This window comes from Mastigoproctus giganteus, chromosome 4 (assembly GCF_048544385.1).
Source record: "Mastigoproctus giganteus isolate SK-2022 chromosome 4, ASM4854438v1, whole genome shotgun sequence".
NCBI classification, from domain to species: domain Eukaryota; kingdom Metazoa; phylum Arthropoda; class Arachnida; order Uropygi; family Thelyphonidae; genus Mastigoproctus; species Mastigoproctus giganteus.
This window is the reverse complement of record NC_143578.1, coordinates 169,548,494-169,836,851: the sequence shown is the minus strand read 5'-3', so window position 1 is coordinate 169,836,851 and position 288,358 is coordinate 169,548,494. Positions and strand designations below refer to the sequence as shown.

At 37.6% G+C, this 288,358-nt stretch overlaps 3 protein-coding genes across 3 annotated transcripts; all 3 read left to right on the top strand.

The window, feature by feature from the left end:
* Positions 1–66,695: 66,695 nt before the first annotated feature.
* LOC150087196 (tubulin alpha-1B chain-like) lies at positions 66,696–94,936 on the top strand. The gene is made up of 6 exons (XM_090373006.1): positions 66,696–66,830; positions 81,913–82,135; positions 85,730–86,031; positions 87,948–88,210; positions 91,958–92,222; positions 94,501–94,936. The coding sequence occupies exons 1-6, from the start codon at positions 66,828–66,830 to the stop codon at positions 94,807–94,809; spliced, it is 1,365 nt and encodes a 454-aa protein (XP_090229132.1). The 5' UTR covers positions 66,696–66,827; the 3' UTR covers positions 94,810–94,936.
* Positions 94,937–110,244: 15,308 nt separating this feature from the next.
* On the top strand, positions 110,245–222,775 carry Kpc2 (Kip1 ubiquitination-promoting complex subunit 2). The gene is made up of 10 exons (XM_090373008.1): positions 110,245–110,572; positions 123,232–123,290; positions 154,695–154,808; positions 157,767–157,869; positions 176,747–176,855; positions 178,056–178,195; positions 185,405–185,544; positions 208,291–208,377; positions 217,475–217,610; positions 222,543–222,775. Exons 1-10 carry the CDS (start codon positions 110,317–110,319, stop codon positions 222,677–222,679), a joined length of 1,281 nt encoding a protein of 426 aa, XP_090229134.1. The 5' UTR covers positions 110,245–110,316; the 3' UTR covers positions 222,680–222,775.
* A 32,441-nt stretch (positions 222,776–255,216) lies between these two features.
* Positions 255,217–270,750, top strand: LOC150087194 (tubulin alpha chain-like). Its single transcript, XM_090373007.1, has 6 exons — positions 255,217–255,370; positions 257,443–257,659; positions 259,832–260,133; positions 262,383–262,645; positions 262,904–263,168; positions 270,418–270,750. Exons 1-6 carry the CDS (start codon positions 255,368–255,370, stop codon positions 270,709–270,711), a joined length of 1,344 nt encoding a protein of 447 aa, XP_090229133.1. The 5' UTR covers positions 255,217–255,367; the 3' UTR covers positions 270,712–270,750.
* Positions 270,751–288,358: the final 17,608 nt, after the last annotated feature.

Genomic DNA, 288,358 nt, shown 5'->3' with positions numbered 1-288,358 from the left:
GAAGCTTTGCGCTTATCTCACTAGAGATTGTCTTTTATTGTTAACAAAACCGAATCAATATAACCCTATTTCTTTCTATAAATCTGAGATCACTCAAGAAATATGGAATTAGCAATGCCCTTGATGGCACTGAAGACGATGAACTTTTTATTTTTGAGATTCTACAAAGAGAAAATTCGTACGAGATTAATATTTTGCGTAATAAGCACTCGTGATTACGGTTCTTCATTATTGTTTTCGATATATGCAATAAAATATATGCACTGTCTAGTCAAAACATTATGACCACCTACTTAATAATCCTCCGTAGCCGAGTGGGCAGGAGCGGGAGTGCAGTAGCACACGCTCTTTGAGTAGACCGGGGTTCAAGCCCCTGACTGCTGAATACGGTCGATCTGCCAACCCGCACTGGACCAGCGTGGCAGATTATGGTCCATTTCCGTCAGCATGAATTGTTGAGGAGGCTTCCATCCTGCAGTGGATTGATAATGGCTGCATTTTACTTAATAATCGGCATATACTCCTGTTGTCGCCAGGATTGCGTCCCCTAGATCTGCGACATTCCGTGGTGCAGGACATAAACGCTGGGTCTGTCAATCCACGTAATCCCACAGATGCTCTATGGGATTCATATACGGCGAATTCGGCAGCCATCACCTAGAAGTCACTTTTGTGCAGCGAACCACTCTCGAACAATATGGCAACGTGGCAGACCGCATTGGCTACTGGAATACACTGTGGGGGGGGGTAATTATTAGGTGTATTTATATATTATTTATCTATTTTTTATTTATGCTATATCTTTTGTTTAAACAACTCCCCTTTATAATATCTCCCCACTAGCGCATCTGACTTTACTTCTCAGAAAATTCTAAGTTCATAGGGGAGAAACTCTTATATGTTTAATTCCCATTGGTTAGGCTTGTGTCCAGTACAACAAATAATTACACAAATGTTATACAAAAAAAAAACAAGTTTATTATGCATATTTACAGTTAAATCATAACAAATCTAATTAAGAATAAAATTTCACTTTTTCAACACCAAGGTACTTCCAACATATCCAGTCTCTTCCTATCTAACAGGCTCCTTTACAGACTTGACTTTTTTTTTATCTCACCTTTCTCATTACGCATACACAGGTTAAATAGTTACACTCTTTATATGCTCCCCTTATTTCTGTTCCTATTACAACACAATCAAATCATACCTCATAGGTGTCAATAACATTTTTTATCATTAAAGTTAAACATATCATTGATCATATTACTTTTATGTATCATCATAACTACCAATTTATTCTTTAATTCCCTATTCCTCTTTCTTATATATTTCTTTAACCATTATCAGTTACAGAACTTGATCACCAAAATACAATATTACATTCAAACACACCTTTAAGGGTTGGCAATATACATAAATTTTATCTCCACACATTTAATATTTCTATTTTTACTACAATTCCTTCCGTTCACTTTCTCATCTACATTACTATCCTCCTTATTCCAAATTACTGCCTAAACCAACCATAATTGCCTTAGAGTAGAATTTACTCCTATTTGGTTCACCCATCTAATCTTATCTTTATCATTAATTTCCCCAAATATCGCTCTACAGTCCTTTCTCTAGCTTTTAACTTACAGTATTCTCAAATTAACTTTCACTTACTTAATTTCTGTGATCCGGTGTCTTCATAAGGGCCTTCTATCCTATCCTTATCCAGAGCTGTTATCTTCTGCTATCCAGGGCAACATCTTACAGCTTCCATGGCAACATCATATGGCATCACAACTGCTACTCCGCTTTCAGGATATTATCGCCTTCCTCGGTGGACTGGGTGTTCTACGGGAATCTTCTTCTCTCATTCTCACTGTTTGCAGAACTTCCTTTTACTACCACTTTCCAGTTCATCTCCTAATTTCTCACTCACTACATTACTGATAACCCCACTTCGACTTTTTTCGTCGGCTATTTCTTCATCATCTTTCAAGCAACTCCTCCCGACTCACCCTTCCACTAGCACCGCTCAAAAAAAAAATTCTCCTCTCCCCTTCTCTTCCTTTTTCCACTCTCTCCCCTTGTATCCATATCCATCCACAATTTTCTCCAGGAGTTTTCCACGCCTTCCCACAGTGTTTTCTTCCAATCACTCTTTCTTTTTCATTTTTTCTTTCTTTTCATTTGTTGGAAGGCCTAATTCAGCCTGCCCCGTAGCACTAGCACGTGATTCCCTATATCCCTCTCTTTTATTATTTTCAACTTGTTAACATGTGTTCTTTGATGTCGGCCAAATATTCCAAAACAACTCTTCCTGTCTCATAACAGCTTGTCTCTATTGCACTCAAAAAAACCCACAAATTGTGACACTGGCTACTATAGCGTCTATTTTTAGAAACTAGTGTGTGTTGTACAGAATACGTTTCCGGTGTGTGTCCACTCATAAACCTTAAGTTGTTTTTGTAGCGCTGGACCCCCTGCTGGGTTTGTCATAGTATCCTCCATCTGTTCCCTGGTTTAACGGAAGTAAAGCTAATGGCGCTGTTTTCGTTCCCGCTACTCTTTTAATTTTTATACCTCTTACCAGAATAATTCTTATTTCTGAAACTGCATATATTACACATTTATCCTATTAATGGCAAGAATCAAAGGAAAACTAACTTTCAAAGTCTATATAAAAAAAATATTTTATTTTTGTAAGATTTTCAAATCTTACAACACCTTTGTCATCCTGTAAGACAGTCACCTTCATGGTAACTATCTTACAGGACCTGATTAGCATCTGATCAGCCACAATCGATAGGTATGTTTTACCATACAGAGTACGGTCTAGGGGTATCAGGGGCTCCAAGAGATTCCCAGGAAAACATCCCTCCGTACCAAAACACTGACACCGCCTGCCTGTTTCTGTTCGATCAGGACGTCGGAGTGATTCCTCTTTGCAGTTTTGTTGACGTATCCTCAATCTGCCATTCACATAGCGTAGCAGGAAATGTGATTTCATTGGAAAATGCAAATTTTTTTTTTTCCAGTCTTCAATGGTCCAATGACGCCATTCACATGCATTCAGACTTTAGGCGTCATTGACGATGGATGGGTATCTTGACCGTGCGCCTACTCTTTCAACTCATGTGGAGAGAGTTCGTTGGATCATGGTCTTGGAAACACCGCTGATCGCCTCTGGTTGTATGACCATGTAAACTCCATGGTCAGTGCATAGTATGCGTAGGGTTGGTTGGTTTTTTGTTTTTTATGGCGCAAAAATGACAAGGTTATATTGTGCCATGACAGTAGATGTTAGGGAGTGTTTTGTGTTGCTTATGTTAGTGTTGTGTTGGGTTCTCTTGTTATGTGCTAGCATTTGGCCATGGGACTCTGCGTTACCGAGCACACACCACTGGGAGGTATCCAGAATTGTCCGTTATTCACTGGCTGGTCTTCGCCAGGGTCATCTGAGTATGGGGAAAGTACAGAATGTACGAGAGAAGGGTGTAAAGAGAGAAGTAAGGGGATGCAAATGAAGGCATTCCCCTGGTCTGGCAGTGGAGTATGTGGAGCAAAGCCCATATACCCACATGCTTCACAGGTGAAAGGAGGGGGATAAACCCCCAGGAAGGGGGAAGAAAGCCACTCAGCGTGTTGATTGTCATAAGCGAATGAGTGGTGCGTAACCACAGTATCCTGCCCAGACCTAGATCTGGGTTAGTAGTGTCCTACCCTGTGATATAAAGTCCAGGGTTTGCTGTCCGTATAGGTAATTTGTATATCATGTCTGAGTGTGGAGACAGATAAGTACCGGAGGTGGGGTATAGGTAGGTCAGTTGGTAATGGGTTCAGTCCAGTTAGAAAACAAGTCCAGGATGAATCACGTTCGGTAGTGGTGTGTCAAATCTAGTAGAATGAGTCCATCAATGACTGCAGTAGGTGTGGTTATTCCTGATAGTGGTGTAACTGGAAAGGATAGGTAGATGTCCCAGCTAGTCTGGAAGCGTTGGAAAGTTGAGGTGGCAATTGTCAAAGTAGCGATCTTCTCCGGGTGAATAATTCCTGGGCGAAGGCTTGATAATAGTAGTACTTTGACATATAAAAATGCGTGTCTTTGTGGACACGAGGTCCTGAGTTTGAGTGATGAGTCGGCACCGAAGATCCTCATATGTTGGACAGACTTACACGAGGCGCTATCAGTCTTCAATGAGTTCACAGTGACATTTGGAATCCTCAGCAATGCCCATGGATGCTAGTTCCATTGGCATAACTCCGCTAGTAATTCACTTGACTTGTCGGCACCTACTGGTGCCGACAAGTGAATTAATGTATATTGCACTAATATGCAATAACTAATATGCAATAATGTATATTGCACTACTTCCGGTGGTTGTGGGACTTGTGCAATCGGCACTAACAAATAACATAAACCCGGGCCTAGAGAAGGGCACCGGGCAGCAGCTGCCTTGTATTGGCGGTGGTATAATACCCCACACATGTTTTAGGCTAGCTTTGTAGAGGTTCTACGCCAAAATAGATGAACTAGGTGGAAATGGGCTTTTGCCTAGGAGCCACCCTTGGTTCTGGAATACACGTACGCAATGCACGGGGCGCCTCTGTAGCCAGGTGGGAAGGAGCAGCAGTGCGTAGCACACGCTTCTTGATTAGACCGGGGTTCTAGCCCGTCACCACCAAATACGGAGGATGTGGAAAGGTCAAGGAATGGCCACCGCATTTCCCGGAGCAATATGGCCTTAGTTGCTAATGCTCCTAAAAACCAAATAACAATAACAAACGCAATGCACCAGGAGGTCAAATATAAATGCTTATATAAAAACTCTTATATATATGTAACGAGAATATTAATGTATATAAAATTGTATATATATCTTCTTGTAAGTATTGTATATATACACTGGTGTTTAAGGAAAGTGCATCACCTCTTAAAATTGTAATTGTCGTCCGAATAACGTAAGTATACGGGAATATTTCTTACATCAGATAAGATTGACACACGTAGGTGATGATGTAATATTGCATCAGCATGTTACGTGCAGTTGACGCCACGAAGAAAGAGTACTATTGTTGCTTTACGCGAAGAAGGATGTTCTTCTCGTCATATTGCTTATGGAGTGTCTTGTAATCAGCCGACAGTGAGTAGATTTCTTTCCAAACTCAAGAATACTTGTTCTACTGATAGCAAAAAAGGAACCGGACGCAAACGAGTCTCTACGCCAAAACAGGACCGCGTTCTGAAGCGCTTATGCCTTGAAAACCGTAAAGCTTCTTCGTCTGAGCTGAAAAGAGAACGGGAAGAACATAAAGGAGTGGTAAGTGCAGTAACAGTCAGAAGACGCCTCTTCAAAAATAGACTTGTAGCCCATCGTCCTAAGAAGCAGCCCCTCCTCACACAAAAAATGAAAAAGGCCCGATTAATTTTGTGTAAGGAGCATGATAAATAGACCCACGAGCAGGGGAAGTCAGTTATTTTCTCGGATGAGAAGAAATTCAACCTGCATGGTTCTGATGGGAGACAAACGATTCACCGTCGACGTGGCGAAGAATACCATCCAGATTATGATGTGTACAGTGAGATTGCCTTTTTTTTTTTTTTAAATGAAAATCCCAAACACGAAAGGTATCAAAACCTATAGTACTTAGTACCGTGCATGGGTTGGAGGAAAAGATGGGGGGGGGGGGAGATGCCGGAAAACTTTGCTCTAGAGACTAAACATGGGTTTCACCACTTCAAGCCTCCAATAAGCAAAGTGGTGGTATTTCACCGGTTGATGAAAGTCATCTACCACCTCTTATTAAAAATTGTTGATCTATCTCAAAAACCTTCATCAAAGAATTCTTTATGCCTTTTCCGCCCCTCTTACTTTGAAAAATCGAGAAAAAACCTAATAAATAAAATAAAGTCATCTCTCTTTATTATTAAAAATCTCACGAAGCTCCAATAAACTCTGACAGAACCCATGTTGAAACTGTGCAATAGAGCATCGACAATTTTAAAAATAGAACTGCACAGTAATATAAGTTATCGAATCCGATCGGTACAAAAATTTCAAAACGTTACAATATACACGTATTGAATAAAACTAATAATTCAGTATAGCGTGTAGTAAAGATTATCCATTTCTGGCAGGAGTTAGACTATGCAGTATATCGTATCTTACTGAACCCATTGACTAAAGCCACCTCTTGGGTGCCTTCGTAAAAAATCTCAACAACCAAACTCAACGCACTTAAAATTATTATGCCAGTACTCTTTCGTCCACCGGACTCCTGAGTTAGATCATCTTCCCCTCCCGAAATAATTTAAGTGTTTTGTGACCAAAAGAGAAAGCTACTGCAACCTTCTGAATATCTTTAGAGTTATAATCGTGTAGACGACCTCAAGAAAGAGAGGATTAGGTTCTCTGGTGAAATCAAACTGTTTTATTATTAAAGTAATTCCATGCCAAGAATTTCCTTTTAAATGGGAAGGTGGATTCTTGGTAGAATGCCAACCGAATCACTTTGTATTGCAAGCACTGTGGTGAGCTGTCGTTTACACGGGAGACCGTATTCGTTGTGAAACGTTTCCACAACATGCAGCCTCAGCCCTGCGCTAATTTCCGTAGAAGGATATTGTGTTAGGGTAGTCGACCATTACGTCAGATAGCGGAATTCATTTCAGAAAGTCGCCACGCGACGCGATATAAATATTGCAAGATCCAAGGGTCATTCTTCGCGGATGCCTGCAGTGATTCAAATCGCTCTCCCTACGAAGCTACTGAACTGTGGATGCGCGAGGCATCAGCATCGAGGGCGGACTGCTGAATGATGTACGCATACTGGACTAAGTGAACATTAAAGCCTCATAAATGGGGCAGATGTTATTAATTACTCAGTGTTGAAGTAGGCAGAGTTAAGCTACATAATAGGGTGCACTTTGTAGGAATATGCAACGTATAAATGTGAAAATATATCAGTGACCAAGAACAGTTAGTGGAATATACTGGCTGTTATACATGGTAATCAAATTACACTGTGCTGCCACTTTATTAGGTACACCCCGTCTGTGCACACAAATGGTTTGTTCCATAACGTTGCAAGTCATGACCACAGTTGCTGATATAAATGCAGCAGAACAACCTTTCTAGTATCAGTTAAGCGTACAAACCGTAGCAAGAATCTGGAAAAGGAGCGATCTAACGGACTTCGGACATGGCATGGTAGTAGGTGCAAGACGTGCTGCACAAAGAATCTCTGAACGGCAGTTCCCCTGAACTTTTCACGCACCGCTGTTTCAAGGGTGTATCGAGAATGGTGCAACGAACAGAAAATATCCTCTCAACGGCACTCCTGTGAAAGAAAATCGCTTGTTGATGAGACATGTGGACATGTGTTTTTGTAAGGGGCGGCTCCTAGAACGTTAGTTCAACTCCGCCTCGTATCTCTGTGAAGAACAGTATCACTACAAATGGGCCAGATATGTGTGTGACGTCGGTTTGTGTGTATTATGTGTGTGTTCTGTTCTGGCCACTTGGCTACCCAGAAGCATCAGTCACCTGGACTGATGATTCTGGGTACTCGTCCACACCACGGGAAGGTGGGCCAATCCCAGCTAAACACGTACCGTCTCAATACGAGACTCTGATCCACCTGATGTTGCCAAAAGGTGGGCCAGATTCCTCTAGGGGCCCACTCCAGAGGAGAGAGAGAGAGAAAAAAAAAATAAATAAATAAAAAAATAATAATAATAAAATAAAAATAATAATAAAAAAAAAATAAAATAAATAAAATAAAAAATAAAATAAAATAATTAAATAAAAAATAATATATATATATATATATATATATATATTTAGATTTTCCCGTGGTGCAAAAAAAAAAAAAAAAAAAAAGTGAAAGCAACCCTGAAGATCGCAAAAAAAAAAAAAAAAAAAAAAACCAACCATGTGACTGATTGTAGAACGCGAAGAAAAAAAAATAAATAAAAAATAAATAAATAAATAAAATAAAAAAAAATAAAAAAAAAAAAATAATAAATAAATAAAAAAATAAAATAAAATAAATAAATAAATATAAAAAAAAAAAAAATAATAATAAATAAATAAATATATAAATTATATATAAAAAAAAAATATATATATATAATAATAATAAATGAAATAAAACAAAAAAATAAAATAAATAAAAATAAAAATAAATAATAAAAAATAAATAAAAAAAATAAAAATAAAATAATAATAAAATAATAAAATAAATAATAAATAAATAAAAAATAAAAGGGGGGGAAGAGAGAGAGAGAGAGAGAGAGAGAGAGAGAGAGAGAGAGAGATGGTGTTTTCCTTCCTGAACACAGGCCGCAGAAACAAGCTCCACAGCCCCATGTAGCAGGATGGGGGGGGGGGAATACATGGTTGGTTTCAGTTCACTGCTGGGTCCTCGATGTTTGCCACTGGGGGCCTGTTAATCCTTCGTCTGCGCTTAAAGACTTCAGCTGAGTAGGTTTGCAGTGCAGGGAGGTTGTTCGGGTTCTGTAGGAAGAGCTCTAGATGCTCGCCAGAGATCTGTGTACAGCTGAGAAGGTTGTGTCGCAGATCAGCATACGCAATGCACTCGAATAGTATATGCCGCCAGTTCTCATTGGCTCCACAATGGCAGAGATCTGTTGGGTGGAGACCCAGATGGTGTAATTTTTCATTCATGGATCCGTGTCCGGTAATTAGATATGATGTTTCTAGTGAAGGGGTGAACCAAGACTGTACAGATTTAGTAGCTGTGTAGGTTACATCAGGTAGGAATCTTTTTGTGACAATGCCCTTTGTTGAATTATGCCATCGAGTTTGCCAAATGTTGAAGAGCTCGTTGTAGCAACGCGTCATCTCAGCCTTGGGGTCAGCATCCAGATTAATCTCAATGTCAAGGATCCTAGTTGGGATATTCCTCGTAATTCGGAAGCACAACCCTCGGAAGATGACATGTAGATCGAGTGGAAGTGCTCCCGCAATGACCTGAATGGCAGGAGTGGAGACCGTTCTACACACTCGGCAGATTGCCATTAACATTGACCTCTGGATGGTTCCAAGCTTGTCTCGCATCTTTACAAGAGTTACCCGATGGAACCAGGCTCCGGCTGCATAGGTCACAATTGGTAAAAATACTGCATTGTAATACAACCGTAGGGAACTTTTGGAGAGTCCCCAATCATTCTTAGAGATGCGTATGATGGTTCCTGAGAATCTCTTAACTTTGTTTCGTAGATTAACAAGATGTGGGAGAAAGCTGAGTTTGTGGTCAATAATCACTCCAAGTACCTTGGTTTCAGTAACGATTGGCAGTTGAGCGTTACATATCTTTACCTGCGGTGGGCGCCTGAGATCCAGTCTATTCTTAAATAGCATCATTTTAGTTTTCGTTGGGTTGATATGCAGCTTATTAAGTGCGGCCCAAGTTGAGAGATCTTCGAGGACCTGGTTTGCATTTTCTTCAATGGCCTTCCGTGAATGCCCTGACACCACAACTGTGAGATCATCAGCAAAGGCCACAATTTTTGCATTCCTGAAGGTGCGGGAGAGCCAGTCTTGGAGGACTATATTCCAAATGAGGGGTCCCAGGACTGACCCTTGGGGACAACCTCGATTTACTGATCTGGTGACTTGCTGGAATTTTGACTTGAGAATAACTGCTCGGTCGGAAAAATAATTCTGGAATAGGCTGTATAATTGCCGGGGGCAAACGGCAGTTCGAAGGCGTGCCAAGGCACTGTCCCACCAGACGGTGTCGAAGGCTCCCTCGAAGTCTATGAAGATGGCCAATTCGAATTTTTCTTCAGAACTTTCAATATGTAAAACCAAATCGAAAAGAGCTTCTTCACACGACCTTCCACGGGTGAAGCCATACTGGCATGGTGAGACCAATTCATGCATTTGTAGCATGGAGACAACCCTGAGAGCCATGAGTCGCTCAAGGACCTTACCAAGGTTAGCCAGCAGGGCAATAGGCCGGAAGCTGCGAGGGTCTGTTGGTGGTTTGTGAGGTTTCTTGATGAGGCGAATGAGGGCAAACTTCCATTCTTTTGGAAAGCATCCTTCTTCCAAGCATTTATTGAAGAGAAGGAGTAGATGGTGCGGCCGCAGTGTGTGAAAGCGGATGATGAAGATATATTCTATTAGGTCAAGGCCTGGACACTTTTTGGCATTAATGTTTTTAAGGACTGCTCCCAGTTCTTCTAGTGTGAATGGGTCGGCTTGCTCTTTTGCTATATAATTGCTGTTGGCAGCTCTAATTGCTGAATGTTCTGGGTGATCCTCAGAGATGTCATCAGGTGGAAACAGTTTGTCTAGAATAAGGTTGGCAGAATCCTGCCAACACTTAGTTTCCTGAGCGTCTACTGAAACAGTGTTGAATATTTCTGGGGAGAAGGTTTTCTCTCTCAAGATCTTATATGCCAGGCCCCATGGATTTGTACGGTTGGTTTCTTTTACGAAATTTGCCCAAGTTTCTCTCTTTCTGGTTGAAATTGCCTTGGTATACTCATTCTTTTTGGCGATATAATCCCTATGAAGGCGTTCGACATCAGGAGCTGGCCAATCACGGTGTCGCTGGTAGTTCCTGCGCGCAGAGTGGACTGACTTACGAAGGATGGTAAGTTCCCGGGTCCACCATGGGCAGATTGCCGGGCGGAACACCTTCTTCCTTGAGGACCTGTATGAGGCTCTGAGTATGGAGTGCTGGATAAAGGTGGTCAAATCCTCTGCATTTAGCGAGTCCATCTGTGATGGGTCTGGATTTGGAAAGTCCAGTTCTATGGAGCTGTCATATGCTTCCCAATTGACGTTTCTCGAAGAGAATCTAATGAAGTCAGTTGGCCTTGCTGTGTTGTTGTTGTTTCTCGGTGGAACCAAGTCAAGATGGAACAGTATGGCTCTATGGTCGCTAACAGTCAGATCTGGAGTTACCTCCCAGCAACTAACTGACTGACGTAGGTCCTTTGTAGAGAAGGTTAAGTCAATATTAGATTCACCGGTGGAGCTAGAGTAAGTAGTGAACTGGCTAGGCTGGTTATGGATAATAAGATTTTGGCTGAGGACAAAGTCTTCAAGAAGCTGGCCACGGCCATCGGCAACTGCACTGTGCCAGAAGGGGGATTTTGCATTCAAGTTAGATGCAACCAGGAGTTGTTTGGAGCCAATAAAATTCAGGGCGAATTCCAAAAAGTTTAGTGCTTCATTGATGTTACCTGAGGGAGGGCTGTACAGTGACATCAGGTAGAATGATTGATCTGTAGATGTAATTTGGATACAGGTGGAGAACTGATTGCAGAGGCCCTGGACAACCAGGACATCGAGATCCCTATTTATGACTGCTATACATGTTTTAGGGTCCACTGGGACAGGTTGAATGACTCGAGTGTGTATGGAAAAGCCAGTAATTTTAGAGGTTGGATGGGGTTGTATTCTTGCAGCATACGGCTCTTGAATCAGAACAACATCAATTGAATGCTCCTCAGTGGCCCGGCGTATTTCATCCGCAACTGTGCGGGACCTTTGCCCATTTATTTGCATCATTCTCAAGTATTTAGTCTGAGATATGGGGGCTCCTCTTAGGCTTCCAGAAAGAGTGGGCAGGACTGGAGCGGGGACACAACTGGTATTTCCTGTTGGTTTAGGCATCAGCGGTCCTTAGTCTTACGAGTTCCAGAGCCCTTTGGTATTCTGGGCATAAAATATCCCGGAGAGAATGGTTATGTGCTCGCCTGTTCCTTTTACAATTCACACAAGAGGGCTCTTCATCACGGTAGGGACATTCTGCTTGGACATGCCCACTCCTGGCACAATGCCCGCAGGATGGAGATTTGTGGGAGCAGTGTTGGGAGGTATGCCCATATCCCAGACATAGGAAACACCTTGTGACAATTGTAAACGGACGAAATCGGTGTGCACTGAAACCAAGGAATAATCTATCTGTAGAGAGGACAGTTCTATAAATCCGTGGGGAGAAGCTAATTACTTTGTGTTCTGTAGAGTTAGATTTTGATTTTGTTGCAAACCTAAAAGTGGTCTCAGCCTTCACTTCCTCCCAGGAGAATCCCTGGTCCTGTAGGTTTCTGTGGAACAGATCCTCAAGTAATTCGTCGTTGGAACTGTGCTTTGGAACATCGTACACTATGATTGACGGATTTGACTTTTTAGGAGGAGCTATGACCACTCCTGCATTTGTGAGAGTACCACACGTGGCAATACTTGTTAGGTCTTCTTTTGTTGCGGTCTCCAGTAGGACTCCTTTGTTCCTAATGGGTAGTTGATGAGAGAAGTCAGAGGATGATGGCTAGAATTGTGCAAGCAAACAGATGGACCACAATGTCACACATCACGTTAGGATACAATCTTGGTGCGCAGAACAAAATATCGTAACGGACCACTAGTTGCACTTTGTCGCGAATGGGCTACAACAGCCGACGGCCAGATCGCGTGCCTTTGTTATCAATGAAGAACAAGAGACCACGCTTCCTGTGGGCACAGCAACACCAGCACTGGACCATCGAGGATTGAAAAAAGTGGTTTGGTCTGAAGAGTCGAAGTTCCTGGTGCATCATGTTGATGGAAGGCTCAGAATTTGGCGAAAACAACAGGAATCCATGGACCCGTCATGTTTGACGGGTCCATGGATTCCTGTTGTTTCAGGACTCCCCCACAACCTTGCTCAACTACTGTGCAAGGTTGCGGGGGGCAGTGTTATGGTGTGGGGAATGTTTTCTTGGCACATGTTGGGTCCATTGATACCCATAGATTCACGTTTGAATGCCACATCGTACCTAAAAATCGTTGCTGACAAGTGCATCCGTTCATGTTGATAGTTTATCCCCAGTTAGATAGTTACTTCCAGCAGGATAATGCGCCGGTGCACAAAGCTCGAATCACTATGGAATGGTTCCAGGAACATGACAATGACTTTTTTTTTACCGCTCAGTCCACGGATCTCAATCCTATTGAACATCTTTGGGATGAGCTCGAAAGGGCTGTTCGCTGCAAGCCTACACCTCTGTCGAATCTCAAGGAACTGCGTGACACACTCATGTCTGCATAGTACTCTGTTCCTACACAACGTTTTCAGCATCTTGTTCAATTCATGCCTAGACGATTTCAGGCTGTTTTGAAGGCTAAAGGAGGCTCAACACACTTCTAGGTAGGTGTATCTAATAAAGTGGCAGCACAGTGTATGAGCTTACCAAACTTTTATTTATTGCATTCGAGGCGTAAGCTAGAATATTTGCCAAAAACAAACGCTGCACGCAGTTGGCGTTGCTTTTTAAGTTAAGTGAATGAAGATTGCTTTGAAATGCGCGCTCGAAATAACCTCGCAGTATAATTTAATTCGGTAAAGGATGGTAATATACATTGACGTCTAAAAGTAGTTTGTTTGTTTGGGGATTTATTAGGCGCATCGGCAACTATGGCCACAGTGCGCCACTAAAAGTTGTGATTGTACGATCTGAGATATCAAGAAAATTATATACTCGATGGAGTTATGTCAACTCTTTTCTGAAAGAGTATTATTATAAGACGCAGTTGCATCAAGTTTGGAAAGAAATATGTCTCTATTTTCGCGAATCGTAACACACGATGGTGACACGCTAACACTAAGAGGCCAGGTTTGCATAATTGAGATGTTTAATGGGGAGTGTAATACTGGCAGCCAAGCAACTCTCACAACAAGCTTTCATGCTTTGAATGGATGATGATAAAGTCTTGTCGAAATGAAACCTGTTCATTTACAAGAGCAGATCTTAGGGCATGGAAGTTTTTAGGAGGCGGTCGATGTATCGGAATTCCTCTTTAAAACATCCCAGACAAGCTCAAGCTCGGATTCAGAAATTTTGTACTGAATCCGACTGAGCTTGTTTGAAGGAGGCAAGGGTAGTCCTGTGACTGACACCGAGGTGAATTGTTTGAAGAAACTATAGAGACTGCTAGACTGCAAGTAATAAACGAAATTGGGTAACTGTCCACATATTCGACGGAATAGGAGAGTCGAATATTGATGCGACTTTGGTTATACAGTCATTGATAAGAAAGATTGAGAATTGGAAGGTACGTAGTGGGTGAACAACTGATCATCGCTGTATCACCTTTTGGGTTGTGAACAAAGAATCGACATATGACATATCAGTTAGATCGGGATGCGATTAAAACAATGAAGTGGAATAAATTTGAGAAAGTGATTAGCAAAGAGTTGGCGGATGAAAAAGAAGGAATTTGGAATGTCAGAGGAGAAGGCCAAGATTGTAAATGATATGCTTGCTAATGCATCACATGGGTCTATGAGAAAGAGGAAAAGATATAGTAATGCAGTGCCATGGTAGAATGATGAGCTCACGTTCAAGAGGAGAGGTTTTTGGTCTAAGAAGGCAATTTCAGAATGCTAGACGTATAGGTACAGAATAAAAATAGAGCGGATTAAGAGGGAATATATTCAACAAAGGAGGGAAATATTCAACAAAGGAGAGAAATATTCAACAAAGGAGGGAAATATTCTGTTAATACGTAGAAGCAAACAAAATGCATGGAAAAACTTTGTGGAAGAAGTGGGTAATAAAGGTGTATGGGGATCACTCTATAAAATTGTGGAAGATAAAATGAAACTTCATAGAATATATTTTGCAATAGAGAGCAAGAATAAATACATTCTTGCTCTCTTTGAGCAAGAATGTATTTTAGGTTGGAAAGAGAATGTACAAGGTTTATTAAGTAATCTGTTTCTTCAGGACTATGAGCAAGATGAAAAGGATTATCAAAATTAAGAATGTAGTAGATGTTGAAAGTAATGAGCAGATTTCTTTTAGTGAAATGGACTTAAAGGAAGTCTTAAAACAGATTAAGAAAGGAAATCACCATGAAAGGACATGATTGAAATAGCGGTGTTAATTAGATTTGCAGAGGATACTCCTCTGGGTGAGTGGCCAGGAAGACTCCTGGATCTGTACAACTCATGTGGGCAAGATGGTGTGTTTGCGGAAATATGGAAAGAGATTCTGGTTAAAATATTAATAAAAAGTCGATATAAAGATGTAACAGAGCCTGACTCGTACAGACCCATATCATCAGGTGTTTCCCAGGGCTCAGTTGTGGGACCATATTTATGGAACACAGTGATGGATGAATTATTAAGTCAACATCAGGCGATTCAGAATTAGCATTAGCATTAGTAGAGGCATTTTATACAGGAAAACAAGGTTATACAGCAACAGCCAAAAAAAAAAAAAAATTCCCAATTGTCCCCTTTCATTCGCTCCAAAAGGTTTGTCCAGTTTTTTCTTTAAATTATTTAAGCTACAAACACCACGGCCGATGGAAGTTTATTACAGCAATCAACCATCCGATGGCTAAAGGCAAGTTTCCACACAGCTAGTCACATATTCTACAACTTTCTTTCCTCAATTTCAATTTATGCCCATCAGGTGCGGAATCTGAGCGAGAGGAAGTATCCCGTCAGCATTGAGCTTGCGCAAACCATTCAGCGCTTTATAAAAATGAATCAGATGACCTCGTATGTGTCTAGTCTCCAGACGCTGCAATTTTCAGAACTTAAGCTCTTTCTTGGTAAGAGCTCCTTTTAAGACGAATGTAGAGCTGATGGAACGAGTTCCATCAGCTCTACATTCGTCTTAAAATGAGGCCAACAGACCTGTATGCAGTACTCAAGGTGTGGTCTGACCAATGTCTTATACAAGGGGATAATCACTTCCTTATCACTACTAGCAAAATTCCTCCATATAATTTATAAGACCCCATGAGCTGCTCTGGCAGCCTGTCCGCACTGTTCAGAAAACTTTATATTTGACTGCACAATTGCTCCCAGGTCCTTTTCATTGTCCACTACCGTGAGTATAGTATCACACGGTTGGTAGGTTATTATAGATTGTGCTACCCATATTCTGTAAGGAAGGGGACGACAAAATTTTACTAAACTGTAACAGGGAGCTAAATAATTTTGTAATAACGGAGATCAAAGTGGAGGAGAAATTGTTGAAGTTAAACATAAAAAAGCATCTGGGGCAAATGGAATCGATCCAGTTACATTGAAGGAGGCAGCGAGAGAAGCAAGCAAACCCTTACCCATAATTATGAGAGCATTCTTAGATTCAGGGGAGGTCCCCCATTCAGTCTGCGCCGGTAGCACAATGGTATCGTCACCGTCCTCTCCACACCGGGTGGAAAAGGCCCGAGTTCGAATCACGTCGATGACGCGAGAAACTTTAATGGGCTTTTTTCACTCCGCGGCTGAGTTAGTCGGTCTCAGGCATAGATAGCAAGGTTTTTTCCCCAGAAAACTGGGGTTTTTCGTCCAGCAAAATAGACAAATCGACCATAGAACACACGCAATTAACAGATATAAGACACAGCGCGGCAGATGAATTTAATTATTCAGGTGGCCTAAATATAATAGTTTTTTTTTTGCATCCCCCATTCACAAAGGGGGTTCAAAGGGTGACGCAAATAATTACAGATCTGTTCGGGGAAAATAATGGAGTCGCTGGTTAAAAAAGTGATGCAGGATCACCGAAAGAAAACTACAGTAATAGTTTAGACACAGCATGGGTTTGTTAAGGAAAAGTCTTGTCTGACAAATTTGATTGGTTATTATGATGTGGTCACAAAGGAACTGGACGCAAAAAATAATTTTGATATCATATATTTGGATTTCAGGACAGCTTTTGGTACTGTTGCACATGGGAGACTGCTGCTGTACAAATTGGCATTAAGGGCAAGTTGCTGAAACGGGTAAAGGGATGGTTGAGTGGGAGACGGCAGAGAGTGGTAATAAATGGACACTGCTCTACGTGGACTAATGTTATCAGTGGAGTCCCTCAAAGTTCGGTGCTGGGCTCATTGTTATTTTGTGTATTTATCAATAATATCGATGAAGGTTAGTTATGTCAGGCTTAATGTGCAAATTTGCAGATGATACAAAGGTTGGCAGGGTTGTTAACGACAGTAAAGACAGTATGCTACTGCAACAGGATCTAGAAAGTTAGGTAGATGAGCTGATAAGTGGCAACTGAAGTTTAATATTGACAGTAACCCAAGAGAAACGTATCAACTGTGTGGTACTACACTCAGAGAGGGGGAGAATGAAAAAGACCTGGGGGTAATTGTGCAGTCAGATATGAAGTTTTCTGAGGAGTGAAGACGGGCTGCCAGAGCAGGTCATGGTGTTTTGTCAATGATATACAGGAATTTTGCTAGCAGAGAAAAGGAGGTGATTATACCTTTGTATGAGGCAGTGGTCAGGCTACACCTTGAGTACTGTGTACAGGTCTGGAGGTCCCATTTTAGGAAGGATACAGAATTGATAGAACGAGTACAGAGAAGGGCAAAAGATTGGTGAGAGGAACGAAGGTGTTCTCATACAAGGAGAGGCTTACATTCTGTCAGTTGCGGCATCTAAAGACTAGGCACCTGCGTGGTGATCTGATTGAGGTGTAAAAGTCCTTGAATGGTTTGAGCAGGCTCAATGCTGTTGGGATACTTCCACTTGCTGATATTAAGAACCTGAGGGGGCATAGATTCAAATTGAGGAAAGGCAGTTGTAGAATAGATGTGCGGAACTTTGCCTTTATTCAGCAGGTTGTTGATTGCTGGAACAGACTTCCATCTGTTGTTGTGGAAGTTGTTAGCTTAAATAAATTTAAGCTTGAACTAGACCGGATAGGTGAAATGGGAAGATTTTTTTTTTTTTTTTTGGCTGATGTTCTATAAGCCTGGGTTCTTGCATCTTATGCCTCAACTAATACTAATTCCAATGCTAATGTGCAGCACTTTGTACACTGGTGTGCAAAACTTAAGGGCCGACACTATTTCTAAAGGTTACAACCACAAAATCTTTACTTAAGGTACTTTTTACTGATGAGACTAGATTCGGTCTCATAAGTAATTCTCGACGTCAGCAAATATGGCAAGAGGTCGGCCCACACGGTATCACCCCGCAAACGTCACTGAAAGGGATCGATATGGCGGTCGAGGTGTTCTCGTCTGGGGAGGCGTTATGTTGGACTGAGATAATTCTTCCTCATATGCGTCTGTTCCGAGGTGCCATTGGCCCCGAGTTCGTGTTTATGGATAATAACGCCACGTTCCATCGCACTGCAGCTGTTGATATGCTTTTGGAAAGTGAGTACATTGTTCGTATGGATTGGCTTGCCCGTTCCGCCAATCTAAATCCCATCGAACACATATGGGACGCTCTAGGGAGACGCCTAGCGGCACGTCCACACCCACCAGAAAATGTTCACCAGCTGAAGATGACGCTCACAGAGGAATGGACGATGTTACCGCAAGAACTTATCAACAACATTGTTCTAAGGATGGACAGGCGGTGCAAAGCTTGCATCGACATTAGGGGTGACCATATCTCCTACTGAGAACCACCTCTCATTTTTTCCAACTTTGGCAGTGAGGCATCTGTATCATGGCAGCCAGTGCTATGTTGCCATTTTTGAATAAAGTCTCTCTGTACAGTTTTGTTTCCGTTTTTGTGTCGGTGTTGTTTCCTTCATCATTTCTGTACCTCACGAGGTTCCTTTAATATGCTTTTCCCATATCCTGGCCACTCCTATGAGAAGCTACAGTGAAAACCTGTCTGGTCCTTAAATTTTGCACACCAGTGTATTTGTCAATGCTAACCTTCAATTGCCACCTCTCTGTCTACCTGCCCAACTTTTCTAGATCCTGTTGCAGCAGCGTACTGTCATTAACAACCCTGAAAACCTTTGATCATCTGCAAACTTGGACATTGAGCCTGATATACCTTTATCAATATCATTGATAAATAGACAAAACAACAGAGGACCCAACATCGATCCCTGGGGGACTCCACTAACAACATTATTCCACGAAGAGCAGTGTCCACTGATTACTACTTTCTGCCCTCTCGCACTCAACCATCCTTTTATCCATTGTAGCAACTTGCCCATAATACTATATTGTTCCAGTTTGTACAGTAGTCTTCCATGCGCAACAGTATCAATAGCTTTGCTGAAATCCAAGTTTATGATATCAAAATTACCTTTTTTTCATCCAGTTCCTTTGTGGCCACATCATAGTATCCTCTCAAACTGGTCAGCAAAGACCTCCCTTAAACAAACCCGTGTCTTAACTATTACTGCAGTCCTGGCTAGATGATTCTGCAATGCTTTTTTTAACCAGTGATTCCATTATTTTCCCCGGAACACAAGTTAAACTAAAAGATCTATAGTTACTTGTGTCACCTTTTAAACCCCCTTTGAGAATTGGTGATACATTTGCACACTTCCGGTCCATGCGGAACTCCCCTGAGTCCAAGGAAGCTCTCTGAATTATGGCTAAGGGTTTGTTTACTTCCTTTGCTGCCTCCTTTAACATAACTGATAGATCCCGTCCACCCCAGGTGCCTTCCTTATGTTTAACTTCAACAATTTCTCTTCCACTTTGCTCTCAGTTATTACAAAATCACTTAGCTCCCTGTTAGAATTTGATAAACGTCTGGCATTCCCCTCATTTATAACTATATGTAATGTCAATTATGTGTGTAAAATAAGTTTGTAACGTGGATGAGCCAAGGACTCAGGTAGCATTGTTCTACAAGAGGTAGAGGAATAAATTGAGTTCAGCTTGTCTGGGATGAAGTGGTTGTCACTTCATCTGAAGTAGCGATGTGAGTAAAGAATATTCTCGGAGAATGACATTATTTTCAGCCAGTTATCCAAAATGAGAATTCACTCGAAAGATTATTATTATATAACCTCACCTGTAGGAATTCGTGAACTATCTTAGTCCTATTTGGAAGAACTCTATCGTTTCGATGGATGTAAATGTACGGCTTGTGGCACCTCTGAAAACTGTTACCTGGGACATAAGGATTTCGATTTACATTTGAGAAGTCACGGTACTCGCTCATAGATGTACAGATTAGTGAGGTCGTTCATCATGGTTTCTCATCAGATCCTGCAGCAATGGTCCCTTTACTTTGTGCTAGAGGTATAGCAGCGTGTTCCAGATTCGCTTCAGTTGAACACGTTGAGAATCAATTTCAGGACTGAACTCTAATCATCCTTAAGAGAACTGCAGCCCATTGGTCTCGAATGCGAGTTGTTGTCTGCGCCAATTCAGATGGGCACATCCTTCTCCACAGTCAGTCTGCGAGGAGGGGTGAACATGAAACATCAGGCTGTCTTGCTGTTAGGGTTTATCCTGGGATGTTAAAATTGTTGACCCACCTCGAACGTGTTTACCAAACTATTTTACTTTTTCTCACCCCTGGCATGGTGCCGTGAAGGGTATTGTAGGGTCGTGGTACCTGCGTGTACCGGTAAACTTTACTATAAAGATCTTATCATAACCTTGAAATTATCCTTGACACTTTTGCTCTGTGGTCCCCTCAGCTTGCAACTGTCTTTCCACCATTTTGTCAATATCCATCCACAGCCTACGAATTCTAACACCTGTATTTCATTCTGTAGAAAGAGAAACTAATCGTATGAGTCCTGCATACCAGTAGATTAGAAATAGGTGGAGGTTTCTTATCGGTGATATTAAACGAGTACGCCAGTATTATCCAAGTTGCTGATAAAAACTTCCCCTCAAATGCTTTAAGATAAGACCAATAAGGCAAACTTATTACTTGTTTTTTTTTTTTTTTTTTTACTTAGTGATGAAAAGAAAAAGAAATTAGGGTATTTTATGTAACTTGCATATAATATGCAAGTGGCCAAAGTGCTACTCATCAGTAACTGACAATAAAAGTTGTGATATTTGAGATACATTTATCAAAATCATAGTAATTTACATTCACAATTTGATATACGACATGAAAATGTGAAGAGATTCTTATTCCTTATTTAGTTTAACAAAGTTCAAAGGAGCATATCTTTGAACATAAGAAACCACACAATGAACACAAAGTATTTTCAAACAATCGTCAGCGTTGCGCATATTCAAGTCCTTTCAATCATTAATTAAAATTCTTAATTCGCATCTGAAATCCTCTAAAATATATCCACTGATCTCACTGAACCATTAACATTTTCTCTTTTTAAATATGGTTCACTAATTTTCGATATTAGTTTCATTCATTTTTCCAGTACTCTTTAAATCTAACACAATCGTGTACAAATAATTTCTTATTTTCTTTTTCATTTTTATTTGTTGAGCCTTACTTTTAAATTATTTTCCCGATATTTCTTCTCTCTCATTAAAATTGTCTTCCCCCCACAGTATCAAACGTTCTTAATCATTTTAAAAGTAGAAACCTGAAGGAATACACGTGGAACTAACTTTTAGTTCTTAAGCAGTCTTCCAAAGAACAAGACGGATAATTGTTATTCCATAAAGTAACTGCACAGGGCGTTTTCTTTGCATAAATTGCAGCTGCCAATCACACAGGATTTTTTTTTTGTCTGCTGCTGGCTAGTTTCCTCTGTGGCTGCGAGAAATTATTATTCATTCCCTTTCTTGTAAGTGACCCTCGCAGATAGCTCTGTGGTTAAGGTCCCAATCCCAATTTACCAAAATCCCAATCAATAGATTAGGATTTTGGTGAAAGATTTCGCATACAATATATTGAAGAAAGCCTTGGTTTGAATATCTCCGAAGATGAGAGGAATTCTAATGGGCTTTTTTCACATATCACGATGGACTAACTCGACCACAATGTGGAGGTTACACTGTTACCTCATCCCCAGGAAATTCTGGTTTTTCATCAAGATTAACGAGCAAATTAACCATTAAATACAATTAAAGACAAGCAATTTAAGACACATATATTTAATATATTAATATCGAATCTATTTAAGTCACTGATATCTCTTCTTCTCTTCGTTGTGCTCCTTAATCTTCCCCTCTTTAATCCCTAAGTAAATTTTCATCCTTTCAAAACTGTTTTTATCTAACACTTCCCTCAATCAATTTTAGTACGAGTGAGTTGATCCTTGGAGATATCTCTTGGAGTTGTAATTAAACCCCTGAGTTTCAGGGCTATTTTTAAAGGAATCTAAAATAGCCCTAAAACATAGTATCCACTCCTCCATTCAGATTCCCCCCAACACACTAATTTTCCCTTTTGCACTTCCATACTCTAACCCACTTAAATTTTAGTTTTCTCAGGAATATTTCACATATCTCTTTTGAAATTTCTTGAATTTCCATCACTTTTGCAATGGTTCCAGTGAAGTCCCATCTCACTGAAAGACAACTCCATTTAATTTGTTCCAAAAATCAACATTTTCATATAAATCTGTCTTTGTTTCCAGAATTTTATACCCGATCATAATAGCTCTTATAATATTTTTGTGTGCATGGTTTTAGTTCTCTTGCTCGACTCCATCTGCGCTTTATTGCGCTCCATTACAGCGCCACTCTACTTTGCATCGATGTCCCCTTTTTTTAATACAGTATAAGCACCACAACCTTCTTCCATTTACAAATTCTCTTTAGGCAACTGAGGAAGTATTCGCAGTGTTCTACTTCCTACCAGACATGTTCAGATAAAGCAGTTTATTTTCTGTCGTTTGAAACATACCCAAGTTTTTTCATTTATCTGTTTTTAAAGATTAAGTGTTCAAGGATGCAAGCAAAATTGGTACTCGTCAGAATCCTGAAAACCGAAAAATAAAATAGAAAAAGAGTCGATAGAGGGTATCTGACAGTTTGATTCTGCGTGCTCTCAGTGACGAATTACCCACTTGTCTTCTGAGGTGATGTAGTGTGCACTGGATGGGCCTTTGTATCGAACGTCTCCTTTTCTTTAAGTAGGTCGACCTGCATCGCTTGAACGAATCTTGTTGTCTCAGAGGTCGTAGTTGTGTACTTCGTTTTGCAGTAAATGTCGGGCGAATGAGTAGCAATAGAAAGTCCTTGGTTTTTTTTATACAACATAGGACACAGTCACATTTTTTTACCGGTTATACATTTGTACAATAGGCCTATATGTACAACGATAAAATCTGCGATGTACCGTTAGTGTCTCTTCGGTGGCTCCATGGAATGTCCTTGAGCGTGTTCCTGACAATAGTACGTCCCTTAGAAATCCGCCAGGGATCAATTAAAGTGAAACTCCGCTCATGAGTGAACAGTTTCAAGGCATGTCGGTGTTTGTGAACTATCAATCGCTTATCTGGCGAAGTGCAAAGTTTTCTGCGCAGATTTTTACAGCTTTTAAGCAACGCAGCCAACCGTATCTTCTCCATTCGAACACTATAAATCATCATAAAGGCCATCGTTCAACTCTTTAAAACTACCTCAGTGTTATTTAGACAAGAGCAGCAAACTTGGATTCTGTCACCCTTTCTTCTCGGAGTTCATTATGGCTAACATAAGAGCAATTTTGATTATGATATAAGTTTCTAATTTAATAAAAATTCTTTATCAAAGTGGGTTCGCCACTTCCACACGTATTTGAAACCGTAAGAATTGTTAAACGCTTCTTCAATCGAGTCCATATTTAGCCGATATCAGAGGGGAGAAGTAAGGATTTTCTAAGTGAATTTTTCTGGATCTTTCATCTCGCAAAGCTTGAAATTGGCTTTGAACACTTCTATAAACGTAATATACCATAAACCACAAGACGTAATACTAATAGAGGCATGCGATGCAAGAAAGCAAGCGTATATAACATCAGCCAAAAAAAAAAAAAAATTCATATAACCATTCTCTCTAAACGTTTGTCCAGTTCCTCTTTGAATTTATTAAAGCTCTCAACTTCCCCGACAAATGGAAGTTTGTTCCAGCAATTAACGACCCGCTGGTTAAAGGCAAATTTCCGCACATCTATCCTACAACCGTCTTTCCTCAATTTGAATTTATACCCCCTTAGGTTCGTAATCTGAGCAAGCGGAAGAATTCCATCAGAATTCAGCGTGCTCAACCCATTCAAGGCACCTCAATACACCTCAATCAGATCGCCGCGCAGGTGCCTAGTCTCCAGCCACTGCAATTTGCAGAACTTAAGCCTCTCTTGGTAAGAGGATCCCTTCATTCCCCTCACCAATCTTGTTGCTCTTCTCTGTACTCGCTCAAACAAATCTACATCCTTCCTAAAATTAGGCTTCCAGACCTGTACGCAGTACTCAAGGCGTGGCCTGACCATTGCCTTATACAAAAGGATAATCATCACCTTTTCCCTGCTAGCAAAATTCCTGTATATCATTAACAATACCTCATGACCTGCTCTGGCAGCATGTCTGCATTGCTCAGAAAACTTCATATCTGACTGCACAATTATTCCCAGGTCTTTTTAATTTTTTTTTTTCCACCCTAAGTGTAGTACCACACAGTCGGTATGGTTTCTCTAGGGTTACTTCTACCCATATGCAGTACTTTGCATTTGTTAATGTTAAACTTCATTTGTACTTTAACTGCCTTGACCGAAGTTGTTAATATGACAAAAAAAACTCTAATATGGAGAGCATTCCAAGCAAAGGCGGAAACACTGAGTATTCGGAAAATTGTTTAGACTTACTCGAAAACCGGCCAAAGATCAGTATCCAACTTGGGCCAGCCAAAGTATCTGTTTAGAGTGGGATGAAGAGGAAGAGGAAATAAAAAAGAACTGATCCAATATACAGATGTCTGAGATCAAGGAAGGGGGAGAGAAGGAGGAATTCTCGGAGTCTGATTCCCTTCTGAGTAGCACAGTTGGAAGAATCGCTGTCCTCCCAACACCGGGTGGAAAAGACCTCAGTTCGAGTCCCGTCAATGAACCTTTTTTAGATTGTGGCTAAATTAGTTGGTCTCAGGTGAGGGTACCATGGTTTTTTCTCCCGGAAACTTCAGTTTTTCGTACAGCAAACAGAAAATCAACCGATCTCAGAACACACGCAATATACAGACAGCATATACGGAACAATATTGCCTTAGTCGCCAATGCCCCAAAAACCCAACTATAACAACATAGTCTGATGAGGTACTTCCATCAACGTGTTAAACAATTAGAGATGAATCCTGAAGGATTTAATTGGTAATTTGGTAATATGCATTTCCTTAAATGTAATTCTTGAGGTTTGCCTGCATTCATTGGGGTTCAGTTTGCAACGCTGCAAAAGCGGCATCGATGCGAATTAATGATTCGGTTACCGTTAGAAGCGAAAGTGAAGCAAATGGGGAGGTTATCGTCGGAAAAGTCTGGCTTAAGCAAGGGGTTCCGGTTGTCTGACTGATGATTTATCTACTACGCAATTACCCTTCTGAATAGAGAACAAGCCCCGAAGTACTTTTCTTTGATTTTACAAACAAGGAGGGAGCCGCAATTTGATAATTCCTCGGGTGTTAAAACACTGAAAATTCTTGAACTGTAAATGTAAAAACCAACGGTAATGATTACCAACTTTTTTAATTAAAAAATAACTAAATCATTTCGAACGAATAACTTCCGAAAAGTTGAAACTATTTTTTATTTTTCACGATGACTTTCTTGCCAGATAACTCCGAATATCCGAATCAACAGGAATTTGTTTCAGCTCGATGCTTGTGTGCTGTTTCTGAAGTTAATTAAACCCTTTATTCTCCACCGAAATATCTTCTACAGGTAGAAAAGCCATTTTCTCTAACTGAATTGAAGGCGTTGTCCTCGAGACGACGTAACGACTGCTCCGCTACTTGCATCACGCGAGGCTTGCTTAGCGATCGTTGACGTCTATAATTTATGAAGACCTGGGTGTGGCAGTAGTCAGCATAGCGAAAATTTCTGACTTTGCAAAGTCTTTAATGTTGTTGAACGAGCTTCAGAAATTCGTGTCGTCCACAACGGAAATAAGTGGCCATAAATGGCAGATTGGTGCTTTTATGAACGCGAAAATGTTGGCGGGATTCTGTACAAGGTTTTCGGGCGACTTGGTTAGGCAATGTTTTCAGATAACTGCTAAAAGTTCATTGATGTTGTTGTAATTACCACTTTAAATCGTGCATTAGTACGTGCTTTACGATTTCTAAATAAGCATTATGTACAATAGCAGTCTTTAACACTAAAGTCAATTTATGTCGCGATTATCCGTGTCAATAATCCAATACCCAACATTGCCCTCCTTTGGTGAAATAAAGGTTTTGCTTTGCAGTGCAAAATAAGTCAGAAGGCGTAACGTATTCCCCTCACTAAATTCCGTCTGTTCTTTTAACCCCGTAAAGCAGACACACCAAGCCTTGGAACACGCTCCATTAACACACGAATACTTATCTCCCCTCCCCCTGATGTTGCTAAGTGGTAAATGCGGGTGTACAATGGTAGCCGCGTTTAGTTGACCATGGTTCTCACTCACTTGACCGCTAAATATGGTTAACGATAATATTCTTGTCAAAATGGTCGCTGTAAAAATCCTCTGACATATGTCAACTTAAAAAAACATAAAAAAATCAAGATAAGCACAGAGCACAGCAATGAAGCTTTGGAAGTGACTGCAGAAGCCCAACGCTTAATTATTCCTCTTTCAGGATATGCGTGCCACAACTGGAGTGAAACGGATTCGAGAGGTTCAGATTTGTAAGCAAATCTACGCAAGAATTTGCTCGATCCAATCATACGCTATAGACTAAAAGATAGTCGTATTTAATGGTAAAAATCCTCGTGGTACCACAGCTGGTAGAATCGCCGTGTTCCACACACCGATTAGAAAGGGCCTCCGTTTGAATTCCGTCGATAATGCGAGCAATTTTTATGGGCCTCTTGCACAACGTGACTCAGTTAGTTGTCTCAGGCGAGGGTAGCCTGAATTTTTTCTCCGGAAACTCGGATTCTTCGTCCATCAAACAGGCAAATCAACCAAAGAGCACCCGCAATTTACAGACGATACACACGGCACTATATGGTGTAAGTCGATGATGCGCCTAAAATACAACAAACAAACGTTAATGGTACAAAGATATAGATAAGTAGGAAACAGCAATTTTGTTTTGTGTTTATAGATAGATTATTCGTAGACTAGTATCCAAATGGTCAAACGCCAGTGTGCAATAGTTGAGTTGACTGTGGTTCTAACCGATATGAGAACTAAATTACGATATCATCAGAATCACATTTAATTATTTGAAGTTAACGCGGAGTCTCAAGCTGTTTAGAACTCGAGCAGTGTCACTGATGTAAGCGTTAAACGAGAGGAATCCCAGTGATGCGCAAATAAAAGAAAAGGGGAAGGTGGAGCCATCAACAGCTCAACCTTTACAAAATTTTCCTAAAGAAACGGAGGAGACAAAATGTCGCTGTATTCCAAGCTAAAGGTTGCCCAATGGAAGGTCCGTGAGAGATTAAAAAATAAAAAGTATTGATCTGTTTTCCTTTATCAAATATCGACAAAGATTGGACCATCAAATAAAAGCTGAAAAATGTTAATTCAGTTAAAATATTCCATAAATTAGAAATATACAATTAATAGAAGATTTACTAAGTAATTATACTAGCACGTAAGTATAAAATAAGATAAAATTATAGAAATTTGGAAACAGGTAACAGAGATAATGAACACCTTCCAGCTCGACTTCCGGTGATAATCTTCTCTCTTACAATGTTAATCTTGTAATGACATCTCTTCTATACTTTTTGTTAGGTATAAATTGATGGGGAGATCTGCATCTAGGTTCTGGACAGGACAGTCTGAAGCATGCTGGTGGGAACGAAGCGGTCAGCTACGTGGAGCCTGTCATAGTTGTTGCGGAGAGAGGGAGAGACTCTGAGGGTTTGGAGTGGGATCCACCAGTAGTGAATGTCTTAGAATTCAGGAGAGTTGATGTAGCCTGTAATCGGTTTTATGGTGGTCTTCTATCTTTAATTTTTGATTTTACAGCTGTGTAATTGAAAGCTGCTGTAATGGTGGTAGTGTGGATGTCATTTGTGAAATTATGTTTGCGTGTAAGCCACCTGATCATCCAATAATCGTTGGGCTGAATGCTGTGGAGTGGGCATGTAAACGCTGAAGCCCAGATCTCTGAGCCGTATAGGACAGAGGGATGAATCAGAAGTACAGGGTTGTTAAAATTAAAGTATCCCTATGTAGAGGGCTCTGGAGCGAGTCCTAAGGCTCGTACTGAAGAGAAATTTGGACAACAGGTACAATGAAGAATGCGCTCGCCATTTATTGGAAAAAATATATATATATTTACAAAATTTGTCACTATATGGCGCTGTGACAATACAAATCACTTGAATTGCACTACAATTGTTCAATGTGTCCTCCATTTTGGTCAACAACAGTTTCCATTCGAAGAACACCATTTTCTATACCAGAACGTAACATGTCAACTGGAATAGCTAGTGCATGACGTCTAATGCTGTCCTTCAAATCTGCCACAGTTTGACATCCTTCCCGATACACCTGGTTCTTCAAAAAATCCAACAACCAGAGGTCGCATGGGGTGAGGTCCGTGATCGGGATGGCCAAGATGTCTAAAAACAACAGCTGATGACCCGTTCGTCTGTAACACAATGGTAGATGTGGGGTGGCGCACCATCTTGCATTAATGTGATATCCTGAAAGCACCCACATTGTTGTAGCTCTGGTATTGCAAAATTTGCAACATTTCATAATATCGCTTTCCAGTGACGGAACAGGTGCGGGGTCCAGTCGGTGTTACCTGTTCAAAATAATATGGCCCAATCATGAATGTGGCCGTAAATCCACACCACACCACACTGTCCCTTTTGGAGAATGCAACGGGACAATCTTAGATAACTCGAGGGTTTTCTGTTGCCCAAATGCGACAGTTGTGTGTATTCACTTGTCCATTTAAGCAGAAGTGGGCTTCATCACTCCAAAGGATGTTCCATGGCTAAATGATATCCACTGTCATTCGCGCCAGAAACTGAAGTGCGTATGTGAAACGAATATCTGCATCACCATGCTTTAGCTGCTGTAGCATGTGCATCTTGTAAGGATAGTACCACAACACCTGACGCATTACTAGCCTTACAGTGGAATACGGCATGTCCACTTCACGAGAAACAGCTGGCACACTTGCGCTACCACATGGAGATTGGCTCGATAAATCCACGACAGCCATAGCCACATCCCTCCGAAAAACCAGGACGAGTTGCAGAGAAGGAACCTCAACTTAAAGCGGCATTTACGCAGTTGGATAGCCTCGGAAGATTCTTTCCAGCAAACACCATTCAGCTATTCAACAACCTCAATATCAATCCTGAAAAGCTCTGCAATTGCAAATCCTACAGAAAGGAAGTTCTCAGAAACTCTTACTTGCAAATACAGTTTCAGCACCTTGTTCGGCCAGGCACGAGCCACTGGGCTTTAGGAAACCCGACCTCATCAAGAAATAGGTGTCAGGATTGTCCTACCTACCCCCCACTCTGATCCCTACAGAAGAAGACGACTGCTGGAAAATTGAACTTTCAAATTTTTATTTTGCTGTATCGCGGTCATTCCTGTTGACACGTTGTTTCATATGCTGTTCGACTTGGCGCATTATGGCCTTAGCTGCCAATGCGCCGTAAAAAATCAAATCAAATCAAATCAAATCATATGCTGTACGTTGTTTGGCTGTAAATATTTGTGTTTATGTAAATACGGTGAAACTCCCACTTGTGTGTGTTTAAGCAGAAGGTATGCTTCAATTGTCACGGTATTATGTTCTTACCAGTTTACAGTAGTTAAGTAGAAAAAGCCTTTGCGAGTAGTTAATAACTCAAATATTTTTTATTCCAGATAAAATGTACTTATAAATCAGATATTTCATGTATTTCATGTATTTTATAACTGTATTACATTTTGTAACATAGTTGTATATGTATGATCACCCCCTAGCCAATGGCTGTAACCGGGTGTTCTCCTAAGAGAAATAAACTGATGATAATAATAATAATAATCTTCAACACAAGAGGAGTCCACTCGTTTTCGACCTCCACCTGGTTGAACACCAAAATGTTCTGTCGTTTCAATTTTCGCAATCATTTTGCGGACAGCACAAACAGTCCTTCTGACGCCAGAATTCTCTGACAGACGCAGCTGCATCGTTGCTGTTCTGATAGTAGAGCTTAACTAATAGCGCGTTTCCTTCCTACAACGTTGGCATTGCTGCTGTAGTGCAGGCATACATCCACTGTATGATTTTGAAGAGACTGCTTTGCTTTTATACAGTATAGTACAGCCGAGTAGTGGCGCTGTGGCAATAACTCACGATTATGCAAATAACTTACGTTATTTGCATAATAGTAACTAAGATGGTTACGCACCATACAGTGACAAATTTTGTAACTATTTTTTTTTTTAAATAAATGGCGATCGCATTTTTCATTGTACCTGTTGTCCACTCCGTAGCCGAGTGGTCAGGAGCGGGAGTGCAGTAGCACACGCTCCTTGAGTAGACCGGGGTTCAAGCCCCTGACTGCTAAATACGGTCGATCTGCCAACCCGCCCTGGACCAGCGTGGCAGATTATGGTCCATTTCCCTCAGCATGAATTGTTGAGGAGGCTTCCATCCTGCAGTGGGTTGATAATGGCTGCACTTTTTTGTTCAAATTTCTCTTCAGTACGAGCCTTAGAACTCGCTTCAGAGCCTTCTACATAGGGATACTTTAATTTTAACAACCCTGTATATGATGGATGTTGCAGAGTCTCGAACATGAAGTAGATGCTGCTTTGCCATCCAACTAAAACTACACATTTTGATATGAAGATCTTGCTTCAAGATTTCTGGAAACTGGAGCTTTGGATCAAATATTACTCCTAGATCTGCGAGGTGATAGACCCTCGAAATTAAAGAGCCGTTTAGCATCACTGGAAGCTGTGGTTGGTTTGGCTTCAGTGAGGAGATCATCATTGCAGATTTGGTAGGAGGCCTGACGTAGCCGAGTGATCAAGAGCGCGAGTGCAGTAGCATACGCTCTTTGAGTGAACCGGGATTGGAACTCGTGACTGCTAAATGCGATTAACGTTTGTATTGATTGATTTATTGTAAACTCCACTGACCTGGTAGTCGTGCAAGAGTATAAACAAGAACATTTTTTTTATTTGCATATTCTAAATTTATTTATAAATTCTAAATTTAATTTTTATCGTGTACTTCTTCCTATAGTAGGTAACCATTTGTCCTAATATGAAATAAATCAGCAGTAAAAGTGTTTTTGTCCGTGTTTGAGATCAACGTAAAGCTGATAAGAGCGCCTGATAAGTTAAGTAGTATGGCGACCATTTCATCACCCTCACAGGATTTCGCTACGCCAGCAGCGAAAGTGCATTTAACGTTCTTTCCATTGCTTCCTCCCTCTTCTCTTCTTCTAAATGGATTCACTCAATGGAAAGAAAAGTGCATTGTTTCCGAGACAAGCGGGTTGTCCCCGAGTCTGGTGAAGTCGGAAACGTCACGAGAAAACGGGTGAGTCAACATCCTGTCATTACCAAACGATGGCAGCTGTCAGAAGAAAGGGTGCTGCAGAAATGCGGTGTAGTCTGCGTGAAATGAGATAACGTGCATCAGATGATTTGTAATTCCGAATTAGTTGTTATGGAAACGAAGCGATTGGCTATAAAAGGCATTTGTTCGTCATCGGGGCGCTTACACTTGAAACTTGGGTCCGCTTAAAGGGCACAGACACACTTCTCACTAAACCAGCCTAATACTAAAATGTTCAGGCTATTGAAATTAGGACAAACAGAAGTTATCAATCCAGCTTTCACACTATCATCGCTAATTTTGCCGAATGTTTCCGATTAGATTTAATTCCTTGAGATATATTTGACTCAACTTCTTTCTCTTTTGCCTAGCTTTATATAGGATGTTACAGGAGGAATCATACTGGACGAGTGACTAGGACGAGGATCCAGGATTTTTCTTTGAGGGAAAGCTCTTTGATCTAGAGAAAATTACTCAGATTATCCCCCTTTTATAAAGTCACTTTGGGAGGGGCTGAATCCCGGCAGTCTCCCCTTAATGCGCTCCTGTTGTCTAGGGAGGCAAGGAGTCTCTGTGCAATATTAATAGCCAAGCAAACTAAGGATATGAGGTGTCACTGCATTTTGTCTGTGAATTGCGTATTAGATTTACCTACTTGCTGGAAGAAAAACCTGAGTGACCAGGATCTGTTCCTCCGCCTGTCAAAAACGTGAAGCTGGATCATTAAGAAAACAACCAACAGCTAATGCGCAGTTTATGCTTTGCGTATAGATTTAGTTTTTTTTGTATTGCTACTCGTATGTACAAAGAATTCATCACAGAGTTCATCGAACTGTATAGAGAAAATCCCCTAATAATGAAAAGCCAAATAGACTGGCCATATAAATAAATATTTAAAGGTCAAGGTGGCTTTTCATAATTAGGGGCTTTAGGGACAAGTGGGATAAGTCTGTGAACCCAAGCGGCAAGCGTGGTAGATTATCCGTGCCATTTCTACCTAATACCAAATACTGATCTGATGCGTAGAATCTTAGATGAAAAAAATTAAATATCCAATGGACTGTTTCAGGACCTTTTCTCTGGTGGTTATCAACCAGTGGTTGAACAAAACCTTCCGCTGCTATTCACCCCTAGCGTTCGCGATGATTTAGCACTTTTCTTTTATGGTAAGTGAAATCCTTTCAGAACTTCATAGTTGGGTCTTAACTCATAAAAATAAGTGTAGTGCAGTTCATTTTTAAAGAACATTTCTCTTCTGTTATACCCCTCTTATCGCATTGAATAATTCCTCTGTTCCTGTCGTCAGCTCTACAAAATATTTAGGCATTATTATTGATAGTAAACTTTCTTTTCTTCTACATATTTCTTATTTGGCCAAAAAAAATGTAAAGAAAAATCTCCAATGTCCATTTGAATCTCTCGGCAGGAGTGGGGGACTAAGTGCTGAAACTTTAGGGCTTATTTACGAAGCTGTAGTGCTTCCTGCAGTGCTGGGGTATGGTTTAATCATGTCAGGCTCCTCAGTATACAGGATAAATTAAATTCCATCCAGAAGTCTTTCTTTCTTTCTCGTTATTACTCGTGCTTGCTGCACTGTTTCAGCTCCTGTACTTCAAATTATTTCCCCTTGGATTTATTCCTTATTTTTAGATGACTTTCTTATTACATCAGGAAAGGTCGCGCTGTGGAGTTTGAGGGTACCGTCATTGATCCTGAGGCTCTTCCTAAAGTAGAGAAAGCACGTACGTATTCTGAACATCGTGATTGACAGATGGCAGTTCAGATGGTTGGTTGGTTTCTTCTAAAGGAAGGATAACATTTCGTGTTTTTCTAAGGCCACGTTATTTAACAATGCCGCTACTAAGTGGCCAAGTCCAAGCCTGTTCACCTCTTTCATTCTTACAGGACATGGGTTGCTTAATTAAAAAATTTTTCATTTTAACTTGTCTACTTCTGATTTGTGTCGTTATTGGGCTCGTGAGAATTCGTCAATTCGTCACAATCTTGTTTCAATGTACTCTTTAGAGTACATTGGAACAAATACATTGAAACAGTACATTGAAAGAGTCGTTGTCTGAATCCATCATAAATTATGGATTCAGACAACGGCTCATCAGCGTTACTAGAATTGTTACACTCAAACAAGACAACATCCTTGTTAGCAGCAAATCTAATTTCCAGTCTCTTCAGGACTTTGCTTCAAAGCTGTTCAACCTATGGAAAACCATCTCACTTACTGCTAGTATTTAAATCCTGTAGGTGGACTTACTCTTATAACTTGAACTCTACTTCTTGATATTGTAACAGCATATAAACTTTTATTCTTTGTTACTTTGTGTTAACTAGTGTAACTCTTATAACTTATGACTTGTACTTTAACTTGTTTTATGATCTGTATACAAAGTACAGAATTAACTTTGAACTTTTGAATTAAGATTTATTTACCCCCGACATCATTGTCATCTTGTTGTTCTTGTTTGAGCTCGAACTTGAACTCAAACCTTTTTAATTGGTGAATAATCTTTTGTACATAATTTGGGTAGCCTTTATAATGGCACTCTCTGGTATTGAACTTTGTCCAGTGGTGTGGGTTGCGTTTCTTATTCCTTTTTTTTTTAAATTTGGACCATGAGGGAGTAGAAATTCGCTGCTTTTGTTGGGGAAAGAGGCCAAACAACGTAACATGATATTACACTACATAAACAGTTCACTATTCACACTTGGCCTGTTTTAAAGAGTTTTTTGTTTCACCACACAGATCATTGGCGCAGTTGAACAGTAGTTCCAGGTGTCGCCATACATCCGATGGACTATTACATAGATTTTTATTTGCAATAATTTATGTAATGGTGAATTTGTAGCTTTATTTTCTATAGGGAAGCTTTTCATCGTGTAGTTGGTATCATACGGAGGAAATTTCCTCTTTATTTCATCTGTAATACTTTATATACGTAGAATCTACTACATTCATGTAATCGTTTCGTTTATTGCATTTAATATCAGAGGAAAAATAAGTGTGAGAAATTTCGAAAAATAAAATACGGATTAGTGGAATTTTAAAATCATTTACTCACTCAGTTTCTTCTTATATTTATGATTTCTTTCTTTTTTTATGCTGAATTCCACCAGAAAAATCCACTTTATGCTCAATATACCGATTGAGCATAAAGTGGGTTTGTCTTAATTTCAGTTTATATACAGTCTAATGAATCCTTCTAAGACTGGGGCATTATAAGGATTTATTACAATGCCGCTGTCATGTGCCCACTTTTATAATCGAGAGGGGAGAGATTTAAAGAGCCTTTGGGAGGGCTCTTTAAATCTTACCTATAAAAGACAAGATTTAAAGAGCCCTCCCAAAGGAGGGAATTTATTTTTACACCATTATCGGGCTAGTCTATCTGGAGTGAGAGTTGTATCGTTTTTTCCTCCGTCAAGCAGGGAACCGACCGCAGAATACCCCCTATTTTCAGACATAACAAAGGGACGCCTCATAATCTTGTCGAAAATCCAAATAACCCAATCAAATTAAAATAAGAAAAAATATACGGTTTTCTTAACTTTTGGATTTTAATGTAGATAAAAACTCTATTTGATATTTGGAAATACAGCGACTGAAACCAACTATACCACCTACGCACAGCGGAAGAAGAAGAAGAAAGAAATTCAGTGTGCGGCGAACATTTCGAAAAGAATCGTGAGTGCAGTTTTATCCATATGAAGTATTAAGACCTTGCAATAAAACCTTGAATAAGACCCAGGACATTACAAAGGGATATTTTTGGGAAGACTCCAATTTAGTGAGTTCTTTTCCTTTTATCTTATTTGACGCAGTCCTAGCTGATGACGTAATTGCGTGCCATAGACTTAAAGTGCCGTGATTACACGTAACTGAAGCTAGTTCGGAAAAGCACATCCATTACCAGATGATAGCAGTTTTCAAACTTGCATCGCACTCCCAACAAACCTTTCTGCAAACACTGATGCATCGCAATACGTTTCCGAAACTATTCGGAAACATATTGCGATAATAATCCGAAACTATTCGAGAATTATTTTACAACAGTTTTTGTTACAAAAGTTGTAAAAGTCAGAATCATTTCGCACCTGTACCTCATTTCGTAACAGTAGTGAGGGTGCGAACTTAGGTAAATGCTAGATGGTGAGCAGTTCCTTACTCCACTTGTTTAAGTGGAAATTCGTTGTCACCGAAGCACGAGATTTATTTTCTTGTAGAACACCTGCAGGGTTATTTCATGAGTTGGCTCCACATCTCACTATGTTTCTCTGCTTTGCTGCTCTGTTGGTTTTCAAACACACTGTTAAGGTTTGTACAATCGGAGTTACAGTTTGTAGCGCACGTGACAGGCCGGATTGACTGCTATCTGTACACGCAGGGAAAGGAGAACTCCAAAAGGCTGCAAATAGCGCCCGCATGTATCAGGCTTACAAGGACATGACCACATACTCTTTCCACACTTATCGCGCTGTTATAATGCGGCTTTAGACACACGCGCTACTGATTCCGTGACTTCCCAGCATTGCGTTATAACAAAAGCAGATGGTTACGAAGGTTTCAAGGACCCCACTTGTATTAGCAGCACAGACTCGCATAATCTCTCTAAATTTCCTTATTTTGCGCCAGGTCACCTTCACCGTTCTTAGGACGGATTGCATAACTTCTTTCAAGGCACTCAAATATCGCGGATCCTTTCTAGATATCTTTAGTCATGAATAAATCCAAGTGGCTCGAGCTCATGTCTCGTACTTAGCACCCATGGCAGCAAGCCACTGGAACAAACAACCAGTTTACGAACTTAACGGGACTATTTTTTCTACTCCAAAAATAACGTCTGTTTGGATTCATTTACTCCAGATTTGAAAGTAATGCCAGAATGCCACCTAATGGATGGCATTACAACTTGTTCCCACCTACGTGTTCACAACTTCTCTTCTGTAACTATTGGTAACGATACTGTTAAAAAAACAATAACCACGATCTCTCTTACTAGTACTTCAGGATATGGCTGAATTCTAATATTCTTCACGTGAGATTGTGCATGTGACTGAACTACCAATAGCTCTTATTCAACCGTTGTCTTACGCAGGATATTTTCATTTTAAAACTCGCACGCTCAATTCTTCTTCCTTCTCTTGATGTTCAAATTAATTCGTCTTATTCCGATCGAAATTAATTAAAGCGAAAGATATCTTGTCTACTATCATTAACCTTCTCTGCACCTTCGGAATATGCAAGCGATTCGCACTAATGCTTCTTGATTGGATCCTTGAGGTTGTCACACACATGCTCTCAGATATGCCAGACAAACTGTGCTTGCTATCTGGGAGTCTAAAACGGTGATGGAACTGATATTCGGGTGACACTCAAGTCAAGTGACCCAATTTCGGCGAAGTCCGGGCAGTCTGTGACAACCAAATCCTCTGCTTGCACCTTCACAATAGTGGGACTGTTAGCAATTCTGGGTATAACCCCTATGCGCATGCACACGGTGGGTGACGACCCAGGTGTCAACCAACGTAAGCAGAGGTCGAGGTGTGGCGTCCACGCCACACGGAGAAATGCCACCTCCTCTGTTGTACTAGGCAATACTAGGTGGTAGATGACTTTCATAAACCGGTGCAATACCACCACTTTGCTTATTGGAGGCTTGAAGTGGTGGAACCCATGTTTAGTCCCCAGAGCTAAGTTCCAGTCAACCCTTCCCATCTCTTCCATCTTGCAGTATGATTGATGTCTTTTGAGGTTATGATGATCACCATGGCGAGATCCAAACTTCCTTACATTTCGAGGGTACAGCTCTAAAACGGTGTTCGCAGGCCGGCCGCTAGTTAGTACACCGGACAGAACCTATTGGTAACTCTTTAGGAGGCTTCCGGATCAGCTGGTGAATAATCTTGCTACCTCTACTCTGTCAGATAGTGACTGGAGGGAGTCCGAGTAGTGTGTATGCTGGGAGCATTGTCGAGGCCACCTTATGTCAAGGATCTGGGTATATTCTTACCATGTGAACGCCATATCCAAAAATTTCATTACTTCATACATTACTTCATACCCACTTTTTCGTACTATTGAATACACCATGAATTGTCAAACTGAAAGAGCAAACTTATCTGCGAAAAGATCTAAACCTCCCAAACACTTCCTAATTCATTTCACAAATATACGTGGTCTCAGTTCTAATCTCAATGATTTACACTTACAGTCGGCCAAACCCATGTACTTTTTCTGACAGAATCTCAGTTATCGGTTGATTCAACCTCAAAGGTGATACTTGTGCATATGTCCGTTCTGATATTTCCTGTCAGAGACTTGGTAATTTGGAATCTTCTCTGGCTTAAAATCTCTCTGCCTCATTCTGTCAAATTCATCTGTTGTCTCCACCGTTCTCCCAACTCCACTAATCACTTGGAAATTCCTCTCTTTGCAACATGACTTTCTCCAATCCAACTTTCTTAACAGTGAAGTAATTTTCCTTTGTGATTTTAATGTTCACAACTACAGCTGACTTCTGTTTTCTAGTCACACTGACCCAGCTGGTCGAGATGCTGAGGCTTTTGCAATTACTAATGACCTCGCACAGATTGTTTATTTACTTACAAGAATACCGGAAAATCCTGACCATATAGCCAACACGCTTGATCTTCTTTTTCACAAACAACCCTTCTAAGTATACCGTCGAAGTGAGTGGTCCTTTAGGCACTGCAGATCACAACTTGATGATTGTCTTTTCTCCAATGGAGCCTTTATCACATGGCTATTCCCAACCTCGTATTGTTCGGCATTACAAGAATGCAAAATGGGATAACCTGCGAGATTTCGTTTCTTCTTTTCCTTGGTCGGATTACTGTTTCAAAACTTCTGATGTCAACGTTTGCTCAGATCGTGTCAGTGAAATTATTTTTGTAGGAAAGAAATCGTTTATTCCACACTCCACTTTAAAATATCATCCTTTATCTAAACCTTGGTTTTCCAATAAATGTGCTAAGGCTATTTATGAGAAGAATGTTGTCTATAGTATTTGGATTGTTTCCAATTCTTCAGTTTCATTTTCTGCCTACACCAAAGCTAGCAACAATTGTAAAGCAGTTATCAATCAGTCCAAACTAGATTTTGAGCAAGCTAAGAGCAGAAAACTTGCTTCTTGCCCTAATGGTAGCCGAGAATTCTGCCCTCTTGCCAAAGCTATTGGCCGCAACTTTTGCCCATCTCTGCTCCCACCTCTGTGAAAACCACATGGTTCTATTGTCACTTCAGCCAAGGATAAAGATGACCGGCTAGCATCCCATTTTCTTCCAACTCACGTATTAATGATCTTGGTAAAACATCTCCCACCATTCCCAACACGCTCCATTCAATGTCTCCTGTGGTCTTCCGTCAAAAGGATGTGAGAAGGATTTTGAAGAATCTTGATGCTAAGAGAGCTCCAGGTCCTTATGATATTTCTCCTGAATAGAGCAGAAAAAGATTGCATGGGAAAGTTAGAGAGCGATGAAAAGTATTGAAGTCTATAAAAGCTTGAAGTTGATATGTAATAGTACCATGGAAAAGATTAGGCTGGTAGATTCTGAGAAATCGCTGGCTAAGTCAGCACTGAGCGGAGACAAGAAGTTTTTCACGTATGAGAATATAAAGAAGAAATGAACGAATCCTGTCGAACATTTGCAGGTTTAATCGATGCCAGAAAGTTTTAAGTAATCTAGATGATACTGCGAATACACTGAACAGATACTTCACATCGACATTTACAAACCCTTCATGGTAAGGAGAAACTGTACGAGTGAGGCTGGAAGTATGAACTTAGGGGTTTTAAAATTACAGAACATTGCTTATTAGAAAAGCTTCCGGGTGTGAAGGCGAGTAAGGCTCTTGGAGTTGATGGCATCATATCCACTAAGAAGGGAGGCGGAAATTTAGTGCATTGAACCATTAAGGTTAATTATGAGAACATCACTGGACTCTGGAGATCGACTGGAGAAGTGCCAACGTATCGCCAATACATTAAGGCTGCTCTAAGAGGGAAGCACATAACTAACGGCCCTGTCAGTTTAACTTCATTGGTAGGGAAAATCATGACAGCAATTTTAAAGTGCATTACAGTGACATTTAGACGAAATGGAATTCTGAAGGAAACACAGTACGGTCTTTTAAAGGGAAAAACTTTTGTTTAACCAACCTGATTAACTATTTTAACGCTCATGATCTGGATTTAGGAAATAATTTCGACATTATTTGGATTTTAGCAAAGGATTTGACTCAGTCCGGCATGACAGGTTACTATAGAAGCCGGAAAACGTTGGAATCATGGTAACATTCGAAGATTAATCGCAGGGCAAAGCAGAGAGGTGTGATTAATAGTCGTTCTTCTAATATAAGAAGGAGGTTCCCCAAGGATCGGCATTGGGGCCACTGTTGTTTCTGATTTTCACAAATGACAGTGAAAAGGGACAGAGGAGATGTGATGCTAAAATTTGAGTATGATGTCAGGATCTGGAGAGAGTTAATAATCAGTGCCAGGAGCGTTTCTTGATGACTCAAGTAAACTTCAGTGTGATCAGAGAAGTGGCAGTTGTGTTTTGATGCAGCAACCGAAGGTCTTATATTAGAAGAATAGCAACCCCAAAATAACTTGCACACCTGGTGGGATCTAATTAAAAAGTTTAGGTGATACGGGCGGCCATAAATTTTCCGAACAGCGCAGACAGGCCGCAAAGAGGGACCATGTTTTCCTAATGATAATTACAAGGTCTTACATTTGAGGAACAGCAATCCCAAAATAACTTATACACTTGGTGCGACATCGATCATCTTCAAAAGGTCCAAAGATAAGCAAAACACTTGGTGAGATCGTCAAAATGGCACCCATATGAGGAAACATTTCGAATATGTGGGCTAGAGAGCTTGGTGAATAGTCACCTCAGAGAAGACTTCACTGATATATATAAGACTGTGAGAGAAGAAAGTAAAATGAGGGTGAATTTTCACTGTTAGAAATAATTAGAGGCCATGAATTCACATTTCTGGTCGTTGGAAGTTTTCTTTTAGACAGTGAACTGTTAATTATTGGAGTAAGTCGTCCCCGCAAACGGTTGGGACTGACAGCTTGGGGAAATTCAAAGGTCAGCGATAAGTAACCATGAGGAGGGAATTATATGAGGAGGTAGTTTGTTGCTTATTTATTTATTTTATTTAATACATATATATTTCTTTTGGCTCCATTAAAATCCTAAGGCTACCTTGTGCCATATGACCAATACTAATATACTCATACAGTATGCTAATAAAACTGCGCGTAATGCCCATGGCTTCTTGCCCTGGTGGATAAAATCACCATTCTTATCCCCACACAGAATGGAAAATGCCAAAGTTCAAGTCCCATCAATGACTAGTAATTTTTACAACGTGACTGAGTTAGTTGGTGTTATGCGTACCAGCTCTGCCACAGGAAAGCTGGGATGAATTTCAGGCGAAAGAATTTTTTAAAGAAAACAAATTTGAGCTCATCGTACACCCTCCATGCTCACAGAACTTTCCATTTCCGAAAGATTCCATGGATGGTGCAATATTTCCAAGCTGATCATAAACACATCCCTAAAAAACTTCGCAACTTGGAAAACACGATGCAACAAACGTTTAGAACTTCTTGGGAACTACGTTGTGCATCGTTTAAATTACCTTCTCTTTTATGTGTCTTTCTTTTGAATAAGTTAGGAGAAAATCTAACTTGAACGTATACGAAGTTTAAAGAGAGTAATTAGCAAACTTGCCTCGCTAATCGCCTTTATTTTCCTTTTTATAATAATTTCTGAATACCCGAAACAGATTTTCGGATTCACACCAAAATTTCAGCGTGTTTTGTTGGTTCCCGGGATGGACTTAGTCCTAATAAAAATGATCTTTAGTTCCCTCATTTCTTTCCAGAGAAACACCGCTGTAATCTATAATAGTAGCTTCGATCTTTTTCAATATTTCTGAACTTATTCAGAATATACTTCTGGAAGTTTTAAAAAGATTTCATGTTGATAGGCAAGCAGAAGTAGCACTACAAAAATCCAAGCTTGCTTCTGCCAATCACCTGAGAATCACGTTGTCAATGTTGGTAAACCCTTCTTCGGTCTTTAAAGTAAGTCTGTCTTTAATCGAATACTGCATAGCCATCCATAATCCCTAATGAAATAATGGTATCTTTAATCTGTGGTCAGGCGCAATGGAGCCTGATTTCCGCTGCACCAAAAATTCTACAAACGACTTCTTGAGTATGGTGTATAGGTTTCTAACTTCTGAGGTATACGTTACTCTATAATTGAACATACCTGAAATGCGTACATTGCGTGCCTTGTCTTGTGTGTAAATGAAAAGACAAAAATAACCACTCAGTCTCCAGTAATGGACTCTTTTTGCATTCGTAGGTACATCTTCCATATTGTATTTGCTCATTGCACGGGGGCTTAGTAAATAATTCTTATTGGGTGTTTTTAAAATGTTTAAAAGTAGGTGGACTTTCTGCTAAACTAAATTAGATTCATTCACTTGGTTTTATTAGAATGTAACCGGAAATGTAAATGAATTCCAGGAATCCAGGGCTCTCTGAGTCTAAGCAACGATGACTTGATCATTTGACACAATCTCGCTCGTAAATTACTCGTAAAGGAGGTCATAAAGAGGGACTCCGCAACTTTCCGCGATGATTCGAAACTGCAGACTCATTTCTTGATTAGCGAAGGCACTTCCAGTGTGCCAAATAACCGAGAGGAAATGCTGGTTTGGATGAGCGAAACATCACGAGCGATAAACTCGTAAAGAGAGTTTCCATTCCAACCAAGTTTTTCCTCTCTCGACGTCATCTTACCTTCGCATTGAGTAGGTCACTGCTTGTTACGTTCGTTATAAAGAGATTATTTGGGTGGACGCTCTTTTCTGGTTTTCTCAATAAAAGTGCTGGGGAAATCTGTGTGGCAAGAAAAAATAAATAAACAAACAAAAAAAGCTATTTCGGGTTGAGGTGGCATTGCGTACTTCGCTGAGATTGACTGCTGCACTTGATATAAGTGGAATCGAGCTGACGTCTGGTCAGTGTCCCGTGAGGAACGTTTCCATGGTAATCCTGGAAAGATAAAAATAGGTTAAGGCAGCAGAACACTTTTTCGTTGTTTTTTTCCCTTTTGTTTTTTGAAGTAAGTTTCTTTTGGGAAGTTACTTATCAAAGCGGTTTAAAAACAGGAAGTGACGAAACAAAAACAGGAAGTGTTGATATTAAATGCCTGTATGTTGGACCAAAATAATGTATCGCTGATGTAATTGTTTATACTGTTATGTTTATTGAAATTTTCGCACAGGCGGTGTTAAAATGTTTTGAACAACAAAGAGAATTTAAAGATTAAAACTACATATAGCAACGAGCAGAGAGAAGGAGAATTTGAAGCCCAATATCTTTGAGAATCACAATCACAAGCATGAAGAATGCGAACGGAAAACAGGACGTATCGAAAGTAAAATATGCTTTCAATTTCTTTCTTTTTTTTTCGATAACTGTCCTGCTTCTTGCCGTTGTCTGTGGATGGTGGCGAAATCTGGGACATCAGATGTGGACGGGTGGATAGCTATTTTCTCGTGGGTTTGGAGGGGTGGGGGGAATTCGCACTAGCGATAGTAGAAGATTTATTAAAGAATGTATATGAACCAGCAGCGCACGTGGTGTTGCACGTGTTTGGGCCAGTCTCATACTAAAGTTGAAAAAGTTTTAAAAAAAATATTCGTCCACGATAACTCCAATTTTGTCTCACAAGTTGGTACGATAATATACCTTTTAGGAATTTGATATTCATTTCTGGGCTCCATAATATGTTCCGTAAATAGCAAGCATTACCATTCAATCTGGCTGGCTCGATCGTACCCAGCAATTCAATGGCGTGGGTGCTTTCAAATGGCAGTGCATCCACGATGCAAGATGGCCTCTGAGCATATCCCCAACCGTATCAAACAACTACTACAGACATATTTAATGACGAAGATTATTCTGTAGCGTGTGGAAGAACCTGGAGTTGATTCCAATGGAAATGGAAGAGACCATTGTGATTTTTTTTCGCAAATTCCAGCTAACAGTAGCCAAGTTATTTTGTCTCGGATAAAGAAATGCAGTGCAGACGAACGACAGAAGACTGGAAATGTTAAAGAAGAAGAGGGCTGAGAGCGACTGTATGGAAGCACTGATTATTCATGAATTATTAGTTGTGGCTTCAATACAGTCTGGCTGCTTCGATCGCCTGAACTGACGCCTGTTTACCATGGGTAAACAGGGGTCAGACCAGTGAAAGCAATCCTCACACACACACACCACCATATTATGAACATTGATCTCTTCTGATACTTTACATGGTATTGTTGAAAACGCATCTTTGAATTGAACGTGCCACAAGACAAGGCATAGAACAATAACTTCTTAATGTGCTATAGATGGCTATCTTAATCCTAGCATCATCTCCATACACACTTCCTTGTGCTGACTTTTGGAACTACTGCATAATTCTCATCTGGATCATCTCCACAGTGTGCTTGCTAATTGCGAACCCTTTCGGTCAGTTAGTTTTCTTGTAACTGCATCGGAGTAGGCAAACATTAATTAAAGCCACTCGGTACTTTAGTCTTGAGACATTTGCTGCTCTCCAACGTGCATCAACAGTAAAAAAGCACCCTGTTGAGTCACACGTATAATTATACACGCTTACTTTATATGGGAATCTTTAAAAGTTCCGCACAACTCTAATTTGCAGAGAGTATGGTTGGGCAAACAGATTACATCATCAAATGATTTCCATTTTCTGCACGTTTATAAAGGAAAATCCCATGACTCATGCAGGGCAGATGATGCGAATGAAATAGCAGTTTTCAAACCAGCCTGTCGATGAAACTTTCGCTTATTTTGTACAAACAAACACAACAAAACCATCGATCGTTTTTCTTTCCACAACTCTGAAATTATCGACCGCAGCAGACGTTCTTTGGGCTTCAATCCACGTACCTGTTACTTCCATTACTGCTCTGCACACTTTCATTCTTTTGCCTTTCGTATTTAATGCATTTCGCTTTGTTATAGACTTCGTTAAATCTTGCTTTTTACGGAAGCACGATTTTATATTTTTAGTACAACGGAATGGGGGAGGGCAAAGGCGTTCGCTCTTTATATTTAATGAATTTATTACAAAAGTTTTGCAAATACGTAAACTGAAATGAAGGTGTCATCCTGGCCCTATTCTACATAAGCCAGACAGGTCGATGCACTTTTACTGCCAATGCGGTCGGCGGAAGATTGCAACGCACGGATCATTGGTAAGTCTGACACCATGCTTAAATGGCGCGGGATATTTCCTGACGTCTTCGTTAATGGCATGAATTGAGCTCCGCTTTCATGTCTGTGGTTTCATTAGCTTAAGGGAGGTAAGCGTTCTTGGAAGTCTTAATCGAAAACTTAGTTTGTAAAGCAGGCACCATGCAGTTTTAGTTGATTTAGATCAGCGTTGTGATCACTCATTAAGATCCTTAATGAGTACAGTATCGACTGAATTCGAACAGGACCTTTTCAAGTTGGTGTCAGTTGACCAGTTAATCTGCCAATGAGGCGCAAAATGTTGGTTACCAATAAAATATAAAACCAATGGTTTCCGATTTTTGCAGGCACTTTTAACTTTATTCAGTATCCACAAAGGAGCAATGAGAACTTCATCGGTGGCGTCTGTAAATCGAGATACGTCTTAGAAAGCGTGCCAAGTAAAAACAAACAAACAAAAATTCAGGTTGACCTTAGGATAGGGTTTCCTCTTTATAATCATTTATTACTGAGCTGACCAACTCTTTGAGGTTGGTCAGAGCTGCAATAAAGCGGGAAACTTAAAAGAGCAATATTCAAAGATCGAGAAATGTTTTATTTATTTATTTTGGAATAAAAAATATTATTTTCTTTGTTCATATTAATACAGTAATTAGTAATAATTTACATAAATTTACGTACAGTAGTAATTTTCATAAAATTAAACTTCAAATTAAAGTGGAGGAAAACTGTATATTTAAATGGACGCCAACTACCTTTAGCATCTTTCAGAGTTTTATTTTTCTCTTTTTGAAATTTTTCTCCTGTAACACGTCATGTGACGTCTCAACAAGAAAAAGATTCATGGTTTATAAAATCCAAATCGGATACTACCGTTTAGTTCAGGCAACCAAGAAGAGTTTGTAACAAGAGCTAAGAGATTTTAACATGTCTATGAGTGCCACAAACGTGTATGGAGGGATTGGTAGCGAAAAATTAATCAAAAAATATGATATCTGGCGTATGATATAGTCTCCTCCAACATATCTGTGACATTCGTGGACACGGTACATATTTCAAGATTGAGGCCATAACGTTGCACAAAAAGTTCGTAACCCTTCGTAACTTTTAGTATTAGTAATGTTAAAAAGCAAGCTTATACAGCATCAGCCAAAGAAAAAAATCCCACATCACCTGTCCATCCACTCTAACAGTTTATCCAGTTCTTTGAATTTCTTCAAACTACCGACCTCTACAACACCTGATGAAAATTTGTTCCAACAATCAAGTACTCTCTGGCTGAAAGCAAATTGCGCACATCCGACGTGCATCCAACCTTCCTTAATTAGAATTTATACCCTCATGAGTGTAGCGGAGAAAGAGAGGACGGATTCCATCAGCATTGAGCTTGCTCAATCCATTCAAAGCTTTAAACAGTGAATCAGATCACCTCGCAGGTGCCTAGTCTCCAAAAGCTGCAATTTTAAGAACCGAAGCGCCTTTCTTGGTAAGACCACCCTTTAGTGTGGTCTTACCAGTCACCAGTCTTGTTGCTCTTATCTGTTCCCGTTCTAGCAGATCTACATCATTTGTAAAATGAGGCCTCCAGACCGGTATGCAGTACTCAAGATGCAGCGTAACCATTGCCTTATGCAGTGAGATATCACCTCCTTTATCCCCGCATTTAATGACAAACCCCCACGAGCAATTCTGGAATTTTATCATTGACAAATGCAAGGTATTGCATATAGGTAGCAGTAATCCCAAATTAACGTTCCAACTTTGATTTCCATTTCTCAGCCCATCTGCCTAATTTTTCTAGATCAGTTTGCAGCAGCATGCCCTGATTACTATCATTAACCACCAACCTTCTTATCATCTGCAAACTTAGACATTAAGCCTCATATGTTTTCATCAATGTTATTGATAAATACAGAAAACAACAATGGGGCCCATCACCGAACCCTGGGGAATTTCACTAATAACATTAGTCCATGAAGAGCAGTGCCCATTAATTAATAACTACCCTGTCTTCTTCCCCACAACCATCCCTTCAGCCATACCAGTAACTTGCCCTTAATGCCACACTGATCCAGCTCCAATTTGTACAGCAGTCTTTCATGCGCAACAGTATCAAATGCTGTCATGAAATCCAAATACTGCATATGGTATCAAAATTATTTTTAAGTCCAGCTCCTTTGTTATTTGCAACTTAGCATTCCTATCAAATTGGTCAGACCAGGTCGTCCCTTAACAAATCCATGCTGTGACTGCACTATAACTGTATTATCCCTGTGGGATAACAAATGGTGTTGTGATCGTTCCGAGTATAAATATAAATTTATTATTATTTATCGATTCCTTTGATTGAGCCCGATGTTCGATCCCTTGAATGCAATACTCGATCCCCATGACTGCACTCTTGCAGTAACGATGACAGTACTACCTATAATCTCATTCTTCGTATCCACTCTGACAGCTGTGTTTTCATGGATTCATCCTTCCTCCATCTAGAGAAGGAGAATTAACCAGAAGGTGCGTGTACAATGTATTTGCACGTACCACGCGCTTTTCTTGCAGGGTTTTTGCAGAAAATTCGCCGATAGAGATGAATAATAGAACCGTTGAGAGATGGTACGGTTTGCTTTCTTGTATCTCATGCCATTATTATTTTTTTTTTTGTTTTATTTCTGTTAAAAGTTGTAAATTCGCGGCGTAAACTACCCAATCTATGTGAAAAAGCTACTCTGAACTGCAGTGCTCTGTAAAGGAAGGATATTGCTTTTGAAAACTGCAGGCACAAAGATGACATTTATTGCATCTGGCTTCCTACGTTGATTGCTCTTCGAGAGATTATCTAATTCTCTGCTGTGTGTGGAAACTTGAAAGAATACTTATCCAATAAAAGGCTTTTCCGCATAACGCTTGCCATCCATTTCATGCCAGCTAGTTGTTTTACAAAATACCAAACTGCTTTGTTCTGTACACCGCGAAGGAAGATGCTGTCAGAACTTCAGATATTTAATTACTCTGTGGGCTCTTATAACAAATTCGACTGCTAACGACTGTGTTTATCCCTAGATACGTCGCTATGTTATTGCGAAATTTCATCATATCTGAATGTTGATATTTCGCAAGGAGAGCAAAGTTTTCAATGTGTGCCACTTAGCATTATTTGCGCTTAATATTTGTTATGTTTATATTTTGGGACAACCGCAGAAAGTCAGGAAACACAAGAACATCACTGTATTTAGCAGTCAAATGAGCTTGAACAACGGCCCACTCAAACGTGTAATAAAGTATCTTCGCGTTTGACCACTCTGCTGTGCCGACCTCTTTTATTAGAAAAGCCCATGAGATCCATTAAAGCACTTATGAAGGCCTCATATCCCGACTCTTGATTGATTGATTGATTGATTGTATTACTTTCTTTCAGGAGTGCAATCAATGGAATGTCAGCGACAACAGCATGAATCATAACACTTAAAATTCTCTGCATTTTATTCATAAAGGCAATCGCGCAGAAGAAGTTGAAGATACGTATACTAAAAATTAGGTCAGCCCGCTTCCAATTCGACGGACCTTTAGATCGGACTTTCATGAACGATGAGAGGATGAAAAGCCATTGTTCACGAGTCGATTGCAAAGATCCCTTGAACTTCGCTTGAAACTTCAAGATTAGTGTTTAGAACGATGGAAAATTGTGAGAAGTGTTTTGATTCGATTGATCACTCTAGATTAGACGTAAATCTGGCAATACAGATATTAATGCAAGCCCCGTTGTTAGGATAGTTTACAGTTCGTAGAGGTGGTGCCATGGACAATTCACGAGTTTCAAACTACAATGGTGTATGACTGCAAGTCTATAAGTATGACAAAGTACCATGTGATATGTTACGATATTATACTTGATTTGAAGAAGAAGAGGTTACAGATCTACCCCGAATTAACCTGAATCCAATAAACCATTCAAAGGTATCTTTTAACTCCGTCTGACGACCAAGGTCAATAAATTGAAAACCTTCGTTGAAGTTATATTCAACAATACTCACTTACATTGAACTCTGGGACTATTGATTTTTACTTTAAAAAAGTAAATATTCGTAATGATTTAAATAACATTTTCGGTCACGGATAGCCACACCACCAGAGATATTCCTGCACTCTTAGTCTGAATGAAGATATTCTGACTGAAAATGTCCTATCGGTTTTTACACAAGGGAAAATGCCGAAGGAAAGAGGGCTAGAGCATGCTCAGCTTAAAATTCAACTCTTCAGATTGTCCCTTAGAATGTTCTTTTCCCTTAAGAGGTAGAGAATGTCTTGGGCTTTGTCGAATTCGCTGCATTGCATTTTGTAAGTAACAGTAGAAGATGACATGGAAGTTCTCTCCTGTTCCCATTTTGAAGATACTCACCCACTACTTCAATTGACGTGTATTAACAACAGCCTTACACAACTAGGAAACTATCTCAAATTCTTTGGGCTGAAGATTAATCCAGGCAAGTCCGTTTGCATGGTCTTTTCCTTGAAGCCCGATCCGACAGTCATTCAGCCTATGCATGACGGGAAACTCATCCAATGTGTAGCTCCCCATCCAGCAGGGGAACGAATCTGAACTGGGAAAAAACTCGATCTATGTCACTGTATTCTGTGAACCACGAATCCTGTAATCTAGATGAATAGAGAAGTGTTTAACATGTCATCTATTCATGGGTTTTATTTCATTTATTAATTTTGCTATTTTAATAATCATTATTTATCTTGTTACTTTATTTGATTATATTACTAGCCATGTGAAACCCCAGGCAGCATGCCCCGATGAGTGTATTGTATCGTGTCCTTACCAACAATAAAGATTAATTAATATATAGACAGGAGACTAAGGAAAATCATGACATGGAATGATGTCCATTCTCTCTCGGATTTGATGTCACAAATAATGTTCAACCTAACTCGAAAGTTAGAAACATTTCGTAATCTTAAATACGTGATAATAATATGTAGCATGTGGAACAAGTAATGACCATCCCAATCATCGTGTAAACCACCAGCATAGTGCCAAAGTGCCTCCATACTAACCTAGCAGCTATAGTCTTCTCAGAGAACACTTACATGGAACACCAGGAACACCAGAAATCCGCGATCCTGAACACCTGTAGGAAAGTAAGAGTTCCTCGACCAGCACTAAGAACAGTAATAGTAACTGGGCACAACCAACCACCCCATGCACTTGGTACCAGCATGAAAACAGAAAAGGTTTTAAAATTCTGTGGTATCACAGGCGTCTTTCTTTTTTTTTTAAAGAGCCTCATTAATTAACTATACACGAAATTTTTCTTATAAAGATTGAATTACAATAATAATAGTATTTGAATTTTATTGAGTAATAATAATTGAGTTCCAATAATAATAATAAGTGAACTATAGTAATAATAAGGTAGTAATAATGGGGCGCGATGGCCCAGTGGTTACGACACTGGGCTATCAGCCTGATGGACCCGGATTATAGTTCCGTTTTGGCGGAAACGAACGCTTCTCCATCATGCTGGGTAACCGGCATAATAATAATAGTAATAAATTATAATTACAATAATAATAACCATCGCGAAAGTCGCTTCAACGGACCAACAACCCCAAAATAGAAGTGACGGCTGATGTAGACAGTGTCGCCATCTGGTGTCGCTCCCAAGAACTAACACTACCACTGGTCTATCTGCATAGATGGATGATGTGACGAAGAGAAGTAATAATATTAAAACATGCATCGAGTTTGCAAAAGGATAAAGTCACTCGCGTTCAGGACTTAGGTAGAAGGGTCGGTTCGAAAAGTTGGAGACTGTCTCTCCAGGAACTCAAGTGGAGCTACTGGTGCTGTCCCCAATATTGTGTAGTGCTTCCTGCTGAACTGAGCTAGTAACCACCCAGGAGGTAAGAAAACGCCAACGCATGAAATTAAGCAGCGAAATGAACACGTTCATCATGCGAACATCTACGAAATAACCAAGCTAGAGACCGATATGGCAATATACAGGTGGAGACTACATACCAACTAGTTCGAACGAGATCCGAGGTATTCAGGTCACCGAACAGCGAATAGCGGACCAGAGAAGGACCATCATCACGAAGAACCTGATATCCCCTGCAATTTTGGAAAAAAATCAAGCAAGACGTGAGCCATCAGCTACAAAAAGAACAAAGAATATGGACAACACGGAACGAGAAGAGGAAGAGCAAGAAGAAATACAACTCAAAGCATTTGAAGTGGAAAGAGACGAGGGTCATGATATCCAGAATAGAAGCCGAGCGGAAGAAAGCCCTAACAGAATTCGAGAGAATGGGCTCCACAATGGCCCATGTGATACCGAAGCAGAGACCGAATAGAATCCTATGGAGAGTCAGGAACCACCTCAATCGGTAAATAATATTACATTACCTCAATGACAACGGTGCAACACTAGAGGCCATCCACACAGCCGTATACTGTGCTGCCATAGCAACCACTAGGATTAATGGAAGAGAAACGACAGGCCAGTAGCAGCAGAAGAAACGAAAAAACACGGAACCAGCGTGGGACAGAAGACTACAGCAGAAGACAGAAGAATTAAGAATCAAGTTAGGATAACTGACTCAGTGCCAACGGGGTAACAGGAGTAAGAAATAGAAAAAAGTCTCTGAGAAAACGAGAAGGATAGAAACACGTACCACCAGAGCAAAAGACGATCGAGGAGTTCTGGGCCAACATATGGATGTACCAAGGACGTAGAAGAGATGAGAGAGTGGGAGATTCGGGAGGAAGAAGTAAAACAGTCGATCAGGAACGCCCACAACTGGCGAATCCCAGGAATAGATAACGTCCACCTGGCAGAGCAGAGACAATCCTGAAGTTTCTCACTCAAGGAGTCACATATCTGAAGCCTAAAGGTGAAGATACAAGAACCCCTGGGAAATACAGGCCAATCACCCGCCTCCCAACGATGTACCAGCTCCTGACAAGCTGCATAACCAAGAAGATCTCTGTGCCTGACAGCTGGCTAATAGAGATGGCGAAGATCTACAAAGTGAATCCGATATGATTCAATAGCTTCTCTGCATACGTATTTATTCCTATTTTCTTATAACAAAAATAAAGTTGAGAGTTACTTAAAGAAAAAGCGATACAGTCCGATTGTAACACTGCATTGTACCACTCACTTTTCTTGCGAGTTTTTTCGGCATCGGAGACCAGCAGTCTAATCGTTGAAAATTACCGCAAGTACTACGGTACGAATGGTACTTAGCGTGACTTGCCGTAGCGGCGATGAATAAGCAAAAAGAAAGTGACCCCATTTTAAAAAGTTTGGGTTCAGTTTTGCCGGTCACCTTGTCCCTGTGATTGATAAAATGTCACATTTATTAACTCGCACCGAACACGTACGTCGGTCCTTATCGCGCAACATCATTACAGATATGTCCTTCCAGATTTCTTTTCTTTTAACTTTTTGATGTTTAGTTTTCTCCTTTATCGATTCTCCTTGGCGCCATTGTAATGGAATAAAAATAGGCGCTGGTAAATGCCGATTTAGTGTGACTTGCACGAGGATTGTACACACGAGGAAAAAATTAGTGAAACTAGATCTGGAGAGCTTATTACTGTACAAAATATGTCCACACGTTTTAAAGATCCCGATGGGAATTGAAAGTTGAATTCCAGTGGATTATATCACTGGAATTGTTAAAACTTTAACCATTATATCAGCCACTACTGCAGAGTTTATCAAAACAAAGGCTGAGTTCATTCAGTGACAGAAAGGACCAAAAGCTTCCTAAATCTCGCAGTTAGCATACAGTTACGATAGTTGGGGTTGGGGACCCACCTATACGGGAGAAATTTTTATGGGCTTTTTTTAGAGCTTCTCGAGTCGGTCTTGAACGAAGATTTCGTGATTTTTCGTCCAGAAAATCGAGTTTTTCATCCTAATAAACAGTCAAACCGACCATAGGTTAAAATTAACTGCACTTGCTTAAGCGCCAAAGCACCTGAGGCTATGAGGCGCAGTATAGTATCTGTAAATTGTCTGTATTCAGTAGTGGTCGAAAAACCCCATTCTTGGTCTGTAAATTTTAAAAACTGTTGGTTTACGTTAAAGATCAAGTCTGTATTGCATCTTTTAAAGATGCAATACAGACTTGATCTTTAGCTGTATTGCATCTTTTTCACAAGTATTTTTAAAGATGTCAAGGCGGCGGCAGTAACACCATTAAATTAAAGGCGTGGTGATCAAAGTGCGGAATTGCGAGTTGCATGTTAGCTCCGCCACGGTTTTGCATATGGCACGATATGTCAAAACTGGAGTTTAACCCCTCCTATTGTGTTTTAAATTTAATTTTAGAATCGATATTATTCTGAGGCCCACGAAGCTGAAAAATACTTCCCTCACGATGGAAGGAATTGTATTGGTTGCTTTTCGTGGCCCAGTTAATCGGGAGAAGGTTGCGTGTTTTTCATATATATTTATTTTTAATCAACTCGGAATTTTTCCCACAAAACAGTCATTTTGACTGTAGAATATATACCCAATTTAGAGGCGCCATTTATCAGCACCTCCTGGCCACAGTTGCCAAGACACATTGTTCCAATTCTTCTGGTTAATACTTTACAGTTAAGGGCTGCTACAACTAAACTTATGGCCTGGCCTGGCCAAATGCTTCACTGGAGGCACAGTTTATCTTAATACCGAATATAAGAATATTTAGACTGTAATAATCTTATCCCGGTAATATTACAGTAATTCACGAGTTAAACGGGAGAGGACAAAAACTGAAAATGTAATTCATTCAGGTCTGGTAGTTAACTTTATGAGAAATTCTATTCTTATTAAGTATGGGCTCTTATTTTAACGAAGTTAAAATAAGAGACTTTAAATATGTCTTCAAATACACTAAAGGATAAAAATTAAGGCAGACTTTATTTTGTTCGTGTACTTTCTTTGCAAATCGAAATGAAATTATGCACATAATTCAAATAACTGATGTAAATGAACACGAGCGCGCATGTGCACATCATTCCGATATCCACTCTGGTTTTGAATGGATTGAGCAAGCGTAATGCTGATGGCCTTCTTTCTCTTGCTCAGACTACACTCGTGAGGGGGCATTAATTCAAATTGAGGAAGGACGGTTGCAGGATTGATGCGCAGAAGTTTTCCTTCAGCAGAATTGATTGTTCCATCTGGTGTTGTGGAAGTGGGCAGTTTCAATGAATTCAAAGAAGAACTAGATAAATTATTGGAGTGGATGGACAAGTGATGTGGTACTTTTTTTTTGGCTGATGCTTTATAAGCCTGCTTACTTGTATCATATGCCACTGCTGCTATTACTACTAATAATAACATTCAAATAAAGAGCAGCTGGAACGTGCTTCACTTCATTCGATTGTGCATAGATACCAAGAAATTTGGAGCAAGGTTTCATCGTCCGATGGCACAGAGACACCGACTGAGTGATTCATTGAGATGGAAAGAGATCGGCAGGATGGAACTGGGCTGGCTAATTACAGGCAGTGGATAGTATGAGTCCAGAGTGTTTACCCAAATGTGATATCCCATCTGTGGAAAGAAGAGAAGTATATCTTGCAACGCTGTATAAAAGTCAACGATCACAATATTAGCAGACGGCCGAAGTCCATCTCCGACTTTCATACACCATAATATCATTTCTGAGTCACTCTTTTCTGAGTTTGCAGCGGCCTCAAAACGGAATATTTCCCATCGAACTGTATCCTTTAGGCTGCAGAGAGAGAGAGAGAGAGAGAGAGAGAGATGTTTGTAGCATGTCCCATGATTTGATTCTGCTCACTTCTTGGGTGTCAAATGATGTAATTTTCAGGGACGAGTCCCTGTTTGTGGTGTTGTCAAGGGTATTCACACTCCCTACTATGTGTAGATCTATTTTGGATAATCATTTTCCATTAAACACGAACTAATGTTGCTTCTTAACATATTGAACTTCCACGCCACACATTATCATCATTTATTTTGAGCTCGGTGTCACTATTGTGGCCTAGTCACCTCGCATCTATTTGAAAATGTCTGGGTTCGAATCCCATATAGACGAGAGGAATTTCTAGCCGCATTTTCGCTCTGGTTCGAGTTAGCAGGTCTTAAGAGGAGATCAGTATTCGAGAATTTGCAGTCCTTCAAACAGGCTAACCGACTCTGGATACACACAGACCGGGGGGGGGGGCAATGAGGAAACCGCCTCCTAAACTGGATAAATTCCCAGGAACACTTGTATTTAACTCCATCATTATTCTGAAATTTTATCATTTATAGTTTAACTTTATTAAAATAGTTTAAAAAATAGTTAATTTATTCGTCTTCTGGAAAAATTTGGAAAGAAATTCTGGAAATTAAATTTGATGAGGTCTTTACGATCACTGAAATTGAAGTAAAAGCTTAATAATCTTTTTTTGGGAAGAAAATGAAAAAAAAAAAACTACTCATCTGTTTTTTTCTGTTATTTAATCGTATAATAAGATCCTCCACTTTCTGAAATCGCGAGAAAGGCCTTTAAGGAAGAACAACTATAGAGAGGGTTACATATTTCTTAAGGAGTTAACGGTCTTAAGCAGCTGTCGCTGGAAATAAAAGTGGTAGCGACACAAGCTGTCGTCTCGCTGTTCGATTTAATAAAATAAAAATCGTGTCTGAGGTTGGCGTGGTCATTCCCGTGCGAAGCCCTAAACCGAAGTGGGTAGATGGGAATTTGAAGTACTTGAGCACTTCTAAAGGGATGTTTTGTAGAAGAAGATGATGAAGAATTCGTGTTTCCATTTTTTTTTCAGTAACTCGCGTGGACTGATACAAACAAGAACTTCCATCCGAGTATCCCTGTGCTAACAATAGCGCAAGAGTCCAAGTATACTCACCGTTATAGATAAAAGATTGAGCAGTTCGATAAATAAAGTATTCTTTCTGGCACCATTCCAGCTTACTCAACCAATTCAGACACGAAATTCTCTAATATTCGTGTGTTGTAAGGGTTTGACGTGAGAGTAAAGCTAAAATTTGCACAGTGCATTGCGGTATAAACTGTACGTGTCAAATTTGGGACCTGGAAATGAGATATCGATATCAGTATTGGGGATTTGCTGCTGAGCGTTGGTTTTCTGTTCCCGATTTAAATAACAGATTGCAGAAAAGGTCAGCAGAAATGATTATAGACAACTTATCTGAATTTCTCTTTTAAATAAAAAAGAGCGATTGAGGAGAATAAAAGCGGATATTAACGATTGGTTCTCATAGTAAATTGATAAAAAAGTAAAAATGCAAAATAATGGCGTTTTCTACGTCCTTCCTTCCTCAAAATATTTGCCAGCAGTGGAAAAGATTTGTGCTTCTTTATTTCCTTAGGGGCACTAGTATAATACTTGGGGGAATCCTCCCGAAAAAAAGAGTCTTTCAGTAACAACTTTTTTTTTTACCGGTATTAAACAGAAATTTAAAATAAAGTTTGACATTAACTCTCCATATTCCACGTTCATATAAATATTCTCTCATAAAATCTGTTGCACATTTTAATTTGTTTTTTTTCCCTTGATCGTCGATACACTCCACTGCACAACACACGATTTATACAGGACAAGCTGCCACTCGGATCTAAACTCTTTCTGAGGCTGAGTTGAAGTTTCAACTCAGTCCTAAAACACGATCGTGTAAAAATGTTGTCTGGAAAGGCCAAAAACTGGCTCCACCCTAGGGCCTTTTCTTTCACTTACGTACATCATTTCACATTCGTCACGATGCATCAGCAGTTGTTCGTGTCAATGACGCGGTCGAACGATGATATTACAGAAGTTTATGCGTCTATCGATCACCCGGAATTTGTGACGTAAGACACTGACACACTCTTCTCCAAAATTTTATTTATAACCTTTAAAAAAAAGGAAGGCAGAAATTTTTTAAAAAATGCAAAAGACTATTGTGATCTAGACATGTCTGTTCAACAGAGCATGCGCCAATGACAGAACATTGTCGTTTCCGGTATAAGACTTCATTTCAATCGCTTCGTTTCTTTGTTAACAAAACCGGAATTTCCACGCGAAGTATTATAACTTCAAAATATTAATCGAGATCCCACATCACTATTAAGAAAGAGTTTAGGCGCCCAGAGGTTTATTTATTTATTTTGAAATTTGTAATGGAACGTAGAATCCTTCTCTTGGATTCTGTTACGAGGCACATCTTTAAAACTGCATCCGAGGATAACTCTTATTTTATTTACATTTATTGCCTCTTGCCATTCTCTTATATTCGCCATCAAAAAAGATAAAAACTTTGTTTATTAATGAGTTAGGTACTTGGAATTGCGTATCGATGGATGAGCTTTTATTAAAACAAAAGGTTTTTTTTGGAAAAGAAGCTGTATGAGACGTAAAACAGTTCCTCTGACTTTTTCAAGAAATAAAGCCAAAATGCCAATCCAGAATTTTTTTTTTAATATTTAAACACGATGTCTGTTAAATTGCTCAGGAGGAGAAGGTAAGGGGAAATTTCGTAAAATTCAATAGCATTAATTAATCTCAGCTCCAAAAATATATTGGCTACACCGGGGTACTCTGCTCAATGTACTCAGATAGCAAAAATAAATCTAAAATGTAATATGGGAGACTGGAAAGCTATAAATATCAGATCTTATACTAATAAAAGTGAAGTTTGTGGGCTCTCTGGTAAATCCTAATGTATTTCTGCCTTGGATGGTTGAGTTTGATCTGAAGACCGAATGATTTGAAACTACAAACGCAGGTTTTTTTCGCATCCTAGATTTGAAGCAACTTCCCTTTTGAATCGAAGCGTTTTCAATTTATCTCATTGGTATGTTTTTAATAATCATTAGGCCCAGGTCAATATAAAACAAACCAATAAGGAAAAGTGAAAAAAAAAAAATAATAATAATACAACCAGTAAGAGAAATGGAAGACGTTGACGTTCTGCCACCTGGCGAAACAAATAAGGAGCGTCAACAATTGCTTGTTGAATTAATGTTATTAATTGGGATTATTGTAATTGTTTATAATTAATTGAAAAGAATCACAGTGGCTACGATCGAATTTCTTCAATACCATGTTGAAAACGCTTGGAGTCAAATCTTGTCTTGACTAAAGAAATTTTACGGGCTTCACACTTTAGCAGGGTTTCCTCGGGCAAGGAATTTTTCATCCCACAAGCAGATGACTCAACGATAGAATACGCACACAATTTATGGACAATGCACTGACGCTTCATGGCTTTAGTTGCTTATTTTAAGACCCTTATTGCAACCCAGTTCTTCATATTATTTCATTATATACAGCATTTCTCTTCACCAAGATACTAGCGATATTGCATTCCTATTCTTTCTCTTGACAGACGTTACATCTTGCTCATTGAAACAGCGGGAAGTCAGGTGGCTGTTTTACCATCCATCCAGTTGATCGATGCACTACCTCTGATAAAATACGTGAACTCTCCTCTTTGTAGTTTGCTATTGACTTTTGGCACTGAAGAATAATCCATTTTATCTGACGCTACTATAAATGGATAATAACTCATCTATCATGCCAGAGATTAATAATTAATTTCGCTGCATCAAAGCAGATATAAGAGAGAACTACTTATCCACAAGGGTATAAAATTACCTATTTTTCAATTTTATGCTCCAGCACAACCACATAAATCAGAGGAGTTTATACTTAATCATTTTACTAACAACACGATCATTAACTGCAGTAAGGAATCTTGAACCATGGTCAAGACGCTTTTAAACCAAACTCTTTTGGCCATTAGGTTACGTGCATACTGAATTAAAATAGCTCTTCATAGACTATTTTATGTGATTTCCATGACTACAACTGCTGGAGATTAAGATAGGAAGTATTTAACCACAACCCGTAATAGGATTAAGGACAAAGTACTGCAGAATGCTCAATGATAGCATTTTAAGCTAAATCACGCTGCGAAATTCTGCATGCATCTTTGAAATGTGAAAATCGGCTGCAAAAATATCAGCAGTCTTTTTCGTAAAGTAATAATATGATCTACGTCTAGCGTTAGATTTTATATAGCTTTATTTTAGTAAATTTAATCTATTCTTAAAAGGAAAAAACAGTCTGCAGCGTTTTTGCGCATTTCATTCCAATTTTATTAATGTGCGTGAGTTGGTATTTAGTCAAGTCACGCGTGATAAAGCTTGCAGTATTGCCACAGGTACAGGTATTTAGATTCATTCAGACTTTCATTATGTTTCTGCAGAGATATTCAAAGTACTGCAAAAATGCAATAAAAATCCGAATGTATAAAAATACTCATTAAATTACTGATGTAATTCCTAAGGAAATTTGTATTTAGTTTGGCACTTTTTTAACTACAGAATAAAAGAAACTTTAGTGGCATATTTTTATGGTGTTAATTAATTCAGCGAAATGGGTTCCATACGAAAATTGCAGTTAAAAGAATTAACTTTTGATGGTAGATTTGCGATTTATTAATGTTCAAATCTGCGAAAGGATACTCTGTTCCTTCTGTATAGTGAATTACGCTCGTTAAAGACCAATGATTGATAAATGAAATGGGATAATTTTTACATAATTTCTAATGAAACATTCTAACTATTGTTTATAAATCCCTCATGACAAGCAGTCGCACGCAAATACGTTTTAATCAGAAATGCCGAGTGCCTATTAGGGGCTTTAAATAAATATTAAATTAAAAATTAATTAAATATTAAATAAAAGAATATTAAATAAATGTAGCCACTTATTTTACTGTATTTCATAATGATAGATGAACACAGAATATAATTTGGAAATTAAAAAAAAAATTGCAGCTCTTTTTGAAAACAAAGTCTTTCATCAGACATATTTATCGTTCTGTTTCTTATAATTTACACTGAAAGCAACTTTTAGATGATAATGTAAATTTATACGAGTAGTAATGTTTAATATTTGTTATTTTACTTTATTTTTTATATTTTTAAACTATAAAACTTGGGATGTCCTTCCCTCAGTAACATTAGATACTTCTGTGTCCTGTGCAACCTACACAACTGCACGCCGCGGTTCAGGTATAAATACTCGTGTAGAAGGTATTATTCCCAGAGAACATACTGATGATCCAGTTATTAGTTGCCTTATTGAACGCACCCGTACAAAAATACTGAGCCGTTGTTACAACCGGATTCATCTAGCGTATGAATCTACAACCGCAACCCTACTGTTTATCGATTGCAAGATATCCACAGCATGGTTATATTGAAGTAAGAACCATAAAATTCCTTAAAATATACGTTATTGTAAAGCAAGGCCTCGTTCGTAGCAATGAGAAAACTGGGTTTGCTGCTATCGATCTCATATCGTGGATGCAACCCACAAAGAGTTGCTTTGTGGGTTGCGTCCACAAAGAGGTCTATGCTCTACATAAGCAGCTCGCTTCAAGAAATATATTTCTATTTATTTAAAGCAATACAAGCACTGTAAGCTTTCGTCATTACCATTACCGCAGTTTCAACTATATTTGGAGACTACAAAAATTGGCAACTTAATCCTTCCAATTTGTCTCTCAAATTAAGATAAAAATCAATAAATGCGTCGACCTTAACAAGATAAATGCTGCTGTACATTGTAACGTGTTACAAACACTCCCACCTGAAATGATGTAGCTGTCCCCCCACGACGTCATTACTGACAAAATATTTCCTTATATTAAAAACACAAAATAAAGCCAGTTTAAATTGGCTAAGTATTAAAAGATGAATGAATTCAACGTATTTTAATATTGGTTAACATAACAGACCTCCATTTTAAATACAGAAATAAGTCTAAGAAAATGTAATTTTAATTTATTATTTGGAAAACACGTTATAACCTGCAAGAGACTCAACTAGCAATTATAAGACAAAGTCCTTCTGTTTCATACGGGATGGTGCATGGCTTTAGATAACTCTTTTTTGTTAAAAGCAACTAAGGCACGCGGAAATGCTAATGTGTTACAATTAACCAATTTTAACACTTCAAATAATACACCCAGTGACCGAAAAATGCGAACCTTTATTCAGTATCGAATCGGGCCACATTTGTTTCGAATAACAGCAAGTGTGTAGAGCGACTTGAATTCTATAAGGTGTTTCTGTGCGTCTGGTCTAACCACTCTTCTAGAAAAATATCACGTAGCTGCAACAAAGTTGAAGGAAGAGGACTTCGTTGTCGAATAGATCTCTCCCCAACATATCCCACACATTCTCAATACGGTTAAGATCAGGTGGAAGTGGGGGCCACTGTTGTCTGAAGTTCAGAAATGGCCGATCAAATGTGGTGAATGCGCATCGGCCTGGTAGACCTGTCAGAACCGCAAAACATGATGCATTTCAACAAAGATGGACACATTCGTTTAGATGAACTTGAAATTCTATGATTTCTCTGATTCGATAGAAAACACGTGTTTTCCCTAACGGGAGTTAAAAAAATTGTGAAGTCCACTGTCTGTCCCTAATCTGCCTAAGAAGTATGAAGTGATTTAAAAAACATCAAAGTTCTCTAAACTTAAGGTGGTAAATTTCCATCTCTTCCCGATCCTGACAACACCCATGATAGAAACCTTTGAAAGATGCACTTCGCTTATGGATGTTGAAGGATGATGCTGATGTTCGAAATGGGATACATAGTCCACGCTCTTTACCATTTTCTTCTCTGACAGAATTAAAAATCAGCCGCTGGAATAAGTGTGCAGAGGTAGACTACAATGAAAAATTATGCATTCACATACTATGAAATAAACCGTTTCGAAGCCATACTGAAATTTTCCTCCTTATGGATTGAACTGGATCTTTCAAAACAAACTAAAAAAGAACTTTGATGTAGGCATTTCAGGTGAAAATGAATGACCAACAAGTCTCCGATCCTTGACCCGCTTATTAAGCATCTTTTAAAAATAATTTAAAATTTTCTAACATTCGGGATGAAGAACTCATTGAAAAGCAAGCATTAACCATAATAACAAATTTTTGGCTTTTATGCATTTGCTGACCTCAATGAAAGTAAAATTGTAACATTTGTGGGCATGCGACACGGCAATTTGTGTCTTTTCTTTGCCGTTGAAAGTGTAAAGGTAGATTCTTTCAGCAGGTCTGTTTTTTTTTTTTTCATTATTCGGGTCGCTTGCCTACTGATAAGACTAATAAGTTTGTCCAGCTGAGCTTCGGAGGACACAACGAATTTCTAACAGCATTTAATTTTAATCATGCAGTTGCGTTTCTCTGTTCCTTGGAGCGCGCTTTGAACCTGTTTAATTCCATGAAGCCTCTAACAGTTCTGATATTTTAATTTAGACAAATCTACTTTTCGAGCACGCCAGACCGGTTGGAATACTCGCATTTTATCTTAATCAATTCTCAAATATTGTTTTCACCATCTGTGCATTTTTTGAAATGCTAAGTTAGCCATTCAGTTGTGCACGTCTTCTGAACTTCTCCGATCATGTTTTCCGTCGAACATTTTATTTTCCTTTCGTTGTGCGATCTCCCTTCACACCTTTATGAAACAATTAGCGGTGCCAGAGTGACTGGTGACAAACCACTAGCGCATGTGCAGATGAAGGAATGTAGAAGGAGTCAACGGTTCGATAGATCGGAATGAAATTTTCTGTACCGTACTTGTCAGTTAAATAAAGCTGGAATTATAACAACTTAACTTCGGTAATTAAGCACGTTGTTCATTGATAGGTGTGTATTTTAAGTTGCTGGAAGTGCATCTGAATATGACTGAGGCACTTTCGTCTTTCCGTGACAACATAGGTCTGCCACTTGTCCCTCTTCTAGAGAGGTTTGGGTTCGAGTCTCTTCGAAGGTGGAGAAATTCTTAAAGATCTCTTCGATCCGGGTTGTGATTAGCTGTTGAAAGAATTTTCTCTGAGAATAGGGAGAAACTATGAATAGATAAATAAAACAAAATAAAAATGTATTTCAAAACTTTCAAAAACGGATTTCAAGACTCGTTAGTGATCAAATGTTAGCACGAGGGCTGAGAATACAGTTGTGGCAACGAGGTAATTGCTGATTTTATTGTCACGTAGTTATTCATTATAATTCCTACAATATAATTATACAGGGTGTTTCAAAAGTGATGGTCAAAAAAAGATATTCAAAAAAAGCCTAGTAAATATGGGTCCTTAAGTGAATCGTTTTCGGGATATTGCTCATTTCTAGTTGGGATTCACCAGACTTGTTTGTTTAGGTTATGTTATGCTCATTCTCTCCCTTTCTCAATGCTCTGAGACATAGCAGGCATACTAGTACTTGTCAAAGGATAGTTAACATGGAAAAAGGGTACAGCAACGAAGAATATGCAGACATGCACTTCTTGTATGGTAAAGCCAACGGCAGGGCACTCGAGGCTGCACGTTTGTACCAAGAAGCATTCCCCGCCGAAGGCAGCCCAACAGGCGCACATTCATCAGGGTACATCAACGCCTTAGAGAACATGGGAGCTTCGCACATGTAGTACGAGCAGGCAGGTCCAGAAGCATAACACCTGATGCTGAGGAAAAGGTGTTAGAAAGAATTAAAAAAAAACTATTATATTTAGGCCACCCGAATGTCCCTAAATTCCGTGTGTTCTTTGGTCGATTTGCCTGTTTTGCTGGACGAAAAACCCGAGTTGCCGGGGGGGGGGACCTTGCTATCTATGCCTGAGACCGACTAACTCAGCCACGGAGTGAAAAAAGCCCATTAAAGTTTCTCGCGTCATCGACGGGATTCGAACCCGAGCCTTTTCCACCCGGTGTGGAGAGGACGGCGACGATACCACTGTGCTACCGCGCAAACGCTAGAAAGAAAAAAAAAAAAAAAAAATCCAGGAATTTCGACAAGGAGGGTAGCTCTGCAAGAGCGTGTACTGAGTCATAGCAGTGTGTGGGGAGATTTTACATCGCCAATTACTGTACCCCTACCATATCCAGCGTATACAAGGTCTCAGCAATACAGACTACCCTATCAGAGTGAACTTCTGCCAGTGGATGCAACAACAGTGCGTCCTGAACCCCAATTTTTAAACAATGTTTTGTTCAATGACGAAGCAGGGTTTACTCGTGATGGTATTTTTTTTTAATTTTCATAACTGTCACGTTTGGTCCGACGAAAATCCTAAATGCAATTCACGAGTCACGACATCACCAACATTTCTCGTTGAATGTCTGGGCAGGACTACTAGCAGACCGTATTGGACCACACTTTCTTCCATACAGGCTGACGGGAGAGCTGTACCTTCAGTTCCTGCAGAATGTTCTTCCAGACCTCCTTGATAATAATGTTCACATTTCAACAATGCTAGAACATATGGTTTATGCATGATGGTGCACTGGCACATTTTGCTCGAGTTGTGACTCGGTATCTAACTATAAGGTATGGTTAACAGTGGATAGGTAGAGGTGGGCCTATAATGTGGCCTCCCAGATCACCAGACTTAAATCCTATGGATTTTTGTATCTGCGGTCATGTAAAAAGCTTGGCGTACACTTCTGACATTAACACAGTTGAGGAATTGTAGCGTCGGGTTGAAGGAGCCTTTCAGCAAATCAGAAATGACCCAGGAATGCCTTAGCGGATTCGCAATGCAGATTAGACTACAAAGCTACGCACGGATGCAAGGACAGAATTTTGAACACCTTTTGTAACATGTAAAATCCTGCGGTGTTGAAACCAAAAATTAAAAATGTATTATCTTATGTTTAATAAAACCACCCTTGCAAAGGATTCACAGCTTTTTTGCTAAACTAGTGCTGCCATAGTCAGTGGCGGATCCAGAAAATGTGCATTATCTCGAAAACGGTGGTCATTTGTAGCCTGGAACTTTTTTGCTTATTTTAGTTTGTACTTTTCACCTTTAAAATATTGATCATCATTTTTGAAACACCCTGTATAATCAACGTCTGTTGTCGGTCTCAAGAATCTTTTCTACCTTATGTTTTAAAATGGGAATTCTACCTACGAAGCGGTTTTTTATTGATATCTGCAAGAGGCCAGTCTATGGCAGACGTCCTGTCTAATTTCAAAACGCTCACCCCAGAGAGATTCTTTAACTTTGGGGAACAGGTGGTAGTCGCAAAAACTATCTCGACTGAAAAAAAATGCGCACGATCCAAAGCAACGTGAAAGCGATGCCGATCTGTGACTGTTGGGATGGCACCATTTTTCAAAATGGGATGCTGCTCGTTGTTTGAACACCATCAGTGATATAAACTGCATCGAAATCGGTAGTCACTCTCACGCAAGACAAATTCACCAATTCTTTTATGAAGATGCACGATGCCATAACAGCACCTGTTAAGAAACTTCTGAACCTTTGGAGCCAGACCTCTAGAATATCCAACAGACTCAAATGGCGCCAGACTCTGCGAATTCAACGTGACCCCAAAATGAACGAACCTCTTAGGCAATGGTTTCAATCATTAGTGCGACATGCATTGTGGACTGAATTTTAACAACAGCTCTAATTAATTAATTTCGAATTTAATTTACAGATATCTCCAACATATTAATTTGTTGTCTGGATTTATTAAGAATTCAGAAATGTTACCAAATAAACTAAAATTTATGTAAATTTTTTTGACACTCAGGGAAATTTGCATGCATAATTTTTTTAAAAATTTTATTCAGGTAACATATACATAAAATATGTATAATTTAAAACGCGTTTTTATTTATTTTATTAAAAGTAAAGGCAGCTGGAAACAAGGTCGAATAATCTACAAGACAAAAGTAAAAAAAATAACTCGGCAGTTTTAAAAATTACTGTCCGAAAATGAAGCAAACACATTTATGCACAGCGAGTTGTAATAAAAGTGTTGCTGAATACGTGGAGGAGAATGTAAGGGACCGCATGTACGAGTAGAAAAACCAACGTAATAAAAGTTTATTCAAAATAGAATATGACTACGTACATACTCTTCCAGAGTTTTGGCAAACTTAGCAAGTTCTGTATTTTTCATGCCACTAAGAAAACGGCCACATTTATTTATATTCTGACACGCATCGAATAAGAAATAAAGCAGAATTCCCAACAGAGTTTTTAACCCGCTCACACGACTCCAAGTCTGCTTTGAATAAATTCTGCTTTTTGGAACGCTATCGTATCCACACGGAGATTTACCTTTTGCATCGTACAGATGTGGAACTTTTGTGGTTTTAGTTTGTTTTCGCCGTGGAAAGTCATTCATATCACAGTGGCAAGTAACAATGAGATCACGCTTTGAGGAATGGAATCCCACAAATATCCGCGCGATTCCTCTGAGTGGGCATAAAACTTTTTGTTTCCGCTTGGAAATCAGCTAGCAAAGCTTCCACGAAGTATCAGAGATCGTTTGGACCCAGGTGGTGCTGCATTTGCGAGTAAATAAGATTCGAGAATAGTTCCCAGGATCGTGCACTTCAGCGACTTCTGGTTTTTACAGTGGAACCCGCATTAATCGCGTCTATTGGGTTTTCTCTGGTCACGTGACTCAAAGTCCGCAAAGTTGGGTACTAATTATTCGCCTTTCCACGAACAATCTGGTAATAGCTCAACTGGCTATTAAATAATATTCGTGACTTGAAAATGTGAAAAAAAAAAATAAATAAATAAAATAGTCACTGAAATTCATTGATCAACTGGAAATCTGCGAATTGGTTCCGTTTTTATTTTTAATTTCAGCATTGGCAAGAATTAATCCCCGGAATATGTTTTTTATCATTAGACCCAGTGGACATAAGGAAGATTCTCCCCCCTTCCACCTCTTCACGCGTTAAGTTTCAATGTTCTCTTTTGCACAGTTCCGCTGTGGGAGAAGCGCCTCTGTTGGCCCGGCGCTTTTTTTTATTTTTTTTTTCCAGATGCGGACTGCCACGCCCAATTCGAGGTACGTGTAACGTGCACGGTCATGACGTTATGCGATAGCTGCATTATGACATCACGAGCATCGTATCCAATGGACACGGAGAGCGGTCGATTCCGCACTCAGGAGCTGAGGAGTATAAAGATGAAACCGCCTCCGCCTCCCCCCTAGACCAGTTCGTGCACGGAGTCATCGTCTCTCCTCTTCACGAACTTCTCTCCCGTACTTTGCCCAAGTTTTCCGCATTCTGTTTTTATTGACCTCGCCGCTCCACTTGAATTTGTGTGAAAATGGTAAGTTTAATTTTTAATAATTGCGCGGATTATGCAGAGGGATAAGCGGGAAGTTAAAATAGAGTTAATGGATTTTTTTTAAAAAGTTAAATAAAGAAGGAAATATAAACGGAAGATTAGCTCGATCAAAATTTAAAAAGCTTCAAGATTTTCGCAGAAAGTATCAAATAGTGTGATCAAAGGTAAATTACAAAAAAGCTAATGCGTAAACCTTAAAGTATGTTCTGGAGGCAAACACTGCACCTTAAAATGGCACCTATTCATTTTATAATTCTGTTTCAAATACATGCGTCTGAAGTAAGAATTCATTTAGCTTTGATTTGGATAATTGACCATTTAAATATCGATGTATTCCTACGCAGAGCAACAAAAGAATATTTCCTTAAGTAACCCTTTTCAAAATGAAAGAGTTACTTAAATAAATAAAAAAATTAAAAAAATGACTGCTGCATTTGTGCTGTATGAGTTAGCGATAAATATAACTCTTTATGATGGACGCTTCATTTCTGTTGAATATTTTTAATTCTTGCAACCAAACTACATACCAATATTGGATTTATTGAGTTAGTGAAGATTTAGGTCTTAATCAGGGTTCATCTTACAACTAGCGCAATTTAAGGGGATGAATCCTTTCTTCAAGAGACTTATCCAATCGATTGTGATAGATTACTTATTGAAGATTACGATTTTTGTTTTGCACAGACTGATTACGTCACAACTTAAGAACGGTTTTAATTGGCTTTTAGCTAATTAAACTGTTCTTAAGTTGTGACGTCATCTTCGGGGCCCCGTGATGTCTTTGGGGCCTAGTAAAATCTGCAGTGTACCGGTTCCCTTTGCCTATTGGCAAAGCACGCACGTGCCTGAAGCATTTTCACTTCCATATGGGGATCGCTATTACTGAAAGCAAAAATAGATTTCTTAAAATATTTTTTAAGAAATTGCGTGCAATTTTTATGTCTGATTTAACCAGAAGGTCTTGATATACAGTGCATAATGTGAATGTTTATGTTGCTGGGAAACATGCATGTAGATATAGATACGCATTAGCATTTTATGTATATACACAAGTAAAAGAACAGCAACACTTTCTTCTTCTGAAACAGGCGATTGATTAAAACTTGGTTTGTTTTCCTTTGCTTTTAGTCAGTAACCAGAATATTTGAACTTTTATCTATTGGGTTGAAGGGGGAGCGAATACTAATATGTTGTCTGCTATAAAATGTCATTTAGATTTTGAAATGAATTATTGAAAACAAGGACTTCCTCGCTTAACTCATTATATTCAGCAATTTCTATTTCGCTTCTACTTTTGCCATTCTTTGCAGATGATATTGATTCCATACACAACTCCTTCAATGAGGCGTTTATGCCACTTGTAGCGTAAATTTTAGCTTTGCGTGACTGATCCATGTTAGCACTTTATGGATTTTTTGGTGCTAAAGAAACGTTCTCTTTACTGTATGGTCCACCTTAAACTAATAATAGTCGTGCGCGATGACCAGATGTTCCTTAAGTGTTTTTCTCATAGTCAACCTCGCGGCTAATGCACTGGTTATTACAATAACAGGAGACAGACAGCATGTATGGGCTTTTTCACCGTAACTGAGTTAGTCAGTTTTGGTAATATATATATTTTTTTCCCTTCTGGAAACTTTATCACCCAAAACGATTCTCCTGACCACAGAATACACGCAGTTTTCAAACACGATATACTGATACCTCAATGCCTTCGTTGCCTCGGTACAAATTCAAAAACCGCCTAACCCAAATATGAAGTCGCGAAACGCATTGCAGATAACAATATTCGTATCGCGTCTCTCCAGTCTTTTTTTATTGCTTTAAACACTTCGATCGTAAAATTTCCCACCAGACGCATACAAGCAACAGGGGATTCAGTTCAGGGATGTGCTTCCGAGGGAGGAGTCTATGGTTAGGAACACGCCCTCGGTTGAAACCCCTTACAAACACAAAGGACACTTAACTTTCCTGGCTCGTTACATATTGGGTGACCTACAATCTGTTACTACAAAATGTTATTTTCCGCATCATCCCATGGATCATGGCGTGGGGCGCTGCCCGTTGGTTGCTAAGCAACAGCACATACATGGACATTCTTCATAATTTCACGAGGGTATACATACTTGTACCTTTTGCTAAAAATTAGCTAATGCGTTATCTTATTATAGGATTCTTCGTAAATAAACCCTTCCAGACTGAATTAATGCGCCACATAAAACTTAGTTTCTCCAACTTTTAACTTAAATTTTAGAAAACTAATTTTTTCTTTTATTCTTGTCATCACAATCAAATTAACATTCACAGGCCTGTCGGTAGAATTGTAAATGAATAAAAAACGTAAAAGAATTAACCATTGAAGACGCTGTAAAGTAAACACAATTATGTATTAATTTTCTATTTTTGATATTCTGAATGTACACAGCCCTACATTAATATATCTGGACACTTACATATAATCTTTATTTATGCGCAAGAGTGTTATTAGTTAATAAAGTGTGCTGAAACCTTTAGCCTTTGTGAGAGCCTCCAGTCTTCGTGCAACACTCCCCATCAAATTTATTTTCCACCATTGGGCCTTAAGTTTTTTTTTTTTTGCAGTCTCTTCTCACACGCACCGGATGATCCCATTCATCTAAGAGGTTCTTTGTAGGATTGAGGTTAGGGCTCTGAGTTGACCAGTCCAACTTTTCTATGCTCATGGCCTCAAACTAGTCTGTCACAACACAAGCAATGTAACATGTTGTCCTGCTGATACATGGGACTTCTCTGACTTTTTGCCACAATGCATTATTGTCTAGGACGTATAGACAGACCTCAGCATTCATGATTTTGTTCAAAACAACCGAAGGTTACAGGCCATCACGCTGCCTCCACCAACTTCATTTTTGACGATACAATTCCGCAGTAAGCTTTCTCCGGCATCCACCACACCAAGGCAACGGCCATCAGACTGGTACCCTTATGTACTGTGACTCGTCACTCCAAAGCACAGTTTCATGTTGTATGCGGTTCAAAAACATCGGTCCATCCAAACGACTAGTGAGTGCATGTGGACATGCACTCACTAGTCGTTTGTGCTGACGTGTGTCCTAATAGTCTCACCGAGGGCTTGCGTGTGCTGCGGCAACATGACTTTCATTTCCTTCCATTTCATGACTTTCATTCCGAGCGAACGATGCTTTGAGGCACTCTCCTTTCCCGGATTGTTTCGTGACGATTTCAGGACAAGTCCGTTTCCATTTGCAATCACATCGCCAAATGACGTCGTAGGGATCTTCAATGTCTTTGAAATATCACGTACAGAAAGATTGTTTACGTGGCACCTTATTATTGTTCCACGCTGGAAGTCTAACTGAGTCCATCGCGCTATTTTTCCATCACGATCGTGGTAGAGTACTATCGTCTGGAAGACCTACGAGCATGTTTATAGCTGTTTGACACGTGGGTAGGACGTGACCAGCTGCCAACGGAAGGTTGTCTGGATATTAATGGTAAGGCAGTGTGGGTCTAAATGCAGTGGATACCCGAAGTAGTTTTACAGTGTGGGTGTGACCTGATATCGTCATCCCTTACTCCTCTTAAAAATCAAAAATTAACGATTTAAAGAATGAATTTGACTAGTGTCAGCTTCAAAGATACACTACCACTGGTACTAGCCAACGTTGGTCAGGCCTGCTATGCAAAAGTAGTCTACTGACGCAATTATTCTTCTAGATCGCATGTTCATTGCAGAAATCAATTATTTCAACTTACCTCACAGATAGTCCATATAAAATTCACTAATATCCGTTCAAACAGCCATCATGCATTTGATGGCTCCTTTCCATCGTTCGTTCCCCCGCTAAATATTTTTTTGTGGATCCAAAATGCTGAATTAAGTCAACACTTTTCGTCTTAATTTGGCCGCTGCTTCCTTCAAATGTATAGAACAAATTTTCTTTTCGTTTTACTTTGTTTAACATAATCAGGCGTTAATTCCATATGAAACGGCCATTATGTGAAAGCTCATTAGAATATCAGAGTAAGGGAAGCACTGATTCTGTGTTAGCTGCTGATGTGAAATATCTGACTACCTTTTTTTTTTTTCATTTTCACCTGATGATGGAACTCATTAGGAAATCCTGAAAGGTTAGCCAACTATATTGTTTACAGTTTGTTTGTGGGAATTTGCAACGGCTACGTGGTACTACAATAAACCAATATTTCATATTGACTCAATGTTTCTTAGTTTAATATTGCTGCCCACCTTTATTCTGTTTATGGATAAAAGTGTAAAGTATTTGATGTTTAACGGTCCCATGGATTTCCCCCATCTCCCAGTTGTGTACTCTATGTGACATAGTACTCTGTGAAAGGCCAGAGATCTTTTTAAAAAGTGTAAGTGTATGGTGTGTCGATAGTTTCATTGTGTTGATCCTCTGACCTTTTAGCCGTAGGGCGCCTAGTGGGACGACCTCCCGTTATCCACACTTCGCCCCGAGGAGACAGGTCGGGCATAGAGGGATCGCAATAATAATAATTTATTTATCCCTATTTTATGTTACACTTTTTTGGGAGATAACAGCAAAAAGGGAGGGAGAACACATAAACCAATGGCTTTTTAGGGGGTGTTCCCTTAAAAAATGATAAATATAGAATTGAAAAATGTACAGTTCTGAAATTGTACAGGTAATGTTCAACAGGTAAGACATAAATAAATTGGAGTTTTTTGTACATTTATTTACAGACGACTTCAAAAAGCATCACTACTTGTAACATCATTGTGAACATTTTTACAATTAAATGAGGAGAGAAAAGAAAAATGATAAGATACATGCACAGAAATTTACAAACTCTTTGCCAACTTCCTTTAACATTTGTACATTATTTCCATGTTGGTGTTTTTAAAATCCAGGAGTTGAGTGGAAGGTAATTTGAATCGGACATCCCTGGTGATGTGTTCAATTAGTAGTTTCTTGAATTGATTTAGTGAAGTGACATTTTTGATTTTTGCAGGAAGTTTGTTCCAGGTTTTAGCACCTCTGTATTTTATGCTTTTCTGAAAACCGGAATCTTCAGGTTGGCTTCGTTTCTTAGATTGTATGATATTTCTTTTCGTCTGTGGTTATGAAAAAGGATCTGAAGAGAGGGGGAAAGTCTGCTGTCTTCATAGCATTGTAAACAAGGATCGCCTCGGCTATTCTGCAATAGCTGGTTGATGCTGCGGAGTCTCACTTCCTTGTATCTCGAACTAACCGATGCATTCCAGGGAAGATCCAAAATTGAACGAACTCATCGATTGAGAATGGAGTTAATTCTCGCAAGGTTTTCTTGGCTGGTGGTACCCCATGAGATGATTCCATAGGTGAGGTGCGGCTGAATTAAAGGAATACTTGTCTGAGAAGGGAAGGAGACATCCAGGCAGAGGCCCTGGCGAGTATTCACGCTAGTGACGAAGTTTTCTTTCGTAGAAACAGTGCTATCATTTGTTTTGCTTAACTTAGCTTATCACCCAGCCAGATTTCGAGAAACTTGGTTTCATTCACCCTTTCAAGTTGTTTTTCTTTGTATGTTACGTCTAAATCAATATTTAGTGGTTTGTTTTTCGTTCTAAACACCATATATTTTGATTTTTCTGGATTCAGTATAAGCTGATTCTTTTGAAGCCAATTATGCATCACAGAAAGCAAGGCAGAGATTTTGAGTTGAAGCTCATTAGGGTCTTTATCTGTGATCAGGATGGAAATATCATCGGCATACGCTACTAGGTGAGAAGATTGAAGAAGAGAGAGAAATTCATCGATGTAAAGAACAAATAGGATAGGTCCAAGAAGTGAGCCTTGAGGTACTCCCCTGGAGAAATAACAGATGTCGGAGTATGATTGATTTGTTCTTACGACAAAGGGCCGATCGGTAAGGCAGTCTTCAAGGAGAAGGTTGATTTTTCCCTCTCACGCCATGGTTATTGAGTTAAGTAGAATATTATGGTTTATGCAATCAAAAGCTTTAGATAAGTCAAGAAACAGTGCTATAGCTAGTGACCCTTTTCAAGACTATCAATGATCCTTGAGCAGAAGTCAACAATTGCAAGATCAGTGGATCTTTTAGAGCGATAAGCATACTGTTGTTGATGGATGGGCTGATTTTCTTCAAGAAAACCCATGAGTCTGCTATGAAGAATTTTTTCCGAATAATTTTGCAAAACCTAAGAGTAGAGCTATTGGAGTTGTTGGAGTTACAACGGGTTCCCTTTGGAACAGGGATGATTATTGCTTTTTTGAACTGAGAAGGGAATTTACCAGATTGAAAGGAGAGATTGAATATATACTTCAGTGGCATCACACTTTAATTAAAGTGGTTACAGAAGGCGGCAGCTTTTAGCTCGTCATCTGAAATGAGTACCTCGTTTTCAACTACATCTCCAACGTAGCTTCGTGATTTCAGTTTCCTTCCCGGTAATAGTTTGTTCAAAACTGTCCATTTTTCCTTGCTTGTTATGATACCTGTAAGTCGAGAACTATATTATTTTCTTTTCTCTGATCGAATGCAGTCAGTGACTTTGTTTCTATATGTTGTGTATTTAATTTTATCTGCCTCGATTCCTGTTGCTCTCGCAATTCTTGCAAGGTTGTCTCTTTTCTTTAACATATTACAAATCTTGTTTGAGATGAACGGGCATATTTTCCCTCTTGGCCTGGTGGTGGCCTTTTTATTCCCTGGGCTCCTGATATATGACACGTATTTTTCATAGCATATTTAGGATATGCTTAAAAAAAGCAGTTCGTTGCAATTTCAGAATCACTTGTAGCAAGCACTCCATCCCACGTTGACTGCTGCAGGTCATGACAAAGCTGATTGAGAGAGTCTGGAGTGACAGATTTGAAGGTGTGCATGATCTCTACTTCATTTATTTCATTTTCCATTACCATTAAGTTGGGACGATGATCCGAAATAGTTGCATCAAGTATTGCATACGTGAGAGAGCATTCCCCAATTGCGAAGTCAAGAAGGGAATTGTGGGACTCTCCCATTCTAGTCGGGATATCTCCATCAGTAAGACCCCTCGACGTGGGCACCTGTACGTGGTGAGGGGACCTCCCAGTGACGCTGCTGGACTTCCAGACTAGCATCACTGGGATCCAACGCCCACAGCCCAGGTTCCAGGTTTACATCAATTGAATCCGGCGTGTTTGCCGTGCGCTGCGACCCGTGGAAATTCGGAAAGGGGGATCCTGGTGGTTGAGGGGCCCAGCTTCAATACACCACTTTGGCCCCTGCTTCGACAAGACGGGTGGTCCTGGAAGGCCCGGCTAGGATCAATCGGCTAGTAGGCTCGCCTGCGAGGGTCAACCGTGTCAATGCCACGCCCCTACCCTCGTGGTCCGAGGGACAGGATTCAGGCTGGCGGCGGTGCGGGTAGAGTGTCTGGGTAGCCCTGGCGTCCCACTCCCGAGCGCATTTATTGCATGCCGGGTAGTGGGCGTCCCTTTGGGCTCCGTGGTGGGTGGGGAGCCCGGGCACTGAACCACTTCAAAACTTCATGAATCTTGATAAATATTTTATTATTATTATTATTATTATCTGTTTATTTCTCTTTCGAGACACCCATAGACAGCACGTGGCTAGAGGGTGTGGTTACATTATAGTATTTACAAGCATGTTTACATGAACTTATTTACAAAATTTGGAGATGAAAACACAGAATATGTGGTTAATGAATTAATTGTTAAGTTGGTTTAATTAATTACAAATGGTTGTTAAATGCTAAATATTATTATATAAATTATTAAATTAGTCTTCTTATTATATTTATACTTGCCGATACACATTACCAAAGATTTCTGTCCTATACATTTTGTCTGTACATAGTTTCTCTGGATCTATATTTAAATTATTAAAATAATTCACAGTATTTGCTGGGAAAAATCTCCCCAGAGAGTCCAATTGAGTCAGTTGGCACTTGAGACTTGGTTCTTCTCTGTTTATTCTCGGTCGTGTCATCCGAGGGCGAGTGATCACGTTTCCCACTTTCGGCGCATCTATTCTCTCCGTTAGTAGCTTTGCCAGAGTTAAGATGTTTCTGGTTGTGATGATATACTTCCAGGGTATGATGTCCAGATTGGCAGACAAGACCGCTCTTGAGATGGTAAACGGTTTCCCGGCGATCTTGTTTAGCCATCTCAGGAGCCAGTATTCTACTCCTAAGAAGGCCTTGATGTTGCTCTCAGGGGCTGATGACCAGATAGTCGATGCGTACAACGGAATCGGTGTAACGCATTTAAGGATGTATTGAATTATAAGATAATTATGAAATATATTTCTTCAGGGGCCCCAACCCGGTCCCTATCTGAAAACAGAGACGGAGAGGCAGATAGCATTATTGCTTCAAAGAGGCAGCGAACCGAACTACCATCAGGGCCTGTCCCAAGGTTCTTAATTATGCACTCCACGAATGAAACACAGATTGGTAAAATGTCACCCTTTTTTATACAAAAAGGGTTGGATGGGTTAGCAGGTTCACCCAAGTCAGTTAAGAGGCTCAGTTCTGGGGAACTGTTGATTGAAAAAAAAAATGACAGGCAGTCTGAACATCTACTCCGAGTAACATCAATCGGAGGAATCCCTATAACAGTGACACCACACAGAACACTCAATTCATCGAGAGGAGTCATTTCGGAGTGGGACCTTCTCGACGTCACCGAGGAGGAAATCTGCTCCGAATTAAAACCACAGGGAGTTATTGCCGTCAAGAGAATTACTGCGCGAAGGGATGGAAAAATTGTTAAAATCAGGAGCATTATCCTGACTTAATTCTCCTAAACCTCCTGACGAGATTAAAGCTGGATACATGAATTGTTCAGTGCGTCCATACGTTCCGAACCCTTTACAGTGTTTTAAATGCCAGAAGTATGGACATGCTCAAATGGCCTGCCGTGGAGTCCTTGCATGCGCTCGATGCGGTGCAAAGGACCACGAAACAACAGCATGTTCAGCCGCAAAACCCACCTGTATTAACTGTGAAGGCGAACACCCGGCCTACTCACGAGCATGCCAGAGGTGGAAAGAAGAAAAAGAGATTCAACGGCTGAAGGCAGAGCTAAATATATCATACCAGGAGGCAAGGAAATCGGTCAAACCCCTGAATACAACAAACCTACCTACGCCCAGAAGGTAGCAGGGAGATGTTCCGTCGGAACTCAGACGGACATGACCATTCCTCCAAAGGAGTCTTTCACTCCCATCGCGCGGTATCTCTTAAGTTCTCAAAAACCTGCACAGAAAAACCAATCAGCTGCCACTCCTATATTAGTACCTCCTAATGCTCCACAAGTAACAAAGGTAATTATGAAAGAAAAGAATAAGAAAGGGGAAGTCTCCCCTACTACCCATGAAAACATGGATGTCGACCAGAAGGAGGTACCCGAAGATTCAGTCTTGGAACTCTTTACGGAGGAAGAAATGGACACGGGACAGCGTCCATTCTTTCCCAAAAAAGATAAACCCAGGACTGATAAAAGTAAGCCCTCAGCACCTCGGAAGCCGCCTGATGGACCCACCAAGCCAAAATAATGGCTAAATTCCTACAGTGGAATTGTCGTGGATTCCGGCGAAATATTGATGACATCAAGGCCCTCCTGCAAAAGCACGAGCCAGTTTGCTTTTGCTTGCAGGAGACATATCTAAAGGCAAATGATGATCCCACCATGCACAACATCACAATTTTTCGAAAGGATAGTATTGCGTATGGCTATGTACATGGGGGAGTGGCTATCCTTGTGGGTAACCAGACCCCAGTGCAGCCCTTTCTAATTACAACTAGCATAGAAGCCGTTACAATTCGCCTTACGGTGGGGTTTTTATTAACCGTCTGCTCTATCTATTTGCCACCTGGGACTGACATCTCCCAGGAAGACCTTGATGATCTTCTAACGCAGTTGCCTCCCCCTTTCTTACTTCTCGGGGATTTTAATGGACATAACACCCTGTGGGGTAGTGCTAACATCAATGGAAGGGGACAAGTCATAGAGCATATGCTAAATGACAATGACCTTTCCCTTCTAAATACTGGAACAAATACCTTCTTCCACATGCCTACCCGTACTTTTTCTGCCATTGATCTCTCTATCTGCTCCCCTTCTCTACTCCCTTCACTCACTTGGGAAGTGGAGGAGAATCCACACGGAAGTGATCACTTCCCTGTGATAACCTCGTTACAAAGTGGGAGACCATGTCTTCCCTTCAGGTTACCACGGTGGAAGATTGATCAGGCTGACTGGACTGCCTTCGAACATCAGGCAAATTTTGATCTTAGCACAGTCAGTCAAGAGCCTATCAATGATGCAGTTACGTACATCACAGAAATTATTGTCCAAGCAGCTGCGAATGCTGTTCCAAAAACATCTGTTCGGTTTCCACCATTTCCCAAACCTTGGTGGAATTCACAATGCACAGCAGCAAAAAAGGCTCAAAACAAAGCGTGGGGGATATTCCGCCGATATCCTACCACGACCAACCTTATAGCCTTTAAACGTGCACGAGCCAAAGCACGATATATCCGCCGTCAGAGTCAAAAGGAATCGTGGATCCGTTTTACATCATCTGGGATAAAATCCGGAAAATGAAGGTAAAATATACATCCCACCCTTCTTCAATCCTAGATTATAATGGATGCGCTATTGCAGATCCAACTGCAATAGCCAATTCTCTTGGGGAAACATTCTCCAACATCTCTGCAACATCTTTGTATTCCCCAGAGTTCCTGGTCCTGAAATATAAAATCGAAAAACAGGCACTTAACTTTAAATCTAAGAGCATTTATCCATGCAACGGGGATTTCACTATTCAGGAACTGAAAAGAGCCCTCGCTCTTTCCAAAGCAAGTGCTGTTGGACCAGATGGCATCCATTATGAAATGATTAAGCATTTTTCACCAAAATCTATGGATTATCTGCTCTTTCTATATAACAGAATCTTTATTGAAGGGCAGTTTCCGGATTCCTGGCGCAAGGCAATCGTTCTTGCCTTTGCTAAGCCAGGAAAGGATCCAAAAGTCACTACCAATTATCGTCCTATTGCTCTGACTAGCTGTCTGTGCAAAATCCTGGAGAGAATGGTTAATTCTCGTTTAATATGGTACTTAGAATCAAACTACCTTCTCTCCAACATCCAGTGCGGCTTCCGAAGGAACCGGTCCACTTTGGACCATCTTATTAGACTGGAAAAATCCATCCGGGATGCTTTCCTAAAACGCGAACACTTGGTGTCGGTGTTCTTTGACATGGAGAAAGCGTATGACACAACTTGGAGATTTGGCATCTTAAAAGATCTGCATAGCCTTAGGGGGCAACTCCCCATTTTTATTAAAAACTTTTTAGCCAATCGATCTTTCCAAGTTCGTGTGGGATCCTCACTCTTTCGTTCCTTCAGTCAAGAGGAGGGAGTACCACAAGGATCAGTATTAAGTGTCACGCTTTTTGCCATCAAAGTAAATTCCATCACAGAACAACTTCCTCCAACTATAAACAGTGCCCTCTATGTTGATGACTTTAGCATATTTTGTCAGTCATGCAACATGAGGGTTATTGAAAGACAACTGCAGAAAGCTATTGATCGCCTCAACTCCTGGGCTCTTGCTAATGGCTTCAGGTTCTCGTCGGAGAAGACCGTTTGCGTACACTTTTGTCGTAAGCGTAATCTTCATCCTGAACCTGAATTAAAGCTCGGACAAAATGCAATTCCAGTAGCAGCGGACACAAAATTCTTGGGACTCGTATTCGATAAAAAGCTGACCTTTCTGGATCACATCCGTCAACTCCGCACAAAGTGCACAAGAGGGCTGAATATTCTGCGCTCTCTTTCCTCAACATCTTGGGGTGCGGATCGATGCACCCTACTACGCATCTATTGTGCACTCGTACGATCCAGACTAGATTACGGGTATTATGTCAGTTGAGCGAGGATTTTATCATTATGTTTTACAAGACTGCGTGCGTTCATATAGAATACAGCAATTGCATCTTTTGATACTGCAGAAGGCATAAGTTGTTTGGCTTAATTGTTGGCAAGTGACAGGGTAGAAATATGTTTTCACAAGAGTTACTGTCATTCAAATTCTGATAGGCTGAAGAGACAGATGAATCATTTGTAGACGTTATTTCCTGCAGAGATTCCTGAATATCTGAAAAACGCACGGATTGTCATTCATGCTCACTTGTTTCGATAGCTAAGTCACTAGCTGGTAACCTAGGGCCAGAGACAGGGGGTCGTCCGTAGAAAGGCCAAATGATAGTTCCCACAGGCCAACAGTAGTCCTTCAGTAAGTCACCAAAGTCTGTTTGCTGGCATTGAATGTAGAAAGAGCTGTACGACTCGTGTTTAGAAATCATTTTATTGCCTTTTTTTTTCCTATCTGCAGCTGCATTCTGATGTGCTGCTCTACTTCTCTATCGCAGAGTTGGGGCTCGAGTCTCGAGACAAAAATACCCTTGGTCGAACTTTTGGTTCTGGGGATTTATTTTATTATTTTTTTATTTATTAACACACAACTGTATATACATTCTCAAGTTATCTTAATCAATTTACATACAATATTAATCAATTTATATACAATATTTATATACAGATTTATATACATGCTCTTATATATACTGTAGTCTTTCTGTACATTGATTGTGTGTATCCTGATATGAAGGGTGGCTCGTAGACACAAGCCCATCTCCACCTTTTACTCCTGAGAAAGCTCAGAACGTCTGCAAGACAGGCCTGAAAAAAAGAGCATTATGTCAGGCCATTTCGCCACCAGGGATTAACTAACACCTGGATCCACCATTCTCTATGTGTGCTGTAATGCACAAATCCTGCACCTACCGGAAGTAGTGCTATACTGGTAGGTGCCAGCAATACCGCCCCCAAGGCTGCCCAAACTTGGAGGCCAGCGAAAAAAAAAAAATAATAAAAATAAAATAAAAATAAAAATAAAATAAAAATAAAAATTTTCCAACTAAGAACAATGTACACTTGTTGAAAAAAAAAGCAACATTATACGATTATTTACATGCAAATAGCAAATACATACACTTACATTAACTTAACACTTAGAAACATTAACATTATCTCCACTTTAGAGTCCATCCACAAATGCAAGCCTGAATTGGGTGTCCAGGAGCAGAAGATCATCTCGCTGTAGACAAGAAACATCCTATAAAGATGACATTACACGAAGTGTTCTGTCGTCAAATGTGCAGCACTTCCCTTAATTGGTATCCTGCAATAGATTTCTTAGCTCCTGTCTTCTTTTAAAAACTTTGGCCGAGAATTCCTGAAGCAAAGCAAAGATGTCCCACCTCTGAACCAAGAGAGGTAAATTATTCTCCGTGAGGTTTGGCAACCTATTTAGTAATTCCTGCCTGTCTGAAGTATACAGTCCGCATTCAAGGATGACATGTCTCCAAGATTCCACCTCACCGCACGAACAGTAGGGGTCAGGTTCTAATCCTCTTTCAAATAGTTTGGCCCTTAAGCCATGTCCAGTGATTAAGTAACTCGTTGTAATGGTGGGAGCAAACCAAGACGACACCCTCCTGTCCATTGCAAAGCTTACGGCTGGAATGAAGCCTCTTGTAATGGTTCCATACTCACTCAAATCCCAACGTTGCTGCCAGCAATTCACAAGCTCGCCCCAAATTCTACGTTTTTCCTCCTTTATGTTGTTATTTGGATTAGAGGTGATATTCAATATTTGTAACGCCCTTCCCTTCTTTAAGTTATATACAATACCTCGGAAAATAATATGTAAATCCAAGGGGATGGTACCTGCAATAACCTGTAAGGCATTTGTCGACACTGTCCTTGGAGCGCGTATAACTGTAAGCAACATTGTACGTTGCAGGGACAGAAGCTTGGCTTTAGTTGTAACCTTGGTAGCAGCCGCAAACCAAATACCAGCACCATAATCTACAATGGGAAGAAATATCGTGTTGTAGTACAATACCAGAGTTTTTTTGGATAAACCCCATTCCTTTCGGGAAATTCTAACAACTGCAGCTACGAACTTTTTGATTTTTTCATTGATTTCAGTGACATGTACATGAAACCTGAGACGATCATCTAAAGTTAAACCCAGATATTTGGTGTTCTGTACATATGGAATTTGAGTACCATATAGGGTTACCTTTGGCGGCCTTCCATAATCGAAGTGGTGTTTAAACACCATGAAATTGGTCTTGGTGACAGAAATCTTTAGTTTATTCAAACCCGCCCATGCCACTAAATTATTCAAAACTGACTGAATTTTTTGTTCTAGAAGGTTCTGGGGATTGCTCTGATTGTAGAGTTAGTGGCTGTTCCCACAACAGGAGGAGGATGTCGACGTCTGCCTGCGTGATTAGAGGCAGATAGATTCCGCTGTCTTGCGATGAGATCTGTCCGCCGCCTAGAGGAAATGACATCTTCTAGGAGTGGATTTGTAGTTCGATTGAAGTCCTTAGATGTTCTCTGAGACTGACTGAGGATAGGAGCATATACTAGAGGGTATGGAGGTTGCTTTATAATAGATGCGTAAGTGGCTTCTGCAACAGGAGCAGGGGTTGGCTGGAAAGTGGAATTTTCCATGGGTTTCGTCCAATTGTATATAGGACTTAATGACCTGCTGGAGTTTCGAATAAGATCTGACAAATCCGAAAGTTACTTTAGTAAAATATAATTAAATTCACGCAATTGCGCGTTTTCCAATCTGATTTTTTAGTTTCATCAAGAACAGAGACCATCATGGATTTGTGAGTGTCGAAGATTTGAAAAATGAGTCGTGGTCAGCTCACTTGGATTTTCATCTTGTGAAACTTCTTGGCAATAGAAGTACGTACTCTGGAAGACTCTGCTGGACAATATTATGTAAAAGGGAAATTTCACCCCTAGCAACTATCTGATTTTGAAAATCGTGGTAAGATGGGTAATAAAATTTTCAGACACTGGAAAGTTTGCAAATTTCTGTAGGTTTTAATATGCAGTAATATTTACTACTTTAATTTTGAACTGTAGTAAAACCATTATTTTTTATAATAATTAGCGTTTTATTAAATTTTAGCGTGAATGTATCAGCATACACATTGGGCAGGCTGGAGTTCAGATAGGCAATGCCTGCTGGGAACTCTACTGTCTCGAGCATGGAATCCAACCTGACGGCGAGATGCCCAGTGACAAAACCACAGGAGAAGGAGATGACTCATTCAATACCTTCTTCAGCGAAACTGGAGCAGGAAAGCGTGTGCCTAGGGCAGTGTTTGTGGACTTGGAGCCCACTGTAGTAGGTCAGTATGAGCCTTGCAATTATTGAAAGTGGATTTGAACCTTTTTTTTTTTTTTTTTATAAACTCTCTTATACTAAAAATTATAATCTCATTATTTTCCGTTAGCTCACTACCTTTTTTTTGAATTTTAGTGGTTGTGGCATTGGAGCACTTATCCAGATGAAAGCGCGATTTTTTTTTTGTTGATTTTTGAAGATAATGGTGGAGATCCTCCACTGGATTTGCGGAGGTGAACATTTAAAATATTAAAACGCAATGCTGCACGAACACTTTATTTCTTACATTAATATAAATTGAACAGAGATTCTATTACAAAAAGTATATAATCGTTTAGCTAATCACATTGAGAAATCAGCTTGTTATATGCCGAATCCATAAACAGGACCTGTTTGTTAAGCACGTGGCAGAAAATTTAGATGTACTACCAAACTGAATCTGTTCAGGGTGTTTTCAATTAGAAGGCACCGAATTTTGTCACTCTTATATTTAGGTTATTTTTTATCCGAACTTCTTTTTGTCATACCTTGTGAAGCCACAGAATGTGCATCAATTATTATCATACTTTCACCCATTATTGAGGTGTTTTCTGTATAATAAGTTGCGTAGTACTTGAAATTTTTTGTATTCATTAACTCTATGGTTTTTAAACATAAGAACCGATGTTTATCCTTCAATTAAAGATAATTGAAGCCTTGTGTGAAATGTTTGGAAGGTGAAACCCGTTTAAGAAAGATCAAGTCTTGAAGAGGCACTAGAGACAAATTATGAAAGAGGTCGATGGTTTCGTTCCTACAAAGAAGAGGTCAGCGATGATGTCACTTTTTTTTTTCTTTTTTTTTTTTCGTAGGACACGAACATAATTGTACAGAGGTGATTTAATCTCTTTCTAATACTTCTGTTGTCGATGGCCTGTTTTGTGCTGCAGATATTTTCACCCACTCGCTCGATTCATGTATTTGGAACCACTTCCAGCATGCAGAAGCCACTTTCGGTGTCTTTTAAAACCGAGATTGCGAACTTCAGCGCGAGACAGTATTAAATGGTGGCGACATCTATGGATGAAAGTCGCAACGTTTCTTTTTTTATAATTTTTACTTTTCACTTTGCCACCACGTATGGCAGTTAAGTGGAGGACGTAATGTGATACGTGATCATTTATTTTCCGAGATCTTAAAGCAGCTTAGCTTGTGCCTTTCATAGAAATGTTTCTTGACACGAATATCACTATTTCACACGTTTTCCAGTTTCTTAACTCTTCCAATACTCTATTTTCAACCGCTCACTGTCCAATACCTGTTTCACTTTCCAAGACCACTCGCACGCACCCATTCATCATTGGCTAATCGTAATGCCTAATCCATAATGGCTAATCATCTAACAATGGATGGCCAAGAGGTTAACACCTGCAGCTGGAAATACACGAATAAAATATGCTTTATTAAAACGTTGATTATGATTCAAATCAATTAGACTGCCAAAAATCTATAATGCCAGTTACACGCTTATTCTAAATGACGCATGCTCTACAAGCATTTGCATTCTTAGGAGCTTTCACACTACAGAATTAGAAATAATAACAAGCTATTAGGTCAATAATAGCCAAGATCCAACTTGTCTATTTATAAATGTACAGTTTTTATTTTACATTTAGTAAATTTATATTAAAATAGAGCCTTAAAATAAAGTAATTTTCCTTGTAAGATACATAGTTTAATTAAGGAGTGGATTTCCAGCAATATGTTGTGATATTGACAATCACAGTGATATCCAACGGGATCAGCGGAGCAAGGGTATGCCACGAAAAATGTTCCGACTCCATTATACCTCCTCCATATGCGCGCTCTTTCCATAGGTGCTGAAAAGCGCAAATCATGGTCATTGGACCACATAACTTGACTCCAGTCCTCCTCCATCTGTTGTTTCCTTTCCTGGAACGAACGTAGCCATATTTTCCAAATGGTGTCCGAGATCACTGGCTTCTGTAATGGTCTACTACTTCTATAGCGCATTCTTTGTAGGGTTCTTCACAAGATTACGCTATTCAAAGATGGTTTCACATCATTCTTCAAAGATTTGAATGACACTAGTATTTTAACGCTACACAAGTGCAATGTCCTGTCTACTGTGGCGCCTGCGAAATGCGTACTAACAGTCATGCCTCTTTGGAAGTCCGTGAGATCCTCTCCGTTTCCCATGGACTGAATTAAATACTAGTCGGGTAACATGGTTTTATAGAGCTTTCCTTCGCATGTAGCACACAATGTGACCTCTTCTATTTACATATTTTTGCAGAGTTTGTTACACATAGCCGAAACCTCCATGGCTATAATAAAGTGGGCAGGCAGTGCAGATGTAATCACCAAAGCCTAATTTGATGCTTTTGTACTTTTTTTTTCTTTCCCTTGTACAATAAAAATTAAATCAATGGCAGCCCATAATTCTTCTGGGATGCTTTCAAGTGTTTAACAATAGTGGGCAACTGGTTTTTCTCAACTCCTCCAGAGAAGCCATCCGTCGAAGTGGGATGTTGCTTGAAAAAGTGTAGGTACTGATACGTGCAAAATCAGTTCTGTACAACTGTCGTGGTGAAAGATATTGGAGAATTACGTAATTAACATTTAGGGAAAATGTAGGCACTACCGCCAATAATCTCAGTACAAAGTATGAGAATCCACTACATGTCAACATCACCTCCAAAACTGTATTATTGACAAGATACAGAAAAATATGGCTCTATTGACTACTTAAGTAGAATTGTCCAGACACTCTAAACCCAGTTGATGTCTTTCAGGCCATCAGCATCTTAGGCCATATTGCGCATTATATCTGCACAAGTGTATGTTCATAGCCAATTTGCATGTCCTGCGAGGTGAAAAACATAAAATAACTCATGAAGTGGGGACCCTACTACCTCAGCTATAAATGGCTACTGCAGTCCCCGATTGAAGAAATGCTTCAGTTTGTGGCGGGACTCGATCCCAGACCTCTCCAAACGAGTGAAAGTGGCGAAACCACTATATTGTCACAGGTACATGTAAATCCAGTTCTACCTTCTGACCTGAACAAGTGACGCGATTCGTCACTTCATAGGAACTGTTTCCTTTGTTCCAGAATCCGAAAAATAAGCAGCCCATCACACAGAAAGAATTGACGTCTGGACTTCCAGCCTCATTGTTTGAGGAATTTTAGGATGACATAACCAACTTCGGATATCGCCGATCCTTGCCCTTTTGTGTTTTCTTGATTATATCAATTCCTTTTTCACTGTGTCAGATACGGTTGATTTTGAACGGTTCAAAGGGTTTTTCAGCATACGCAGCGATGAGTACAGTTCAAATTGCAGTCTTTTATGATACTTTTTATAGCTGCTTCTACTTGTCAGACGACAGTTGATTCTACTTCTTTTGGTATCCATATACCGTTGAGTGTAGATTCTAATTTTTGGTATCTATGATGAATATTATAAATGTTGCTTACAGATAGGCTTATGCGTGTGTGTATTCATTTTATTCTGATACGGAAGGACAGACATTTTGTTTTTCCTTGCATGCTATAGTAATCAGATTCTATTTTACATGACAAATATTATTTCAGATGAGGTTCGCACCGGAAGTTACCGTCAGCTTTATCACCCTGAGCAACTAATAACTGGAAAGGAGGATGCTGCCAATAACTATGCACGGGGGCATTACACCATCGGAAAAGAAATTGTTGACATTGTTCTTGACCGAATTCGAAAACTTTCAGATCAATGCACAGGACTTCAAGGATTTCTTATTTTCCACAGCTTCGGGGGTGGAACGGGATCAGGGTTCACATCACTCCTTATGGAGCGCCTCTCTGTCGACTACGGAAAAAAATCGAAACTTGAATTTTCTGTCTATCCTGCTCCTCAGGTACGTTCACTTCTTTAATGAGCTTCAGTCATAATTATTGAAAACCAGTTGCAATATCTAAGATCACGCAAAGTTTTGTTTTTAGGGTGGGGGGTTTCAGGTTATAAATTCAAGAAAGTTATTCAAAACAAGATTTTAATTTTTTATACTGCATTTTTTGTTTTATTTTATATTGTGATATCTGAGTTTTATAGCTGATTGTATAATGATGGCTAACTAATAAGCTACAGTAAATATATTCACATTCATGAGTAGATGGCAACACATCAAACATGGATGTCCTAGGTGGTAAAAACATTTGTCCTGAATTCATTAAATAAAATTCAGTATTGTCTAAAATCAGTAACGAATTGTATTCTAACTGGGATCACGTTGAATTCGGTGCATGAGAGTTCGGTGAATTCATTGAAAATTTTAACATGCTGTGCTATAAATGATGAATTTAATGATCACAATACATCCTTGATATTTTGTGCGGTCATACAAAGCGTAAGTACCATTTAAAGTATAATTGTGTAATGAAGGCATCAAATATTTGATCTGTCTTAACCCATTAACAGTGAAACTTAACTAGAAACAGAATGGGCTTACCGAGTCAGTAAGTCTATTCTGTTTCTAGTTAAGATAATTTCCAAAGCTTAAAAATAATAAAAAAAAAGATTGGTGTGATAGATAATTGGGCAAAAAAAGCATTAATTTGACCACTATTAAAACAATAAGTGATATTATTTAAAGGTTGAAGCTTTTAAATTCATAAGTTGCAGAAGTTTAAATAGACATCTATTAAAACTTCTGCATATCTATTAATTCTGCAAAGAACTTGAGCACAATAAAGATAATAAATAACAAAATTCAGCTAACTGTAAATCATACAAATTAATTTTTAATAAGAATATTGTTGATAAAACAACGTAAATGATCACAATAACTATTATTTGTACAATGTTAATAAAGTAGGAATTTAAAGACAGTAGCACAGAACTGGTCAAAAATATTTTAAGTGAGGGATGCGAAATAATATGAAATTCATTTAAACAATTAGTTATATTAATATGGTGCTGAAATACGCGATATTAGAGAAATATTCGACGCATGGGGAAGAGTACTTTGTTGGAAATGGACGCCAATATTCTTATTTATCATGTTTATGTATACAGTCCTGGAACTTTTCAGATATGGGTTGTATATCGTGATGCCAACAAGCCTATTTATGATGCATAATTCGAAAAGATATTTAAATAATCTCCAGTAACTTCTCTAGAGTTTATTCTTGCAACAAATAGAAGCAGAAAGCTATAATTATAGATCTGCAAAATCGATAATTTTGATATGCTATCCAGGATGTTCAAAAATGCAACACGTGCAGACATTTCAAATTCTTTGCGGTGTTGTAATCGTTTTGGAGTCGAATTTTTTAGAATGTTTAATATAATTTATAAAAAAAACAAAAAACAGTAAATAATTCATTTCCGAGCGAAAAGACCCTTTTTGTAGTTTAATGCAATATTGATAACGCTAGAAAAAAAATTCAATCTGTCAGCTAACTGGAAAGAAAATTCAGATAATAAGGCCATCTAACAAAACTACTGTAGTTTCCAAACATCGGTTACTCCTACCCTTTCCTCTCCCTTTTAGTGCAATATTGCTTTAAAGGGAGAGGTTTCCTTTCCACTTCTCTTTAAAGGTAGGTAGTGAAATGAAACATCTGCCTTTTTTTTTTGTAGTTCAGAGCGCAAATTGAGTAACTAATCAATGTAATTTTTATGTAACTAACAATGTACCAAAGGCCTTTTGTGATTTCGCGACTCCAACATCTTCGATTTCATCTTAGCTGAATTGGTCTAAGCAGTTTGGCTTGAATAATTGATGAAAAATGAACATATTGTAGCTTGTTTTAATACTATTAAACTTTACAGGTGTCAACAGCAGTGGTGGAACCATATAACTCCATTCTAACTACTCATACTACTCTTGAGCACTCCGATTGCGCATTCATGGTAGACAATGAGGCCATCTATGATATCTGTCGCCGTAACCTTGACATCGAACGACCGACATATACAAACCTAAACAGATTAATTAGCCAGATAGTTTCTTCTATCACTGCCTCTCTCAGGTTTGATGGTGCTCTCAACGTGGACCTGACCGAGTTTCAAACTAACCTGGTCCCTTATCCAAGGTAATTAATATATATATATCTTTAAGTTATTACGTCTTCCCCTTTCGCTACCGGGAAGAACAGAATGAGATGTGACTGTACCGTTTCCTCTTTTCTAGGGTTAAATGATATTCCGTCAGTTGGATTTTATTTTAAAAGAATTCGATTTATTTTTAATGCTGTTGATATTTCCTTCCCAGGAAAGCCCCGAGTACAACATACGCGAGGAATTTTTATGAACATTTTATTTCCCAAAGTGCTGAGTTAGTCGGTCTCAGGCGAATGTTGCTTGTGTTTTTTTCGCCGTCTCTCTCTTTCTCTTGGAAGCTCTGGTTTTTTTTGTCCAGAAATCTAACAGAACACGCGCAGTATACTGACGCCTCATAGCCGTAGTTTTACGCTTAACACACATGTAGCCCTAACCCAAAATTCGTGCCATTAAGAAATCAAACTACAATTAAATAAAAAAATAAATAAATAAACTCTATAAACAAAATGCATCAAGGTCCCGGATGTGTCCTTTTAAATGACGTTTTGTAAATCTCTTTGAACAAAATAGTTCAAAGTTCTGACTGAAAAATGCAGAAAAATCTTTTCCAAGTCCATTTATATATAAAATGTATGGGTTTACAAATAGATAAACTATGTGAAAACCACGAAAATTGAAACGAATAAATTAAAATAACGAAAGATTTGGAAGAATTCAGTGTTATAACCTTTATTTTTGACATTCATGAAAAATATTAGATTCCAGTGATATCATTGAATTTAAAGCTACTACGTAGGTTTAAAAAAAAACTGAAATTACTCTGTTTGCTAGAAAAGTTCGGCAAACAGAAAGAGTAATTTCACTACTTTCCTTAATTTCCTAACGTTACTTTGCTTAATTTTAAACTACTAAGCATAAATTAATTTAAAAACGCTACATCATAGACATTGTATTCGAAGATATCTGAAAATCACAATAATAATGTTTCAAAACGATTACGTCATTTCTTTACTTTTTCTTTTATGACTGTAGTTTGTGACAGTTTTATTGCAAAGATTTTTTTTGTACATCTTTAAATTAACATTTAACTTATTCAACAAACTCTGTGTTTAAATTTATTTTTCCCCTTGAAAATGCGGAACTGAAAGTCACGACTAGTCGACCAATGTTGGTCACGGTGAAAAATTTCTTTAATGACCTACGAATTATTATTATTAGCCATATGGTGCAAGGAAGCCTTCTTTAATATTCCTTTTATTTTGTTTGTACATCACACAAGCATAATTTTTAAAGAGGTTTTAATATTTAGGTCATATTGTGCGTTTGGATATTCCTAATTTGTTTTTAATATGACCATTTAGCTTAACTTATGTTATGCTTTTTTTCGCGAAAGGTCAGCCTTAAAATTCCAATATGTAGTTGTTTTTGTTTTCCTGCAACAAGTCAAATATTCAGTGGGGCCTAAATATGCTAGTCAAGAAAGAACATCATTTCAATTTAATAAAAATGCTTGGTTGGACTATCCCAGTAAATACTACGCTCCATTCTATATTAATAAACAAGTCTCTTTAATCTTCAAGGCTTCCGTAGCCGAGTGGGCAGCAGTGGGAGTGCAGTAGCACACGCTCTTTGAGTAGACCGGGGTTCAAGCCCCTGACTGCTGAATACGGTCGATCTTCCAACCCGCACTGGACCAGCGTGGCAGATTATGGTCCATTTCCCTCAGCATGAATTGTTGAGGAGGCTTCCATCCTGCAGTGGGTTGATAATGGCTGCACTTTACTTTTTTTTTTTTTTACTCTTTAATCTTATTACGCTGCGACCTATTTCCTCTCATTTTTATATTAACTGGATTCAATACATTGCTGGATAGTTTTTAACCCTCTATGCCAGAAATATTCAATATTCGCTTCACACTTGTGCTCAGCGGGTGCTTATAAGAGTGTGATTGTCAATCTAGTTATTTTAAAAAGAAGTCTAACGTTCCGTGGATACAACGAACTGGCTGTATTAAGAGATACCAAATTTAGTATTAGTACCAAATGATGCAAGAAAGCAACCAGAACATCAACTAAAAAAAAAAAAAAAAAAAAAAAACCTTCCCGCATCATCTGTTCACATCCTGTCTAATGCCTTTGTCCAGTTGTTCCTTGAATTTATTCAAACTACCCACTTCCACAACAGCAGATAGAAGTTTTTTCCAACAATCAGCCATCCACTAGCTGAAAGAAAATTTTCGCAGATCTCACCTACAACCATTTTTACTCAATTTGAATTTATGTATTTTCCGAGCAAGAGTAGGGATTCCATGAGCATTGAGCTTACTCGAGCCGTTCAAAGTCTTAAACAAGACAATCAGATCACCTCGCAGGTGACTAGTCTCCAGACGCCGAAATTTGCAAAACTGAAGCCTTGCTTGATAGGATATCACCCTTTCGTTCCTTTTAAAAATCTTGTTTCCCTTCTCTGCATCCGTTCCCGCAGTTCTACATCCTTCCTGCAATGAGGGCTCCAGACCTGTATACATTCAAGGTGCAGTCTAATTATTGTCTTGTACAGTGGGATAATCACTTCCTTATCCCTGCTAGCACAGTTCCTATGTATCGTTGACATAACCCCTTGAGCTATCCTGACAGCCTGTCTGCACTGCCCAATTACCCCCAGATCTTTTTCCACTACCCTAAGTGTAGTACCACACAGCTGGTACATTAATCTGGGATTACTACTACCCATATGAAGTACCTTGTTAATCAATGTTAAACTTCAATTGACACTTCTCAGCTATCTTCCTAATTATTTTATTTATTTTTTTTTAGATCTTGTTGCAGTAGCTTAGCCTGATTACTGTCATCCACCCTGCCAACCTTTATATCATCTGCAAACTTAGCCATTAAGCCTGATATGCCTTCATTAATAAATTAGGACGCATAATCTTGAGCTATTGGATATTATAATAAATTCAGTCTCCAACAGCTCATTATAAATAGGAATATGAATAAATTCATTTTAATTTCCATTCGAAAATCGAGAGTTGTAGCCATTTGATCTTAATATTCCAAACTGACTTTCGTCTTCGAGATTTCCTTATCTGTAGAATTCTCCTCTTCCTGTTCAGTCTTGTGATCACAGCTTAGTTAATTATTTCATATTTGTTTGTCACCTACTCAGTCAGGTCTCAGGAATTTTCTGAAGAATTTCATGCTCTGTTTGTACAGAAATAGTTTCCTCCTAAGCTTTCCGATCATCGCAGAAACTTCTCGTCTGTACTAAAATAATAATTTAGAATGATTTAACTTTTAAAGGTTGTCCTATGTTGTTCATCCTTTTTTTGTGCAAACAAAATTTTTTTAGATCTTGTTGCAGTAGCTTAGCCTGATTACTGTCATCCACCCTGCCACCTTGAAAAAGTACGTTATAAATATAACGTACTTTTTCAAGTATTGTATTGATTCTGTCAAAGTCAGAATATTTTCTGAGATTGAGGGATTCTTAAAGACTTCTTCAATCGAGGCTGTAGTTAAGCTGATCGCCGGCGGAGGGGGTAGGGCTTTCCTTCATGGGTTATTCCGGGTTTTTTTTTTTTTTTTTTTTTTTTTAGCTTACATACCACACAAATCGATCCGCCAACGCACAATTTTATAGACATAATACATACAGTGCAATATGTCCTTAGATACTAATGCGCTACATTAATAATAACTAGAAAGCTGTTATTTTTATTTGAATCCTTTGTTTATATAGTGTGCTGTTTGTTAAAATGAACTAAAATTTTTCTTCAGGATCCACTTCCCGCTAGTAACTTACGCTCCAGTCATCTCGGCGGAAAAAGCTTACCACGAACAGCTGAGTGTAGCAGAAATCACGAACTCTTGTTTTGAGCCTGCCAATCAAATGGTAAAATGTGATCCGCGTCATGGAAAATACATGGCATGTTGTATGCTCTACAGGGGCGATGTAGTACCCAAAGATGTCAATGTTGCAATTGCTGCCATCAAGACCAAGAGGAGCATCCAGTTTGTTGATTGGTGTCCCACTGGCTTCAAGGTAAGATTAAATATAACAGTATTTGTAAATATTTATGGCCTTATGAGCTTAGAAAGAACTGTTCCTTTAGAACACTCTAAAAGCTGAAAAAAAAACCTGGTTAAATTCGATGTAAAGGTTTTTCGAGGGAACCGGCCCCCGAAAGAACCAGGTTCACCGTTGATTTTATCAAGTGTATCAGCATGTCTTATAGCAGAGCATGTTGATCAACCCAAGTTGGAAATTATGTCAGGAGTGAAAGATGATACTACCATTGAACCTCAATGGTAGTATCATCTTGACGTCAACTGTTAGTGATTATAAGAGCCTGTCAACAGCTGGAAATTCTCTAAATTATAAAAATAGATAAAGTGTGGTTAAAAATTCTCATTATATAATAAATTAAAAGGATGACAAATTTTCATTAGCTTGCGTTCCTTTCATCAGCAATGCTTTATTTCGTATTTTGATGAGTTTTCAAGCACATCTAGTGTGTGTATACTGTATTTTTATAGTTTTATTTTAACATTTTTACCTTAAAATTTGTTTTATTAATTTACCATAGTCGGGTGGTGTCATTGCTCAAAATATAGGGACTTAATTCCCTTCCGTCGACGCATTGAAATACATAATCATATCAATAATAACATCATGATAATCATATATCTTTACATTCGCTAAACTCTTTAACGAGAAAACAGGGTTTGCCTAAAGCCGGAGATTAAATAATAAGGCTCGGAGAGAATCGAAGAAGTTTATGAGAAGAACCCTTTGCTCAGAAGCACAATCATCGAATTAGAAGCCTAGAAATATTCATTCCAGCAAACACTAAAAACGTTAATTTATCTCAATATCAACCCTGAAAAACTCTGCATAAGCAAATCGCATCAAAAGAGAAGTTTTAAAAAATTATTCGCACTTCATAGATGCAAACTCCTATATCTGGAACGAAGACATTGTGCCCCATCTTACATTGAGAGAACACTACTGGACAGATTACTCCATATTATATCTTATATATATAATTTCTAAAATTACAAGTTTAAATCATGCATATGTTTATTGTTAATATTTACAATAAACAAATTAAATCATACTGTGTTGTGTTCATACATTAATTGAAGATTGCAGACCTCTGTTTATAAACCCTCTCCCCCTCAATGGCTGTAACTGGGTGAAATAAACGGACATTAATAATAATAAATACTTCAATTTATGGGCTGAGTCGCACTTGGGAAAGTGTTGTGTTATGATTGCGCTATTTCTCTCCCGGAAACTCGGGATTTTCATCCTTAAGCGTTTTTATCAATGAATTGATAAGCAGTGCGCCAAATTTGAAGACATAAATTTATTTCCTCAGCATAAGTTCAAAGCATCTACAATTCCAAGGTGTCAGCTGTAACCAATATCTGTCATATAATAGCCCTTAGCAGTTGTAAAGAATAACGTGGAGTGCCGACATAGTCGATACATCAGGCGAAAGAACCTAGTTGTGGTGTATGCCAACAGAACGGTTTGATGCAAATTAATTGTATCCGCAGTGGAGTTTGATTAGTACTTTGAGCTGGTTTCTATTGGTTTGGACTATACCTATCAAGAAGCGAGTACTAAGATAATAAGCTTTTGTTAAAAATTTAATCCAATGTAATGCATACCTTGCACAGAATAGGTATAGGGTAAACATTACATTGTAATCCTTACTCTAACGTCCCATGCAATTCTGTTCTACCTGCATTGTTGGAATTTTGTGGAGGAACCCTTTTAATTCTATCGTTCCCGTGATTAGTTCCTCGTATGACCGGGAAACTAATCACGGGGCGATAGTTGCTATTGACACCTTATCTATTGGGTACGGAGTCAATAGCAGAGCGACTTGAGGATAATACTTTAAAATTCACCCTGGACAACCAAATTCCTTTATTTGAGTTACAGTGAAACGCAATCCAAACAAAGATATCTGACTTATATGAAGGAGCTTGCCACTTTCTTGAGAGATGAATAGCACAGAATTCTAATGTTTGCATAGCTTGTTGGGAGAATTGCTGTTGTACATGTTAAGGTGCGTGGTGGTCACAAGTATCAGGAGGCAACTTTTAATATCTGGTGTGATCACACCCTATATTAAATGTTGCCTTCTTAAATCATGATACATTGATTAGCAACATTTTTTGTTATTTTAGAAGTTATACAGAGGAAATTAATTTTTAAAAGGATTTAAAAAAAATATATAGTATATTATAGTGTAAATTTTCTCGATTTATGTGTTTATTTATTGTATTTTTGGTTCTTTTTTTTTTAGGTTGGCATTAATTATCAGCCACCTACAGTTGTTCCTGGAGGGGATCTGGCCAAAGTTCCTAGGGCAGTGTGTATGCTATCCAACACTACGGCCATCGCAGAAGCGTGGGCCCGACTAGATCACAAATTCGATTTGATGTATGCAAAGAGAGCATTTGTCCACTGGTACGTTGGTGAAGGTATGGAAGAAGGGGAATTTTCTGAGGCTCGTGAAGATATGGCAGCATTGGAAAAAGACTACGAAGAAGTTGGAATGGACTCGGTTGATGGCATAGATGAAGATGAGGAGGAGGAAGCAGAAGAATACTAAGCGCGAGGGACCATTATTATTACTTTGGACACTGTTCAGGAGCAGTTTTGTTTTAAATGAATTGGCTGTCTGAAAGTTTTGCACTTTAAGTTGTTGAATTATTAAAATTGGATTACGAAAAAGTTAATTTGCCGTATACTTCTCCAAATTAAAGAAATACAATATTACATATACATACAGTACACTCGGAAATATGCAATATTTGTTTCAACTGCTAGCTGGAAGTTTTAATTGGTGGCCTTGGTCCTCTTGGGTATTGAGTAAATAGCAATCCTGCTCTTTCGCATTGATTTTTAGGATTCGCTCCCCAGCACCGGTAGAAGTTGAATAATGCTTTCTAATGGAAGAAACGTTTTTGAATTATTTTTATGCCTCAGTCGAATTAGAAGTGAGCGACAAGTAATTGGTTTGAAGTCTCGCCAACAGGCAAACTGACCATACCGTAAAAAAAAAAAAAAATAATAATAATAATCAGAGGTTGCATAATTTAACCCAATCTTTAATTTAACCCAATCTTTTTTAGGCGAGAATAAAAGTAATGCCAAAATTTTAACTTTCGTTCTGAATACCACCGTAAAATTAATAAATCAATAAAAAAGTTGAAAACAAATTATATAAACTTAAATATCGCTTTGTTGACATTAAAGCTTTTCGGAAACAGGATCAAACATTCGTTACAGATAACCAGTAAATAATTTATTTAAGAGAAATAAATGCCAAATAATTTGAAATCTTGTATAGCACCCATATATTAATAATAACTAATTTATTCTAAGAAGTTTCGAGCTACGGGATCTATGTCAATCTTGTAATTGCTTGTAAACTACTAAAAAACAGGTTTTAAATAGTCTTTTAACAGCATGGTGCGCAGGTATATCAAGAAATGTAAATTTATTAAATAATGAGCACTTCAGCAACTTGCGTTGTGCATCTGCCTTTAATTTCTTAAAGAATTACAGACTGGGATGTACTAACTGGTGGTGTCATAAAGACAACATTACCGGAATTGACTGAAGAAAGAAGTACCACGAAACATCTGAGAATAATCTATAATTCTTTAAGAAATTAAAAGCATATTACATACTTTTAATTCCACGCAGACTGAAGTGCTCAGTATTTCACCAATTTCCATAAAATATTATTATTATTATTATTATTATTATTAGCCATATGGTGCAAGGAAGCCTGAGGCTTATGCTGCACCAGCCAAAAAAAAAAAATTTCTGAGTTACCCTGTGTGTGTGTGTGTGTGTGAGAGAGAAGAGAAGAGAAGGAAATCACCAAGAAAGAGAAGAATGATGATATCCAGCTGAGGACCCTGGGTGTGCCAAGCCCATACTCACCAGATGTGAGCCCCTGGGGTTAATATATGCATATATCGCGTAACTTAATACACTGCTCGACAAAACTAACAGAACAAAATGTTTTTCATAAATATTTTATTATGAACAGTGTCTCGTCGAAGACATTGTTCACATTTTAGCCTACAAAAGATTCTAGACGTTATTTCATCTGAAGACATCGAAGAATGCGGTACGATCTCTCCAACACCAGAGCAAAGGGACACTTACGGTTGCTGTTGTAATAGTGTTTTAGGAGCATCAGCGACTAAGGCCATATTGCTCCGCGTGTGTATTGTTCTGTACATCGCGTATGTTCTGAGGTCGATTTCCTGTTTTTCTGGAAGAAAATCCCTACTTTCTGGGATTAAAAAACCATGCTGCCTGAGACTGACTAAATCAGCCACATTGTGAAAAAGGCTCATAAATTTTTTTTCCCCCTCAGCTTATCGTAGAGGCAGTGTACTCGTGTGGGACCAAATAATGATCAATGGTTGCACCTCTCCATGTTTTTGATAGGTGTACTGTAACTGCGCAGAGGTGCCGAGAATAGATCCTTGAACCCTACGTGCTACTTTTTTGGAGTGTGGTTGGCCCAGATTTTCTTTTCATGCACGAGAACGCCAGTGCACGTAGAGCTCAAGTGATGGAGGAATATCTTCTTGTAATTGAAGATATCCAACGACTGCCGTAGCAGTCGTTGGATCAGCAGACTTAAATCCGATAGTACATTATGGGATGCCCTTGGGTGTTGCATTTCAGCCGGCAGCCAACTCCTCGGTCACTTGGTGAGCTGAGGTCTACGCTGATGAAAGAATGGGGGTCTGTTACCACAGAATATTATAGACACCCTTATATCGAGCATGGTTTAGCAGTTGCAGGAATCATTCGCCGTACTGATGCCATCTGACCATATTTTCGACATCTTGTATCGACTTCTGTAATGTGACCCTTTTAGTAATTCTGATACAACCCCTATAAATGTCGTTTATACCTGTCCGAAGTTTCTCGCTGTCTCCTCATTTCATAGTTCTTATATGCTACACCACCACCATATCAAATTTTGTACCGCTTCATCGCAAGCTGCACGAGTTACACCACGTTTTCTACGTGTTCTGTTAATTTTGTCGTTTATTTTCTTCTAATTCTTCAGACATTGGATTACTTTCTATTTACCATATCGTATTTTTAATTTGATTACTTGTTATTTGCGCAGTCTGTCTTCACGAAGGCAATGCTTTCACGGCCTGTAAACATTCGGTGAACATGCTTCAAACAATACAAGAAATGCTGGACTCGGTGTATTAACTACTTTTAAGAGGACAGCATTGACAAATGATTAAGGTAATCATATCTTTGTTACTGAACTAGTCTGGCAAATTTTTGAATGTCCTACCCAATTTTATTGTATTTCCCAATGTCCTACAAGCAAAATGCCATGTAACGACATTATTTATAATTTACAAAAAAAAAAAAATAATAATAATAAAAAATGACAGCTATGCAGAACTTATTGACTGACCCTCACTGTATTGCGTTGTGTCATTTAGTGCCCTCGTGGGTAGCACAAATGACTTGTAGCTTGCACTTCTTTAGGTATTCTATCTATTAATCAGGTTCTACAAGGCCGAAACGTCAACGGAGAATATTACGTTTTACTTCTAGCCTGACCTGTCAAAGCGGGATTCGTTGATTCTGCATGACACTGCATCTTTTCTCACGGCCTATATGGTGACTGAATTTTTTCAATGGTACAGCCGGAAGAATTTACCCTATCCCACGTTCCAGATCTCAGTCCTTCAAGTTTTGAATCGTTTCCAAAGTAGGAGCCCATGGCGAAGGAGTGACAAGATTTTCTAGCTTGTGAGATAGGTGTGATATATACCTTACCATAATCACACCTGGCGAAAAAGGCCGGAATTCGATTTTCATTAATGACTCGAAGAAATTTTATGGACTTTTCACAATCTGGCCACCTTAGATGTCCCAGATGTTGTCGCTTTGGTCTGTGCGGTAGCACAGTGGTATCGTCGCCGTCCTCCCCACACCGGGTGGAAAAGACCCGGGTTCGAATCCCGTCGATGACGCGAGAGTCTTTAGTGGGCTTTTTTCACTCCGTGGCTGAGTTAGTCGGTCTTAGGCGTAGATAGCAAGGTTTCCTTCCCAGAAACTGGGGTTTTTCATCCAGCAAAACAGACAAATCGACCATAGAACACACGCAATTAACAGACATAAAGACACAGCACGGCAGATGAATTTAATTATTCGGGTACCTAAAAATAATAGTTTTTTTTTTTTTTTTTTTGTTGTCGCATTGTCTTACTTTTTGGATAGTTTTTTCGGCCCGGAAAGACACACCAAACAAAGAATACGCACAATTACAAATATGCAGATGCTTTGTAGCCTTAATTGTTTAACGAACACATCTAGTTATCGTTTGAAGCAATCATACATATTTCCGGAACAAGTCTAATTTGGTAATGTTCGAATCTATTCTCTGGAGAGAACATGTTGCGTATTGGTTCTCCGATATATGTAACAGTTTAGTGGTCGGCTAATAATAACCATTATTCACTGGTGCGTTCCCACGTTTTCGAGCAGAACCTTGACTGGTTGACAGTATAAGAATTAACGTTTAGAGTTCTAAAAGTCTTCGGTTGTTAACCAAAAACCATCCTTACACAAGTATTTCTGCATATGACTCATGAATGAATTTCTGGAAAGAGAAGAGGCCCAGAGAATAGTGCGTCCCACCAGATCCCTATGCTCGAACCCTAAGGAATGTCTGCGATACTTTTGGGGAGACGAAATGTACGTCACCATCTACACACAATAACCTTACATGAGGGGCTCACAATCTGGTGAGTATGGGCTTGGCACACCCAGGTTCCTGAGCTGGATATCATCATTCTTCTCTTTTGTCTGAGCTGTGAATATTGAAAATTTAAGAACCTCAGTCTATAAAGTTTAATTTATCTTTAATTTATTAAATACTGTATAATAAGACGAAAGACAGATTATGCTTTTTATGAAAAAAGTTACATTCGTTGGAGTTTCTCCATTGAATTTAGGGTTTGAGCTTCTAAGTTAATTTTGTACAGGAATGAATTATCTTTTTACGCTGTCCTGAAATGTTTTCGATAGCTTCTCATTTCGTATTAAAACGCCAAATCTAGAAAAAAAATTAATAAATAAATAAACAAAAAAAAAAACAGATAATAATTAACTGTTGCACAAAATATAATTTGGCACTGTATTAAGTACTGATTCTAAATAAAATTTTATTTTGTCTTAGAAGAGTGTGGGCTTTCCTAGAAATAGAAATAGGAATTGACAATTGGATACAAGTTATACATCGTATTAAAAAATCCTTCCGATGGTCGAGTGCAAGTTACATATCAGATCATGAGATACTGCTAATGTTCGAACACAGATTACATTGGTTAAACAGGCTATACCCTATTCTAAATATTCTTATTGCAGGAAATGCGAGAAATTTTTAAATCAATTGAGATATTTTTATAAGGGAAAAAAATGGCATAAAGGCAAAATTTCTAAACTAATTTACCAGATAATCCTTACTTTTACAGTTTTTTTTTTAACTAAAATAAAATTTAGGGCTAAAGCCTTAAACCAACGGAATTTACTAGACATGCAAGTTAGTGCAATGCATCAGTCTGCACGTAGTAAATCACTGAAATTGGTAAAATGGCATCGTTTTCTGTACATCTCATATTGTGAATACTTTCACGACGAGTTGCCTGTCATTGTACTACTTTGTATAAGTAACGCTTCCCCATTAGAGAATACTATTGCTACTTATTCTTAAGTGGATACCATTTATTTTAACTTTTTATTTATTATTTTATTTTAACAAAATTTTAGCTAAAATTTTTTAACTTATTAATTTCCTTAGCTGCTGAATAAAAAAAGTAGTAATTAAAGAGTTAATTTAAAAGTTACCAAGAATAACTTTTAAGTTTCTAACTCGTTATCTCCAAATCTGATACTTCTCATTGGAATGGAAGGAATTCTTTCTGCTTTTTCTAAGAATCAGTTAATTTTTGCTTGGAAGAGAACTTCCTTTTTTCTTTCAGAAAATCGAATTTTTATTTCATATACTATCCAAACCGACCACAAGACTTATCATGGGAAAACTGGACGCTTTCTGTATATCAAATATCATCAAAGCGCCCAAAATAAACATTAAACAATAGACATTCCTTGAATAGTTACTTTCCACTTTGTTTCATACCACCAGACTTCGCTGTTATGAAAGGAATGTTCCTAGCTAATACAGTACACTAGCAGCTGTCAATGATATGAGGGTCGACCTACCTATATATACACCGAGAGACAAGAAATACAGAAAAGTTGAGGAAAACATATAAATATACTTGGACTCGAAAGTCATCAAATGACTTAAAAAGGTTTCTGCCTTAATGAACGTTTGAACAAACTAACTGACAGCAACCAAAAGATCAAAACAAAATAAATTTTTAAATTCAGTTTTTCTATACACTGCCACCACCATGATATCCGGACACCTCTCTGATGATAGTTTATCACGCCTACTCAAGCACCACGTGTTAGACACAACTATAATATGCACGTAGGTCTTTAAGGAAACAGTACTACGATTGTGAACGCAAGATTACGCGAACGACGAACTCAATGCACTTCCAGTGCGGAATGATAATAGGGTGTCACGTAAGCAATCAGTGACTTTACAACGACACTAAAAATCCCTAGGTGAACGACTGCTGATGTGCAAATAGAATCCGACCGGTGCTGAAATCATCACGAAACGACCCATCTTCACTGTGTTCCTCGAACCATTCGTGCACAGTGTGGGACCAATGACACGGTACATTAAAAAAAAATGCAACACGGCAGGGTGTGCATGGTCTCCTAAGTGCTGCTGGTAGATCTTGCTGTTCTACCAGCAGCACTTATTTTATTGGTTACCAATACAGATGTGTAGCGAACTTAAGATTTCCATATAGAAAGATCGACTGGGATAGATTTAAAGAATCATTATGGCAGGACTATTTTACATGAGAGGTAAGGGAATGTAACGTATTTAATGCTCAGGAAATTAGTATGCATGTTCAGAATTAAATTTATCGCGCTATGGTAAATGCAACCAGGAGGAAAAAGTTAAAAAGGAATATTGTTGTGCCATGGTGGTCTGCTGAATTGTCCAATCATTGGAGAAAAGTTTTTAGAGCCAGGAAAAATTACCAGCGTAACAGAGGTCGGGAAGAGAATGAAGTACAGCTATTGAAGGAAACATAGTTAAAAGGAGACAATATTGTAAATTGATTATGGATAGTATATTAAAGGCTTGGAAAATTTTGGTATCAACCACAGGTAACACAGACCCGTGGGGTGTTCTTTACAAAATCTGTAAAAATAAAATAATGGCAGGAGATATTTTTAATACAGTACTTAGTGGAAATGATGAGACAATAAACTAGATCTCTACAGTGGAAGCTATAGTTGATAAGTTATTTACTGAGGATGATCAAAGAAATGATAATATATTACAAGTTGATATTCGACGAGAAAATGATGAGTACAGCACTAACGAGCATAAGAATTAAAAGTAGCTGTGTCTAAGTTGAATAGTAGTAAGTGTACCGGACAAGACTTGGTTGAAAATGTAGCTATAGTCAAGATGTATGATCTGTTTCCAGTTGTTCTTCTAAATATGTATAACAAATGTCTTTTAGAGGGGGTTTTTCCAGAAATATGGAAGTCTGCCTTGTTAAAGATATTAAGGAAGTCAGGAAAAGAGGTGACCGATCCCAGAGCATACAGACCTATATCCTTGCTGGCAAATTTGGGCAAACTGTATGAGCGACTATTGTTGATTCGAATACAACAGTTGGTGATTTGTCGCAATTTAGAAAAGACAAATCAGTATGATTTCAAAAGGGCAAATCTACAGAGGATGCTGTAAATGATTTGATAGAATATTGTAATACATCAGTAGAAAAATATGTTATGGCAGTGCTTATCGATTTTGGGGGCGCGTCCGACTTCCTGTGGTGTAAAAGTGTTTTAGCTGTCCTTAGGAAGCTTGAATGTACTTGCCAGCTATACCAAGTCGTTAGGAACTACTTTTCAAATCGGAATATTCAAGTTAAAGCACAACATCTGTCATACAGTAGGAGGTTATATAGAGGCTGTTCCCAAGAATTGGTTTTGGGTCTAACTTTTTGGAACTTAGTATTGGATGACTGGCTCTCTCGGAATCATGCACACTGTCACAAGATAGCGAATGCGGACGATTTGGTTATTTGTATCAGAGGCAGATCTAGGAAGATTGTGGAAGAAGTAGTTGCGCCTGTTTTACAGGACTTAGAAAATTAGGCTAATATTAATAAATTAAAGTTCTCATCTAAGAAAATAGTAGTGATGATTTTTAATCACCATCTTAATTATCGGCAACCACCTAGAGTTTGATTAATGGAGAACAGATACCATATTAACCCAGAACTAAATATTTAGGAGTAATAATAGATGACCGGTTTAGTTTTATGCCTCATATTGCTAGTATTACGGAGAAAATAAAGTTGCACAACTGCGGTAGTGAGAATTACAAGATTAGAGTAGGGTTTACAGAAAAAGACTTTGATGCTCTACTATAAGGCTGTCTTTTTACCTATAGTTGCTTATGCAGCTGGAATATGATACAATAAAGTGATTATGAATAAAGTTCGGATTAAACTGCTATCCTTACAGAGGTTTATGTTACTAGCCATATTTCCAGCATGCAGAATAGTGTCAACCAATGCGTTGCAAGTAATGGTGGGTTCTACCTTTGGATCTTTATATAGTGTACAGAGGGTTATCATATGCTCTGAGGAAGCAAATTCCAGCAACCATTATGGAAATCAGTGTCCAAAGTAACAGTGCTATTAAGAAAGAAAAAAGAGAATACTGCAGCTTTTATATAACTTATGGCAAGAAAGATGGATTGCTAGTGAGACAGAAAAAGTTAAGGTATATTTCATGTATATCTGCCGGAAAATGGTTCTATCACTCCATGGTCACATCTTATATTCTGACTGGACATGGGTCGCTTAAATCTAAATTGTGTTACTTCGGATTAGAGGTTGATAATCAGTGTGATTTGGTTTAGAAGAGACCTGGGCACATGTGTTCTATGAAAATCCGCATTACTTTGACAAGAGGCAGAAACTGATGGTGCAGGTTCCACAACTACAGCCAGAAATAAAACAGCCATTACTGGCTACGGCTAGTAATTTCAATGCATTGCAGAAGTTTTGTATTCGTGCCTTCGCTCCTGGTCCTGGAGTAGTGAACAGGAACATACACAGAATGATCACTGAATTATGACCACCTACTTATCAGGAGCTGGAGTGCAATAGCACACGCTCTTTGAGTAAACCGGGGTTCAAGCCCCTGACTGCTAAATACGGTTGATCTGACAACCCGCACCGGACCAGCGTGGCAGATTATGGTCAATTTCCCTCAACGTGAATTGTTGATGAGGCTTCCATCTTGCAGTGGGTTGATAAAGGCTGCAGTTTTTTATTTTTTTTTACTTACTACTTCGCAGGTCCTCCTTTAGCCCTCAGTACAGCAACTATCTGACGTGGCATTGATTCAACAAGATGTCGGAAGCGTTGGGGAGCATTGCTGACCGCATTACACACACCAAGCTGTGTGTAATGCGGTCAGCAATGCAGGTACGGAGATGATTGGTTTATCCAGACGCCTCATATGCCTTTCCATAGTGTCCCACAAGTGCTCTATGGGATTGATATCGGGGGGAGTTCGGAGGCTAATCGACATGCTGGAAATCAGAACTGTTTTCCTCAAACCATTCCTACAACAAGTGCCCAATGGCTCGGCGCATTGTCATCTTGGAAGACACCATCGCCATTCCGGAAAAAGTATAACTGGGTGTACACAGTGAGCAAGCAGTTAACGATAGCAAAGACCACTGATACGTTGTTCCACATTGCACCATGGTCCAAGTTCCTGCCAATGAAACTTGCTCCACACCATTCAACTGCCTCCGCCGTCCTTGCACTTTTGATACCATGCATGGTGGATGAAGAGCCTCATGTTGTTGACGCCAAATCTGTACCCGACTATCCACGGTGTGGAGTAAATAACGTGACTCATTCGACCAGCACACCTTCTTCCAGTCTTCTAACGTCCAACTTGCATGTTCTTTGCACCAGGCGAGTCTTTTATGCCGATGAACCTTGTTTAGGAGAGGATGTCGTAGGTATCGTCTGTTGGTATAGCCTATATGTGTGAGCGTGCGACGCATGGTCATGGCAGATATTGTTCCGGGTTGGCCCATGTTGTATTGGGTAGTCAACTCTTCAAGAGTGCTGCGCCTGTTCGCCTGTACGGGTCGTCGGACCCGGCGCTCACCTCTAACATCAACCTTTCACTGACCTTTGCAGTTTTGCCGTCGGGTCATCGTTTGACCACTTTGATGTCAGTCCTGGTACATTTTAACTACGGCGGCTCTCGAACACCCCACCTGTTCAGCCATTTGGGAAATCGAGGCACCAGCTCATCGAGCACCCACAATCTGTCCTTTATCAAAGTCCGATAAATCCTTCCTTTTAGCCATCACGCTCAGAATTTTACTTCCTACTGAACCACTGACATCTTATCTATGCTAAGTAGTAGTAGTAGTAGTAGTAGTGGCATGTGATGCAAGAAAGCAAATGTATGAGCTTATGCAGCATCAGCCAACAAAAAAAAAAAAAAAAAAAAAATCACACCATTCCCTCCAAATGCCTGTCCAGTTCCTCCTTAAATTTATTCAACCTATCAACTTCCACAACGACAGATGGAAGTTTGTTCCAGCAATTAACCACCCTCTGGCTAAAGGCAAACTGGGCACTCTCGTACCTCACGTTGTCAACGGGTCGCATCCAGTTTTCATAGGGGTGGTCATAATTCAGTGATCACTCATATTTACTTTTAGTGCTGGTACCTAGGTACGGGATATTGCTGGCAACTGATGGGTTGCGGGATCTAGTTTCTTTTTTTTTTTTTTTTTTTTTTTGCTGGTACCTAGGTGTGGGCGACCTGTGCACGGGATTTCCGGCATCCACCGGTATAGCGCACCCACTGGTGGATACGAGATTTGGTGTGCTACAGTACAGACTACTGGTACAGATCCAGCTCCACGTGCCGAGTTTGGGCACCAGGAATCAGCTATCCAGGTGTTAATTTCTCCCTGGTGGCAAAGTGGCCTGACATAAACAACGCATACTACAGTGGGGAACTTGCTAGCTGGGGTATTGCGTCCAGCAAAGCAGGAAAATCGACCAGAGAAAGCACACGCCTTACAGACACAATAAACATGGGTGAATTTCGTGAATAAATGGGTGAATGAAGTGAATTTCCAGGTGACCCTGATATAATAGGCTAGTTTTTCTTTTTTTTTTTTAGACTTTACTAGTCAAGCAGGGTTGCCATTGGTTGGCTAGGACCGCTTTAATTAATGAATAAATAAATAAATAAAAAGACCTTATTAGTCACTCCGTGACTGAGTCGGTCGGTCTCCGACGTAGATAACAAGGATTTTTCCTCCAGAAATGGGTTTTTTCGTCAAGAAAACAGGCAAATCTACTAGAGAACACCTGCAATTTACAGACAGATTACACAGATGGGTATATAGAAGAAATTGTGGGTCTTTAATAATTTGAAATTTTAAAAGATATTACTAGTAAATGCGAGAAACATTTATGGGCTTTTTTCACTCCATGGCTGAATTACTTGGTAGCAAGTGTAGATAGCAAGTTCTCCCATGAGTGGAGGACTTGCTATCTACGCTATATAACTTGCTATATAACTTGTTGTATGAGGTGTTGCGTCCAGCAAAGTAGGACCAGAGAAAGCATGCAATTTACAGACACAATAAACATGGGTATTCGAAAGTAAATTCCAGATGACCATAGGTTAGTTTTTTTTTTTTAGATGTTACTAGTGAAATGTAAATTCTTACACACCAGTGTGCATTGTTCTTTCCAGCAAAATATGCCCGATATTTAGCAACCACAGCTAACTGCTGGACACTGAGCACCATGCACGATGGGTCAATGGATTCGTGTTGCTTGCGTCACACACGAAATCGTCCGTAGGTGTATTGCACCAGGTAGTTGGACTCATCCGACCAACACACTCGTTTCTAATCCAACCAGCGCATTGTTGACACCACAGGTTGTCAACAAAGAGTGAGTATAGGTTGTCTCTTGGGCTGTCTGCTGTGGAACCTCATAATGTCTGTGTGCGGCGCACCATTTGGGACATTATCCTTGCATTCTCAATATTGTATTGTGATGTCAACTGCCGCAGTGACCTGCCTTTGAGCCTGTACAACGCGTTGCACTTTTCGCTTACCACGAACATCCACCTTTACAGTTCTGTCGGTGGGAGGTGGGTTGACTCTTTTGACACCATTCTTTGTACGCTATAACAGTGGGCCGTAAGCAAACGACAAGACGTGCCGTTTCCAATATGGAAGCACCCGACGCACGAGCTTTTACAATCATGTCCTTCTGAAACTCCACGATACCCTCACTACGTCCCATAACTGCTACTTTACCACTTTGACTTGTACGACCAGATGCAAATTACCACTGTTCCAGCATACGAAACTTTTCTGCTTTTTATATGCTAACTATGCGGCATAATCCGTTACAGATGGTGTGGTCATAATTCAGTGATCACTGAGTGTATACCCAAGTAAAAACATTGCATTTCATTGTGTTTTGAAAATCGAATTCTGGCTATGATTTTGCTTCTGTAATGATTATGGTAAAACTACCATACCACCAGGAACACCATCACAGGAGCCCGAAGAGGACCAAGCCATTGCCTTGGTCCTCTTCGAGTCCTCTGGTGCATAGGCAACCCGTGTGTGTGTATGGGGAGGGGGGAGGTTGATGGAACTAAAACTTCAAGAGCATTTTAATTTGTATTATGCAATTGTGCTATCACGTGCTCACGGTCGTAAATGCTATGAATGTGGAACGTATGACCACTCCTTGGGGAAAAAAAAGGGGTGCTATAGGTCTGTATATCGAGAGGTGTATACATTTAGGTGTACTTAGGTCTGTATATTGAGAGGCGTATACATTTAGTGTACTTAGGTTTGTATATCTTTTCACAGTCATAATTAACCCACTAGTACACAACAGACCAGATATATCACCATATGCGGATGACTTGAAGCTCTTAACAAAAATAAAATCAACCAATGAAGCAATAGACACAATAGCAGCCATCAACAAGACTTTATCAGAAATAAAGCAGTACCTCATGAGATTTGACCTGAAAGTTAATCCTGCAAAATCCGCCATCATGGTCTTCTCACTGAAACCCACACCAATAATAATTCAACCTACGATAGACGGAGTCTTGATCCCCTGCGTCGAAAAGCAGAAAGACCTGGGTGTGACCTTTGATCGAAAATTAAGATTCCACCATCACATTGAAGAACTCTGTGCAAAATTAGCATTAGCATTAGCATTAGTAGAGGCATACGATGCAAGAAAGCAAGCTTATTCAGCATCAGCCCAAAAAAAAAAAAAAAAAAAAACCCTCTCCCATTTCACCCCTCCGTTCGTTCGAAATACCTGTCCAGTTGAGCTTTAAATTTGTTTAGGCTATCAACTTCAACAACAAGTGATGGAAGTCGGTTCCACCAACCAACCACCCGCTGGCCAAAGGCAAATTTCCGCACATCTATCCGACATCCGTCCTTCCTCAATTTGAATTTATGCCCTCTGAGGTGATTATTCTGAGAAAGATGAAGAATCCCATTGGCATTGAGCATGCTCAAACCATTCAAGGCCTTATACACCTCTATCAGATCACCTCGCCGGTGCCTAGTCTCCAGACTCTGTAATTTGCAAAACTTAAGCCTTTCTTCGTAAGAGCAACCCTTTGTTCCATTTACTAATCTTGTTGCCCTTCTCTGTACCCGTTCCAGCAGCTCTACATCCTTCTTGAAATGAGGCCTCCAGACCTGTATACAGTACTCAAGATGTGGCCTAACCATTGCCTTATACAAGGGAATAATCACCTCCTTATCCCTGCTAGAAAAATTCCTGTATATCATTGACAAGACACCATGAGCTACTCTTGCAGCTCGTCTGCACTGCTCAGAGAACTTCATATCTCCCTGCACAATTACCCCCAGGTCCTTTTCATTCTCCACCACTGTCAGTGTGGTACCGCAGAGTTGATACGTTGCTCTGGGGTTACTGTTTCCCATATGCAGTACTTTACATTTGTCAATGTTAAACTTCATTTGCCACCTCTCAGCCCATCTGTTCAACCTTTCCAGATCCTGTTGCAGCAGCATAGCGTCAGTAGTGTCCTTGACGACCCTGCCAACCTTTGTATCATCTGCAAACTTGGACATTAAACTTGATATCCCATCATCAATATCATTCATAAACACCGAAAACAACAACGGACCCAACACTGAACCTTGAGGAACTCCACTAATAACATTAGTCCACGTTGAGCAGTGTCCATTGATTACCACTCTCTGTCTTCTGCCACTCAACCATCCCCTTATCCATAGCAGCAATTTGCCTCCAATGCCACACTGCTCCAATTTGTGCAGCAGTCTTCCATGTGCAACAGTATCAAAAGCCTTTCTAAGATCCAAATATATAATATCAAAGTTATTCCCTGCATCCAGTTCTTTTGTGACTACATCATAGTATCCAATCAAATTGGTCAGGCAAGACCTGCCCTTAACAAAACCATGCTGCGTCTGAGCTATAACTGAATTCTTGTCTAGATGATCCTGCAGTGCTTCTTTAACCAGTGCCTCCATTAATTTACCTGGAACAGAAGTTAAACTAACAGGTCTATAATTACTTGTGTCAGCCTTTGATCCTCCTTTGTGAATTGGGGTTACATTTGCACATCTCCAATGAAGTCTTGCTAAATATTCATAACACCAATCTGATAAGAACGTATATCAGGACGATGATCTTCGGAGGTGTACTGTATGGGGTAGAGTTGTGGGGCTCGGCCGCAAACACAACAATCAAACCATTGACTGCCGCGGAATACTGGCTCCAGAAGTGGGCTATCTGGAAGTGTCATCTCCCACCAGAACTTCACACAACACCGATGGCCAAAGCACTGAATTTAACCAGATTCGCAGCCTTAATGAACGAAAGAAGACTAATCTTTACTATCAAAATGATCGCTTGAAGAATCTCAGCGCCCAACATTTGGGTCACCGTGTGCTGGAGAATCCCTCAACCAACACACCGCTCCACTCCCAATCTTCTTGCTCTTCCGTCGAGGTCACATTTTAAAGATCGGTTCCTCCCTTATCAGAAGCTCCATCTAGCTCAGTCCTTGGACGCCGACCTGTGCAAAATCGTCGATGACAAAAAGTACAGACGGCGCATCCTGGATCTGCACGTGTGTACCACAACCATCCACTGATGTGAGATCGCTCCGGCTCGGCAAGAATTTCAGGGAAACTTGAATTCAAGAAGAAAACTGTCATGTGTTATTTTTATTTATTTTATGTATTGTTGTTATTATATTTTATTTTTAACTAAATTCAATCGGCTATTTATTTATCCTATATTATGTATTTATTTCATTTCCGGCGAGATGATATCTCTGCCGTTTGTTAACCCCTGCTTAGTGCCGTGAAGGGTTTGTAAAGGTAGGGTACCTGCGTGTACCTAGGAACCTTACAATAAAGATCATATATATATCTATATATATATATATCGAGAGCCACAGATGAGATGTCTGTGTGCGAGAGCCATCCCTAGAATACAAAAATACTGTACAGTACAAGAGTATAATTTTCTTTTACTACTTTTTTTTTTTTTTCCTGATATTATTTCACAACCGTGTAAGTACCATTAATGATACTAATAACAATTTTTCGAATATTGGTCGCCCCAAGAGGCCAAGAAGTGATGCAACAACATACACGAGCGGAAAAGAATATTCAAAAATTGCAGAACTTAACGAGAGGTGACTCTGTCTACGAACAGCTGTCTGCACATGGATACCGAAGGTAGCGAATTGACCAAGGAAAGCTGAATTGCGTTATTCTTTGGCAATCATTACAGTTTTACTTGTTGACGAATTTTATGTTACGTCAGTTATGCTTTTGGTAGATACAGCCTCTTTTAGTTTACAGATAATGAAGGTTACAGTCATTAGTTTCAATGGTAATGAGTGGGTGGTAGATGTGCTCCCCGAATTTACTATTGATAAATTGAAATTAATGGCGCTTAGTCATTTTTTTAATCCGGTTGATAGCATTAAATTTGCAGAAAATTACAAATTAGTCTTAGTTTCTAAAGGACGGCCTTTACCGGACGAAAGTACAGTTCGAGATGAAAAGCTTACTGAAAAGGGTGAGTGTTTCTGTAATTGCCCGATTCTTGTTAAAACATAATGTTCTGTACCTAATCAGTGGTACATTTTCGTTTGTTTCAATTTTTTTTTTAATACAATTTCACTCGTGCATATAAGTGAATGAATAAATAAATTTTCTCTTTATCCTGGACTACTACATAAGGGCAGAGGAGTTCCGAAGAAGTCAGCCACAGCTGTGGGCATCACGAGAGTGAACGCTTACGTTAATTCATAGGTTAGTGAGACTAGAGATTTGGGCCCCAATAAATTAATGAACTTTTATACTAGCTCTTGCTACTGTACATGATGATGGCCTAACGCCAAAGATGGGTGGGGTTCACTTTTTAATATTTATTAACCCTCTAAAGGATTAATAAATATTAACAAGTGTATGTTAATATATGCAAAACTTTATCATTCCATTAATATATACAATATCAAAAAGAGATTTAGCTCGACAATTAGATTTTAATATTATATATATATATTAATGTTAATTTTTTAAGTATATTTTAATTGTATAGCTTAAATTTGCATTCACTATCCAAATTTCTCTTTTTAAAGGTAGAAAGCTGACACTATGTAAACATCCCTTTAAGTTCAGATGTACTGATTTGTGACATCAACACAGACTATCCAATATTTTCACTCATTTTATTTTATACACACATTGCAGCCTTAAGAACTAAGGCTCTGTGTTTAATACCTTTTTTGCTGAACAGAGCCTTGTTTTGGAATAGAAAACTTACTGAATAGTTCAATAATTCAAGGAAATTTCTAAATCATTATAAATAAAAGTAGGAAAGTCAAAAACTTCAATATTTTAATACAATATTTATTTAGTAATATATCAAAATATGAACCGCAAATTATGTTATTACTGAAGGTAGTGAAGTAATCTGTTATATTTTAAATTACATTTTGCTTATTAAAATGAAATGGGAAAATGCATTGAAATTTATGTGACAACTGCATAGTAAGTGTAGACATTTAGAATCATCTTGACTGCAGTTAGGATGATCTAATTTGAGTTATCTGAGTATATTGTATTCTGATTCAGTGATCCTTGTCAAGAATTAATTTCTTTATTGAAAAGATATCATGAAAACACAGATTTAGAAAAGGTACAAAATGTACATAAACACAGGCCACTCATATCTCAGACAACTAAACAAACTTCTTTATAGCTGACACTCATATTATGAATATTCCTCACAAGTGAAGAATGGATATAATATGATTTGAAATGACATAGCCCCCTGATGTCAGTTGTAAGTACCAAGAACTTAACTCAAACATTAACCAAACAAGAGTGTTAAAATAAAAGTACTCATCTCACAGATGAGTACTTTTATTTTAACTTTCATTTATTTTTTTTCTTTATTATATGATGACTAGAAACATAAAAGGTATAAGAGCCCTTAGTACTGTGTATGGGTTTGGGTTGAAGGCTGAGAAGACAAGAAGATACTTTTTTGCATTATGCTTGAATTTCTCTTTCAAGAAATACATGTAAAGGAGGGTTATTTTTAAGAAAAGAAGAAGATGGAATAAATGAAAAAAAAAAAAAGGAAAAGTTAGTTCTGTCGGTTTGGGGTTGGACAATGAATTGATATTGTTCAGACTGTTTTGGAAGAGTGCTTACATTACTGATGCTAATTCAGTTTATTTAACCAATGGAAATATCTATATATATAAAACGCTTGGGTATGCTGCCCAAATTTTCCAACTGCTAATTGTTTCCGGCTCCTGTTCACATAGTTCACCTTGCATGACCACCATACCGGGCATTCTTTATTAATTTTTGTACTAACATTTTTCAACTGTAGAAAGGCAACTTATGCTTGAAAGCTATCGATATATGTTTATTTTAACTGTTTTTTAAATTGTTTTTTTAATTGTTATTTGTTTAAAATTGAAGACATTTTATCTGTTTTCAATTTTAATAAACCATTGAGAAAATGTAGAAGAAATGCCAATGAAACATTAGAGGTCTAATAGACTAACAGACCAAAACGAGACTCTATGGCTATGAAGACGGACAGAAAACGTTAAAGAAAGAGAAGCAAGATTGGAAATGGGAAGATGGGTGAAACACCGTAGGACTAATCAAATGAAGTACCGGATGCTAATAATCAACAAGCTGTAATAAATGTGGAAGAGCATGACATAGGAAATACGTGTTACAGCTGTGAGTATTGCAATGTAAGATATTGGGGACATGAGTTCAACACATCGAATAAATACACTAAATGTTGTCATGATGGAAAGGTTTCACTTGACCTGTCTAAGATACCTACTCTATTATGAGAGCTGCTTACAGGGGATACATGTGAAGCAAATAACTACAGAGAACATATATGAGAGTACAACTCAGCAATGGCATTCGCATCAATGGGTGCAGAGATTAAATTACCACCTGGAAATGGTCCATGCTGTTTTAGTATACACTGCCAGATTTACCATTTGATCTCACCACTATGTCCAAACGAGAAAAATAAGCCAGGATATAGACAACTTTATATTTTTGATTCTGCTGAAGCAACAACAAAGTGGCTTGAAAAACCAAGGGGCCGAAGTAATGCAACAATTGGGTGAGATGTTGTGACAATTTAACCCATTTGCTTAGTCATATAGAAAAATGCATCAAATGATCCAGGCCAATCCAACAATGAATGTGTGCATGGCATTTATAAAGACCAAGACTTAGATAAGAGACAATATAATGCACCTACATCCAAAATGGAGGTTGCTGCAATATTTGTTGGAGAAGACAGGGAACTACCTGCAAATAGAGACATATGCATATATCCCACAGGTGACTGCTCTAAAATTATATCACCGTTAAACAAGAATGGTGAAGACTGATGGATCTAGATTAAATTATGTACACCATAATCAGAAAGATGGCATATGTTACACTGGGTACAACTAGTTTATAGAAAAGAGATATACAGCAGAAACTGAAAATATGTGACTGAGAGTGGAGAGAATTTGTAAGGGAAGGGTCATTAATTAACTAGATTGCCCTCTTTTAAACAGAGTCTAGGAGTGTGGGAGAGATTTTGGTGCAACAGTATTCCATGGTAAGTGTGATTTGAGATTTATACAGGATCGCTAGTTGTTTATAAGTCGCTAGTTGTTTATAAGTTTATAAGTTTATAAACTGTCGGTTTGGGGTTGGACAATGAATTGATATTGTTCAGACTGTTTTGGAAGAGTGCTTACATTACTGATGCTAATTCAGTTTATTTAACCAATGGAAATATCTATATATATAAAACGCTTGGGTATGCTGCCCAAATTTTCCAACTGCTAATTGTTTCCGGCTCCTGTTCACATAGTTCACCTTGCATGACCACCATACCGGGCATTCTTTATTAATTTTTGTACTAACATTTTTCAACTGTAGAAAGGCAACTTATGCTTGAAAGCTATCGATATATGTTTATTTTAACTGTTTTTTAAATTGTTTTTTTAATTGTTATTTGTTTAAAATTGAAGACATTTTATCTGTTTTCAATTTTAATAAACCATTGAGAAAATGTAGAAGAAATGCCAATGAAACATTAGAGGTCTAATAGACTAACAGACCAAAACGAGACTCTATGGCTATGAAGACGGACAGAAAACATTAAAGAAAGAGAAGCAAGATTGGAAATGGGAAGATGGGTGAAACACCGTAGGACTAATCAAATGAAGTACCGGATGCTAATAATCAACAAGCTGTAATAAATGTGGAAGAGCATGACATAGGAAATACGTGTTACAGCTGTGAGTATTGCAATGTAAGATATTGGGGACATGAGTTCAACACATCGAATAAATACACTAAATGTTGTCATGATGGAAAGGTTTCACTTGACCTGTCTAAGATACCTACTCTATTATGAGAGCTGCTTACAGGGGATACATGTGAAGCAAATAACTACAGAGAACATATATGAGAGTACAACTCAGCAATGGCATTCGCATCAATGGGTGCAGAGATTAAATTACCACCTGGAAATGGTCCATGCTGTTTTAGTATACACTGCCAGATTTACCATTTGATCTCACCACTATGTCCAAACGAGAAAAATAAGCCAGGATATAGACAACTTTATATTTTTGATTCTGCTGAAGCAACAACAAAGTGGCTTGAAAAACCAAGGGGCCGAAGTAATGCAACAATTGGGTGAGATGTTGTGACAATTTAACCCATTTGCTTAGTCATATAGAAAAATGCATCAAATGATCCAGGCCAATCCAACAATGAATGTGTGCATGGCATTTATAAAGACCAAGACTTAGATAAGAGACAATATAATGCACCTACATCCAAAATGGAGGTTGCTGCAATATTTGTTGGAGAAGACAGGGAACTACCTGCAAATAGAGACATATGCATATATCCCACAGGTGACTGCTCTAAAATTATATCACCGTTAAACAAGAATGGTGAAGACTGATGGATCTAGATTAAATTATGTACACCATAATCAGAAAGATGGCATATGTTACACTGGGTACAACTAGTTTATAGAAAAGAGATATACAGCAGAAACTGAAAATATGTGACTGAGAGTGGAGAGAATTTGTAAGGGAAGGGTCATTAATTAACTAGATTGCCCTCTTTTAAACAGAGTCTAGGAGTGTGGGAGAGATTTTGGTGCAACAGTATTCCATGGTAAGTGTGATTTGAGATTTATACAGGATCGCTAGTTGTTTATAAGAAGGGTAATGCCAAGAACAATAAAGAAAACAGTATTTTGATGTGGAAAAGCAATCTTTGTGATGTACTTTTGCCAAGAAAGATTAGAATTCCATATGATCCCTAATAAAGATACGTGATCTTGTCTAGAAATTTGAGTGTTATTGAAGATGACTACAAGAGAGAGACAGTCCTTTTCTGAGAAAAAAACATAGGAATGAGTTGTAGAAGGATTGAAGTTAATTACATTTCTTAACTCCATTGAAGAGTTACTTGGAGGTCTGCATTTAGGTAATTGGAATGAATATTTGAAAAGTTGAAGCTGTTTTCTGAAGTTTCTCAAACCGAAAGGTGAATGCTATCTGGGAAAACTGTAGATAGGATTTTCACTCAGTGGAAGAAGGTCATTAATGTACAAGAGGAAAAGAGTGGGAGAAAGAACTGAACCGTGAGGAATGCTAACATTAGTTGAGAAGTTAAATACAGAAAGCCATCTAACGTTACCTGTAGTGAGTGGGCAGAGAGAAAACTGCTCAGTTACAAAGGCAGCAGGCAAACCACGAGATGGAAGCCTGTTTAGGCCTTTATGATAAACAAAAAAAAAGCTTTGGAAAAGCTATGCACAACTGTTTGAGTTAGCATTAGCATTAGTAGAGGCATTTGATGCAAGAAAGCAAGCTTATGCAGCATCAGCCAAAAAAAAAAGAAAAAAAAGTAACATAAATAAATAAAAAATAACCACTTCCACTTCACCCCTCTGTTCGTTCGAAATACCTGTCCAGCTGAGCCTTAAACTTATTTAGGCTATCAACTGCCACGACAAGGGATGGAAGTCTGTTCCACCTACCAACCACCCGCTGGCTAAAGGCAAATTTCCGCACATCTATCCTACATCTGTCTTTCCTCAATTTGAATTTATGCCCTCTCAGGTGATTATTCTGAGCAAGAGGAAGAATCCCACCAGCATTGAGCATGCTCAAACCATTCAAGGCTTTGTACACCTCTATCAGATCACCTCGCTGGTGCCTAGTTTCCAGACACTGTAATTCGCAAAACTTAAGCCTTTCTTCTTAAGAGCACCCCTTTGTCCCATTCACCAATCTTGTTGCCCTTCTCTGTACTCGTTCCAGCAGCTCTACATCCTTCTTGAAATGAGGCCTCCAGGCCTGTATACAGTACTGTAGGTGTGGCCTGACCATTGCCTTATACAAGGGAATAATCACCTCCTTATCCATGCTAGAAAAATTCCTATATATCATTGACAATACACCATGAGCTACTCTTGCAGCCCGTCTGCACTGCTCAGAGAACTTCATATCTGCCTGCACAACCACCCCCAAGTCCCTTTCATTCTCTACCACTGTCAGTGTAGTGCCACAGAGTTGATATGTTGCTCTGGGGTTGCTGTTTCCCATATGTAGTACTTTACATTTGTCAATGTTAAACTTCATTTGCCACCTCGAAGCCCATCTGCTCAACCTTTCCAAATCCTGTTGCAGCAGCATAGTGTCAGTAGTGTCCTTGACAACCCTGCCAACCTTTGTATCGTCTGCAAACTTGGACATTAAGCCTGATATACCATCATCAATATCATTTATAAATACAGAAAACAATAAAGGACCCAATACTGAACCCTGAGGGACTCCACTAATAACATTAGTCCACGATGAGCAGTGTCCATTGATTACCACTCTCTTTCTTGATTGAACTTTTCCATCAGATTTGTCCAGTGACGCAATATAAGCCAAGATATGTATATCAAGACTGACACAATCCACAGGTGATCATTGATCAGGTGGAAAGTTTTAAAAGATTTGGAAATCAATGGATATTTCCATTACGTTGGAAAGATTAGAGGGAAATGCAATGAGGTAGTAGTTGTAAAGGAGGGAGAATTAGCCTTTTCAGTAACTGGTTGGATATATGAACAAATTTCCACATAGAAGGAACATGCTTGACGAAATTTTCAGTAACAGACTGGGCAATTTCTTCATCTGTTAAAGCTTGTAACAACTTGTAGAAACTTGTGTATCACCATCTATGTCCACCCAATCATTACTCCTGTTCACCCATGTCTTCAGGCTTTTCAACGTGATCAGTATCATAACTTTGACCATCATGAATAATTAATCCACATTTTTTGAAACAGTTGCTAATGCAGGTTTTTGAAACTTTATTCCAGGCACTCATTGTCATATGAAGTGCATCTAGAACCGTTATCTGCTTTGCGATATCAGATGAAGTTCCCAAACCATCATCTATAGACTGGATGATTCTGTGCCTCATATCTGATCTATAAAAGGTCTTAAAGGTTTTTATTATTCCCTGGTCGAGAGGTTGAATCAGTGATGTGGTATTTGAAGGTAGAAAAACTAATTCAATGTTTTTAAAAGTCAACTTTGAATGGCCTGGGCAGTTGTCCAAAACCAGTGCAAATTTTTTGTTTTCTCATCCAATTGAAAATCCCATTTATGAAGATAATCTTTAAATAAAGAAGCTGCCATTCAACTTTGGCATATTCAACAGGCAGCTGTTTTACTCCTTTAAAACATCTAGGTGATTTACTCCTGTCTATAATTAATGACTTCATCTTGATTGTTCCTGTCATGTTGCATGTTAAAAGAACTGTAATCCTGTCTTTGATCTTCTTTCCTGCAGACGCAGATGAATTTTTAAAAATATAGCCCTATAGTACAACCCTGTATTAAAAATATCTTCAGGATTATAAGTGCTTACCAGTTTGTCAAGAGGTTTTCAACTGTAGAACCATTGGAATCCTGTTTTTCTCCATGAAGTTTTTTGTAAACAATATTATGCCTCTCCTTCCATCTTGTCAGTCATTCATCTGTCACCTTAAACTTTTCAGCAAAAGCATTAGCTTTTTGAAGAATGCTACTGTTGATTGGTGCATTAAATGAGCTGGCGTGTTTGGATCAAACGAACAGAGCTGCATTTACTGTTGGGCATTCCCCTTCACACTTCCTTTTTTTGGCGTTTCCGTAGCCAGGTGGGAAGGAGCAGCAGTGCGTAGCACACGCTTCTTGATTAGACCGGAGTTCGAGCCTGTCACCACCAAATACGGAGGATGTGAAAAGGTCAAGGGAATGCATATTCCCAGAGCAATATGGCCTTAGTTGCTAATGCTCCTAAAAACCAAATAACAAACAAACAAACTTCCTTTTTTGGTTTTCACTAATCATATTAGTGTTTAATGTGTGACATGATTTTAATAATTTTGATAAAGATGACTGAGGAACTCCTAATTTTACTGCTACTTCCTTTTGAAACATATTGCTTAAGTTTAATTTGTTGTGTGTTTTTATAATTCATAACTTATCTTTTACACTCATATTCACTCTGGCTATACTCCATTTTATGGGGCACCTTGTCACCATTTTGCGGGCGTGGCCGAAGAACGGAATGATTATCCTGTCGAGTTTTGTGATTGGCGGATTACTATGAATGCGTAATCTGCCTTTGCAATTGTTTGATTGGATGCAAATTCTCTTCTGATTTTATCAGTTTGTTTCGTTGTGTTGTTTAGTTGTTATTGTGTTCAGTTGTTTAGTTGTCGCCATTGTGCTGCTGTGTTTTTTTATTTGTTATTTCGTGTTTTTTTTTTTTTTTTATTTGTCAGTCCTTGTTCAAACCCAATGGAGTGAGTCGTAAAATATACCAGCTGGCATGCCAGGACTGATAAGGTGAGTTTTCTTTGTGTTCAAGTTGTTTTTTGATGATTTGACTGTGTTTGCAGTTATTGTATTAGTCATTAATATAAGATTCTCTTGACAGTAGCAGTGGTGTGTGGGGGGGGGTCGGCAGCCCACAGTAAAAAAAAAAACAGTATTTCTGTTGTCTTGAACAAGCAATTGTAAATGCACGTGGAATTGTCTACTAATGTGTGGCCACAAAAGTGGGGTTTGGGGTCAGCAGCCCCCCCCAAAGCATTTTTTAGACATCCTTGAGCAATTCTTATTGTTAATGCACTCGAAATCATCTAGTAAAGTACAGGCAAAAAGTATCAGTGGTTGTCTGGTGTTAATTTTTGCTACTCATTTAAAAAAAATTGCATTTATATTCACTTATTTTTTGCACCCTATTGCTGTTTCGTTTTCTTCATTTCAACTCTGACATATTGTGATGTCATGTGGCAAACGGTGACATCTACCATGTGGGCAAGGAGGAGAGGGTGAGATCAGTGAGTGAGAGGTACCTTCGTTCTCTCTTTCTTGTCGAAGTACGGAGGTGCCCCCATAAATCGGAGATTTACGCACTCTCTTTCTGTTCACTGACATTTTTTTGGGTAGTAAAATTTAAAACATAGTAAAAAAGATGTGTCAATTAATAACAAAGCACACTGTATGTACAATTGGAACTAACACAACATGTGCAAGTGAGATATGGAGTAAAAAGTTTACAAAGTTTAGATGTAGGAATGAAGAGCAGATTTCAGTGAAGGGGGAAACACATTTCACCATAATAATGTAAAAACACAGAAATACAGCTAATCACAAATGCAATAAGATTGAGTTTACTACCTGTTTATAACAGATTGTACAAACAAAAAAGCCCAATAAACCAAAAACTGCAAATTGCTTTTGCAGTTTTTGTGATTGTGATTTTATGATTGTGACTTCTAGAAATGTAACCTCTAGAAAAGTGCTGTAGTAAAATATCACAGAGGCATTCAAAATTGATTCTTATAACTGAAAATGTGATTCTAATAAATAATGAAAGTGTAGTGTATTTTATTAATTTGAATCGGTTTTTCGAAATTTGATTCTATAAAGCATCTGATTCTAATAACCAGTGATCATTATAACAGGTGCTTACTGTATATGGACAGCACTAAGGACAGTGTTAATGAGCACAAACAGGCATATTTGCTTAAATACTAATGATATGGGCATAGTAAATAAATTTGATGAATTGGAAGTTTTAAGTTTTAAATTAGTAGAGGTAAAAAGATACAAGGAAGCAAGCTTGTAAAGCTTCAAAAAAAAAAAAAAAAAACCCTTCCCACATTACCTGTCCAAATTCCCACTTGCACAACAACTGATGGAAGATTGTTCCAACAATCAACTGGCTGAAGACAACCTTTCACATATCTGTTCTGTAACCATTCTTCCTCAATTTGAATTTATGCCCCCTCATATGTATAGGCTGAGCAAGAGGAAGAGTGCTATCAGCATTGAACTTAATCCATTAAAGACCTTAAACATCTGAATCAGATCTTACGATGCTTAGTCTTTAGAGTCTAGAGGCAGTCTTAAAGGGCAATCTTATCAATAAAGTCTAGATACTGCAGTTTACAGAAATGAAGTCTTTATTGGTAAGACTGCCCTTTTGTTCCCTTCACCAATCTTATTGCCCTTCTCTGCACCTTCCAGTAGATTTACATCCTTCCTGAAATGAGACCTCCAAACATATATGTTGTACTCAAGAAGTGGCCTAACCATTGCTTTTACTATGGGATAATCACCTCCTTATCCCTGCTAGCAAAATTCCTATATATTATTGACAAAGCCACCTGAGCTGCCCTGGTAGGTAGCCTGTCTGTACTGCTTAGAGAATTTCATATCTGACTGCACAATTACCCCCAGGTCTCTTTTATTTTCCACTTGCTGAGTGTAGTGTACTATACAGTTGGTATGTTAATCTGGAATTACTGTTACCCATATGTAGTACCTTGCATTTGTCAATGTTAACTTCAGTTGCCATATTATTTAATCAGCTAATAAGGAGACCAGACAGTTTTTTCAGAATCCTTGATTGACTGAGTTTATGGGTTCAGATGCACTTTTTTGTACACTACACTCAGCAAGTGGAAAATAAAAGAGACCTGGGGGTAATTGTGCAGTCAGATATGAAGTTCTCTAAGCAGTACAGACAGGCTACCTACCAGGGCAGCTCAGGTGGTTTTGTCAATAATATATAGGAATTTTGCTAGCAGGGATAAGGAGGTGATTATCCCATGGTAAAACAACATATGCATATTGTTTTGCATATGTTCTTGCACAGTTCACAATGAAACTCCTCACAGTTCACAATAACTCCTCATTCACGCATGAGGAGTTATTCAGGAAGGAGAATGATGTAGGTAAAGTAAACATTGGCAGTGAGCTGGATGATTTTGTAATAACTGAGAGGAAAGTGGAGGAGAGATTGTTGAGGATAAACATAAAAAAGGCACCTGGGGTGGATGGGATCTATCCAGTTATATTAAAGGAGGCAGCAAAGGAAGTATGCAAACCCCTAGCCATAATTATGAGAGCTTCTTTGGACTCAGGGGAGGTACCCATAGACTGGAGATGTGCAAATGTAACCCCAATTCACAAAGGAGGATCAAAGGCTGACACAAGTAATTATAGACCTGTTAGTTTAACTTCTGTTCCAGGTAAATTAATGGAGGCACTGGTTAAAGAAGCACTGCAGGATCATCTAGACAAGAATTCAGTTATAGCTCAGACGCAGCATGGTTTTGTTAAGGGCAGGTCTTGCCTGACCAATTTGATTGGATACTATGATGTAGTCACAAAAGAACTGTATGCAGGGAATAACTTTGATATTATATATTTGGATCTTAGAAAGGCTTTTGATACTGTTGCACATGGAAGACTGCTGCACAAATTGGAGCAGTGTGGCATTGGAGGCAAATTGCTGCTATGGATAAGGGGATGGTTGAGTGGCAGAAGACAGAGAGTGGTAATCAATGGACACTGCTCAACGTGGACTAATGTTATTAGTGGAGTTCCTCAAGGTTCAGTGTTGGGTCCGTTGTTGTTTTCGGTGTTTATGAATGATATTGATGATGGGATATCAAGTTTAATGTCCAAGTTTGCAGATGATACAAAGGTTGGCAGGGTCGTTAAGGACAATACTGACGCTATGCTGCTGCAACAGGATCTGGAAAGGTTGAACAGATGGGCTGAGAGGTGGCAAATGAGGTTTAACATCGACAAATGTAAAGTGCTGCATATGGGAAACAGTAACCCCAGAGCAACGTATCAACTCTGCGGTACTACACTGACAGTGGTGGAGAATGAAAAGGACCTGGGGGTAATTGTGCAGGCAGATATGAAGTTCTCTGAGCAGTACAGACGAGCTGCAAGAGTAGCTCATGGAGTCTTGTCAATGATATACAGGAATTTTTCTAGCAGGGATAAGGAGGTGATTATTCCCTTGTATAAGGCAATGGTAAGGCCACATCTTGAGTACTGTATACAGGTCTGGAAGCCTCATTTCAAGAAGGATGTAGAGCTGCTGGAACGGGTACAGAGAAGGGCAACAAGATTAGTAAACGGAACAAAGGGTTGCTCTTACGAAGAAAGGCTTAAGTTTTGCAAATTACAGAGTTTGGAGACTAGGCACCGGTGAGGTGATCTGATAGAGGTGTATAAGGCTTTGAATGGTTTGAGCATGCTCAATGCCAATGGGATTCTTCATCTTTCTCAGAATAATCACCTCAGAGGGCATAAATTCAAATTGAGGAAGGACGGATGTCGGATAGATGTGCGGAAATTTGCCTTTGGCCAGCGGGTGGTTGGTTGGTGGAACCGACTTCCATCACTTGTTGTTGAAGTTGATAGCCTAAACAAATTTAAAGCTCAACTGGACAGGTATTTCGAACGAACGGAGGGGTGAAATGGGAGTGGGTTTTTTTTTTTTTTTTTTTTTTTTTGGGCTGATGCTGAATAAGCTTGCTTTCTTGCATCATATGCCTCTGCTAATGCTGATGAAACAGAAATTCAACTTAGTTGAAATTCATCGATGATAAGAAATTTTTTTTACATATTAACTTAATGCATATAATTGGTATTTTATTTTATACTTTAAAGACTAACATTTTTTAAATTTTGAAGTGGCAAGTCACTTTATAAATGTAAATTTTCTGTATATGTTTATAATAAGTATATATTTATAATACTTGGAATATGTTATTATGAAGGTCTACTTATTTTGCAGATGAGCTCTTGCTTCTTAAGCGCAGAAAGCAAGTTTTAACAAATGCTGAGAGTTCAGAGGCAAGTATTTTGTAATATATGTTTGTGCAAAAGTGGGATGCATAAAATAAGAGTATTTATGTGCTTTTTTTTTTTTTTTTCTTAAATTCTTTTTTGATTCGTTCCAAATTTGCCTTATTTTTATATTGACCATACTACAGATAAGCTTATAACCATAATTTATCATTTGTTGATACATTTTTAATTTTTTTTATACAATGCTAAGAAGAACAGATGCAACTGGATAAAGCTGCAAGGAAGGGCAGTGTTACTGGTGCCTAGAAAGGGTGACTGCTGATAATCTTGATCTGATTATCAGCAGTCACCCTTCATGCATTAATTAAGAAACTTCAAGTAAAGGAACCACTAATTGGCAGTGATCAATAGTGTATTGATGTGGGATTTATGTTTATTATAACAATTGTAAAGGATAATGGGAAGGGATTTTGCATTCACAAAGAATTGCAATGGTCTTGGACAGTTGCTAATTGTTTTCAGTGGGACTGATTGTTGTTGTTGACAGCTGAAAATGATAAAGAGGGAAGTGCTCTGTTTAAGGAGTATTCCCAGAAGCTACTAAGCTTTTTATACCAAGAAGGAGATACTGTTCAAGATTTTAACTTATCCTATTGCATCTACATCTAGCATAATAGTAATACTCTATCCTTACTCTTTCTCATGCACACACGCACGCACGCACGCACACACACACACACACACACACACACACACACACACACACACACACACACACACACACACACATGGGCATAAAATTAAATTAGAAAAGGATGTTTATAGAATAGATATGTGAAAATTTACTTTCAGCCAGAGAGTAATTGGTTGTTAGAATGAATTTCCATCCTGTGTTTGGGAAGTGGGAAGTTTGAATAAATTTAAAGAAGGGTTAGACATAATTGTAGAAGGGACACATTGGTGATCTCTGAATGGGATCTTTTTGAAGTATCTAAAGTGATCTCCCCCCCCCCCCGAATGTATGAAGAATTTTTTAAAACGTTTTACTCCTTGCTAAAATTGTAAGGAGTGACAGCTGAAAAATTAATATTCATATGTAGTAATGGGAATCTAGTTGTCATTAGAAACCTTATTCTCAATACATCAGTGTCTCCTAACTCTATCACACCTGGGTACTTGCACTGCTCAGTATTGCCATATGTACCAAAGCTATTAAGATATTTTAATTGGACAAGAAATATGGACACTCACAAATGACCTGTTGTTGTCTTTGCATGCAATCAGTGTGTTGCGAAGGACCACGATATTGCATCATGTTCAGCTACAAAACTCACCCGTATCAACTGCTAAGCAGTGCACCCTGCACACTCACAAGCATGCCAGAAGTGGAAGGGAGAAAAAGAAATACAGAGGCTTATAAGCAGAGCTGAGCAATAGCAGAGGCATATGACGCAAGAAAGAAGCTTACAGCATCAGCCAAAAAAAAAAAAACATCCCATTTCATCCATCCATTTGCTCCAAAAGTTTATTCACTTCTTCCTTGAATTTTGCTCTCAACTTCTACAATGACAGATGGAAGTGTGTTCCAGCAATCAACTATCCGTTGGCTAAAGGCAAATTTCCACACATCTATTCGACAGCTGTCTTTCCTCAATTTCAGTTTATGCCCTCTCTCAGGTTTATAATCTGAGCAAGAGGAACAATCCCGTCAGCATTGTTCCTACTCATTCCATTCAAGGCCCTTATACACCTCAATCAGATCGCCCCACAGATGCCTAGTCTCCAGATGCTGCAATTTGCAGAATTTAAGACTTTCTTCATAAGAGCACATCTTTGTTCCCCTCACCAGTCTTGTTGCCCTTCTCTGTACTCGTTCTACCAACTCTACATTCTTCCTAAAATGAGGCTTCCAGACCTGTGCACAGTACTCAATGTGTGGTCTAACTATTGCCTTATACAAGAAGATAATCACCTCCTTATCCCTGCTAGCAAAATTCCTGTATATCATTGATAAGGCTTCATATCTGACTACATAATTACCCAGAGGTCTCTTTCATTTTCTACTTCCCTGAGTGTAACACCGGTCAGTTGGTATAATTCGCTGGGGTTACTGCTACCCTTATGCAGTACTTTGCATTTGTCAATGTTAAACTTCAGTTGCCACTTCTCAGCCCATCTGCCCAACTTTTCTAGATCCTGTTGCAGCAGCATACTGTCATTAGTGTCATTAACAACCCTTTGTATCATCTGCAAATTTCGACATTAAGCTTGATATACCTTCATCAATATCATTGATCAATATACAAAACAAGGGGACACCATAATAATATTAGTCCACAAAGAGCAGTGTCCATTGATTACCACCCTGTCTTCTCCCACTCAACCATCTTTTTATCCATTGTAGCAACTTGCCCTTAATGCCATACTGCTCTAATTTGTATGGTAGTCTTCCATATGCAACAGTATCAAAAGCTTTCCTGAAATCCAAGTATATGATATCAAAATTATTTTTTGTAACATATCATACCCAGAGATGAGAAAAGCAGCGAAATCAGTAAATTGCAATAAGTCAACATAATCTGAATAGGTTGTATGGAATTGTTCCATTGGGATACAAGCAGAAATTATTCTATTATTGAAAGGGTAATTTACCCCATTGTCTGCTCCTTACTGAGTTATCAAAAATCTGCACGGGAAACTCAGTCAACTGCTCCTCCAACATCAGTAACTCCTAATATTTCATCGTTACTGAAATTCAGTGGAAAAGGAAACAAGTGTCAGTGATTTGTTTGTTTGTTATTTGGTTTTTAGGAGCATTAGCAACTAAGGCTATATTGCTCCGGGATATGCAGTGGTCATTCCCTGACCTTTCTGCATCCTCCGTATTTGGTGGTGATCGGCTCGAACCCCGGTCTAATCAAGAAGCGTGTGCTACGCACTGCTGCTCCTTCCTACCTGGCTACGGAGGCCCCAAGTGTCAGTGGTAGTTCTAAAAAAAAAATGGAAGTTGTAGCTAAGGTGATACATGACGAATGAGCCTTCAAACTCTTTGCAGAAGAAGAAGAAATGGACACAGGTGGCCAGTGTTCATACTTCTCCAAAAAACAAAAAAATCCAAGACTAAGAAAAGTAAGTCCTCAGCACTTCAGAAGCTGACCGATGAATTGACCAACCCCAAATAATGGTTAAATTCCTAGAGTGGAATTGTTATGGGATTCAGTGAATTACTGATGCCATCAAGGTCCTCCAACAAAAGTATAAACTGGCTTGCTTTTGCTTGAAGGAGACATACTTAAAGGCAAATGAAGATCTTTGCATAATATTACTATCATCTGTAACTGGGGATGGACATGTCCATGACAGAGTTATCCTTGTGGACAACCAGACCCCATCCTAACATGTGCCACTTTCAATTTGGAGCCGAATGCAATTTGCCTTACAGTAAGGGTTTTTATTAACAATGTACTCCATCTATTTACCCCCTGGGACTGACATCCCTCAGATGTACCTTAATTATCTATCTTGTTATGCAGTTGTCCTTCCCTGTCTTGGGGATTTCATTGGACATAACACCCGGTGGGTTAATGCTGACATTAATAGATGGGGACGAATCATAGAGCATATGATCATTGACAGTGACCTCTCTCTCTCTCTCTCTTCTAAATTTGGGAACTAATTCTCTACATTCTCTGCCATTGATCTTTCTTTCTACTCCGATTTCTTTTCCCAACACTTAGTAGGAAGTCTATGAGAGTGATTACTTCCCTGTGATAACTTCATTACTTGGTTGGAGACATGTCTTACTTTGATGTTATCCAGTGGAAGTTTAATCAGGCTGATTGAGATGCTTTTTTACATCTGGCAGTGTGATATCACTGCAATCAGTCAAGGGGCCTATCAATGATGCAGTGACTCTACATCACAGAGAAAACATTCTCCATGCAGCTGCAATTGTGCAGTTTCATCTACCTGGTTTCCACCATTTTCTAAACAATAGTAGATTGCATAGCAACAAAAAAAAAAAAAAAAGGATCAAAACAAAGCTTGTGGGGGGAGAATATATTCTGAATTGAGTTGTTAATATATGCTGCTTATGTTTTATCACTTAATCACCTGACTGATAACCTTAACACACTTGGTCAGATTTTAACAGATATTGTCTAGAATTTTCCAGTTTTTAAAAATTATAAATTTGTGTATATGTGTATAAATGCATTTTTTATAACTATTATATTCACTGTTATCTTTATCTGAAATTCACCTGTTTTTAGACTTTATATTTTGACATTGTAACCTCTTCTTTGGTATTGCTAATTTTTAAGGTGTTTTTATTGGACTTGACATATCATATATGTCAAGTCCAATAAAATGCAAGAAAGCAAGCGTATGCAGCCTCAGCCAAAAAAAAAACAAAAAAACCTTCCAATTTCACCTATTCATCGCCTCCAATAGTTTGTCCAGTTCTTCCTCCAATTTATTTAAGCTACCAACTTCCACAATGATAGATGGAAGTTTGTTCCAACAATCAGCCACTTGCCGGCTAAAGGCAAATTTCTGCACATCTATTCTGCAATTTTCTTTCCTCGATTTGAATTTATGCTCACTCAAGTGCATAATCTGAGCAAAAGGAAGAATTCCATCAGCATGAGCAAGCATTGAGCTTGCTCAAACCACTCAAAACCTTATGCCTCAATCAGATCACCTCGCAGGTGCCTAGTCTACAGATGGTGCAACTTGCAGGATTTAAGCCTTTCTTGGTAAGAGCATCCCTTTGTTTCCCTAACCAATCTCGTTATCCTTCTCTGTACTCATTCCAGCAGTCCTACATCCTTCCTAAAATGAGGCCTCCAGTACTCAGGATGTATCCTGACCACTGCCTTATACAAATGGATAATCACCTCCTTATTCCTGCTAGAAAAATTCCTGTATATTATTGACAAGACCCCATGAGCTACTCTTGCAGCCTGTCTGCACTGCTCAGAAAATTTCATATCTGACTGCACAATTACCACCAGGTCTTTTTTATTCTCCACTACCCTGAGTGTAGTACCTCACAGTCAGTAGGTTACTCTGGGGTTACTGCTACTCATATGCAATACTTTGCATTTGTCAATGTTAAACTTCAGTTGCCACCTCTCAGCCCATGTGCTCAATTTTTCTATATCCTGTTGCAGTAGCGTACTGTCATTAATAACCCTGCCAACCTTTGTATCATCAGCGAACTTGGACATTAAGCCTGTTATACATTCATCAATATCATTGATAAATATTGAAAACAACTACGGGCCCAAAACTAAACCTGGGGGGCCTCACTAATAACATTAGTCCATGAAAGACAGTGAGGACAGTGTCCATTGATTACCACTCTCTGTTTTCTCTTACTAACCATCCCTTTATCTATAGCAGCGACTTCCCTGAATGCCATATTGCTCAAATTTGTACAGTAGTCTTCTATGTGCAATAGTATCAAAATTTTTCACGAAACCTAGTATAGGCAACTCCCGTATAACATGGTACTTCTACAACACAGTTTCACTCTAACACAGTTGATAAATTATGGCAATCCTCACACAACACAGTTCTTATATAACAGTTAGAGAATTGCAGCAAACTTCGCATAACACGGTATTTTTGAGCTTTTGTGCGGGGAAAATGCTGCTGTTATGTTGGATGTTTATGCCTAAAGAAAGTAAACACACACTGCTCAAAAGAAACTTTATTTCTCTAGAATCAAAGATACAGATTTTGGATCGACTTAAAAAGGGGGGAAAGGTATCATACATTGCAAAAAGTTTAAATTTAAATGAGGCAACAATCTGGACTAGAAAGAAAAATAAACATAAAATCAGAACTGCTGCTGCTTCAGGATATTTAATTTCCTCAAATATCACAGCTCCTCCCCGAGCGCCAATAATTGAGAAAATGGAAAAGGCACTCAGTATTTGGATTGATAATAGCAGTAAAAAATGGATTCCATTAGATATCAATGTAATTAAACAAAAGACACTGAAAATTTGTAACCATTTAAAAGAAATGGAGAATGTTCAGTTAATCCAGAGTTTCTTGCCTGTAAAGGTTGGTTTGAGCGATTTAAAAACTGCTTCTCATTACATAAGAATTCAAGGGGAAAGTGCATCAGCTGATAATGAAGCTGCCAAGAAGTATGCAGAGGAATTGCAAAAAATCATTGAAGAGTATGGATACACACTACATCAAATTTTTAATGCCGATGAGACAGGTCTTTGGTGGAAAAACAATGCCCAACAGAATGTTTATTTCAAAAAAAAAAAAAAAAAAGAAAACTACACCAGGTTTTAAAGCATCAAAAGATCGCGTAACGTTACTTATGTGCAGTCACACATCAGTAATCTGACAAAACCTATGTTAGTTTATAGATCCTCTAGTCCTTGTGCAGTGAAAGGCGTAAATAAAAACGCGTTACTGGTATATTGGAAAGCAAATAAAAAAGCTTGGATAACTGCTGATTTATTTAAAGAATGGTTTCTAAACTGTTTTGTGCCAGCTGTGGAAAACTATTTGAAGTGAAAAATCTAGATTTCGGTTTTATTACATGCCAAGCTATCCAAAAGATTTAATTCATCCAAATATTGAAGTAATGTTCCTACCACCTAATTCAAATTCTTTAATTCAGACATTAGATCAAGGTATTATGACTGCTTTTAAAACTCATTACATCAGTAAATCGTTAAATGGATTTTGGAGAACTTTGATTCTGAATCTATTGAAGTGGAGGCAATGGAAACATTTTTCAATTGTGGACTGTATTGGAATCATATCTTTATTGCTCAAAGAAGTAAAACCATCAACATTAAATGTATTGAAAAAATGAACCGTGAAAAAATGTATGGGATAGAGTCAGTTCATTTAGGAAATATGGTAGAACCAGCAGAAAACAGAATCAGTGTGATAGTAGAACTTGCTAAGGTGGTAGGATGGGAAGGGTTTGATGATGTGGCTACTAAAGGCATTCAAGAATTACTGGTAGTAAAAGAGGCTGGCAAAGCGGATTTGTGAAAATGGCATCGGAGGTAAACCAAATCAATTTGGAGGATAATAGCACAGATGAAAATTCTGAAGTTCCAAATTTTACACTAAAAAGCATATGGGAAGGCTTAAACTTAGTTGAGCAATTAGAATCTTATTTTTTGAATGCAGATCCTTCGACTGAAAGGAGAAGCAAAAGCAAACAAACCCAGATTACTGATTTTTTAAAGAGAGCAGGAGATACACGAAATCTAGATGCTGCAGAAGAAAGTTCAGAAGGTGAAGATATTCTGCAACAGAGAAAATGTTCTCGTATAATTGTGCTTAGCAGCAATGAAGAGGAAGAAATTAAATGGTTACATTATCTGACATATATGTATCACAGTTTGAAAATGAAATGCACAAGGCATAATTCTTATTGGTTTTGATAATTAACTATATAGTATCGGTGTAAATACACTATAGTTAACCCATAAATTTGAACTACATAGGTAGTGTAGAAGACATCATTTTAATTGTATCGCAACCATGATGGCATGTTGTATTACCAGGGTACCTGCCCGCCCACTGATGATGAAGCCCAATAGCTTCGAAACGATCGTCTGGGTGGTGGTATCCTCTGAAAATAAATAACAGTAGTCTTCTAAAGTGGTATCACACTACTTTGTTTGAAGTAGTGCAATACCGCTATCTCGTTGTGAAGGCAACCACAATATGAGATACAATTAAAACAATGCCTTCTATGCTACTTATGTAGTTCAAATTTATGGGTTAACTATGGTGTATTTATACCGATACTATATAGTATCACAGTTTGTAAGGTGCACGTGCAGTTATTACTAATTTCAATAAAAATTAAGTTTCTGATAGTTATAAAAAAAAAAAAAAAGATTTATTTTTGTTAGCTTTTGGAATGTTACCCCCCTTTTTGTAGTGGTTCTTAGTCCCTTATAATATGGTTTCTCACTACATGAGATTTTATAGTAACCTAACCTCTTTATATGAAAAAGAGGGTGCTGACTCTGTTGTTATTTGGTTTTTAATAGCATTAGCAACTAAGGCCATATTGCTCCGGAATATGCGATGGTCATTCCCTGACCTTTCCGCATCCTCTGTATTTGGTGGTGATGGGCTCGAACCCCGGTCTAATCAAGAAGTGTGTGCTACGCACTGCTGCTCCTTCCCACCTGGCTACGGAGGCGCCTCTGACTCTTAAAAAATTACAGCTGTGAATTACAGGCTCCAAAAAAGCGATGTGTTTTCTTTTTATTTACCTAATTGTTATTTTATGTTGTACTTTATACATAGTCTTATAGTTATAGTTATGCTGGTTATTTTTATTTTTAATTTACATAAAGAGTTTTTGTAGATTACTACTTAATATATGTAAAACCATTATTTCGTTCGAATATTGCAGCCATTGTTTTTGTATAGAGTAGTAGGGAATTCAAATTTTTAATTGTGGTAACTAGGCAGATCTAACGTATAATTATATAGCGTAATATGCATCACTGCATTTAGGATTCTTTCAGATAGCGCAGTATTGATAATTATTTAATTAAATTTATTGATCTTATTAATTTAAAATATCATGCCCCAGACTAGAGCAGCAAAGCAATGGGCACAAGGTAGCAGGAGTGCTGTGACTCGGGGGAGAACAGAGGGGGGCCGATTCTCCAACGTATCACAGCCTAAAAAAATGTGCAACTTGTGAAATGTTTGCCGAACTCTCTGGAACAGAACATGATCTAGCCAAGGAGGATGTCTTTATGTGTGTGCCAGAGAGTGTCTAGAAATTAGGCATCAACTCAGCATTCTACTGGCGTCTACGAGAGCTTGAGGTGTAGGGTAGATGCCATCGAAGAAATTAATATGAGGGGCCCGTCAAGCTCTTAGCTGCCCAACTGTTATTGCATGGTTTTGTTAAGGAGAAGTCTTGCCTGACCAACTTGATTGGATACTATGATGCAGTCACAAAAGAACTGGATGCAGGGAATAACTTTGATATTATATACTTGGATCTTAGAAAGGCTTTTGATACTGTTGCACATGGAAGACTGCTACACAAATTGGAGCAGTGTGACATTGGAGGCAAATTGCTGCTGTGGATAAAGGGGTGGTTGAGGGGGAGAAGACAGAGAGTGGTAATCAATGGACACTGCTCATCGTGGACTAATGTTATTAGTGGAGTCCCTCAGGGCTCAGTGTTGGGTCCATTATTGTTTTCTGTATTTATAAATGATATTGATGATGGTATATCAAGCTTAATGTCCAAGTTTGCAGACGATACAAAGGTTGGCAGGGTTGTCAAGGACACTACTGACACTATGCTGCTGCAACAGGATCTGGAAAGGTTGAGCAGATGGGCTGAGAGGTGGCAAATGAAGTTTCACATTGACAAATGTAAAGTACTACACATGGGAAACAGCAACCCCAGAGCAACGTATCAACTCTGTGGTACTACACTGACAGTGGTAGAGAATGAAAGGGACTTGGGGGTGGTTGTGCAGGCAGATATGAAGTTCTCTGAGCAGTGCAGACGGGCTGCAAGAGTAGCTCATGGAGTATTGTCAATGATATACAGGAATTTTTCCAGCAGGGATAAGGAGGTGATTATTCCATTGTATAAGGCAATGGTCAGGCCACACCTAGAGTACTGTATACAGGTCTGGAGGCCTCATTTCAAGAAGGATGTAGAGCTGCTGGAACGAGTACAGAGAAGGGCAACAAGATTAGTGAACGGAACAAAGGGGTGCTCTTACGAAGAAAGGCTTAAGTTTTGCAAATTACAGTGTCTGGAGACTAGGCACCAGCGAGGTGATCTGATAGAGGTGTATAAAGCCTTGAATGGTTTAAGCATGCTCAATGCTGATGGGATTCTTCCTCTAGCTCAGAAAAATCACCTGAGAGGGCATAAATTCAAATTGAGGAAAGACAGATGTAGGATAGACGTGCGGAAATTTGCCTTTAGCCAGCGGGTGGTTGGTTGGTGGAACAGACTTCCATCCCTTGTGGTGGAGGTTGATAGCCTAAATAAGTTTAAGGCTCAGCTGGACAGGTATTTTGAACGAACAGAGGGGTGAAGTGGAAGTGGGTTTTTTTTTTTTTTTTTTGGTGATGCTGCATAAGCTTGCTTTCTTGCATCAAATGCCTCTACTAATGCCAATGCTAATGCTAACTCAATGCCAGAGCTCACTCCTGGGCATCAGGCAACATAGTGGCAATCTCCAAGGCAGAATGTGCTTGTCCCAAAGGAACTAGTTATTGTTGGTGACTCTGTTGTCAGGGAGACGGGAAATATATTGTGTAAAAAGGGTAGATGGAACAGGACCAGGGTATGTCTGCCAGGGGCAAAAGTTGATGACGTTGTAAAGCATATATCATCTTTTAAGGGCACAAAAGGTGATATTTTTATACACGTTGGCACCAATGACATTAAGAGTAGGATATGCAGATTTACTTAACAAGAACAGGTCAATGTTGTGAAAAAGTCGTGAGTCAGGGTTAAATTTGAAAGTGTCTGCAATTCTGCCCAGACACGATAGGAGGGAATACATGATGAGATCCTTGTCAATAAATTCGGCCCTGGAGGAAATGTGCAAGGCTCAAGGGGTAGAATTTTTTTCAGCGTGGTCTGTGCTTGTTAACAGGAGAGACTGCTTCTACAGGGATGGGATACACTTAAATAGAAAGGATGCAAGAATATGTGCTGATGTTATCGAGGCAGTGTTAGGTGGGTAGGAAAACTGCTAGCTTGGGGGGGACTCACAGACAAAAAGTTTAAAAGTAGCTGCAGACAGAGGTGAAGGTGATTCTTGCACAACTTCTATTAGAATAAGTAGCGACCTGGAGCGAGGGGTGCTGAGGGTTTCAGGGACGGATCGCAGACATCGTGATACAGGTGGGTATATGGGATGTGTTAGGGTAACTAATAATAAGGATAGGTACATGTATACTTGCATGTATACCAGTGCTAGAAGCATAGTAAATAAATTTGATGAATTTGAAGTGTTGTCAGGATATCAAAGGTGGATATTGTTGGGATATCAGAGGTGTGGTGTCACACAGATATAAGGAATGCAGAACTGGAATTTGGGGAGTACAATGTGTACAGAAAGGATAGACAGGATAGGAAGAGAGGTGGTGTTATGCTGTTAATTAAGAAAAACATAAAATCAAAAGAAGTTCATCCAGTTGATATAGATGAACAGTACACCGTTGAGTCAGTTTGGTGTGACATAAGCACTGTGAAAGCAAAAATAAGAGTAGGAGTGTGTTATAGGCCTAATGACTCGAATGAGTACAATGAACAATTGTACAGAGAAATAGAGTGGGCTAGTAAATCAGAATGTCTTATAATGGGGAATTGGATTTTAACTTCCCAGATATTGACTGGAATTTGTGGGTTGGTCACTCACACGCTAGTAAGACTTTTGTGGATTTATTTGTGGATTGTTTTCTGCAGCAGCAGCATGTTCGAGAGGCAACCAGAAAGGGTAATACTCTTGATCTGGTTATCAGCAGTGATCATTCGTGTATTAAGAATTTGCAGATAAAGGAACCACTAGGTGGCAGTGATCACATTGTACTGATGTGGGAATTACTTAAAGATATAATTACCATCAGGGGTAAAGGAAAGGGTTTTTGCTTCTGTAAAGGTGAGTACAGTGATCTCACACAGCTTTTAAATTCTGTACAGTGGGATCAACCGACGATTTTGCCAACAGTAAATTCTAAGTGGGAAGCATTCAAGGAATTCATCGTGGATGCTACTAAAAGTTGCATACCTATTAAGAAATATTGGTGAAGGTTTAGGCCTAAATGGTTATCAAATGAACTAATGAGACTCGTTACAGAGAAGAAAAATGCATGGGATGCATATAAATTATCAAGCAACTCAGAAGCCTATGGCAGATATAAGCTAGTCTGTAATCAGGTCACAAAGGAGGTTAGGCAGGCAAAGGCAAATTACGAGAAATCTTTGGCAAAAGATGCTAAGAAAAACAGCAAGGATTTCTTTACATATATAAATTCTAAACGAAAGACGATGAATCTGATTTGTCCACTTGATATCGATGGTTCGACTGTTGATGATCCTGCTCAGATAGCAAACAAACTGAATGAGTATTCTGCATCTACATTCACACGTGAGGAGTTATTAAGATTTGAAAATGGCAGAAGGTTATTAAATTGTAGCTTAATTATTTTATAATAACTGAGAGCAAAGTGGTGGAGAATTTGTTGAAGTTAAACATAAGAAAGGCATCTGGGGTGGATGGGATCTATCCAGTTATATTAAAGGAGACGGCAAAGCAACTAATCAAACCCTTAACCCTAATTATGAGAGCATCCTTGGACTCAGGGGAGGTCCCACAGACTGGAGATGTGAAAATGTATCCCCAATTCACAAAGGGGGATCAAAGGGTGACACCAGTAATTACAGACCAGTTAGTTTAACTTCTGTTTCGGGTAAAATAATGGAGTTACTGGTTAAAGATGCATTGCAGATCATCTAGACAAGACTGCAGCAATAATTCAGACACAGCATGGGTTTGTTAAGGGAGAGTCTTGTCTGACAAATTTGATAGGATATTATGATGTGGTTACAAAGGAACTGGATGCAAAAAATAATTTCGATATCATATATTTGGATTTCAGGAAAGCTTTTGACACTGTTGCGCATGGAAGACTATTGTACAAATTGGAGCAGAATGGTATTAAGGGTAAGTTGCTACAATGGATAAAAGGATGGTTGAGTGGGAGAAGACAGGGTGGTAATCGATGGGTGCTGCTCTTCGTGAACTAATGTTATTAGTGGAGTCGCACAGGGTTCGGCATTGGGTCCTCTGTTGTTTTGTATATTTATCAGTGATATTGATGAAGGTATATCAGGCTTAGTGTCGAAGGTTGTAGATGATACAAAGGTTGGCAGGGTTGTTATTGACAATAATGGCAGTGTGCTACTGCAACAGGATCTAGATAATTTGGACTGGGCTAAGAAGTGGAAATTTAACCTTGACAAATGCAAAGTACTGCATGTGGGTTGAAGTAACCACAGAGAAATGTACCAACTGTGTGATACTACACTTAATGTGGTAGAAAATGTAAAAGACCTGGGAGTAATTGTGCAGTCAGATAAGAAGTTTTCTGAACAATGCATACAGGCTGCCATGGCAGGTCATGGGGTTTTGTCAATGATATATAAGAATTTTGCTAGCAGGGAAAAGGAGGTGATTGTCCCTCTGTATAAGGCAATGGTCAGGCCACGCATTGAGTACTATGTACAGGTCTGGAGGCCTTATTTTAGGAAGGATGTAGATTTTCTTGAGCATGTACAGAGAAGGGCAACAAGATTGGTGAGGGGAATGAAGGGATCCTCTTACCAAGAGAGGCTTAAGTTCTGCAAATTTCAGTGGCTGGAGACTAGGCACCTGCACGGTGATCTGATTGAGGTGTATAAGACCTTGAGCACACTGAATTCTGATGGGATCCTTCCACTTGTTTAGATTACGAACCTAAGGGGGCATAAATTCAAATTAAGAAAAGACAGATGTAGAATAGATGTGCGGAAATTTGTCTTTAGCCAGCGGGTGGTTAATTGCTGGAACAAACTTCCATCTGTCGTTGTGGAAGTTGATAGGTTGAATAAATTTAAGGAGGAACTGGACAGGCATTTGGAGGGAATGGTGCGATTTTTTTTTTTTTTTTTTTGGCTGATGCTGCATAAGCTCATACACTTGCTTTCTTGCATCACATGCTACTACTACTGCTAACTGCCGTGTTATACAAAGATTTCCTGTATATGGTATCAAAATTATTTTTTGCATCCAGTTCGTTTGTGACCACAGCATAGTATTCAATCAAATTGGTCAGACAAGACTTTCCCTTAACAAATCTGTGCTGTGTCTGAACTGTAACTGCAGTCTTGTTTAGATGACTCTGTAATGCTTCTTTAACTAGTGACTCCATTATGTTCCCTGGAACAGAAGCTAAACTAACAGGTCTGTAATTGTTTGTGTCTCCCTTTGAGTCCAAAGTTACCCTCATAATTATGGATAAAGGTTTGCTTACTTCCTTCACTGCCTCGCTTAATATAATTGGATAGATCCCATCCACCCCAGATGCCTATCTTATGTATAAATTCAACAGTTTCTCTTCCACTTTCTTCTCAGTTATTACAAAATCATTTAGCTCCCTGTTAGAGGTTGATAAACTTCTGCCTTCTCTCTTTCCAAAAGAAATCGTCATGTGAATATAGATGCAAAATACTCATTCAGTTTGTTAGCAACCTGAGCAGTATCGTTAAAGGTCAAACAATCGATTAAGAATCTGCAGATAAAGGAACCACTAGATGGTAGTGATCACAGTGTGCTGAAGTGGGATTTACTCAAAGAGGCAACTACCATCAGGGGTAAAGGGAAGGGTTTTTGCTTTCGTAAAGTTGACTACGGTGGTCTGAGACAATATTTGAATTCTATATGGTGGACCAACTGATGATGTTACCAACAGCAAATTCAAAATGGGAAGCATTCAAAGATAATCTTGGAAGCTACTAGGCTTTCCATACAAATTAAGAAATATTGTTTAAGATTTAGGTCTAAATGGATGTCAGCTGAATTAATTAGACATGTAACAGAGAAGTAAAATGCATGGGATACATAAATTAACAGGTGACACAGAAGCCTACGGTAGAGATAAGCTATCTGTAAAAAAGTCACAAAGGAGGTTAGGCAGGCAAAGGCAGATTATGAGAAATCTTTGGCAAAGGATGCAAAGAAAAACAACAAAGAGTTCTTTCCTTATGTAAACTCTAGAAGGAAGGGGATGAATCAGATTGGTCCACTGGATATCGATGGTTCAACTGTTGATGATCCTGCTCAGGTAGCTAACAAACTAAATGAATAATTTGCATCTACATTCACACATGAGAAGTTATTCAGGGAGGGGAATGCCAGATGTGTAATAAACTCTGGCAGTAAGCTGGATAAGTAAAGTGGAGGAGAAATTGTTGAAGATAAACATAAGAAAAGCACCATGGGTGGATGGAATCTATCCAGTTATATTAAAGGAGGCAGTAAAGGAAGTAAGCAAACCTTTAGCCATAATTATGAGAGCTTCCTTGAACTCAGGGGAGGTACCTATGGACTGGAGATGTGCAAATGTGACCCCAATCCACAAAGAAGAATCAAAGGGAGACAGGTAATTACAGACCATAGTTTAACTTCTGTTCCAGGGAAATTAATGGAGGCATTGGTTAAAGAAGCATTCCAGGATCATCTAGACAAGACTTCAGTTATAGCTCGGACACAGCATGGGTTTGTTAAGGGGAAGTCTTGTCCGACCAATTTGAATGGATACTATGATGTGGTCACAAACGAACTGGATGCAAAGAATAATTTTGATATCATATATTTTGATCTTAGAAAGGCTTTTGATACTGTTGCACATGGAAATCTGCTGCACAAGTTGGAGCAGTGTGGCATATTGGAAGCAAATTGCGGCTATTAGCATTAGTAGAGGCATATGATGCAAAGAAGCAAGCTTATGCAGCATCAGCCAAAAAAAAAAAAAAAAAACCACTTCAATTTCGCCCCTCCGTTTGATCAAAATACCTGTCCAGCTGAGCCTTAAATTTATTTAGGCTATCAACTTCCACAACAAGGGATGGAAGTTTGTTCCACCAACCAACTACCTGCTGACTAAAGGCAAATTTATGCACATCTATCCTACATGTCTTTCCTCAATCTGAATTTATGCCCTCTCAGGTGATTATTCTGAGCAAGAGGAAGAATCCCATTGTCATTTAGCATGCTCAAACCATTCAAGGATTTATACACCTCTATCAGATCACCTTGCCAGTGCATTGTCTCCAGACACTGTAATTTGCAAAACTTAAGCCTTTCTTCAGAAGAGCAACCCTTTGTTCCATTCACTAATCTTGTTGCCCTTCTCTGTACTCATTCCAGCAGTTCCACATCCTTCTTGAAATGAGGTCTCCAGACCTTTATACAGTACTCAAGGTGTGGCTTGACCTTGCCTTATACAAGGGAATAATCACCTCCTTATCCATGCTAGAAAAATTCCTGTATATCATTGACAAGACACCATGAGCTACTCTTGCATCCCATCTGCACTGCTCAGAGAACTTAATATCTGCCTGCACAATTACCCCCAGGTCCTTTTCATTCTCGACCACTGTCAGTGTAGTACCACAGAGTTGATACGTTGCTCTGGGGTTGCTGTTTCCGATATGTAGTACTTTACATTTGTCAATGTTAAACTTCATTTGCCACCTCTCAGCCCATCTGCTCAACCTTTCCAGATCCTGTTGCAGCAGCATAGAATCAATAGTGTCCTTAACAACCCTGCCAACCTTTGTATCATCTGAAAACTTGGACATTAAGCTTGATATATACCATCATCAATATCATTTATAAATACAGAAAACAATAATGGACTGAACCCTGAGGGACTCCACTAATAACATTAGTGGAGTCCCATTAGTCCACGATGAGCAGTGTCCATTGATTACCACTCTCTGTCTTCTCCCCCTCAACCATCCCTTTATCCAAGAAGCAATTTGCACTGCTCCAATTGGTGCAGTAGTCTTCCATGTGCAAGAGTATCAAAAGCCTTTCTAAGATCCAAATATATAATATCAAAGTTATTCCCTGCAATCAGTTCTTTTGTGACTGCATCATAGTATCCAATCAGACTGGTTAGACAAGACTTTCCCTTAACAAAACCATGCTGTGTCTGAGCTATAACTGAAGAGTCTTGTCTAGATGATCCTGCAGTGCTTCTTTAACCAGTGCCTCCATTAATTTTCCTGGAACAGAAGTTAAGCTCACAGGTCTATAATTACTTGTGTCAGCCTTTGATCCTTCTTTGTGAATTGGGGTCACATTTGCACATCTCCAGTCTATGGGTAATTCCCGAGTCCAAAGAAGCTCTCATAATTATGGCTAAGGGTATGCTTACTTCCTTGGCTCTCTCCTATAATATAACTGGATAGATCCCATCCACCCCCAGGTGCCTTTCTTGTGTTTATCTTCAACAATTTCTCCTCCACTTTACTCTCAGTTATTACAAGATTATCTAGCTTACTGCCAGAGTTGAATACAATAACTCCTCATGTGTGAATGTTGATGCAAAATATTCATTTAGTTTGTTGGCTACCTGAGCAGCATCATCAACAGTTGAACCATCGATATCATTTGGACCAATTTGATTCATCCCCTTCCTTCTAGAGTTTACATAAGTAAAGAACTCTTTGCTGTTTTTCTTTGCATCCTTTGCCAAAGATTTCTCATAATCTGCCTTCACCTGCCTAACCTCCTTTGTAACTTGGTTACAGACCAGCTTATACCTATCATAGGCTTCTGTGTCACATGTTAATTTATATGTATCCCATGCATTTTTTTCCTTCTTTGGACGCCTCCATAGCCAGGTGGGAATGAGCAGCAGTGCGTAGCACACTCTTCTTGATTAGACCGGTGTTTGAGCCTGTCACCACCAAATACAGAGGATGCGGAAAGGTCAGGGAATGACCACCGCATATTCCCGGAGCAATATGGCCTTAGTTGCTAATGCTCCTGAAAACTAAATAACAACAATAACAGCATTTTTCTTCTCTGCCATGTGTCATTAGTTCATCTGACATCCATTTAGGCCTAAACCTTGAACAATATTCCTTAGTTGGTATGTAAAGTCTAGTAGCTTCCAAGATAAGTTCTTTGAATGCTTCCCATTTTGAATTTGCTGTTGGTCCCACTGAATAGAATTTAAATACTGTCTCAGACCATCGTAGTCACCTTTACGAAAGCAAAAACCCTTCCCTTTACCCCTGATGGTATTTACCTCTCTGAGTAAATCCCACTTGAGCACACTGTGATCACTGCCACCTAGTGGTTCCTTTATCTGCAGATTCTTAATGCATGAAGAATCACTACTGATAATCAGATCAAGAGTATTACTCCCCATAGTTGCCTCCCGAACATGCTGATGTAGAAAACAATCATCCAATAAATCCACAAAAAATCTTGCTAGTGTGTGAGTGACAACCCCACAATTTCCAGTCAATCTCTGGGAAATTAAAATCCCCCGTTATAAGACTTTCTGATTTACTGGCCCACTCTATTTCCCTGTACAGTTTCTTATTATACTCATCAGAGTCATTAGGCCTATAGCACACTCCTATTCTCAATTTTGATCTCCCAATGCTTATGTCACACCAAACTGACTCGACACTGCACTGTCCAGCGATGTCGATTGGCTTCACTTCCTTGGATTTTTTGTTTCTTAACTAATAACAACCCCTTCTCCCTTCCTATCCTTTCTGTACACATTGTACTCCCCAAATTCCAGTTCTGCATTCCTTATATCTATGTGACACCACGTTTCTGATATCCCAACAATATCTGCCTTTGATGTTTTGAGCAATACCTCAAATTCATAAAATTTACTTACCAAACTCCTAGCATTGGTGTACATGCAAGTATACATTCACCTGTTCCTATTCTTAGCTACCCTAACAATTCTTAGCCTCCCCACTCAATCGTCCCTATGGATAAAGGGACGATTGAGTGAGAGAAGACAGAGAGTGGTAATCAATGGACACTGCTCTTCATGGACTAATGTTATTAGTAGAGTCACCCAGGGTTCATTGTTTGGTCCATTATTGTTTTCTGTATTTATTAATGGTATTGATGATGGAAAATTAGGCTTAATGTCCAAGTTTGCAAATGATATGAAGGTCGGCAGGGTTGTTAATGACACTAATGTCAATACGCTGCTGCAACAGGATCTAGAAAAATTAAGCAGGTGGGCTGAGAGGTGGCAACTGAAGTTTAACATTTACAAATGTAAAGTACTGCATATTTAAAGCAGTAACCCCAGAGCAATGTATCAACTGTGTGGTACTACACTGACAGTGGTAGAGTGAAAAGGATCTGGAGGGGTTATTGTGCATGCACATATGAAGTTTTCTGAGTAGTGCAGATGGTCTGTAAGAGTAGCTCATGGTGTCTTGTCAATGATATACAGGAATTTTTCTAGCAGGGATAAGGAGGTGATTATCCCCTTTTATATGGCAATGGTCAGGCCACACCTTGAGTACTGTATACAGGTCTGGAGGCCTCATTTTAAGAAGGATGTAGATCTATTGGAACGAGTACAGAGAAGGGCAACAAGATGGAACAAAGGGCTGCTCTTAAGAAGAAAGGCTCAAGTTTTGCAAATTAATTTCTGGAGACTCGGCACCTGCGAGGTGATCTGATTGAGGTGTATAAAGCATTGAACGGTTTGAGCATGCTCAGTGCTGATGGGATTCTTCCTCTTGTTAAGAATAATTGCCTGAGAGGGCAGAAATTCAAATTGAGAAAAGACAGTTGTGTAGGATAGATGTGCAGAAGTTTGCATTTAGCCAAAGGGTAGTTGATTGCTGAAACAAACTTTCATCTGTCATTGTAGAAGTTGATAGCTTAAATAGATTCAAGGCAGAACTAGACAAATATTTGGAGCGAGTGGATGGGTGAAATGAGAAGTGTGTGTGTGTTTTTTTTTTTTTTTTTTGGCTGATGCTATATAAGCTTGCTTTCTTGCATCATGTGCCTTTGCTAATATTAATGCTAATATTGAATGGACCAATTTAATTCATCCCCTTCCTTCTAGTGTTTACATAAGTAGAGAAGTCTTTCTTGTTTTTCTGTACATCCATTACCAATGATTTCTCCTATTCTGCATTTGCTTGCCTAACCTCGTTTGGGGTTTGATTACAGACTAGCTTATATCTGTCATAGGCTTCTCTGTCACCTGATAATTTATATCTTCATCCGGTGCATTTTTATTCTCTGCCACGAGTCTCATTAGTTCATCTGATATCCATTTGGATCTGAACCTAGAGCAGTATTTCTTAGTTTGAACAAAAAGCCTAGTAGCTTCCAAAACTACTTCCTTGAATGCATTTAAATTAGAAATTGCTGGTAAAATCATTAGTTGGTCCCACTATACAGAATCAAAAAAATTTATGAGACCACTGTAGTCTCCTTTACGAAAGCAAAACCCTTCCTTTTAGTAGTTACATCTTTAAGTAAATCCCACATCAGTACACTGTGATCACTGCTGATAACCAGATCAAGAGTATTATTCTCTGGTTGCTTCTCGAACAAGCTGCTGCAGAAAACAGTTATCCAATAAATCCACAAAAGTCTTGCTAGTGTGCGAGGGACCAAAATGCAAGTTCCAGTCAATATCTGGGAAGTTAAATCCCCCATTATAACACAATCTGATTTACTGGCCCATTCTATTTCTCTATATAATTGTTCATTCTACTCATTAGAGTCATTAGGCCTGTAACACACTCCTACTCTCATTTTTTGCTTTCCCATTGCTTATGTCACACTAAACTGACTCAGCATTGCACTGTACATCTATGTCAACTAGATGGACTTCCTTAGATTTTATTTTTTCTTAATTAACAGCATAACCCCTCCTTCCTTCCTATTCTGTGTATTCTTTCTGTACACATTGTACTCCCCAAATTACAATTCTGCATTCCTTATATCTGTATGACACCACATCTCTGATATCCCAACAATATCCACCTTTGATGTCTTGACCAACAATTCAAATTTATCAAATTTATTTACTATGCTTCTAGCATTGGTGTACATGCAAGTATACACGCACCTATTCTTATTCTTAGTTACTCTAACACAGCCTATGTATTTATTTGCTTCATGATGTCTCCCACCAGTCCCTGAAACCCCCAACACCCCGCCCTCCAGGCCACTGCTCATTCTAACAGAAGCAGTGCAAGAATCACTTTCGCCTCTGCCTGTGGCTGCCATTAACATTTTAGTCTGTGAACCCCCCCCCCGAAGCTAGCAGTTTTCCGACCCACCTAACATTGCCTCAACAGCATCAGCAAACACTCTTGCACCCCCTTCTATATATAAGTGTATCCCAACCCCGTAGAAGCAGTCTCTCTCCTGGTGAGGTGAAGCAGTTAAATATTTCCTTGTGATAAAGACTAATCCTCTAATCAAGACCAGCTGACTCATGATCAGCTTTAGTGCGACATAGCTGTTTCATTGATATGTGAACTAATGAACTGACATATCCTTCAAATTGGGGTATTATATTGATGCTGTGTATTGTATTATCAGCATGCTGGTAGACTATTGATGCTGTTTTGGTATCATCTGTACATTGGCAGACAATCCCTGCCATCTCTATGTGCCAGGAATGATAATCAACTAGTGGTACTATACATTACGCAAGAAATTACCTGTACAGTATTGCGATAGATGGTAGGGTTGCCAGGAAAACTGTCTGAGACTGCCTCCTTTAATAAATATATCTTCTCATCACCTGCAAATTTTGATATGATACCCTAAATCCTTACTTCCATGTCATTTAAGAAAATCAAAAACAGTACCAGTCCTTGGGGGAAGAAACCCGACTTCTTTTTATATTAGCCCAATCTGAAGAGTAACCATTAATCAAAATCCTCTACCCTGCAGACCCCCTGCGATTCATGTTAGCATATCCTCTGTGATTCCAACATGTTCCGGCTTATACAGTAACCTCTACTTGGAGCTGAAGTGAGGCCATAAATCAAATCCAAGTAAACAGTATCAAAGTTATTTCCTACATCCAGCAAATGGCGACTCTGTCAAAATAGCTAAACAGGCTAGTAAAACATTATTTTTCCTTTATAAAACTATACTGTGTTCTCTTATAACTAAATGATCCTGTATGCAGTCTTGATCATTGCTTCCATGACCTCTCCTACCACTGAAGTCAGACTGATCAGTTGGTAGTTATCCTTTACTCTTAAAACCCCATTAAGTATCCATGACATTTCTCGAATCTAAGGGAATCTCTCCTGAGTACAATAATGCCCACATAATTATCCTTAATGGTTAAATACACTCTCTTGCACCTTCCTCAGAATTATTGAGTACATGCCATCAATTCCAGTGGGTTTACTCATCTTTGACTCAAAAGTTTTTCTAATAAATAATCTTTCTTCTGAAATTTTAGTATCACTAATTTCATGATTCAATAGTACAGTTATTCCAGACCGTGAAGGGTCTTTTGCTTGTAAATATCAATGTAAACTACTGAATTGCAACCCTTCTTGCATCTCGACTAGATTATGGTTCTGTTGATGCTGTATTCCTGGATTCCTGTGTATGTGTCAAAATACCATTGAAGATGATGTGTATGTCTGCATGCTCAGTTTGCAGGCTGATTGCAGCCATTTGCAGTCCTCCCTGACAACTTAGTTGGCTTGATTACATTGCCATATGCAACCTATTTGGAGAGATCTGGGCTTGATTCCGGTTGATTCCGGGAGAAATTTTTAAAATCCTTTTAAATCAAGGATGCAGAAAAATAATGGTATAATGAATTTCCTAGTAACAAAATATTCAGTATAATGAAATTGTTTCTTACTTTCTGCCAATTTATTAGCTGTTCAGTTAATTGCCTGGTTGAGATCAGTGGTTTTTGATCTGTCTGCCTTCCCAAAGTCTTACTTGAGTGATTTTGGAAGTACAGTCAGTCCTCGTATAACATGTGTTTTCACTACACGAAATCGATCATACACGATTTATAAATAGGGGATCGATATCTTATATAACACGAACCGAATTCGCTTATGCACGATTCGCTTTTGTGTTTACAAGAAATGGCAGTCGAACGCAGAATCATCCCAACCGAACGCAACACGATAGGAATGAAGAGAAGATTCTGAAAATGTATTTATGTTTTTTATATCAGTGAAGGGGAAACACATTTCACCATAATAAGGTAAAAACCAACACAATTCCAGCAATCGGTATAATCTCAAATGCAATTAAATCGAGTTTACTACCAGTTTTTTAACAGATTCCACTAGCAGAAATGCAACTAGAAATTGTTTTATGGTAGTGTAACCCCTAGAAATGTGCTTTAGTAAAATGTGAAGTGTTAATAGTGTACTATGCCTTTACGGTGTTCTTTATTCAGTTGCTACATGCGTGCGCAGCTTCGTTTATATGTATCAAGCGTGCCTCCTCGTTTTGTAATTGTGCTTTATTTCCTAAAAATGAGTAAAATACTTAAAAGGTGTGAAAAGGAAGCATCCCGGTGAAGACACTGCAGATTCAGAGAGAAAAAGAAAAGCAATATCGATAAACAGAGGCGGACTGGGTCAAAAATTCTTACCCGGGAAAATTTATAGTGGCCTCATACTATGGTTTGTGGCCAAAATCACACCGGCCTCCGGCCCACCGGGGTTTCTCCGGTAAGGCTTATGGCCAGTCCGCCTCTGTTGATAGAGAAAAAATATGAAATTGTGAAACGCTTTGAGCAAATTGAAAGACCATGTGATATTGCACATGCTACAGACCTAAATGAGGCAATGCCGAGAATTACAAAGAATGCAGAGAAAATAAAAACAACTTTCATAGCAGGAATAACTCAAAGTGTAATTAAAATCCATTAGATTAAGACACAAAGAATTGGAAGAGATGGAACGGCTGTCATCTGTTTTGATAGAAAATCAAGCAAAAAAACAAGTTTGCTTACGATAGAAGCAAAAGCATTAGCAATATTTTATTACGTAATAGTCGTAATAAAATACTTACGTATTTTATTACGATTATTTATTGTGTTTGGTGATGTTTTGGTTACAAATGTGTGTTCAATCTTGGGTGGTCGGCACCTAACCCTGTTTTTCCCATAGGGCTTTTTGTTTATATTGCACGATTTTGCATTGCACAAGGATTTCTAGGTACACAACTATCATGCTATACGAGAACTGACTGTAACAAGGTTATTTGCACTAAGCTTTGTACTCTTTTTCATGAAATGTACTGTCAGATGTGGATCAGTATGATTGAAATTAGGTTTGTTTACAGTTTGTGTGAAGAACTATGGTTGTTTATATTGTATCATTTGACAGTTGCATTGTTTTATAAATTTTAAATTGTAAGAGACTGTAGTTTCACATTTATAATGTGAAAATATTTAATAAAATATTTATAAAATAATAAGAGGAGTTTACCTCAATATAGTACGTAGAACACTTCCATATGATACTCTCAAATTAAAACGAAAAAATCGAAATCTTCATTAGTAAAAAATAAATAATTAAAAACCAATTTAACACAATTAAAAATCAATTTAATGCAATTAAAAATTAAAAAGAATCTAACGAAAATATTCAAAACGATTTTCCTTCCAGAAGCTGACAACGCTTTTCGACCGTATCTCTTGATCACAGGAATGAAAATTACCGAATAGGGTTGAACCTGAAATTTAAATAGTGATTATATGTCTTCGCGCATGCGTGTAAATTAATTTCTATGGTTTCTGCAATTAATAGTTGCGTATAATTACGTTGAACATTAAGTATTTTGGCCTCTTTAAATAAAAAAGTATATATTTCGTTAATGGCATGAAAGGCTGTTTCTGACGCTGCTGAACGAGAAGCACGAACTGAGGCTTCATGTTGATTGACACGAATATTCAGAGAAAATCGCATCGAACCTTGGTAAGACGAGTCTCAGTTACCACAAGAAATGTTGTATACCAGGTCATTAATTTGTGTTGAGAACGCGGAAAGAACCGAGCGATTGTTCAGTATAGTGTGTAATTTCCATATTGGCCTGGCCACAATTTTAAATTCGGTATCTTTAAAGAATCTATTAAGCTGTTTGTGCCACTGTTCAACATATGGAACAGAAATAAAGTATTTTTTGATATTACTATTGTTGGCTGGTGTAGTATTTTGTATCCTATCCTTAGCCTGTACCCTAATTCAGTTTATTGTGGCAAGGGGATAACCCCTGTTTAAGAACCTGCTAGTTAATATTTGTATTTCTGAGCCCGAAGCAGATTCCATCGTTGAATATTTATAGGCATTTAGAAGTTGATTAAAGATAATCGATCTTTTATAGGTGAACGGGTGATAGCTATTATAATGTAGAAGCATACCGGTGTTTGTAGGTTTTCGATAGATGCTATATTGGATTTTATTCGAGTCCCGAATAAGTGTGAAATTTAGAAAGTTTAATGACTTTTTTATCCGTATCCTCCCTTCCAATGTAAATTTGAGTCTAGAATGAATATCATTAAACGAATGTAAAATGTCTTGGATAGTACTACTATCAGTAATAACTAGAACATTGTCTAAATACCTCCCATAGTATGTGATATGTGTTCGAAAAGGTGTCAAATGTATATGCTCAATCGTTGAGAGATAGATTTCCGACTTTAAGCCACTCAGGCTCAAACCCATTGGTAATCCAAAAATTTGTTTGTACACCTTGTCTCGAAAGGTGATACAGTTGGCCTCAACTAACAGTTTAATTAAGTGAAAAATTTCCTAAATAGGTAGCTTCGTATAATTAATCGGTATCGAGTTTTTATTTAACATATGCCAAATAATATCTAATGTGCATTCAACATTTACATTCGTATATAACGAGGTAACATCTAGTGAGAATAAATTGTCATTGTCACCAAGTCTACAGTCTTTAAGATTATTAAATAATGTATCGTAGTTCTTAATACCAAATTGTATTACCTGTCCAAAGGATTTTATAATGCTATATACAGGTGTGGCTAAGGATGAAAATGTTCCTATAGGAAACAATAGGTCGAATAGGAAATCTAGTCTTGTGTAATTTTACCTGACTGAAAAGTGCAGGAATATTGTATATTCTGGCCTTCAATTCCTTTAACTGGGCCATAGTAATGTAGTCGTTTTTTCGATACGTGGTTAACGTTTTATTGTATTGATTGACCAAATTGGTAAACAGTGCCGGGTCTACTTCAAGATAAGTGGATGTATTTGAAATAACTGAATCTAACTAATTAATATAATCAGGTTTATCTAGTATTACCACTGTATCTCCTTTATCTGCCCTCTGTATAATAATGTCCTTATTTCCCCGAAGTTCTCATAAAGCTGAACTGTCATGTGTATTCAATTTAGGAAGTTGTGTTTCTTTTATGTTATTCACTACTTGGTTAACGTGTTGAATAAATAAATGTCTTTGTGGAACATTACAAAGTTCAAATTCAATATCAATTACACATTGTTTTTAGGTAGTTTTCGAGGTGGTAAATTATAATTTAGTCCTTTGGATAAAAGTGAAATCTGGTCCTGCGATAGCATACTCGAGGAAAGATTTGTAACCTGTTGATATGTCGGTTCATTGAATACTGGGTAAGGGGGTGTTCGTGACCTAGCTGACGTATTCTGTGGTAGTACGTTGTGTGTCTGTGTGGGGGGGGGTTCACCCAACTCGTATGTACTTGGTCGCAAGCCTGCAACAATGTGTTAGAATTTGCATGAATGTGTCTTGACCTATCCGATAATGTTTGCAATTCTGTGTCTGTTTTTTATTTCTGAGGCCTGTGCTTCTCGTCGCAAATCTATGGAGGTATTCAATACAGACCAATTGTTCGGATGTAGATAATTTTTTAATTTATCGCGAAGCTTCCTAACCTGGGAAAGGTATTTTTGTTTATTTGAATATCGAGATTTTAAGGCAAGCTTAACAATATTATGCAATCTAACCAGTGTTAGTTGTTTTATGCCCGAAATTTTTTGATTTAAATCAACCTTGGCAAACTTCGGAACGATGTTGTTTTGAAGGCAATATTTTAGAAAAGAAATATGGTAACTTTGGGCCGAGTATCTTAGTGTTGATTTATTGTAATTTTGTACCAAGCCATTCAAAAAATCCCCCATAATTGTGTGTATCGATAGGTTACACCTGGAAAGACGGGAAGTGAATGAAATAGTCAATAAGAGTTTAAAAAATGAATTAGATAGTATGAATCAGAGCTGTAATACTCAATACGTTCTACGTTGATATTAATATTTGTTAAATAATAAGAGGAGTTTACCTCAATATAGTATGTAGAACACTTCCATATGATACTCTCCAGAAATTAAAATGAAAAAATCGTAACCTTACATTAGAGTGAAAAATAAATAAAAAAATAAATACTAAAACGTTAACTATGTAACATAAAAGAAATGTGACTTCTTAAATTGAATACACATGACAGTTCAGCTTTACGAGAACTCTGGGGAAATAAGGACATTGTTATACAAAGGGCAGATTAAGGAGATACAGTGGTAATACTAGATAAACCTGATTGTATTAATAAGTTAGATTCAGTTATTTCAGATACCTCCACTTATCTTGAAGTTAGACCTGGCACTGTTTACCAATTTGGTCAATCAATACAATAAAATGTTAACCACGTATTGAAAAAAACAACTACATTACTATGGCCCAGTTAAAGGATTGAAGGCCAGAACATACAATATTCCTGCACATTTTGGTCAGATAAAATTACACAAGACTAGATTTCCTATTCGACCTATTGTTTCCTATAGGAACATTTTCATCCTTAGCCACACCTGTATATAGCATTATAAAACTCTTTGGACAGGTAATACAATTTGGGATTAAGAACTACGATACATTATTTAATAATCTTAAAGACTGTAGACTTGGTGACAATGACAATTTATTCTCACTAGATGTTACCTCGTTATATACAAATGTAAATGTTGAATACACATTAGATATTATTTGGCATATGTTAAATAAAAACTCGATATCGATTAATTATATGAAGCTATCTATTAAGGAAATTTTTCACTTAATTAAACTGTTAGTTAAGGCCAACTGTATCACCTTTCGAGACAAGGTGTACAAACAAATTTTTGGATTACCAATGGGTTTGAGCCTGAGCGGCTTAAAGTCGGAAATCTATCTCTCAACGATTGAGCATATACATTTGACACCTTTTCGAACACATATCACATACTATGGGAGGTATTTAGACGATGTTCTAGTTATTACTGATAGTAGTACTATCCAAGACATTTTACATTCGTTTAATAATATTCATTCTAGACTCAAATTTACATTGGAAAGGGAGGATACGGATGAAAAAGTCATTAAACTTTCTAAATTTCACACTTATTCGGGACTCGAATAAAATCCAATATAGCATCTATCGAAAACCTACAAACACCGGTATGCTTCTACATTATAATAGCTATTGCCTGTTCACTTACAAAAGATCGATTATCTTTAATCAACTTCTAAATGCCTATAAATATTCAACGACGGAATCTGCTTTGGGCTCAGAAATACAAATATTAACTAGCAGGTTCTTAAACAGGGGTTATCCCCTTGCCACAATAAACCGAATTAGGGTACAGGCTAAGGATAGGATACAAAATACTACACCAGCCAACAATAGTAATATCAAAAAATACTTTATTTCTGTTCCATATGTTGAACAGTGGCACAGACAGCTTAATAGATTCTTTAAAGATACCGAATTTAAAATTGTGGCCAGGCCAATATGGAAATTACACACTATACTGAACAATCGCTCGGTTCTTTCCGCGTTCGCAACACAAATTAATGATCTTGTATACAACATTTCTTGTGGTAATTGAGACTTGTCTTACCAAGGTTCGATGCGATTTTCTCTGAATATTCGTGTAAATCAACATGAAGCCTCAGTTCGTTTAGCAGCGTCAGAATTAGCCTTTCATGCCATTAACGAAAAACATACTTTTTTATTTAACGAGGCCAAAATACTTAATGTTCAATGTAATTATACACGACTCTCAATTGCAGAAACTGTAAAACCATATTTGATCTCCTTTGTGTGGGCCTTTACACGCATGTGCGATGACAAATAATCACTATTTAAGTTTCAGGTTCAACCCTATTTGGTAATTTTCATTCCTGTGATCACAACATACAGTCGGAAAGCATTGTCAGCTTCAGGAAGGAAAATCGTTTTGAATATTTTCGTTAGATTCTTTTTAATATTTAATTGCGTTAAATTGATTTGAATTGTGTTAAATCGGTTTTTAATTATTTATTTTTTCGATTTCAATTGAAAAAGTAAGGTTTCAATTTTTTTGTTTTAATTTCTGGAGAGTATCATACAAAAGTGTTCTAAGTACTATATTGAGGTAAACTCCTCTTATTATTTTACAAATATTAATATCAACGTAGAACGTATTGAGTATTACAGCTCTGATTCATACTATCTAATAAAATATTTAATAAAATAATTTTGGTTTTTTGAAAGTAGCAATCGTAAAAAATAATATTTTTAATAAAAAGTTGCATTTAGTAAGTAAGCTTATTTCATTTTAAATTATTTTGTAATATGCAAATATCATTCTATTTTTATTACATTTCATTGTAATGGAATTTCATTATGATGATTATATTTTATTATTCTGTAATTTCATTGTAGTTACATCTAGAATAGGCCAGAGGCAGTTATTCTGGGATTTTCAGCTCGAATAGCATCCAAATCATCCCATGATTCGAGCTGAAAATACCTTTTACATACAAAGTGCACATATATGGGTGTGAGTGTCAAACTAGAGTACTGTTAAAATAATAATTTAAACTCTTTGCACCATCCAACACTAATGATATTGCAAAATTAACATTATTACATGTGCCACGTTAGCATGTTTACATGCGTGTAAGAATAAGTAATATCACTTTATAGCAGTTTACAGTTATTAGAGTATAAATTGAAATGATTTATAATTACAGGCAACCACCATATAACAGGGTTCTTCTACAACAGGGTTTTGCTCTAACACGATTGATAAATTCTGGCAATCTTCACACAACATGGTACTTATATAACCTGGTTTTGCTCTAATATGGTTTGAGAATTGCGGGAAATCTCACATAACAGTATTTTTGAGCTGGGAAAACTTGCTATTATGTTAGATGTAATTTTCAACATGTCCATACCTTTTTGTGAATCCCTGCTGTTGACTCACTAGTCGTTATCACCTTCATGGTATTTTTCTAAAGCACATTTCTGGAGGTCACTACCATAAACAATTTGCAGTTTCTGGTTTATTGTGCTTTTCTGTTAGTGAATCCAATTATAAATTGGTAGTAAACTCTATCTTCTTTCATTTGCGATAGTACTGAAAGCTGGAATTCTGTGGGTTTTCACGTTATTATGGTGAAATGTGTTTCCCCCTTCCATGAAATATTCAATCATAAAAAACATAAATAAATTTTTAGAAACTCATTACTCTGTATTTCACTTTGTGTATCGTGTTTGTTGCAACTTGTGCATGCTTGGTTCTTTGTTATTAATTGCTTTATCATTTTTACGGTTTTAAATTTTACAACAAAAAAAAAAAAAAAAAAAAAGCCAGTGAACAGAAATATCAATTAGTATGTACATATTACAGTATGTATTAATTAAGCTATGTATGTAAGCGTAAATTTATTTTTATTTTGGTAACTGGAAAATATTCTTCCAATTTTCACGTATCGTTTAAAGTGGGGGTCCACTGTATTTTGTCGGGATCATTTAGTTTAGATGAATAGTTCAATAGCACAGATTCTATCCACTTTTGTTGGATAGAATCTGTGCTCTTGAACTTGTGCTTGTTTGAGACCATAAAAAATTGTGACTTCAAAGAGTACAATTTGTGACTTTTAAAGAGAGCAGAAAGTACACAAAATCTAGATGATGCAGAAGAGATTGTGCTTAGCAGCGATGAAGAGGAAGAATAAATTAATGTACATTATCTGATATATATAAGTATCACAGTTTGTAAGTTAAAACATTTGTTCAGATATTACTATTTAAGTTACTACTATTATAAAAATAAAGTTAAAATATTAAGTTATTACTGCTATAAAAATTAAGTTTCTGATAGTTATATATAAAAAAAAGAAAAATGATGTATTTTTTGTTACCTTTTGGAATGTACCCCCCCCCCCCCTTTTGTACTGGTTCTTAGTCCCATATAACACGGTTTCGCATTACATGAGATTTTGTAGGAACCACTTACTACTGTTTTATACGGGTTATCCTGTATATACCAATTTCATTTGATTAAACATGTAATATGTAAGGGATGCCAGTAAGTGGCAGCTCAAACCTTTTGCTTGGCCATGAGCTGCCACTTACTGGCATCCCTTACATATTACATCTGTTTGAGTGACCATGATTTGAGCTAACATGACTGTTAAATGTAGTGATGTTCTTGTATTCTCTGTATGAACTCTGCCATTATGTGTTTATTCCAGAGTATAAATAGAAAATTTATTTTATATATGTGTATGTAGGTAATTTTCTATTAGTCTACTAGAAATAATATTGATTTCTTTAGAAGAGGTGATGAATAGTTAAGAAATAGTATATTTATCTAAGTATGTGTGAATTCTGTTTTTCAATAATTTTATATTTAATAATTTTAATATTTTTGTTAATTCTATTGTAATTCTATAATTTTATATTTAAATATTGACTCACTTTGTTTTCATTCATTTTTAATTATTTCTATTGATAACTGGTTTTTATATGATTAAATGATTTATAAATATAACTTATTTATGTATGAAGAAAGAAGAAAAAGCCTCTTTTCCTTATCAAGCACTCATACAGCAAACAACCAGCTCACTTTCTCCAAAGAATACCGATCGTAATGTGGATGGAGATACTCCAGTAGTTGTAGATGTAAGTAGTTATTTTCTTAGATTACTTTTAAAAGTTTACTATGCTAATGCAAGTTAGAAGTTTAATGGTTTCCAGCTGTTTGTATAACTACACAGCAAAATTTAGTTTTCACTATGTTTGTTAAAGATGACTTATTCTCTCCCTCCACCTCACAGACATATAATAAATAAAATTACTGAAATTAGTACTTCTTTTGGAAAATGTCAAAAACAGCAGCTTAGGAATAACTTATCTTCAAAGTGCTCTCTGGCTTTAGAGAATGGGAAAGGACTGTTTAACACTCTGCCCTTGATTATAAGTTGTTTGGGCTTTTCTCAACATTTTACCGAAGATGACATGCTTGACCTTCCTATAGAATAACTGGATTTTTACTCTGAAGCTTAAACATATCTACAAATGTTAGGACTAAACATAGGAGAATTCCCTCTGTCCCTTGCATGATGATATCTATGTGGCTAAATTTGAAGATGATGCCCTAGACAAGTCATTTCACAACCTTAATCCTTCCCTCCGGGGTTTTTATTTTTTATTTTTTTTTGGCTTTCACAAGTATCTGAATTTTATTTATCTGAAGAATTTCTTTAAACTAGAATTAGAAAGCAATAATCGGATACTTTTATAGATGTTCTGGTCACAAAATTACAGGATTCACTCACCTACCTAAGTCCACAGGTTATTGCGGATGGTTGATACTTTCTGCAATAACCTGTGGACTTCGGTAGGTTTTAGACTTCCAGACTCGGCTTCCATCCAGCACAAAAATGGAAATCCTTAGAAGTTTTGTGCATGAGACAGCCCTGCATGCCTGCTCTGTTAACAGTCTGGAGCCTGAGTTTCATAATTGTTGAACATTTTTTCTAATAAGTACCTAGATGATGGGCGCCTCCGTAGCCAGGTGGGAAGGAGCAGCAGTGCGTAGCACACGCTTCTTGATTAGACCGGGGTTCGAGCCCGTCACCACCAAATACGGAGGATGCGGAAAGGTCAGGGAATGACCACCGCATATTCCGGAGCAATATGGCCTTAGTTGCTAATGCTCATAAAAACCAAACAAACAAACAAAACAAACAGTACCTAGATGAGATGATTTCCAGAACAGTCCAAGAAATGATCTTGAGATTTGAAAACAGCAGGCCCCTCCAAACCAGCCTATCTTCATCCCGTATATATTCATTGCTTCAGCCATAAGGTTGCACAAAGCCATAAGTTGTCATCAGAAAACACATCACCATCTTTTTCACGTGGTCGACGCTATCCAATTATGGTTTTCAATGAAAGCAATTATAGTATGTCACTTTCATTATATTAAAATGTTTATACTAAAAAGGTTTTGGCACTGAAAGCCTCAGACTGTGAAAAATTCGCGAATCAAACAAGGTAGTGCCACCCATCATTTTAGTTTGTAGTAAATCACCGACCAAAGTAGTTGAAATGGCATCATTTCTGTTATATCTCATATTGTGAATGCCTTCACAACGAGTTGCCCTGATATTGAACTACCTCAAATAAGGTAGTTCAATATTGCTTTGCCAGTTAGATTCTCAGCAGATACCACAACCTAGGTGCCGAGAATAAGTAACATTTGTCTTCTCCACTGGTGAAGTGTTGCTTATTTGAGGTAGTGCAACATTAGAGCAAATTGTTGTGAAGGGATTCCATTCACATATGAGATGTAACAAAAACGATGGCATTTCACCTACTTTGGTGATTTACTACAAACTAAAATTATGCTTGGCACTAGTTTGTTTAATTACCAAAATGTTTATATTGTTTTTAATATAAAAATAAATAATTTCTATATTTAAAAAAACCTATTAAGTGGGAAAACATCATTATAGTAATACACTGCATATTCTTTATCAAAAAAGTTTTATGCTGGAAAATATTTTTACACGGGAAAATAATACATCATAATATATAGAGTTGAAATTAAGAAACCAAACCTAGTACAGGGGAAAACTTCTTATACAGGTTCTACTGTATATATATATATATATATATATATTTATTTATTTATTTATTTATTTATTTATTTAGTGATATATCGAAAGAGTGAAGGAGAAAGCTAAAGCTGTTATAAACACCAATCCTTGTCCATTATTTATTATATATTTATTTATATGCAGGTGCTATAGAAACTCTGATATTCTCTTTTCTGATATTTTGAAAGTCTGCATAAGGGGGCATACTCTTTCGATAAGACTTTAGCTAATAATGGCGGCTTTTGCAAGCTGAAACTGAAGAAATTCTCTGTTTACTGCAAATTGCTGGATCCAGAAATTAAGGAAATAGAATTTCATTAATTTCTGGATCCAAAGAAATAATGCATATATAAATGTAAAGGATATTACTGCAAAGAAAAAAAGTAATGATGAGTTTTTATTTTTTTTCAGATTTTTATAATTTTTTTATGATGCTTTGATATTACTTTTGACAATAATCCTGCCCTAATGTTTGCTATAAAGTGAAAATTGGAAACAATGTTTAAAAGTATTTGTGCATATAGATTTTAAATTTTTAGAAACTTCAAATTCCTCAAAAAAATTTCATTCCGGGTGTCATGCATATGGTCCCAAAACCCACTTTATTGGCGGCACAAAATTTTCTGACAGTGTTTTTCTTTATTGTAAGAGCACATAAGCAGAATTTATTGTTACCAAAATTAGTAGAATCTGAATATACTCAAGGATTCCACTGGAATTGAACTGATTCTTTTTTTTTTGTGCAGGAAATATTTGCAGAAACTTTTAATCGGATACCTTGTTCACTAAAAGGCATTGTGTTTGTGTGCAAAATTGTAACTGCCAAGCAAGCATGTCACTATCTTAGATAAAGGTGTATGTATAAAAATTACATACACTTAATTTAAACCTTGTCATTCTAATAATTTTATTCACTGCAGTGAAGTGTTTGTTTGTTAGTTATTTAATAAAATATTTAAAACTCTTTCCCTTGCAGTTTCACACAGAACTGAGAAAAATCCTTATTTCTCTTGTGAAAGCATCAGAAAAATTACTTCGACACCACCCAGATGTAAAAGCCATTTTTAGAGATATACCAGGTAGTGTGATATAATAAAAGGATTGTACATTTATAATTTGTATTATGTTGATGATCTTGTAGGGCTGATATCATCCTTTAAGGGCACAAAGGGTGATATTGTTGTACATGTTGGCACTAATGATATTAAGAGTAGGAGACTGGCAGAATTACTTAAAAAGTGCACGACAATGCTGAAAAAAAGCCGTGAGTTAGGGTTGAATTTGAAAGTGTCTGCAATTCTGCCCAGACACGATAGGAGGGAGTATATGATGAGAGGCTTGTCGATCAATTCGGCCCTGGAGGGATTGTGCAAGGCTCAAGGGGTAGAATTTTTCTCAGCCTGGTCTTTGCTTGTTAACAGGAGAAACTACTTTTACAGGAATAGGATACACTTAAATAGAAAGGGTGCAAGAATATTTGCTGATGAGGCAAATATTCTTGCACAAACTGCTAGCTTGGGGGGGGATACACACACTAATAGATTAACAGTGGCCGCTGGCAGAGGTAAAAGTGATTCTTGCACTACTTCTATTGAAATGCTATTGAGCAGCAGCCTGGAAAGCAAGGCAATGGGAATTTCCAGGACTGCTGGAAGTCATAATGGAACAAGTAAATACATGGGCTATGTTAGGGTAACTAAGAGTAGAAACAGGCGCATGTATACTTGCATGTACACCAATGCTAGGAGTATAGTTAATAAATTCAATGAGCTTGAAGTGCTAGTCAAGACATCAAAGGCAGATATTGTTGGGATATCAGAGACATGGTGTCACACAGACATAAGCAGTGCAGAACTGGAATTTGGGGAGTACAATGTGTACAGAAAGGATAGACAGGACAAGAAGAGAGGAGGGGTTATGCTATTAGTTAAGAAACATGAGTCTGTTTGGTGTGATATAAACACTGGGAAAGGAAAAATGAGAGTAGGTGTGTGTGTGTTATAGGCCTAATGAATCTGATGAGTAAAATGAGCAATTGTGCAGAGAAATAGAGTGGGCCAGTAAATTAGAGTGTCTTATAATGGGGGATTTTAATTTCCCGGATATTGACTGGAATTTGTGGGTTGGTCACTCACACACTAGCAAGCCTTTTGTGGATTTATTGGATGATTGTGTTCTACAGCAGCATGTTCGGGAGGCAACTAGAGGGAGTAATACTCTTGAGCTGATTATCAGTAGTGATTCTTCATGCATCAAAAATCTGCAGATAAAGGAACCACTAGGTGGCAGTGATCACAGTGTGCTGAAGTGGGATTTACTCAAAGAGGTAACTACCATCCAAGGGTAAAGGGAAAGGTTTTTGCTTTCATAAAGGTGAGTATGGTGGCCTGAGACAGTATTTAAATTCTATACAGTGGAACCAACTGATGATGTTACCAACAGAAAATTCAAAATGAGAAGCATTCAAAGAATTAATCTTGGAAGCTACTAGGCTTTTGATACCAACAAAGAAATATTGTTCAAGATTTAGGCCTAAATGGATGTCAGATTAACTAATTAGACATGTAACAGAGAAGAAAAATGCATGGAATACATATAAATTAATATGTTACACAGAAGCCTATGATAGATATAAACTGGTCTGTAACCAAGTTACAAAGGAGGTTAGGCAAGCAACGGCAGATTACGATAAATCTTTGGCAAAGGAAGCAAAGATAAACAGCAAAGAGTTCTTTACTTATGTAAACTCTAGAAGGAAGGGAGTGAATCAGATTGGTCCACTTGATATCGATAGTTCAACTGTTGATGATCCTGCTCGGGTAGCTAACAAACTAAATTAATATTTTGCATCGACATTCACACATAAGGAGTTATTCAGGGAGTAAGCTAGATAATCTTGTAATAATGAGAGTAAAGTGGAGGAGAAATTGTTGAAGATAAACACAAGAAAGGCACCTGGAGTGGATGGAATCTATCCAGTTATATTAAAGGAGGTGGCAAAGGAAGTAAGCAATCCCTTATCCATAATTATGAGAGCTTCCCTGGACTCAGGGGAAGTACCCATGGACTGCAGATGTGCAAATGTGACCCCAATCCACAAAGGAGGATCAAAGGGAGACCCAGGTAATTACAGACCTGTTAGTTTAACTTCTGTTCCAGGGAAATTAATGGAGGCACTGGTTAAAGAAGCATTTCAGGATCATCTAGCCAAGACTTCAGTTATAGCTCGGACACAGCATGGGTTTGTTAAGGGGAAGTCTTGTTTGACTGATTTTATTGGATACTATGATGTAATCACAAAGGAACTGGATGCAAAGTATAACTTTGATATCATATATTTGCATCTTAGAAAAGCCTTTGATACTATTGCACATGGAAGACTGCTGCACAAATTGGAGCAGTGTGGCATTGGAGGCAAATTGCTGCTATGGCTAAAGGGATGGTTGAGTGGGAGAAGACAGAGTGTGGTAATCAATGGACACTGCTCTTCGTGGACTAATGTTGTTAGTGAAGTCCCTCAGGGTTCAATGTTGCGTCCATTGTTGTTTTCTGTAATTATAAATTATATTGATGATGGTATATCAGGCTTAATGTCCAAGCATGCAGATGGTGTGAAGGTTGGCTGGGTTGTTAATGACAATAATGACAGTACACTGCTGAAACAGGATTTAGAAAAGTTGAGCAGATGGGCAGAGAGGTGGCAAATGAAGTTTAACATTGACAAATGTAAAGTACTACATATGGGAAGCAGTAATCACAGAGTAACATATCAACTCTGTGGTACCACACTGACAGTTGTAGTGAATGAAAAGGACCTGAGGGTAATTGTGCAGGCAGATATGAATTTTTCTGAGCAGTGCAGACAGTCTTCAAGAGTAGCTTATGGTGTCTTGTCAATGATATACAAGAATTTTTCTAGCAGGGATAAGGAAGTGATTATCCCCTTGTATAACGCAGTGGTCAGGCCACACCTTGAGTACTGTATACAGGAGGCCTGATTTTAAGAAGGATGTGGAATTGCTGGAATGAATACAGAGAAGGGCAACAAGATTAGTGAATGGAACAAAGGGTTGCTCTTACGAAAAAAAGGCTTAAGTTTTATAAATTATAGTGTCTGGAGACTAGGCACCTGCGAGGTGATCTGATTGAGGTGCATAAAGCCTTGAATGGTTTGAGCATGCCCAATGCAGATGGGATTCTTCCTCTTGCTCAGAATAATCGCCTGAGAGGGCATAAATTTAAATTGAGGAAAGACAGTTGTAGGATAGATGTGCGGAAGTTTGCCTTTAGCCAACGGGTGGTTGATCTGGAACAAACTTCCATCTGTCGTTGTAGACGTTGATAGCTTAAATAGATTCAAGGCAGAACTTGACAAACATTTGAAGCGAGTGGATGGGTAAAATAAGTGGGTTTTTTTTTTTTTTTTTTTGGCTGTGCTATATAAGCTTGCTTTCTTGCATCATGTGCCTTTGCTAATGCTTAGATACATTATATTTCAAATTACTGTTTAGTAGCAATAATCTTATTGCTTTATTTAATTCATATGCTACACTGCTTTGTAAATGAAATTGCTCCATTTAAAAGGAGTGCATGATTTCAGCTCAAAATAACTGAGCTGAATATCATCATTCTTCTCTTTTTTGGTGGTTCCCTTCTACTTCTAACTCTTGTTCTCTCTCTCTCAGTGTAACTCAGAATTTTTTTCAAAAGCCTCAGGCTTCCTTGCACCATATGGCTAATAATAACAATAATGATAATAAAACTGTTGGCAACCTGCAGAAAACCCATGGGGTTTTCTGCAGGTTGCCAACAGATTTTATCAGGAAGTACATGACCCTAAGATCAAAGAGATCTGACATGTGCAACAAGTAACGACTATCCCGATCATAGAGTTAACCACTGGTATTGTGGCAAAGACCCTACATAACAGCCTAGCAGCAAGAGATCTCCCAGCGAACACCTACAAGTAACTCCAGGAAGTTGCAATCCTGAGCACCTGTAGGATAGTCAGAGAGTTCCTCAATCAGCAGTAACACCAGATAACAACCACCCTGTGTACTTGGTAGCAATACCCGTCACAAGGTGGAACCCCCCCAAACAGAGAGAAATAATATAAGAGCAATAATAATAATAATAATAATATCACTATATACAAGAATTGATCAAGTTTATGTATCAGTTCAGCAGTATTTAGCTAGCTATAAAAATGCAGTTTATGAATATAAAGTATGGCTTCCTCACAATAGAGCATTGAGAAGGTGGATGTCATCTTGGGAAACATTGAGCTTTTTGAACTTGTACTGTGAGTTGGGTAACAGTGGTAGGGAGAGTGAGATGTGAAGGTCAGTGAATGTCCCTTTACATCCCAAATGTGTTTGATGGGCATCAGATCTGGTGAATGTGCTGGCTAAGGAAACATGTCCTCATCATGTAGGCATCGTCAGAATATGAGAACTGTATATGGGCAGTAATAGTTGGACTGGAGAATAGAAAGCACTGAAGCATTGGTCTTAGAATGGTTGTAACATAATTTCTTTCCAACAGTAATGATGAGGTGAACTTCAATTTTAACTGAGCTTGCCAACAGTAATGATCAGAGATAAATGGCTGTTTTAATTGAGCTTGCCAACAATAACAGTCAGAGGTGAATTACTATTGTAACCTGCTCAGTGATGAAGTCTCCAGGCTGTATGCTGCCCATCACTGGATCTCAAACAGAAATGTGATTTTTCACTAAAAATGACATAATACCATTCTTGCTCTTAAGCAGCTCTCCCCCCACACCATTGCAATTGGTGTGTGGGGGGGGGAGAGAGAGAGAGAGAGATGCTGATAATTGTGGAATGTATTAGATGCAGGGCAGGCAGATTCAGCGCACCTAGTTGCGAGTGCTGCATAAGCATTTAGGGAATTTAGAGCATAGCTCAACACAAGGTGAACATGCTGTCTTGCTTCATACAGTTTTCTGCTAATCATCTTCCTGATACAGGTGCAGACAGGGATGTTATTATGACATTTTAAATCTGGCTGATTTTGAGAGATTCCTATCATTATGATGCCACCAGAATGCTAGTGATGTTTGTCTGAGTTACATTCTGCTACCCATGTATTAACAGTGCCCAACCATTCAGTTATCATGGCCCTCATTTGATGATTGCCTATTGGCCGTCAGCTACTGTCACCCAATTGTCTGATCCCTTTCAAAGGCCGTCAGCTATGTATAATATTACCTTATGTGTGTTAAAGGTATTGCATACTCTCAGATGGGCATTTGCTAACTGTTTTGTCTTCCTGATAACTTTTACACATTTTTATTGCAACTTCAGATTCTATATAAGAATGGTTATAGACATGTTACCAGATGTTCTACTGTGCTGATCAGTTTGACATACTAATTGTTTACGTCCATATATGTCAAATTATACATGCAAATTTTCAGGTGAATTTGTCCATTTGTAGGTGAGGGCAGGTTAATGATGGGCTGTGCATATATGAAATTGTAAATTGTATTTCTTTCTCAATGAGAAAGAATACGGCCATTCCCTGACTTATATAAGGGTTGTGTTCTGCGGAACTTTACGCAAGTCTAATTTTATGTAAGTTGAAAATTCCCTAAATGCTTATGCAGCACTCGCAACTATGCATGGCTGAATTTGATTGAAGCAAGAAAGAAATGTTCGATGAACATGTAAATAGAATTATTTATTCAATTTTTTTTTATCTCCCGTGCAGAAAAAATTACAAAAGTGTACAAAATTACAAAAATTTTAAAATTGTAAAATTACCAAAAAGAGAGAGGAGACAGGCATAATGTCAGCAAGTTTTACCATTCGAGCATTTTTGCCAGAATTAACTCTCCAGCTGATAAGCACGCCGCTGTGGAAGTTGAGATTTAGAAGGGATTTTTTCCAACACATTTCAAAATTTCTCTGCAGTTGCAGAATCGGCACTGCCGATTTCACCGCATACTTTAATGTTTTGGAAATCAGCATGATGTTTGAACCTATTAAACCTTGCTATGAACTTGGCTTGAAGTTTGACATAATTTTCCTTAATATCTTCATAAATACTTCTTGCTTTCACTTGAATGGCCATTGGACTCAGGGGCACTTGCTTCTGAATCTGATTTTCCATCCATATTATTAATAGCTTTTCCATCTAAAATATAGCACCTAAATGTTGTTTTGTGATCACTGTTGATCTTAAATGCATTGCTCCTTTAACACGTTCTTTTATATGCGCACTATCCCTTAAAATAGTATTCACTATTGAAGCAGTGAGACCTAATTCCGTGCACTAGATGACACACTTTGTCCTACTTTGTACTTCTTAGTTAATCATCTTCATTTCTATATCAATTTTGTTTTGTTTTCTAGCACTGCCAGCACTTGCACTTTCTTTTAGTCCCTTTCTCTTCACCATTGTAATAAGTAAATAGGAATGAAGAGAAGATTCTGAAAATTTATTTATGTTTTCTATATGATTGAAGATTTCAGTGAAGGGAAACTCATTTGACCATAATACCATAACGTAAAAACCCACACAATTCCAGTTATCGGGATTATCACAAATGCAATAAGATTGAGTTTACCATTTATAATAGATTGTGCTAACAGAAAAGCCCAATAAACTGGAAAGTGCAAATTGTTTTATGGCAGTGACCTCCAGAAATGTGTTTTAGAAAAATATCACAAAGGCATTCAAAATTTATTCTTATAACAGAACATATGATAACGATGAAAGTGTAGCAATTTCCATTATAAAAATGACCTTTTAGAGAGATAAATCGTTTAGTTATATAGTGAAAATTTCGACTTCTGAGGACTTGGAACTAATTTCCAAAAAAAAACAATGTGTTACTGTGTTCACATTATGATATTTTCACAATACAGTCAGTCCTTGTATAATGTGTTTACACTATGCGAATTCGATCATACACAATTTATAAATAGCGGAACGATATTGTATACAACATGAGCCGAATTTGCTTATGCACGATTCACCTTTGTGTTTACAAGAAATGACAGTCGAATGCGGAATCACCCGAACTGAACACAACACGATAGGAATGAAGAGAAGATTCTGAAAATGTATTTATGTTTTTCATATCAGTGAAGGGGAAACACATTTTACCATAATAATGTAAAAATCCACACAGTTCCATCTATCAGTATTATTGCAAATGCAATTAGATCGAGTTTACTACAAGTTTATAACAGATTCCACTAGCAGAAATGCAACTGGAAATTGTTTTTATTGTTTTATGGTAGTGACCTCCAGAAATGTGCTTTAGTAAAATGTGAACTACTGAGGTGTTATAGTGTCTCTGCCTTTACAGGGTTATTTATTCAGTTGCTACACGTGCACAGCTTTGTTTATGTGTATCAGGCATGCCTCCTCATTTTGTAATTGTGCTTTATTCCCTAAAAATGGGTAAAATACTTAAAAGGTTTGAAAAGGAAGCATCCTGGTGAAGACACTACAGGTTCAGAGAGAAAAAGAAAAGCAATATTGACAGACAGAGGCAGACCGGGTCAAAAATTCTTACCCGGGAAAATTTGTAGCCGCCTCATACTAGCGTTTATGGCCAAAATCACACCTTGGGGTTTCCCTGGTAAGGCTTATGGCCGGACTAACCTCTGTCGATAGAGAAAAAATATGAAATTGTAAAACCCTTTGAGCGAAATGAAAGACCATGTGATATTGTGAATGCTACAGGCCTAAATGAGACAACGACGAGAATTAGAAAGAATGCAGAGAAAATAAAAACAACTTTCATAGCAGGAACAACTCAAAGTGTAACAAAATCCATTAGATCAAGGCATGAAGAATTGGAAGAGATGGAATGGCTGTCATCTGTTTGGATAGAAGATCAAACAAAGAACAAGTTTCCAAGTTACCAAACACAATGAATAATCGTAATAAAATATGTAAGTATTTTGTTACAGTTATTTATTGTGAAAAATAAGTTTCCATGATTTTTTTTAAGTTTGCACTGGCCAGAAAAAACTTATGTAAAGTTGAATTTCCATAAGTTGAGTATTATGTAAGCTGGGCAGTACCTGTAGTTATCTGCACATTTAACTGATTGAACCATCAGATTTTTAAAGTTGAAAGTTTACCTCAAGTTTTATTTTATAGTGTTGTATGTGGGACAATTTTATATTTTTTCCAATTTGTTTAATTATTCTTTATTTTTTATTGTTTCAAAAATCTGAAACAGTTATACTTAATTGTTATTAGAATCTGGCAGATTGTTTCTATTTCATTAGTGATGAAACTATGACGTAATAATTATTCCTCTTTCATTGTTAGCATTAGTTGAGGCATATGATACAAGAAAGCAAGCTTATACAGCATCAGCCTAAAAAAAAAAAAACCTTCCTATTTCACCCATACGGTCACTCTAAATGTTTGTCTAGTTCAGCCTTAAATTTATTTAAGCTATCAACTTCCACAACAATAGATGGAAGTCTGTTCCAGCAATCAACTACCTGCCAGCTAAAGGGAAACATCTGCACATATATTCTACAACCGTCTTTCCTCAATTTGAATCTATGTCACCTCAGGTTCTTAAACTGAGCAAGCGGAAGTATCCTGTCAATGCTGACAGGTCAGATCACCTTGCAGGTGACCTCGATCAGATCACCTAGCAGGTGCCTAGTCTCCAGATGTTGCAACTCCAGATGATTGGTGAAATGGGTAAAAAAAAACTTGCAGAACTTAAGCACTTTCTTCGTAAGTGCACCCCTTTGTTACTCTCACCAATCTTATTGCTCTTCTCTCTACTTGTTCTAGCAACTCTACATCCTTCCTAAAATGAGACTTCTAGACCTGTATACAGTACTCAAGGTGTAGCCTAACCATTGCTTTATACAACGGGATAATCACCTATTTGTCTCTGATAGCAAAATTGCTATATATCATTGACAAAACTCCATGACCTGCTCTGGCACCCGTCTGCACTGCTCAGAGAGCTTCATATCTGACTGAACAATTATCCTCAGGTCTTTTTCATTCTCCACCTCCTTGAGTGTAGTACCACACAGTTAGTACGTTTCTCTTGGGTTACTGCTGTCTGTATGGAGTATTTTGCATTTGTCAATGTTAAACTTCAGTTGCCACTTCATAGCCCATCTGCTTAACTTTTCTAGATCCTGTTGCAGTAGCATGCCGTCATTACTGTCATTAACAACCCTGCCAATCTTTGAATCATCTGCAAACTTGGACATTAAGCTTGATATACCTTCATCCGATATCAATTATAAATGCACAAAACAATGATGGGCCCAGCAGCAAACCCTGGGGGACTGCTAATAACGTTAGTCCATGAAGAACAGTATCCATTTATTACCACTCTCTGCCATTGCAGTTTTATTACTAGCCCTTTATCCATTGCAGTAACATGCCCTGAATGCCATACCACTCCAATTTGTACAGCAGTCTTCCATGTGTAACAGTATCAAAAGCTTTCCTGAAATCCAAGTATATGATATCAAAATTATTTTTTGCATTCAATTCTTTTGTGACCACATCGTAGTATCCACTCAAATTGGATACTACGATGTGGTCACATTTTGCTCAAAGCGTTTCAAATTGAAACGCTTTGAACAAAATGAAAGACCATGTGATATTGCACATGCTACAGACCTAAATGAGGCAATGCCGAGAATTACAAAGAATGCAGAGAAAATAAAAACAACTTTCATAGCAGGAATAACTCAAAGTGTAATTAAAATCCATTAGATTAAGACACAAAGAATTGGAAGAGATGGAACGGCTGTCATCTGTTTCGATAGAAAATCAAGAAAAAAAACATGTTTGCTTACGATAGAAGCAAAAGCATTAGCAATATTTTATTACATAATAGTCATAATAAAATACTTAAGTATTTTATTACGATTATTTATTGTGTTTGGTGATGTTTTGGTTACAAATGTGTGTTCAATCTTGGGTGGTCGGCACCTAATCCTATTTTTCCCATAGGGCCTGTTATTTATATTGCACGAGGGTTTCAAGAAACACAATTATCGTGCTGTACGAGGACTAACTGTACTTGCTTGGCTTGTTGCATAGACTTCTCATTTCCAGACTGACAACTTACTTATCTGTAATTTCTACCTGTAAAAAGAGCGTAGTGGCATAGGTAGAGTGAGGCAGTTGGTTCACGCCTTTTTATGGTTAAAAAATGCAAAAATTCCAAAAGAACAGTTTTCAACGGGCACCATTTTTTTTTTTTTTTTTCCTCTGGGTGCCATATTTTAAGCCCATCTGCTCTTTTCTGTACCCTTTCCAACAGATTTTACATCATTTTGGAAATGCAGTGTTGAAGCATTTATATGATATTTGTGATGTAGCATAAAACACGTGTTTTCTACAATGGAATATACACACTGAGTGATCACTGAATTATGGCCACCTACCTAATACTTTTTAGGTCCTCCTTCTGCTCTCAGTACAGCAGCTATCTGACGTGGCATTGATTCACCAAGATGTCAGAAGCCTTCAGGAGGTATTGGCAACAAGTTGTATGTAATGCAGCTAGCAATGCAGATATGGAGATGATTGGTCTATCCAGATGCCTGATATGCCTTTACACAGTGTCCCACAAGTGCTCTATGGAATTGATATTGGGGAAGTTCGGAGACCAATCGATATGCTAGAAGTCAGAACTGTGCTCATCAAACCATTCCTGCACATCAAGTGCCCGATGACTTGGCGCATTATCATCTTGGAAGACACCATCGGCATTCTGGAAAAAGTGTAACATAGCGGAGTGTACATAGTCAGCAAGCAGTTAATGATAGTGGAGACTAGTGATATGTTGTTCCACATGCACCAGGGGTCCAAGTTCCTGCCAGTGAAACATGCCCCACACCAAACAACCGCCTCCACCGGCCTGCACTTTTGATACCATGCACGATGGATGAAGAGCCTCATGTTGTTGATGCCAAATGCATACATGACAATCCATCATGTGGAGTAAATAACATGACTCATCCGACCAGCACACCTACTTCCAGTCTTCTAACGTCCAACTTGCATGCTTTTTGCACCAGGTGAGTCTTTTACGCCGATGAACCTTGGTTAGGAGAGGATGCCGAAGGGATCGTCTGCTGGTATAGCCCATATGTGTGAGTGTGTGATGCATGGTCATGGCAGATATTGTTCCAGGTTGGCCCATGTTGTATTGGGTAGTCAACTCTTCAGCAGTGCTGCGCCTGTTCGAGTCGTCGGACCCGGCGTTCACCTCTAACGCGAACCTTTCGCTGACCTTTGCAGTTTTGCCGTTGGGTCGTTGTTTGATCATTTTGATGCCAGTCCTGGTACACTTTAACAGCGGCAGCTCTCAAACACCCCACCAGTTCAGCCGTTTGGGAAATCGAGGCACCAGCTCATCGAGCACCCACAATCTGTCCTTTATGAAGGTACGATAAATCCTTCCTTTTACCCATCACGCTCGGAATTTTACTACCGATTGAGCCACTGACACTTTATCTATGCTATGTAGGTTGACTAACTGCGCACTCACGTGGTCGACGGGTTGCATTCAGTTTTCATAAGGGTGGTCATAATTCAGTGATCACTCAGTGTGTGTGTGTGTATATATATATATATATATATATATAATATAGAAAAAAAAAAAAAAAAAAATATATATATATATATATATATATATATTTTTTTTTTATTATTTTTTTTCTATATTAACTGAGTTCTTGTAACACTTGTAGTACCCCATCAACCTGAAAAAAATAGTGGTACAGGCTTCAGTATTAGTTCCTTCAATGAATATCAAAAACATTAAGGACCCTATACTGAAATCTGGAAATACACTTAGTATTAGCAGTGGCAAATAATGCAAGAAAGCAAGCTTATACAGCATAAGCCAAAAAAAAAAAAAAAAAAAAACTTCACACATCACCTGTCTATCCCCTCCAGTAGTTTGCCTTAGTTTTGAATTTATTCAGACTACCCACTTTCGCAAAATTGGATGGAAGTTTGTTCCAACAATCAACCACTGGCCGAAGGCTTCTGCACATTTATTCTGCAATCATCCTTTCTCAGTTTGAATTTATGTCTTATGTATGTAGCCTGAGCAAGAGGAGGAATCCCATCAGCACTGAGCTTGCTCAGTCCATTCAAAGCCTTAAACACCTCAGTCTGTTCACCTCACAGGTGAATAGTGTCTAGACTCTACAGTTTTCAGAATTGAAACCTTTCTCGGTAAGAGCACCCTTTTTTTTCTCATCATCTCATTGCACTTCTCTGCACCCATTCTAGCAGTTCTACATCCTTAAAATAAAGCCTCCAGACCTGTATGCAGTACCCAAGATATGGCCTGACTATTGCCTTATTCAATGGGGTAATCACCTTTCCCCTATCCCTTCTAGCAAAATTCCTGTATATCATTGGCAGAAACCCATGAGCTTGTCCTGGCTGTCTGCCTGCACTTCTCGGAAAACTTCATATCTGACTGAACAATTATCGCCTGGTTGTTTTAATTTTCAACTATCCTGAATGTAGTACAATAAACCCCCGCAAATAGCGGGGGTTACGTTCCTGAGAAATGTTGCGAATACTGAAAACGCGAATACTGAGTTATGGCTCCCATAGTAATAAAGGGGTTCCATTACAAAGTATGAAATATATAAGAAAAACTAGTCTATAATTTTGTCTATGTATGTATGTATTATATGTACCTTCATAATATGACTATGTACATAGACAGTACATAGTGAAATGCAAGCATAAGGCATCGAAATGAAAATAAGAAACAATTTAATATTAAATGTAATATTTATTAGAAATTTCAAACAAATCTTTCAATCCAGCGCCTTTGCTATAGCTAAAAAACTTATCCCGCCAGTGCTATCACCAGTTTCGCTAAAGTGTTGTTAAAGGTGTTTTGCCTTTTCACGAATGATGAGCGAACTTAAGGGACTTTTATTTTGAGTTCGGTCTTCTATCCACAGATTTAAAGCTTTTTCCATTTTTTCTAATTTAACATCACGAGTTACAGAGCAAATTTTTGAAGCAATTAGCGCGTTTTCACAGACACTACGGCGGATTTTTTCTTCTGATTTCTTGATTGATCGTACCATTGACTTATTGATTTTATAATGTTTTGCCACTGATGAGACACTTTCACCATTAGAAATTTTGTCTAATAACTGAATTTTACTCGTTACTGTCATCACCTTTTTCGATTTTTTACAATTCCCTTGTTATTTGTAGCCATCTTTTTGTAGGGGTTAGAAAAGAATTTGTGCACAATAAAGTCACTTTCTACCGTTAATACACTCGAAAAAGTCTGTTTACACTAACACACTGCAAAACGGTAGATTTTTCACTTTTGTAACCATATCAATTTATAAATTGATAAATTTATTCAATTTATAAGCATATAAATTAAAAGCAAACGACGAAACCTTCCATGACAAACGCATAGCACATACTGAACAAGGATTAGCGAGAAACATCCACGCTCGCGATTTTGTCACCCCTCTCCCCCCACCCACTGAGCTCTGTTTTGACTGGGAAAGATGATTTTAGCAACGGCAATGTTTTTTTATGGCGGAAAATGTTCATGGTGATTTAAAATTCACATTTTTTTAGGTTTCATTTTATATTAAATTAGCGACCGCGAATACGCAAAACCGTGAATACAGATACTGCGAATACGCAAAACTGTGAATACAGATACCGCAAATAGCGGGGGTTTACTGTACTACACAGTTGGTATGCTAATCTAGGATTACTGCTACTCACATGCAGTACCTTGCATTTGTCAATGTTAAACTTCAATTGTCATTTCTCAGCCTATCTGCCTAATTTTTCTAGATCTTGTTGTAGTAGCATACCTTGATTACTGTCATTAACCACCTTGCCAACCTTTGTATCATTGTGCACTTAGACATTAAGCTTGATATATCTTCATTAGTATCATTAATAAATAAAGAAAACAGCAATGGTTCCAGCACCAAACCCTTAGGGACTAATAACTTCGTGGACTAGTGACATTAGTCCACGAAGAGCAGTATCCATTGATAACCACTCTCTCTCTTCTCCTTCTCAACCATCCATTTATCTGTTACTTAATGCCACACTTGTACAGTGTGACAATTTGTACAGTAAATTTTTTTTTTTGTGCAACAGTATCAAAAGCTTTTCTGAAATCTGAATATGTGATATCAAAATTATCAGTTCCTTTGTTACTGCATTATAATATCCATTTAAATTGGTCAGACAAGATCATCCCTTAATATGCTATGCTATAATTGCACTCCTGTTTAGATCTGCATTACTTCTTTAACCAGTGACTCCATTATTTTCCCTGGAAGAGAAGTTAAGCTAACAGGTCTGTAGTTACTCATGTCACCTTTTGATCCCCCTTTGTTAATTAGGAATACATTCGCATCTCTTGTCTAAGGACCTTCTCTGAATCCAAAGATGCTCTCATAATTATGGTTAAGGGTTTGCTTATCTCCTTTGCTGCATCCTTTAGTATAAATGGATAGATCCCATCTCCACTCCAGTTGCTTTTTTTATATTTAGATTCAACAATTTCTCCTCCAAATTTTCTCAGTTATTTGATAAACTTCTGGCTTCCCCTTCCCAAAAAATTTGCTCATGAGTGAATGTTGATGCAAAATACCTATTCAGTTTGTCTACAACCCAAGCAAGATCAACAATTAAACCATCAATCAAGTGGACTAATGTGATTGATCCCCTTCTAGTGTTTACATAAGTAATTCTTTCTTTACTGTTTTTCTTTGCCAAAACCTTCTCATCTGTGTTATTATGCCTAACCTCTTTAATCAAATTCAAGACTAGTGTGTCTGTAATGTTAGCTTCTGTATCACCTGATAATTTATATGCACCATGCATATTCCTTCTCTGCCATGAGTCTTATTAGTTCATCTGATATCTATCTAGCTCAGCCTTGAACAGTATTTCTTAGTTGGTACAAGAAGTCTAGTAGTTTCTGTGATTATTTCCTTGATTGCTTCCCATTTTGAATTTGCTGTTGGTAAAATCGTCATTTGGTGGTTTCACTGTGTAGAGTTTAAAAGTTGTCTGAGATCAGTGTAGTCACCTTTATGTAGAAAAGTGTCATGAAGCTGTAATGATAGTTAATTTAGTTCTTTCTCTTAGTTACTCTAACACAGCCCAAAAATTTGCTTCTGCGATGAAGATCCCCAGCAGGCCTGAAATTCCCGAAACTTCGTGTTCTTGGCTGCATGCTCTGATAAAAGCAATTCAAAAATCATTTTCACCTCTTCCTGTTGCTGTTGTTAATATATTAGTCTGTGTATCCAGGCTAGCAGTTTTCCCACTCACATAACACTGTCTTGATAGCATCAGCAAATATTCTTGGACCCCTTTTATTTAAGTGTATTTCCCTGTCCCTGTAGAAACAGTCTCTTCTATTATCATTGTTCCATGAAATGCTGGGGCCATATTTAATTACTCTTTCTGCTATCTGGAAAAAGTTTACATTGCCTACATATTCAATTAGAAGGTCATTATTTTAGTTGAAGTCTAATCCATGAGGAATACTGTATTTGCTCATATTGATTCTTGTTTGTAGCATAATTGAGAAGTATTTTCTGTGAGTATAGGGGGGACTTTTATGAGGTTTTTTACATTGTGACCTTGTTAGTTGAGCTTGGCTTTCTCTGACTTATGGAAATTGAACTCACTTTAGGTTACTCTGTCTTCTCTTGAATTTTTAAGGAGTCATTATGTGCTGTAATGTAATAACTAAATCGTAAGTATAGCTTAGCTTAATTTTCAGCACTCACCTAATAGTAATCCGCTTAGCTGGTGGAGAGATTTACCACATACATAGTGGTTATAGGACTTGACACCAAACAATTTAAATTCCAAAATAACATCTACGAACAAATTTTTGGCCTTCCCATGGGCCTCGGTATCTCTGCCCCTTTGTCCGAGATCTACCTCGCATCTATCGAAGAAAAAATTCTCCAACCCTTTCCCCCAGGAATTAAACTATACATGAAGTATGCAGATGACGTCCTCTTAATAGGCAACAGAACCACTATCGATACTTTACTGAACACCTTTAACACAACACATGAAAGACTCAAATTTACCCTCGAAGTAGAAACCGATAATAAAATTAATTTTCTAAACCTCACTGTATACAAAATAAGCACATCTTTAGGCACCAAAATATACAGAAAAAACACACATACAGGTAAATTCTTACATTACCACTCACACCATCCTCTATACATCAAAAAAGCAGTTCTATACAACCAGATATACAACGCTGTAAAATATAGCCACACACAAACAGACCTATCTGTAGAATTGCAATACCTCACCAAAAAATTCATCGACAGAAAATACCCATCACAACTAATAAAAGAAACCATCACCAAAGTTCATAATAACACTAATAACCCAAACAAAATTATTAACCACGTGAACAAGAATAAGATACATAAACCCCTTATCGCACTCCCATATCATCAACAATACGCTAGAAGACTTCAACAGATTTTTAAAAATACAGATATCAAATTAATATTCCCATCTTATAACAAATTAAGTTCCAAATTCAATTCATACAAGACAACACATGAGTACGAGACACAAGATTACAACAACATTATATATTTGATCAGATGCCAATCAGACTGCCAAGCATGTTACATAGGCAGTACAACAGCAAAATTCGGGACATCAAAAATTTCCAACACTTGTGCATACTACCACTTTAATAGCTTCAAAACTAATTCAGCAAGTACAGAACTAACACAACACGTCCAATCTCAAAATCACAACCCACTCATCGATTCAGCCATCACAGTAATTAAATTAAATTTCAGCTACAAAATCCTTGAAAACGAAGCCCTCGTCATCGAATGGTTTAAGCGCCATACATCACTCAACGTGTTAAACAAAAAGATTCCCGCCAATTTCTCCCCCATTTGGAATTTAGCACACATTAAGTTTCCACGTGCACTGAAATGCATTTCGGGAACCCAACCCGTATATAACACAAGCGCGTGCGCTCTCTTTTTTCCCCCCCACTATAGCTAACTGAAGACGAGGAATCTCGAAAGTCGCTCGTGCGCGACTATTAGCTTCTATTTTTTTCTTCATTTAATTTAATTTAATTAGGCAACCATAGAATGGAAGGTGCACTTTCCTTTCTTAAAAATTTTTGTGGCCCACAACTTAGTTTTAAACCCATAATCCCTGTAAGTTATTAGAATCCTATAACCACTATGTATGTGGTAAATCTCTCCACCAGCTAAGCGGATTACTATGAGGTGAGTGCTGAAAATTAAGCTAAGCTATACATACGATTTAGTTACTCTGTTTTATTTCTGTAAAATTTAGTTTTTTTTGTCTTGTGAAACATGCAGACCTATCATAACAAACTCAAAATTTAAGAAAAGGAAAAATGATATAAGGAATATAAGATTGTGACATCAGCAATAAAAAAAAAAAAAAGTAACTTGATTTTATTCAGCTCACTACTGTTCAACTCTTCCTTAAATTTATCGAGCTGACTAGTTATAGAAGATTGGGCGGTGGCAGTTTATTTTAACAGTTAGTAACCCTTCGTCTTAAAAGAAAAATTTCTATTATGTAGTCTTCAGATGTATAATTAATTCAAGTACATGTCCTCCTCTACTTTTGTGTCACCTACAAAATAAAAAAAAAATTAAAAAAAAAGATATCCCATTATGTAGTTTATTCAAACCTTTCAGTGCCTTAAATAATTTAGGTTACATAGATGCCTGGTCTTGATTTTGCAATCTCTTTGCATTGCAATTTTCTAATAACTGGTCATGTTTGCTGTACCTTTTACAAAAGATACACATCCTTCCTGAAATGAGGTTTCTAAACCTGTATAAAATCCTCAACATGTATCCTAACCAGTGCTTTATATAATGGAACAATGAACTCTCATTCCCCCACTAGAAAAATTCCTATACATCATACATAAAAAACAATATGGCATATGTGTGTTCTCTTCACACTTTGTTAGATAAAGTGTGGTGAGACTTTCATATCAGATTGTTCGTTTATTCCTTAGTCTTTTTCATTGTTAACAATCTTAAGTGTGTTGCTTTTATGTAATCCTGGATAACCAGATATCCAAATGATAAATAAGGGATAACCTGGTAATCCTAGATTAACAAAAATGTAGAACCTTACATTTACCAATATTGTACTTTAACTGCCACTTTCCAGATAAACTAAAATTTTGGACAAACCAGATAATTCTCTTTTCAGACAAACAAAGTTTTCTAGGCCTTGTTGAGGCATTATACCTTTTGTTACTATTGTGTGCCATCTTACAATATATATATATCCTCAATAAATTTTGATGACATTTGACATCATATCTTCATTTAAACGGGAAATAAATGGTTTTTCAAATATAGTTACAATCCATAATGCATTCTTTCGTTTGTGAGGATAAATGTTACACATTTAGTATTAGTATTATCATTACTAATACTAAATGTGTAACATTTATCCTCACAAATGAAAGAATTCATTATGGATTGTAACACTATTTTTGTCTCCTGTCTCTTAAAATAACATTGGTAATGGCATCGTGTTGTTTATTAATCTGTTCTTCATTCAAGAAAATGAAAATAATAATAATACATTTTTGCAAGAAATATAGGGACTTTTTTTTTTTACTTATTACTTTTCTTTGGAACATAAGTGCAATTTCCTGTTGCCGTATAAAACTAAAAATATAATAAAATGAGTTGTGTATATCTAATTGAATTTAAATATGAATTAAATTTTAAAAAATAAGCTATTCAAATGAATTATAAGACCTTTATAATTTAGAAAAATACAGCTACAATCATTCATAGAGGGCAATTAAAACTTTTCTTTTACATTTTTGATGTTATTTAATAATATTAATTAATTTTATCTGTTAAATTACAGGAAGAGATGCTTGTGAAAATGAAATTCCAGTTGATCCATTGCCACTAAAGCAGCTAACAGACATGGGCTTTCCTAGAGAAAGAGCTATTAAGGCCTTAAAAATAAACAAGTATGATGTATTTAAATGTTTCTTTAATGTTAAAACTGCTACTTTTTTATATTTTTTCTAATAGTGAAATATTAAAATTGCTTAATATATTTAATTAAAATATATTTTTTGAAATGGTGAACCCCCTCTTACCAAGAATGAGTCACATTATTTCAAGACTTAATCCCATAGAAAATAGGAGATTAGGGGAGTAACAGCAAATATGCCAATAAAATATATGAAAAAACACAGTAAAAAATTCATTTTCAGTTTATACAACATGAAAAATGATAAGGTTGGCATATAATAAGAGAAAAGGTAAGAAGAAGGCAATGGAACAAGATGTATATACATCTTGTTCCATTGCCTTCTCAAAAATGCTCACAAAATGTTAACTATTTCTCTAGGTCACTTTCATTTAATACAGCACAACGTGTTAAGAAAACTAGCTCAAAATGTATCTAGGGAACCATGGAAATCTATAGAGAGGTAGTGACATGTCCATGCAGAAAACTATATGTATAAAACTGATGAGCATGTCATTGAGAGAAAGTATATGCCTTGAGTATTGGGGTTGAGACATGAGGATGCCTCAGCCAATAAGCCTGGACTATTAAAAGGATTGTTGCCACCAATAAGTCTAGACCTTATCCCATCCAATATCTTTTTTATGCAATTTTTTAAATGATTTTAAATAATCCCATAAATAGGAAGCATATATATTCCAATCATCTTATTCTGTTGAAATACTTCAATCTGGCTGCAATTCAACATGCAATAGAAATATGAGTGTGAATTTATAAACAGTGAATAATGTTAACACATTAAATAAGTGTTCCTTGACACATATTTACCTACATTTTTCATACATTTTTATGTTTTTAATAGAAATGTATGGGAAATATGTTCCCATACATTTAAGTGGGAAACAATGGTTTGCATTTTCAACAATCTCTGAAATATGCAGAAAACAATGTTACAATACAATATGCAGTGAGAAATGTTATTAAGCTCAAATGAATAAATGTCGTGTGTCATGCCAGACAGGTCTTAAAGGAGGTCTCTTTTGTGTTGCACGTTGTTTATTGTGTTAAGGGATTTTTTTTATATGGCTAATACTGTATATAAAATGATGTGAATGCCCTTTGTTGTTTGCTTTGATTTTATGATATTCTTTTGAGATTTGTTATTTGAGTTTCATTTAATTTCTGTCACATATAGGATGTCTTCCATAGATGCAATGGAATGGCTCCTGGCTCATGAAATTCAGTGTGATGCTCACTGTAGCTTAACTTCTGCAGATGCTGTTCCATCCAGTGTGGATGAGGTAATTAGATCCACTGAGAGTGATTCTGCTTCAGGTTTGTATAGTATTGATTCAGAACTTTATTTAAACATGGTAGCTAAACTATAAAAACACAATTTGATTTGAAAAGGGTTCTCATTATATGGTAACTTATTTAGTTTTAAGAAAATACACTTCTTCACATAAGTTTTAAATAGACAGTGCTTATTAGGTTTCATAAAATATGTTCATTTAAACTCAAATTTAGGTTAATTCTGTCCACTTTTCCAATTTCACAGTTACTCCGAGCAGAAAAATTCAATGGATCAAATCCCCAGATACTGATAGAATTCAGTAGGAAATTCAGCATTTTTTTATTTTTTTTATTGAGATATTAGAACTGATTAGTGGCAGTGATTCTAGTTTATTAATGTGGATTTATTGAAATTACAGGTACTCTCCGACTTACTTAATACTCGACTTACGTAAATTTGACTTTATGCAAGTTTTTTTCCGGCCAGTGCAAACTGAAAAAAAATATGGAAATGTATTTTGTGTTCCATAGGAATAAATAGAAGTATTGTGAAAATATAGTAATGTGAATCGAATAACATTTTTTTTATCTTTTTTATTTATTTTTGGCAATTTGTTCCAAAACCTCAGAAGTTGAAATTTTTGCTACATAACTAAGCTGTTTATCTCTCTAAAAGATCATTTTTATAATGGAAATTGTATTAGTTTTATATAAATTTATGTCAAAGAGCACAACACAAAAATTACTTTTAACTAAAGGATGTAAAAACAAAACACGTGGCCAACACGTTTTCAAATGCTACTATTGACCGGCTATGCAGTCCAGTCGGAGAATGCACTACACTTTCATCATTATCATTTGTTCTGTTATAAGAACAAATTTTGAAAAATTTGTGATATTTTTCTAAAGTGCATTTCTGGAAGTCACAAAAACAATTTGCACTTTCTGGTTTATTGGGCTTTTCTGTTAGTGCAATCTATTATAAATGGATAGTAAACTCGATCTTATTGCATTAGCAATAATACCAATAGCTGGAATTATGTGGGTTTTTTATGTTATTATGGTGAAATGTGTTTTCTCTTCACTGAAGTCTTCAATCATATATAAAACAAATAAATTTTCAGAATCTTTTCTTCATTCCTGTTTACTTATTATAATGAAAGAGTTTATTTATGAATGGTAATTCACACACACATAATTTCTACTACCTCGGTAGTTTTGATGCATCTTTTTAATTATATCTCATATTGTAAATACCTTCACAATGAGTTGCAATTTTATTGCACTACCTCGAATAAATAATGATTCACCTATGGAGGAGAAGACTAATGTTACTTATTCTGGGATACCACCATCTGGGAGATAGTGGTGGTGGTATCTGCCATGTGCATGCATTACCCATGCATTTATGTTCTCCATGGACAAAGTGTTACTTATTTGAAGTAGTGCAATACCATGACATCTCATTGTGAAGGTATTCACAATATGAGATATAATTAAAATGATGCATTAAAACTACCTAGGTAGTAGAAATGATTTTGTGTGTGTGTGTGTGTGTGTGTGTGTGTGTGTGTGTGTGTGTGTGTGTGTGTGTGTGTGTGTGTGCGTGTGTGTGTGTGCGCGCGCGCGCGTAACCCATGCATAAATAAACTCCTTCACACTCTTAGGCATTTAGCCAAGAAATATCTTTTACTTATTACAATGATGAAGAGAAAGCGACCAATGGAAAGTGCAGGTGGTGGCAGTACTAGGAAACAAAGCAAAATTGATTTAGAAATGAAGGTGAAAATGATTAAGAAGTACGAAGCAGGACAAAGTTTGTCATCTATTGCATGGGAATTAAGTCTCGCTGCTTCGACAATGAATACTATTTTAAAGGACGGTGCATGTATAAAAGAACATGTTAAAGGATCAATGCATTTAAGATCAACAGCAGTGATCACAAAACAACATTCAGGTGCTATATCAAAGATGGGAAAGCTTTTAATAATATGGATGGAAAATCAGAAGCAGAAGCGAGTGTCCCCGAGTCTAATGCCATTCAAGCAAAAGCAAGAAGTATTTATGAAGATATTAAGGATAAGTACAGCGAACCCCAAGCCAAGTTTGTGGCACCAACGGGTGGTTTAATAGGTACAAGCATTGTACTTGTTTCCATAACGTTAACGTCAAATTTTTGTAATTGCATACTTTTGTAATTTTGTACACTTTTGTTATTTTTCCTGCAAATGAGATAAAAAAAATAATTGAATATATAATTTACATGTTTGTCGAACATTTCTTTCTGCTTCAATCAAATTGTGCGCGCATAGTTGCAAATGCTGCATAACAGTTAGAGAAATTCCGACTTATATAGAGTTCCGCGGAACTCTACATAAGTCGGAATTACATAAGGCGGGGAGTGGCTGTATTATCAGAGGTAAAGGGAAGGAATTTTTTTTTTTTTTTTTTTTTTGTAAAGGTGATTACAGTGGTCTTAGACATTTTAAGAATCCTTTTCAGTGGATCCAGTTGATGTTTATAAGAAATACAAATGGCAATAGAAATTATTCAGGGAGATAATTCTGTAATATATTAAGCTTTTTGTATCAACAGAGTGGTTGCTCAAGATTTAGATTCAGATGAACTAATGAGTTTATTGGCAGAGAAGAAAAATGCAAGGAAGATGATTATAAATTTCCAGCAGATACAGTTTCCTACAATATGAATAAAGTTAAGAATGGTAAGATTTCTTGATTAGTAACTTGGCATGCTAAAGTAGAGTGTGTGAAGTCTTTGACTAGGAGTACAAAGAAAAGTAGCAAAGAATTTGTTAGTTATGATAATGTAAAATGAATGAGATTGGTCCACTTGATATGAATGGCAGAATTAAGGCTCTGAGAGGCATCAGTAAAATGAATGAGGACAAAATTTTCAAGATTACAAATGATGCTAGAACTAGGGGACATAAATTCAAGTTACGGGGGGAAATGTTTAGATTGGATTGCAGGAAGTTCTATTTTAGCCAGCGAGTTATAAATTACTGGAATAAGTTGCCTTCATGGGTGGTAGAGGCGGACAGTTTGGGGAAATTCAAAGGTCATCTGGATAGTACTTTCGGGTAAGGGAAGCACATAGGATGATAGGTTTAATTTCCTTTTTATTTATTTTTTATTTTATTAATTATTATTATTTATTTATTTATTTATTTTTTTTTGTTTTTATCATTGTTTTGTTCGGATTTATATTTTTTATTATTATTTTTTTTTTTATTTATTTATTTTTTTTTTTTTTTGGCTGGTGCAGCATAAGCCATAGGCTTTCTTGCACCATGCGGCCGTTACTAATACTAAAGTATTGATTTAGCTATAGGTAGCTGACAAACTGAGTATATATTTAAAAAAAAAAATTCTTGTTTATACTCCGGCATGACCACCAGGTCAGTGGAGATTGCAATAAATCAGTCAATCAATACAATACAAATGTTAATCGTATTTAGCAGTCACGGGCTTGAATCCCGATCCACTCAAAGAGCGTGGGCTACTGCACTCGTACTCCTGACTACTCGGCTATGTCAGGTTTGCATCTTCATTCACATGTGAAGAAGTTTTTGAGATGGGAATATTAGAAGCCTGTCTGATACTGACTGGGAGTTAAATGATATGATAACTGAAAGGAAGCTGGAAGAGAAGTTTTGCAGCCAAAAGTAAACAGAGCACTAATGCCAGTTTAATCTGTCCAGTTAAATTAAAAGAAGCAGCAAAAAATATTATAAAAAATGTCTCCTATTCACAAAGCTTGTCCAAAGTGAAAAGTGACTAATTACAAATATGTAATAGTGTTCTCCCCGGTACCTATCGAATGAGCATACCTCCCGGTGAATTTAACTGACCACCCGGCTGAAATTTAAGCAATTCTTGTGGTACCGTATGGTACTGCTCACAGATCTTGATAAATATTAATTCAAACATACTATGCGATCGAGGTCAATGCGACAGAAGCATAATAATGTTTCATTATGCAATTAATTTTTGCTCTGGATTGCTTAAGTCACATTTATAAATAACAGAAAATTTTATAATATTGCGTAGTATTACACTTCCCCACCTTGCTACTTCATAATGCCACCTGGCTGGGAAAATTTTCTGGGGAGAACACTAAGTTTTACTTTTTCCAGGGAAAATTTTTGAGTTAGCATTAGCATTAGCAGAGGCATATGATGCAAGAAAGCAAGCTTATTCAGCATCAGCCAAAAAAAAAAAAAAAAAAAAAACCCACTCCCATTTCACCCCTCCGTTCGTTCGAAATACCTGTCCAGTTGAGCTTTAAATTTGTTTAGGCTATCAACTTCAACAACAAGTGATGGAAGTCGGTTCCACCAACCAACCACCCGCTGGCCAAAGGCAAATTTCCGCACATCTATCCGACATCCGTCCTTCCTCAATTTGAATTTATGCCCTCTGAGGTGATTATTCTGAGAAAGATGAAGAATCCCATTGGCATTGAGCATGCTCAAACCATTCAAAGCCTTATACACCTCTATCAGATCACCTCGCCGGTGCCTAGTCTCCAAACTCTGTAATTTGCAAAACTTAAGCCTTTCTTCGTAAGAGCAACCCTTTGTTCCATTTACTAATCTTGTTGCCCTTCTCTGTACCCGTTCCAGCAGCTCTACATCCTTCTTGAAATGAGGCCTCCAGACCTGTATACAGTACTCAAGATGTGGCCTTACCATTGCCTTATACAAGAGTTCATAGTTAAAAACGTAATTCAAGACTGTTTGAATAGGAAATGCAGGTAAAATGCAATCACAGTATGTATTTATCAAGAGAAGATTATACCTGAACAATATGATTAGGCTTCCATGAAGTTGTCAAAAGATTGAGATGCAAAATGTTTTTTTTTTTTTTTTTTTTAGATTTTAGCAGTGCTTTTATTACTTTTTCATGGATTTTAGCAAAGTTTTCATATAATTCTGCCTAAATTGAAACAATGTGTCATTAGCCTCACAATATTACAGTGGAAGAGGTGGTTAAATTGCTGACAATACAGTTATGTTTCAGCCTTTTTTGTTTAACAGGTCCTTAAACATGTCTGCCATTTCACATGCTGTTGATTTGCTTGAGCTCTTGGAGATGACAGACAGTATTCACTGTGCATTGTATCATGCATATTTCATGTACATGGCTTGGGGAACCCAAATATTATTTTACCCTGCAATTAAATGAAACTATCTGATAGGTAATTAGGTTGCTCTTACTGAAAATATCCCCTTTGTTTCCTTTATTATATTTGGGAGGAAAAACCATATGCCAGGTTTGAAAAATATAGTAAAAATTACAGTAAAAATGCAGTGAACATTTCACACTGAGATTTGCTTGACATTGTCATGCGCTGTATATCGCTTGCACTCTGAAAAACTCCTGACAGCTCTAGCTGTAAGCAGTCTGACAGTGCAATTCTGAAGTTTCAGTTTTGATATTAGTAACATACTTTACATTGTGTACAATGACAAATTTTTTTTTAATTTCAACAGCTCTGTTCAGCCCATGTGCCATATATAGTTTGATTTCTTCGTGTTTAACCCTTTCAGGAGTGAGTTCCTGGAATATGTGTTGAGCTTTTAGTAGAGAGTTTCCAAAATGTATATGAACTCTGGATAGCAAGTTTCTCTGTGGAGTGAGTTTTTTAATGGAATTTTGAAATTTTGTGAAAATGAAAACTTTGTATACAAGTGCTTTTAAATATTAATTTGTTCATATTCTTACTGCATCTTAAAAAAATCATAAGTTGAATTTTGCTAAAATCAATTAAATTATTGATGATAAAGTGTTGATATTGATGATTATTATAAGATTTGTTTCTGTCAGTTGTTCAGAAAATACATCACATTCAGTTGCAGTATGGGAAAGATAAGTGGCCACCAGCAGGTCATTCTGCCCATGATATCAATGCCAGTTCATGAGGTAATGTGACCAGATGGTGGCTTATTGCAATTAATATTTATTTACTATTTTTGTGTTCTTCAACTGCTACCTTAAGATTTTGTGAATAAAAATTTAACAATAATTAATAATAGAATGCATTTAATAGACCATATTTTATTTACTGAATATATTTAATTCTTCACTTTGAACAATAAGTTGTTTTATATAAAATTCTGTAGATTACGTACATTGAATTAAATGACAGTTTATATTTTCGCTTTTCAAGATTTATAATGGGCAAATATTTACATTATTAAAATAATGTACATTCTGGCAATTTCATATTCTGAGAGTAAAAGAGCAAAGTGTTATAAAAAATGCCAGAAATTATTATTATTTAACAAAGCATTAAAAACAAATGTAGAACTGTTAAAATGTATGGTTTGCTGCTGTAAGGCACTCATTTAATGATATTTTGGTGAAACAGCACCATTCTCAAGTTTTTGTAAAATTGAAGATATTTGTATTTGAAACTTTCAAGTTCAGATATCTTGTGGATACAAATCTTTGTTGTTGAAATTTTTGGCACAGATTTAAAGGTAAGAAACATCCATATCCATGTTACAAATTTCAGCACAGTTTAAGAAGTTAAAATTAGAGAATTCTATGCACTTTTGAACTGATATTCGAGCTGTGCATTAATCTTTTCAAGGCCTATAACATTCTAGCTTAAGATTAAGCTCTTATGAATGGGTGGAAATGCAGTTAGTTCTATTAGTTCTTGTCTTTCTGTTGTTTTTCAAATATAGATGCTATACACATTTGGTGAGTCTGACATTTGAAGATCACTGTTTCAGTGCATTGTGTAGCATGAGTGCTCCTGCATTATCAGTTGAAAATGTCAGCCACTTAATCAATTGGACATAATGTGTTCTCCTAAAATATTAATAGTTACAAAATCCAAGAAACCTGAAATTATTACTTATCAGTTAATGTGATGCATCATATGTTTGGTATATTTGTGCACTGGACTTGTTTTGAGAAATGTGCCTTGTCAAAACAACCTGTACATATGTCTCAGTTTGCTTGGGGTAACTGCTTAGCTTGCCCACCCTTAGTTAAAAATAATATTAAAGCAATATGAGGTTTCTTATTTTATTTATTTATTTAATTTTGAAATAAATAATTTTTATTTATTTATTTAAAATGAGGGAAAGAAATTTTTTTTTTGATAATATTTTTTAATCTTATTTGTCTCTGAGATATTAACAGCTTTGTCCATACTATATTAATGATAAATTATTTCAAGATATATTTGCAGCTTCATGAATTGTCTACTCTGCAGCTTCTCAGGATACTCAACCTTCAAAACCAGGGCCATCACACCAGAATTCTGATAGTCCAGAATCAAAGCAAAGAACTGTAGCAAATATGTTAGAATGCTTTAAAGCTTATAAGAGGAAAGTTTTCAGACCTAATATGAAGGTGTGTAATTTCTTTTTGCAATCATTAATTAAAATTTTGTAGTATGCTTAGATATTCAGCACTTTTTCATATTTAGCACCATTAAATTAAATATTAAATAATATAAAATTAAATATAAATAAAATATTTATGCTTATAATTCTGAATATGTTATTTTTCTTTCTCTTAGAGGTCAAAACTTATTTATCCATCTTTGAAAATATCATGTTAAAAAGAAGTGAAAGTTTTTGCTTTTTGTTACTTTTTTATTAGGAACAAATTCTTGATTCTAACATCACTTAATACTCTCTCCAGTTTCCCTCACTAAGTTCAATCTTTTTACCAAATTTTGGATACATGGATAGTAAAATTTCAGAGGTTTTGAAGCAAAAGATGGTATACTTCTTTCCATCCAGGAATTGCTTAAAGGAGATATGAAAAGATGATAATCAAATGGAGAGATAGTGAATAATGGTGTGCTATTGTTCTTGTTTGCAAAAGCTAGATGAGACTTTATGCATCAATTCCACACATTTCAGTGTGGAATTGGTGCATAAAGGAATTGTTTGGAATTGATTGAAAAGGACATAGTATTAGTGGCAAATTATGCAAGAAAGCAAGCTTACACAGCATCAACCAAAAAAAGGAGGGGAAAATTGTCCCATTTCACCTATCCATCCCCTCCAATAGTTTGTCTAGTTCCTTGAAATTATTCAAGCTATCCACTTCTAACACAACAGATGAAAGTTCGTGCCAGCAATCAACCACCTACTGGCTAAAGGCAAACTTCCACATGTCTATTCTGCAACCATCCTTCCACAATTTATGCCCGTCATGTGAGTAGTCTGAGTAAGAGAAAGAACCCCATTAGCATTGAGCTTGCTCAATCTACTTCAAAGTCTTAAACACATCAATCAGACACCTCACAGGTGCCTAGTCTCCAGATGCTGCAGTTTGAAGAACTGAAGCCTTTCTTAGTAAGAGAACCCTCCCCCCTCACCAATCTAATTGTCCTTTTCTGTACTCATTCCAGCAGCTTTACATCCTATCTAAAATGAGGCCTCTAGACCTGTATGCAGTGCTCAAGATGTGGCATGACCATTGCCTTATGCAATGGAATAATCACCTCCTTATCCCTGTTGGCAAAATTTCTATATATCATTGGCAAAACCCCATGAGCTAGCCTGTCAGCACTGCTCAGAGAACTTCATATCTGACTGCACAATTACTCCCAGGTCTTTTTTTTTTTTTTTCATTTTCCACTACTCTGAGTGTAGTACCACACAGTTGGTGTGCTACTCTGTAATTACTGCTGCTCACATGTAGTACTTTGCATTTGCCAATTTAAACTTCAGTTGCTATTTCTCAGCCTATCTTCCTAATTTTTCTAGCTCTTGTTCCAGTGGCATACCATCATTACTGGCATTAACCACCCTGCCAACCTTTGTATATCTGCAAACTTGGAGATTAAGCCTGGTATATCTTCATCAATATCATTAATAAATATAGAAAACAACAATTGGTCCAAGACTTTATCCCATCAGCATTGAGCTTGCTCAATCTACTTCAAAGTCTTAAATACATCAATCAGACATCTCACAGGTGCCTAGTCTCCAGATGCTGCAGTTTGAAGAACTGAAGCCTTTCTTAGTAAGAAAGGCTTCCTGGGGGACTCCACTAATAACATTGTCCATGAAAAGCAGTGTGCATTGATTACCACACTGTGTGTCTTCTCCCACTCAGCCATCCCTTTATCCATAGCAGTAACTTTCCTTAATGCTACACTGCTCCAATTTGTACAGCAGTCTTTTATTAACACTTTCAAAAGCTTTTTTGGAATTTGTTCCACACAAGTCCATATTTCAGGTATGCAGTCGTATTTACACTGATGTCATATGCCCATAAATACATGTAGAGTAATACTGACTATTGATGGCTTTCATTCTCCTACCATGTGAGAAAATGTGTGCTTGTGCTTCCTGCTTTGCCATTTTGTACCTTATTTGAACCTCCATAACCAAGTGGTCAGGAGCGGAAGTGCAGTAGCACACGCTCCTTGAGTAAACTGGGGTTCAAGCCCCTGACTGCTAAATACGGTTGATCTGCCAATCTGCACTGAACCAGCATGGCAGATTATGGTCCATTTCCCTCAGCATGAATTGTTGAGGAGGCTTCCATCCTGCAGTGGGTTGATAAAGGCTGCAGTTTAACCTCTTTATCTTTTTACATATATGATGATCAATATAATATAATTGTTAGGGTTGAAATTAGTAATGAAAAATAAACAAAAAAAATAATAAGTTATGTTAATAAGAAACTTTGTGTACTACCAAAAAGTAATTTGGAATATTATGGTGGACTCAGCCTTATGGGGCCTATATTGAGGAATATCAATCTGATTTCCTAAATGTTAAAAGTCTGCATGCCTGAATATAACGATATTCAGGCATGAAGCCTTAGCCTAGTGGTCAGGCGCGCGGGTACATAAGTACACATGCCTTGAGTGACCGGGGTTCAAGCCCGTGACTGCTGAATACGGTGCTGTTTCTTGTATTCTGTCTATCTTGTTAACTCCTCTGACTGTTTGGTCGTCCCAGAGTATAAACAGAAAATTTATTTATTTTATTATCAGTTCAGCACATAGTGTTAAGGCATGTAAAGTATGGTCTCAGCAAAATACAGTGCATGGGCTTGATAAGGCCTACTTTTCAGGTGGTAGATGACTTTCATCAACCAGTGAAATACCACCACTTTGCTTATTGGAGGCTTGAAGTGGTGAAACCCATGTTTAGTCTCTAGAGAAAAGTTTCCGGCATCCCCCTCTCCTCATACTTCTCCTTCAACCCATGCACGGTACTAAGTACTATAGGTTTTGATACCTTTCGTGTTTGGGGTTCTCATAAAAAAAAACATTATAAACAGGAGTTAGTTATTTTTTTTAATTTAATTTGTATAGACACACATATGTGCATGTGTGTATGCACATTATCATTTTATAGAGATATGGGGATTCTATGAAAAATTTTGGTTTTCAAAATGGATTCTGAGATCATAAGAGATTAAAACATGACCTGCATTATAAACAGGAAAAAATGAATGTGAAAACTGATGTTTCAATTTTGGTTTCATCATTTTCATTTAGCATTGAAAATGTTCTTCCAGCCTTCAGCCTTATTAATTGGCATTTGGTACACTGTGACACAGTCTTTGAAGAGCAATTGAAGGCATTTCTGTTAATAAACTTGTTTTTCTTAATGAAGAAAAATTTTAAATGTTATTATACTGCAATTATTTATGTGCTTAACTTTTGTATATAATGCTGAACAGCCTGCACATTATTTGCTGGTTTTGTGTGTGTGAGTGTGAGAGTGAGTGAGTGAAATAATGGTTGGCCTTCTGCTGACAAGAAGGGGCGTAATGGTCAGTCTATTTTATTTTGCTTGTTTCACCTTTTGGTCATGTTATGGTTGGTTTTTATCTCCATCTGTAATGATATTTCACATAAGTTGGATCTGGTGCCATTTAGGGGGAAACACTAAGTTTGATTTAATTGGAAATTTTCCTCCATATTTATATTATTTGGTAATTTTCCTCCAAATTTATATTATTTGGTATTTTTATTAATTGGCACTGCTTATAAATTATATTAGAAGTGTATTCCTTCTGAAACACCCTTTAACTTGACGATTATTCCCCCCATTTGTTGCTGTGTTACACTAGTTTACTTTCTATTTTTTACTTACTTGGTTCACCATAAGACTGGCATATTTTTCTTATATGAAAATTAGATATATAATTAGAAATAATTGATAAAGGTAGCATTAAACATAAGTTAAGTAAAAGTTTAAAGTGGCTGATAGCAAGACTGCATAGAAACCAAAGAAGTACTAAAAGTCGAATAGAAAATATAATAACATAATATAATATAAAGCTTGAGAGGAGAATGGCAAATGTGAAATATCACATAAACTAATAGTAAACCAGCTGAATGAGAAAGTGCAGGAAGCCAAAGACATATGAAAAAATTATAGTAAATTTTAAACAAGAGATGTGAATAAAGAGATATTTTCACGTTTTGGCTTGGCTCACATCAGAAGCCTAAATTATTACTGTTACTATTTATTTTTTGACTTTTGACAATGATCACTGAGCTCTCTTAGCATATTTGCATTCTAAATTAATTCCAAAATTTTTAAATTTGTATTCGTGGTTATACCTTTGCTTGGTTTCTTTTCACTATTCCCTTTTTTATTTTACCCCCTCTTTTGTCTTGCCACAGTGGAACTAGTTTAGAAAGTTCTTATTGTGATGCAAGGACTGATTGAAGCCTTTTTCAAGAAGGGCTGAGTTGGCTAGTCAAGCAGTGGTGCAGGATTTCCCCACCTCCAAATTTTTTTTTTTTTTACATCATTTTAGCAGATAAATTAGTCTTGAGAGCACATATATATACTGGCATGAATTTCTTTGGTACTAATTCAGAACAGTCCAACCCATTTCGTACACTTTGATGTTTACGTGTTGCTGCCTATATGTGTAAAATGGCACTAGAAGTGATTTTATATAGCAGATATGCATTGCAGCATTGCAATGCATATCTTCATTAAAAATGCACCCAAGTGCTGTGCCATAATGCATATGAGTAGTCATTCTTAAGAATTCAACCAGTGAGTGCCATAAACATAAAGGCACATGAAATTAACATCTACTCAGTACTGGCATGCTAATTGAATGCTTTGCAGTAATGCTTAGCTTTTGTTTATAGATTTGGCACAGTTTTATTTGTTCCTTGCTTGTGCTTATGTTAGTTTATATGCATGAATAAACTTTTTTATAACATTTTTAAGTTTGTTCTGATTTACAGCCCAGCACAAAAGTAAGTGTTCACTTTTAGCAGCGAATTCCAAGCTTTTAATTTTCAACCATTATTTACGAATTTTTGAAATGCTGGGGATGTTGAAATGTTGATTTTTTTTTTTTTTTTTCCAATATTCTGAAAATTACAGTACATTGAATGGATTCTCTCACATATAGGTGGCAGCGAATGTGTTAAGGAGTGGGTGTTGGTCTTGAGGCAGTGTACAAGAACACCACTATGCACTTTGTGAGATTGAGAGCATACTGCCAAAAAAAACGCATTGTAGTTAACTGTTGTCTGCTGTATCAGCTACAGTAAAGCAGTTATGAAGTTGGGAGCTCCTCTGTTCAATAGGCTTATAGTAGAGTATAAAAAGAAGTTTTAATTATGAATTCCAGTCTGAGATACTATGTGAAACAAAATGTACAAATTTTCAAAATGAAGCTTGAAGCATGGAATTGTCATAAGGCAAGTTAATGTGAAAAATATATATAAATGTTTTGATGTAAACATATAATCCACATTAAAGATACGAACTAACCTGGTTTTATTATTATTATTATTGTTATTATTAGCTATAGGGTGCAAGGAAGCTGAGGCTTTTGCTGCACAAGCAAAAAAAAAAAAAAAAAAATCCCGATTTACCCAGAGAGAGAGAGAGAGAGAGAGACAGACAGAAGTAAAAGGGAATCATCAAGAAAGAGAAGAATGATGATATCCAGCTTAGGACCCTATATCTACAATTCTCTCCCCACCCCCGACTTGGAAATTGTATATATGAAAAGAATAAACAGAGACATATTCATTCCCTCAATTAACATACTAATCTTACAAGAAAGTAACTTAAAACCTATATCACACACACAAAACACTTAAAATCATGAGAGAATATACAAATTTCATACCAGTGAATGCAGATGAATGAGGGAAAACCGTGCAAGTAATGGATATGAATATGCAAGTGAAAGTTGTTTTTTGTCTGAGATCCAAATGGATGGAATCGCTCACCCTAATCCCCTTCCTGCTAATCATTCTCAGCTGACCCCCTCCCAATCTTGCTGGGATCCACAAGTTTACATCCCAAAAATTTTTGGAATGTAAACTTGTGGAGTTTACATTCCAAAATTAAAAAAAAAAAAAAACAAATAAAAAAAATCAAACATATGGACAAACTAGAAATCTTGACCAAAATATAGCCTTATTTTCACATGTAATATTTCTGTATAGTGACAACTAAAAGTAAGATAAGAGAAAATTTGACCCGGAACACAAAAATAAACATCTTACGTGTAGAAACCAAAAGCAGAATTGTCTCATCGGGTGATGGAACACAGCTGAATACACAAACATGGCATGAGCCCTGTGAGGAAGATGAGTTTGATTCCATTCTGCCAGGCATATACTACACTTGCACATAGTTAATATCCATTCAGCAGTGGTTGTTACTAGTGTTCAGTACTCAAGAGTCTGAATTCCTCCCTGTTTTCCTACATACACCCAATAAGAAGAAGCCATCACATGACATGTAAAGGTTGTAATGTTTTCTCTGCCTAAGTTGAACTGAAATAACTGAGAAAAAAAACAACTTGCTAAATAAACAAACTGCCCTGTTTTCTGAAGTTGCATTTCCACTGTTTCACACAAGTCAGTGTTCCATGGTAATCTCTGAACAGACTGTAGGAATACTGTGCTATATAGACACAAAGACAGTTCTTGGCAGAAGAAAAAATATATTTTAACAGCAAACAAACACATGACAATAAAGTAATTGGCACCTAAAAGCTATGTACCTTCAAGTTATGTATCTACGTTAGATAAGTGGCCACCATAATAATAATAACTATTTTAACAACCAGTTTACAATGCATTTTAAAATCCCATAATAAACTTTAAAAGTGCAACATTGAAATTCTAGTAATTAAGTTTGCTAAAATGGAGAAACACTACTTTAAGGTCCTCTTCATTTTGAATTCCTCGATTGTCCACCTGTTCTTTCAAATAATTCCAATTGGTCTTAGATCCCAATTTAAAACGAAACATTTAAATAGAGGGGGTGCTAGAATAGTTGCTGATGCTACTGAGGTGGTGATAGGTAGGTCAGAAAACTCGCTAGCTTGGGAGGAAGAAGTGATTCTTGTACTGTTTCCATTGGAACATGCAGCAGCCTGGAAAGCAAGGTATTGAGGATTTCAAGCCTGTGGATCACCACTGAACAAATAAATATATGGTCTTTATTAGGGTAACTAAAAGTAAGAACAGGTGCATGTATACTTGCACGTACACTAATGTAAATAAATTTGATGAATTTGAAGTACTGATTAATTCATCAAATAGAGACATTGTAGAGATATTGGAGACATGGTGCCACTCAGACCCTGACTTCTAATCTCTCTTGGCACATGCACATCACAAATGTTGCTTCCTCTGCATCTAAAAAACTCAGTTTTCTCTTTCGCTCTCAGTGTTACTTTTCTTCCAAACAGCTGTTCACTCCGTACAAATCGCAAATCCACCTTACTATGGAATATTGTTCCCACATCTGGGGCAGTGCCCCAAAACCTCTCAGGCTTCTACATTCCATTCAGAAGAGAGCAGTTAGGTTAATTAATGACTCATCTCTAACATAGTCTCTGCACTCTGTCTCAAGACGCACTGTTTCTGCTGTATTCCTTTTCTACAGATACTTCCATGGGCACTGTTCTTCTGAATTGGCTTCTATAATTCCCACTCTCTCTTTCAAAAACAGTCCAAACACATGCCACCTTCAAACTCACAGAGCCAACTTTTCATCGTTTTCATTTATTCATTCAACTGCTGCTTTCTGGAACAACCTTCCTCCATACATATTTCCTGAAAATTACAGTCTACAAAAGTTCAAGTCTAATATCAACAAATATCTTCTTTCGTCTTCTCAACCTCCAACCCATGCATGGTACTAAGTACTATAGGTTCTGATACCTCTCTTGTTTGGGGTTTTCATAAAAAAAAAAAAAAAAAAAAAAACCTCAGACAAATAATGCCGAATTTGAATACAGGGAGTGCAGTGTGTACAGGAAGGACAGACAGGACAAGAAGGGAGGGGGATTGGCCAAGCTCTTAGATAAGCCACATTAAATCTGACGTTGTAGAGCGGATATCATCTTTTAGGGGCACAAAAGGCGATATAGTTGTACACATTGGCACCAATGATATTAAGAGTAGGAGACCGGCGGAATTACTTAAAAAGTACAGGTCACTGTTGAAAAAAAAGCCGTGAATTAGGGTTGAATTTGAAAGTGTCTGCAATTCTGCCCAGGTACGATAGGAGGGAGAATATGATGAGAGCCCTGTCGATCAATTCGGCCCTGGAAAGATTGTGCAAGTCTCAAGGGGTAGAATTTTTTTCAGCCTGGTCTGTACTTGTTAACAGGAGAGACTGCTTCTACAGGGATAGGATACACTTAAATAGAAAGGGTGCAAGAATGTTTGCTGATGCTATCGAGGCAGTGTTAGGTGGGTCGGAAAACTGCTAGATTGGGGGGATACAAGGACTAATAGATTAACAGTAGCCACTGGCAGAGGTGAAAGTGATTCTTGCACTGCTTGTATTGGAATGAGCAGCAGCTTGGAAAATAAGATGCAGGATATTTCAGAGACTGCTGGGAGTCATTGGGGTACAAGTAAACACATGGGTTGTGTTAGGGTAGCTAAGAAAAAGAACAGGTGCATGTATACTTGCGTGTACACCGATGCTAGGAGTTTAGTAAATAAATTTGATGAATTTGAGGTATTGCTCAAAGCATCAAAGGCAGATATTGTTGGGATATCAGAGATGTGGTGTCACACAGATATAAGTAATGCAGAACTGGAATTTGGGGAGTACAACGTCTACAGAAAGAATAGACAGGATAGGATGGGAGGAGGGGTTATGCTATTAGTTAAGAAACACATAAAATCCAAGGAAGTGAAGCCAGTCGACATCGCTGGACAGTGCAGTGTCGAGTCAGTTTGGTGTGACGTAAGCATTGGGAGATCAAAATTGAGAGTAGGGGTTTGCTATAGGCCTAATGACTCTGATGAGTATAATAAGAAACTGTACAGGGAAATAGAGTGGGCCAGTACATCAGAGAGTCTTATAATGGGGGATTTTAATTTCCCAGATATTGACTGGAATTTGTGGGTTGGTCACTCACACACTAGCAAGCCTTTTGTGGATTTATTGGATGATTGTTTTCTACAGCAGCAAGTTCGGGAGGCAACTAGAGGGAGCAATACTCTTGATTTGATTATCAGTAGTGATTCTTCATGCATTAAGAATCTGCAGGTAAAATCCTGGGTGGCAGCAATCACAGTGTTAAAAAAAAAAAAAAAAAGCTAAAGTGCAGCCATTATCAACCCACTGTAGGATGGAAGCCTCCTCAACAATTCATGCTGAGGGAAATGGACCATAATCTGCCACGCTGGTCCAGTGCGGGTTGGCAGATCGACCGTATTCAGCAGTCAGGGGCGTGAACCCCGGTCTACTCAAAGAGCGTGTGCTACTGCACTCCCACTCCTGACCACTCAGCTACAGAGGCCGTCGTACTAATGTGCAATTAAATTAAAGACATAACTACTGTCAAGGGTAAAGCTTTTGTTTCATAAGTGTGACAATGGTCTCACACAGTTTTTAAATTCTATGCAGTGGGACCAAATTATATTATCAACAGCAAATTCTAAATGGAACATATTCATGGGAGCAATCATAGAAGATACTAGACTTTTCACACCAACGAAGAAATACTGTTCAAAGCATAGAAAATAAATTATCAGGTGATACAGAAGCCTATGGTATATATAAATTAATCTGTAATAAAGTCACAAAGGAGGTTAGGAAACATAAGGAAAACTACAAGAAACAACCTGGCAAAGAACAGCAGCACAGACTTCTTTACTTAAATTAACAGTAGAAGGAAGGGGTTGAAACACATTTGGTCACTTGATGCAATGGCTTAACTGTTAATGACCCTGCTCAGGTTGCTGACAAATTGAATACCTAATCTGCATATACATTCACAAAAGGAATTCTTTAGAGAAGGGTATATCAGAAGTTTATGAAGCACTAAAGGGGAGCTAAATGATTTTGTGAAAACTGAAAGGAAAGGGGAAGAGAAATTAGTAGTAGTAGTAGTAATGGCAAATGATGCAAGAAAGCAAGCTTATATAGCATCGGCAAAAAAAACCCTACACAGTTTACCTATCTGTGCCCTCCAAGAATTTGTCTAGTTCCTCCAATTTATTCAACCCGTCGACTTCCACAACAACAATAGATGGAAGCCTGTTCCAACAATCAACCACTTAGAGACTGAAAGCAAACTTCCAATATCTATCCTGCAACAATCCTACCTGAACTTGAATTTATGCTCCCTTGTGTATAGTTTCAGCAAGTGCAAGAATGCCATTAACATTCAGCTTACACAATCCATTCAAGGCTTTAAGGCCTCAATTCAAGGCCTCAATCAGATCTCCCTGCCTAGTATTGAAATGCTGCAATATGCAGAACTGAAGCCTTTCTAGGTAATAGCACCCTTTTGTTCCCTTCACCAGTCTGGTTGCCATTCTATGCACACATTCCAGCAGATCTACATCCTTCCTAAGTTGTGGCCTCCAGACTTTATAGAGTACTCAAGATGCAGCCTAACCATGGCTTTATACAGAGGGATAATCACCTCCTTATCCCTGCTAGCAAAGTTTCTGTATATCATTGACAAAACCCCACGAGCTGTCCTGGCAGCATTAGCATTAGTTACAGCATCAGCAAAAAAAAAAAAAAGCCCCTTCCCATTTCACCCATCCAGTAACTCCAACTGCTCAGAGACCTTCATATATGACTGCACAATTACCCCCAGGGTCTTTTTCATTTTCCACCTCCCTGAGTGTAATACCATACAGTTGGCATGTTTCTCTTGGGTTACTGCTACCCATATGCAGTACTTTGCATTTATAAATGTTAAACTACAGTTGCCACTTCTCAGCCCATCTGCCTAACTTTTCTAGACCACTCTTAAATTTATTTAAGCTATCAACTTCCACAACAACAGATGGAAGTCTACTCCAGCAATCAACTACCCGCTGGCTAAATGCAAACTTCCGCACATCTATTCTACAAGTCTTATCTCAATTTGAATCTATGCCCTCTCAGGTTCTTAGTCTGAGCAAGCGGAAGTATCCCATCACCACTGAGCCTGCTCAAACCATTCAAGGACTTGTACACCTCAACTCACATCGCCTCGCATGTGCCTAGTCTCCAGATGCTGCAACTTGCAAAACTTAAGCCTCTCTTGGTAAGAGCACCCTTTTGTTCCTCTCACCAATCTTGTTGCCTTTCTCTGTACTCGTTCCAGCAACTCTACATCTTTCCTAAAATGAGGCCTTCAGACCTGTATGTAGTACTCAAGATGTGGCCTGACCATTACCGTATACAAAGGGATACTCACCTCCTTGTCTCTTCTATCAAAATCCATATATATCACTGAAAAAAACTCCGTGACATGCTCTGGCAGCCAGTCTGCATTGCTCAGAAAACTTCATTTCTGACTGCACAATTACCTCTAGGACTTTTTCATTCTCCACCTCCCTGAGTGCAGTACCACACAGTTGGTACATATATCTTGGGTTACTGCTATCCATATGCAGTACTTTGCATTTGTCAATGTTAAACTTCAGTTGACCCGTCTCAGCCATTCAGACTAACTTTTCTAGATCCTGTTGCAGTAGCATACTGTCTTTAGTGTCATTAACAACCCTGCCAACCTTTGTATCATTTACAAACTTGACATTAAGCCTAATATACCTTCATTGATATCACTGAAAAATACACAAAACAACAATGGGCCCAGCACCGAACCCTGGGGGTTTCCACTAATAACATTAGTCCACGCAGAGCAGTGTCCATTTATTTCCACTCTCTGCTGTCTCCCACTCAATCATACCTTTACCCATTGCAGCAACTTGCCCTTAATGCCATACCACTCAAATTTGTACAGCAGTCTTTCATGCAACACAGTGTCAAAAGCTTTCCTGAAATCCAAGTATATGATATCAAAATTATTTTTTGCATCCAGTTCCTTTGTGACCACATCGTAGTATCCAATCAAACTGGTCAGACAAGACTTCCCCTCAACAAACATGTGCTGTGTCTGAACTATTACTGCAGTCTTGTCTAGGTGATCTTGCATCACTTCTTTACCCAGTGGCGCCATTATTTTCCCCAGAACACAAGTTAAACTAACAGGTATATAATTATTTGTGTCACCCTTTCAACTCCCTTTGTGAATTGTGGATACATTTGCACATCTCCAGTCCATGAGGACTTCCCCTTAATCTAAGGATGTTTTCATAATTATGGCTAAGGGTTGGCTTACTGCCTCCTTTAATATAACTAGGTAGATTCCATCTACCCCAGGTGCCTTTTTTATGTTTAACTTCCACAATTTCTCCTCCAATTTACTCTCTGTTATTAGAAAATCATTTAGCTCCCTGTTAGAGGAGTTTAGTAAACTTCTGTCTTCCTCTTCCTTACAGAATTCCTCAAGTGTGAATGTAGATGCAATACTCTTTCAGTCTGTCAGCTATCTGTGCAGGATCATGAACAGTCAAACCAATATCAAGTGGACCAATCTGATTTATCCCCTTCCTTCTAGAATTTACATAAGCAAAGAAATATTTGTTGTTTTTCTTTGCATCCTTTGCTAAGGATTTCTTGTAATCAGCCTTCGCCTGCCTAACCTCCTTTGTAACTTGATTACAGACTAGCTATAGGCTTCTGTGTCATCTGATAATTTATATGCATCCCATGCATTTTTCTTCTTTGCCACAAGCCTCATCAGTTCATCTGACATCCATTTAGGACTAAATCTTGAACGGTATTTCTTAGTTGGTATGAAAAGCCTAGTAGCTTCCAAGATTAATGGACCACAAGATGCTGTTTGTCTCTTTGAATCAATAACAACTCTGATTTGTGTAATGAAAAAAAGAACAGAGGAAAGCTGATTTTGAAATACATTTGCTATCTATATTTGGATTGTCCTCATTATTGCAACATCTTTTTAGTCATCTATAGATATGCACCTTTTAAATTACATCATAACTAGTAATCAGCATGGTTCAGATTCGGTTGTATAGTGGTCACTTTGTTTCAAAAGCTCTGCTTACATTTTTTGTTCTGCTAAAATGATCTTTATAATGCAGTAAATTTGAAGTATCACATGCTGTAGAAAGGTCACTTAGTCCAATGCCCCCCACCAACTCAAATCTGTAATGACAACTGTTTCCAGTGTGTATGCATATCTCTCTGTCCATTCATGGATACAGTAACAAAACATTCATTAACAATCTATTCAGAAAAAAATTATAAATACCAATTATTAGTATTAGTAGTGGCAAGTGACACAAGGAAGCAAGCTTATACAACATCAACAACAAAAAAAACACTACCCATACCACTGCTTATCCCCTCTGATAATTTCTTTAATCCTTCCTTAAATTTATTCAAACTATCTACTTCACCAAACGGAAGTGTTCCAAAAATCAGTTACTCCCTGGCTGAAAGAAAAGTTTAGTGTCTCTTAACTTACAGTGATCCTCTTTCAAGTTAAATTTATGTCCCCTTATGCATGTCATCTGAGGAAGAATAAGGATGCCATCAGCATTTGCTTTATTTAATCCAATCAAAGCTTTAAACAGTTCAATGATTCTTCTAGTGGGCCTGGTTTCCATGCACTGCAATTTTCAGAATTGAAGTCTTTCTTGCTTAAGAGTACCCTTTTGTGTTCCTGACTAATCACATTTCCTCTTCTCTGCACCCATTTCCAACAGATCCACATCCTTCTTAAAATGAGACTTCCACACCTGTATGCAGTATTCAAGATGCACCTTAATCATTGCCTTATACCAATGGTTTTTGACCTTTTTTAATAACAGCACCCCTAAGTAATTTATTTTATGGCAGCCCTACTCAATTTTCTGCCTGTTCCAATTCTCTCTCTGCATATATATATATATTATTAAGGATAATATAAAGAACCATTAGAATAAGCAAATCAATCCAATAAATAATACCATCAGGGACCTAAGAAAACGCAAAAAAAAAAAAAAAAAAAAAAAAAGAAAGAAATTATTATCGCTTTTTACCGACAATCTAGATGACTTCAACTGGGGCCAACCACCCAGAATGAAGGCAAAAAACGACAAGAGGTTCTCTGTTTCTGTGATGATCAATATATGCTAAGTAATTTAAATCTAAACCAAATATAAACCAGTATAGGCCGAATGTAAATCGAATATAAATAAATCAAAAGATGATAATAAAAGTTAAGAAAATTTAGAAATATTAGAATCAAAGGTAAGAAATGCAAGTAAAATATAAATGTAAGCATATATTAATCATCGTTGACCCGACAGAGAACGTAATTTAATGATTAAAATAAGATTAAATATATAATACATACTACATATTGACCGTATCTAGGACATAATGTAATAGTCGTCAAGATAATATGTGGTGGCCCCTATGTGATGGATACGGTAAAAATAAATGATTAAATTAACGCATAGAGAAACATGCAGATAGTAAGAAGAAAAACTAAAGGAGTAGGAATAATAGAACCTGAACTCCACAAAGGCGAAAAATAGTGGTATAGAAATAGGAGAAACTATTTCTTATCTATACCACTATTTTTCGCCTTTGTGGAGTTCAGGTTCTATTATTCCTACTCCTTTAGTTTTTCTTCTTACTATCTGCATGTTTCTCTATGCGTTAATTTAATAATTTATTTTTACCGTATCCATCACATAGGGGCCACCACATATTATCTTGACGACTATTACATTATGTCCTAGATACGGTCAATATGTAGTATGTATTATATATTTAATCTTATTTTAATCATTAAATTACGTTCTCTGTCGGGTCAACGATGATTAATATATGCTTACATTTATATTTTACTTACATTTCTTACCTTTGATTCTAATATTTCTAAATTTTCTTAACTTTTATTATCATCTTTCGATTTATTTATATTCGATTTACATTCGGCCTATACTGGTTTATATTTGGTTTAGATTTAAATTATTTAGCATATATTGATCATCACAGAAACAGAGAACCTCTTGTCGTTTTTTGCCTTCATTCTGGGTGGTTGGCCCCAGTTGAAGTCATCTAGATTGTCGGTAAAAAGCGATAATAATTTCTTTTTTTTTTTTTTTTGCGTTTTCTTAGGTCCCTGATGGTATTATTATTATTGGATTGATTTGCTTATTCTAATGGTTCTTTATATTAACCTTAATATTATAGACATTATGGGTGTATTGCATGATTGCTTGCAACTGCATTGACTCATAAATATTATTTACATATTAGTTACAGTTATTGTCGTTTTAACTTTCTTTCTTTACTTTTTTATCAATAATTATAAATATATATATATATATATAATATTAAAAAAAATATGTTATGTGATAGTTATTACAATAATATACCTATAAACAAAATTACAACTCATAATACAAATTTTATATATATATATATATATATATATATATATATAATTTTATTCTTTTTATAGAGGTACTAAATAAACATCAATTATAGATCACCACAAAATTAAAAAGATGCCATACACCTTTTTATAACGAAATAAATATATAAATTTTAAAAAATAATAACCTAAACTCAAATTATGTGGCACCCCTGGAATGTTGTTGTGGCACCCTAAGGTGCTGGTGAACCCCGGTTGAAAACCATTGCCTTATATAATGGGATAATCACATCCTTATTTCTGATGGCAAAATTCCTGTATGGTAAAGGTACCGGATTTTAAAATTTTCCAAATTTTAAGGAGATACCGAGTGGCTGGGCAGTTTTAGAGGACCATATTTCAGTTAGTATTAAACACAGACAACTGAACTTAATTACATCTGTAAATGTTTATAATGACTGTCTTTCCTTTCATTTGTTTTTGTTAGCAACAGGATTTAAACTGCATGGATAATGCAAGGACCTGAATTTCCACAGTAGAACAAACTTGCCATTGTAATGAGTTGCCCTGATATTGTATTACTTTAGACAGATAGCTTTAGCTGTATTGCAACTTTAAAAACTAATTTCATATACAGGCGAAACATGAAACAATTCTTTGCACCTGTTTTGTCTGTATGTTCTCATTAGAGACCACTTGTTATCTGATGAGGGACCAGTTAGTCTTGAAACAGTCTGTCATATCAGTCCCGTATTTTAAACAAATGGCCAGTTAACCTTTTATATAGGTCATCTGGTTGAAAGGTAGTGTAATATGAGCCAACTCATTGCAACAACAGGTTTGTTCTGCTGTTAGAATTAAAATCACGATGCATTATATTATATGTGTACTTTAAATCCTCTTGGCTGCAAAAACAGATTAAAGGTCAATATAACCCTTCAAGCGTCTTATAAAGGAAGAAACATCTCTTTTTTGGTTGGATTCTTAAAGACAAATGCAATCATTGATACGAATGCTGGATTACGCTCTTAATATTTCCAGATTATAGATTTTTTTTTTTTTTTTTTTTTTCATGTGCCAGATTATAAAGAATTTTGGATTTTAGAGTGCTGATTTTACAGCATTTATTGTATATCACTGATAGAACCCTCCTGTGCTGTCCTAGCAGCCTGTGTCTGTGCTGCTCTGTAAACTTCATGTTGGACCATACAATTACAGTCCGATAGGATAGGTCTTTTTTTTTTATTCTAATGCCGCCTTCCGTGTGTTAGCACTCAATTGTTATCCCAAGATTTTATTCTAGTACCTTGCATTTATCAATGTTAAACCCCAGTTGCCACTTCTTAGCCCATCTGTCTAATATTTAAAGTCTTGTTGCAGTTCCATTCCTGGCATAACCCCCCCTCTACTTTTTGTATCACTGCAAACTTGCACGTTAATCTTGATATGCCTCCATCAGTATCATTAGTAAATATTGAAAACTATGAAGGGCCCAGCACTGAACCTTGAGGGACTATTGATAAGGAAGAGCCATGTAATTAATAGACTGTTTCCTTCTGTCACTCAATCAACCCTTTATCATAAGTGCAATTTGTCCTTAGTGCTGCACTGCTCCAATTTGTACTGCATTCTTTCATGTTGAACAATATCAAAGCTTTATCATTTAAGTATATGATGCCAAAGTTATTTTTTGCATCCTGTTCCTTTGTTACTCTGTCATAGTAGTATATCAGGTTGATTTACTACTATGACAGAGTAGAGATTTTGTCTGACCAACATGAAATTGTTGGTCAGACAAAATCCTCCCCTTAAGAAGTTGTATTTTGGTTGGTTCTACATTACTTTGATCACTGAATCCCTGGAACAGAATGAAGCTTGCAGGTGTGTAATTGCTCACTTCGCTCTTTGATCCCCCATTGCGAATATTGTGAATACAGGTAGTTCTCGACTTTACGAGTTAATTCATTCCTAGCGCGTGCTCGTAAAACAAACTCCTAAAGTGGGAATTTATTTCCCATAGACATAAGGTTAAAAATAGGGGTTACGTTATCAACAATGAAATTAGTTAGCTAATTAGTTTGTTTAAACGATTGATTTATCGAAATAAATGAAAACATAGCCTGTAAAATCAAGCAAATTATAATAATAGAGAAATTATTTACAACTTAAAAATGTCAAAGAATGTTTATTCTTCATCATCATCTACTAAATGCACACTCATTAATCACTCATCATTGGCTTGGCAGTCATTGGTTTGTTGCACAAGGAGTTGTCTTCAGAAATGTTTCAAGAAGTGTTTGTTTCCAAGATAACCTTCTCTTTTAATTATAAATTTCATGATGGCATGCATAAGCATTTTTTAACGGCACACACAAATTGCAACTAACATAATTCACATGGAGTAACAAGTTTATGAAACTTAAAACCAAAAAAAAAAAAAAAAAGCAATGAAGAGAAGATTCTGAGAAGAAAATTTATTTGTTTTTTATACAATTGAAGATTTCAGTAAAGGGGAAACACATTTCACCATAATAACGTAAAAAAACCACACAATTCCAGCTATTGGTATTTTCACAATGCAAGAAGACCGAGTTTACTACCCATTTATAATTGCTTGCAGTAACAGAAAAGCCAAATAAACTGGAAAGTACAAATTGTTTTTATTGTTTTATGGTTGTGACCTCCAGAAATGTGCTTTAGAAAAATATCACACAGACGTTTAAAATTGTTTCTTATAACGGAACATAGGATAATGATGAAAATGTAGTGCATTTTAATGATTTGAATTGGTAACTAATACAATTTACAAACCACGCTCACGACCTGTTATATGGCCCTAATGTCATGCTCGTGACCTTAAAGATTACATTTTAGAGAGATAAATAGCTTAGTTATACAGTAAACCCCCATTATTCGCGGGGGTTACGTACCTGAGAAATGTCACGAATACCGAAAACGCGAATACTGAGTTATGGCTCCCATAGTAATAAAGGGGCTCCGTTCCAAAGTATGAAATATATAAGAAAAACTAGTCTAAATTTTGTCTATGTATGTATTATATGTACCTTCATAATATGACTATGTACATAGACAGTACATAGTGAAATGCAAGCATATGGCATCGAAATGAAAATAAGAAACAATTTAATATTAAATGTAATATTTATTAGAAATTTCAAACAAATCTTTCAATCCAGCGCCTTTGCTATAGCTAAAAAACTTATCCCGCCAGTGCTATCACCAGTTTCGCTAAAGTGTTGTTAAAGGTGTTTTGCCTTTTCACGAATGATGAGCGAACTTAAGGGACTTTTATTTTGAGTTCGGTCTTCTATCCACAGATTTAAAGCTTTTTCCATTTTTTTCTAATTTAACATCACGAGTTACAGAGCAAATTTTTTAAGTAATTAGCGCATTTTCACAGACACTACGGCGGATTTTTTCTTCCGATTTTTTGATTGATCGTACCGTTGACTCACTGATTTTATAATGTTTTGCCACTGAGGAGACGCTTTTGCAATTAGAAATTTTGTCTAATAACTCAATTTTATTCGCTAATGTCGTCACCTTCTTTGATATTTTCACATTTCCCTTGTTATTCGTAGCCATATTTTTGTATGGGTTAGAAAGAACTTGTCCACAATAAAGTAACTTTCTTCTGTTAACACATTCCAAAAAGTGTTTTACACTGCAAATAGGGTAGATTTATCACTTTTGTAAGCTTATCAATTTATAAATTGATAAGTTATTGATAAGTAAATTGACAATTTATTCAATTTATAAGCCTATAAATTAAAAACAAACGACGAAACCTTCCATGTCAAGCGCATAACACATACTGAACAAGGATTAGCGAGAAACATCCACGCCCGCGATTTTGTCATCCCCCCCCCACTGAGCGCTGTTTTGACCGGGAAAGATAATTTTAGCCATGCCCATGTTTTTTTATGACAGAAAATATTCACAGCGCTTTAAAATTCACATTTCTTTAGGTTTCATTTTATATTAAATCAGCGATTGCGAATATGGGAAACCGCGAATAGCGGGGGTTTACTGTACAGCGAAAATTTCAACCTTCTGAGATCTTGAAACGAATTACCAAAAAACAATGTGTTATTGGGTTCACATTACGATATTTTAACAATACAATGGTGTCTCTGGAACTGATTAATATTGTAAAGCGGGATACACTGTATTGTATAGCTACGCACGTGGTTTGGAATGTGCTATTTATGAATGTTTAACATTCATTTTTTGCAATTAATGTTCATGTTTTTGATTTTGTTGATAATTGATACTTGGAGGGGAAAAACTCATAAACCCGGGAACTCTTAAAGCGAAAACTCATAAAGCGAGAACTGCCTGTATTTGCACATCTCGAATCTGTAGGAAAGGATGCTGTCATAATTATGGCTGAAAGTTTTCTTACCTCTTTTGCTGCTTCTTTTAATTTAAATGGATAGATTCCATTATTCCCTGTGCCTTATTTACTTTTAGCTTCAACAGTTCTCTTTCATTTTGTTCTCAGTTATCATAAAATAATTTAGTCAAGTTATAACTTTGTATAAGCCAGGTGGGCAGGAGCAGCAGTGCGTAGCACACGCTTCTTGATTAGACCGGGGTTCGAGCCCGTCACCACCAAATACGGAGGATGTGGAAAGGTCAGGGAATGACCACTGCATATCCCTGGAGCAATATGGATTTAGTTGCTAATGCTCCTAAAAACCAAATAACAAACAACAATGTATAACTTCTGGTATCCCCATCCCTAAAAAATTCCACTGAGTGAATGCAGATGTAAAATATTTATTCAGTTTGTCAGCCTAAACTGGATCATTGGTAGTTATGCTATTCATGTCTAATGAGCCAGTGTGATCCATCCCCCTCCTTCCTTTCATTGTTAAGATAAGCAATGAATTAATTGCTATTTTGCTTTCCATTCTTAATCAAAGAGTTCTCTTAATGTACCTTAGCTTGCTTTATTGACGATTGCAGATTAGTTTATAGTTTCTGTAGGTTTCTGTCCCTCCCACCCTTTTAATTTATAATCTGTTCATTTTTAGATGCATTAGCATATTTTGTGCCCGGTGAAGACAACGGGCATACTTCACCATATCTGTCTCTCCATAACAACTTGGTTCCCAGTGGATGGATTTTCATTAAATTTTATATTTTGGCTTTTAAAAAGATTTGTCAAGCAATTCCAAATTTTATGAAAATTAATAGAAAACCAGTTATTTCTTCCCCCCCCCCCAACCTCATGTAATAACTCAGTTCCCAGTGGATGGATTTTTGTGAAATTTAATTTTTCGGGTATTTAGGGCATTTATAGGGCCATTCAAACTTTATAATCTTAATCTTGTTTAATGAAGAACAAAACAATTCACTTTATTATTTATTAGTAATCATTATTAAGTTTTCCTTAGGAGTATTGTAAACATACAATTATGTTATTGATAGGCTCTTTTTTTTTTTTTATGTGAACCCCAAACACGAGAGGTATTAGAACCTATAATACTTAGTACCGTGCTTGGGTTGGAGACTGAGAAGACAAAAGAAGATATTTGTTGACATTTTACTTGAACTTCTGCACACTGTAATTTTCAGGAAATACGTATGAAGGAAGGTTGTTCCAGAAAACGGCAGTTGAATGAATACATGAGGAAGATGAAAAGTTGGTTCTGTGGGTTTGAAGTTGGACAGTAAATGGATGTTGGCTGGTGGCGGCACGTGTTCAGACTGTTTTGAAAGAGAGAGCGGGAATTATAGAAGCTAATTCAGAAGAACAGTGCCCATGGAAGTATCTGTAGAAGAGGCATGCAGCAGAAACAGTGCATCTATAAGACAGCGAGTGGAGAGACTCTGTTAGAGATGAATCATTAATTAACCTAACTGCCCTCTTCTGAATGGAATCAAGAAGCCTGAGAGAGGTTTTGGGGGCACCACCCCAGATGTGGGAACAATATTCCATGGCAGGGCGGATTTGCGATTTATACAGAATGAGCAGCTGTTTGGAAGAAAAGTAACGGCGAGAGCGAAAGAGAAAACCAAGTTTTTTAGATGCAGAGGAAGCAATATTTGTAATGTGCTTGTGCCAAGAGAGATTAGAAGTCAGGGTAATCCCCAAAAGAGATATATCCTTTTGCCTAGAAATTGGAGTGTCACTAAAGATAAGCATAGGAGCAGAAGAATCCTTTTTGTGAGATATAAGACAAGACTGAGTTTTAGAAGGGTTGAAATCAACTAAGTTGTCTTTGCCCCACTGGAGAATTACCTGAAGATCGGCATTTAAGGAATTGGTAGCAGATTTTCGAGAAGTTGAAGCTGATTGAGCAGGACAAGGTTTTTCAAAATGGAAAGTTGAATGCAATGTGCTATCATTGGCAAAACTATAGATAGGATTTCCAGTCAATGGAAGAAGGTCATTGATATACAAGAGGAAAAGAGTGGGGGAAAGAACTGAACCTTGGGGGACACCGGCATTAGTGGAGAAGTTAGAAGACAGAGAGCCATCACCCTCAGTGAGCGATCAGAGAGAAAACTGGATAACCAATTACTAAAAACAGTTGGCAAACCATAAGATGGAAGCTTGTTTAGAAGACCTTTATGCCAAACATGATCAAAAGCCTTTGAGATGTCAAGAGCAACTACTTGTGTTTCACCGAACCTTCCCATTGAATTAGTCCATAAATGGGTAACATAAGCCAGAATATCACCAGTGGATCGACACTGACGGAATCCATACTGGCAATCATTGATCAGACGGAAGGTTTCTAGGTAGTTTAAGAGTTGGCGGTTAATTGATTTCTCCATTACTTTAGAAAGAGTAGAAGTAATTGCAATGGGACGATAATTGGATGGGAGGGATTTGTCACCCTTTTTAGGAACTGGCTGGATATGAGCAAATTTCCAAGCAGAAGGAAAAACACCTTTAGAATAAGAAAGTGAAAAAAGGCGGCAAAGAATAGGAATAAGTTCAGGAGCACAGGTTTTGAGAACAAGTGGAGAAATACCATCAGGACCTGGAGCTTTCTCAGCATCGAGATTCATCAAAATCCTTCTGATATCCTTTTGACGGAAGACCACAGGAGGCATTGAATGGAGTGTGTTGGGAAGGGTGGGAGGTGTTTTACCAAGATCATTAATTTTATGAGATCACAAATTTTATGAAAATTAATAGAAAACCAGTTATTTCTTCCCCCCTCCCCCCAACCTCATGTAATAACTCAGTTCCCAATGGATGGATTTTTGTGAAATTTAATTTTTAGGGTATTTAGGGCATTTATAGGGCCATTCAAACTTTATAATCTTAATCTTGTTTAATGAAGAACAAAACAATTCACTTTATTATTTATTAGTAATCATTATTAAGTTTTCCTTAGGAGTATTGTAAACATACAATTATGTTATTGATAGGCTCTTGAAAACCTGAAAGAAATGGGATTTACAGAAATGGAGATTTTGGATGCTTTGAGAATTAATGGGAATAATCAGGATGCAGCAGTGAGTCTGAACTTTTTTTTATGAATTTTTTCCCTTTTCATTAATTTTAAAATGAAAATTAATTTTATACAGAGTAAATTTAATGAAATGTAGGTTTAATTTGTTTAAAAACTTGTAAAAATGTTAGTGATGAGGCACACAAGCGATTTGTTTTTATTATTCATTGGACCATCTTAATTGCATATATTTTTTTAGCCTTTTCAGTCTTAGAACTAAAGATTTAAACCTTTTTTTGTGGAATTTATGTTGGCAGCTTTGGAACTGCACATCATTCTGGTCTAGAGTATGTAGTAGAAAATATTCACATAAGTTATTTTTAAATTGTTTGCTGGTTAAAGTGTAAGTGTAGTTCTGTAAACAAGTTTTTCTGTACTTTAAATAGTAAACAAGTGGAGGAAGCTGCAAAAAGTAATTGATCCTGAATGCATCTACCCTCTTTACAGGCCATTGATTATATAATTGTATGGGAACTGCATGGAGTTATTCTTTAGGTCCCACTCACTTGGAGCATATATCTGAACATTTTTGAAGACCAAGTTCATCCTATAATGGTGATGTATTTGGATGGCAACTGACTGTTCTAAGGCAACACTGCCACAGCTCACACATGTAAATTGTAGAGGATATATGCAGCATCTTTCAAAGCCTGCTTAGTCACTGGATGTGAATCTGTGAGATCATATGAAACAATCAGGGTGTCTACAGTAGGCTTTATCAACCAATGAATCTGATGGATTTAAATATCTTGAACAGGAATAACATATTATCACCAGGTATACCTCTGCACGCTTAACCAAATTCATGCCACAAAGGATTGCCACTCTTATAGCTGCTGAAGATGGACTTATGTGCTATTACAGGTACATTCTGTAATATTTTGGCAGTGAGGTTTGTGTACGTGCTAGCTTGGAATGTCAGGATGGAAACACACACATGCATGCTGAAAGGGTAAACATTTTTGTGGTCGATAAAATATATTTAAAAGAAATTTATTTTATTCTGTTTTATTAGACCTACACAGAGTGCAGGTCGAATAATACTTTCGATATATTAATTAACTCAGATACCTGAAAATGTAAACAATTATGACAGACATTTCTGAATATTTCTTGATAACTTCTTTTTCCCACTCACTAATTCTGTGGCCACTCTTCAGATAAATATCATATGCATAGTATTAATTTTAAAAAGCACTATCTTTATATATAGGTCAAGTCACTCTGACTTTTTTTTTTACCTCACTGTTTAGAAACATATAACAGTTGTCAATAGAAATTGTCACTTCTCTCCCCACCTACACCGCCAGCCAATCCATAATAATATACCATTATGAAAAATAAAATATAATAGTGACAGCAGAAAATAGTTTATTTAAAAAAAAATTAACATAGTAGATGTTAGGTACAAAGGATCATTTAAAGGTTCTGATAGATCATTTGAATCCAAGTATAACACCCTAAGAGAATCACAGTTACTGATTTTTATACATGGCTAAATGACAGAACATAACAGTTTGCATAGAGGCTTATAACAGATATTTTAAACAATGTATCTTTCATTTTATATATAATTCAGGAACTGTAATTTTCTCAGGTTGTTGTATTTGTATTCAAATGATCTATCATAACCTTTTATATCACTTTTTGATTCATTTATAGCGAGGTATGGTGGTAGGAGTATCTATCCCTCCCAGATGCCCTTATATAAAAATAAATTGTGATTCATTTACTTAGCATTAGCAATAGTGGTTATAGTGTGGTTTCATTACTGCTTATATTCATGTCTCTCTCTCTCTCTCTCTCTCTCTCTCTCTCTCTCTTACATGGTTAGCACATTGAATAACACTATATCATTACTTGAATGGTAACGTGAAACAGTTGCACATCTGAAGTGAGACCATTCACAAACTTGATGTTTGCAACAGTGACATAAAGTGCATTGAGACACCCCATTACAATAAGTATGCTTTTTTGTGCACATAAATAAGTCACTATTTACAGAAAAGAATAACCATAGAAGCTGTGTCAAAGGAAAATATTACACATAACTATATATAAAAATAAATGAGAACAAATAGAGAAATACCAACTTTCAGGAAGTTTGAAAATGCTCATTTCAAACATGAAGGTGTACAATGAAAGTTTTTGTTAATATCTGAATATGTGATATTGCTAAATGCTATGTTTAGCATTTAGTAGTTTTCTTTTCTGCTAAATGCAGAAAAGAAAGTTTCAGTTTTTTGGTTAAGATTTGACTCCGGGCACTCTACAATCGTGGAACACTATTGGTCTGAGCAACACAACCTCAACCCCTTACGAGGTGTTGAGTTCGTTGACCAGCCACATAACTACTGTCAACAATCTTGGCTTGAAACACTGCATATAACCAGTTGCATAGTGTCTTCAATCGCAACAGAGATGTGTGCATGCACCCAGTTATGGAGGCAGTTGTCTTGTAATGTGACAAATGTTGGCAATATGCCCCACATTCTCAGCAGCAAGTGTCTGAGTCTACACAGTTACCTATTTAATGTTCCTCCCATTTAACGTTCACCAACCTCGTGCATGTGCTTCACTTGTCTAATACATGACCACACCTGGCATTATTTGGTATTCCATTGTAACATTTTTGTATATTAATGTTTTTATATTTTAGCTGATGAAGGGACTCATTGTCCCGAAAGCTCCTGTTTATTTATATAATTTGTATATTTTTGTATCCTACCTATTAAATGCATTAGTTCCTGCTCTTTCAGATGAGACAATATTCTTATATAAGCACTAGCTGTGAGGGTAGAATTTATGCAGTAAGCACTAGCAGTGTGCTGATGGAGGTCATTGAGGGGGAAACATGCCTGTAGCAGATGCAGCAGGACAATGAGCCAGATAAAATTCAATTTCATTCAGTAATTTACACCACATTTATTGAACATAGTAACACCTTCAGTAAATAAAAAGAAACGTCATTTATTGAATATGCATACCAGTTACAAAATTACACCAAAAAATAGCAAATAATATTTGGTTTTGGCAGTCTTCATGAATTAGACAAGCTATTTGTATTTCGCAGGATCCAATTCTGACTTCAAATAAAATGGCCTTAAAGCTCTGGACATGGATATGGCAAACTAGCATAATGTGCATCAACTGTAGGCTCAAGAAACCAGGCTCTCAAGGAGCATTAGTTCTGCAAGCAAAATAGCAAAAAAAGTAATGATCACTTTAGTGAAGATCGATCAGTCTTCCACAGATTGACTTTAACCAAACTCAGCCCCTTTCTCTTATTCTGAGCAACAATTTTGCTCAGAATAAGATGGACTCTTTTCTGTTCTACAAAAGATGGACTCTTTTGTAGAACAGCAGAATACTAGTGAAATAAAGTTTACATATCTCTTTCTGGTGTGTGTGTGATTACTTTGTGAAGTATTTATCTTTGCTGAATGCTGAAAATATATCAGTTGAATGATGCCAAGCACCTTGTATTCTTACCAAGAAAATATCACCTGGATCCTCTCCAAAGAAAAAAAAAAAAAAAACAAAATCCAGCAATAACACCGAATAGATACTTATTCAAAACATAAAAAACAAAATTTACACTTAATGGCGATATCTCATTATTTTGCTTTGCATCCCTACTATAAAACTCTCACAGCAGTTATATCTGTTCTGTGTATCCTTCTAATGTTAATATTCTCTCTTTCCATATTGTAATATTTCATTCAATGATCACATAGGCCATGCTGCAGCACTAGCAATAATCACATGTGCTCTGCCATTTTTCTGACCATCCCTGAAGTCCAAGTCATCCTGAAGAAGATCAGTGCCAAGCTCTGCTTGCTTGGCACTGATCATTAAATACTCTACCAATTTGACACCTTCAAATTTCAACAACAGCAGCGGTCCCAGTACTCATCTTTGGTGAACCAAACCTCACCACTTAGTTAGTCCAATCTGAAGAATAACCACCATTAATCACAATTGTCTCCTGCTTGTTGGCCATTCTGCAGTCCATCTTATAAATTTCACTTGTAATCGTAACATGTTCCAGCTTGTACAGTAACCTCTGTGAGATCGAGTCAAATTCTTTGCTGAAATCCTTAACAATATCAATTATTTGTAAACAGTATCAATTATTTTCTGTAACCAACTCAATATCTTTGTCCAAATAGTTAACTAAATTATTAAATATGATTTTCCCATTACAAAACCATGTTGTATTTCCTTCAGAATTCCATTTCCATCTAATGATCTTGTATTGCACTCTTGATTTATCGTTGACTCCATGATTTTCCCTACCGTTCAAGTTAGATTGACTGGTTGGTAGTTACCCACTTTGCTCATAGAACCACTTATGTATTGGCAGTACATTGGCACTTCTCCAATCCATAATTAACCTTAATGAATTAATGCACTGCCTTGCCACCTCCCTCAGAATTACTGGATATATGACATCAGCTCCAAGAGCCATACTCACCTTTAGGGCTATACTAGATGAGTGCTTGAAGCACAAGTGTAAGCTGGCGTCGTGAATGCCTCCAAAACAGCAAACTGCATGTAGTGCTCCTAACGTCAAGATTGTTTGAAACCAGACGGGGATTCTTCTAACATTTCATTGGATATCACCAGTGACTCACTTATGTAGTGCTGATTGCGAGTAGAAAGAGAAAACAACAATGGTGAATTCATCCAGCACATTCAAATAGTCTAAAAAAAGAAGTTTTATATTATGTTTGAAACACACAGGAAGTCTTCTGAGAATTGTTTTTATTTTACAGAATGTCGATAGAAATAGAGTTTTGAAATAGAATAGAGAATTTTGATGAACTTCTAATATTAATTAGTGAAAAAAAATGCAAACTTTGATACTGTGATGCAGAAATCAATACTGATGTTTGCATCTATGCTTTATGTGCTGTACCAATAGGCCAACTCCCACTAATTGAAATAATTCTGAAATGTTGTTTTCTTTGTTTGTAAAATTATTTTATTTCTAGCTGATATTCTTAATCAGAGATTAAGGTATTTGTAAGACTCTGTCTTACAGAATTATTTTCGGTAACATAAAGAATAACTTCCTGTTTGATTTTACCGTGCGGGACTTCTCAGAATAAAACACCTATGTTCCTGTTTTTTCACCACTCGACATTATTTCCAGATGGAATATGGACGAGTACTGTCCATCGTTTTGAAGCAGAAAATGTTTTCCACTACCCACACTGTAACGAAGTACTTTTTTTGTAATAAAGGATTAGTGCTGTTTTTTTTTTTTTTTTTTTTTGATTTGGTAGTTGTTGGCGCATCGGCTTCTGTGGCCATATTGCACCTCCCAAGGTTTTTGCAGTACTTTGATCCAAGCCCGAGGCGGGAATCGAACCCGCGACCTTTGGGTTGCCGGGCAGGTACTTTACCCACTCGGCTAGCCCGGTCGGCTAGTGTTGTTTGGTTTATGAATGTTCATGAGAAGACACAAGTTTTCAAAGTTTGTAACGCAGCTATCAATAGAAATATTTTCTTGAAATTTCATTAGAAGATCAAATATGCATCCAGAAAAGGTGCTGTATTGATATTGATTCCTAAAAACAATTTTAGTAAAGCAAACTTTTTCTTTTTTTAAAATATGCACATTGCAGTGTTATCAGTTTTACACCAGTTTTTCCCATTTCCAGTGTAGCTTCCAATGAATGAATTTCCTCGATTTTGTGTTAGTAGATGCAATACTCATTGAAGAAAGGAAGTACGATATTTTTGTTTTTCAAAAACAATCCATTGCAATTCTTTCAGTCATGTTTTTTCTGCCAAGAAACAGTTGCATGCACTATTATTATTATTAATATATATTTTTTTCCTGTATCACACTGGCAATGACTCTGTACTTAGCAGCTTACTGCATTCTTTCATTGCTTTCACAATATTTTTTGAAAAAAGAAAGACACAGAAGTTATGTTTGAAATGAAAGGTTTTCAAAATTCGTTTTGGAAGAAGACAGAGACCGCATGTGATTCTCATTTGTTAACGCCAACATTAGTTGTACTGTTGCAGTGGATATTCTTCAGCAGTTTTCTGATTACTGTTTTCATCTTATTTAATAATAATAAGTTTCTTTATTAACTTAAATTATATACATTCGTGATTCCACACACAGATAACCCAGAATCGACCAATAAATTGTCTCTGCAAGTGAAGAAACTTGTGAAGAAACAGTACAGGTGACCCCTGCTTAACGCTGATAATTCTTTCCGGAAAAACAGTGTGCTAAGTGATTCCGCGCTAAGCAAGCACCACATTCCCATAAGGTAGCATACGTATTTGTGAGTTGCAGTCGGTGCCATAGGATATTTCCTAATCAATAATGTACGGTAGTGAAAAGATGAACAAGTGTCGGTCAAAATATTTAATATTCAAATATTTGTACATGTAAAATATTCTGCATTACATACATATATAATTATGTGGTAACTACTTAGGTATCAAAATTAAACTTAAAATTCCAATTAAAATCATGAATTTAATTGACCTAAATTGATTTTAAATAATTGGTGAATTTAATCATGAAAAATGTGTCTATTTTGGGTTGTATTTGGGCCCTCTTCCTGGTAAACTAAAAGGGGCTTTAATTTTAAATCCCCTGCAGCCGTTATCACCCAACAATAAAGCCAACTGATCCTTTGCTGCTTTGAAATCTGTCATGTTTTTTTCTTCTTTCAATATGACACTTCTTTTAGGCATTCGTTTCCAAGAAGTCCTGCTTCATCTATGTTAAAAACTTGTTGAGAAGTATAACACATAATTACCCCTCTTCAGTAATTTGAACAAGTTCTTTTTTGAAAGTTTTGGCTCCTTGATCTGCACTTGCGGCTTCTCCCTGGATTTTAAATCTATTCAACCAGCCCTTTCTAGTTTTAAATGGTTCCACGTTTTTTTTTTTTTTTTTTTTTTTTTCCTAGGTGAGTTTTCTTCAGCTCATCATATAGGCTAATCTCTCTCTTTCTCTTTTTTTTTTTTTTTTTTTATAACATTTAACTTGACTGAATTCTGCATTGGATTTAACTGCAATAAAATTAGTTAAAACTCTCTCCATTTCAATCCCTAATAGCTGGCCTAGCCCTAGTTGCTTGTAGTGGAACAACTGTCTTTCCTGCTGCTAAAATTAATTATTTTTTTTTTATAATTGTTCTTACAGTTAAACCTGCCAGTCCTAAATTATGGCACACATCTGCTTGTCATTGACTGGAATCGATTCAATTCAAAATGTCTAATTTAATTTTCAAATTCAGTCTTTTTCTTACATTTATAGCGTTCATGCTGTGTCCAGACATTGCTTTTTTATTCTTATCCACGATTATTAACTCTTCGAAAATGTAACTATTGATTTTGCTTCACCGCTAATTGTTATTTCCCTAATACCATGTCATTTCAACTAAAGCCATCCATCAATAGCAGAGAATTCACCATCAAGAAAACATTTCTCTGCTTACATCTTCAGAATGGATCCTGCCATTGGATACCCTAAACTGCATTTCTGAATGAACCATGTATATAACCAATCATCCACTTTCTCGTTCTTGCAGTCTTGATTCCTTCTTTTCCAGTCCAGTTCTGTCCAACTTATCCAAGAAGGAACATAGCCTTCCTTCTTCTGCAGTCATATTGTTCCCTCCAGAATATCCAACTCCCATTTTATTTGTGCTTTCAAGATACCACTTTTTACTCTTTTGATTATAGTCCACCTTTCCTTGATGGTGTAAGACTTTCTTTTATTAACATTCACCATAACCCATTGTAATCAATTGTAATTTATTATGAATGATAGTTACGTACATCTCTAAAGTTTGCAAAAATGTAAAAATTCACCAATACACACTGAACAGTCACAAAAAAGACAACCAGCCCAGATAAGTTCTCAAACTACAGATCGCCTTTTCTATTTGCAGTGACAACCCTTACACAAACAATAGACACTCAGAACTAACTGCAGTGGCTAAAACAGTGTAGGGGTTAGTGACCTTGAAGAAGATTAGCAAATCCTGTCACTCAAAGAAAAGGTAAGGTATGAGAGGTGTAATCTTTGCTTTTTAACTCAGCAGGCGGATTTCTGAAAAATCCAGCTTTTTCCTTTCCTCGTCAAGACTGGGTGATTTGAGAGGGAAAGCCTCCTGCAGTGCAAGGTTTGCAGAAGCAACATTGATATTTTTCTCAGAATATCTTTCAGCGGCAGGATGAGGCAGGAAGACCTGCAGTATAAATGATGGTGTTTTAACTGGCGAGTGGTGTACATTCGTGGTAAAACTTGTTATTCCCTACCTGAAGGTGGCACCACGTTTCCGTTAGCCCTATTTTGTCAGCATTAGTTGTTCTAATCAGGAACCCGAATTCACCTGTTTTATTGACAGCACTCCTCTGTAAATATATTTAATGCAATATGTTCACATAGTTTACTACCCTGTCAAACACTTTGAAGTTTATGTTCCCTTATGTTTGTCTTGTGAGAAAGAGTAGGGATACTATCAGCACTTAGCTTACTCAGTCCATTCATAGCACTGGGTAAGCACATTACTCAGGGCTCCTCTCAGGTGCTTATTTTCCAAGTGCTCCAGTTTTCAGAAATGAAGTATTTCAAGGTAAGAATACCCTTTTATATTCTTGACTAATGTTGCTGCTCCAGTAATTCTACAGCTTTATTAAAATGGAATTTTCAGACTGCAGATCTAGAAGCCCCAATTTAAGAAAAGCAATGGCTGAGATCTAACCATCGCTTTTTATGGTGGGATTATCACCTCTTTGTCCTTGCCAGTAAAATTATAGTATATCAGTAACAGAACTTCATAATCTCTCTCTTGGTAGCTTGTCTGCATTGCTCAAAAAACGTATCTGACTGTATAGTACTTCCTAGGTTGCTTTCATTCTTCTCCTGCTTGAGTGTGGTACCACCCAAGTGTAATTTGAACACAAGATGAAGGCAATCATCTGATACTTTAATGATATCAGCTTAAAATATATCAGTTCCTGGATACCTAATATTGTATGTCAAATAATTGATAGAATTACAGGTATATATCTATGTGTGCATATATATATATATATATATATTTCTTTTCCAGTGTGAGTGGTTATTGAGTGACAAAAAATCGTCTGAAGATTTGGAAGTAGGTTTGGATCCTGAAGGTCCAATTCATTCGGCTATCATGGCGAATCCTATAGTTCAGTTAGGTCTAAGCAATCCTAAAACTTTTTTAGGTAAGAACAAAGAACAGAGATATTGCATAGGGTTTACCAATAATTAATGTCATGAAATATTTTATTTCATGTCACTTGTTATTTTTGGTAAATTTAATGCATTAAGAAAATCTGATTTATATTTTTGAGTTTCTGGTTTAATAAAACTACAAAAAAAAACAAAAAAAACTTGTAATATATATTGTAACAAATGCAATATTAATACATACTAATTAATAATAATAATAATATCCATCATTAATTGGTTCTTTAAGGAACCAGTTAATCATTGTTATTGAAGACCCATCGTACATATCATATATCCTGCATAACCAGGTCTTCATTTCTGGATTTATCACTTCTGTTGATTTTCTTGAGTGGGAAATCATCTTCTGTGGATTCTTTACCCCAAAATTTTATCTGGTATTCAGAAGGGGCAGCATTATCATATACAGCTTTCATGCATTTAGGTTTTGGCCTACTCCCTTCAAAAAATTTGTTAAGGGCCCAATGTTCCAATTTCACAACATCCCCATTTTCTTTTGTGTTGGATGCTTTAAATCTGTCTGTTCTGTCCTTCCTTACCTCAGTGTATTGAAGCTTGACTTGCACAAATAAAATATTTATGGGAATTTGATAAAACTGCAAAATTCAATAGAATTTGATAAAACTGCAAAATTCAATAGAATTTGATAAAATTGCATATTGCTTGATATATAAAATATTTGATAAAATATTTGATATATATTTGATAAAATTGCAAATTGCTTGATATATAAAAATTTCACTGATTTTTATATAGTAAGGTAGCCTAATTGAATCCCATGTACCATTATTCATTTCAAACATGAATCCACAGTTTTCAGTCCTTTCTTGTACCATTATTAATTTTAATGTAAATATTTTTGAAAATTTTTGAAGTAGGAATATCATATAAATTCATAATAACTGCAATGGAATTATACCAATAATAAGATAAAATAAGACAGGATAAAATTTTGTTGTAAAAATAAAATACACTGAGAACTGTAGAAATAAAAGAGATAAAATGATAGATAAAATTAATATATAAAATTAAATTAAAATTGGTTTCCTGTACACTCTTGTTTTTACTCTGGGCCAACCCTAAAAACCAACACATCAAGGAAATGGAGGGTACCATCTAATTCCACCTCCAAGGTAAACTGAATGAATTGAATTTAATGGTTCTCCCATTTCATTAATTTCATCTTGGAGGTAGGGATGGCCCCAGAGTAAAAAGAGTATATAGGAAACCTATGTGCCGCGGACATTGCATGCTTTATAACACTGCACAAAGGATAGAATGAGGAGATAAAATGTGTCACGGTGGATCTTTGAAAATGCAGCTACCTCCCAGAAGATCTTGAACAAACATAGAGAAGCTGAACATGGGCAAAGAGAGGCATTCTCACTTGCCTGTTACTGCAAACATTCCCTACTATCTGGGCTTAACAGAGTAGATCCCTAGAATATTACACACCTGTCAGACATGCTGTGTGCAGCTGCCACAGGGTGAAGATTGCTGTTGTTGTTATTTGGTTTTTAGGAGCATTAGCAACTAAGGCCATATTGCTCCGGGGATATGCAGTGGTCATTTCCTGACCTTTCCACATCCTCCGTATTTGGTGGTCATGGGCTCGAACCCCGGTCTAATCAAGAAGCGTGTGCTACGGACTGCTGCTCCTGCCCACCTGGCTACGGAGGCGCGTGAAGATTGCACAGTCATGTCAAAAAGGTAAAAGATTCTGTACCTATTGAGGGTTCAAGTGGGGTTATATATGAGATAAAATGTCTGGACTGTGGTGAGTGCTATGTCTAGCATTGAGCTAGGTTGCTGAGTACTTAATGGGCTCCTCATCTTAATTCCTTTGTGGCCATCAACCCTGTTCTTTGATCTCTCTCACACACACACACACACACACACACACACACACACATATACACATGAGAATGCTGAGTTTTCACTTAATCCTCACATTCTGCATATGTTTGTATATCCCCACAGACTATCAATTTTTCAACACATTAGCATTAGCAAAGGCACATGATGCAAGAAAGCAAGCTTATATAGCATCAGCCAAAAAAAAAAAAAAAAAAACCATTATTTCACCCATCCACTCGTTTCAAATGTTTGTCAAGTTCTGCCTTGAATCTATTTAAGCTATCAACTTCTACAATGACAGATGGAAGTTTGTTCCAGCAATCAACCACCCGCTGGCTAAAGGCAAACTTCCGCACATCTATCCTACAATCATCTTTCCTCAATTTGAATTTATGCCCTCTCAGGCGATTATTCTGAGCAAGAGGAAGAATCTCATCCGCATTGAGCATGCTCAAACCATTCAAGGCTTTATACACCTCAATCAGATCACCTCGCAGGTGGTGCACTATAGCCCCAGAAGCTTATGCGCCATAAAACACACACACACACACACACACACACACACACACACACACACACACACACACACACACACACACACACACACACACACCTTGCAGGTGCCTAGTCTCCAGACACTGTAATTTGCAAAACTTAAGCCTTTCTTCATAAGAGCAACCCTTTGTTCCATTCACTAATCTTGTTGCCCTTCTCTGTACTCGTTCCAACAACTCTACATCCTTCTTAAAATTAGGCCTCCAGACCTGTATACAGTATTCAAGGTGTGGCCTGACCATTGCCTTATACAAGGGGATAATAACCTCCTTATCCCTGCTAGAAAAATTCCTCTATATCATTGACAAGACACCATGAGCTACTCTTGCAGACCGTCTGCACTGCTTAAAAAACTTCATATCTGCCTGCACAATTACCCCCAGATCCTTTTCAATCTCCACCACTGTCAGTGTGGTACCACAGAGTTGATACATTACTCTGGGATTACTGCTTCCCATATGTAGTACTTTACATTTGTCAATATTAAACTTCATTTGCCACCTCTCAGCCCATCTGCTCAACTTTTCTAGATCCTGTTGCAGCAGTGTACTGTCATTAACAACCCTGCCAACCTTCGTATCGTCTGCAAACATTGGACATTAAGCCTGATATACCATCATCAATATCATTTATAAATACAGAAAACAACAATGGACCCAATATTGAACCCTGAGGGACTACTCCACTAATAACATTAGTCCACAAAGAGCAATGTCCATTGATTACCACTCTCTGTCTTCTCCCACTCAACCATCCCTTTATCCATAGCAGCAATTTGCCTCCAATGCCACATTGCTCCAAATTTTGAAGCAGTCTTCCATGTGCAACAGTATCAGAGGCCTTTCTAAGATCCAAATGTGTATCATCAAAGTTATTCTTTGCATCCAGTTCCTTTGAGACTACATCATAGTATCCAATCAAATTTGTCAGACAAGACTTCCCCTTAACAAACCCATGCTGTGTCCGTACTATAAGTGAAGTCTTGTCTAGATGATCCTGCAATGCTTCTTTAACCAGTGCCTCCATTAATTTCCCTGGAACAGAAGTTAAACTAACAGGTCTGTAATCACCTGTGTCTCCCTTTGATCCTCCTTTGTGGATTGGGGTCACATTTGCACATGTGACCCTCCAGTCCATGGGTACCTCCCCTGAGTCCAGGGAAGCTCTCATAATTATGGCTAAGGGTTTGCTTACTTCCTTTGCTGCCTCCTTTAATATAACTGGATAGATCCCATCCACCCCAGGTGCCTTTCTTATGTTTATCTTCAACAATTTCTCCTCCACTTTACTCTCAGTTATTACAAGATTATCTAGCTTTACTGCCAGAGTTGAATACACCTCTGGCATTCCCCTCCCTGAATAACTCCTCATGTTTGAATGTAGTTGCAAAATATTCATTTAGTTTGTTAGCTACCTGAGCAGGATCTTCAACAGTTGAACCATCGATATCAAGTGGACCAATCTGATTCATCCCCTTCTTCCTAGAGTTTACATAAATAAAGAACTCTTTGCTGTTTTATTTCGCATTCGTTGCCAAAGATTTTTCGTAATCTGTTTTCACCTGCCTAACCTCCTTTGTAACTTGGTTACAGACCAGCTTATATCTACCATAGGCTTCTGTGTCACATGTTAATTTATATGTGTCACATGTTAATTTATATGTATCCCATGCATTACATTCTTAATCACCTCTAGAATTTTGGCTTCGCTTTGAACCTTTGGTTTGTGTTTTGTTTATGCTCTTTTATTTTCAAAACTTGTTATACATGTTATCTTATTTGTGTAATGCACCTTTTGTCTTTACCATATCTGTCCCTCCATCCATGTGTGATAACTTGACATCTTTGTAGATGGATTTTCATAAAATTTTATATTTGACTCATTTAGAAAAATTTGTCAAGCCATCTCAAATTTCATGAAAATCAAACTAATGAATATTTAGCAGTTATTATTTTTTTGTCTGTCCACATGTAATTACTTGATTTTAAGTGGATAGATTTTGATGAAATTGTATATTTAGCTCTCATAGACAGACTTGTTGAGTTATCCCAAATTTCATTAAAATTGAAATATTAGAAATTTTACAATTATTATTTATTTGTATATCTGACCATATGTAATAGCTCATCTCTCGGAGGATTTTCATGAAATTTAATAATTTGGCTCCTTTAGAATGATTTGTTGAGCCTTCTGAAATTTAATTAAAATTGGACCAATGGAAATCTGACGATTATTATTAATTTTTTTCATGCATATCACATAGGCTATCTATGTATTTTATATTGTATTATGTTTGTTGCCTGCTAATTGAAGAAATGAATGGCAATATGGCAGATGCACAAAAATGAAATGCTCTCAGTTCATGCATAAAAGTTAGTTTTTTGTTGTTTTTTTTTATAGAGAGTATTGTTACTGTTTGGTAATGTGCCTAAAATATAATGCAATGTGTATATTACCTAACTTGTTTTTTTTTTTTTTTTTCTCTTTTCTTTTAGCTCTACTTCATATGTTAGAAAATCCAAATAGTAGGTGGCTCAGTGATCCTGACACTGCACCTATTTTGAGCCAGATTTTCCATATTTATCATGCTGTGAAACACTCACTTCAGATAGTTAGGCCTTTTAGTCACTAACCTTCGATTTGCTCACTTATTAAGTTATTGTTCTTGTATGACGCTTGAACTGCATTCCATCATGAGAGACAAAGTTTTCTTTCGTAAGTGATACATGCAAATTGTTGTTGATTCTGTGTTAAGGCAGTTTATATACTAAATACAAACTACTAAAAATTAAAAAAATTATTGAAAAAGTTTTTCGAATGTTTCTTATGATGAATGGAACTTAAATTCCATATATTACATTTTTGGAATAGTTTTATCCCTACAGGTTTTAATGCAGAATTATTTATTAATTTTACTGGTAGTTTCTAAACTTATACTATTATTGAAAGGATTGCAGAGAGAAATGAAATGCATATATAAATATGCAATACTTGTTTTGTGCTGTGAATTTCTTCTTTCTAGAAGAAATTTTATACTTGTGAATATATTGTTTCATGTTCACAGATAACAGTTAATTGCAATTTAGGTGAATATATTTATTTAAAATATTTATATTTATTGGTCAGACCACACATACACATGCTCTCTCTTTCTCATATACACACAGGCACGAATAGAGTGAATCTATTTATTTGCAACAAAATGATATAAAAGCTTTAATAATAGATTTGCAGCTGCAGTCATTTGCATATTGTAACATTTTGGAAGCCTATTACATTTTTTTTAAGGGGATTCATATTGCTTGAGATTTAGGCAATATGTACATATTTGTGTGTGGATTTGCATGCCTTTATGGCTCTTACATGATGTATTTATACCTAAGATTTGGTGTGCTTTAGAATATGTATTTTTGAATGTGTACTGTAATTTGAAAATATTTAACATTTTATGAATGTCATGCAGCTTATTTGTATGAAATATGAATTATATACATACCAGTACTTTTCTTTATCATAATCTCTGATTATTCTGTATACAAAATGGAATAAACAGGTTTACTTTCATTTTATACATCTGACTTCTCCAATTTCATAGGATTGCTGCTAATTGCTCTATTTACTGAGATTACTTATAAGAAATTTAGAATTATTTTTTCATAAAGTACAGAGAATAGAGAATACTTATACTAAATGCTTACCATAGTTTATTAAAGGTAGGAATTCTATGATGAAAGTACAGGAGGGCTGGCAGTCATGTACTCTCTCTCTCTCTCTCTCTCTCTCTCTCTCTCTCACACACACACACACACACACACACACACACAATTCATAATTTGCATTGCTTGTTAGCAATGACTTGGGAAAGGAACAAACTTTAACTTATATCACAATGTAATTTTACATCTTTTATCATCATTATTTTATTCTTTTAGCATATCATAGGGAAATATTGGTTTAGTGATATCAAAATTTTGTTGTGTTATAAATGATTTTTATGACATTAAGCATATAACGAACATTTAAATTTGAGAATAAATGCCGAACACTACGTTAGTATGTATTAAATGTACTATTTTAATTTATCTCCACAATTACAATATTGAAAAAACTCAAAACAAAGTTAACTCTTAAAAATAAGTACAGTAAACCCCTGCTATTCGCGGGGATTACGTTCCTGAGAAATTCCATGAATACTGAAAACGCGAATACTGAGTTATGGCGCGCGCCCATTGTAATAAAAGGGTTCCATTCCAAAGTATGAAATATATAACAAAAATTAGTCTAAAATTTTGTCTGTACGTATTATGGGTATTTACCTACATAATATGACTATATACATAGACAAACGTAGAGAGTACATAGAAAAATACAAGCATAAGGCATCGAAATGAAAATAAGAAACAATTTATTAAATGTAATACTGTACATATTTATTAGACATTTTAAACAAACCTTTCAAAAACATATCAAGAACATGGGTTGCTGGGCAAAAAATAACTCATAATCGAAGTTTGTTTCTTCATTTTTTTAATTGAGCTCCTTTTGAATTTCCCCGTAAGGCAAGAGTAATTGTTCTAGGTCTCATTTAAACTTGATGCTTCTTTCCAAATTAGATCCGTTTCCACCACCTTTTCTGAAAGTTGTATAGAGGCGCTAAAGATTTCCTTTAATGACTTACTATTTAACTCTGGTCTAACAATGTCGAGATCGTTCTCCTCAGGATCATTTTGGTTTTCATTTGACCTTGTTACTAATTCATCCAACTCTTCTATTGTAAGTTCATCTGCATGAGTCTCAATAAGTTCCTGAATGTCTGTTGCATCAATGTTTTCACAGCCCCCGCCTTCTATTCCCTGTGCTATTTCTACAATATCGGCAACCAGTTCATTGACATTAGGGATTGTTTTAGCAACAACCACTTCTGGCCACAATTTTTGCCAACACGCGTTAATTGTAGATGCACTTATCTCATCAACCGATGTCTTGATGTTGATTAGGCAATCTGCAATGTTATAATTTTTCCAACTTTGGCTTACAGTTAAGTCTGACTCCCTTTCCATTTTTTTCAATTAAGCCAGTAAAAGTTCTCCTAACATAGTAGGACTTAAACGCAGAAATCACACCTTGGTCTAGCGGTTGTAAAAGTGATGTGGTGTTGGGTGGCAAAAACACAATTTCAACGTTTGGGTAGTCAAATTCTAGACTGCTTGAATGTCCTGGCGCGTTATCAATAAGAAGCAGAACTTTGAAAGGCAAAGATTTTGAAGCTAAGTAACTTTCCACCTCTTGCACAAAGCTATCATTAAACCACTCTCTAAAAAGTGTAGCTGTTACCCAGGCTTTTTTATTGGATTTCCAATAAACTGGAAGATGACCTTTATTCTTTTCCTTCAAAGCACATGGATTCTGCGATTTATACACGAGCATTGGTTTGATCATGTGTCAGTGTTTGCACAAAACAAAAGAGTAAGCCTATCTTTGGAAGCTTTGAATCCAGGAGCAGATTTTTCATTTTGTGTTAAGTATGTTCTGGCTGGCATTCTCTTCCAAAACAACCCAGTTTCGTCTGCATTGAACACCTGTTCGGGAACATATCCTTTGTCTGTAATTAATTTTTTTAGTTCAGTCGGGAAACTTTCTGCAGCCACGAAATCCGCTGATGCAGACTCGCCTACCAGTTTCACATTATGAAGGCCATATCGATTTTTAAATCTTTCAAACCAGCCTTTGCTGGCTAAAAAATTATCCCGCCAGTGCTATTACCAGTTTCGCTACAGTGCTGATAAAGGTGTTTTGCCTTTTCACGAATGATGAGTGAACTTAACAGGATTTTATTTTGAGTTCGGTCTTCTATCCACAGATTTAAAGTCCTTTCCATTTTTTCTAATTTCACATCACAAGTTTCAGAGCAAATTTTTGATGCAATTAGCGTGTTTTCACGGACACTATGGCGGATTTTTTCTTCCGATTTCTTGATTGATCGCATCGTTGACTCATTGATTTTATAATGTTTTGCCACTGAGGAGACACTTTCACCATTAGAAATTTTGTCTAATTCAGTTTTACTCGCTAATGTCATCACCTTCTTTGATCTTTTCACAATTCCCTTGTTATTCGCAGCCATATTTTTGTAGGATTAGAAAAGAACTTGTCCACAATAAAGTCACTTTCTTTTAATGTTAACACACTCGAAAAAGTCTGTTTACACCAACACACTGCAAAATGGTAGATTTTTCACTTTTGTAAATGTATCAATTAAAAGCAAGAGATGAAACCTTCTATAACAAGCGCATTACACATACTGAACAAGGATTAGCGTGAAACATCCACGCTCGCGATTTTGTCATCCCCCACCCATTGAGCGCAAGACGCTTCCTTTTTACACCTTTTAAGTTATTTTTACTCATTTTTAGGGAATAAAGCACAATTACAAAATGAGGAGGCATGCTTGATACACATAAACAAAGCTGTGAGCATATAGCAACTGAATAAACAACACCATAAAGGCAGAGACAACTCTATTAACACCTCACTAGCTCACATTTTACTAAAGCACATTTCTGCTTTAGTAAACAATAAAACAATAAAAATAATTTCCAGTTGCGTTCTTGCTAGTGGAATCTGTTATAAACAGGTAGTAAACTCGATCTAATTACATTTGCGATAATACCGATAGCTGGAATTTTACATTATTATGGTGAAATGTGTTTCCCCTTCACTGCTATAAAAAAATAAATACATTTTCAGAATCTTCTCTTCATTCCTATCGTGTTGCGTTCATTTGGGGTGATTCCTGTCCGACTGCCATTTCTTGTAATCACAAAGGCGAATCGTGCTTAAGCGAATTTGTTTCGTGTTATATAAGATATCGTTCCCCTGTTTATAAATCGTGTATGATCGAATTCGTTTAGTGAAAACACGTGTTATACGATGATGGACTGTACTACTCTGTGGACTGGGCAAAATGATTTTAGCCACGCCCATGTTTTTTTCATGGCGGATCGAATTCGTGTAGTGCAAACACGTGTTATATGACGACTGACTGTACTACTCTGTGGACTGGGCAAAATGATTTTAGCCACGCCCATGTTTTTTTCATGGCGAAAAATGTTCACGGCACTTTAAAATTCACATTTTTTTAGGTTTAAATCAGCGACCGTGAATATGCGAAACCGCGAATACAGATACCGCGAATAGCGGGGGGTTACTGTATAGTATGATACCATAATGTTTTCGCCATTATACTACAGCCTTTGACAAATGTTTCTGGATGTTGGCAACTTAGATCATATTGCACCATGTGTGTTGCTGGGCCTATTTGCAGGCTGAAAAACTTGCAATAATTCCCAGGTGGAGGAAGGACTCTGCTCCCTCCACCTGATTATGGCCTCAATTGAAGAGGCATTAGAAATTCTTCTAGTCTACAATGGAACTTGAACCCAGACTTCTCTAGATGAATGAAAAGTAGTTAAACCACTGTGCTATCATTTACTTTCTACTTTTGGCCAACAGGAACAATGTCTGAAGTTATTGGTGTGTACTCTTATTATGTTAATAATAAGTGTACACACTGGGATAAGTTTTTTGTTTCTGGGAGCTAGATACTTCAATAAGTTTACTTCAAACTTTTTCTTAATAGTATGGCACCAGTCATTATTTATGAATCCCTGTTATTGTTCTCTCATGCCATCTAAGCATCCCATCTGCACTGCTCACAGGACTTCATGTCTGACTGCACAATTACCTCAGGTGTTTTTCATTCTCAATTACCATGTGTGTACAAGTATGTGTTCATGTTGGTACGTTATTCTGTTACTCGTGTAATATCTTGAATTTGTCAATGTTAAACTTCAACTGCCACTTTTCAGTGCATTTGCCTAATTTTTCTAGATCTTGTTGCAGTAGCATACCTGATTACCATCATTATCCATTCTGCCAATATTTGTGTCATCTGCAAACTGAGACATTGAGCCTGATATGCCTACATCAATATCACTAATAAATATAAAAACAATAGTGGGTCCAGCATTGAACCCTTGGAAACTACTAATAAAATAGTATTAGTAGTTTCCAAGTTTCCTTGAAATAAAAATTTCAAGAAAAGCAGTACCAATTGCTAACAACTCTGTCTTTTACCACTCAACATCCTTTCATCCATAACAGTAACTTATTCCTAATGCCAGACTGCTCCAATTTATACAGCAGTCTTTTGTGTATAACAGTGTCTTATGTCTCGTATTATGTCTGAATTATTATTTGCATCCAGCTCCTTTGTTATAGTAATCCAGTCAGATTGGTGAGATATGCCTGTTAACAAATCCATACCGTGATGACAGTATATCTGCATTCCTGTCTAGATGGTCCTGCATTATTTCTTTAATCAGTGACTCCATTATTTTACCCAGAATAGAAGTCAAGCTAACAGGTCCTTAATTACTTGTCATCCTTTGATCTTCCTTTGTGAAATGGGATACATTTGTATATCTCCAGTCCATAGGAACCTCCCCTAAATTCAAGGATGCTCTCATAATTATGGCTAAGGGTTTGCTTGACTCCTTTGCTTCCTCCCTTCAGTTATCAGAGTTATTTAACTCTGTTAGAATTTGATACCCTTCTGCATTCCCATCTCTAACACATTCCTCACTTGTGAATGTCAGTCTGTGAGCTATCTGAGAATTATTTATCCCCCATAGGTGAATGATCTAGTGGCTTTTGCCAAATGGTTTATCAGAATTTCTGCATGATCAGTCCTTATATTGCTGGTTTTATCTTTCAAAGAATCATAAATTTAGCAGCATTTGTACTTATGAGCAGGAGCCATTTAAATGAAATGTTTGTTTATACCACTATTTAATTTAATCAAAGTAAAATATTTATTATATTTCATTTTATTTAAATGCACAAAGAAATATTTCGTAAATATAAATTGAACTATTTATTGCCTGCCCTTCTGCCCATAAGTATGGTGCTTATGGACCAAATTACACATTTATGGCATCTTTCCATATAATATAATCTTTGATATTAGCCATGTGTAGTTGATGTATAAAAAGCATTTAGTACAAACTCTGTGTTGCCTCTGAAAGATAGGAAAGTTCACAATTGGATCAGTTGTGAAGTTTACATGCAGGAAATATTTTAAAAACACTACATATCTTTTTATCCCATATGTCTGTGAAAATTTAAAGTTGCATTTCAGTCTGGTGAGATAAGTTGCTAAATGCAAATAGAAAGCTAAATGTCTAATCAGTTCACATGCAAGCCTTGTATACATCACTTTTCATTCATCACAATAATACATATATACACACACATGGAATTATATTGTTGTGATGTATCAAAAATTTTTTATGAATAATGTAATTAATTTTTTAAATTTGTTGTTCTTATCAATCTTTAGAATTTTCACTGTGTAATAAAACAAAGTACAATATTGAAGGTGACTTCAGAATGTTGTCTTACCTGTTCTTGGTGACCATTTTATTAACACATTAAGGATTGAATGTGTGGATCTGTATTTTTCATGTATTGACTGGTGAATGCAGAGATCTTTTATTTTGAAGGTAATTTCAAGTAAATTTCAAATAATGTGTTCGTATACTTATAAATTGTCTTGAAATTTTTCCAGTATGCTGTTATCCATGTTTCCAACTAATAGCAGACATGGTTTTAATAAAAGGCAGCATGAAATTATCTTTGAAAATTGGAGAACATTACACGTGTTGACTATTTTTGTCCAACTTTGGCTTACAAAAGCTGAAATTCCCTGGAATTCAGATCTGGAAATTAATGAAATCAAGTTAAAAATAGATGTAGAGGGTAACATTTCATAAAAAAATAAAAAGTAATGAGTTTTTTACAATTTTTTAAAAAAATTCTAGTTCATTTTTGACAATTATTTCAAAGTGGAAAGAACCCACCAAGTTTGGGAATACAGTATATATTAATTCTTTCACACGCGAAGCACACCATGTTAAAAATTATATCAGTATTATGGTTACATACAATTTAAAATATAAATAAGATATAATAAATATAGTACACAGAAAATTTTAAAGTAAGTTATATAAATAAAATAAAAGTTATATAATTAAAACACTAAGGGTACTATATTAAAATGCAGTAGTTTTTGACATTGTCTTCTTCAGCCATACTGATTCATATCTAGTAGTGTGCTTAAATAACTGAAATGGCACGTGGAATACTTCTTTATCATATGCCAAAATCACACCAGGTGGTTCATATCTCCCCTTCCCTTCTTACCTTCTATCAGATTCTGTCGTAGTATAGTTGTAGAGATTCAGAGACAGGTGTATACCTCCAACTCTGTTCAGCAGTTGTTTATCATATTATATATACATAGCATCATCACAGAGATAGCATTGACACTGCTGGTCATTTTTGTATCCAGTAATAACTGCCAAGTGAGGGTTTATGTGATACCCTTTTTGCCAAAGGTATTTGGCAGTTGCTGAACTGAAGTCTGCTTTTCGTATTGCATTTATGCAGTTTTTCAAACAATCCTTGAGATGTGTTTTTGCCTCACCAATGTAGCCCATGTTATATTATGAACAATTAATCCTATAAATCACCCCACTCCTGAATATTTCAGGAGTGGGATGATTTATAGGATGTTTTAGTGATGTTTTAGTATTCTGACAATCCTTTGTGAAACCCCACTGGATGCAATGGAATGCAGGCCATTCTGGCAATGGCAGAATGCACCCTATGCCTGGTACTCTTTGACTAGCCATAACTTGCATTTGTGTAGGATATAGTCTGGGAAAACCACTTGTGTACAGACTTCTTCACACCCTGTCCACTGACCGGGCTAGCCGGGTGGGTAAAGTGCCTGCCTGGCAACCCAAAGGTCAAATCCCGCATCGGGCTTGGATCAAAGTACTGCAAAAACCTTGGGAGGTGCACTATGGCCACAGAAGCCGATGCGCCAACAACTACCAAAAAAAAAAAAAAAAAAACACCCTGTCCACCTTCCACTCTATCTCTCTCTCTCTCTCTCTCTCTCTCTCTCTCTCTCAGTGCAGTGCAACCAGGCTCTGTGGCCATTACAACCCATTGGAACATGATATATAGAATAATTTGCAAATTGGCTCACATACACACTTCAGTTTTAGGTATACTATAGTATTCAATTGGGGATTATCTTATGTGTTAAGGCAAAATGGCAGGATTTGGTTATATTCAACTTCTAAAGTCAATTTTATGAAGAGAGACATTTTTGCAAAACTTTAAAATTTCATAAAGGAACACACTCCCCCATCAAAAAAAAAAAAAAAATGAGACCACCTCAATCAGACTCACTGCAGGGAGCCTAAGCATGTTTGGGAACCTCACTCATGAAAGGTGTAATGATAACTGTGTATTTATGTGTCATTTACAAGTTTGTTTTCTTGTAATTGAACTTTTTATACAGGTGTCTTCATAACTTACTGTTAATTTTTACTAACTATTCTCTATTAGTTGAAGTGCTTAATTCATCTATATCAGACTAGTAATATGTAACTTACTTGGTTCCTTGCCATCCTATGAATGCTACCAGTTGTTAATTATGATGACCCACACAGTATACAAATTAATTAATTATTTGTTCATTTGTTTAAATCTTTCTTTCATGATTTATTTAAGCAGTGAGTAGTGGATAATGCAGTTCGTTCTCTGGCTATTGCTGATGGTTGTCAGTGTGATATGATGACATATCAGTTTCTTAAAATCATATCATGAATGAATTATATAAATATGTATGTATGTATGAATGCTTTCGTATGGATGGATACTGTCTCAAGATATTTCTTTGAGTGTGTCGAATTTAGGAATTGTAGAAGATTATAATAATGATAGGATAGTTGCTGTCATTCATATTGGTGTTATGTATAATTCCATCAGCTGTCACAACATAGCTGATGGAATAATCATGGATATAGTTTCTTCAAAGTGCATTTTTAAGTATAATTTAAAAAAAGAAACACTGTTTGATAATGTTAAAGTACATTGAAGTTGTTTTAAGAGCATAATTTAAAATAATTTAAAATTCTGCTTTGTGTATGGTTTGAAAAAGTTTCATAAAGATTGTTTGAGAGGTTATGTAATTTCATTGTTTTTTTATTTTCAGTATAAATTTTTTTCTTAGTATGGATAAAGTAAAGTGATATTCTTTATATAGATATATACAAGGTGATCAGATTTATCATCCTGATTTCAGTAACATCTGAAATGGTTCCAGGTACAATTCAAAACATTCTGGGAGAAAAACTTAGTTTTTATTTTAATTTAGGGAAGTTGTAAATGCACTTGATATGCTACCCCACACATCAAAATAATAGTCAGTCATAGGCTACACTTCTTTGCAGCTATAAAATGTTTTCACTGAGGTTTTACTAAATCATTGATTTTGCAGCCACATGGATTCTAGGCGAACCTATTGTTGCTGTTAATGGTAGAATGCAAGCTTGATCTTTTATATAACCCCAAAAAAAACAGGAAAAAATGAAGCTAGATGAGATTGGAGTATTGCACAGTGTATCAGATGTGGTTTCATGTTTAATACAATATTTACAGAGGATATCACTGAATACTGTTAATGCACTATGGGAATCTGGTTATGCATCATCTTGCTGGAATACAACATTTGCCATCAGCTGTGACATGCTAAGGTAATTAATACCATTCATTGTCTTCATAGTAAAGCTATACGGATGTGTGATTGCAGTTGCAGTTTTTGTTTTGTTTCACATATCATGCAAATCGGCCTTCAAACACTCTTCTACAGATACCCTTATAATTATGAGTTCATGCTTGAGACCATGTGTGTGATTAGGAGAGGCATTGTTAATGCAAATTTGTAATTAATCCACCAATAGGACTTCAAGGAATTTTGGAATTGGGAATCTATATATGATGCCAATCATACATCAAAATGTTTAGAACTACACATTTATACAAATATCTGTTTATTTGCAGAGTTATGGAGGTAAAAATGAAGCTACGTGAGATTGGAGTTTGTATGGGATGGTGTGTTGAGAACTTTCCTTATTGTTGTAAGTAACTAGATTTGCAATTGATATGATTAGAGGATTTTTTTGCAGCTACATATAAAGTTTCTCCAGATGCCCAGCTATTACTTTACTAAAGATAGGGCTATCAGAATTTTTATTCTTACACACACAAACATGCAATCAAAACCCATTTTGGAAATGTCTAATTATACATATATACAGGGGTGTCTGTATGGGTGTGAAAGGTGGTCTTCTTGCACATGCGTAAAGATTTGACTTAAACTCTGCTCATTAATCAGATAAAAATTATTTTATCAGAAGTTTCTTCTAATAAAACTAACATAAGAGCATATTTATATTAGAAGATGCATTCATTACATATTTTGAAACCTACACATTTTTATTTGTTTAAAACTCTTGTTCCTGAAACTTGTCTGAAAGAGGTGTTCTGATCTATTGTATAAACACTGAATCTCAATCCCAGAGAGTTTTTCCTTCAGAACTAATTATAACTGTTTTCCCTGCAATATGGTTGCCTTTCATTTTTATAATGAATCTCTATTTGGTTTCCAACCTGTACTTGGCATGCAGGTTGAAAACTGGGTGAATTTTTGAAGTGCTTATTACAATTTTTTTTAAATTTTTGATATTATGAATTACAAGAAAATTAAGTCAAGTGAAAAATGTATATAAAGTTACGAATAAATGAAATAATTACTAAAAATCAGAAGTTTGGCTACTAAAAACTAATTAAAAAGGCAAGCAAACTAACAACTCAAAATAGGCCTAAACTCCAGAAATGTCATTTTGACTTTATTATAAACTGATTATCAATATGCAAAAATATCATTGTGTACAAAATGCTATTATAGCATTCTTTATGAACAAAAGTAGATAATGGCTGTAATTTTCTACATGTAAGGGTTGTAGAATTTCATTGTAGTCATTTAAATAATTTGAAAATTGCTGATGGTTGTCAGTGTGATATGATGACATATCAGTTTCTTAAAATCACATCACAGAAATTGGAGATGTGTACACTTTTCAATTTATTTAATTTCTGCATTAAATTTACCCCTAACCTTTATTACTTTGCAGTGTGAACAACTGTGGCCTAATTTTAGATATTAAAATTGTACATAACTTTTCATATGCATTTAATTGAAAGTTTCCTCTCCATACACTACTAGGTTGTTCATGTAGGCTTGATACGTTATTCACCAGCTTGCATAAGTTTACTGATTAAGGCCAATCTCCTCCTAATGAGAGAATAGTAGGGCTTGAAACTGTTGTGATAACAGTGCCTTGTTTTAAATAAATAGCAGACCTCACCTTTTTGGTGTTGCTATTTATTTGGTAATGCAACTATGGATAAAGATATTGTCTCTAATGGGAGTATAACCCTTGAAGTCCAGAAGTCTGTTTTTATTACTAAAGGGACCAAAGTGTCCTCAAAAAATTGAATATGGCAACATGTTTAGCTTTTAAAATGTTATGTATTATGCATAACAAGAATTTTTTTCAAATTTTCAAAATTGAAATGTTGCCTTTTATCGGAGAAAGCATATTTCATGTTTTTTTTTTAGCTGGGGTGATAGGAGTATATATAATCATGCTACATATTCAAGGATCACATTAATTTAAACAGAATATCCTTCAGTAATATTGGCAATGTTTTTTCCCCTTTCTACATCTTTCTAGCAATCATATCGCATTTCTCACATACAGCATGACCTTTTTTTTTATGAAATCCCCAAACACGAAAGGTATCAAAACCTATAGTACTTAGTACCCTGCATGGATTGAGGGAGAAGTATGGGGGGATGGGGATGCCGGAAACTTTGCTCTAGAGACTAAACATGGGTTTCACCACTTTAAGCCTCCAATAAGCAAAGTGGTGGTATTGCACCGGTTGATGAGAGTCATCTACCACCCTTACTATCGCCTGGGGTATAGCTAATTTCAATCACAGTACCATTAACTATTTGTACAGATATTAGTAAAGTCTTGTCACTTTCCTCAACCAGTCTGATGGCATCTGGTAAGTTTGAAATGTTAACAGCAGTGAATATGAGGATTTACCTTGTTGTGGATTTACTTCTTTATCAGTTGTTTCGTAATATATATTTAAGATGCCTCCTTTTCATTCAAACTGTTGACAATGTTTTTCGTTTTGTCAAAATATTTTGCGCAGCAAAGTGAATCAGATCTTCCATTAGTTCAGAATGAGTTTAGGATATAAGATTTGATGGATATTTTACAAAATCATCCTGCCATTGTACAAATAGGTCGACATTAGGAAATAATGTACAGGTAGTTCTTGACTTTACGAGTTAATTCGTTCCTCACGCACACTCGTAAAGCAGGAATTTATTTACCGTAGATATAATGTTAAAAATAGGGGTTACATTATCAACAATGAAATTAGTTAGCTAATTAGTTTATGTTTAAACAATGATTGATTTATCGAAAGAAATGAAAATATAGCCTGTAAAATCAAACAAATTATAATAATAGAGAAATTATTTACGACTTACAAATGTTAAAGAATGTTTATTCTTCATCATCATCGACTAAATGCACACTCAATGATCACTCATTATTGGCTCGGCACTCGTTGGTTTGTTGCACAAGGAGCCATCTTCTTCAGAAATGTTTCAAGAGGCATTTGTTTCCAAGATAATCTTTTTTCATTATAAATTTCACGATTGCATGCATAAGCATTTTTAATGGCACACAAATTGCAACTAACACGATTTGCGTGGAGTAACAAGTTTACGAAGCTTAAAAAAAAGGAATGAAGAGAAGATTCTGAAAATTTATTTGTTTTTTTATACGATTGAAGATTTCGGTAAAGGGGGAAACACATTTCACCATAATTACGTAAAAAACCACAAATTCCAGCTAACGGTATTTTCACAATGCAAGAAGATAGTTTTCTCCCCGTTTATAATTGCTTACACTAACAGAAAAACCCAATAAACCGGAAAGTGCAAATAGTTTTTGTTTTATGGTCGTGACCTCCAGAAATGTGCTTTAGAAAAATATTGCAGAAATTGATTCTTATAAACGATTCATATGATAACGATGTAGTGCATTTTAATGATTTGAATTGGTAACTAATACAATTTAGAAACCACACTCACAACCTTAAAAATGACATTTTAGAGAGATAAATAGCTTAGTTATACAGCGAAAATTTCAACTTTTGAGATCTTGAAATTAATTACCAAAAAACAATGTGTTATTGGGTTCACATTACGATATTATTATTATTATTATTATTATTAGCATACGGTTCAAGGAAGCCTAAGGCTTATGCTGCACCAGCTAAAAAAAAATTTCTGAATTACCCTGAGAGAGAGAGAGAGAAAACAAGAAACAGAAGGGAATCACCAAGAAAGAGAAGAATGATGATATCCAGCTCAGGACCCTGGATGTGCCAAGCCCATATTCACCAGATGTGAGTTCTTGGGGTTATATTTTAATGATACGATGGTGGTGTCTCTGAAACGGATTAATATCGTAAAGCTGGGTACACTGTATTGTATAGCTATGCACGTGGTTTGAAATGCAGTATTTATGAATGTTTAGCATTCATTTTTTGCAATTAATGTTCATATTTTCAATTTTGTTGATACTTGATACTAAATGTAAAGCGAGAACTGCCTGTACTTCCTCCAAAACTTTGTGGCTTGTATGAACTAAACAAGTCATGTGAAGCAATGAAGGGAAAAAAAATTAAGAGTTTATGCCACATGAGGAGCTGTTTAAACAACAGATCATGCTTAATTCTGTTAGAGCCAAGCATATAAAGAGCATTTGTGAAAAGTGGGGCAATTAAGCTATTTGCTTTTTTAAGAATTTGATGAGTAAATAAATATAGTTTTGAGAGCTTATTGGCTTCTGTATTCCACTGATTATGTCAGCAATATATCTTTCTACAGCAGAGGTCTTATCAATGGAAACAAATATTTTTGCTGACAGTTTTATCCATCTGCAAAACATGTAATAAGTGCTGTTATAATTTTTTTCTTAATATAATGCCAGAGAAATGCTGGCATTCGTGAAAGGTTGGCATGAATCAAACAATCACTGAGGTAGCTTGCTGGAAGCCAGTAATACATATTAAGTAGATGTGTAATGACTGCTTTGTTTGCAAATATTGGGAAAGTTCTTCCCTACAGAATTAACTGCTTTTTCACACTTTCAAAACAGCATTGTGCTGTTGGTAGATGATGCATTACTACCAAACTGTTTAATTAAATTATATAGTCTCTAATTTTTAAGAAGGGCTCACTTTTTTTTGTCATTATAATTTTCTGCGAAAACAGAATTATTGGCTGTTGAATTAAAGGGTGCTGGACTAAAGTAACAAACATTCAAATCAGTCTGAGAATGCTTGTGCAATATGAAATGCTAGCAAATAAGAACATTTGCGAGAAATGCAAATGTTCTTATTTGCTATGTTGTTTGTTGTTTGTCCTATTTCAATAGTAACAGATATAGACAGCTTTTAAGGAATTTTAAGAAAATTTTTTTTTCTTAATATGCTTTTACTCAAAATACCATAAATAGCTATATGCATTTATGGAATTTTGTCTGAAGATCTGGGCTTTAATAATTATTAATTTATTTGAATAACTTTGTTTTTTTATTATTAACTACTCTTTAATTACGGTATATCTACATTTGAATTTTTCTAGTATGATAAAACAGCAAGTAAATATTGCTTCTTGGATCTGTCTTGTTAAATAATTTAATGGCATATAACTGTGATGCACACAGATATGGAATATCCACACATTCATGATTTGAAAATATGGAATATCTTATGGGAACATGGTGGCCCATTATAGAATTTCAGCCATGTTAATGAATATGTGAAAGGGTTAAACAGAAAGCCTTGAAGGTTAGTAATTACAGCATTGCATGTGGTGACTATTATGACTCAATCCCTATTGACAAAACTTGAGTTTTTCTGCCAGACCTTGTTTGATAAATTGTACATAGAATAATTTTGTTTGTTTTTTTCTGAAATGAAAATCTCATTTTGAATCCCATTGTACAGTTGCTTTTTAAGCATTTGGACAAGAAAAACTTTCACTATGCATTTTACAAACAGAAAAAAAATTCATGTGCTGAATTTGATCAAAAAACAAAATTAGTGTTTTTGTAATGAAATCTACAAATTTTTTGAGCTAATTACATATTGTTGCATATATTTCAACAACATGAGCTGTGTATTTTTATATTGATTGCAACATTATTTTATTGACAGATGAGAAGTTATCAGAATTATAAGTTTATTCAATTATGATTTTTCTGCTCATCTTTGTATTGTACAGTCAAGGTATCATTTGTGGTCCTCTCTGAACACTAATGATGCTAGAGTTTTCTGTAATTAAAATTATTTACCCTTTTATATGTGTGACTATTTCTTTACAGATATATTTTTTAATATGAATGATAACCGCATGCCATAATATATTAATTCTTGGGTTTGTGGTGTTACATCAAACCCCAGTAGCACGTGTAGCAAGACCATTTTCCAGGCACAGGATACAGTTTACAAGAGAATATAAATAGAGCCATTTGCTTCCCATGGACAGCTGAAGGAATATCTCTAGGTCTTTTCAATCGAGGCCATAGCTCGCCTATCTTAGGCGAGGGATAGGGTCCCTGTGAGTTATTCTAGCTTTTTCTGTCCACATAACTTGCAAATCAGCCCATGAACATGAACTTGCTCAGACATAATACACAATGACACTATATGGTCCAAGTTCCTGATGTGCCTAAAACCCAACAGCAGGAATAACAGTAAAATATTCAGTATTTGCGTAAGGAATAAAAGGAGCTAGTTTAGTATTAGTGCACACACAAGCAACTTAATAGTGGTAGTTGATGCAAGAAGGCCAGGGGCTCACATCTGGTGAGTATGGGCCTGGCACACCAGGGTCCTGAACTGGATATCATCATTCTTCCCCTTCTTGGTGATTTCCTTCTACTTCTAACTCTTGTTTACTCTCTCTCTCAGGGTAATTCAGAATTTTTTTTTTTTTTTTTGGCAGGTGCAGCATAAGCCTTGGGCTTCATTACACCATATGGATAATAATAAGGCAAACTTATAAAGCATCGGCCAAATCACCTGCTTTACCAAATTACTCACTTCCCACATCACCTAATAATTCTGAAGGTAAACTCCCACATATCTAGTCAGCAACCAGCCTTCTACAATTTTGATTTATGCTGCCCCCATGTGTAATCTGAGTGAGAAGAATGCCATCAGCATTGACCTTGGTCAATCCATTCAAAGCCTTTAACACCTCAATCAGATCACCTTGCAGGTGCCTCTAGCTGCTGCAATTTGCAGAACTAAAGATTTTCTTGTTCCCCATCACCACTTCTCTGCATCCATTGCAAAAGATAAGGCGGCCATAGCCTAGTGGTCAGGCGCACGGGTTCATAAGTACACGTGCCGTGAGTGACCGGAGTTCAAGCTCGTGACTACTGAATATGGTGCTGTTTCTTGTAATCTATCTTGTGAACTCCTCTGACTGTTTGGTTGTCCCGGAGTATAAACAAAATTTATTTATTTTAAGATCTATGTCCTTAAAATGAGGTCACCAGAGTTGTATGCACTACTCAAAATGCAGCCTAACCAGCAGAAGGTACATACACTGGCCCAATAAATATGAACCTTCATTCGATATTGAATCAGGCCACATTTGTTTCGAATAACAGCCATTGTGGCGTGTGGCATGGATTCTATAAAGTGTTTTAGTGCATTGTGGTTATAACCATTCTTCCAGTAAAATGTTGTAGCTGCAAGAAAGTTGAAGAGGACTTCATTGCTGAACAGCTCTCTCCAGCATATCCCACACCTCAATAGGATTGAGATCAGGTGAATGTGGGAGCCAGGAAAGATGGTGTAAATCCATGTCACATTCTATGAATCATTCTTGCCAAATTCTGGTATGATACACTTGCATTATCATCCATAAAGTGGCCATCACCTTTGTGTCTGTTAATTGCCCGTGTTCTCTGGTTGATTTGCCTGCTTTTCTGGACCAAGTGAGAAACTCATGTTTAGTCTCCAGTGTAGTGGTATTGCACTGGTTGATTAGAATCATCTACCACTGTATTGTCTGGTAACACAGAGGGGCGATATTTCTCTGTATAGTACAGACGACACACCTCGACTTCTGCTGATGTTGGTTGACGGGTAGGTTCCCATATTTCATGGCTTGCATACTGGTTTACTAACAGTGCCACTGTTAAGGTGCAAGAAGAGGATTTGGTTGTCTCAAAATGACTGGACTTTGCCAAAATTTGATCCACTTGAATTAAATATCAACTATCAGTTCCATCAGTGTTTTAGACTCCTAGTTAGCAAGTCCAGGTTGTCATACCTGAGAGAATGTCTGTGCCAGCTTCAGGGATCATAAGCTATCGAGTTTTTAATTACTGAAAAAAGTTAGATCATTTAAGGGTGACAGCTTCGGGAAATTCAAAGACTACGTGAGGAGGGAGTGAAATAGGTAGTTTATTTTATTAAATAAGTGAGAAGTGCCAATGAATCTTCAATTCATAACTGTAGAGAGAAATGAGTGATAGCCAATCACAAACCAATTATAGTTTACTTATAATTCATAGTGTGACAATTAGGATATTACGTCTGACGTAGGTGAGTGATCAAGTGCAAGAGTGCAGTAGAACATGCCCTTTGAGTGGATTGTAGTTGAAGCCCGTGACTGCTAAATACGATTAACGATTGTATTCATGATTTATTGCGGTAAATTTCTCTGACTTGGAAGTCTTGCTAGAGTATAAACAAGAATGTTTTTCATTATTAGGGACAAATAATGCAAGAAAGCAAACACATCAGTGAAAAAAAACCAACATCTATCTTCTAATAGTTTGTCTAATTCTTTCTTGAATTTATTGACTACCCATTTCCACAGTCTGCACATGTAGCACAGTGGTGTCATCACCGTCCTCCCTACACTGGGTGGAAAAGGCCTGGTTTCTAATCCTGTTGAGTTTTTATGGGATTTTTTTCTCAGGCACAGATAGCAGTGTCCCCTCTGGAAACTAGGGTTTTTCATCCAGCAAAGCAGGCAAACTGACCAGAGAACATGTACAACTTACAGACAATATACATGAGTAGTTAAAGTGATTTTCAGGTGACTAATACAAATATAATAGTTTATTTTACCCAATACCACAACACCGAAAATAATTCCTTCGGTAACAGTTGCACAACCTGCATAGTATACACTTGGACTTTATAGCCTCTTCCTAGTAACAGGACATGGCAGCATCAATGAGAAGCTCCACAACATAGGCTTCAGCACAACACCTGATTGCATCTGTGGGACCAGAGAGACCTGGGATCACCTTATGTTCCAATGTATCCTATATGCAGACATCAGAACAATCTTGGAATTTGAAACAGGATGTGTCACCTTTGATACCATGTCACAATTTCTTGGCAACCAAATCAGTTGTGCTTCTTTCTGATGGTTTGCCGAATCTCCCTTTAAGTGAAGGGCAGTCATCATCAGAGAATCCAACTCCTCACAGACCAACCACCTCCCATAATTTAAAATGTATTTGCCTATACAAGAGCATTTAATTTAACATCCACAGCGGTATATTTCGAGTATGAACAGACAATTTGGCCTCAGTAGCCCTTGTGTCGTTAAGCCCAATACCAACAACAACACCTCCCATAAGGAATAACTGAAGTATCTGACTCCTTGATCACATGCTCTGGCCTACCTGGCTGTGACTTGTACCTTCAACACCAGACTGCACGCTGTTAACTGACTACATCTGACAGTGCCATATCTCTCAATGTTCGGAAGATGTATTCAACTGACACCCTCTAATGACAATAGACCCGCCTCTCCGTGGTAGTGACCTCACTCTGTACTGTAGAAGAATCTTCACATAAGACAGCCTCTGGATAGAGATATAACTTCCAAAGAATGACTTCCTGAAACTTTTTATTGAGGTGCTTGAATTGGCTAATGACCCCGTAATGGGCTTATCATAACATGACCTGACCTAAGACTCCAGAAAAAGTGTCGGACCCGACTAACACCAACTTACCTTACCAGGTTGTGAGGACAAACCTTACTGATAACTTTCAATGCTGGACATGCCTAGCTTACTGTGGCCTGACTCTTCTGTGTGGTTAATGACGAACTCTGCATGTCTTATCTCACCTGACAGACAGCCTAAACTGACTCCTGTCTTTGACTATCCTAACTGGGAAGTTCTGAATTGAATTAAACAGCAACCTGGCCTGGAATGCCAGACTGGACAATCCCTATTTAAACTTCGTACACGGGCCGCAATACCGGATCGGGACACCACCTCATCGTCTTATACTAACCCTTGAACTGGGTGAGTTCTCTGTGTCAAGTGGGTCACTTGCTGACACTACTTGATACAGGGAACTCACACAGTTCAAGGGGTAGAATCGGCCTTGCTGACCCAACACTTGTAATGAGATTCAGGACCACTATCTATTATTCTATCCTATCGCTGTAGGTACCAACTCATCTATTCTGTTTCCATGGGGATGATTAACTTCTATCTCCATCTCACCACCTCCCCTCCCTATACCCTTTCTCAAACTTCTCTCTGCTAACTTTCGTTATGATTCCATGGTCTTCCCCAGACCTGGCTCTAGATTTGGCACATCTCCTGGTGGCCAAGCATGAGAGTCAGAAGGAACTCATCTGTGGCTGCAAAGATGTCAGACGCATAAGCGTGTCAAATTCGCACAAACACAAACTATTACACAAACGAACATTACACACAAATGGCTGGCATTGTCACTTACCTCATCACGTAATGATGCAGTGGCAAATGAGGGGAAATCCCAGGGTTAGAAAAAAACCCATACACACTGAACTTCCACACTACATGGAAGTCTGTTCCAAAAATCAACTACTCACTGGCAGAAGGCAAACTTCTGCTCATCTGTCTTACAACCATCCTTTTTAAATTTTAATGCATATCCCTTCAATGCACTTGTGTATAGTCTGAGCAAGAGGAAGAATCGCAACAGCAGTGATCTTGCTGAATCCATTCAAAGCCTTGAACAGCTCAATCAGGTTTCCTCGCAGTTGCCTAGTCTTCAGACTGCAATTTACAGAACTGAAGCCTCTCTTGGTAAGGGAGCCCTTTTGCTCTTTTTGTTCTGACATATCCACATCCTTTCTAGAATGAGTTTTCCAGACCTGTATGCAGTACTGAAGATAGGACCTAACCATTGCGTTATACAACAGGATAATTACCTCATATCCATACTGTAAAAATTCCTGTATATCATTGAAAAAATCCCATATGCTATCCTGGCAGTCCATCTACACTGCTCAGAGAACTTCATATCTGACCGTCTCCTCCTGAATTAACCCCAAGGTCTTTAATTCTTCACTACCCTCAGTTTGGTACAACATAGTTCGTTTATTATTTTAAGAATACTGCTACGCATACGCGGTACATTGCATTTGTCAATGTTAAACTTCCAATGTCACTTCTCAGCCCCATCTGCCTCAGTTTTCTAAATCTTGCTGATTATCGTCATTATTTGTTCTGCCAACATTCGAATCATCTGCAAATTGAAATATTAAGCCTGATATAGCTTCATCAATATCATTAATAAACACAGAAAACAGTAGTGGGCTCAACAGCATTGAACCCTGATAAATTCTACTAAATAACAGTAGTCCAAGAAGAGCAGTCCCATTGTCTCTTCCCATTCAACCATCCCTTTATCCAAGGCAGTAACTTGCCATTAATGACACACTCCGCCAATTTGTACAGCAGTCTTTTATGTAGAACAGCATGAAAAGCTTTTCTGAAATCTTAGTATATAATTTCAAAATTTATTTTTTGCATCCCTTTCATTTGTTGCTGCATAATATTATCTAATCAGACACGATCGCCCCTTAACAGATCTATTATTTCTTTAATAGCGATTCCATTATTTCCCTGGAATAGAAGTCAAGGTACAGATCTGTAATTACTCATGTCACCCTTTGATCCTCCTTTGTGAATTTGGGACACACACTTGGTGATCACTGAATGTGACTACCTACCTAATATCGTGTTGGGCCACCGTACGCATGGATAACAGCCGCTATTCCTCTCTCTCTACTAAACGTTTGAAGACTTTCGTAGGGATCTGCAGCCATGCCTTCAAAGCTTTCCACATTTCGGAATAGTTGACGGTTGCTTGTTCACACGCCTCACTTGTTGGTCCAAAACATTCCACAGGTGTTCAATTGGATTGAGGTCAGACGAATTTGGAGGCCATTCAAGATTGGTGGTATCTTCACTATGTTCCTCACAGAGCCGAGCCGAGGGTTAGTCGAACGAGACTCTTGACTCAGTTTAAAAGCTGAAAGGGGTGCCAAAAGAAAGATTAAATAATTGCCAACCTTGCCATGATTAATAGTAGGGCGCAATTTTTCATTCTTGCCTCAGGGACTAAAATGGCTCGGCACTGCTCTACTTCCTCGAACCACTCGGGCACAGTGCGCTCGGATGACACGGCACGTTACCGTCTTGGACGATTCCCAAAATTGGTCTTGGACCCATGCTGTGTATAGACCAAAGTGGTCTATACACAGCATGGGTCCAAGTTCTTGCCAGTAAAACATGCCGCATATTAAGCAACCACCGCCGCCTACCTGAATAGTGAACACCATGCAGTTCAGGTCCATGGACTCGTGTTGTTTGAGTCACACAAGAGGTCTTCCATCGGTGTGTTGCACCAGGAATTCGGTTACTCATACGGCCAGCACTCTCGTTTCCAGTGTCCAACCCACGTGTTTTTGACACAACAGCATTCGCTGTCGACGATCAGCGATGAAGAGAGGGTGTCTCTTGGGTGGTGGCCTGCTGTTGAACCACAATAGGTCTGAATGGGTGGCGCATCGTAATTCTGATGTTGTTCTTGCGTTCCCCATCGTCTGCGCTGGTAGCACAGTGGTATCGTCACCGTCCTCGCCATTCGGGTGGAAAAGGCCCGGGTTCAAATCTCGTCGATGACGCGAGGAACTTTAATGTGCTTTTTTCACTCCGTGGCTGAGTTAGTCGGTTTCAGGCGTAGATAGCAAGGTTTTTTTTCCCCAGAAACTGGGGTTTTTCGTCCAACAAACAGACAAATCGATCATAGAACACACTGAGCTAACAGACATATGACACAGCACGGCAGATGAATTCAATTATTCGGGTGGCTAAATATAATAGTTTGGGTTTTGCGTTCCCCATAGTCTGCACCCGTAGCACACTGGTATCGTCACCGTCCTCCTCACACTGGGTGGAAAAGGCCCGGGTTCGAATCCCGATAATGACGCGACGAACTTTAGTGGGCTGTTTTCACTCCGTGGTTGAGTTAGTCGGTCTCAAGCGTAGATAGCAAGGCTTTTTCCCCCAGAAACTGGGTTTTTCGTTCAACAAAACAGGAAAATCGACCAGAGAACATGCGCAATTTACAGTCCTAATACATACACTGTACTGCCACTTTATTAGGTACACCTACCTACCTACCTAGTAGCGTGTTGAGCCTTCTTTAGCCTTCAAAACAGCCTGAATTCGTTTAGGCATGGATTGAATAAGATGCCGAAAATGTTGTGCAGGAATGCAGTACCATGCAGACATGAGTGTGTCATAGGCGCCTCCGTAGCCAGATGGGAATGAGTAGCAGTGCGTAGCACACGCTTCTTGATTAAATCGGGGTTCGAGCCCGTCACCACCAAATACGGAGGATGCGGAAAGATCAGGGAATGACCACCGCATATCCCCTGAGCAATATGGCCTTAGTTGCTAATGCTCCTAAAAACCAAATAACAAACAACAACAACATAACAATGAGTGTGTCATGTAGTTCCTTGAGATTCGACGGAGGTGTAGGCCTGCAGCGAACAGCCCTTTCCAGCTCATCCCCAAGATGTTCAATAGGATTGAGATCCGCAGACTGAGCGGGCCACTGCAGCAAATAAAAGTCATTGTCATGTGCCTGGAACCATTCCATAGTGATTCGGGCTTTGTGCACCGGCGTATTATCCTGCTGGAAGTAACTATCTGACTGAGGATAAACTGTCAACATGAACGGATGCAATTGGTCAGCAATTATGTTTAGGTACAATATGGCATTCAGATGTGAATCTATGTGTATCAATGGACCCAACGTGTGCCAAGAAAACATTCCCCACACCATAACACTGCCCCCACCACATTGCACAGTATTCGTCAGACATAACGGGTCCATGGATTCATGTTGTTTTCGCCAAATTCTGAGCCTTCCATCAACATGATGTATCAGGAACTTCGAACTTTCATCAGCAACTTGTTTTCCAATCCTCGATCGTCCAGTGTTGGTGTTACTGTCCGCACAGGAGGCGTGCTCTCTTGTTCTTTATCGATAACAAAGGTACGCGACGTGGCCGTCGGCTGTTGTAGCCCATTCGCGACAAAGTGTGACTAGTGGTCCGTTGCGATATTTTGTTCTGCGCACCAAAGTTGTATTCTGACGTGATGTGCGACATTGTGGCCCGTCTGTTTGCTTGCACAATTCTAGCCATCCTCCTCTGACTTCTCTCATCAACAAGCGAATTTCTTCCACAGGAGTGCCGTTGAGAGGATGTATTCTGTTCGTTGCACCATTCTCGATACACCCTTGAAACTATGGTGCGTGAAAAGTTCAGGAGAACTGCGTTTCAGAGATGCTTTGCCCAGCACGTCTTGCACCTACTACCATGCCATGTTCGAAGTCCATTAGATCCCTCCTTTTCCACATTCTTGCTAGGGTTTGTACGCTTAACTGATACTATAAAGGTTGTTCTGCTGCATTTATATCCACAACTGTGGTCAACTGTGTGTCAATTGTGGTCCTGCAACGTTGTGGGACAAACCATTTTTGTGCACATCAGGGGTGTACCTAATAAAGTGGCAGCATAGTGTATATGGGTATATGTAAGAGATTACAGGTGGTCTTAATGTATTCATGTGAAGAGGAGCGGTTCCCAGGATTTCCCTCATTGACCGCTTTGTATCATCTTGTGGAGACAATAAGCCAAATCTGGTCATTTTTATTTCATGTGTTGTTATGCATGTGTAAAGTGAGTACTATGGTGTAATGAGGCGACCAGCGCCTGGCTCTTAGTAAATGGGAAGCAGCAAAACCTAGTCGCCGCATCCACCTTCCATCCTTGCCACGAGGAAGCGACCAGGATCTACAAAGAAAAGAAAAACATCTTGCCCACTTCCACCTGAACAAGCCAGGTGGAAGGGAAAAGTGGAAAGGACATGGGATATGTGAGGATATGTATGGGATAAGGTGAAAAATCACAGATGGATTTTTCAGAATAAGAAAAAAGTGGAAATTAAGCAAGAAAAGATATGGTGTTGCCTGCCACACCCAACAAGGTTACCATTATGCATTTAAATTACAAGGAGAAGTCTTAACTAATAAAACTCTTAATTATTAAACCACAAGGTTGAAACAGCAATATATACAAAATAAATCAGTTATATATATACAGAAGACGTAAAAATGTGGTCATGACATGAAGTAAAGTACAAATTATATGGATAATAGTATTAATACAGCTATGTAATAAAAATTCAAGTTAATGAATATATACAGAGATATAATATACACAACAACTCAGAACAGTTGGGAAATTAAATTTGAAACAGCTCAAAGTAGCAACTGATTACACAAGGGGGTTAGAAAGAAAATCAAAAGAAGATTTAAAAAGGATGAGGTAGGAGCAACAAACGAAAATAAAATAAAACAAAACAGTCAATGCTAATATACACAACAATCAATGCTATCGTTCTGAACGGCAATGCTGGAACCATTGCCGTTCAGAATGATGCATATTTTACATTTTTACAATTTGTATATTACATTTCTTAAATTGTACATCAAGACAAGAAGTACCACTCATTTAAAATATCTGTGCAATTAACATATAAACATATAAACTACTAAGATATCAACATGTTTGTTTGTTTGTTTGTTTCGGAATTTATTGGGCGCATCGGCAACTATGGCCATAGTGCGCCAGTATCAACATGTGATCTTGTCAGCATACAAGGGGATTAGAAAGGGGTAGAATTTTTTTCAGCGTGGTCTGTGCTTGTTAACAGGAGAGACTGCTTCTACATGGATGGGATACACTTAAATCGAAAGGGTGCAAGAATATTTGCTGATGCTATCGAGGCAGTGTTAGGTGGGTCGGAAAACTGCTAGCTTGTGAGGATTCACAGACTAAAAGGTTAAAAGCATCCGCAGGCAGAGGTGTAGGTGATTCTTGCACAACTTCTATTAGAATAAGTAACGACCTGGAGCGAGGGGTGCTGGGGGTTTCAGTGACTGATGGCAATCATCGTGAAACAGGTGGATATATGGGATGTGTTAGGGTAACTAATAATAACAATAGGTACATGTATACCAATGCTACAAGTATAGTAAATAAATTTGATGAATTTGAAATGTTGATCAAGGCATCAAAGGCGGATATTATTGGGATAGCAGAGACGTGGTGAAACACTGATATTAGGAATGCCGAACTGGAATTTGGGGAGTACAATGTGTACAGAAAGGATACACAGGGTAGAAAGGGAGGAGGGATCCTGCTGTTAATTAAGAAAAACATAAAATCAAAAGAAGTGCATCCAGTTGATATAGATGAACAGTGCACTGTTGAGTCATTTGATGTGACATAAGCACTGCGAAAGCAAAAATAAGAGTAGGAGTGTGTTATAGGCCTAATGACTCGAATGAGTACAATGAACAATTGTACAGAGAAATAGAGTGGGCTAGTAAATCAGAATGTCTTTTAATGAGGAATTGGATTTTAACTTCCCAGATATTGACTGGAATTTGTGGGTTGGTCACTCACACGCTAGTAAGACTTTTGTGGATTGTTTTCTGCAGCAGCAGCATGTTCGAGAGGCAACCAGAAACGGTAATACTCTTGATCTGGTTATCAGCAGTGATCATTCGTGTATTAAGAATTTGCAGATAAAGGAACCACTAGGTGGCAGTGATCAGAGTTTACTGATGTGGGATTTACTTAAAGATTTAAATACCATCAGGGATAAAGGAAAGAGTTTTTGCTTCCGTAAAGGCGAGTACAATGGTCTCCGACAGTTTTTAAATTCTGTACAGTGGGATCAACTGACGATGTTACCAACAGTAAATTCTAAGTGGGAAGCGTTCAAGGAATTAATCGTGGAAGCTACTAAAAGTTGCATACCTATTAAGAAATATTGTTCAAGGTTTAGACCTAAATGGTTGTCAAATGAACTAATGAGACTCGTAACAGAGAAGAAAAATGCATGGGATGCATATAAATTATCAAGCGACTCAGAAGCCTATGGCAGATATAAGCTAGTCTGTAATCAGGTCACAAAGGAGGTTAGGCAGGCGAAGGCAGATTACGAGAAATCTTTCGCAAAAGATGCTAGAAAAACAGTAAGGATTTCTTTTCTTATATAAACTCTAAAAAGAAGGGGATGAATCTGATTGGTCCACTTGATATAGATGGTTCGGCTGTTGATGATCGTGCTCAGATAGCAAACAAACTGAATGAGTATTTTGAATCTACATTCATGAGGAATTATTACTACACATGAGGAATTATTAAGGTTTGAAAACGGAAGAAGGTTATCAAATTGTAGCAGGATACTTAATGATTTTGTATTAACTGAGAGCAAAGTGGAGGAGAAATTGTTGAAGTTAAACGTAAGAAAGGCACCTGGGGTGGATGGGATCTATCCAGTTATATTAAAGGAGGCGGCAAAGCAACTAAGTAAACCTTTAGCCATAATTATAAGAGCGTCCTTGGACTCAGGGGAGGTTCCCACGGACTGGAGATGTGCAAATGTATCCCCAATTCACAAAGGGGGATCGAAGGGTGACACAAGTAATTACAGGCCAGCTAATTTAACTTCTGTTCCGGGTAGAATAATGGAGTTAGTGGTTAAAGATGCATTGCAGGATCATGTAGACAAGACTGCAGCAATAATTCAGACACAGCATGGGTTTGTTAAGGGAACGTCTTGTCTGACAAATTTGATTGGTTATTATGATGTGGTTACAAAGGAACTGGATGCAAAAAATAATTTTGATATCATATATTTGGATTTCAGGAAAGCTTTTGACACTGTTGCACATGGAAGCCTATTGTACAAATTGGAGCAGAATGGTATTAAGGGTAAGTTTGAAGTGGTGAAACCCATGTTTAATTTCTAGAGCAAAGTTTTCGGCATCCCCTTGCCCCATACTTCTCCTTCAACCCATGCATGGTACTAAGTACTATAGGTTTTGATACCTTTCGTGTTTGGGGTTTTCATAAAAAAAAAAAGTTGCTACAATGGATAAAAAGATGGTTGAGTGGGAGAAAACAGAGGGTGGTTATTAATGGGTGCTGCTCTTCGTGGACTAATGTTATTAGTGGAGTCCCACAGGGTTCGGTGTTGGTTCCACTGTTGTTTTGTATATTTATCAATGATATTGATGAAGGTATATCAAGCTTAGTGTCGAAGTTTGCAGATGATACAAAGGTTGGCAGGGTTGTTAATAACAGTAATGGCAATGTGCTACTGCAACAGGATCTAGAAAATTTGGGCAGATGGGCTAAGGAGTGGCAACTGAAGTTTAACCTTGACAAATGCAAAGTACTGCATATGGGTAGAAGTAACCCCAGAGAAACGTACCAACTGTGTGGTACTACACTTCAGGTGGTAGAAAATGAAAAAGACCTGGGAGTAATTGTGCAGTCAGATATGAAGTTTTCTGAGCAATGCAGACAGGCTGCCAGGGCAGGTCTTGGGGTATTGTCAATGATATACAGGAATTTTGCTAGTGGGGAAAAGGAGGTGATTGTCCCTCTGTATAAGGCAATGGTCAGGCCACGCCTTGAGTACTGAGTACAGGTCTGGAGGTCTCATTTTAGGAAGGATGTAGATTTACTTGAGCGTGTACAGAGAAGGGCAACAAGATTGGTGAGGGGAATGAAGGGATCCTCTTACCAAGACAGGCTTAAGTTCTGCAAATTGCAGTGGCTGGAGACTAGGCACCTGCGCGGTGATCTGATTGAGGTCTATAAGGCCTTGAATGGGTTGAGCACGCTGAATTCAGATGGGATCCTTCCACTTATTCAGATTACGAACCTAAGGGGCATAAATTTAAATTAAGAAAGGACAGATATAGAATAGATGTGCGGAAATTTGTCTTTAACCAGCTGGTGCTTAATTGCTGGAACAAACTTCCATCTGTCATTGTGGAAGTTTATAGGTTAATTAAATTTAAGAAGGAACTGGACAGGCATTTGGAGGAAATGGTGCGTTTTTTTTTTTTTTTGGCTGATGCTGCATAATCTTATACACTTGCTTTCTTTCATCACATGCCACTACTACTATTACTACTACTACTACTACTACTACAAAGACAGGAAATGAACGGAAGCTTCCAAAAGGTGAAAGTTCATATAAAAAAATATATTAACTATTAACATATTAACAAGAAATCTGTTAGTAAACAAAAACAATAAATGAAAACAGAGGCTTTCAAGAGGTGAAAGTTCTCAGTTCTCAAAGTATTAAGAGGCTTCCAAAAGTGAAAGTTCTCAAACTTTAAAAGGTGATAAGCATCTCACAGAAGAAACTTCACTATTAGTGAGGGAGTATTGAGACACGAATAACACTTCTTCCTTTGAAGGCCCTGTTGGCATAAGTATTAAACAGAATAAAAAAACTCTTTAGTTTGAACAATCAGTTCCTTGTGTTCAATGGAGAAGTTTGGAATGGCACATCGTAAATCAAGTCTCAGGTCACAATAGGAAGGGCAATCAAAAAGGACATGATGTGCAGTTTCAGTAGCACCACAATGGCACAGTGTCCGACAGACCAATAAGAGGAGTTTGGAGTTTAAGCTCCCATGGTCAGTAAGGAGAAAAGTAGCAGAAAGGCTAGGAGATAACCAAAGCATTTCTTTCTTCTGAAATTCTTTGGCAATTGGGAAGTAACCTCTAGTAGAAGCACTAACAGAAGAATTAGACCAATTCTGTTGCCACATATTATTAAAATGCACTCTGATCTTCTTCTTTTCAGAGGAAAAATCTGCATCAAGATTCAAGGTAAAACCAATACTAATGGTAGCAGTGTAACGTCTTTTTAGATGATATAGAAGGTATCGGTATTGCACTTCATAAGTGTACTGGGAGTCGACCTAGCATTACCTGAAGAGCAGAAGTAGATGTAGTTTGGCATGATCGAGATAAGAGCAGGAAAGCAGCTCTAATATAATAGAGGGGTGGTCCTAATATAATAATTTGAAATTTTGCGTTCCCCATAGTGTTTTGAGATGTCAACTGTCGCACAGTGACCTGCCGTTCAGCCCATACAAAGGGCTGCACTCTTCGCTCACCCCGAATATCCACTTTGCGTAATCCTTTACAGTTCTGTCGATTGGAGTTGGTTTGACCCGTTCGACACCACTCTTTGTACACCTTGACGACAGTTGACCGTGAGCAACCGACACGACATGCCGTTTCCGATATGGGAGCACTCTATGTACGAGCTTTCACAATGGTGTCCTTTTGAAACTCCGTGATATCTTTACTACGTCCCATAACTGCCACTATCACTTTGACTTGCACGAACAGATGCAAATTACCACTGCTCTAGCATACGAAGCTGTTTGGCTTTTTATATGAGAACTATACGGCATAGTCCATTACGGATGGGAGGGTTATAATTCAGTGATAACTCAGCGTATTTGTATACCCTCAGTCCATAGAGACCTTCCCTGAATCCAAGGATTCTCTCATAATTATGGCTAAAATTTTCTTACCACTTTTGCTGCCTCCCTTAAAATAATTGGATAGATTCCACCCAGCCCACACCTGGTTGGATGGGTCAGATTAATTATAGTTTGAATTATAATTTGCATTCATAGTTTGATTTGTGTAGTTGGTAAGATTATGGAATCTATACTTAAGGAGTACCATCAAGCAGCCAACGCTTTTAATATCAGAACAAGATTCCCACCCAACTCCGCTTGGTTGAATGCCTTTTAGATAAAGTTGAAGGAAGAAAGAAACTGTTAAACTGAAACCCGTTGCCCTGAACGTGCACTTTTACGCAGGGAAATATCAGTCCCCCGAGTAAAGGTGCAAGGGGAAATGGGTTTCAGTTAAACAGTTTCTTTCTTTTTTTCTTCTACATTATCTGAATGCATTAAACCAAGCGGAATTGGAGGTGAGTTTTATCCAAATATTGAAGCATTGACTGCTTGATATGTATTAGTATAGTCTCAATACTTGAAGTAGTTAGCTAAAAATGACATACAACTTTGATATTAATTATATGTGTTTTAGTAAGGATTTTATTCAGTCCTTGTGAGAGGTTATTTTATAAATTAGAGCGGGTGAGGTTAACGGGAGATGTGTCAATGGATTAAGGGTTGGTTGAAGGATAGGAGGCAGAGAAGGGTGTCGTAAATGGCTGTTCTTCAGATGGACTGGAGTAGAAAGCATGATCCTTCAGGGTCAGTGTTCGACCGCTCTTAATTCTTACCTTCCTAAATGATATTGAAGAAAGGATAGAGGAAACATTAGCATTAGCATTAGTTGAGGCATATGATGCAAGAAGGAAGCTTATACAGCATGAGCCAATAAAAAAAAAAAAAACTTTCCCATTTCACCCATCCGGTCACTTCAAATGCCTGTCTAGCTCAGCCTTAAATTTATTTAAACTATCAACTTCCACAACAACAGATGGAAGTATGCTCCAGCAATCAACTGCCCGCTGGCTAAAGGTAAACTTCCGCACATCTATTCTACAACTGTCTTTCCTCAATTTGAATCTATGCCCCCTCAGGTTTTTAATCTGAGCAAGCGGAAGTATTGAGCCTGTTCAAACCATTCAAGGCCTTATACACCTCAATCAGATCACCTCGCAGGCGCCCAGTCTCCAGATGCTGTAACTTGCAGAACTTCAGAGTTTGCTGACAACTTGGGAGAGCAGTTAAATATCAGAACCACACTATGATTCTTCAGAAGGATTTGGATAGACTGCAGGTATAGTCGGAAACATGGCAGCTAAAGTTCAATGCAATCAGGTGCAAAGTATATCGATCGGAAACAAACCCAGGAGCATTTTGTAGATTACGTGTAGAGAAATTAAAGGTGTACTGGATGAGAAAGACTTGAGAATTTCGATAAAAGAAAAAAAGACATGAAGTCCAACATGCAGTGTAAGTAGGGCATATGGTATGACCTACTTATGGAAGATGGCATATGGTGTTCACTTTAAAATCATTTATCGAATTTTGCAAGCAGAGAAAAGGGGAGAAAGGGAGGTCATTACTCCTCTCTATAAGTGAATGGTGCGTTCATATTTGGAATGTTGTATCTAGGTCTGGAGGCCTAGCTAAAGATTAAAGCAAAGGCGGGCACTAAGGAATATACATTGAGACAGCTTAGGAGATGTTGTCTGCAGAGCTTAGCAGCTAGACACCTTAGCGGGGGGGGGGTTCAGTTGACAGAAATATATTTGAAGGAGATTAGTAAAATGAATGAGAGAGAGAGAGAGGAATGTTTTCACTGATGAGTGAGACAAGAAACAGAAGGAAAAACTATCAAAGCTTCCGAAAGAACTGTACCAGGCCTTATGAAGTTGACCTTCCCGCAGCGTTTTATGGAACTTTTTTAATAAATTGCGTGCAAGAATGACCGAGGCGGTGAGATTGTTAAAGTTCAAGACAAAACTAGATGGGCAATTTTTGCGAATGGGAATAATATAAGAGTTTCTTCTCCTTTTTATTTTTGGCATATATATATATATATATATATATTGGTTGAAAATGAACTTTATCTAAGAAGTATTTTAAATGTGATAATAATGAAATACATATGGATAGCCAGAAGTATTTGGCAACCAAAGCAATATGCACAGAATTCGATAATGATAGGGCATCAAGAGTCATGGAGTAAAATCTTGGGAAATGGTTTTGTTTTGTTAATTATCCAAAACTATGTGAATTAATATCTTTATTTGATAGGTAAAACTTGGCGTGTTTCTTTCATACGTCGCCATGATTAGTCGATTACCTTCCCAACCTACGTAATCATTCAGTAGATTTGTTCCTTGGGAAATATTACAACCAATCGCGAAGCAGCTTAATCCTCCTGCCATCGTTGTGCACAAAACATACGAGAAAATTGAGTTTTGAACTTAAGTGTGGTCACGGAGCACAAGTCTCGACAATGGTGAGTATTGTCATTTTAATGCTCAGGAAAAATATTTGGCTCTGAATTATTGAGGGCCAATGACATTATTTTCTGTATGGTCTTCGAGCACGATAACAGAGATTCGTTAAGCATAATCTCCACTTCAGTTCCAAGAGAATATTAAAGTAGTTTTTATACGGCAAAAGTTAAATGAATGGGTGCCCACCAGTTTGCATATCATTTAAGGATGTTATGGCACTGCCACTGTTTAAGGATTTCTGTTATCGAAGTTTCATTCCATCATCTCTTAAAATCGAAATTAGGGGGATTATAATGCAAATGATGTCCTTTTTAAAGTCGTTTACCATAAGTTGCTTCATCTTGATTATTCAGAATATTAATGCGAGTTACATTTGTGCCTTGTATGGAAAGGTTTGCCCAAGAACGAAAATAATTTTCACTACTCCAGTGACTGCGGTTACCCCTCTAAGTATTTCTTTATACGAACTGACGTTCCTTAAAGTTTTATCTTATATTAAGGCGGCAACACCTGGGCAGAATATTGATCAGGTTGATCCAAGGCGATAACGCTAACTTTTATAATTTCAGCGAAATCCATAAATCATCAAGAGGAAGTGTATTTAACTCAAGACAAATGTTTGAAAGTATTTGTCATATTTGTTTTGACAATGGCGTATTGATGCTATTCAGAAGTGGTCCAATTTCCATAACAAATGGGTGGGGGTCTCTAGCACGGGTCTAGAACACTTTTGAGTTTGATATTCCTGACCGATAGGTTCTGATAGATCCGTTACCCCGCAAAGTTAATCGCGGATGAATGAAAGTGCTGTTTTATCTAAATTCCGAGGCAACTGTCTGTTCCGCCTATTATAAAAGTCGTGAAGGGTGGCTGACCAGTCCACTTTCCATCTGGAAGAAAGGAGCACATCAGTTCACAAAAAAAGGCCACAGACAGGAAAAACAGTAAAATTAATTCTGAAAGATAATCAGAAGGGTTATATTAATAAAGCAGCACCACCCCACCAATGAATACAATATTAGGTTTAGAGATACTTTTAGGAACTATATCCTCTTAAGGGGAGACCACTGTTGGAAAGATGACGAGCAGAACAGTGTTCACGTGAGTTAATTTATAACCATAATTTGTATTACTGTTTTATTTGGTACTATCACTTGAATGCCACTTCGTATGAAAAGTGTTGGGAACACCTGTTGGTAAGGGAGTTTGTTTCATTTTTATGGGGAGCGGGGTTAACTGCACTTTTCTTACATAGACATTGGACATCTTTCATGGAAAACTTATGCGAATGAGAATTGAGTGGGGGGAGGGAATCATGAAAAGAGGGACGTCTACTTAATAGGGGTTACTGCGATAATTTGATACTTACTATAATTTTGTACAATGCGAGAATTCGTAAGCAGTTTTGACAATGATAGCGCACACACCCATCAAGGAATTAGTGAAAAAAGGGCAACAGTGTAATTCTAAATAAAATACGAAGGTTATAACAATCTTGCTTGCTACAGGTTTAACGTTAGTCCAGCTCTCGTTCATGCAGATGAACAGCGGAAACTGGGAACTAGGTGGTAGTTTCAAAGTAAGATGTAATATTATTTTAGAAGGCAAAATTCCCAAGTCTCCATTCAAAGGAAATTTATTTGGTGATTATACGTTTCCTTAAGTTTTCTCTTGAATAATATTTTCTAGAAGACTTCGTGATAATTTTTATTTGTAATTCATATTTGTAATTCATCGCACAAACAATTCATAATGAATTGTTTGTGCGATGAAAGCTACATTAACTATGATTTAGAGGAATTTATCTGCTAGCATTCAAAATGACCAATCCTCCTGACCAGATAGAGTCGATATGATTTACACAACTTAATCGAAGACCGTTTTCCTTCTCTGAGCAGTAAATTAGCTGTAACAGTGGCATATACAGTATATATCCTAATTTTTAATACGATCTTGCCTGCAGATTTCTTTAAAGACCATGAACTTATGATCACCTTGCACTTCCTCAGAATAAGAATTAACTTATTTTTTTATTCTTACACAAAGTGATTTGCCTATTTATTTTTTCCAGCGTGAATGTATCAGTGTACATATTGGGCAAGCGGGAGTTCAGATTGGCAATGCCTGCTGGGAACTTTATTGTTTGGAACATGGCATTCAAGAAGACGGATATGTGAAAACCTCTAGTATACAGAAAGAAGAATCCCTGACAACGTTCTTCCGCGAAACTGGTAATGGAAAACACGTGCCTCGAACTATTTTCGTAGATCTGGAACCGTCTGTTGTTGGTAAGTAGTGGCTCAGTTTAATTTTAATAATACTTCAAATGTATGTGGTAAGATTGAGTTTCGGACCATTCGTAAAATTCTGTTGTAGCGTTATTTGCAGACCCGGTTCTCGGAACGGGCGTATCGGATGCAAATGTACTCGAGTTCGTAACTGGAAAGAGTCCCAACGTTAATTCTTACGTCCGATCACCTTGAATTTTAGAACCTGATGTGATTATTCATCATCAGTCTAACCGACTAGTTGGGGAAAAAAAACGATCATCATTCGCGACCTGTCTTGTATTTCATTGACGGAACATTTAAGTTAAAAGTTATTTATTAAAGTTTTTTTTATTTAGTTATTTATTAAAGTTGTTTTTTATTTAGTTATTTATTAGAGTTATTTATTAAACTTGCAAGTTATTAACTAAGTTACTTAAAACTGCCATCTGAGGGAACCAATGGGTTGTTATGTGATGCTCAGGTTCTCTATGCGTCATGAATTCTTCTATTTTACCATTGCCAATAACTAACTTTATATCAAGGGTTTTAGAAATGCAAACATGAGAACCAGTAGTACAGTAAACACCTGATTTTTCTGCCCTTAACAAGTTATAAAAAGTACTTTTTTTTTTAAACCCATGCCATGGACAGCTGACTCAACGGCTCGAACGAGTTTATTTCAAAACTCAGAAGGTTAAAAACTGCGAACTCTTTAGGTACTGACAGTTAACACATCGTAATACCAATCGCTGTCATGAGCATTGTGCAACGTTTATTAGTATCGCTTCTGTCAAAAAGAAAGTACAAGCAATCGTCACGAAAATTGGATGCATACTAATCTAATACGTTTTCTTCTTCTATTACTTTTCTATCACCTCCAACAGTGAGATTGTCAGTAACTATGGAAGCTGAAAATTTCAATAATTATTACGATTGCTAAACATCTCAGTGCGGAGAGTGCCCACAACCGATTCTGGATGGTAGGAACTTATAACTGTGGACGACGGTTTTCCTTCGTGAAAAACACCTGATTTCCATTCCCCAGGTAGGAAAAACGGTGTCACGTTGGCTCAGAGTTGCATTTAATTCGAAGTGAACCTGTTGGCTGCAAGTTCAATCAATCGGCGGTTGAATGATTCAAAGAAATGAATTTTTCACACATTTGCAGTGAAAATCCCGATTACTCATTCTTTTCCCATCACCAAGCAAACAATCTAGTGTCAGAGATAGCATGCTGGAAACAAATGATTCTAATGAGTAGAATTAGCAGTGGCCTTTCAGTGGCTTAGGCAAGTGGAACGGTTGAGGCTAATTTTTATACTCCTACTTGATTACCATTTGAATTATATATTAATAAATAAACTGTATGGCGCCTGGAACACTTGTTATAAAAAAAGGTGACGAGAAAGTGGCAGAATATTTACATACTTTGGTGGATAGTTTTTAATAATTTGGTTAGCTGATAGGTGCGCTTTCTGAATATTAGTGGATCTTGGACATTCACACTCAATGAAGTAAAACAAGATTGTTGCTACAACAAAACTTGGATGAATTATACAACTTATCTGTAAAGATAATTAATAGTAATTAATTTATTAGCGCACTCAAGTGTGAGTTTCTGGATCATATGCACGCCACCTTTGTACAAATTGAAAAACTAAGCACATAAATGCTCTTAAATATTAATTTAACTAATATATTATTAAGCGCATTCATTATACAGTTCAGTTGTGATCTTAACCTTGTCGGATTTGATTTTGATATTATCTCAGTTTGAAAACAGCACGTAATTCACCTTGGTTGGCATAACTCGATTTAGAATCGCTTTGACCTGTCGATCGGATTGGTTTGTTGTATCACGGGCATTGTGAGCGAAACTAGCGAGCCAGCGCGAGACTGCATTGAACTTTCGGTTGCAATTGGTACCAAGGATGAGCCGATCTCTTCACAAGGTTGGAGCAAAATGCTGTTACACAACCATAGAATACGAAACAAGAGTCATGGGGCAGCATACAGGTCAACATATTCATTTTAATGAAACAGATTGTCTTCACCTTTCTTTCAAAATTAACTATCACCAATGTAATCCTATTTTTAACGCTCAATCTCTCGTTCTGATTTAATTGCAAAATTATTAATATATAAATAAACATCATATCTACATGTATTCTGATGCTATGTTTAATTTAGATGGTGTGCGTACTGGACTATACAAACAACTCTATCATCCGGAGCAACTGATTTCTGGTAAAGAAGACGCTGCCAACAACTATGCCAGAGGACATTACACAGTTGGTAAGGAAATCGTAGACAATGTGTTGGACCGGATCCGTAAACTGACTGAACAATGTTCGGGACTTCAGGGATTCCTATTATTCCGTAGTTTTGGTGGTGGCACAGGATCAGGATTCACGTCACTTCTCATGGAAAGACTTTCTTTGGACTACGGAAAGAAAGCCAAGCTGGAATTTTCAATATATCCAGCTCCACAGGTATGTGAACATCACTTATCTGGGAAGAGCGAAGGTACAACTTACTTTTGTTATAAAATTGGAACGTCGATTATCCGATAACTGGAGAATTACCGGTTCGGATAATCGATTTGTCGACATTTTTTATCTTTTAAATGTACGAAATTTTAATTTCTGATTTAAGTTTTTTGAGGCAGTTTTGTGACTGGTAGACAATTTCAGCAATCCTACACAATTACGTTTCATAGACACATTGAAGACGAGAAACAGAGTGTAATAGTAGAATAGAGTACGGGTGGGTTTCTCTTAAAATATGCAGTAATTTTGAAACGATCGAAGGAGATTATAAATACTTCCTGTTCACAATATTGAATTTATTATTGGAAGCTAGAATAGTAATAATGTTTACGTTAGTTGTGCAAAAATGACAAGAGTGGTACGGATTTCTAGCCCAAGTGACCAGGGGAATCTTTATAATTGTAAATTTTGTGCTCTTCCCCCCCCCCTAAAATTTACACTTAAAGCGACACGTCAAATTATAATTATAATAATGCTAGATTATAACAAATAACTTAAACGACAACTTAATTAAAAGAGAAAGTTGATTCCACTTCGATGTGTTGGACTGAATTTTTTTTACATCGTTACAGCTTTGAATGGCTGAAGATGGGACATTTGAATGAGAACACTGTGTGGAAGTTTGCTTTGTCTGAATGATCGGTCTGCCATTCCTGGCCACAGATTTCTGCCATTGAAATTGCAAGAAATCGATAGATTTGGCATTGCCTTCGGATACAGATTCAGTATCTCTAAGGTAGCCATACTACCTTGTACATGTGCATCTTAATCATTAAAATAAATAAATAAATAAAAGTTAATCTTAAGCAGCAATATTTGACTAAGTGTAAATATCTTTGCCCTTTAATTACCAAACAATGTTTTAGATATTATCAGCAATTATTAATATTCTATTCTATATTATCTAATAAATTACCATTCTTAACTATGAAACCAGTTGGGATTCAATTGTCACTTTAGTCTAAAATTGGCTTTATATTATTTCGAGGCTTTGTATTTTTACTTGCATTATAACATTTGGCTTTGAATTATTTCAATGATAAATTAGCTAATAGGGTATTAGGTACCATGTAAAACTTCAAGAGATGATCACGGTGATCTTATACGGCCAATATCATATAGTAATGATCTCATTCTTGAAACTGCAATGCTCGATATCGCATTTTTGTATTCCATTATACACAAGCGTTAGCATTTGAAACATTGGACAGAAACCTTTTTAAGCCACTTAAAATATAGTTCAGCAATATAATCTTAGTAAAAACCTAAGTAGACAACAATCATATCACCTAATACAGAAAATGTAGCAAAATCGTGCTGAAAAGCATGATTGGTGGATGTAAGTACTCCCGAACTGAAAACAACTGCCGCTTTTCCTGCCCATCGATCTTTAATCTTTTATACAGATGAAACCTCTACGGGTAAATAATTTCAAAGACTGGCCAGTCAACTAAATTTAATAGCGTTCATATCCAAACACTCCTAAAGATCCAACCCATTTCAACTAGGCTTTAATTATTTCTTAAAAACAACTATAGCAACTTTCCACTTTTATCGTATGCATAGCATATGTGAGGTGTCAATATTATCCACTCGTTTCCTGCTCTTTGGATGGACGTTTTTGGTATTCTTCTTTTTAATAATGGCTTACGATACTCAACAATTCTAGTTACATTTTGGTATTCAAATGTAACTAGAATTGTTGAGTATCGTAAGCCATTTCATTATGCGCAAAAGTATAAATTAAAATGTACATTTAATAAAAGTAAATTTTATTAAATAAAATTAATTGTAGAACCAACTGTAGTACCGTGGAAAAGGAAACGGTCCTTTGATAGCCTGACCTCTCTCGTAGTGGCAAAATTATGTAAGATGTCTGACAGGTGCTGTCACTGAAACTACTGCAATGTACTCGTAATTTTGAAAAGCGAGTTTTCTTCCTTAAGATTTAATGCAATGCTTAAAAGGTAATGGCATCGCTTCAGCAAACCCCGTCATGGAGTTTGTTTGTCAACACACTTTTCATTCATTTCACAGCGTGAGTTTGATTAGCGTCGCCGAGAATCTCGCTTCAGGGGAAAAAGTTGCTTTTTCCTGTGTAGCTTTCAGCATTTATTCGAAATTATTATAGACCAAGATGTTTTACTCTTTTGTGTGTTAATCTGCTTGTACAACCGAACAATTTCTTTCAGGTGTCAACAGCGGTCGTGGAACCGTACAACTCCATCTTGACGACGCACACAACCTTGGAACATTCCGACTGCGCATTCATGGTCGATAATGAAGCCATATATGACCTGTGTCGAAGAAATCTCGATATTGAGCGCCCCGGTTACAACAACCTAAATCGACTGGTTAGCCAAATCGTGTCTTCCATTACTGCGTCATTAAGATTTGACGGTGCTCTGAATGTCGATCTTACAGAGTTCCAAACCAATTTAGTGCCTTATCCCAGGTAAGAATAAGTCAGACAGCAAGCTCTGATTAGCAAAAGTACGCATGTTATTCTTAATAAGTTTCTTAAGATATGTGGCTTCCTGGATATGGTGTGTGAGAGATTATTGCTAATCACGATTATACAATGTGTATCAGTCGCGGTGCTTTTTATTCGATCCTCCCTTTCCTCTGTTAAAGTAACCTACATTGACACATATTTTGAACACAGTACTGTCACTTGTTCGAGAAATACTCACTCGTTTGTTTCCCTTTCAAGGATCCACTTTCCTCTGGTCGCCTATGCTCCTGTGATATCTGCCGAGAAGGCGCACCACGAACAATTCACCGTGAACGATATTACCAACTCCTGCTTCGAGCCTGCGAACCAGATGATGAAATGCGATCCTCGCCACGGAAAGTACATGGCTTGTTGCATGCTGTACAGGGGAGATGTTGTACCAAAGGACGTCAATGTGGCCATTGCTGGCATTAAATCAAAGAGATCAATTCAGTTTGTGGACTGGTGTCCGACCGGATTTAAGGTAAGTGAAAATCGGGTTTTCTCATCTCTTCCTTTTTTTTTGTCTGTTTTAAATTTCATAAGTTTTGAAGAGTAACTCATTTGGGCAGGCACATTTCATCAAATCGACTACGTGTTTATACTCTTTGCCTTGAAAAAAAGCACATTATTAGAGCTTTTTGTGGTGATTTTTTGAAAGAATCAGGGTATACGGGGATATCTTTTGCTCAAAAAGATTAATAACATTTCTTAAGATGGATTATCTTTTTCAGTTTAACCATTTTTTGGGCCCAATTCGTTCCGATTTCATTCCAGGGGTAAAAATCTTTCCTTGTTCAATTTAAGAAATACTTTTTCCGTTTTTAACTCCTTAAACATATCTACATAATTATCTTGACAGTCAATTATCTATCAAGAAAGCATGTTTTAATAAAAAATAAAAATTAACTTCTGCTTCAAGTGGGAGTTCGGAGCATGCGCAATTTTGGTTGTTCACTAATGTTTTATTCGAAAACAGAAATACAGTGAAAATTGAAAATTTGCACTGTATTTCTCTGTTTCGACCAAACAAATCCACTATACATTATGGCACTTCTTACTTTGGGATATTGAATGTCGTTCCCCATCAGCGGCTCAGTCAGGGGGGGATTAAAGCCTCCCCCTCAAGAACATTGTTTTATATCATATAATTGGAAAAGCCACAAATGTGGAATGCACAACTCTCCTCTTCCCCACCCTAACAATATTTGGGTGTTACTGTTCTCCGTAGTCAATTCCATCTCTGAAGATGGGCAGTTTACGTGAGTTAGAACGTTATTCTGTTTCGCAGTGGGCTTACCTAGGTTTTTTTTTTAAATCTGAAATCGGATGTAGCATGTACTTAACATATTCATGCAACTTTAGTTTTCAGCCCTTTAAAACGAGTTTTTTTTTTTTTTTTTTTCTTTTTAACTTTCCCTCGATTCACTGGTAGTCGACTTCTGTTTCAGGAAATCTGTTCGATCAGCGAACGTTTAGAGACTCAAGCGTGGTCGTGTACACCGAGGGTTGAACACATGTTTTTGTTTGCTTTTTTCATTTTGTGTGTATTATGGATTAATGATGGCTCGTGAAGTGACTCGAATCATTAGCATTAGTAGAGGTATTTGATGCAAGAAAGCAAGCTTATGCAGCATCAGCCAAAAAAAAAAAAAAAAAACCACTTCCATTTCACCCCCCCCGTTCGTCCCAAATACTTGTCCAGCCCAGCCTTAAATTTATTTAGGCTATCAACTTCCACAACAAGGGATGGAAGTCTATTCCACCAACCAACTACCCGCTGGCTAAAGGCAAATTTCCGCACATCTATCCTACATCTGTCTATCCTCAATTTGAATTTATACCCTCTCAGGTGATTATTCTGAGCAAGAGGAAGAATCCCATCGGCATTGAGCATGCTCAAACCATTCAAGGCTTTATACACCTCAATCAGATCCCTTCGCTGGTGCCTAGTCTCCAGACACTGTAATTTGCAAAACTTAAGCCTTTCTTTGTAAGAGTACCCCTTTGTTCCATTCACTAATCTTGTTGCCCTTCTTTGTACTCGTTTCAGCAGCTTTACGTCCTTCTTGAAATGAGGCCTCCAGACCTGTATACAGTACTCAGGTGTGGCCTGACCATTGCCTTATACAAGGGAATAATCACCTCCTTATCCCTGCTAGAAAAAATCCTGTATATTATTGACAAGACACCATGAGCTACTTTTGCAGTCAGTCTGCACTGCTCATAGAACTTCATATCTGCCTGCACAATTACCCCCAAGTCCTTTTCATTCTCTACCACTGTCAGTGTAGTACCACAGAGTTGATACGTTGCTCTGTGGTTGCTGTTTCCCATATGCAGCACTTTACATTTGTCAATGTTAAACTTCATTTGCCACCTCTCAGCCCATCTGCTCAACCTTTGCAGATCCTGTAGCAGCAGCATAGCGTCAGTAGTGTCCTTAACAACCCTGCCAACCTTTGTATCGTTTGCGAACTTGGACATTAAGCTTGATATACCATCATCAATATCATTTATAAATATAGAAAACAATAATGGATCCAACACTGAACCCTGAGGGACTCCACTAATAACATTAGTCTACGATGAGCAGTGTCCATTGATTATCACTCTGTCTTCTCCCCCCCAACCATCCCGAATCATAATGCCGTAGCCAACCAACTGTCACTGCAACGATATCAACCGCCAATAAGCCAGTGCTCAGTTACAGCAAAATTACCAGAACCAACCAACAAAATCACCAGAAAACTTCGTCTGAAGCTTCAAAAAAAAAAAAAAAAAAATGCGAATCGTTCTGATTTTCTATAATTTTTATTTTTTATCACAACTGAATAGGTGGTAGAGGGTCTCTCTCTGTGTGTGTGAGCGACAGACTCAGAAATTCGTTTCTAATCCAACGGAAATTTCCTTTTTCCTTAATTTTGACTGTGGTTACACTGACTTTATTTCATGTACCACCCTTACCATTACAGTGCCATAATTTGCTTGCTGCACGGTACACTGAGAACTACAGTATGTTCACTATTAGTAAAGCCAAATATGTAAGGAAGAGCCCTTTCTGTATCAGAAGGAAAATATATTAAAATAGATCATTCATTAAGACAAATTGCTGCTATGATCGGAAATACCCTTTCTAAACAAACAGGAACAAATGTTTTTCTTTTAACTACCAATTTAAGTATTTTAATTTTCCTTTTAATAACTTTTCAATTTCCAAAAGCGAACAGAATAGTTTTATTCAGTTAAGGAAATTTGCAAAGGTGGGCATAGAAAGGAATAAATTTCCCGTAATTACTGCCAGAAAGAGAACATTGGTTAGGTCGCTGACCCCACTCCATTTGTGTGCAAAATGTAGGGATTCATGTCTCGTCAGGAGAGGAAGACTTTTTCTCAGTGTTCTTTCACGAATCGAACTGCAAATTCTAGTTTTTCATCCAGGAAAACAGGCAACCGATGTAATTGCATGAAATTTACACCGAGGCCACAAAGTATTATTATTTGGCTAAAAAAAAAAAAACAAGGGTCATAACATAGCCGGTTAGATTATTGTCAGTATAAATTGCTATTTTTGCTATTTCTTTCACACAATTTTTAGTGCAAATCAGTTTTCGTGTAGTTACAGACCACAGTGGCGTAGTCTTTTTGTTTAGAAATGCTAAGGTGGAAGGAACGTTCCTAGGCGTGTTATGTGGGAAGAGTTATTCGGTATTTCTTGTACCCCCACCTTCCTTTTTAATTTTTAAATCGTAAAAATCAACTGAGAATACAACTAACAATATTTATAGAGAACCAAAGTTGATCGCCGCCACGTGGCGCTCCCAAAACTAAACTATTTGTAATGAAAACTCGTATCGTAGCGAATGGAGAAAATCCAAGGCCGCAAGTGTTAGCATGCGAGACAAATTTTACGGCTGTTGACAGCTGTTTGTATGGGTTTTGAGTGAGTGTCTGCCCATCCTTCCACCATTGTGAATGATCCTATAAGGGGAAAACTGTATTTATTGACACTCGGTTATGCATTAATGATTGAGAACAGCTTTGTCTGTTGCATGAAGGGTGCAGTGCACTTGGTTGTTTGAATAGAGAGGGATGTTCAGAACACTGAGAAAGGAGGCGTCCCCAGATATTATCGCTACGGGACACCTGATTTCACTGCTCTGACTAGGCGTAGTGGCCTTTCAACTTAAGTTTGTTTCGAAGACCCTCAATTCACGGATTAAGAGTTTTTGGTTGACAGTCGAATGACTTTCTGAAGTCTCCGAGTAAATCAGGTCAATTCGCTGTTGCCTGTCAAGGGCCTTAGCTGTTCTGATTATCATCACTTTAATAAGTAAACATTTCATTAAACGATTTATTCTGAAGCGTAATTTACCATGCGTACCATGAATTAATAATGTATATGGACAATGGATTAGCTACTTCGTCTTGTTTCAGTATCTGTGAAATAACATGAATACATCAAGGTGATCTACAACAAGAAAGATTGAAAACAAGGCTTCAAAATCCCTTTGGAAAGGCGTTTCATACCTATCAATCTTCTAGGATCCCCACCGAGGTTGGGAGGAGATAAATTGGTAATCCCTCGAGATATTTTAATAATGGTGTCAAATGTAAAAATATAAGCCTATTTTTATACTACAGAACTATTATTAGTACCGTATTGTGAATTGAAAAAAAAAAAGCCCTAGTTGAAATTATATTTTATAATTCTGTGGTTACTGTGAAAAGGCAAAAGAAACTTGATATTAGTCTTGAATTTTTTCTCAATCTGAAGAAAAACGCTTATAAAGAATTTTTTTTTCCATAAAAAAACACTTTCTTTTAGCCAGCGAGTTGTTAATTACTGAAATAAGTTACCTCAGTTGGATCCTGTACTTTGAGGATGACAGCTTGGGAAATTGGGAAGAATGGTAACTAAAAACAAGCCTCTCAAAAGCCCAATTTTATGGCAATAAGTTATATTAATTTGGAGATGAATTGATGAATCTTGTGCCTCACCTACCAGGGACAATCTAGGTTGCATGCTTCGTAAGATGTTTAGGGGAAGGCTGTGTTTGTTTGCCAGCTGAGAGGAATGACTGGAAATTCTTTGTAGAAAATGCTTTCCAGAATTTTGAGTGCTAAGGGGATTGAATGGGTCAGTGAAATGACAATATTCCATTACACCCGTGTTATCATGTCTAATGACACGGGCACATTTGTGTGATGTTAAATTATATTCCAGTTTCTAGGCAGCCCCAGTTATTGTATAACAAACATATACTAAGAGGAATTTGCTTCTCAAGAAGTTTGTTCATCAACTCAAGGATTGAGTTGATGAACTGATGATAAGTCTGAAATTTCTTAGTCTTTGCTTAAAGTGTTCGAACTTTATGCTAAAATTGCCCCGTTTTTAACTGACTATTGCGAAGTACAAAGCCACAAAGTAAGAACAATCTTGGAATTGCTTCCAAGTAAGCAAGCTCTTCGGATCCGTGGCTTGCTGGGTTGCTTTTACTCTTTTCGATCTACCACTAATTTCCTACTCAGTTAAGTAAACTGTTTTGAGTGTTTTCTCACTTAAACAGTCTACTTAAAATCATACCTCATCCGAATATTCTTAACATTCAATACTTACCCGATGTTCTTGACTTTGAATCACTGACTTGTTGTTCCTTTGGAGCAGTGGAGTAAATTACAGCGTGGAGACAAATTGGAAATCATCCTCTGGGCTCGTGTTTCATTTTTCTCTGCCTTATCAAATGTTATTAATGTATAATTTCTTAAATTACAAATTCTCTTTTATCTGACTTTTCACGGAGGATTTGGGTAAACTTCCAGGTTATTGTTATTTTCATTTCATTCAGATCTACACTTGGCAAATGTCAGTTTCGTAATTTGTTCTCACAGGTTGAATTGAAATGTTTTCCATATTACAACTGCTTTAAAGGTGGACCATATCTAATGACAACCAGACAAATATTCGCTGACTTTAGTTGCGGATCAGTTTACTGCAAAAGTTTATACTGTTGCGGTTGTGGTTTAGGGATTCATTAGCGCATCGGCAACTATGGCCATAGTGCGCCAGTTTATACTGTGATTATTTCGTAGCGGTCATTAAAATATTTTAATTTGATAGTACGTGTACATGTAGCTCTTAAGAACAAACACGTCCATTTTAATAATAGTTTGTTTATCCTGTTAACAACAACAAATATGGAGGAAGAACACAATGAGCCTAAGGCTTTGAGGGTGTTCCCCGAGGCGAGTAAATATGATAGTTTTATGTAGAGATATAGATATGTTATTGAAAAAAGCATTATTATACCTAGGTTGTCTTACACATATCATTATATATTCGTTATTATTGCTTAACATAATATTTTAACTGGCTATCATGAAGTTTTTGTTCAAAAGTCTCTTAAACTCATTTAGTGTCTTTGAGGACTTTATGAGAAGACTGTTTCAAGTTTTCTCCCTCTCGAAACTTAACTTTTGGCATCTAATTGATTTCTTCTATAATGGGTTCTTCAAACAGTAGGTTTAGCTTTCTTCCACGGTGACAAAAAAATTCCTAAAAAGCATCGGAAAATCTGATGTGCATGGTTGTAAATGAAGATAGCCTCAGATTTCACTAACAGATGCTCAATATTAGAGCGGCGCAAACGATTTTAAATGATATTAATCGTGGCTATATTTTTCTTGGCTTGTTTCCCATGCAAGAACACCTTAAGTGACATGACATGTGGCTGCGTTAGAGTTAAAAACAACTGCTTGAGGAGAGTTTACCCAGACTGCTCAACGGGCAAGTTTCTCTGCCATTGGCGCGATTTTGTTTCTGATGGTGATTATTTGTTTTTCCCAAGTGCAGTCGAGCCAGATTCCCAAGAATTTTGTATCGATAAAGTTTAAGGAAATTTTGCATTTGCCATTCGTCTTAAGAGCTTGATTTTTTTTTTTTTTAACTTTTAGGAAGATTTCCCGAATTGAACAAATTTCAGACCTCAAATATGCAGTTCCTTTTGCATAAGCCGTTTAAAGCTTAACTATGCTGAATAGTATAACTATGCCTTAAATCGTTCTTAAGTTTTGGAATTAGATGGGAAACTGCAATACCTTAAAAAGTAAGACTTGTTTCTCACCATAAAATATTTATTGATCTTTGTCTGCAACTTGACCTATAGAAGTAATGTGAAAGAAATGTCCATAAAGGTCGCAATCCGGAAGGAGGGGTTCAGTATTTGCGTACATAAATGAAATTCACAGTCTGTTACTCTTTCAACATCAATTTTTAAAATAATTTCAAACAACAAAGATGACTATTAGTGGTGCTGAAATTTGAGTCATTGGATTGAAGAAGTGTTCTTATCAGTGGGCTCACTTCACTGGAACCTTTTTGCGCGGGGCGGCTTCCACCCTTGTCCTGAAATGGGTGTTCTTTTAATTGGGAATGTTTTGAGTAGGAAATGTGAAAGTACCCAACAGGCGTCTCATAAAGAGATGAAGTACTAGATGCATGCTGAAGATGCTGATGATGAACTTAGGATGTCTTTTAATCCTAAGAATATTAAACGGCAGGCATTGCGATTCTCTTGTTATGAATATAAAGAATCTTCTAAGGCAGTAGTAATGTTGATTACCATTGAGATATAGCTATGTAATAAGTTACATCGTATAAAAATATATATATATATAAATAGTTCTATTGTATAAAAATTTGGGTTGTATAAGAGGCTTTATTTTATTTGTAGGTTGGCATCAATTACCAGGCTCCCACAGTTATCCCAGGCGGGGAGTTGGCAAAGATGCAACGAGCTGTTTGTTTATTGTCTAACACCACAGCTATAGCAGAAGCCTGGTCTCGATTGAATCATAAGTTTGATTTAATGTATTCCAAACGAGCATTTGTGCATTGGTTTGTCGGCGAGGGAATGGAAGAAGGCGAATTTTCAGAAGCTCGTGAAGACATGGCAGCTCTTGAGAGAGATTACGAAGAGGTCGGAACTGATGCAGCTAGTATTTTAGAGGAGGACGTCGAGTATTGAAATTTTTAACTTGTTCAACTTTCATGTAACCTTCTTTCAAGTGGCTTGTTCGATGATTAAATTTATTTTTCAGAAATCGAAACGCATCTTGATTGTCTTTATTGACCAAAGAATTCAGAATTCACGCTAGAGATGCGAGGAGACTTCGAATAAAGTAAATAAATCAAATCAAATCGTTACTCTTCAGTTCTGTATTTGATGTTAATTTTACGTACACAGAATTGTTTAACACTCATTGCTGAATATTGCAAACGAAGGTGGTGGGGGGGGGGATTTTGCCTTGAATGGTATAAATACTCTACTAAAGAATGATCTATCTCTTTTTGGTTCTCAATTTTATTATGAGTGAGATATTTCAGAACGTAGCTACCACTAAGAATATAAATTCTGTACACTCAATTAGTTTGTTTATTCTCATTTTTCACTTTTAGGATGACTGACTAAAGTACGTTTAGCCGAATGTGTGTGTGGGCCCATCTATTCAAGAGCTCTTCGTAGTCTCTATATAGAGGCTGTAGAGTGATATAAGCTTTATTAGTCACCAATCAGTAAAAGAATTATCTTCGGATTGCATACTTACATCACTAAGAGAAGAATCTTAAATGTGTTAAAAACAGAAGACAGTAAATACAAAGAGCAAATCACCAATAGTTGGGCAAGGAAGGTTTAGTTTGGAAAACGATGATGGCAACGTTAGAATGTATCGATTTCATTGCAGTTTACAAGTTTCAGTGGTTGTGTAAATCTGAATTGTTTAGATTCTGTTTTGTGAACGGATATAGGGAACATCTGGATTTTGTACTTTTCTTGAGGGACTTTGACTAATTTTATCCCAAATTGAAGTACGCGTTTTAGCGAAACTTTACAGCAAAGCTACAAATAACGTGGGAATAGAGTAGATTGTCATATAATTGTGCTCTAAGGCCAAGTCAACAAGTTCCAAGGTTCGATTTCCGGTTTGCCTATTCCTTCAATCTTCAGAATTCTCGAATAATGAATTCTGAAGATGGAAGAGCGCAAGATTAGATTTTCAAAAGCTGACTCGATGAATGAATTGTGCACCACGAATTTTTATGTACTTCATTATTATGGCCCTCAGAAATGCGAATTTCATCTTCATTAATGTTTCAAGCGCATTAAGAATTTAATCTCTCTCACACGCACACATATACATATAAAAGGTGTTCGAAAATGTCACGAATCAAATTGTTAGGACAGCTTCTGTGATTAATAATGAGAAAGTTCTGACGAACATGTGGTCCAAATGCTTCCGTCTGAAATTTATCGCAAATTTATATATGAATGAAATTTAATAGGGTAATTTTGCAAATAATAAATCCATTTTTAAGAACATTTTATCGATAAAAATACTACAATAGATGTAGTCCGTTTAATTAGGTGGGGTTTAATTAGTCAGATACTTTAGAAAGAGGAGTGAATTTTTCAATAACGAAACAAGAAAATAGGATGGTTATTCGAGGCAAAGGAAACACGATTGATACAGTATTAATGTTTTAATATTAATGAATAGAAGTTACAGGTCGCCGTAGCCAAGTGGACAGGCGCGAGGATGCCTAAGTTTACTTGCCTTGAGTGACACTAGGGTTCAAGTTTGTGACTGTTGAGAATGGTTTCTTGTATTCTCTGTACCTTGAGAACTCCCGGAGTATAAACAGAGAATTTATTTATTATTTATAAAGGATTTGAATTTACTAGTGGGAAAGTTGGGAATTTGAGACAGGTGCATAGCATTAAACTGATTATCAATTAATTTACGTGTGTAGGTAGTTTTAAGTTAGACCAAGAACATATCCACATTATCAAGGTTAAGATTGGGAAGAAAGTAAATCAATAAGGTTGCAGAAAAACACCGATTTCCTTTGGCATTTTTATAATTTCCTGAGTAATTAGAAGAATAGTAAACTTTTTACTTGCAGATCAGTCGTATTAAGTAGCATGAAAACTCTGCTCTGGCATGTGTCAAAAGTTTTTAATGCTCTAACATTAAAAAAAAAAAAGAAAGTCTTAGCCAGAAAGAGACTGTGCCAATAAATCAGTTATCAACGGAAGCGAAAAGTACGTTTACACTTTAGACAGATTACACTGGAGTAGGTGTAAAGAAATATTCCACTAGGGGAGCTTGTTTTTAAGCTTGAATGCATTTCTCTGATAGAGATCAATTGATGAAAGCCGTTTATATTGAATATAGCGCGAGTCACTTATTTGCGTGTCACCACGTTCTGGAACCAATTCAGGCAAACATTTGTTTCTATATTTAAGGATAAATTCTTACAGAGAATTTATTCTAAAATTATTGTTCACAGTGGTGGTTTCTTCTATTGCTTGGTCGAAATGAGAAGTTGATATTGGCCATGTGAAATCATGTCGCTCTGCAGTAAAAAGAAAAACACGGGAACAGGGAAAGAATAAACACATCGGAATATAACTATGGACATAACTAATTAAATAACGTAAATTAGCGCACATCTAATTTAGTAGAATCGTTGTTCCCCTACACCGGCTGGAAAAGACCTGATTTTGAGTCCTGATGACGTGAGGAATTTTTATGGGCTTTGTTCACAACGTGGCCGAATTAGTCGGTCTCAGACGAGGGTAGCATTCGACCTCAGAACACGTGCAATTTACAGACAATATACACGAAGCAATACGTTTACCTTCATAGTGACCTCATATTTATTGTATACGAGAAAGCCGAAGTGCAGATATTAGAACCCTCTGCATTAAGAACTCGGTATCTGCTTGTTGATCTGAAGGTCATTCTCAATAGCTATCACTTTCATGAAGCATCATTAAAATAACAGTTCGCATTGGTTTTCGGGAAAAGACTTGACCGTAAGCGTTAGGACAACTTATTAAGTCGCAGTTTTGTCGCTAAGCAGTAATATGTAAGTTTAATTGACCAGTTAAAACTAAAGTGCTGAAGAAGCACTGCCGAACATCGATCTCTCAAGAACTTTCAAACTCCAGATATAAATATACAGTATAACCTCAAACTTATTTTAGTCTACAATGTCCACTTGCTGGCTTGCTTTTATTTTCTCCAAAGGAAATTGACGATTCCCTCAATGGCCATAGACCAAATGTCCACTTACTGTATGATAGGAATCAAACAGTAAGCAGGAATTTTGTAATTTATCATTATCAAAGTGATTTACTATCATTTTGAAGTTTCTTTTGCTTCTGATTTTCATCCAGGAAACACTGTGATAGGAAGTATCTTTTACGCCACTACATGATTTCTTAGTTGCAATAGTACGAAAAGTGAAAAATGTGAAGAAAATTACTAGGCTCACATTTCTATTTTAATGAACGTAAATTTACATTTAGAAATATATCTGCAGTATTTAATACAATTACCAATATTTTGTCACTTATAAATGGATTTTTGGCCAGTTGCATACACATACCTCGGGATCAAAATGCAGATTATGCGGGCATATTTTCACATGTGGATACCAGTTCTCACACTGTATGAAAAGTCGAGGGCTCGCTGGGTGAGGAAAATGTCCATATTCATCAGGACAAGTATATCTAGCAACTACTTCCTTTGTTCTATCAATTATACATTCGAGGTCGTCAGACTGACATGGTGGAATGTCAGATGTGGTAGAACTAGTCCGTGAAATTGGGGAGGTGTATTTGGGATTAGATGAGGTGGTGGTTTCTTCAAATGTTTCAGGTACAGTCTGAGTTGAAGCTTTCGCAGAATATTCTTCTGTATATTCTGTTCCAGAAAAAGCTTCCGTAGACCCACTGAAATCTGTAATTTTTGTCCTTTCCGTTATTTGACCTGGAGTATTACTAGTTGCACGAAAACCTTCAACAGACGTTGTCCAATCTGAGTCTTCTGGTGTTCCTTTATGCTCATCTTCAGTGTGGGAATTAAGAGTAATATAAGTGAAGCGGTTGCCGAACGTTGTCTCATTTCTAGATGAAGTGAATGCAGTCCCGTTTCTAGATGAGGGCAACGTGAAGGCTGAAGTGAAAGATGTTGTCCTATTTCTGAATAGAGTCCCAGCTTCGGTGAATGAAGTCGTGTTTCTATATGGAGGAGGACTGTCAGTTTCAGTGAAGAATGCTGTCCTGTTTCTATATGGAGAACTGCCAGTTTCCGTGAATAGAGTCCTGTTTCTATATGGAAGACTGTCAGTTTCAGTGAAGAATTCTGTCCTGTTTCTATATGGAGGGGAAGTGAATAAAGTCCTGTTTCTATATGGAGGCGAAGTGCCAGCTTCAGTGAATGAAGTCCTGTTTCTATATGGAGGCGAAGTGCCAGCTTCGGTGAATGAAGTCCTGTTTCTATATGGAGGCGAAGTGCCAGCTTCGGTGAATGAAGTCCTATTTCTATATGGAGGAGAGGTGAATGAAGTCCTGTTTCTATATGGAGGCGAAGTGCCAGCTTCGGTGAATGAAGTCCTATTTCTATATGGAGGAGAGGTGAATGAAGTCCTGTTTCCGTATGGAGAGCTGTCAGTTTCAGTGAAGGCTGCTGTCCTGTTTATATATGGAGGGGAAGTGCCAGCTTCGGTGAATGAAGTCCTATTTCTATATGGAGGAGAAGTGAATGAAGTCCTGTTTCTATATGGAAGAGAAGTGCCAGCTTCGGTGAATGAAGTCCTATTTCTATATGGAGGAGAAGTGAATGAAGTCCTGTTTCCATATGGAGAGCTGTCAGTTTCAGTGAAGGCTGCTGTCCTGTTCGTGTATGAAGGGGAAGTGCCAACTTCAGTGAATAAAGTCCTGTTTCTATGTGGAGGACTATCAGTTTCAGTGAAGGCTGCTGTCCTGTTTATATATGGAGGGGAAGTGCCAGCTTCGGTGAATGAAGTCCTGTTTCTATATGGAGGACTGTCAGTTTCAGTGAAAGCTGCTGTCCTGTTTCTATATGGAGGAGAACTGCCAGTTTCCGTGAATAAAGTCCTGTTTCTATCATGAGAAGTGACCGTTTGAGTGAAGGACGTTGTCCTGTTTCTGTATGGAGGAGAAGTGACAGCTTCAGTGAGGGCCGTCTTGTTTCTAGATGGTGACGTGGCTGCTTGAGTGAAGGATGTGGTCCGGTTTCTATATTGAGAAGTGCCAGCTTCAGTGAATAAAGTTTTGTTACCAGATGGTGTGGTCCTGTTTCTATATGAAGCTGAAGTGCCAGTTTCAGTGAATGAAGTCCTGTTTATAGATGGTGAAGTGACTGCTTGAGTGAAGGATGTCGTCCTGTTTTTGTATGGAGAAGTGAAAGCTGTGATGTATCTAGATGAAGGAGAAGTGCCATCTCTTGTGAATAAAGTCCTGTTTTTAGGAGAAGTGACTGCTTGAGTGAAGGACGTCATGTTGTTGCTAGAGGTATGCAAAGTGAAGACTTTGGTGAAGAGATCATCTGATGTTCTATTTCCTTTCGGGTGAGTGATGTAATTCTCCGAAGTTCTTTGACGAGGGTCTCTGGAGGCGGTGGCAGCAATTTCTGTAGTTCCATATCCAGAGGTCGTTTCTTTTAATTCTGGCAGCACTGATGTTCGTTTTGAAACCTTTGATGTATTTTCTGCAATGAATAAAGCCAAACAGTTGCTAATTTTTTTTCTGTACATAAAACACCACTGCTGTGAACAAGGTTAATTCGTTTTATTACCATTCTAATTGAAACTACTGCATCGATGAAATAATTAATTTTAGCTTTCATTTTTAGAGAGCGTTTAGTAATTCTTGAATTCATAAATAGTTCATGACTGGCAGTAAAGTATCAGTTACATCTTATAATAATCAAAATTTTAACAAAAATCATTCTTTCTTTGGAAAATTAAAATTCAGTAGGGAAAGTCTTAATATTTTTTGCTTAATAATATTTATTTTAAATTAATATTTAAAATGAAGACATGAGCTTCATTTTACACGAAGACATAATAAATACTAAAGTCACTGGAGATTCCTAGTGAGAGATTATAATCAGAAGTGGCTCGGAATGTAACGTTCTAGTCGAGAGAAATTCTTTAGGCAGCTGAAGGTTATTCGCTAGATATTCTGAAACTCATTCATGCTACTATTCCAACCCTACTATTGGTGGAAGAAACTTACCACTTAAATACTTAAATAAAATGCCCATGCGCAATATGTCTGTAAATTGCGTATGTTCTCTGGTCGTTTTGCCATTTTTGCTGGATGAAAAACCCCGAGTTTCTGGGAAAAATTCTTGTTGTCCAAGCTTGAGACCGACTAATTCAGGCTTGGAGTCAAAAGTAAAAAAGAAGCCCATAAAAGTTCTTTGTGTTATTGGGGAGATCGGTATCAGGGTTACAGGTACAAAGTGAGAAAGAGACCTTGAACCACTTAGAGAATATGCAATTCAAGGTCTAAAAGAAAAGAAGTCTCGAATTTTTGGGAGAAGCGAAGAGTGCTACCATGTGCACACTTAGTTCGCATAGTTTTGTTTTGCGTAACATACCATACCATCATCTGTAATAAGATTATAATGATTAAATGGCTATGAAGGGCAGATTGCTGGAAGCCAAACTGAGATCAAATATAAATCGTAATTTGTGTAACCTATTTATGGTCGTTTATTAAAGTTTAAATTTGGCATAATTTTCTGGATCTTGTAGTTTTTTGTTAGTTAACCACCCTCACCTTTGCTATTGAGAAAGTGTCGTAATGTAACAACCAGTGATCGAAAGTGGAGGAAACTCTGCTGAGAATAATTGTTCCGTACCGCATATATTTGCAATCGGCTGTCCAGAAAGTTACACGAATGGTCACGTGACAATTCTGGCTTATAATGCCACACATTTCAGTTAGATGGCGACAGAGAATACATTCTCGTTGCATGCTGATATAATTTGTCTTCTACACGTTGTTTTCGCCGAAGAAATATGCAATGGGCCTCGTGTTTTTCTCCTGATGAGCGATTCAACGGGACAAAGAATTTGCACCAAGTTTTGTTTCAAGCGTCTTAAAGAAGATCAGAAACACGTGGCGTATTATCAACATCCTTTGCGGCAGGTGCCTCATCTCAAGCACAGATGTTCAGGTAAGAATTAATGTGTTCATCCTCCCCCACCTTTTTGGGTCTCGCAGTTTCTTTTTGTTTATAAAGCTGAAGCGCAAAGAAATTAGATTTAATATCTTGGTAGTTTAAGAAGAATTACAGGAGGTGCTTCGTAGTACCAGAAAACATTAATTCCAGAGACGCTACTTAAGGTTTAAGATGGCGGAATCTCTGGGCGCGGTTTATTGAGTGCTTTCACACTTTTCCTTTGGGAAAAGTGTTAAAGCTACACAATGTATAATTAGGTAAGTTTACGAATGTATCTTTGTTTTCGAATATTTATGCCCGAAATGATTTCCTCTCTACTTTTGTAAACAGCTGAAGTTGGTGAAGTCTGGATTTCAGTATTATTAACGAAGGGGTGGACTGTTTTTTACGGTGTCTGCTTTCTGAAGCGCTCGTAGGAAACTATTTTTGTATTTCGCTGATAGAATACACGAAATATTCATGCGTAAAAGGTTCGATGAACATTTTCATGGATGTAAATAACCTAATCTGGCGACTATTTAAATTTCTTAAGCGTAGGCTGTCTGCACATAGAAGTAGTTGACTTGTTAGTTAATTGGGGATTCGTTGGGACATCGATACTTTGTCCCTGGAGCGCCACTTTATATTGGTATAGATATTTTCCTTCTGTCCAGTGCTATTTCTCTTCACGTGTGTACGAGCTGGAAAACCCAGAATAACTTTCTGCAAATCTTCTTCCTTCCACTGATATTTACTGACTACAGTCATTTTAAGAATTCTTGCAGTTTCCAACTTAGTTGAACCGAGATCGATGACAGTGCAGCATATAGTGAATACCCCTATTATGTTATGGAGTGAAAGTTGAAGAATAGAGATTATCAACGCACCATTCTCCAGGAATAAACATTTTAGACTTTCCATCCAGGTGATTCATTTTGTCTTATGATTCTTAGGGAAAGTTTGTGGATGTTAAAGCTTATCTCTATGATTAGCACTTCTTTTCCTCTATTCAGGAGTGTCTTAGCGCTAATCATAGCCATTAACAAGTGATGCATTGCATCACTCGAATTAACTTAGTCTCGTGTCCAACCTGGCAAACATTGTGCTGTTTGTTTGATGTAGAAAATTCTTCCCTTTCTGTATTGCGTAATAAACGGAATTATTAAAAAAAAGCCACAGAAAACAGCTTGAAATATGATTTTATGCACTGCAAGTTATTCAGACATAGTCGAAGTCTAAACGTGATACCGTGTTTTGAGTCAGAGTTAGACACAAAACAGAATTCATGTTTTCGCATCTATACAGAAACGTCTCAAGTATACGTAACTGGAGGCAGGTGGCAGTCAAAAGAAATTTGGATAATAATGACTTGTGACCCGAACTGGAAATGTCGTTGGGCACATTTAATGAATTCAAGGGATTCAAAAGAATGTTTTTCTAGCTTCATGCGAAGTACGGGTTAGTCTCTGTGGGTGGGGAATGGGGGTAATAATATAATAATTATGTTAACGATTCCCAGCTTAACTTATATCCGCATAAATGTATTATGTATGCGCAAGTGTGTGTTCACTACTGATTTGCATATTGTGAGGACTGAAAAACCCCAGAATGACTCATGGGAGAAATTTCCTCCTTCTGAGACTGGCTAAAATATACCATTAGCTGAAGAGGACTTAAGACATTTTTCCATTATTCAACGGAATCGAACCTAGACCTCTCCAAATGAGCGGTGAAACCGCTATACAGTCACAAAGGACCGGGCCGGAATGGGTGGTGATGTTGTTATGTGGCATTTCTACAGTTAAATACCAATAAAGCAACACTTAGAATGCACAGAATCGTGAAACATTTAAATAAAGCCGTATCAAGAGCGATGTTGTATTGCGATAATGAGAACGGGCGAAGTGTCAACGATAATCATGTTATCTGTTGGTGCAGTTGGAGAAGTGGATATCGTTATCTTTGAGTCGCAGACAAAAGCTGATCTTGCTCTCGCACACGAATCGAAGTGAGCATTGACATTGTTTAAATCAGTCATAACTGATAGTATTTTGACGCTTAACTTCAGATACGAAGTTCCTTCTTTTGAATCATTCCATAGATTTGAAATAAATAAAACGCACAATTTGTTATCCCACTTCGTGATTGCTCTCTGATAAAGAAAGTGCAAGGTCGACGAAATGCCCAGACGATAGCTATTTGCGCGATTGCGGAATAATTTGCTACGTAGAAATCGGCTTATTTTAAATGAAATTTCTCATGCATGCTCTCTTATAAATTGCTCACAAATAGATGGAAGTTTGCTGTTGCCCTAAGTTCATCCTTCTGTTTGAGCCATCGGTGTTAGCGTAGTGGTTATTACGATCGCCGACTTGCCACTAGCAGCAGAAAGAGGCCTCGATTCGAGTTCGCATGACCGAAGGAACCTTATAGGTTTTATGAGGTTAGCCTGTGCGGACATTGCTCCTTAAAGCTCTTCAAACAGAGAAGTTTTTCCTGAATTATTTTCTGCTTTATTAGTTTAAATTGTCATATTAACTTATTTTCAAGAGTAGCTTTATATTCCTAGTTACGATACTTAGTTTTAAGTTTAACTTAGACAGAGATTTTGTAGATATTACTTAGTATCGGTAACGGTATCAAATCCACGTGTCACAAACCAAATTTTTTTTTTTAACCAAATTTAGTCGATTTATTAACCAACTGTTATATCAAATTATCTTCTATAAGTAGATTATAGACCTAGTCAGGATCCTTAGTTTATTCTAAATTGAGATAGCGAGATTTGGAAGCTAATCAATACTTACGAGTCCGTAGAAATACCGTTCGTGAATTCCCGCCATTTTTACACGATAGCATAAGCTTAGTGTCGTATAGTGCATAATATAATATTGTCAACTAATCAGTAAATCTATTAATCTTGATAAACTTTATTGTCAATTAAATTGTACTTTTAACTCTATATATATATATATATATATATATATATATATGTAACGACTTAATCTAACAAATAATTAATACATAACTATAGTGGTACACGTGATACGGAAGTTGTATAAAGGGAACTCGTAGAAAACACTAGATACCGAAAAAAAATATATATAACATAACTGTTTTGGGATATAACTTAAGGATTTAATTTTTGTTTTGAATTTTATTCAATTAAATCGGAATCATGACTCTGACTAGAGCAGCAAAGCAAAAGGCTCAAGCTAATGGGAGTGCTGTGGTTCAGGGGAGAACTGAGGGGGGGCAGTTGCCCTCTGAATCACAGTCTAGTAAAATGCACTGTTTGCTTGATGTTTGCGGAGCAGTCGGGTACGGGACATGATACTGCCAAGGGGGATGTCTTTGTGTGTGCACGATGTAAGGAGTGCAAGGAAATCAGGCGACAACTCAGCGTTGTTATGGGCCTTTATGAGAGCTTGAAGGACAGGGTGGATGCCCTCGAAGGAAATAAATTGAGGGGCCCATCAAGCTCTCAGCTGCCCACATCAACGCCAGAGCTTGCACTTGGTCATCAGGCAACACAGAAGCAGCCCCCTAGGCAGAATGCGCTGGTCCCACAGGAACTAGTAGTTGTTGGTGACTCTATTGTCAGGGAAACGGGGAACATCCTTTGTAAAAAGGATAGGTGGAATAGGACCAGGGTATGTCTGCCAGGGGCAAAGGTTGATGACGTTGTAGAGCGGATATCATCTTTTAAGGGCACAAAAGGTGATATAGTTGTACACGTTGGCACTAATGATATTAAGAGTAGGAGACCGGCGGAATTACTTAGCAAGTACAGGTCACTGTTGAAAAAAAGCCGTGAATTAGGGTTGAACTTGAAAGTGTCTGCAATTCTGCCCAGACACGATAGGAGGGAGTATATGATGAGAGCCTTGTCGATCAATTCAGCCCTGGAGGGATTGTGCAAGGCTCAAGGGGTAGAATTTTTTTCAGCCTGGACTGTACTTGTTAACAGGAGAGATTGCTTCTACAGGGATGGGATACACTTAAATAGAAAGGGTGCAAGAATTTTTGCTGATGCTGTCGAGGCAGTGTTAGGTGGGTCGGAAAACTGCTAGTTGGGGGGGATACAAGGACTAATAGATTAACAGTAGCCAGTGGCAGAGGTGGAAGTGATTCTTGCACTGCTTCTATTCAAATGAGCAGAAGTCTGAAAAACAGGATGCAGGATATTTCAGAGACTGCTGGTAGTCATTGCGGTACAAGTAAACACATGGGTTGTGTTAGGGTAGCTAAGAATAGAAACAGGTGCATGTATACCTGCGTGTACACCAATGCTAGGAGTTTGGTAAATAAATTTGATGAATTTGAGGTATTGCTCAAAACATCAAAGGCAGATATTGTTGGGATATCAGAGACGTGGTGTCACACAGATATAAGTAATGCGGAACTGGAATTTGGGGAATACAATGTGTATAGAAAGGATAGACAGGACAGGAGGGGAGGAGGGGTCATGCTATTAATTAAGAAACACATAAAGTCCAAGGAAGTGAAGCCAGTCGACATCGATGGACAGGGCAGCGTCGAGTCAGTTTGGTGTGACATAAGCATAGGGAAATCAAAATTGAGAGTAGGAGTGTGCTATAGGCCTAATGACTCTGATGAGTATAATAAGATATTGTACAGGGAAATAGAGTGGGCCAGTAAATCAGAGAGTCTTATAATGGGGGACTTTAATTTCCCAGATATTGACTGGAATTTGTGGGTTGGTCACTCGCACACTAGCAAGGCTTTTGTGGATTTATTGGATGATTGTTTTCTACATCAGCATGTTCGTGAGGCAACAAGAGGGAGCAATACTCTTGATCTGATTATCAGTAGTGATTCTTCATGCATTAAGAACCTGCAGATAAATGAACCACTAGGTGGCAGTGATCACAGTGTGTTGAAGTGGGATTTACTCAAGGAGGTAACTACCATCAGAGGTAAAGGGAAGGGTTTTTGTTTTCGTAAAGGCGACTATGATGGTCTGAGACAGTATTTAAATTCTATACAGTGGGACCAACTGATGATGTTACCAACAGCAAACTCAAAATGGGAAGCATTCAAGGAACTAATCTTGGAGGCTACCAGGCTTTACATACCAACTAAGAAATATTGTTCAAGGTTTAGGCCTAAATGGTTGTCAGATGAACTAATGAGACATGTGGCAGAGAAGAAAAATGCATGGGATACATACAAATTAATGGGTGACATGGAAGCCTATGATAGATATAAGTTGGTCTGTAACCAAGTCACAAAGGAGATTAGGCAGGCAAAGGCAGACTATGAAAAATCCTTGGCAAAGGATGCAAAGAAAAACAGAAAAGAGTTCTTTACATACTTGAACTCGAAAAGGAAAGGGATGAATCAGATTGGTCCACTGGATATTGATGGTTCAACAGTTGAGGATCCTGCTCAGGTGGCTAACAATCTAAACGAGTATTTTGCATCTACATTCACGCATGAGGAGTTATTCAGGAAGGAGAATGATGTAGGTAAAGTAAACATTGGCAATGAGCTGGATGATTTTGTAATAACTGAGAGGAAAGTGGAGGAGAGATTGTTGAGGATAAACATAAAAAAGGCACCTGGGGTGGATGGGATCTATCCAGTTATATTAAAGGAGGCAGCAAAGGAAGTAAGCAAACCCTTAGCCATAATTATGAGAGCTTCCTTGGACTCAGGGGAGGTACCTATGGACTGGAGATGTGCAAATGTGACCCCAATTCACAAAGGAGGTTCAAAGGCTGACACAAGTAATTATAGACCTGTTAGTTTAACTTCTGTTCCAGGTAAATTAATGGAGGCACTGGTTAAAGAAGCACTGCAGGATCATCTAGACAAGAATTCAGTTATAGCTCAGACGCAGCATGGTTTTGTTAAGGGCAGGTCTTGCCTGACCAATTTGATTGGATACTATGGTGTAGTCACAAAAGAACTGGATGCAGGGAATAACTTTGATATTATATATTTGGATCTTAGAAAGGCTTTTGATACTGTTGCACATGGAAGACTGCTGCACAAATTGGAGCAGTGTGGCATTGGAGGCAAATTGCTGCTATGGATAAGGGGATGGTTGAGTGGCAGAAGACAGAGAGTGGTAATCAATGGACACTGCTCAACGTGGACTAATGTTATTAGTGGAGTTCCTCAAGGTTCAGTGTTGGGTCCGTTGTTGTTTTCGGTGTTTATGAATGATATTGATGATGGGATATCAAGTTTAATGTCCAAGTTTGCAGATGATACAAAGGTTGGCAGGGTCGTTAAGGACAATACTGACGCTATGCTGCTGCAACAGGATCTGGACAGGTTGAACAGATGGGCTGAGAGGTGGCAAATGAGGTTTAACATCGACAAATGTAAAGTGCTGCATATGGGAAACAGTAACCCCAGATCAACATATCAACTCTGCGGTACTACACTGACAGTGGTGGAGAATGAAAAGGACCTGGGGGTAATTGTGCAGGCAGATATGAAGTTCTCTGAGCAGTGCAGACGAGCTGCAAGAGTAGCTCATGGTGTCTTGTCAATGATAAAGAGGAATTTTTCTAGCAGGGATAAGGAGGTGATTATTCCCTTGTATAAGGCAATGGTAAGGCCACATCTTGAGTACTGTATACAGGTCTGGAGGCCTCATTTCAAGAAGGATGTAGAGCTGCTGGAACGGGTACAGAGAAGGGCAACAAGATTAGTAAATGGAACAAAGGGTTGCTCTTACGAAGAAAGGCTTAAGTTTTGCAAATTACAGAGTCTGGAGACTAGGCACCGGCGAGGTGATCTGATAGAGGTGTATAAGGCTTTGAATGGTTTGAGCATGCTCAATGCCAATGGGATTCTTCATCTTTCTCAGAATAATCACCTCAGAGGGCATAAATTCAAATTGAGGAAGGACGGATGTCGGATAGATGTGCGGAAATTTGCCTTTGGCCAGCGGGTGGTTGGTTGGTGGAACCGACTTCCATCACTGGTTGTTGAAGTTGATAGCCTAAACAAATTTAAAGCTCAACTGGACAGGTATTTCGAACGAACGGAGGGGTGAAATGGGAGTGGGTTTTTTTTTTTTTTTTTTGTTTTTTTTTTGGCTGATGCTGAATAAGCTTGCTTTCTTGCATCATATGCCTCTGCTAATGCTAATGCCAATGCTAATTAACGCAGTGTCTGTTATTCGTCTTGAGTAAGAATTGCGTGGCTTTTTCTACCGGGAAACCCTGGCCTAAACTCTTCTGTTTGAGCAGGAATTCTGAATTGTCTCACCAACTTTGTGTACCGGATATTGATAAAAACAAGTCCAACCCGAACACTGATATTTTTCGTCACATGTATCGATAATGTCATGGACATCCTTGATTATTAAAAATAAGATATTTTATTAAGTAGTCACACAATGGCTGGGAAGTTTATTTGATCGATGGTCTGTTTGCAACTTTTACACCAATTTCTGTAAGAAGTCTCTAATGATTTATATAATCCATATTACATGATTTCATCGTATTTTGGATTATTGAGTATTTTTCTCTTTAAAATCTCTTTGAGCTCTTCAATTTGTTGAAATGCTGTCAAATTTCCGTGATGTTAATTTTAAATTCGCGAAAAGTTTTATTTTGGTTTCTTTGGGTGTCTCGCTGAAATTATGTCCAGTATTTTTTTTTTTTTTTTAATCGTATGATGTGAGCAATACGCGAAGGAACCAGTTTCTTCCTGCTTCCTTCGTGTATCGTGGCCGTGAGACCCAACCGGATAGTGCGGCACCATCGTGATAACCAAGCCCGAGGCGGGATTGGAACTCGCGACCTCTGGGTTGCCAGGCAGGGACTTTACCCACCCGGCTAGCCCGGTCGGCCATGTCCAGTCTCTGAACGTATTACATCATGATGAAATGCATTTCAGTATTTGGTTTTTTTAGATTTCGAAATAAAATAAAGTTTATGGCACATTTGCGTGAAGTTCTAATTATAGCAAATCCTACAAAAGAGAACAAAAAAAAAGACAACTTCCCTAATTTGTATGATATTTTAATAAAAAATAAACCTCTTTACTAGGTTGCATTAACTACAGTGATGGAGGAAGGAAAAGGAACTTTTCTATTTCCGCAGTTCACATTGTCTTTATGCAAACATAATCCAAAAAAGACATCGAACAAAAGTTCAGAAGGGCACTTTCTGAGCCGAGGCATATCGTTCCGACATTCGTAATATAAAGAACAATCCGATTTATGCGCTAAATTCTCTCGACTACCTTTACACATATCGAAATCGGGAAGACTTGTATCCCATTCCTCTTCTTCAGTTACGGTCAGTGGCCTTCCAGTTGTTGACCGGACGTACGCTGTCGGTCGGTCTGTATCCACGGTTTCCACCACCTCCTCTGTCAGTGGCCGCCGAGTTGTTGACCAGACGTACGGTGTCGGTCGGTCTGTATCCAGGGTTTCCACCACCTCCTCTGTCACTGGCCGTCGAGTTGTTGACCGGACGTACGGCGTCGGTCGGTCTGTTTCCAGGGTTTCCTCTTTTGTTAGTGGCCTTCCAGTTGTTGACTGGAAGTACGCCGTCGGTTGGTCTGTTTTTTCTTTTGTCAGTGGTGATCTGGTTGTTAACTGGAAGTGTCCTGTCGTTCGGCGAGTTAGAGAATGACTGGTTAGCAGATGTTCCTCTTCTGTTGGTGGAGGGCTAGTTGTGACCTGAAGGTGCTCCGTCGTTTGGACAGTTTGGGATTGAGCGGTTGTCAGGGTTTCCTCTTGTGTTGAAGAATCTGCGAGTTGAGTGGTTGAGAGGACGTTTTGTTCTGGTGAAGATGGGCGGGTGGTCACGAGAAAGGCAGTTTTTGTTGCCGACTGCAGATATTCAGTTAATGACGTAAACTCCTGAGTCGATTTATTTGTAGAAAGAGTGCTCGATAAAAATTCTGTCGAATAAACAAGGTAAGCTGGTTAATTTCAAGTTTTATTCTGAATCGAAGGCTAAATTTAATTTCAATTTTTTTTGTGTTATATGAATCGTTTAAATGGATGCAAAAGTTGATGGTTTTAAATTAAGAACAATACGAGCGTACCGCTGAGGCCTACAACCACGCTGAATTAAGAAAGTCATAAATTTCTTCTATCTTTGAAGGCCTGAGCTAATGATCGTTCTTTTAAGCTTCGTATTAAAGTGGTGGTTATGACAACCTTTCTTGCACGCTGTATGGAAAAGGCCTTGGTTCGATTTCTAGATGGAATTTCAACTATGACTGAGATAATCGGTATGGAGAAAAGGTTGGCCGGAGTTTTCCTATTGAAACTCGGGTTTTTCATTGAGAAAACTGAACAAGAAAAATGCAAATTACGGACATTATAAAGAAAGAACATTCACTTTGGTAAAAGTGCACCGTCGTTTATTTCTGCTGTTGGAAATGCTGCGATGAAATGGAGAGTTTAGTATTAGAGCCAGCGTGTACAAGTGTTGCTACAGTAAGGATAAAATCAATAAACGGCTCAAGGCTGTTAACTGGGTTTACTCACTCCATACTCACAAGATGGCACAAGTGAGAATTAGTAATCTTGAGTCACCTGTTGTTTTTTTTTTTTCACCTTTCTATAATGAACAACTTCCTCTCTGTGAATCGCTATGTTTGAGAGGTAAAGAAAACTAGTTCTTAATACTTGATTGGAAGTTTATTGTTAGGAAGTTTCTCAGCCTGGAATAATGGCTGCTCCCGTGGCTGAACAGGATTTCCGGGAAGCCCTTTACAATATTAACAACTATACTGTATACAAACTTGAACTTAGCTCCGTGGATTGAGATGGTAAGCTTAAATAACACTGCACTCTGGCAGAACTTCTGACTGGGAGTCAGATGGCCCTCAAATTCAAAATCTTGTGGTCAGGCCCCGCTCTGGAGCCCGCCTTCACTACCCTCGTTGTCTCCGTAGCACTCTCCATTTTTAACATGGATGGATTAAGGCGGATGTTTCCTGCCAATACTCTGGAGCTCTTTAGAGACTTCAAAATCTACCGAACAGGTACTGCCGTGACAGAACTTACAGGAAGGTCATTGCAGCGGATCTATACACCAAACTACTTATATAATGAAGCATACGCATTTCAAAAAAGAAGAGTTTTCATAGCAGAAGTCTTTAAGGCCCATAAACTCAAAATCCAGTAATGAACGCTTTATAGTGTCTTCAAAAGGCTCTTATAGGACTGAGGATATTCCATTCAACAGAATGACTATGACATTCAATTCATCTGTAAAATGACTGTAGTTATTCCTCTAGTTATTTACGTATTTTCTGATATTTTATTCTAGGTTACTATCTAATAAGTTATGTTGGATGTATGAATGAGCCATCCTCCTAGATAACTTCTGTACAGGGGTGTTTGTTGAATTAACTGATAATAATAATAAAATGAGGGAACAGTACCGTAGATAATTTCATGATTCCTTTTATATAGTAGATTGCTCAGTAATCAAAGCGTCTAAGTGTACTTCCTCAAGTTATTTGAATATTTCGAGATTTAAACGCAACATTAAACCAGAAAGGTTAGAAGTGAAACTTAACTCATTAATGTAATATGCGAATTACGCCTGTGTACAATTTTGAGATTTGTATATCAAAACACAGTTATGAGTAACATGCTAAATACTTGTAATGCAA

Bases quoted from the DNA above. Each gene is read 5' to 3' on its own strand.
- LOC150087194 (XM_090373007.1), top strand. The intron at 262,646-262,903 runs GTAAGAATAAGT...TTCCCTTTCAAG, and splicing joins AATTTAGTGCCTTATCCCAG to GATCCACTTTCCTCTGGTCG. The intron at 263,169-270,417 runs GTAAGTGAAAAT...TTTTATTTGTAG, and splicing joins GGTGTCCGACCGGATTTAAG to GTTGGCATCAATTACCAGGC.
- LOC150087196 (XM_090373006.1), top strand. The intron at 82,136-85,729 runs GTCAGTATGAGC...ATATTATTTCAG, and splicing joins CTTGGAGCCCACTGTAGTAG to ATGAGGTTCGCACCGGAAGT. The intron at 92,223-94,500 runs GTAAGATTAAAT...TTTTTTTTTTAG, and splicing joins GGTGTCCCACTGGCTTCAAG to GTTGGCATTAATTATCAGCC.
- Kpc2 (XM_090373008.1), top strand. From the start codon at position 110,317: ATGCTTTTGGTAGATACAGCCTCTTTTAGTTTACAGATAATGAAGGTT. The intron at 178,196-185,404 runs GTTTGTATAGTA...TCTACTCTGCAG, and splicing joins TGAGAGTGATTCTGCTTCAG to CTTCTCAGGATACTCAACCT. The intron at 217,611-222,542 runs GTAAGAACAAAG...CTTTTCTTTTAG, and splicing joins CAATCCTAAAACTTTTTTAG to CTCTACTTCATATGTTAGAA.